This window comes from Phoca vitulina, unplaced genomic scaffold (assembly GCF_004348235.1).
Source record: "Phoca vitulina isolate PV1807 unplaced genomic scaffold, GSC_HSeal_1.0 scaffold26, whole genome shotgun sequence".
Lineage (NCBI taxonomy): Eukaryota > Metazoa > Chordata > Mammalia > Carnivora > Phocidae > Phoca > Phoca vitulina.
Window position 1 is genome coordinate 7,421,818 of NW_022589729.1, and position 288,358 is coordinate 7,710,175.

The following is a 288,358-nucleotide window of genomic DNA, read 5'->3' on the forward strand; positions in this document are numbered from 1 at the left end:
GATCCCAGGAGACCCACTGCTATACAACTATCAGTACGCCTGCCGTGGACTAGTCTTATTATCATTCAGTGCTATATCCCTCAGCAGAGTATAAAAGGATCCGATCCTTTGCAAGGTTTTCTCTTTCTCCCATAGCATACCCTCATCTATTCATGCTAACCAAGCAGAAAGCTCCTGTGGTCTTCTGTTGCTTTTCGTGCTGGAGGATATAGTCAAACTGAGTTTCAAATTAATGAGTTCCACTTGACATCGCTTAGATTTTTCAGATACCAAAAATTAACATATCAAACATAAAGTCTTGTTATTTCCTCAATTTCTAGGCTTTCCCATGCTTTCCCTCCCAGGAAGTGTTGTCACTTGAGAGCAAAACCCAACAACTATGTAGACTTCCCTCTACCTCAGCAACCTTTCCCAATCCCCAGACCCTGTTGGTTTTACCCCCTACATAATTCTCAAATACCACCTTTCCCTTAACATTTGCGGGACCCAGGGCAAGAGCCCAACATATGGTATGTCTACATATTTAAAATCTATGAATAAAGTAAGTAAACTTTCAGGTAAAATAGTTCTATTCTCCTACCTTGACAAACATACCTTCCCAACGACTCAGAGAGCAGGGTTCAAATGAGACATCCTCCCTCTCCTTGGAGCCCATGTCCTTAATTAGTGACTCAAGAAGAGCTGGTCTGCATACTCCCTCATACTCATCCAGGAAGCCTTCCTTCTACAACTTCCCAACAGCGGACTATTTATACTCTGTAACTCCATTAGTGGTGGGAATCTCATTATGTGAGACAACCCATTCCCTCTTTGGATAGCTGAGACAGTTAAAAAGTTCTTTCTTCAGATGAGCTAAAGTCTGCCAACCTGTAACTTTCCATCTGCTTGTCCTACTTTTTTCCTCTTGGAAAAATATAAACTAAACATTATTCCTTTTCTATATGCTAACTGTTCAAATATTTAAAGACAGCTGTCCTATTCCCCTTGCATTTTTTTTTTTCCCTTTCATGCAATCTGCTATCAAGTGACATTTTTCCATGCTACGATCTCCATATTTTTGAGTTTTGGAGAAACAAATGTAAAAGTTTATATTTTTTAAGTTTCATTTTGTCAGAGGAAATACAAAGAACTGATAAAGTAGAAGAAATAATTCTGCCTCACAAACAATGAAAAAAGTAAGTCAAAACAGTTGAGATACCACGTGTCACCGAGACAGAGACACCATGATTCTTTGCTCCTAAGAACCTGGGTTCACAGTAATTTCTTTTTTTTTTTTTAAGATTTTATTTATTTATTCGAGAAAGAGAGAGAGAGAGAACCAGCAGGGGGGAAGGGCAGAGGGACAGGAAGAAGCAGGCTCCCCACTGAGCAGGGAGCCTGATGCAGGACTCTCATGACCTGAGCTGAAGGCAGACGCTTAACGGCCTGAGCCACCCAGGCGCCCCACAGTAATTTCTTTAATAAATGTATTACTACCTACTACTTTTAATATTAACTACCATATAAATGAGAATGGAAATATCTTTAAAAGGACCATTTTTATATCATCTAATCAAGAGAGTGTGGCAGCTGGGTTTTGGGGTTTTTTAATTATTATTTTCTACTCCTATCTAAACACAAAAACTTAAACTTTTTTCTTTAGATTTTTATCTGCTCAACTTAGAATATGTTTATATTATATTATAAATAAGATTACTGGAGCTGTTAAACCTTAAAGTAAAAAATTTTTTAAAACACGAACAGTTTAATAATAGACTAACTAACAGAAATTAAAAAGAATTGTCTAGTTAGCAAGACTGCTAGAATTTGGGAGCACTTTGTTGGCATTTCAGTTGAAGTAACATATGTGCTTAAAAGTAATAAAACTCTCTTGCATTAAACTAATTGATACATTTTCACTAAATTAGATGTGCCCCCAATAGTGAGTTCAAAATTTCTAGTTTGGAGGGTTGGCTCCGTTTGCAATCTACAGGTGATAACAAGATCAAAATCCTAAAACATTTTCATCTTTCATGTAGGATGTGCCCTCTCCTTTCTTCTCTTGGGTCATCCAGTAAAGTAACACCTGAACTTCCTCCACTCTCTTTCAAGTTCGAAAGAAAGAAGACTGTTGGACACATCTTATGTGAACCCAGAAGAGTATAATCATTCCACAAGAACAGGCCCCTTTGCTGCATTAAGCTGTAGAAATCAGGCTTTACGTTTGGTTTATAAAAGCAGGCATCACATTGCAGAGCACAGGGATTCTGAATCAATTAGTCAGATCTAAGGCTTTAATTCATCCTAATACAGTAATGAGCGAGGCATGCTGTGGTATGCATTAGCGCCCGACTCTTTCCAATATTCCACGATGGATTTGGGTTGTTTTTTTTTTTAAGCCCAGCTTGTTAAGTGATACCAGCCTACATTGTGTTATATGATCTTGCTGATACTGCAGATAAAACATAGCTGCTATTTATTTTGGTAATTTAATATGGTAGAAGGACTTAGAGAACTGTGATGTTCACATGCTATTTCAGGGTAACAGTGACCCACCCTGGGCCAGAGAAATCGAGTTAAACTGGGCCCACTGTTTTCCATTCTGTTTTGTAGCAACGTGCTTCTGGGCTATGTTTAACCCCAAGAAAGCTGAAAGCACTGGCTGGGTCAGGAAGAAAAGCCCATAGACAGGCCGTCATGCAGCATCGGGGCCGCCTCTATTTCTGTCAAGTCATTTATGGTTTTCCTCCTCCTATTTCCAATTTAGGGAACTAATAGCTTCTTTTTGGAATGCTTATTTTCTAAAATTATGTGAGGGGGAAAGAGACCGCATCTGGCATTCTTCATTTGGCTTATAATGGAAATGCACCCAAGCAGTGTCAAGAAATTCCAGGTGCGGAGCGCCTCGGTGGCTCAGGCCATGAAGCGGCTGCCTCTGGCTCAGGTCATGATCTCGGGATCCTGAGGTTGAGCCTCAACCCCTCCACCCCCTCACCGCCCCATCAGGCTCTCTGCTCAGCGGGGAGTCTGCTTCTCCCTCTCCGTCTGTGCTCTCTCTCTCTCTCTCTCTCTCTCTCTCAAATAAATAAATCTTAAAAAAAAAAAAAAAATCCTGGTCATAGAAAAATCTAGATGCCATCCAGAAGACCTTTTCTACCTTGTTCTGGCAGAGTCGATCTAATGAACATAACAAAAAGTTCAGGAGTAAAAACGGACACAGAGCCAGGTAAACCCAGCTACTCGAAGTTTTCCCAAAACACCATACTTTCCCACTTCCATGCCTTTGGGTATGCTATTCTCTTTGCCAGAAATGTCAGTCAAAATCTCTGGGGAGTGGGTTGGGGTGTGACACTAGTTCATATCTATATAAAGAGAAGGGAGGCCATAGCATAATCACCGGGAGAATTTTCCAAATACATGTGCCTCTTTCCTCTATACTTCCTGCCCACCCCCACTGGGAACCCTGGTTTATAAAGTTCCAAGTAACTACTGACAGAGTTGATGTTTTTACACATTTAGTAGAAAGAAAGATAAGTGAAATAATAATATTTTCAGTCACTCAATCTAACTCTTTGCTTCCTTTTTTTTTTCCATCTACCCTTCTTTCTTGGTATTTTTGAAGGAAAGCTGTATGTTAGGACCTCTGCTAAGTGCTGGAGATAAAGAAACAAATGAGACTTCATTCCTGCGAAGCTCGTGAAGATCTAGTTGGGGAAACAAGAACATATGTAAATAATTCACTTAATGGGCAGACATGTAAGTAATGTGCTTCACTGGCATGGCCTAATTACTACTAGTCTGAAGGGTACTATAAGAGCCAGAAGATCCAAACAGGAGGGACAAATGCCTGGAGGTGGACATTCGTTGTCCTACCTTTGGTGGGTGTATTGAACACAAAACTTTTACATAATTTCTCAGAGCCCCTCCACTGCCTCCTTCATTTTTTTCCTTAGCCAGTGCCAAGCTGCTTCTTCCTTTCTTAACTTGGTTGGAATGCCATGCTATGGAGCATCATGGGGTCTGGCTTCCTGAGAGGCTGTAAAGAGGCAGATGTCACAACTTAGAACTTCAGGAAAATTAATTCCCAGAGGTTGAATCTTGACTAATGAGAAACAAGAGACCAGAGGGAACTCAACATGGAATTTCTCTCTCTGTTGTCTTCTCCATGGACTACTCTGAGGTGGGATTCTCCTTGCAAACCTACCAGAAATTTCTTCCCCATGAAGTGAGTGAATTCAGTTGTTGACTAATTTATTGTGTCTTTTCAGTTCATTGTGAAACAATGGCCGATGAAGTAAGCCATCACATCACATTACTTCCCATCATTCCTTGTCTCAAGGTCCCTTTTTCCCCCTCAGTCCCACCATCTTAAGCTTGCACCTCCGAAATCAATTGTTGACATTTTAATCTTTGCCTCAGGCTCTGCTTCCTAGAAGATCAAAAATATGCAGCTGGATTTTTGACTACCTGATGATTCTTCTTCCACAATAAGAAAAGAATTTTTAGGGGGAAAAAAACTGGATTAACTCTTCTTTGAAATCTTGTTAGCATATCTTGGTTACTATATTAAGTGTCTATTGATAGATAATTGGATAAAGAAAATGTGGTATATATAGAGAGAGCAGAATATTATTAAGACATAAAAAAGGAGTACATCCTGCTACTTGGAATAACATGGATGGACCTTGAGCACATTATGCTAAGTGAGATAAGTCAGATAGAGAAAGAGAAGCACTTTATGGTATCACTTATATGTGGAATTTTAAGAAACAGCACTTATAAAAATGGACAATAGAAATGTGGTTACCAGGGGATAGGGGATGGGGAAATAAGACAGATGTTGTTTAAGGGTACCGACTTACAACAAGTAGTAAATAAACCCTAGAGATATAATGCAAAATATAGTAAACGTGGACAACAATATGGTATTATAATCATGAAACTTGCTAAGAGATTAGAACTTAATTATTCCAACTACTAAAAAGAAAGAATAATTATGAAACCTGACAGGTGATATTATTGATACAATGACAATCATATCACAATATATAAATGTATCAAATTAACATGTTGTATACCTTAAATTTATCAAGGTTATATGTCAAATACATTTCAATTAAAAAAAGAAATCTTGTTTGTTTATTTTATAGATTAAAAACACTATTATTTAAATACTGACAAGCTGTTTTCTAGTGATTATAGAACCTCAAATGACAATATTTTTATCCATTTTCTGGTAAGTAGAATTAGTCTGTTCATAGCATATTCATGTACAAGTCCTAGCTCTTCATATTACATAGAAGCTGTTGCTAGCTGTCTTTTATCCCACTGCTGACCTTCTTCCTGGGTAGATTCAAGGGTTGTGTAAAACAAAAAACCTGAACATTATTTTCAAAATAGGAAGAGACAAATTCTTACACATTCATCATAAAGTGGCCATGAGGAACATTTTTCTTCCAAATCTAAATTTCTGCTTCCTGAAATAACCCCATACATTTCATATTCCTTCTGGTCTACATCCTTCCCTACAAATGACAGGGGCCACTTCTTCCCTACTGCTTTCATTCTTATCCTTTACCTCTGGTAGTTGCAGAGTTCTCTGAATCACTGTTCTCCCTCACTTCTTGCCAAGCTGTGCATAATCTGTATGACTTTCCAAATGATTTCCTTAGGAAATGCAAAGCAATTCTATAATTGGCATTTGAAGTATTACGTATGCATACTTCACCTTTATCTCAGTGTCTTTCTTGACACCTATCTAAAAATCTTCCAGTAGGCACAAACTGATTAGTTAGAAAAACAAGTTTTCTCTACTTGCCACAAATACCAGTAGTTCAAAAGCAACAAATGTTCAAAGAAAATAAAATGTTCAAATACAACCACCAACACCACCAACACCAACACCATCACCACCACCACCACCACCACCACCACCACCTCCTGCCAGAATAGCAGCTCCATAGGGGATATTTGACTGTTTGGTTCACTGCTCTATCCTCAGAACCTGGAACATCTGCAACACAATAAACATTTGTCAAATGAGTAAATTAACAAATAAATGTGTGCAGCTCTATTTAAGATTCATGGAAACCTAGTCAGGATCATGTCTGTATCCAAGCAAACCCTAGAAGTTCATTGTAAATGCTACCCCTTTAAGAAGACTGTCCTGGACTCCATTCCATCCCTAAAGTATCCTCCAACCTTTGAACTTCCATAATGTTTTATCTGCCCATCTCTTCTGATATTTATCCCTTTCTCCCCCAAAGCATATTTTCACTTGCACTTAGATCTTTGAGTTCTAGTTCATCTTCTTATTCTCCACTGCCCCTAGCACAATACCTGGCCAACCTTCATGTTGTTGAAGAGGTAGTGTGTGTGTATGCATGTGTGTGTGTGTGTGTGTGTATAGATCTTGGGTTATGAAATCAATTCAAACTATTACCTTTGGAGATGCCATAATTATCTCAATCAAAATAATATGCATAGATAACAGGAAATTAATCCTGATAATGCCCTGTCTAAAGAAGAGAACAAAGATTTCCTCATATGCTGAGCAATAGCGTCTACTAAGTCACGTAATCCATCCTAGAGGTTTGGGGTGGGGGGAAACCAAGGCAAAAATTACATCAATATCATATTTCCCCAGAATAATTACCTTAGGCATTCATCTGCTGATTTATCTTCTACCATGCACATACTTAAGACAAATTATATTATTATTTTTACTTACAAAAGGAAAACACAGGATTTCCTCCTCATACATTTTTTCTGGTTGACCCCAAATTTGCTTTGAGTCCATTGCTCTAACACTCACTCTGATTTTTCTCTAAACTTCTGGATCATAATTCACCCAGATCATTAGCAATTTTCTTCCTTTATTGCATGATTTCTGTCTGCCCCTGGGTGGCTTTATTTTAATTAGGAAAAAAAATAGAATGGAAAAGTTTCAATTGTAAACACACAGAGGTTCTGTTGGCAAATATGAATTTGGCAGAAGAAAGGCCCGTGGTCAGCTTAGCTGCAGTTTATTGGCTCAAAAACAAGAACAATTTTGAAGGAAATTAGGATAGTTTTTTTAAAGTGACAATTTTCTCCATCAGGTAGATTACACTATTTCCTGTTATTTTATCATACTGATATTTCACTTACACATTTTCTCCAGCTCCCATAAAATTTTCCATCTGGAGTGTACTTTTCTAATCCCTTTGTAAGCCTTTGGTTTCAGTTTCTCCTTTTTTTTTTTTTTTTTTAAGTGTCAGTCTCCAGCAACCTTTATCAGATACCAGGGAACATAAGTTTATGTCTTAGCTAAGGAGCTTACGCACTCACAGAAAGCTACCCGTATAGCCCTAGAGGGTGGAGGCAGGGGTAGAAATCAGGCTCAACTACTAAAGTTACCTTTGCCTGAAACCTTAGCTCATGCCATGAACGGCTTACAACTAAAATCCTTGAAAATTAAGACTCCTAGGGCTTCAAGCCGATAGACGTTTTTCCACACAGGAGATGAAAGAGCAGGTACTGCCGAAGTTTCTTTCAAAAGGGAGGAACAGCAATTGGCTGAGGTCTGTAGGAAAGGAAAAATAAAGTAAATGCTCTTTAAAAGCTTAAATAGTACCAAGCAGATCTTTTTCTCCCCCTCTCTCCCGGTGGAGCTGTAAAGTCTTCCCAGGCAAGGACCAGGCCGAAGAAAAGAAAGAGACAGAACAAAGGCTGAAGCGTCATGTGGATAAAGTTACAGACTGATTAAAACTCATGTGACAAGATTTTATTAGTGATGGAACAAAGCGGGAAACATTTTCTTTATGCACATTATTTCCTGTTTCTGGAATACAGTAGGTTATTTCTTTCATTTGTCCAACATGGTGCTCAGTTGGCTTCCCCTTGTTCATCTTTTTTTATTGGCCATGCAATGGTTTAACTTTCTCACCCTGGACATGTCCTTGTCCTCCCTCCTGTTTCTGGTTCCAATAGCTTTGCCATGACTTCCAGAATTTTAATAGCATCCCAGGAAAATTTGTTGAGAGAAAAATATGAGAATGATAATAAACATGTTTACCAGAATTTTTAAGTAGGAAAGGTGAGAATAAATACTGAATTCTGAAAGGTGGAGGAGCATTTCCTCTGCCCAAATGTGGGAGGGGATGGACATATTGCTGGTTGTGTGGTTATACCGATGATCTAGAACAAGTTGGGTGCACAGCCAGAGAGAACATGGAGGGGTCTTGGGGAACCAGAAGGATAGGGAATGGAAACAATGCCCAAGGAACCTCTTGTGGGGAGGATGCTATGGCATTAAGGACCAAAAACATTACCATCTTCCTTCTCAGTGATCTGGAGTGTTCTGGAGTACAATTCAAGTGTTAGGATATAGGCTGTCTGCTTCATTCCACCAGCAATGTTAATACAAAAGTTTGGACAATTATCTAGATAATTCTTATCAAAGAAAAACTACCAGGAAAACAAAAATTTCACTGTATTTACATTTAAAGTGTATTGTGATCACTCACCGATCCAAGTCAAATTGAAAAATACCACCTGACATATTAAATACTTGGTTTATGTCTGCCCAGTGAATAAATGAATGAGTGGAAGAGTAAGCTGAGCCAATTGCAGGCTTCTATTTCACTCTCTACTTGGCCTAAATCAATAGCACATCGGCACCTGAACTGAAGCATTTTATATTAAACATTTTACATATATTCCTCAAGTATTTTACAAAAATTCTGAAAGTTGGGCCAGCCATTTTAACACTCACAGCCGATTGTATGCTATTGCATTTTTGTAAAAGCAAAACCACTTCTTGAAATTATGGTGCTAGCCAAAGGATCACCCAGTCTTTGGTCACAAAAATGATCAAAACTGAGTATTTTCTGGGGACTAAAATTATCTGTCAGAGAAAAATAATAGATGGGAATTATCTGGAGAACAATTTACTAGAAGAGGACCATCAGCATCATGTGAAAGACAATGTTTAGGGAAATGGTATATTAATCTATTAAAATTACAATAATGAAGTATTCATTAATTTTAAATAACATTTTATCATTGCTCTGAAAGGTGGTTATATTTGGAGTCTGATTTTTCTCACCCTATTCTTTTCCCCATTTAGAAGTTAAAAATCCCGTGACTTTGCATTTTAAGAATAATGCATGTAAGCAAAATCAGTGGATGCACAAGGAATGTGGGCCAGTTTCGTTTTGTGTAGCTCCTTCTAAGCTGGTCAGTCACATTTGTTCTCCCTAATGCTTTCAGGAATTCTTAGCCACGCATATACTTATTACTATAATTTGTCAAACTTTCACTTCAAAATTATGTATGAGGGAAAAACATTTTTTCCTCTCTCTGCATCCAAACTATCAAAGCAACTCTTTGCAGTGTTTGATGCTGAGACAATAAATCCAACCGCCTAGGAAAACATGAGGTAAAAATCCAGTAGGAAGGAAATGAAGAATTGAAAAGTTCCCAGTAGACTGATTTTCCTACTTAATTGAATAATTTGAGGAATTTATCTGGTCAAATAATTTTTAAGCAGATGAGTTAATAATCCTTTTAGATAGGGTTAGAAAACCAAAATCAAGAAGCTAAAATATTTTCTTTTTAATTTAACTTTAATTTTAAAGACACATAACATATCTTAATCATTTTCAAGTGTAGAGTTCTGTAGGGTTAATTATATTCACATTGTTGTGCAACAGATCTTGAGAACATTTTCTAACACGTTTTAAAAGATTTTATTTATTTATTTATTTTGAGAGAGAGACAGTGAGCCGGGGTGGGGGGGGGGGGGAGGCGCAGAGAGAAAGGAACAGAGAGAATCCCAAGCCTACTCCTTGCCCATGTGGGGCTCAGTCTCACAACGCTGAGGTCATGACCTGAGCCAAAATCAAGTGTTAGATGTTTAATCAACTGAGCCACCAGGCACTCCCAGAACATTTTCATACCCATTAAACAATTCCCCTAACCCTAGCCTGGCAACCACCATTCTACTCCTTGTTTCTATAAATTTGGCTACTCTAGATACCTCCTATAAGTGGAATTATAGAGTATTTTCTATTGTGACTTGCTTATTTCACTTAGCATAATCTCAAGATTCATTCATGTTATAGCAAGTGTCAGAATTTTCTTCCTTTTTTTTTTTTTAAGATTTTACTTATTTATTTGAGAGAGAGAGTGAGAGAGCACAAGCAGGGGGAGTGGCAGAGGGATAGGGAGAAGCAGGGAGTCCGACACCAGGCTCCATCCCAGGACCCTGGGATCATGACCTGAGCCAAAGGCAAACACTTAACCGACTGAGCCACCCACCTACTTCAGAATCTTCTTCCTTTTTAAGGTTGAATAATATTCCATTGTATGGATAATTACATTTTGTTTATCCATTCATCCATTTGGGAAGCTGTTTATTTATATTGGCAGATTTTTGCAAAGATGTTTACTAATCTGTTGTCACCATGTAGACATATTGTCTCCTTCCCCTGAAATAAATAATAGTCTTATATCAGAAGGTGGGGGAGAAGGGAAATAATTGCTTACTCAGCATTTCCCACAAAATAATCTTGCCAGACCCAACCAATATATAAATATTCTGACTTTTCAAAATTTAGGTGTCTAAGTTGTTATATTTTATCACCAATTTGACTTAAGTAAAAAGTGATTAGAACCAAAAATGTATTTGTAGGCCAAACTCAAGTCCATGCTTCTGGAAATCCATGCTGTAATACTACAGAGCTAGCTTTGAGATGTTAAATTTGAAAGAAAACGTACTTTTTATAAGCATATTAACTTAGCCCTGGTCCATCCCTGCACTGCCCTGAGTCCATTCTCCTAGGAATGCGCCCATTGTGGCCACTAATGTGCCTAAGAAAAGGAGTGATTTCTTTCTTCCCCCTGTGTAACCTAATTACATTGTAAGTGTGATAAGGGGCCCAGGGGTTGGAAGATCTGTAATTTGGATTTCATACTTATGGGATTGCCAGATAAAATACAGGACACCCAGTTAAATTTGAATTTCAGATAACCAAGGAAGAATGTTTTAGCATAAGTATGTTCCATATGTTGCATGGGAGAGGGAGAAAGCACAAGCAGGGGGAGTGGCAGAGGAAGAGGGAGATATGGGACATACTTATGATAAACATTCTTCCTTGGTTATCTGAAATTCAAATTTAACTGGGCGTCCTTTATATTTATTTGCTAAATCTGACAATTCTAGGTGATTCTCTCCCTGCTCTGTAAGACTTGGAACTTCAAAAAGAAGAAGACATCATCAAATCAAAGCATACTAACACTAGGGGACATTCAAAGAAACTGAGCAGGAGGCCATTCTGGGAGTTAAGTAAAGGTCTGTAATCCTTGGTTTAAAAAAAAAAAAAAAAAAAGGAGGGCCTCTCCTCCCTGCCACACAGCAAAGAGCAGTGAGGCAGTGAGGACCACGTGAGGATGGGCAGGACATGTGGCTGCATAACCATCAGATCCACATAAGCCAATCCCAGTAAGGACAAAACCAGCCAACCAGGCCAGGTCACTGGCGACCAGGGAGGTGCCAAGGCCACCAGCCAGAGTGACAGAAACAACAGGTATGGCTACAAAGCAGCTGATCAGACATTGGCCTCCGCAGCCACAATGAAAGAATTTTACCAGCTTCCAAGAAGGACATTTGAGCCTCCCAGTTATCCTGCCAAAGGAGGGGGAGTAGATATTTGGGAACTGAAGTGCTAACAATTCTGGTGGTGGGGGCTCATTTCAAAACCTCTTTTCAATCCCATTGCCCATGGCCCCTTTTTTGCTGTACACACACACACACACACCCCACATACACTGCTTCCCAGAGTGACGTTCTCAAAAGCCAAAGCTAATCAGAATCTGCTTTTCAAAAGCAGAAAATATACCACTTGCAGCCCCCCACCATACCTTCCCAAAGCAGCTGACCCATGTTCTGCATTGCTCTTTCCAACTTGCCTTCGAATCCAGACACCTCCATAAACTCCTACACCTCACTGAGCTCCCCACTCCTTCAGGTATAAAGGGAAACACTTAAAGTTAAAAACACATTCTTGATTCCAAAAATAATAAGACAAGTCAATGCCAAAAGATACAGCACAGATAAATCTTAATAAATACCAGAGTATCAGTCCTGAGCATAACGTTGTATTTTTGAGGCACTTTTCATTTTGTGTCCTTAAGAGAAGTATGGGAATTGGAAGTAACAAAGTTGAAAAGCCAGTAATTTCACATCCTCCCTCCGGCTTTGAACTTCACTGACGTTTTCTATTCAAGAAGCTTGACAGCTGGGAAACCAGGTACTGAAAGTCTGAGAAGTCGTCCACCCACTATACATACCTTTCTTTGGAAAACACAAAATCCATTTGAAGTGAGATGGATTGCAGCGTTTACATAAGCTCTAAACACTTACCTATCCTGATTCTCTCTTATAAGTCGAAGAAAACATGAAAATAAAGAATTATAGGCTTACTCAGTGACACGAGTCAAATGCTGGGTACAAAAACCAAGGCTCTGGGTTTATCCAACGGAGAACACTGACTGGTTATTCTGAAGAAAACTGCTCGCAATACATTACTAAACTTGATTCTTCTTGGAAAGAAAATCAGAAAGAGTGAACTGAGCTAGGACTTTAAAAAAAATGTAAGCTTGATTCAACTCTCCACCGAACAGACCAAGATTTCTGGTGACAGAGCAGATTGTCTGGGAGGTTTGAAGACCCCGGCGATGAGCAATGATTACCCATACGATATGATTGGAGGATTCTGGGAAATATCTCTCAGGTTGGTCTGCCGTGTGTGCCTGATGTTGCCAATATTAATGAATAAAGACATCTATGAACATGCATAAAAGGTAGAAAACAAATTTTCAAATATATCTGGGGCAATTTATGTCTTCTTTCAAAATTCTTGTCACATGGCAACTTTGGTCAAAAAGATCCCCAGGACATAGATCTGTGCGAAAGAGTTCTGCTCCTGGAAGAGTAAACCAAAGTCCACCACCAAAATACCAGTAACGAGTTTCTTCTATAGATGACAGAACTGCTTTGTATCCATTTTCTCCTTGGATTCACAGAATATGTATGTGAGGTAGACACTATTGTTCCTGTTTGGTGTTGGAAGAAAGCAAAGATCTTACCAGACTCATTTCCCACCACACCCACCTCTCTCCCCACTGCCCCCAATCCCCCCAGGCTCCCACCGTGTCACCCACACTCCATGTTGCCAGCAAACTGAAATTCTCTCCAGTAAAGTGCTGTGCTAACAATTCTCTCGTCTCCCTGACTAATAAGACGCAGTTCCTTCTCTGCAACACACTCTTTCCTCGAGTATTCACTTAACCTTTGAAGTCTCAGCTGAAAGCACGAGAAAGCTTTATCTGACCCTTGAGGGCAGAGGCACATCCTTCTCTGCTCCGCCACAGGCTCCTGCCTGTCCTCCCAAATAGCACTTACTGCACTTGATCGTAATGACTTGTTTAATGGTCTGTCTTCTCCACTCAAGCTTTAAATTCCATGAAGGCGGAAATCATGCCCAGTGCTGAAAACAGGGCCTGATGGAGGTGCCTAACAAATATTTGTTGAAAGAATGAATGAAGTGACTTCCCAGCATCACAGAGAGGTTCAGACCTGGAACTAGAATCTGGGTCTCTGGTTCCAGTAAAAGACCGGTCATTCACATGGTTGGATGGAGGTCTGTGTTTTCAAGATGAAAGAGAGTAGCCACCAGGTCAGAGGATGTTCTGAATAACTAGGAGTACATGAAGAACTCACAGTACATATTAATCCACGAAATGTGAAAACTCACTAGACAGATCTGGGACAGACCACCAAACTGTTCAGAGTATGTTAAAGTCACACTCTTGAGGTTATCCTGGTGGAAACCACAGCTTCATCATGAAAAACACATCATGTCATTTAAATATTAGCCGTCGTGTGCTTTAAAAAAAAAAAAATCAACCTGGAACTCTACCATAATCTCTTCTTCCCTTGCTTAAGCAAGCTTTGTGTTAAATGCAAAGACAATACAGCTGGCTCATACACAATGTTCTATGCAGTCTGAACTTATGAGCTCATCCCATCATCAAGGACTCAGCCAAATTAGTCTCCATTCTCCACCAACATCAAAGCCATCTTCACCTTGTGTATCTGTTTGCAGCCATTACATCATCTCTTTTGGATATTTACATCTTTCTCGTTTACTATCCTTTTGTATTCACCTAAATTAGGATTCAAAACCTCATTCTCAATCAACTGTTCCTGACTGATTTCTTTCCACCTTGGAACCAAAGCAAATGACTTACGTTGGAAATCCATTCTTCCCCTTTCTTTTTTCGCCAACCTAGTCAACTGACTGGCTTCACTGCTTTCTTCCACCGAAATGACTGGTCGTTTCACTCGATTACCCTAAGTGTAGAGTTATCTCGCTTTAAGCAGAGGAGCTGAAATTAATTCCACAATTCAGAAGCTAGAGCATTGCTTATGATTCACAATCAACTCAGCTCAACCAGAAACAATCTTGAATCTTTCCTTCAAATTCAAAACAGAAACTCCTGAAAAGATAGTTTCATTACTTTTAGGGGCACACTTAAGCCCTAGCTCTTCATATTTCCTTGGAAGGGAGGAAAATTCCATTTCATTCCCAGGAAGGGAAAAATGAGAGAAAAATTATCAGATTGGCAAGAATGGAAAAAGAAAGTGCACATGTGTACCTTAGTCCCTTCCAGCAGATTTAAGAGCTCTCTTCATCTCTGCTCCTCCATGTGGCAAGCAAACTCGGGCAGGATTCGCCCTGCCAGGCACAGCCTGCAATACTCAAACTGTGCCTTTTCACCTTGTAAATTGGTCCAACTTATGGGAAACAATGAAAAAACCTGATTACAGCCTCTATTTTAAGTCCTGTTTTCCAATCTTCTATCTCCAATCCCGATGTCTATATCCATTTATCTCATCCCACTCTCTATCTGACTTAGAATACAGAGGAAGACAGGGCTCTGATTAATTGCTAGATCTCAACAAGTGTCTAATTTTCTGTTTCCTCTCGGAGTCCTTGGCTGACTGCATCGCCCACATCTCTCTGCCACCAGGAAACTTACATACCACAGTACGGGTCCTGCTGCTTATAGGATTTGTGTCCTTGGGCTGAACAAATTAACTACTTTTTGCCTCAATTCTTTCACTTCAAAACAGGACCCCAAATCATTCTGCTTTTATGAGAATGTAATGAGTTAATTATCTACAGCTTCTAGCTCAGTATCTGGCATAGAGAGGTCTTGGTTTGCATCCCAGCTCTGTCAATTTCAAACGTAAAGATGTTTCTCCAGAGTACCCATAAAGATAAAACTAAGCAGAGAATAGAGGATGTTATCTGCATAAAGCATGCACCATTTATCTGAGGAGAGAGTGCATTATCTAAAGTAAATACCTTAGGTGGTTCAGATTCACCAAATATGGTTCAGCTGTCCCTGTCTTTCCTCCTGGGGGTATCTCCCCATAAGACTGTTGAGAAAAATGTGATAAGAAGCTCCTATTTACTGTAAAGCTAAAAGAAACAACACACAGCGACCCATGCCAATGGTAACAGAGCAGAGAGCTATGATCGTCCCCTCGAGCCTGCAGCAGAGTCTTTTTGCAAACCTCACCAGGAGAGTCTCTGAGATTTCCAGCTCTCATGAGCAAATCCAAGTGGTTTAGATAGCTGAGATAAACAGCTCACGTTGGCTAAGTGGGGCCATTGTGTTTGAACAAACACCTTTGAAAAGTAAGGGTATTCTTTGAATTTTTTCCTCTCCTAGAAACTGAAACTAAGGGTATTTAGGATTTCTTTATCCTACCCTCTTGTGCAATTTCCTTTTCACTCTCAACTTCATTTTACTGTACTTGTCATCACTTCATATTCTATGGACTGTATAAGCTCTCCTTTGTTCCGACTATTTTAAGCATCCTCCTTATCATGGGACTGATATTTGTTCCTTCCTTGCTCAATGGTCTTAGCATCAGGTTTGAGATACCTAGACATGCTGGGGCCACACTATGGAATCCCAGGAGAGCTGAAGCAGTCCTTTTTCTTTCTTGGGGTGTTTGCTGTCTCTTCTCTGAGGTTCAAAAGGTAAAAACAAAGGAATTATTTCCTCTAATTAGAGCTCTAAGAGCATTTTTATCCTGACAAAACGCTATGTCCTATTAAAGGTAAGGGGGATTACCTTGTAGCTTTCTATAATGAGAAAACTTGGATTCAAATGGAAGTCGTGTGTGTGTGCATTTTACTTCTTCTGATGCTACATATCAACAGAAAATAATAAGAGTTTTAGTATTAATTTGAACCCAGGACTAATCTTGTCTACATATGGACTAGAGAGCTGCCAAAGACACTTCTTGACCAGCTTGTTGGAGCCTGATACTATGTCTGTAAAGGAGAAAGCTTTTCTTTCTTTCTTTCTTTTTTTTAGAGACAGAGAGAACATGTGCACGTGAGCATGCGGGGTGGGGGGCGGGGCAGAGGAAGAGGGAGAGAGATAATCTAAAGTAAAGTAGGCTCCACACCTAGTACAGAGCCTCACTTGGGGCTCAATCTCATGACCCTGAGATCATGACCTGAGCCTAAACCAAGAATCAGATGCTTAACCAACTGAGCCACCCAGGCGCCCCAAGGAGAGAGCTTTTCTATCACTAATTAGGAGTCAGGATTAACATGAAAAATCAACTGAATAAAGCCACACCTTGACAGTGGTACACCTGAAGGATATGCCACACACCAATAACAGTGGCCCTCAGCAGCAGTCACTCTCACGAGACTGGGGAACAGAAGGCTTTAAGAATCAGTGACATTGAGGTGCCTGGGTGGCTCAGCTGGTTAAGCATCCAACTCTTCATTTGGGCTCAGGTCATGATCTCAGGGTCATGAGATCAAGCCGCACGTCTGGCTCCGCACTGGGCATGGAGCCTACTTAAGATTCTCTCTTTCTCCCTCTGCCCCTCCCCTCCACTCACGAGTGCTCTCTCTCTCTCTCAAAAAAAAAAAAAAAAAAAAAAAAAAATGACACCAATTCCTTTTCGAAAGAATAAGATTTGATAGAGGGATAGACATGAGGGGACAGGAGCCATAGAATGAGGAGGTCAAGAGCACTGAAGATAAACTTGGAGAACTTCATAATCCTGCCCAATGATGGCCAAAAGCAAAAACTCTTCTGTGTGGTACTAGTGCAGGGTTGGGGCACAGTTGATAAACCATGGAGACTCTTCATTACTACTTTTATCCTGATTGTTCAAATCACTGGCCTTCTACTCCGAAGTGGGTCTGACAAAACCCAAAGGGTGCAGCCACCCTGCCTTCTCCTATGTGCAAGTAGAGCTCTCCCCAAAGAGCAGAGAGAGACCCCACAGAAGCACCAGGCAAAAGAGAGACTGGAGAGATGTGAAGTTATAAAGACAGGAACCTAGTCACCACTCATCAAGGAGCACTGTGTGTCCCACTAAAGGAGGGATTATATACATATTCAACTCTTCTATCTTCTCCATGAGGTGTTAGTATATGGTTTTAAGAAGAGAAAATGGAAACTTAAGTATTTAACCTGATGACACAACTACTGACTCCAAATTCATATTCTCCTCTCCTTCATATCCTGCAAAGATTCACAGATTAAATTTCCAGCTAGATGGACAGTCCTAGCCCAGTTGCCTGGGTTGGTGCTTTTTTAGCAGTGACATATTTGGAAACATTCCTGGAGCTCCAAGCTGGGTGCTTCTATCCTAACACTGTAATCAAGTATAAAAAGCATGACTCAGAGGTGAACTAATAAAAGTGCTCACAAAACAGACCAAGTAGGCTGTTCATTCCCACAGACTTAGGGAAGGAAGATTGGACCACCACTCTCCAGGCATGAACTGTGCTCAGAAGCTTGACACTAGACAAGATCCCACTCTGCCTGCCAACCTCCCAGTGGAAAAGCTGGATTCCTGGTAGTCTTGGGCAGTGATTCTTAAAAGTGTGATCCTCAGCGCAGCAGCAGTCCCTGGGAACTTGTTATTAAATGCAAATTCTCCAGCCAATGCCAGAAGTGCTGAATCAAAAAATAAAGGGTAGAGATGGGCAATCTGTGTTTTAACAAAAAAAGGTGATTCTAAGGCCCATCAGAGTTTGAGAACCACCCAGCTTCCCTCCTGTACCTTGAGAATTCCATTTCTCATTGGTCCAATTGATGAGCTAAGCAACAAAGATTGAACGATCCCCAGTGGTCCCAGACTTGGTAGAATGATAAAAGAATCTTCTCCACCCTCAAGGAGTTACATACAGACATGAAGCAAATGCCGAATAATTTGAGTTAGCACACAATATCATGCTGCACTGTATAATTCAGACGCCTAGAGAGAACCATGTGGCTGTTACATATGGTTAGCAGAGATCAGCCAATTATAATTCAGGTGAGCAGAGAAAATGCATACTCAAACACCACTTCAAACAATGCAAAAGATCTGTGGATTGCTAAACAACTGTAACAGCCAACGGCTGGCCTGATGCTAATCCCTTAGAAATGGGGTGGCTCTTGGAGAAAAGCATAAAGGACACGAAACAGAATCACAAACAGTTCCAGATTCTACACATAATTGCCTCTGGCTGGAAACCAAAAGCTTGCGTGCTCAGTGTGGGAAGTACTTTTGCTCATGCATCAAGCCATACTTGTGCCCACAGATAGTGATCTCCACATTAAAGGATTCCAATCACAGAGTCTGGGCAGATGGCTATGCAGACCAGTCAGTGTAGTAGATCAGAGAGTTGTATTTTGGATTTGGCCCAGCTAAAAAGGATTGAGGTGTCACACTTGGTCATCAGAGAAGTGACTGTCAATTAACCATTCACAGAGTGCCTTCTGTATGTAGGACACATTGGATATAGGTGGTTAAACCATACCCACTTTTGAGAAGTTAAAAAAATGTCATAGGAATGCAAAAAAAAAAAACAACAACAAATAAGCAATTGAAAAGCACAAAAGCAGAATCACATAAATACAGACTGAACTGTCTTTACTGAGCAGGGTTATCCAAGGAGTGACTAGAACCAGATACTGTTAGCAAAGGAAAATGCAACTCAAGTATGGAAGAGGAACAGAGGGTAAAGACTGAACTTTAAGGAGAGAAAAATAGAATGGATGATGGTTGGAGGCAACAGGGGCAAAGGAAATAAAGAAGATCAAAAGCATTGATTTTTTTTTGAGAATAAAAACATAGACCACCTTGGAAGGGAGGATGGTCCTGGGAAGGTCAGTGAGTAGGGGGGCCTTGAGATCTGTTGTCTAGAAACTTAACTCTGTTTCTTTAAAGTCTATATTCAACTACCCTATGATCCAGCAATTGCACTATTAGGTATTTACCCAAAGGATACAAAAATAAAGATTTGAAGGGGTACATGCACCTCGATGTTTATAGCAGCATTATCAAACAATAGCCAAACTATGGAAAAAGCCCAAGTGTCCATCGACTGAGGAATGGATAAAGAAGATGTGGTGATGTGGTCTATATATACAATGGAATATTACTCAGCCATCAAAAAGAATGAAATCTTGCCATTCACAATGACGTGAATGGAGCTAGAATGTATTATGCTAAGCTAAATAAGTCAGTCAGAGAAAGACAAATACCATACGATTTCACTCATAAGTGGAATTTAAAAAACAATACAGATGAACATATGGGAGGGAGGAAAAGAGAGAGACAGGGAAACAAACCATGAGACTCTTAAAGATAGAGAAGAAACGAAGGGTTGACGGAGGGACGTGGGTGGGGGGATGGGCTAGATGGGGGCTGGGCATTAAGGAGGGCCCTTGTTGTGATGAGCACTGGGTGTTGTATGTAAGTGATGAATCACTGAATTCTACCCCTGAAACCAATACTGTACTGCATGTTAACTAACTGGAATTTAAATAAAAGTTTAAAGAAAAAATAAAAGTAAAGTCTATATCCAGAAACCAATACAGACTTCTGGGAAGAATAATACCATGATAGAAATTATGGCTCAAGAGGACCTCCCACTTCCACTGTAGTGCTGAGAGTGCGAGGGCTCCTGTCTTGCTTTGTGGTTATGGAGTTAGAGGCAAGGTCGAGAAAATGGAAGAAACAGCACAGGGAATAAGGGCAAAGACTGAGTGAAGAAGTTTCCAGCACCCAGGTTGTGGTAAAGATTCCTCAACCCTGGCTGCACTAGAGAATCATCAAATATCCAACCCAGACCGAGTAAGTTCTAATCTCTCCAAGTTGACAAGATATTGGCACATTTTAAAAGCTCTTCCAACATTTCTACCATACAGCCAGAGTTAAAAGCCCCTGGCCTAAAATATCAGTTCCAGGAACAAGGATAAAGGAGCACAACCTTGGCTAAGATTAGGAGTCTCTGATTGACATGTTTAGTTAGTTGGTTGCAAGAATTTTCAAAGTAGATTAAGTGTGGTGAGAAGGAAAGATGGGGTTTAGGGCAAAAGAAGGAAATGGGAGATACAAATTGCAGGGATCCTTCAGCTGTGTTAGCAGGTACACTTCTAAGAGACTACAGACAGAACAGACAAGCCAACGTGGACATTGGTGGACCACTGCTCCATGATGTATAAGAATAAGAGAGTATTAGGTCTCAAAGATATGGGAGATCAGTGAATGAGAATGAAAGGCAGAGGCAGACCCTCAAGGATGATATCTAATTCAGTGGTTTCTTATCAATACTGAAATCTGAATTTCTGCATTATTCGCTTCCTTCCCTCACCTTCAATTGGATTGAGGATTACCAAGTGGTATCCCAGTTTATCTGTAGACTTTTACCTGTCTTTCCGAGTGATGGTTACCTTCTCATCTCTGACCTCTAACTTGGAATTGGCATTCCAGTGGTATTTTCCTAAGTGACTATGCTCTTCCGTGCTGTATATCACCTAAAACTTAGCCAGTGCCTAGCTGTATGGATACATCAGGTATAGCTTACCTATAATAATAGATCCAAGTATTGCAAACATCTAGGTTAATTCATCCCCACTAACGTTACTAGCTTTCTTTGAACTAAGCTGAAAACACTGACCTGTCCTGAGTATAAATTAATATCACTATTTTTTTTCTGCCTTTAAGCATCCAAGCAAAATGTTCAAAACTTAAAAATCTCAAAAAGATACTCCCTGGGGTGCCTGGGTGGCTCATTCAGTTAAGTGTCCAATTCTTGGTTCCAGCTCAGGTCATGATCTCACTGTCCTGGGATCAAGCCCCACACCAGACTCAGCACTCATCGAGGATTCTGCTTCAGATTCTCTCTCCCACTCTCTCTCCCTCCCCCTCTGCCCCTCTCCGTGTGCGCTCTCTTTCTCTCAAATAAATAAATACATAAATAAAATCTTTAAAAAATAAGATATTCCTTCATGTACTCATCCTTTAAATCTTGCTTAACTCAAGTCATTCTTAGGTAAATAAGTGGTAAGAGGAATAGATTACCATGATAGGTTTAGACTAATCATTGATGGTGGAAAAAGTTGATGAGTCAACCTCAGTGATCACTGTGCTGGTCAGACTCTGGCAGATCTTCACCATCAGTGTCCACAATGCTTGTCAAAGAAGTTCCCCAACATCACGGTCATTGACATCTGAAACCTGTCGTATTTCACCAAGTTTGCAAAGTCACTCTGTATGTGCATGGCATTGGGAACAACCGACAGTCAGTGAGAGACAGACAACATGAGATGGTCAGGCATGGAGCAGGAGAGATAGACAGAAGCCCAGGGTTGTTTCGAGAGGGCTGAGAATGAGTTCATTTGGTCTGTTGTCAGTTCATTAGCGAACATTTTTATGTTGTGATCGCTCTTGCTTCTCACTGTTATCTTGAGAGACCCACACATTTCATTTTCTTTTTTTTTTTAGATTATTTATTTATTTGTTTATTTATTTATTTGACAGAGAGAGACACAGCGAGAGAGGGAACACAAGCAGGGGGAGCGGGAGAGGGAGAAGCAGGCTTCCGGCTGAGCGGGGAGCCCAATGCAGGGCTCGGTCCCAGGACCCTGGGATCATGACCTGAGCCGAAGGCAGCCGCTTAACAACTGAGCCACCTAGGCTCCCCCACATTTCATTTTCTGATGAAAATATACTTACATTGTCCTATGTGATATAGTATTTACATTTATGAGTGTATATTTCTTAGTTCTCTAGTTGATTTCATCAGGCATCTCTTTCTGATATGACCTTTGTTTATTTTTATTATTATTATTATTATTAACATATAATGTATTATTTGTTTCAGGGGTACAGGTCTGTGATTCAATAGTCTTACACAATTCACAGTGCTCACCATAGAACATACCCTCCCCAATGTCTATCACCCAGCCACCCCATCCCTCCCACCCCTCACCACTTCAGCAACCCTCAGTTTGTTTCCTGAGATTAAGAGTCTCTTATTGTTTGTCTCCCTCTTTGGTTTCATCTTGTAAAGACAATCATCATATGATCTCACTGATATGAGGAATTTGAGAAATAAGACAGAGGATCATAGGGGAAGGGAGGGAAAAACGAAAAAATGACCTTTGTTTTTAAAGTGAACCTTTGAAACACAGATCGGATCAAGTCACCTTCTGGCTTAAAACACTTCAGGGGTTTCCCATTGCTCTTAGGATAAAGACCAAAATCCCTAAAAGGCTCTTTTGGAAACAACCTAAGCATCTATCAATGGATGAATGGATAATCCATGGTATATATACAATGGATTATCATTCAGCCATAAAAAAAAAAAAGCAAGGAAATCCTGCCATTTGCAACAACATGGATGGACCTTGAGGGCATATGCTAAGTGAAATAATTCAGACAGAGAAGGACAGATACTGTAGGATCTCACTTAAATATAGAATATGTATATATATATATGAAAAAGACATCATATCTATAGTTACAAAAAGCAGGCGGTGGGGGAGAGGGAATTGATTGGAGAAAAGTGGTCAAAAACTACAAACTCCCGGGTATAAGATAAATACTGTGCTATCATATACAGCATGATGACAACAGCTAACAGTGCTGTATGAGATACAAAAGTTGTTCAGAGAGTAAATCCTCAGAGTTCTCATCACCAGGAAAAACATGTTTTTATTGTAGTTCTACAAGATGATGGATGCTAACAAAACTCATTGCAGTAACCTTTTCACAATATACGTAAGTCAAACCATTATGGTGTGCACCTTAGCCTTACACAGTGAAGTAGGCCAATGATATCTCAGCAGAACTGGGGGAAAAAAATCTCTGATAGTCTCAAAGCCTTGCAGGGCGGGGCCACTGTCTGCCTGATAACATGCTACACATTGTCCTTTGTGTTCCAGAATTTATAAAATGTTCAAGACTCAGCTTATTGTATGACGTTTTCTTTTGTTCTCCCAAATGATCCTATGCATCATTAGCTGGACTCCTGCAACAGCCCTCTGAGGACCCCATCTCGCCTCGTCTTCCTGCTGGATCTCCTCCCCACACTGCTTTTCGAGCAAGCCAAGCAGCTCCTGTGTTTTTATCTTCCTCTACGGAAGTGTCTTTCCCCAGAGAGACACATATTCCCCACCCTAAGTACCTTCAGGTCTCTACTCAAATGCCCCCTTATCAGACAGATCCATCCCTAACTAGCCTATCTGACCCCGTACCCCCCTCCCACCACCATCTCAGCACTCTGTCCCGCCACCTGATTGATTTGACTTCTGAGCACTTAGCACTATCTAATATATGTGTGTGTGTGTATGTGTATGTCTGTCTGTCTGTGTCTATTTATTTATTGCTAATGGTCTGGCTCCTCTCACCAGAGTTGAAGTTCTATGAGAGCAAGGACTTGGTTTTTGTTCACTGCTGTATTCACATTATCATTCAGCCATAAAAAAATAACGGAATACCAGGCAAGTGTCAGGTCTTCAATAAATATTTGTTGAATGAATAAACAAGTGAATGAATGGATCAATTGACATTTGTATTACAATGTCTTCTTTCAAAATGTGTTGACATTTCAGTCCTCCTTGACTGATTCCAAGCACACCTCTATCTTTGGGCTGGATTCACAAAGCTTTCCATGAGGTGCTTCCGTCAGCAGATGGGCGGGTGTCTGTCCGGGGCTCTCACAAAGAGAGCTGACCCTTTGTGCAGGTCTAAATGCACAACGTTCATTGGTCTACTCATTGTTTTGTCAGAAGCGAGGCTCTGCAGCTTTAGGAGAGACATCCTCAACGTCATCAACAATAAAAGCCACGGCACCCCAATGTCTGGAAGACGGTCCTCTGGGTCCTCATGGTGAGAGTCTCCTTTCTACTCCCCTTTTCCCGGACTCCTGACCATCCCAGAACACATTGTTCTGCCTGCTGTCCCAGCTCAGGACCACTTCACTTGAAAACTAACATTCTGCAGTTCTCCACCAATCAGGACCGGAACGGTGATGACGTTGATGAGGAGGATTGGTGAAATTACATTACTTCTTTGACCATTTCCATCCACACGTAGACACCGCTTTGTCAGTCAGGATCATGTATTGACCATCATGTACGGTACAGAGTGCCAGGTGCCGAGGGAAATAATAAAGGTTTGTGTTATAAAGTAATTACCTTGGCCGTGGAAAACACTCAATAAATATGTGTTGAGTGATTCATTATTGCACTCTTTGGTTTCTGTATTCACACTCTTACTCGGTTCTTCTTCTGCTAATTTTTCTTCTAAATCCAAGGCATATTTTATAAAAAACTTTTATTACAACCCAGTGAAAATAACTCATGGCGCAAATTAGAAATAAAAGAAACACCAGATAATATAACAAGCCTAGCAATAGTTCATTTGAAAGGCTAACAGAACCGAGAACATGGCTCACCTTCACCAAAGAAAGAACCTTTTGGGGGCTGCAGCAGCACAAGGAAGGGAAGAAGGTACCTGGTCCTTTAACAAATTCTGTCATTTAGACGCAAATGAGACTGTGTGATCATTCAAAGGAGCCTAAATTGCATTGTGTTCTTGCCCTGGATATATTTCCTTGAGTTTGGTGAGAGAAGGGATGATTTAAACAAGTTTACGCCAAGAGTTAACCTACCCGAGGGAATGTGGCGGAGCGTGCCAACCGCCTGCTCAGTGTGCATTCTTTCATCCCTCATTATGGCCAGAGCCCAGAGTGTTTGTCGGGCAGCAGTTTCGCCTAGTAAAAGCATTCACCTTTGCAGAATCTTTGCAGCTCAAGGTGGTCCTATTACCCAGCACGGGGCAATGAGAGTGACGTGGAAGCTCGCAGGGTTATTTTTCTAATGGAGAGGGTCAAACTCAGATGGCAGGCATCTTTTGTCCTCACACCTTCTCGCTTTTTTGGTCTTGAAGGTAAATGCAATGTCTGGAGGTTGAAGGAGTCATCTTGCACCCCTGAGAACGAAAAGTACATGGTGAGAATGGTGGGACAGGAAGCTAGAAAAAGCCTATGCTCCCAAGGGTTTCTCTGCCAGCCGTGAATGACCACTTCGGACCTTGTGGAAGCCACTGTAGTCTGGGTCCGTGCAGCCTACTGCCCCCTAACTGACAAAAGAAACTTCGGAAGGCCCCAGGAATGTGTCATTTGATGTAGACATTTCAGACACATTTTTCTCTTCTATATTATGTTTTCTATCTGTGCTTTAGCCTTTACCACTCTCTCAGTCTGGTTCACATTCAATATTACTAACTGTAAAATTTTGTGTCTTAACAATAATGTATACTTTAACATTTTTCACTGACATAGCCCACCTTCATATGATTGTAGAATTACTGTCATCTCCCAAAATCTAAGTATCATTTTTCAGTTATCTAGTAAAATCTATGATGTGGACAACTGAATAGAGACATAGCTTAGCGGCACCTGGGTGGCTCAGTCGGTGAAGGGTCTGCCTTCGTCTCAGGTCGTGATCCAGGGTCCTGGGATGGAGCCCGCATTGGATTCCCTGCTCAGCAAGGAGTCTGCTTCTCCCTCTCCCCCTGCCTGCCGCTCCCCCTGCTTGTGTTCTCTCGTTCCCTCTCTCTGTCAAATGCATAAATAAAATCTTTTAAAAAAAGAGGCATATCTTAGTAGGTAAGTAAGCACACACATTTCATAGCCATAGAAATCGGGCTTGAATCCTGTCTCCATCCTTTACAAACTCTGTGACCCAGGACACATTACTTAATATCTCCTCTCGCTTCCTGCCATCCCATAAATCCTGTGCTACCACATTCATCACAGCACATCACACTGGAGTCACTAACGTACTTGTCTTTCTCCTCAACTGTGCTGTGAACATTTTGAAATTAGAGACAGTGTCTTCAATGACTTTCTTTTCCTAGTACGTAGCTCAGTGCCTACCCCCAGAGGAGATTCAGTGAGTTTTTGTTGAATGCATAAGTAAACAATTCTGAAACCATAACTAATCAACCAGCTTTCCAAATAGGATATTTCTCTACAAAGAGAGTTTAGGAAACGTGGCATGTGAAAATATGAGTGGTAGCTGGAAAGTGACTGTCAGGAGCTCCAGGGGGAATATCCCACCTGAAAGTTTTTCACCAAAAAAGTATGGTAACAGCATCTCGAAGGAAAAGCAATAGGCTTTCTCAGCCTCTCTCTTATGCTCAGTGCAACACATGGGAATGTAGGTGGCTGCTCAATGGAATTCAAAGTCAGTTGGAAACAAGATGATGCCCTGGACTTGGAGTCCATTGCATTCTGTAGGCTTGGCTCCCTTCCTTCCCATCAGTGGAGGACTCTCGGCGCCCCAGATTGGATTGTGTGTGGGGAGGTGTGATCCCGCTCTCCACACACAAGACTCCAGTGTGAAAGTCCGCAGAGCTGTGCACCATGTGTACCAGGGGCCTTCGGATGGGAAGTGGTGCAGACGGAGCAGGGAGGGTGACCGTGCCTCTCCCAGCGGAGTGAGTGGACAACTTCTCTGCCTCAAAAATCCACACGCCACTATGAGTCAGAGAATCCACAACACAGCAGGAACACCCACTTTATTTAAAAACAAAGAACAAAATTCCTTTAGGAACTATGAAGGGGAGAGATAACCAGTCACTGGTATCCAAGGTTTCTAGTGAGCGCTTTTTGTAACAGGCCCTGTGCAAATCACTTCACATGCGCTTTCTCACCACAATCATGTGGGATGGGTGCTACTGTGACCTCCATTCACTGATGGAGAAGCTCAGGCCCACAAGGTGGAGCAACCTGTTGGAGGTTGTATAGCTGGAGAATTATGGCTTCTGGATTGAACCCTTGGTCTGTGATTCCAAAGCCTATGCCTTACTCATTCTGATAACTATCTCCAAGAGCCTAGTGTCTAATGGGAAACACACATGCACACATATGCATATCCACTCATGGATAGAGATAGAGATATATACACACAAGTACTCGCATCCACTGACATACTTACATGCTCATACAACACACACACAAAGAGACACAAAGTAACATATATTCATACATACACACAGCATCCAGCCAGGGCTGCCCATCTCCTTCCACTTCATTCCTCATAAAGGCCCTCTGAGTTAGCCAAGAACTCTTCCTTACAGAAAACATCATGTGTTTAAAGGGTCTGCAAAGAGCAGAGGCCTAAAAAGACTTTTCAGAGCATGAAATAATCTTCCTGTGTGGGATTTTGTAAATGAACAATTAGGATAGCTCATAGTGACCTCTTAAAAACATGTTTTGATCCAAAGAAGTTGCTTGTCTCTAGTTGGTTTTGTTAAAAGTCAAAAGGATGAGTGTGTAGAGACCTGACCCTCTATGTCAGGCTTAAAAAAAAAGTCCCATCTCATTCTGTGGAATTTTTTCCCTATCTTTTTGATACAAAGAGAACTTACTTCTTTTGTTACACATGATGTCACAGACAGTGAGAAGACAATCCTTAGAGAGCTTCTACGTGAAGTGGTTCAATTAAAAGATGAGTCACATTCTCAGTACTGTTTTCCAGGTTCTGAGATATTTTCCACTTTTTTTTTCTTTCCCAGAGCCAACACAAGGAAAATGGACTGTGGGTCAGGTAATGTAGGCAACAGTCCATGAGATCATTGCCAAAAATGTAACCACCCATTCGACTCCAAAGGAAAATATTCATTAAAGTGACACATGTTAATAGTGTTGAATTCAAAACACTTGTTTGGACACCCAGATGTCGGAAAGTGCCATATCCTGATTAGCTGAAATATTCTCAGTTCTTTCAGATCTTCCTTCCTTATTTTGATTACAAGTCAAGTTTCAGGGAAATTCTTTCCCACTACTGTCTACTGATCACATCACCAAAGCATTTAAAAACCTTACTTGTTTCCTATAAGAAGAAATGGAAAGCATAACCACAAATATTTGTGTAAATGTCACCATGTATTATCGGAAGCTTTGTTCAGTCGGTTAGAGAGTTATTGCTCCAAGTTCTCCTAGCTGGACCCCTCTCAGACACTTCCTACACGGAACATGCACACCCAGACACACCCACACCCTCTCAGCTTTGTCAAGGGGGAAATGATTTTCCATTTCTTTTATCCTTTCTTCTGTAGCCTGCAGATAGAAGGTGTACGTTCAGGAAGAGAGCTTTCATGCCAAGGCAGCCGGTCCAGTGCCCCAGCTTGTCATTCACCAAAAAGGAAGAAAAGAGTGAGGCAGTGATATTCAGCTTTAACTCTTTCCTGGAATGCTCTGAACCAGATGCCCGGGGTTTCATTTCTATGGAATTAGATCATAAATGGGACCAAGCTCGCTGTTCAGTCATTTGCCACCAAATAGCAAGAATGCAATGTCCTAACATGGAAAGAATGTCATGCCCTAAACATTTATTTCTGGCCATGGCTTTCCCAGCCTCGAGATCAAAACTTCAGCTAATAGATAAACACAGGCCATGGACCCCTCTCCTACCCAGTCCTCACTTCCCTTGATAGATAGCACCCTGCTTGCCCAGCCTTGGCACGTTCATCTTGTCCATATTTTAGCCTGGCTCAGCTGCAGTGATCTTTAACCTCCGTCATGTTTATACAAGAAGTCTCCCTCGCATTTTCTCACACCCATTCATCCCGCTGGTAGGACTAGGATTTCTCTCTCCATCTTCCTTTGTTTCGCTGGTGTTTCTAGGAAAGCAATTCTGTATTTTATTAACTGAATAACTACTGGTCATTTCTCTAACTCCATCACTCATGCATAGCTGTGTCTACTGAGATGTGTGTGCAGGGAGAGTATGTGGGAGGGGACAGGGATCCAATGGATTTTCCAAGCACTCTGGTACAACTGGATTATCTCTGGGCAACATCATGAAATGCCAGAATTGGCTTTACTTCCATAAGATCTATGCATGAAGAGTGATTCATCACCTCAAAATCAACAGTTTCTTGCCCAACAGTCAAATGCTGTGGTCCCTTAATAGTCCATTCTGTATCAAGGGAACTGTGCTTTCTTATACAGAGAAAAATCTAGATTGGCAGTTTCTCTACATTCTATCTTTTAATACTTTGCCTATCTTTCCATGCCCAGAACTAGCATTTGCCACACAGTTACACAGCAAGAATTCAGCGAATTTATTTGATATCAGATTTTCCCAAATTAAAAAGAAAAAAAAAGAAAGAAAGAAAAAAATCCCTAATGATAGAAAGGAAAACATTGGACCAAAATGAATAACATTGGATCCAGACCAAGGGTCAATATTTTTATTTCTAGTCACACCTTAGTTGTGTGCATTGCTTTGTCCCAAGCAGATGTGTTGCTTCACATAAGAGCTATGGTACCCCAAAATACGCAACTGGGAAGAGGTGACTACAGACTCTAGGATTAGACTGTCTAGGAGCAAATTCCAGCTGCACCTCTTATCAATGATGTGACTTGGGACAAGCTACTCAACTTTCTAAACCTCAATATCTAAAAAGCAGGAGATAATGATAATACCTCACCTTTTAGGGTGATTGGAAGATTTAAACGAGATATTTCAAAAAAAGCTCTTAGCTCAGCACCTGGCGCAAGACACAAAGTTAATAAATGCTTATTATTATTATTATTATTATTATTATCATTATTATTACTATTACTATAGCAAATCCTATTTTAAAGAAACTATGGGAACTTCCTACTTTATTCATTTACAGCCTCATAAACAATCATTTTGTGAAGGAAAGCAATTGTGTTACAAAGTTGGAAATTATACCCTTATTAATTGTGGTATACATATATGGATTTGGGGGGGGTGCAAAAGATGGTTACATCAATTCCATTAAGAAGTTTTACCAAAGATATTTATACACACACGAAGATATATATGTATATACACACACACACACATACATGTACAAACACACATTGGTATTATATACATGTGCATATATATATATATATATATATATACACATTTTTTTCTTTCTCTTGAATCAAATATCATCAGTGCTCCACAAGTTGGAAGATCTACTGAGGACACATACCAATGTTTTCCTCTTCTCTAAAGATTCCAACAGGGAAAATCCACTTAGTAATTCATAGCTTCCTGTACTGCAACACTCCAGGCTCATTTCAGAAGACAAATTTTAGTGACTTATATGTGTCATCACCATTACTCCATCCATAGTCTCAGCCTGTAACTACCTCAACAGACAGTCACTGTGAACACAAGCCTCCCAAGGCTACCAGCAAGGCTGTGTGGAGCTCCAGCCTCCCCTAAATGCTCAGAGCATAAGTCATCACTTATGTTGACTTGAACTGATTCACACTGAGCAGGACTTCTTCCTTGCTGAGATCCTTCAAAGGATTGATGAGATTCTCTCTCTCTCTCTCTTTTAGGGATAGGGAAACTTAAAATGCTTTTAAAGCTCCTGGGTCCCGCAATATCTCCAAACATCCTAAAGCCTCCATTTCTCCAGTCCGTTCTATTCTAACCAGACCCCATCAATTTGTGTTCCAGGGGACGAGTTTTTCTCTTTTCAACACCACCACCACAATAAAAAGTAAAAAAACAGAAACTATAGACAGAACAACATAACGTTCTATCTAATATACCCTTACTTCTTTGGCTAGGATTCATAAATGCTTTGTCATTGGAGTTTTGGGGTAAGAACCAATTTCAGTTGACACATATTACATACCCAAATCGGTATGGATCCTGTCTCATCGGTGAGGAGAGGTTTTGCTCAGGAACTATCATCAGTGGACTCAACATGAGAACTGCAATGATTGTTCTTCATCCTCAATTCAGGATCCACTCAAGCCTCAGAAGAAAAAAGAGACTGTAAGAGGAAGGAATGGGGAGGAGGTTGGTTGGGGTGGAGCAGGGGCGGGGGAAGGAGCTCTCCCATCTATGTTAATAAGCAAAATTGAAGATAGTAAAATAATTGAAGCCCTGCCTAGTCCCAACCTCAAATCTTATATGAAATGGTCCCTGCCTGCCTTCTAAACCATTCACTTTGAATGGGGTTTTGAGCACACTCACTCATTGCCTGATATGGCCAATATTAATTAAATAGAGAGTGTTTCATCCCAAATATAAATTTGTCCATGCATTTCATTCATCCTCTGCTCATTCATCCCTTTAATAAACTCCTCATCCACTACGTTCAGTAAGGCTACAATAGCTTTCTCATGGTCTTGAGTTCTCCTTCCCATAGATGCTGGCTCCCAGCATAACAATTAAAAGCTGTTAATTTAATTGTAAAAATAACAATTAAAAGCACTCAGGTCTTGTTATTTTGGCCCTTAGCAACAGCCATCCCCTATTTTGTGTAAGGGTGGGAAAGGCTAGGAAAAGGAGAAGAGAAAGCAGAAACCTGCTGGGCATTATTCTAATCAGGGTTTTCCAGTTGGCAGTGAGCACAGACCAGCTCCTGTTTTCCAGAGCAGTTATCCCCAGGGTGCTGGAGAGGAGAATAGCAAGGCAGAGCAGGTGCCAGTCTTTCCCTACACCCCATTCAGGAAGGTTTCATTTGCTCTGTGCCAGGAAGTCCACAGGCCGCTAACAAAACTCTGAACCTGCTATGGGTCATGCTCAAGTAGTAAAGCCAATGAGCTCCCAGTGCCTTCAGACCGGGTGGAGGGTAGCAACCTGAGAAAAAGCTCAGAGAAACAAGAACACCTTATTCTGGAGAATATAATGGCTATTTAGTCAGTGAGCTGGGCTGATAAATGTCTTTCCCTCCCTCAGCCAACCTCATGAGTTCGGAGATATATCTCCAAATGGACGATATCTGAGAGCAGAGATATGGAAATGGAAATTGATATCCATCAATCACAATATACCAGGCTATCAATGGCTCCACTGAGGGCCTGGTTCTCACAGAGAAATAATTCCTAAATGCCACAAAGGAGCAACTGAATACAATCTTCTTTCTCCAAATGACGTGAAAAGAGCCTTTTGGCCAAAAGCAGAGGGAGGTTGCACGGGCCTTTTTCTTTTTGGTCAAAGTTCTACTCTTGCTAGAAAGGAGACAATGTGTTGCTTCCTGAGGATTATGAAAAGGAGTCTGATAGCATGAAAAAAGTGGAAAGAGCCCCTGGAATGGGAATTGGGAGAGCTGGAATCTTGTCCCAGCCTCAGAAGACACATCATGTGATCTCAACAGGTCTGTTTTCTCAACCGCAAAGTTATGACGATTAGACCTGATGGTCCCCAAGACTCCTGTGCCTTATGAGATTTTGTTATCAAATATTGGCACCTGTCTGCAATGGAACTGTTCTGGACATCACACTTGGAATGAACAGATGTGTGTCCAGATACTATGAGGTTTCCCTCTTTCATCAGTAATGATAGTCAATGCAATTAAACAAAAAAACAGAAATGGCCATCAAATGAATTGTCATTAGTTAATAGCTGTTAGTCTGAATTGTTCATGTTTTAATAAAATAATAGTTTGAGAGGGAAAAATTAAGAATACTGTATACACAAAATTAAACAGGAACTTTAAACAAATAAAACTCATAATTAATAGCATATGAAGGCAAATAATTAGCAAAATATGGATAAAGGGAAGAGGGTGACAAGATGGCTAGCATTTGATATTGGATTTATTGGCAAAGTGGAGGGAAGAAAGATATAAACCAATTTGAAAATGTAACAGAAAATCTTGCTTACAAAGCTACTAATTGGCTGCAGTAACTTTGAGGGGTACTGAGTCTGGCATCTCAGTTTTGTAGTTTCAGTATCTTCCTACTATGTTAGGAAATTGGAGACACAATTAGTCACTTTCCCTCCATCTGGAAAGCCAGTCCAGGTTCACAATGAGACCCTAGTGTCCTTTGGACTAAGCATAGATACAGAGTGGAAAGTTGCCCGTTTGAATCTCACCTCTTCCCACACCTGCCTTGTTCTCTGCTGCATCCCTAGTACTTAGCACAGTGCTGACACAGAGAGAACACTCAACAAAATCTATTGAATACATTTGGACACTAAACAGGTGTGTAATCATCCCTTTATCTTTTTCATTTTTGTCAGTTATTCACTACTCATTCATTCAAGAACTATGAATCAATCTAGTTCTTGCACTAGTTGCTGAGGATAAGATGTGATCTAAGCAGACATCATTTCTCTTTACAGAGAGCCCGCTCTAGTAGAAGAGATAGACATTAGCCAGACAACCACATAAAAATGCCATGTATGAATATAAATGATGATACAGACCATGAAGGAAAAGGTAGAGCAATGAGAAAAGAGGCCCCATCTCAGTCCTGGTCAAGGGTGAGAAGGCTGTTCCAGAAACTCCCTTGCACCAGTGACTGTTGAACTAAAACCTGGAAGGTGAATAGTAGCCAACCAGGCAAATACGGAAAAAGAGCAATTTGGATACAAGGAGTAACATGAGGTGGAATGGAGCATGGCAGGTGGGAGGAGATTTTGAAAGAAGATTATGGTAGCTGGAGCACATTCAGTGAGAAGGCACTGGAGATGTATGGCATCCTGCAGGTCCTCAGCAGCCACGCTAAGAATTACCATTGCTGAGCAGATACTTTGTATAGGACACTCTTCTACTCTTACCAAGAAGGTAAGACTCAATCCCTTGCCTCAATTGAATAGAACTCTAGTTTGTGAAAAGAGGATGTTATTTACATGGTAAAGAAAGAAGTTAACAAGTATCTTCTGTTAGGGACCAAGAGAATGGGTGACAGACCTTCAAAGAATGGAGAGCTCTCTGCAGTTGGGAAGCTGGGAGAGCCAGGAAGCCAACCCAGAAGAGGAAGAACTTGACTGGACATGGAAGAACAAGACAAATGACAAGGAATTTTCCAAGAATGAAGACCAGACCGGGAAATTTGCAAGGTCTTAAGATGCCTCCAGTGTGACCTACCTGATAGTGTAAAATCATCAGACAAATCTTCATATAAACACCCACACAAATGCCCGTGTGACTGATTTCAATGGAGTTTTTTTCCCCTGAATTCCATCAAAACAGAGAGTAGACGACACACACTAATTTATCTGCTTTGTGTATGTATCCCACAAAGATTAGTTCAGCAAAGACACAGTCTGCATGTAAAGTTTTCCATCTGCAACAGAAGGAAAATGTATCTGTTCCTACCAACTCACCCAAGACAAGAGAATGAGCCAGTGAAGAGGGAAATGTATTTAGTCATTTGTGCTGTATCTTGGGGGATAAATGAAGCACACATCCCTACACTTAGATGCGTTTATCTTTCAAATCAGTTGCAATTGCTTTCTCACTACACAATCATGTTAATAAATGTGTTTCCAGAAGATTTTAGGTACTCTACCTGTATTAACTCATTATATCTTCCCAGCTACTCTATGTGGTTAGTACTGATATTAATCTCCATTTCACATTTGAGAAAACTGAGGCACAGACAGGACAGGTGACTTACCCAAGGCCATAGATGGTCAGGAGGGGAATTGGGATTTCAACCCAGGACATCTGGCTCCAGAGCTACACTCTTACCTTTACATGAAACTACCTCCCTAATGTGCATAGACCAGGAGTCAGCAAACATTTTCTAGAAAGGCCCAGAGAGCAAATATTTTCAGCTTTGCAGGCCATACACCATCTCTGTCTCTATTACTTCACTGTTGCAATGTAACAGCACCACGGACAACATGTAAACAAATGAGAATGGCCGGATTTGACCCATGGCAGGCCTGACCAACCCTTGACATAAGCTGTCATTGCAAATAAAAAAAAGATTATGTAGGGGCGCCTGGGTGGCTCAGTCGTTAAGCGTCTGCCTTCGGCTCAGGTCACGATCCCAGAGTCCTGGGATCGAGTCCCACATCGGGCTCCCTGCTCCGCGGGAAGCTTGCTTCTCCCTCTGCCACTCCCTGCCACTCTGCCTGCTTGTGATTCCTCTCTCTCTCTCTGTGTCAAATAAATAAATCTTTTAAAAAAAAAAAAAAAAAAAAAAAAAGATTATGTTTCATAAATTACACAGTATGAAACAGATTTCCCTTATTGGTCTTTTTCGTTTCAGTTTGTACATATTCATTTATTTATTCAACCAAATATATCGAGTGCGTATTCTGTGCTAGGCCCTTTTTTAGCCTTAAAGAGACATTCATGAGCCAGATCATTTCTCCCCTCCTGGAGCTACAGTCTAGTGGAAAAAAGAAGACAATACACAGTCAATAAGGATTTGCTGAAAATCTATAGAATGTCACATGGTAGTAAGTGTAAGGAAGAGAAACAGAGGAGGACAAGGCTCTAAAGACTGACCGTGGCTGCTATCACTGAGATTATGGTCAGGGAAAGTATCCCTGGGGGGAGCCTGGTGTACCAGGTGGTCCTTGAAGTCTGGGGGCTATGATCACATAGAGAGCACATACAGTCTGAAAAAAGAAGTCCAAGGACCAAAACCTGCAGTCCTCCAACATTCCAAAGCTAAGAAGTGAAGGATCCAGCAAATACTGAGAGGGGTTGGCCACTGGGGTAGAAGGCACATGAGACAGTGATGTCATAAGCCACGTAAGGAAAGCATTTCAATAAAGAGAGTGAGGCCAAGGTCACTAAATGCTATTACCATTCACCTGGAAGAGGTCTGAGAGGTGCCCATCAGTTTTGGCAATGAGCATGTTCTTGGTGACTTTGACAGTGGCCTTTCCAGAAGAGGGAAAAAGGCTTGATTGAAGGGCATGTAAGAGCAAGTGAAGAAAGGAAAGGATGATGTTTCCTGACTGGAAAAACTCCTTCCAGGAATTTTGCTAAAAGGAAAAGAAATAGAACAGGGTAGATACAGGATAGAATAGCATGAAGAAAGTGTGTTTGTTTGGATTTGTAATTAGGAAGATAAAATACAGTATGCTTTCATCCTAATAGAAATAATCTGTTAGAGAAGGAAAAATTGATGAAGTGAGACAAAGAATAAATACACTTGCATTTGCAATTGATAACCATCTATATAACGAACATTAGTCTACTTCAGTGATTTCATGTAATGTTGATCTCTACTTGTGCAAGGTACACAGGTACATTTCAGCTGTCATTTCCATGTGACAGCTCAGCGAATGCAGCACAGAAGCAGAGCTAATATCTAACCAATCTGTACCAGAGCAAACATAGCAGTTGTCTGTGATCACTATTCTGATTGACGTAATTCTAGTGTTAAACACTTTGATGATCATCCCTGCTCAGGATCTTTCATTATAATCATAATTTTGACACATAGTCATTGTGTACATAATCAAAATTTCCTAAGAATCTTAGCTTTTCTATAGAGGTCACCAACAATGAAATTTAAATATATATATATTAGATTATTAGATTTAGAACACTAAGGACAGGGTAGCAATTTTCTGATAATTGGTTGATTTTAGATAAAACACACTCCTCTCTTACTCTGTCTACATTTTGGGTAGTCATTCAGAGTTGCTTGATATGGACATTTTTAGAAATAGTAAGGCACTCCAAGTAGAATGGTATCTCATTCCCAAAACATTGTGCTGGTGGTTTTTCTTCACTAATCTGTGGGTGATGCAGGCACAGAGCAAATGTGTGTGGACTGAAAGCCTGGACTGTGCCCAACCACAGCGAAGATTTCTGCAGGGTTTATGACATTAGACCTGCTGGAAGGGCAGCCACAACTCTAGCTACATTCCTGAGATGCACAAATGCCTTTGAAGGAAAGGTATTTTGTTTGGAGGAAATTCCAGAATCATTTTCAAATTCCCAGGTATGGAGACAAAATGAAAAATTAAGTAGCCCCATCAAACTCCTATTAAGAACACATGAAGAATAATGCTAAACTTCCTTTAAAATTTTTCCCATTCAGCATTTTCTCATTTTATTTTATACTGTAGAACATACAAATTTGGGGTAAGAAGGGGAAAAATCGGAGTAGATTCCTGAGCTCCTTAAAGGCAATCGCCTTGATGTTTTTGTATCCCACCAAATGGCACTTAGGCAGGTGTTTGATGGATGAGTGAATAAATGGATGAGCAAACACTGAGAGGCCAACTTTGCATCATCTCTGACCTCTCACACATTGCTTTTGTGGTTTCTACTGCATGATTTATTTATTTTCGCCTTGTTTTTCATACCCAAGTCACTGAAGTCCAATTTCTCAAGCCAGATTTAGTTAACAAAGCCTTTACTGATGGCTTAAATGTTTATAACTCAGTACTAAAGATATATTTGGGGTATTTTTTATTGTGCTGTTCATTCTTTTGTTCCTTTTCTTTCTTTCTTTTTTAACAAAGATCTAGACTTGGCTAGCCACCACTCTCTTATCAGGCCATTTATTCATTCAACACACATTCACTAATACGAGCTAGACCAATGTCCTAAATGCTGGAGATACTCAGGGAAAGAAGGTACCAGACATCTGTGAGCTCACTGGCTAGAGGCTGTGACCATGACAAAGCATGGGGTTATTTTAACAACAGCCCACTCCATCACCACCCTCCTTGATGTCTCTAACACTCATCCTTGAATCATCCAGGTCAAGTCAGTGCCTGAATCCTGCTTGTTTAACTTTGGAAATATCTCTTCAATGATCATTAACAAATGAATTTCCCAATAGCTGTAGCATTATCATATAGCTCTCCTGAAGACAAGACTCAGGGTTCCTTAATTTTCTTCAGCCTTTATACACAGATGATGATAGCTACATGCTATCTTGGAAAGACTTCTACTCCTGGTCCTGACTGCTGGGGGTGGGGGGGTGGGGGGAGTTGGGGAGAGGGAGCTTTAGAAAGTTAGGACCTCTCTAAACCTCAGTTCCCTTGATTATAAAATAAGATCGGGGGAGTCGATAGTCTTAAGATCCTTTCTAACCTCCAATGACTGTGATTATTCAATACTAAAGAAATGTTCATTACTCAGCTAGAAGGAATCTCTGGCACCTAAAAGTATATTTTGAAGGAAGTGTAGTTTAGTAGTGAAATGTGACCTTTGAAGTACCTTGAAGAATCAGGGACCTGCTTTCAGATGCAAATATCCACTTTAATGCAAGTGACATCAAATGAAGAGCTCTTGAAGAGTTGCTGCTAAATAAAAAGGAAACTACTTTTGCTGAACATTGCACCCAATTTTCCCAAGCCAGTTGCAAACAAGTACTTAAATCTGGTCAGAGACTTACTATTATAATTTTTTAACCTGATCTTCCTGTTCTAGGAAAGTCAAGGCAGCAAGTTACAGGAAATGAGCCCTGGACTCAGAGTATGAAGACTTGCTACCCAGAGCCTGTTCGAACAGTAGTAACTGATGATAGTAGGCACCTCCCTGACCCTGTTTTCTTATCCATAAAATTAAACGGTCAAATCCAGAGACTACAGAAATCCCATGCAGCTCTGTCATAACATGGTTTTAGATAGCTTGCAACATTAGCATGGTTATATCCTAACATTTCAGACATCTTATAAAGCATCAATTTAGCAACATTAGATACTCAGTGATCCAAAAACCTGTCATCGTAATTTTAGCTGAAATTATAACAAACTCATAGCTTCCTGCACTCAAGGAAAGCCAGAAGGCCAGATCAATTCATTTGATGATTTAGCACCTATGTATGCCTGGAACTTGCTGGACACTCTAGGGGACATAGATGAACATATCATAGACTTTGTCCCCAGGAAACATGAGAGGGACATGCAAGGTACATACCATTCATTCCTCTACAAATCTTCAAGCCCAAGGCTAACAATGCCAGACACTCTGCTCCAGGCCCCCTGGGAATGTTCTTCAATTCAGAGGAGGGAGGAAACATGGCAAGTGAGTAGGGTTAAGAAAGTTAGCAGGTGAGTAGGATTCAAGCAGATGAAATGTGAGGTGCAGATTACACCGGGCACCGGGGTCTGACTGACAGAGGTAGAGAGCAGAGCATCAGCAGTTATGCAGACAGCCGTGTGCGTGGCTTTTCCAGGGCCACAGGCTGACTGGAGGTGAGAATATGGAAGAAGCCAGAGACGAGACTTGAAAATAGACTGAACCAGAGGAGGAAGTATTTGCAGGTCCCTGTTTTATCCCACAAGGTATTACATGGATGTATGGACTCTCCCCATGAAATGGCAGAGCCACATCATTGCTTTAGAGAACTTCCAAAAGATGCCAAAAGGAAGCGCATTTCTTCCCCTTGGGACCACGTTGCGTGACAATGTGTGCTTCAGGAATTAAAATAGAAGCTTTGTTTATTGTAAATGAAATACTGGCCAAAAGGAAGTGATGCTTTTATACAGTGAATTTCTGTGACTTTTCTGGATCATAAAATGTTCTTCATTATTCATTACCACAAAACAGAGGCATTTCTGTTGTTAGTGTTGAAGAATGATACAGCTATCATCCAAAATATATTATTGGCCTTCATTTACCCAAAGGAGCAAGTCTAGTCCTTTTCAGCTGTTGTTTCAAATTCTTCTTTTTCATTATCCTGTTCTTCCTTCCTTGCTCCTCTCCATGTTAACATATATTGCAGAAGCAGAAAGGACTATCAAATAGGACATCAAGTAATAAAATAAATCCATTTATAAGTGTTTAAATAAGATCCCATGTCTACATATAAGCCCATGTAGGCAAATATTCAGACTAATTATGTGGCTGCATGGTTAAATTCTGCTTCCCTGAGTCAACAGATAAAGAAACTTATAGAAATAGAAACCAGAAAAATTATCAATGGTACAGTAGCAACTAGGCAGTTGAAGAGCCAGGAACAGAATGTAGGAGCCCTCCCTGCTCATTCTATTTCATTATTTCTCCACACTGTCCCCTTTAGAACAAAGATAACACCCAACCTTTCTTGGAAAGCACCACATTTTTCAGGCTATGTTTCTTTTGGAGTTGTTCTGGAGACAACAACATCATTAAAATTTGAGGCAAGGGACAGACATAATGTCTATCTGGTTGCTATTAGTGTTTTGGAAACGCCAAATGAAATGCTTCTTTCTAGTTAGCAACTAGAGGTGTTGATCAAACAATAGTTTCCCAGCCAACCTAAAAACTGGATGTACCCAGATGACTTCGCACTCAAACATTGGAATTTTGAGGGCATGTGGGTAAGGCTTGATTAATTATGGTACCGACCTTAGCAAAAGCCAAAGAAGACTTTGGCTTACAGTGCTAAGTAGCATGACATATGTAAGAAAAAAAACCCATATACTGAGTTTATGGCACGCCAGAAACAGTCACTTCGCATGGCATTACCAACTTCACAATCTAAAGCAACTTTGTTCCAATGCCCTAAGCCAGTGGTAATCTATTAAATAATTAATCCCGTGGCCATTCTAGAGCTCCACTTTATGAACTGAGAATATACTCAGGCATGAAAATATGGGAAAGCATTCAGATATGAATTGCTGAAATAACTACAAGGAAATCTCACTGCACACATACAAGTTATGTTGACATGGAAGAATATCTCCCCATCAGTCTGAGTAAACTATTACATAACAGCTAAGCTATAATAAAATCCTGATTCCAAATCAAATAAGTCTCCCAGACTTCTAAAATGAGTCACCAACAGCTTTATAAACATACAAAATACTTGACAAGGAAGTCTCTGATAATTTTTTAGTAATTATGTCTGCAAATTGTTCCTTGCTGACATCACCATTAGAAATGGTTTCCCATAAGTTTGCATTGCTTCTTCACATCTGTTCATTAATCACTAATGCTTCGAATATTTCTATCATTATTAGGTAATTCACAGGGTTTACACGATTCCACGGCACTCTCCTCAGTGGAATTTTTAATTAGGGGAATCAGTGTGATCAAAGCCTACATAATCGTGGTCTCATGTTTCTTGCAGTATTTATTGCAGGTTCACAATATTGACATACCTTTATCTTAAAATTGTATTTCACAAACAAAGATGACACGACTTCTAAACATCTCCAAAAAATGCGGAAGAAAGAAGGGAGCAGGGCTGGAGGAAGGCGGGGGGGCGGGGTGGTCACTGAATTGACATATTTTGTGTTAAAAGACATTTCAAAGCACTGGCATCATCTCTCTTTGTGTTGGACATGCGATTTAAAGTTCTGTTTTGACATGTGATTCACAAACAAGCCCTGAGCCAAATATGAGAGTCAGATCCTGGGTTCTTCATACTGTACTGTCTGGCAATAGGTTTAGGAGAGACAAAGAGCTATGAGAGTAAGTAAGCACTGCCGATCTGGAATAAAGAAAGAGCAGTCACAGCCTGGGCTTCAGGATGGGTTCATCCTGGGAAGGAGGGCAACGTTGCCGAAAATTTCAGTCTAAGACGAAGGAAAGTGGTTGGGAACAAGAGGGCTCTTTGGCCTAAACTAGGCCATTATAATGGATGTGACCCAGAATAAACTAAGTCCTTGATCTCTCTGTAACTGTACTCATCCAGTGATAAACACTGGCTCCCTGGAAGCCTGAGAAAGTACAATATTTAGAGGAGTTCAAAATGTGTCTAAATGGAATTTGGATTTCTCCCTAAATGACCTGTGTGGTTGGCATGCCAGAAGCTTGCCACTGGAATGCCCCTGGAATGAAGATGGTTGAACAAGCAAAGGAATAAGCACAGTACTTCCTGTTGAAAACAAAATTGCTATCTTCATCAGGCCTGAAGTCTTCAGTTTAATATGTAGGATAAATACATGGGAAATATGTTTTCTATGGGAAAATGGTAGTTCTGAGGGTGAGTTTTAACTTAATACAAAAGAAAAGCTTTTTATCATTAAAGCTATCCAAAATAGTAATGGATTAAATGTAAAGTAGTATTTCAGAACAGGAAGCACTCAGGTAGAAGTTGTATTTAAGTGCCATATAAGTGATTCATTCATTAATGTATTCATGCAAGGCATGGTATTCATGGAAAGACTATTAAGCATAAGGTGCTGATAACGCAGAGACTAATAAGATACAGCCCCTAACATCCAACAATTCACAGAATAGTCAATAAGCCACATCTAGAAACAGAGAATTAAAATACAATATAGTCAATCATGAGCTGACAACATGACCCAACTTTGGGCCATACATAGAACATGACTTTATAAGGAGCTGGAGAAATAGATATTCTTCCACCGGACTTCTGATTGTTTGCTCTTCTGTTCTTCCAAAACAAAACAAAACCTTCAGATCTATCATTTATATTACTGGAAAAGAAAATAATGCCTAGCCCTTTAATTTAAAGAGAAGCAGTGAGTTGGAATAACACGAAGAGAATAGTAGAACAAACAGTACTGCCAAAAAAAGTGAATCAGTAGGGGGAAAAGATAAAGGAAAAATAAAGTGATATCAGTAGACCCTTGGAAATCATGCTTTCTATGGCAAAAACTTGTTCTCCCTCTTCTCTGATCCAAGAAGTAAATATCTTCTCATCACCCAAATTATAAGACCCTTCTGCCTTCAGAAATTGCCCTGATAGGAAAATTCTCTCTAGCTTATTTCAATAAGTTAACCTTAAAAATTAATTGTCATGTAACCTATGCCAGAATGTTTAAAAGTTTAGGAAAGAGTGAATGCTGAAAAAGAATGAAGAGAGACCAACTACTTATTTTATACAAGATCCCCGGGATGAGGAAACCAAAAGATGAGAACCAGGAGCCATTGTCAATTATTGTGAAGAACTCTGAAGGTTCTTCTTTCATGTTGAAAGATGACAGAAGCCCAGGGAGAGAAAAATGTGGTTCTGGAGCAAGCTCACTCTGGATTCACTGACTTAAGCAAGAAGTATTAACTTACTTCCTGTTCTGACAGCTGAGAACTTTGACCGTCTGGGAAGGACATTTGACAAGGTGAGTCATGATATCCTGGTGGGGAAGATGAAGATGTGTGAACCCAAATGACCAGCTGGTTGGTGACTTTATGACTTGAAGTGACTATAACCTAAGTGAGGTGGCTATGGAGGGCACCCAACCTGGAAAGAGGATTCTCACAGCAAGGCATGGATGCCCTAAATTAACTTATTTATCACTGAATTCAGTGAGGATGCTGCTGATATGCTGATTCCTTATAAGGACAACATGAACCAGAAAGGAATACCTGATCAGTTAGTTGATAGAACACTGTTCCAAAAGAGATTTTGTCAGTCGGGAACAATAGGCCAACTAGCAAGGTGAAATGTAACGACTTTAAATAGAAAATTCTGTCGCTGATCTAAAAAATCCAATTTCAAAAGTAAAAAATGGGGAACTCTGGTTTAAGAGAAAACTTGAAAACAACCAGAATTACGTCATGATATACTGCTACTACCGAAAGCCAATGTGACATTTCACTAGTATTAAAAGTATGATTGAGAAGATAGAACAGACTAAGGGTAGAAATTAAAAGCATGCAGATTTCAGGTCAAAACAAAGAAGAAATTTCTGAAACATACACTGTTGAAAAATGTAATGGCTTTCTGGAAGAGAGTTGGAGGGTACTGAAGTGATTTTTTTTCCTTTGTGACTCTATAGATCTATGCTGTCCAGTATGGTAGCCACTAATTGCTGGTGACTATGGAACACTGAAGGTGCGCCTCATCCAAGTTAAGATGTGCTTTGTCAAATACACTGAATTTTTGAAGACTTGGCATGAAAAATTTGAATGTAAATTATCTCCGCAATGTGTGTACGATTACATGCTGAACTGATTGTATTTGGGACATATTTAGCTAAATGAAACATACTATTAAAATTAATTTCACCTGTTTCTTTTTACTTGTTTAATGAGATGATTAGAAAATTTAAAATTACATACATGGCTTCATTTTTGGTTCACGTTCTATTTTTAGTGAACGGCACTGGTATATGAAGAGGCTGGATGTTGATGGACAATGTGGAGTGAGTTTACCTATTGGATGAGGACTGGGCCCAATCTCTACATCCTTCAGACTCCACATTTCATGCTATGGATTAAAAAACTGCCAATAGAAACTGAAAAATAATTAATACTTCATTGCTAATTTGAAAAAATGCCTTTCTAGCAACTACCATTTGTTGGTTTAAGAGTCCTGCTTAGGTTAAGACCATTTGTGGAAGAAACTGAATGGCAATGACTCATCACACAAGTGTCTCTGGATTCTTGGCATTTTCTATTAGAACCATCATGTTGATCAGCCATCCTGTTGATATCTGTAGTCACAGAATCTTAAACTAACGCTCATTATCCTTTATAATAGACACTTTTAATTCAAGAATTTTCTAGTTCTTATTTCCTACAACATCTTATAGAGATAATGTCTAGCAGTTTAGTAAGTGATTGGGGAAAAAAGCTTCAGAAAAGAGCAAAACAGCTCAGCCTTGAGTATTTGCCTTGTGTGTTAGGAAACTGAGGGGAACGAGTACAGTGTATGTTCATAAATTGTTCATAAATTTATCTCCTTAACTAGATTATTATGTCACTTTGAAATGAGCATGCTAGTCCATTACCTGAAGTGCGAGCTTCAGACGAGAGATCTGTGAAGTGTAGACAGATGCTTGCTGCATGGACAGATTACAGGAAGGCTCATGATTTGGGGAGACTAGTTACTTCTTAGAGAGGAGTGGAACGTTCAGATAAGCTCAGAAAGCAATATAGGAATTGATGTTATCTCAGATCACTGTCAATTCTAACCCCCACCTACCTGCATCCAGAAATCCATAAGGCCTTCAAGGAGTTTATAATCTAGCCAAGGAGCTCACCATCATGGATCATAGGACGTTAGAGCTAGAAGCATCAACTCTGAAATCGACATCTCCTAACTCCGGTCTTGACCTCTTACGTTCCACCTGTATGCTACTACCTAGGTATCTTGTATGATTGTAAGGACTTAGCCTTTTATGGCAGGAGGGAGGTGGTGGTTAGTACTAATGCTCATCCTAGACTCGAAACACTCTGCTTTTCAGTGGCCTTGATCAATGATGATCTAAAAATTCTGACCAAATTTCAGGATCCCAGAGCTCTGCAGAGACTCTTTATATAATTGCTATTCATATTGTTTTACAGGCATTTAGCTTGATAGAGAGCTTGTGATGGGCACTTAGAAGTCAAATGACAAGAGCAATTAAGAATAGCCATGAAGGATGATGTAAAGGCATCTCCATTTCAGGCTGGGAAGAGCGCAGAAATGTTCTACCTACTGGATCATAGATAAAAATAGCTGCCATCTACTGGTGCCAGGTACTTCACAGGATTCTGTCATTTTATCCACGCAGCCACTTTATGAGATGGGTGCTATAATATCCCCATGTAATCTATGAGGAATCTCAGGCAAGGAGAGCTTCTGCTACTTGTCAGATGTTACAGTCACTGCGGTCAGAGCTCCATCCTACATTGATCTCATTCCATTGATCTGAAGCCTGCTGTCTTACTGACAGGGGAGATGGTCCCTCCCAGCTGGGAGCCAAGAGGGTCTCAGAGGAGTCCCTGCTGAGATCTTCATAGTCTGTGAAGAGTTGCTTCCTCTGAGGTACGAGGAACTCCTGAGAGCAGGAGAGAGGGTGGGTAAATTGCCAAGACACAACTTAGACCCTTGGGGGAGGCTATGCCTAGAGAGTCCTTGATAATAAAGGACCTCGCTCCAAAGAATCCCAAAGACCTCATAGCTCTGTGCCTCACGCAGTAAGGTAACTGAAACGAACAAACCAAACCCCCCCCAAATTACCTAAAATTAGGGCAGCACAATTTCAGTGACAGTTCATTCTCTAACTGCCCCCAGAAAGAGGCAAACCAATGCCTCCTATTTCCCATGGAAACTTGCTTCTTTTGTACCTTAGTCATTATGATGCTCCAACAGAGCTCTGTGCAGATTAAAACCCCTTATGAACTTGCTATCTCTGTTTTCTGATCCAAATTTAGTCAAAAAAATGAAGGATTCTGGTCACAATCAGAGGCTAAGGGGAAAAAAAAAATGCATATAAACTCATTACCATTAGACCTTAGAGTTCTTATCCTAGCAATGTTGGGTCAGAAATGTTATCTTGGTGTAAAAGTTGGGTATTCAACATGGATGGGACTGGAGGAGATTATGCTAAGTGAAATAAGTCAAGCAGAGAAAGTCAATTATCATAAGGTTTCACTTATTTGTGGAACATAAGGAATAGCATGGAGGACATTAGGAGAAGGAAGGGAAAAATGAAGGGGGGCGGGAATCGGAGGGAGAGATGAACCATGAGAGACTGTGGACTCTGAGAAACAATCTGAGGGTTTTAGAGGGGAGGGGGGTGGGGGAATGGGTTAGCCCGATGATGGGTATTAAGGAGGGCACGTACTGCATGGAGCACTGGGTGTTATACGAAAACAACGAATCGTGGATCACTACATCAAAAACTAATGATGTATTGTATGGTGACTAACATAACATAATAAAATAAAAAGAAAAGAAAAGAAAAGAAATGTTATCTTGGAGTAAAGGAAACCAAGCAAAAAAGAGATGATGGCATCTCTCTCAAAGAGAAGGCAGGAAACAATCAGAAATGCTGGATGACCCCACAGAGTTACCTGCGTAGACAGCGCTGGTACGAAAGCCCCTTCTGAAGGCATCCTGAGAAAGAGAGGCAGGAAGAAGGAAGGAGGGCCTTCCTGATTGCCTCCTGCCAGAAGAAAGTTTGAGCAAGAACGTGGCAGAACGAAAGGAGCCCAAGAACAACAAGGCTGGGTGAAGGGAATGGCAAAGAGCTTGAATCTCAGCTTTGCACTTCCCCGAGGCCCAGTATCGGACCAAATTTAGAAGTAAACAACAGCTGGGAAGGAAGAGGAAGAAAAGAAAGAAGAGACACATTTATCCAGGTGCTGTGAAATGTGAGGGGGAGTTGGATGTGCCAGAGAGCGGCATCAGATGTCCAGGAGAGGACAGAGCATGGGGGGCGGGGGGAGGGGGGGCCTTCAAGCAAAGGACAGCCAAGTGCCACATTGGAAAACGCCTGCAGACAGCTCCAAAGCCAGAAGGATGTTGGCCTTTATGGGCAAAGCACAGTTCTAGGCCCTCGTAAGGGACAAGTGCCAGAAAAGGAGGCAGGAGGGAAGGGAGGGTGGGGGAGGACTAAAGGCAGAAAGGCTGAGTGGACAGATGATTGGAAGCAAAGAAAATACATAATTCCAGACCTTGAAGAGTTTATCTCCATGCAGCCCTTTCCTGCCTGGCTTATTTGCAACCACCAAATCCTCAAAATTATAATGAATATGAAAATGTTTTCCACGGCTGAAGTAGCCAGTTAAGGTTAAAAGGGAGGGAAGGTAAAAGAGTGTAGATCCCTCCACCCAAGTTCATCTTCAGCCTGTAATGGATAACTCCAGTCACAGAGCCTGGAAGAGGACAGTCTGAGTAAGAATAGAAACTTGCTGAAAAGGAAGAACAATGTAATCAGGGCAGTCAATGAACAGTACAACACAAGGGGCAGATATTTGAATCACCTAATTTAATTGTGTTTGCCTCTGCCAGTTAAGGAACAACAAGCTAGCAGTACAGCCAGGTGGTAACAAAGTATTATTTAGAAAGAGAAAACAGTTCCATATTCAATGTAATGTGAAAGTAATAGCCTCATAAACGTGCATCCAAATGATGCATAATCAGTACAGTTATTATTATTATTATTATTATTTATTAACAACAGTGGTATGGAACCCAATTTCCCAGTGGCTGAGGTCAGCCCCAAATGGATGACTCACACACACGGCTGATCTACATAAATAGCATGTGCTAAGATTACCATCTGGTATAACAATCTACATCACAAGACTCCACATTTCCTGTTACCCAGGGTAAGTAAATTTCAAGCATGAGGGAAAATTTTAGCAAGTTTCTCCGAGTACCTTCACTGAGAGACGAATGTGGCTTTCACAGAGAGGAGGGGAAGGAAAATTATGAGGTAAAGGTTATTCTCTCTTTCATCGCCCCCTGACTTCCCCTCACAGGAGAGCAACACCACCTTTGCAATTCTGGCTCATACCATTTAGAAAATCAAAGTTGCCTAATTGATCTCTAACAAAGGCACTCCGGGCTTTATGTGAGACAAGCATTTGAAACAACAATAAGAACGGGCGGTGTATGTTTGAAAATCGTTCGCCCTTCCCTCGTCACCCTATTCTTTTATTTATTTATTTATTTTTCTGGAATGAAGATACTGACGTGTGTCGTGAAAACACACAAGGAAGGCAGGGGCCCATGAGGATTACTTTGGTATCTTGTATTTCTAATAAAGACATCCACATCTGAAATCATTCTCATGCAGAACTAACTCTGCTTCATTTTTAAGATTTTCCTACCCATAAAGCTGTTATTACTGTCACAACTGGAACTGCCAGGCTTTCCATCTCGGGCAGGTAAGGAACCTCCTACTTTCATACCTGCCTGCCTGCACGAAGCCCCCTGGTGCATTTTTTCAACACCCATCTCTTCTGAGGGCCCCCCTGAGTCGACCAATCACAGAAGCCCTCCAAGGACTTTGGGGGAACATAAGACAAGCGAACATCTCCACTCTTGGTTTGGTTCTTCAGATTCTTTTTTATGATTTAATTTTCTTTTTTTTCCTCCACATTTTTACAAATTTGGAAGCTTGCAATTTTGCAGTTTGGATTTTAAAATTAAGATTATAATTCAGCTAGGTAACAGATCTCTCTCTCTTTGCTATTTGTTAGAAAGTGTTGTGTTCTGCACATTCAAGTATAAACAAAGAAATGTAATCTAACTAGGAAGAAAAGCAAATGAATCGTTTATGGCAACCTTTGCTTGTGAGCAGGAACTCTGTTTATTATTAATAATACAAAGTCCTTTGCATGATATTTTATAGCAGGGATCGACCAGCTTTTTCTGGAAACTCAGATAGTAAATATTTTAGGCTTTGTGGAGGTTAAATAGAGGATATTGTGTAGGTATTTATATAACAAAAGAGAAGATAAATTTTCCACAAAATTTTTATTAATAAAGTTCAGAATGTAATAATACAACTGAGTATATTTTTTTTGTAATATAGATCTACTAATAAGAAGAAAGAAATTATTGGGGGGTACATTTTTCAGAGTTGGGGTTCAGAGTTGATGCTCCCTATCAGCAAAGTGGGACACACGTTCATCTGTATCATTCCTGGCTCACTGGCTATGCAAAAACAGGCAACGGACTAAACTTGATCCATGAGCCAGAGTTTGCCAACCTCTGCTTTATAGTCTTGGGTGCTTTCAGGTGAGTCTCACACCTACCATCTTATTTGTGCTTCACAATAATTCTATGAGAAGTCTAGATAGCTACATCATTCCCGTATTAGAGATGAAGCCCCTAAGACTTCCACAAATCAAGTGCCTTCCTGAGGGAAAAGCTAGTAAATACTGGGACCAAGACTTAATCATGAAATTCCTAACTCCTCACACACTCCAATTTGGGGAATATAGGGGAAGTCTTTGCTTCCTCTGGTTTGCCCAGGTAAATAGTCAAACGTTAATAATATTCCAAGATGGTATTGATACTACCCTAAAGATTCTTGTAATCTCATTTCTGAACTGGGTATCTTGTACATCTTCCTTAGACAATGGTTTGGCTTTTGGAAAGAGCCCCAAATCCTTTGATGCCAAGTTTCATAACACGAGCTTAGTTTGAGTCACAAACAAGGGTTAGCTATAATGTAATGAGACTTTCTCTCTGGACTGATCTCAAAAAACCAATTGTGAAGACACTGTCCAAGCAGAACTACCTACTTCTGTTCCCCAAAAGAAAAGAAATCCTCCAGGATAAATGAATAGCCTCTCAGTTGACTAATCTTTATAACGTTCTAGAATTAGAAGGGACTTTGTAGATAGATTTTTCCAACTTCCTCCATTTACAGAAGAAAAAGAAGAAACAGACCCAGAAAGACTATTTTGAAGAATAGCATTCATTTGGATTGTAAAATCTAATATTTAGTTTTAAAGCCCTTCTCTCAGCAATAATAAACATTGAAGAAATTCTCTCCAGAATATAGCTTGTAAATAACACTGAATATAGGTACATTAAACTAGCAAGGGTAAGATTTTTACCCTAAAAAGACTGGAGAGTTTGATCTTTTTAAGGCAAACTACTGGCTCAGATGACATCTCAAAATCTTTTGCAGCCTCTAAACTCCCTGAAACTGTGTAAAATCATCTGGAATTAAAGTCAAGTTTTGTGGGTAGTAGTGACCATTTACTGAGTGCTTCCTATGTCTTGTAGAGTGCTCAGCTCTTAGCTCATAAAATCTTCCCAACAATCCAAATGATAGTTAATATTATCCCCATTTTATTTTTTTATTTTTATTTTATTTTATTTTTTTTAAAGATTTTATTTATTTACTTGAGAGAGACAGAATGAGAGAGAGCATGAGAGGGAAGAGGATCAGAGGGAGAAGCAGACTCCCTGCTGAGCAGGGAGCCTGATGCGGGACTTAATCCTGGGACTCCAGGATCATGACCTGAGCTGAAGGCAGTCGCTTAACCAACTGAGCCACCCAGGTGCCCCAATATTATCCCCATTTTATAGGTGAGAAAACCTGCACAGAGAGCTTTGCCTAAGATCACATTGATAGCTAGAGGCAGATATTGGATTCCAACTTAATCAGTTAGCTAGAGTTCAATCCGAGAAGCAAAATCACCAGGAATGGATATATATTTGATTTTACATGATCATAGGCTAAACAGTTTAGGTACTGCTGGGCCTGAAGTCAGAACGACAGGGTTTCAGGAAAGGAAAGAAGGACACAAAATAGGGGAAAGCAAGGACAAGCTAAATCCATGAGGATAAGCTGGAATCTATGAGGATCAACTGGAAACAATGTGAGCCTCTCTCTGCCTCCAGTCTCCAACTCCAATGATGCATGTAACCTGCCGTAGAGCTGTACCCTCTGCCACAATACTGCACCAAACCTCACCACGTTCTCAGTTTCCGGTTTAATGAAGCCATTGCTGTTTCCACTCTTTTTGGGGACTAAGACCTCTAGACCAACAAAGCATGGACATGAAGAAAAAATTCCACTACTTTATCACTAAGGTGAGATAAGAGAAACCATTCAACATTTCTATCTCTATGAGATAGATAAATCCTATCTATGAGAGAAAGAGGACTATCTATTGCTCCCTAGTTTAGAGCAGATAAAGCATCTTGGAGGCTATGACATCAGTCATCCATGCTATTTATATCCAGTTGGCACTGTAACAAGTCTTCAAAAAGCCATGCTACCGTTCCATCAGGCCAAATGCTTCAGAGTGATGGGGAACCCAGGAAGACCACTGAATTGCATGAGTATGAGGCCACTGCAGGATTTAATTTCCTGTAAAATGAAGTCCTTTGTCAAAAGCAATGTTGTATGGGGATCATGGCATTCTATAAGTCTACAGATGGTAGTGTTAGCAGAAGAACTACAGGAAGGTAAGTCAAAATCTACATCTAGAGTAAATGTCTATTCCAATGAGAACAAAATGCTAGTGCTGTCTTCTTACATGAAGGAAATGACCCAGTGCAATCAACTTGCCACCAGATGTTTGCCTAAACCCCCCAGGGAGTAGTGCCATATTAGGGGCTCAGTGCTGTTCTCTGCTGCTGGCAGGACAGATCTTCAACTGAAGCCGAACCAGCCTTAGTGAGTATAAGACCATGTTGCTGTGCACATGCATAACCTCCATTCCCACTTCTATGTCCATATTTTTCAAAGGACCCATTGAGCAAAGACAGGGACACCTGGGGAGAGAAACTGACTGCTGTCAATAAGACAGGTCATCTTGTATACCTGATCATTAAGGTCCTCCTCTGCTTAGTTTGTTCTTGGATGCCCATTTAGAGAGCTCCATCCACGTACTTCTTCTCCAGACCTTTTTGTCACTAATTTCCAGTTGAGCTCCTTCTAAGTCTCTGACCATCTAGGGAAACCAATAGCCACAGCCCATGAATCATTGTACATCTACATCTCTTAATCTCTCTTTCTAAGCAAAATAAATAACTTTTAATTACACTGCTTAAAGTTTTGCACACTGATAGACTTTTCCTTACCACTGTCTTTAGGGCCACCCCTGAGTGGAGCTATAGAACTACAACAATTTTCTTTGGGGTAGTGCCAGCATGTCATCCAGAACTATCCAGGCATAGATGATTCTTTCCTGAGTCAACTGATAATAGGGAACCCCCATGAGGCCATATGCTTATGCTGAGACGGAAGAAGCATTGTAGCAAGAGAATGTCCCATGAGCATCTCTGCTTTTGCACGTGCAACTTAGTTTTGCCTTCAGGAACTGCTCTAACCTGATCTCATTTATAATGCTCCCATTTAATAACAGAGCACTTCTCTGCAGATACAGCTTTGTGACCCAAGTATGTGTGTCTCCATGACCTTAACTATTGTGTCATACTGCTGTTGGAATTCATAACAAACAGGAGTCATGATATTTGGTATAGAAGGAGACATCAGGTAACCACCATTCTTTTCAACATCACTGCAGACATTATTTGTGTTAACACTGCTGATTTCAAATACAAAGCAGATTTAATGGAAGAGCTATACCCCAAGCAACCCCTGGGGAAATGATAATGGAGGATGCTTGATTTACACTCTGGGAGATAATGACCTGTAAGCAGTAAGTATACAGGAGAAAAGATCCCCCAAATTATATATAATTTAAGTTCTTTTTTTATGTTTTCTTTTAAAATTTATTTATTTAGTTCAGAGAAAAAGATCAGGGGTGGGGTAAGGGGGGGCCAGAGGAAAAGACTCTCAAGCCAACTTCGTGCTGAGCGTGGAACCCTATGTGGGGCTTAATCTCACGACCCTGAGATCATGACCTGAGCCCAAATCAAGAGTCAGATGCTCAACCAACTGAGCCACCTAGGCACCCCTATATAATTTAAGTTCTAAATATCTTTTTAAGTAAATAGGGGCTTCCAATTTTTTGTTGTTGCTGTTAATGATGCACTCCCAGCGCCAAGAACAAAGTATTCAGCCCCCTCTAAACTCTTTAATTTTCTTCTCAGGTTTTCTAAAATAAAACATTACACAAACTATGATAATTGCTCAAAAATGTTAACATTATTCCACCATCAACCTTGAAACATTTTGCATCCCATTTGGACAAATGTTATAAACCATAACCAACTCGTAAGCTTGGTTGTCCCTTTGGGAGGTTTTAATTTGATTCAGGCAGATATGATTCCTGATTCCACAAAGAGGGAGAAAGTAAAAGGAAAGATAAGCACTTCCTTTGTGAAGCAGGAGGGGGAAAAATACCTTATCTTGAGAAACAGAGTGCAAACACAATATAGTAAAAGTGCAGTTTTGATGTCAATATTACTACTTCACCCATCACGGACCAAAGGAAGACTCCACGTAAGCTGAAAGGTGGTGCATCTATGAATAGAGAGCTGTTAATTTATCAACATTTTACAAATAATAATAAGATAGAGTGATTTTCTTCCAAAGAGCTCTCCATGTGTTGCATTTCCAATGATTACAATTAAAAGCAGAATGAAACACCCCTAGAAATTTGAACAAGAATTTTCCTTCTAGTTTTTGGGTGACTTTTAGTCCCTGGGCTTCACCACAGTGGCTGAGGACCGCAAATGTTGGTACCCTGGAAATTTGTCTCGTTTTTCCTGGGGTGATCGTCCCGCCCTGGCTACTATTTGACATAAATGAGAAGTGAGGTTGAAAATGCGGTCACTGTCAAGGCTTTAGAAAAAGGGGGGTGGTGAGTGGTGACAAGGATAATCCAAGACCTGTAGTTATTGTCAAATGCAAGGATAATCTAAGAATTGCAGTTAAGCCAACCAGCGTTAATGCTTGGCTTGGGAATGGATCATCAAATTTAGGGAACCTTCTTGCTGAACTCTAACAAATGCTAAAATGAGTCTGTGCCCTGGGGATATCCACCAACTCAGAGTTCTGGGAGGCCAGCCTGCATTTAACATTTTTCTTCAGCTGAGGTAGAAAGTGGACACCCCACATAGATTCGTGGAGAATTGATTTTGTATGTGGAGTGATAAGAGATGCCAGCAAGGTGAGGGAAGGGAAGAAGTAGGAATGGAGCAAGAAGGAGGCACATTTCACATGTATCCGGGCTCACGATGCCACCAGTCTGATCCAAAATTCTACACCCCATCCTGAAGAAGATGCTTACAATAGTCATGGGTCACAACACAAAATCCTTTATTCCCATGGCAAATAGCACTGGAAAACGATGCTCCGTGCAATTAAGGTTTGTTGGGATTTTTTTTTTCTCTTCACATATGGCAATATTTATCTTCAAAGTTTTCCTCTTTGGCTCACAGGCTCCTTTGTAGAGCAGCTGGTCTTGTGTGGCCTAATTGTGAGATGATTTGTTGTGTGATTCAGTAGCATTGTTTATTTGTACAGTGGTTCAGTGGAATTTATAAACTGCATAATATTGTTCTAGACTGTTTTCTTTTTATTAAGACGCCACATTTTCTGCAGCATTCATGACTGGGATTATAATTAGGTGGAGCATTCAAGATATTTTCATCCCAACTTCCTCTGTTAATTAATGACATTAAACAAGAAATGCTTGCATTTCAGTGAAAAGATGGAGGCAGGCATGGAAAGAGGATTGGAGGGATGAATCAAGTTGAAATCAATCTTTGTTTTGCACACAAGAACTTGTTAACAAATACTCAAATGTAACGAATACAAGCTGCAAGTTATTTCTAATTAGTCCTAGCTGTTCTCAGGAAAACCGAGTCAAATCATGGAGTCTTTTAGAAAAGATCCCTTTTGCTATTCTTGGTCTGTCCCTGAGAAACCCTCAGTAAATGGTCCCAGTGACTTGTCACACGTTCTTTAATGATGAAATGTTTCCAGTGCTGCCAGGCCTATAAAAAGTTCTAAGAGCAATCTGACTTTCCCACTTAGTTTCCTTTATTAAAAAGAAGCCGCATGTGGGTTTTTTTTTAATTTTTTTCCAATCAGAGTATTTCTAAATAAAGTATAAATGGAATTTTCAAGGGGCTTTGGGGGTAAAAAAAAGTGATAATTCCAGAATTGGGAATGGATCTTGAAATCTTATAATGTTAAGATATGGTGGAGCTGGAAAGAAAGGCTTGAGGCAAAATAGGGATGCCACGGTGGGGGGGGGGGGGAAGCCAGCTAGCTATTGGTCAAGCAGTTTCCAACATGGCACTGCTTTGGTGAATGAGTCACAGACCAGAGTCTGGCCCCCTGCCTTTTTAGTCAGCAACTGGACCTTATCAATAATCCCAGATGTAGTCAGAATCTTAGGGAGAGACTCACACACTCAGTTCACAGGAGATTAATGTGTAAACCAAAGGTCAACTTACTAATTTATTACTGGTGATATCTATGTCCAGTGTCCTGAATGCTTGCCCCTCTCATCCAAGACCTCCCTTTCCATGTACTGAGCAACTAGGAGGCTGGGTTATTAATCTGAATGTTGCTTGGTTGGTGTGGACCTGAGACAAATGGGTGGGGAATGTCTTGAGGATCATGTCATCTAAGCAAAGATAAGGTTTAATGAAACTCGCAGGAAACACTAGACAGATATATATGTCTCCCAAATTCAGTCATTTCAATCCTCCAACTAAGACTTAACATAAATCATTCTCTCTGTTATTCCTTTTCTCTGTGCTGCATGTCTTTATTTAAAAGTATTAAGATTATTATTAACCAATTATCAAACAGCTAATTTCTGTGGACATCAGAGAGTATGCTGTCCACTTCCTTTGTATGCTTATTTAATTTCTCTAAATCTCTAAGAGCATCTTTTTGTTTTGGGTTTTGGTTTTTGTTTACCCCCTCTCTAAGTTTCTTGGAGAATCCTTGCCATCATCCCAATGTATCAACTTCAAACTTCAGGATTCAATCATCCACTGAAGATATGCTCATTTATCTGGAATGCATTGAGGAAACAAACCCTAAATGCAGAGCACCGGGTTGGGTACAGTTAAAGGCACAAAAGGAAAAGGAGATGAGCCCCTGCTGTCAGGAAACCTCACATCCAATTAGGGAGATGAGCTATCCACACACAAATTCTAAAGAACAATGCAGTGCAGTACATGGCTTTGTGCCAAACGTATATAGTGGAGTTCAAAGAAGGGAGAAAATAGGGTCGCTCAGAGAGAGTTTCATGGGAAGAGTGGAATTTAGGAGGGAAACTGTACATTGATCACAGGTTAAGGCAGAGTTTCTCAGTCTAGGCACTGCTGACGTTGCAGGGGGGGCCTTTGCCATGCATTGTAGGGTATATGGCTTCCTCCCTGGCCTCTGTCCAAATGACCAGTAGCATCCTCCCACCAAGTGTGACAACCAAAAATCGCCGTGCGTCATCAAATAGCCCTTGGAGCGCAAAATCCCCTCTGTTGAGAACCATGGGGTTAAGGTGACCACTCATCTAAATTAATTATTCAACTGACCCATAGAGATGGGTGACCAATGCCCAGGGGAGAGAGAAGTTAACACTACAGATCCAGAACAAGAGCCAGCAACACAAGGATGTGAACAGATAACATTGGGAGGCAGGGATAGATGTGGGCCTAGGACTGGATGTAGCATAATACATAACTGAGGTCATGAAATTTCCTTTTTACCCTTAAACTGATGTCTCAAAAATGTTTAAAATGTTCCTGCCTTTATTCTGAATTGGTGATTTGGGCGGGGGGGGGGGGGGGGGGGTGGTATATGATTCATCTTAAAAAAAAAAAAAAACTCAAATAAAAAGAAGAGTTGGCTACATGCAGCTAATTATCTCAGGAGACATTTAAATAACCTCTAGGAACAGATAGGACTGACAGGCATGTCACCAGAAGGAGAGATTTTAGGGGCAGAGAGCTCCCTCCTCATCATACACGATTGTGCCTGAGAATGTGAAATCCAAACTGAGTGCTGAAATATATTATTACTCCAGGACACATTTCGAAATAACAACCACCCTAAGCAATGTCATGACAAGCCATTCTATAATCCCTTTCTTTCCATTAGGGCTACATAGGAGCAAAAGTCTCAATCAACGGCAGCTCCTAGTTTTCCTGAAATGCCCCATGGAAGGCGCCGGCTCGGAGCACGAAACTGCGACTGTGCTGGTGACCCTGGGGGGCAGGGGGAGACCCGGGAAAGGACCCCTGGCAAAGGGACACCTGAGACTATTGTAGGCCTGTGACGATTCCTTGGAGACTTCTGTAGGCTCATTGTCTCCTGGATTCGTTTTGTAATCATTCTAGCAGGAAGCGAGAAGGCGCCGCCGGGAGTCGTGCAGGATCCGTCCTTTAAAAGAAAAAACAAAAAAACCGAAAACCCAGTTGACTTTTCCAACTTGCGCAGAGGTACACCGTCTTAAAATTTCGCTTGTTTTTAACCCACCCCAAAGCAGCTACCGTGAGGGAAGAGGGTCGGGGGTCGGGCGGAGGTGATGCGCGTCTCTGGCAAGCGCATCCAGGGGCGCGGAAAAGGGCGATCAGAGGGCAGAGGAAACCGGGATCGCTCTGGAACCTCCACCAGCCTGCTTAAGTTCGCTTCCATTCTTTCTCTTTCACTCTTTGCCTGGACGCTAGCACCCCCGGAGCGGCGGGAGAGAAACAACGCTGATTCAGAAAGTCTGGTTGCCAGACATTCTGTCAGAAACAGAAAGACGGAGAGGATTCTGTGTAGAGAGGGCAGGCTGGACATGGTGAGGCCTCTGATCCCTGCCTGCAGAGGAAACGACCAGAAACTCTCGGGTCAAAGAAAATCAGAGTGGAAAGCAGCCTTCATTAAAAAGAAGAAGAAGAAGAAAGAAAGAAGAAAGAAGAAAGAAGAAAGAAGAAAGAAGAAAAAGAAGAAGAAGAAGAAGAAATACTCAATTTCCTCTGATTTCCAGAGTTTCTGGGTAGGTTTCAGTTGGAAATGCCACAGTGAGGAAAGTGTTCTCATACAATTTCTTTTTTCCCCCCTCTACTCTCCGATAAAATCATTTCTAGGCAATGATTCTTTTAAGCTCTTTTAAGATGATTTTTCTTTTGTCCCAAAGAAATTCTTCTCTTCCTTTTAAACCTCCCCTTCTCCATCCATTACTATTTGCTTCCTTTAAGAAGAGAAGAAACCACTCATATTATGACATACACTAGAATAGCTCCAAGACCTATTCTTAGATTGATATATAAGGAATTTACTCACCACTCCCTTCAGGATTAAGGAGCATTAACCTTTGGGACACAGTCTTTTTATGCATGTCAGGGTATTTTTAAGAATGGGAAAACCCAGGATACAGATAAACAACATGGGTTCCAAATGGGGGTTATTTTTAGACCTGAGATTCCAAAGTGTATAAAGCTACAGATACCAAAATGGTTCTCATCCTAGTGGACATGCCCCCCGCCCTTCCTGTCACCTTCACAGTCCTCTCTCCCCTTGGTCTGGTGCACTATATGCGCACACACACACACACACACACACACACACACTCCTCAGACCTCTTCATAAAATCCCACTGCCACAATCTCTAGTTTTGATCATAACCCAAACCGTGATGAGGAGTAGAAATATTGAACTGTTGTGTCCTGCAGACAAAGAACCATTTTTACTGAGGCTTCCTCCCAAAACTTTTTTTCAAAACGCTGGGGTAGCTGCGAGTTTTTCTATCATAATTTAAATGTGAGTTATTCCTACAAACTAGTCTCGAACGCTTGAGAGTGTAATGGGAAAACGCTGTGGATGGTATCCTTCCTGCAGTTCCTACCAACAACCAGTCTCTGAGAAATGGACAGAGGGACCATTGAAAAGAATGGAAAAAGCTCCCTTACATGATATGGCATATAAAATCTGCAATGGAAAAAAAAGTAATAGCACTTGAAAGTTTCACTCATTTGTGCTGATCTAGAGCACTCTTTGGAGGTTTCATAGGGAACATACAGAATCACATTCTTATTCCCAAACTGTGAATCTCTCTACAATACAGAGTACGCTTTAATGGATCTTTTGTTTTCCACTAATCTAGGACACATGTCATCCCCTAAAGGACTAATGGGATCGGAGGATAATGGGAACTGTTTGCCTGATTCTTGGGGAAAGAACAGCAGCTGTATGGGTCCTGGCACCTGGACGGAATCAACTTTTCTAGTTGGCTTGACCCAAATTGTCTGAGTCTGTTTATGTTCTAGGGAAGGAATATCATTATGCTAATGATTTTCATAATCTTAGTCAACCGATACAGTATCTGGGATTTGTTTCAAAATAGTCCAGAGAGGGGAAGAAGAAAGTGAGTGGAAATGTAGAGAAAACGCTGACAGCGCGACGTAAAGAAAACCTTTGTACATGAGGGCTTGTGGGACTATTTGTGCTGCTTTTGTTGATGTCTGAAATTGTCCATAATAAAAAGCATTTAAAATTTTTATTTTAATAAATATCTTTATTTATTTTTAAAATTTATTTTCAATATCAACTCTTTGGGTGACGCTTGCATAAATAGCACATTTTCCCAGTTTAATTTACACAGTGAAAGCATCCATACAGCTAGCAACCTAGTTTGGAGCATTATGAAGCCGTGCAAACAATAAGACACCCAGAAGCCCAAATCCTTGTTTCACTGCTTACTAGGAGAGAGATTTCAGGCAAAATCACTGACTCTCCCTGAATTCGGTAATATCACGCCTGAATTGTAGACAATAATACCTACATTGTCATAGAATTGCTGTGAAGGTTAAAGAGGTTAATACATCTCAAAGGGTCCTGCCATGACAGGTGATTGATAAATGTCAGTTTTATTTTTCAACAAAACCATTAATGCAATATAAAATGCTGAATTTATTTCCAACACCAAAGAAACAGAAAAAGTGTTCATTTTAGCATATATTTGGCCTACATATATTAAGCATCTTTCATGTGATTTGAACTATGCTGGGCACAACACAGAATAATGTAGGATCCTAGCTTTAGAGGATTCCATAGCTTAGTAATAGGCAGATATGTAAATTTACACAACCACTTGGGGGCAAGTCAAAATAGGGGTATGCATGTGGAACTCCAGGAGCCCTGGAGAAGACACTGTGGGCTCAGCCCACAAGGGGTCATCGAGTGGTTAATCAGGCACTCAATTAGGGCATCCTACTGACCACTAAGCCCTGCTCCACAGCCTCCCAGGGCATCCATCCAAGCTCCCAGCCAATCTATTGCCTCCCCTGTCCATATCCTAGGTAACCAACAGACAGCCACGGAAACGGAGCATACACAGTGGAAGGAAACCAGAACAAATAACCTCTGGCATTTCCACTCATTTCGGGACAGTACATCTGAATTGTTCATAAACAGAGAACAGAACTGTTGGAAGGAACGTTAGTAAATTGGAGGGTCCAGCTTGAGGGGCTGGGGCGAGGGCTGGGGAGGGCAGATACAATGGGGTCACTTGAGTCTGAGAGAGGCTGTCAGGGGCAGAGCCCCCTGGGCATCGAAGGCAGTCTTTGGCAGGCTCTGCCTTTGGTCAGGGGACAAAGAAGGTTTGAAAACCGAAAAAGAGAGAAATCGCTGGGGTGGTAGTGCACAGAAAGAAGCAATGTCCAAATAACTTGCCCCTCCCATTTTCTATTGGCACTATAAATACCATTCTAAAATGTTACCGTAACTTAATGAGTCTCTTTTAGGAAGCATTTGGTAGTGAGTCATCTCAAAACTATGTATGAAGCTGAACACCCTGCTCTGATTTTGTGAAACTCCTCAACTGGCTTTTACTGGGTCTGGTTTGAAATCCCATTTCCGTGGCCAGGAAGGGCCTGTGCAACGTACAGACAAGGTCACCTTTGCTGCCGTGGTTTCACAAACTGCATTCACTCCTGTCCTGCCCAGGGGGGCTTCCGGGGAAGAAGGGGAGAGGGTCAGAGACCGATTTTTAGTGAGACGAGACAGGGGCTCATTTTAATGAATAAAAGGTTTTCAGAATAAGATCCTTTTCGGATGACAGGCAACAGACAAACGGCAACTAGACTGATGGCTCAACACAAGGGACATAGAAAGACTGGACCCTATCCCCAAACATCCTAGATCCACTTTTCTTTTGTGTCATTGCAGCAACTGCCTAAGTAAGCTCCACACGCTTTCCTTTCAGACCTCGTCCTCTCCACCTCATGGCTCCTCAGAAAGTCAGCAAAAAATTCAAGGGCCTGCACTGGACAACAATCCTAGCAGAACTGTTACATTACCTTACAAAGTGAGGGCCTTGCACGTTACATCGAATCCTTACCAAACACTGCAAAATAGGCAGTGTTCATTAGCCCTAGGTTTTTGGTGCTGTTTAATGAGTCTGCCTTTTGAATTAGAATTATTTGTCAGTACAATAGTAATATATGTTTACTACATTAAGATTATAAGGTAGGGGCACCTGGGTGGCTCAGTCGTTAAGCGTCTGCCTTCGGCTCAGGTCATGATCCCAGGGTCCTGGGATCGAGCCCCGCATCAGGCTCCCTGCTCCGCGGGAAGCCTGCTTCTCTCTCTCCCACTCCCCCTGCTTGTGTTCCCTCTCTCGCTGTGTCTCTCTGTCAAATAAATAAATAAAATCTTTAAAAAAAAAAAAGATTATAAGGTAAAAACAACAACAGCACAGAGAGATAAGAACTACTGTCCCACCCCTCAAGCATAAAAATGATGAGCATTTGGGTACATTTCTCAGCTGAATTGCACAGGGCTTAAGAGCATAGGCTTGGAGACAGTTGCCTGCTTTAATATTACCTCCCCCACTTGAGACCTAGGTGACTTTGGCCAATCTATTTGACTTCTCATCATCCCATGTTCCTCATCTGAAAAATAGGGACTACAACAGAAGCAATCACAGGGTCATCGTAAAGACTAATCCTCGGAAATGGTGTGCTGCAGCAAAAAGAGAGAGAACAGATAGGAGTTCAGTAATCGAGAGCAGAGGAGAAGGAGGGCAAATTCTATCTGGCAACCTGTGCAAACTCCTGTGATTGATTATAAAATTGAGCTCTGAGCTCACTGGTAGATAGAATAAGAATAAATCATTGATGCATCATATTCTCTCATCATCTCATTAAAGAAAGCTTCTCATTATATCAGGAAAGACTTGTATTCTATTAACAGTTGACTCTAAGAGGAATTACTGTATGGTCTTTTACATGTGGGACCAAAAAGGACATAGTAGGGATTATATTTTAAATATTTACCAAAACACAGATGTTTCTGGCAATCATCTTATGTCTTCTCTTCATGCTCTCCAAGTACATAATTACTTGCTTTTAAAATTGAATAATATCTATAAAAACAAACTTAAATTACCCCCCATACAACAGATTATCCTTGCTATTGCAGCTTTTCGTTGCTTTATCATAAGTATAGTATAGTATTTCATTTTACTGCTATCTATAATTCCTACTTATAGGTTCTTGATAGAGATGAGAAAGAACAAAATTCAACTGAGTGGGATTTAAAGATCTTATTGGCTTTATGCAGTGATTCACAAATCAGGCAGCACCCAACTGGGCAGCAGACAGAACAAAGCTCCAAAGAGTTGTACAGTTTGAGAGGGTTTTATAGAGCAAAGTGAGCAGGAACAAGGAAGTTATTCTGGGCAAAAGCAAACAGGTTATTATTGTAAAATTACTCTTCCTATATGAAGCAAAGAGCCCTGTCAGGTAACTTGTGCAGGCAAGCACTGATTGATTGACCTAAACTTTCCTTTTCCGGGAAAGCCAAGCATAGAAAGGTGGGTAAGCTTTGGTTTGCTGATATGGGGCTTAGCATGAGGGATTCCATCTTGGGCTCAGTCTGGTTCCTTTAACAGAGATCATGCATGAGATTCACTCCCTTTGAGAAGAGAACATGAGTTTAAAAATAGGGCAAATATAGTATGTTGATTATGGTATCAAAACCAATATTTTTTTTACAAAACTTGAAAAAAATGAATTGAAAACGAGATTGCACGGAGCTTATTAAACATGCTTAAGAATAGTTGAATGCTCTTCATAAGCGCTGTCTACGTACCTCAAACTGACAACGACTAAAAATAGCTCTTCTGTGTCTTATCTGTATTGTCCTTGTATTAAGTCCCCCAAGTCTCTTCATATAACACTTTCCTTCTCCCAGAGTCACCAAGCCCTGAATACTTGAAAACATTAATGTTGCATTTTTAAATGACATCTCACATTTAGATTTTCTATTACTCCAAATGGCTCTATTAATGCATCTCTGTAATTAAAGCTGCATAGATACCGAGAGGATAAAACAGTTCAGTGATCAGAACCAGGCCCCTAGAACTACAGAAAGTTCCAAAACCATCCATGGAACAGGCTTCCTTTTTGAACAGCTGGTTTATGTTGTAAAAGATCACAGAAAGCTCAAGATAGCATTTTCTTTGTATATGAGACTTGTGAGTAAGAGTTAACAAGATCCATAGTTGGGAAATGACATCACGACTTTCCAAGGGGGGGGTGTGTGTGGATTTACTTTGTAATTTGTGCACTGACTGGTGTTTCTGATAGCGATTGTCTAGTCATGGGGGTGGGAACAGGGAGGTCCTTTTCACACCACCTGCAGCGTACTTCCAAGGTGTGAGGGCTGCTTTGGGGCTCACTGTGAGAGTATTGGAGGTGACTTAAAGTTCTAAACTCCTCAGCTCTTCAGGAACAGTCCCCAAGCTTTGCAGGTTCAACTTCAGGTGGCCATGTCCAAGTATCAGCCCCATCACATAGCACCCAACACACCCAGCCTGGAGAGGGAGTGTGGATTTAGGCAAGAGAAATGGTGACCCAGTAAAAGAGCCCAGCGTACAAGTTGAGGAAGAAATTTCTGCTCTGAGGCTCAGTGCATGACTCCAATTGGTTCCCTTTATTGGTAAAGTTTTTCTTTGTGGGTTTTCTTTCTGGTCTATTGAGGACTTGACCAATAGCCCATGGAATGTGTCAGCTCTAATTGCCTGTGTGGATTGGCACAAGTCATGCCTCAAAATTGGAATGTTGTCACATATAACATAGTCCTGCAGAGGAAGAAATGTGGCCTGGAAAATGTTTTATCCAAACATTCCTTAAAAGCAATTGTGTTCTGCCATAGTAAGGGGCAGACAACATTTACAGAACCAGCTGGGTGAGTTGCCAGGAGGCCGGAGTCTCCACACACGTCAAGACGCTGCCACCTCCCTGGGCCCCTAAAAAAGCAGACTTCCTCTTCCCTCTCAGTACATCAGACAATGGCCAATTGCCCCCGGGGGGCGCTCCAGCGCAGTTGCCGCCAAGGGCATTTTTCCAAAAGAAATGGGTAATTGGAGAGCTGCGAAGACAGATGAGGCACCTATGGACCTGGGCTTTGTTTTGGGGTGAGCCTCCTAATTGATCAGCGGCTTACGCAAGTGTTGCCTGATGGGCAGGTAAGAGCTGTGGGGCAAACCTCGCTGGAACAAGTTCGAAGAAAGCACGGAAGCTGTCTTCAGGGGGAGATTTGCCACTAAGAGAGATGCCATGAGCTCCGGATATAATGTGATTAGGGAGATGAAGAAAGAACACCGACATTGAAGGAGCAGCTATGAGGTGCCAGGCACTGTGAGTTGGCATTTTTGCCAATATTATCCGAGGGCTCTGAAGTTCAAGCGCTCACATTCTCTTGCAGGGTCTGTTTTCTTTAGAAATAAACTGTGGCAGTCTGGTTCTTGTGAACCAATTAAGCGGTAAATATCGGGCCACGCAGACGAATCAGTGCTGTGCTTATTCACTCTATTTCCCTCTGCACCTGGCAGACAGGTGCTGGGTGAGAAAAACAGATGCTTGAACCGAATACTACCACATAGTCAGGAAAACATTCATTTCCCATGTCATAAGCCCAGATACTATTCCTCTTGCCTCAGAAATATACCTCATTAAAGGCACCTAGGCAGACACCAAAGCATTGTTGAAAATAAAGAACCTAGCTATTTTGGCTACCTAAAACTAATCTACCAGTTGACTGACTTAAGTTTTTGAAAAATTAGCAAAATTGTGCTGCTCTTTTTGTCATGAGAGAGTGAGTTGAATGGAGATTAGTAGCAAAGCCAGAACTCTGTATCAGTTGGAGAGAGACAATCAAGAGACTCTCTACAAGAGAAACTCTCCAGAAAGTTCCCATAGAAAAACTCAGACCCACAGGAAATGTCTAGTTGAGATGATGGATCACAGACCACCCCACTTGCCAAACTTCCATTTCAACCTCTTGCAGCCACCATCATGCGAAGAAACAATTCTCCTTTTCGTCCTGGGATACCGCTTTTTTGGGAAATGACAAACTATGGTCTTCTAAACATTTCTTGTTTGATATTTGACATTTTCCCAAGAGATCCAACCCTACCCTCACCGTGCAATGGAATGGAGATAAAGACGCTTCTTTTTTTAGAGAAGGCAATGCTGCTTTGGGAGGGCTAGCAAGATAAGCAAGCATCTCCTAGCAGAGAATGGGGCCAAAACGATCGAGATCCCTGGAGAAGTGAGTGGGAGTCTGTGACCACCTGGCATTCTTGATACTTATCTTCAGACTGATAGTCATTCAAATATTTGCAGTGCCTGGGAACTGTGTTTCCCTGAAGTGGTTCCATTTTTATGCACTTTTATGTGTAAATTGAATCTCCTGGGCTAGACAGTCATTGACAAAAGATGGCATTAGATGGTGCATCAAATTTACCTGGAAGATTTTTTTTTTTTAAAACTATAAAATCCCCTTCCCCAAAGTGATCTGATCAGTAGGTCAGGGATGCACCTAGGAATCTTAAATTTTAAAAGCTCTCTGGGTGTTTCTGTTGTGTACCCTGGCTTGGGACCACTGGGGGCAGGTGGAATGCCCGTGCACAGGGGAGTGTGAGAGTTTTGCTCTACCCCACAATTGTAGATTTTTCAAACTGTCTTCCAAAGAGGACTGAATAAACAGAGTTTGGTCTAATTGGTCCAAATCTTTCTCTATTTTTGGCAGAAATATCCAGCCATGAGCAGATTGGTGAAGCCCATTTTGTATATAGTTTATTTTCCCTTGAACGTTCTCAGGAATAAGTTGTCTTTTCCTCTGTACTTCTAGTTAAATGGCTATAGGTTGAATTGTGTTCCCTCAAAAAAGATCTGTGGGAATCCTAATCCCCAGTATCTCAGAATGTGACCTTATTTGGAGACAAGGTCTTTACAGAACTAACTAAGTTAAAATGAGGTCATTAGGGTGGGCCTTAATCCAATATGACTGGTGTCTTTGTTAAAAGGGGAAATTTGGACACAGAGATAGACACGCTAGAGGAAAGATGATGTGAAGAGACACAGGAAAAAGGTGGCCGTCTGTAAACCAAGGAGAGAGGCCTGCTTAGAATAGATCCTTCCTGGGGCACCTGGGTGGCTCAGTCGGTTAAGCATCTGCCTTCGGCTCAGGTCGTGATCCCACGGTACTGGGATCGAGTCCTGCATCAGGCTCCAGCCCCTCATCAGGCTCCCGCCCTGCATTGGGCTCCCTGCTCCATGGGGAGTCTGCTTCTCCTTCTCCCACTCCCCCTGCTTGTGTTCCCTGTCTCGCTGTCTCTCTCTGTCAACTAAATAAATAAAATCTAAAAAAAAAAAGAATAGATCCTTCCCTTACAGCCCTCAGAATGAACCAACCCTGCCAACGCTCTTTGATTTTGACCTTCTAGCCTCCAGAACTGTGAGGGAATAAATTTATGTTGTTAAGCCACCCAGTTTGTGGTGCTTTCTTACAGCAGCCTTAGGAAACGAACACATAAACATCAGTCAATATTTGGTGGCCCCGCCTCCATCTACCTTCCTAATAAACGTAACATTTCTCCTGTGTAATTGTTTTCCTAGTATAAGGAGTCTTGCTGGGAGGGTAATTCCCTTTTGCTACCCCACCATAGAAGCCAAGGGAACCAGATTTTTCTTCTAAATTCCCATGTTCTAGCAAAGGAACTGGCCCATGACCTAAGCTCAGCCAATCGGATGCTGTCTTCTGGGACTTTCCATCTTGAGGGAGGGAAGCAGGGATGGAGAGAGCATGAGGGAGCTCTGCAGACTCTGCGGCAGCCGTGGGTAACTCAGCAGTACCTCCACTGGCTGTTCCGGTAACAAAGAGTTGGTTTCTCCTTCCTGCTTCCGGTCCTTCCAGAGCTTCCTTGGTCCCTGCTGATCCCCAAGCCTGGTCTCCCTGAATCTTGGTTTGTTGTGGTTGTTGTATTTAAAGAAGGGTGGGGGGGAGGGGCAAAGGGAGGGGGGAGAGAGATTCTGAAGCAGGCTCCATGCCCAGCGAGGAGCTCAACTCAGGGCTCGATCTCACAATCCTGAGATCATGACCTGAGCCGAAATCAAGAGTCGGACACTTCCAACTGAGCCACCTAGGTGCCCCCTGAGTCCTGTTTTTTGAGCATCATATGAAATTATCAATTGTCAATCTTTTTTTTGACCTACAAAAAAGCCAGTTTCATATGGTTCAACCTAATAATTTTGCCAGAGTCATTTTCTATTGTTTGTTGCTAAGAACCTCAGTGCACTTCTAATGCATCTCACACATGCATTATTATAACCCACTAATATAATTTCCAGGTGCCTGTCTTCCCAATACCACTATATTCCCAACACCTGTAGAGTGCTTTATCACATCATAGGTGCTCAATAAATATTTAATGATTTGATCCCTTTTGACTTTCTGCTTGTATTTTAGTTATTTATAGATCTGTCTCTTTCAGGAGGCCGTGAGAACCTTGTGGCCAGAGATTGTGAATTTATCATCTCTGGATCTCCAGCAATTTATATAGTTCCTGGTGATATAAGACATTGTTGAATGACTGAACTCACTAAAAAAAAATTTTTTTTAATGAAAAGGATCCATGCAAATCATCTAGTTAATTTTTTTTTTTACCTACACTCTTGGTTGTATCAATAACTTGAAAGTCCTACAGCTAACTTCTTAATTTCAAAGGCAAAAATAGTAATTGTTACTATTATCATTGCTGTGTAACCAATCACCTTAATTGATGGCTTAAAATGGCAATAATTATTTTTATTACCTTTCACGGTTCTGGGTATTGACGAGCTCAGCTGAGCAATATTTGCCTGAGGTTCTTTGTGCAGAAAAAGTCAGTGGCTGTGACTGGAACCATTTGAAGCCTTCTTCACTCACACGTGTGACAGTTGATGTTGACTGTCAGCTAGGATCTCAGCTGAGGCTGTTGGCTGGAACACATAAACATGGTCTGTCCATGTGGTTTGGATTTCCTTACAGCGCGGTAACCAGTTTCCAAGAACAAGTTCCTGAAGAGAACCAGATAAAAGCTATGTTACCTTTTATGATCAAGCCTTGGATATCATGTAGTATCACCTCCATTACAGTCCCAAGTCCAGCCAGATCCAAGGGACAAGACATGTACCCCACAAGGAATGGAAGAGTATCCATTTCATGATGTAAAATGGGCATGTGGGATGGGATATATGGTGGCAGCCATTTTCAAAAAATATAATCCACCAGAGTCTGCCCTCTGACTACAATGATTCACATCCCTCCCAAAATGCCACTTACACTCAACCCCCTCCTTCAAAACTTCCATGTCTCGTGCCATAAGCATGAAGTCTAGGATTTTGTCATTCAAATAAAATCCAAACATGGATGAAGCTCAGGTGAAAATCCTTGGGTACATCATCCTGAGTACTGTTTCTCTTGATCTGAAGACCTGTAAACTCAGTGCCCAGTGTAAGACAGGAAGAATATGTTTTCTTTCCCCAAAGGAGATAAGAGTTTCACAACCAAATAGGAAAGAGATTGGAGGCAACTTGATTAGGGTGTGGAAGATGAGAAGAGGACCGTGATCCCATACCTTGGTCAGGTTTGAGGAGCATCCATGTCCCCACTTTCCCAGACAGTAAGCCTCATGGGGCAAACATGGGACCTGAACTGTGGAAAAACAATGACTGAAGGAGATGTTTGAAAGGATTACCTAAGCAGCATCAGTGAGTTCTATGAACTCAGCGTGAGTCAAGAAAAACAGGCAAGAGCTTCCAATCCCTCTGAAAAAGGCACAGAAATGGGAGAGTCAGCTAACCACAAGAGACAGGGGATTGGGATGTAGACAATGTAAAGCATGTCTTCCTGACAAACAAGAAGGACACAGCAGATCCTCTGACCTCAGGAGCACATAAGGCCGGCACAGAGGATATGGTGGGCCTGGGCCTGTTTGCCCTGAGATCCACTCCTCACTGTTCCCCTACTCTGTTCTCCGACATGGGGAAGCTAATCCTTACAGGTTGCATTTCTCTGATTCCTATCTCACCTGACTTCCTACTGAGGGTAACCAGGGGAGATGCTGACAGGACAGAGGGCAAGGGGAAGAAAGAATCTAGGGAACTTCTATCTACTTTGCCTCAGACATTTCCAGCAAAGTTTGTGTGCACTTCAAAGCTCCAGCCCCCAACAGGGAGGCCACTTTGATGCAGCCCCTGAGCTCTGGTAACACGGCTTCCTCGCTTGTCCCTCTGGCTTAGGGGTGGTACTAGCTTTCGGCTGTTGCTAGCCTTTGGGTTGCCTCAAAGGCCCCTATGTGGTTCCTCATCTCTTCCATCCCCTGGTAACCAGTCCTGCATACCAAATTTTTATTTCAAACACCAGTATTTATTTTTATTTTCCTGTTTCGACCTCCTCTGATGTAGAAGGCCATGTCCAAGATGGGTTATGATATACTCCAGGGATCAGTGAAAAGAGTACCACAGACCAACGCCGTACCTCTTACAGGCCCCGTAAGCCTCCACCAGGACCCGCACGCTGCTTAGAACAGAGAAAAAGGAGGAGTGGGCAGAGCAAATCCAATGCTGAGTAATTAGCCAAAAGAAACAGCTTTTAAACTGAAGCGACATAGTTCTCTTCACTTGGCAGGCTTAATTGTTCTGCTACTAGAACAGAATGAGAGGCTTATAAGTGGATTCAGTCATAGAAACATGAAACTCCTTTCTTCACGTCTGAATACATAGTCTTTTTTTTTTTTTTTTTTTTTTTTTTTTAAAGATTTTATTTATTTATTTGAGAGAGAGAGAGCACAAGAGGGGGGAGCGGGAGAGGGAGAAGCAGACTCCCCGCTGAGCAGGGAGCCCGATGCGGGACTCGATCCCGGGACTCCAGGATCATGACCTGAGCCGAAGGCAGTCGCCCAACCAACTGAGCCACCCAGGCGCCCTGAATACATAGTCTTAAAAAGGAACGTCTACCATGTTAAGGATTTTAGATTTGCCCTATATGCAACGGCGATGCTCTGAGGGGCTTTTAGCAGGGGCTGACATATTTCATCATCGCTTGAGAAAGATCCTCTTGCTGAACTGTGAAGAATGTTTCAGAGGGAACAAGATAAGAGACAGACAGACCTGTTTGTCTTTTTATAACAGCATAAACTGAGGGGTCCAGATGTGGCCTTCCTTAAGGATTTGAGCAATTTGGTCATAGAGGAGGACTGTATATACCCTCCAATAAATGTTCCTATTAATAAAGATGACAATACAATTCCCTTTCTTTCATTGTCAAGTACAGATCCCAAAACAAATTTCTTTAAAGACTTTGAGGAAAATACTAAAAATATGAACGCAGAAAAGGAGCCATTAAACCCTGCTTTCCCACAGACCGAAGACTTCTGAGCACATGGGGAATGACATCACATTCCAAATGCAGTCGTCATTGAGGCCTATATAATAGACACAAATTAATGCAGAATTTGCTTTAAGAGGCCCTCTGGTTGAAGTATATTTTGGAAATATTCTCACTTTTGCTACTGTGCACCTCGAGGGTCATTTTAGAAACTCATCACAGTTATTCACACTATTTAATAATTCTTTACTGCCTCATGAAACCCATGATAACTAACAAATGTTGAGGAAGTTTTTGTCGCAATCAGAGTTTCTCAATTATAGCAATATTGACATTTGGCCATCTTTGGCCATCTAATTCTTTATTGAGGGAGCCATCCCACACATCGTAGGATGTTTAGTTGAATACTTGGCCTTTACCCACCAGATGCAAGTAAGACTTCCTGAATTGTAACAACCAAAAGTGTCTCCAGATCTTGTCAAATGTCCCAGGGGCATGGGAGCAAAAGTGTTCCTGGCTCAGAATCCCTGGAACTGGGATTAGATGGAACAAGTTACCCATGGGGGATATAAATCAAGACACACACACTTGTGAGTCGTAGTGATGATTTTGTAGATGATGGCACGGTGGGTAACAAAACTAAAGATAATGATCATTTGGTTCATTCTAAGCTGTGAGCTCCTGGGGTGCAGAACTAGTTACTATGGACTTTCAAGGATTCTAGGTAGTGGAATGAACATCAGAAGCCCTGTTTGCTGGTCCTCCACCTGCAGAGATGACATTGTTCCAATCTTCCTTCATTACGAAAAGCTGTTCATCAATTCTCTTGTGTAATTGGCAGAGTTGGGTTATCTCACACTGGGGTTTATATCCCAGCCTTATCTCTGGCTGGCAAATGAAAGGTTTTGTCCATTGACAGGCTCTGATGGAGAAAGCATTTTGGGAAGTCGAGGCTCTTCCTTCTCCTATACCTATCAAATCAAGCCAGAGAAGCGGCTGCTGATTCTGCCTCCATCAGAGATGGAAACCATGTCTCTCAGTGTTAGCAACAGGGAAGGTGCAGTGTGAGAGCGCATTCTAACATCTTCTTTCAGGTTTTCACTGGAGTGAAATCCCTGCTCCAGCAGAATTTGCTGAGGGCAGAGTTCACTGATTTGGCCTGTTTTGTTCACTTATGTGAACCTAAAATCTAAAATAAAATCTGGTATATAGGATAAGCTCAGAAATTATTTGTCAAATGAATGATGCTTCCTGCCCACTGGTACCAATCATAGAAAAACACATGAGGGCAACCTACAAATCAGAAAAAAAAAATTACAAAGTACTTTATAGATCACCTAATCCAATGCTTTTGTTTATTGAAGAAGGACATACTGAGAATGCTGATTTCTTGGGGTCCCAGACGGTGCCTCAGTAGCAGAGTTGGACCTCTAACCCTATCCCAGGCTTTTCCTCAATTTAACAAACATTGATTAAATTTCCATGAGCTAAATTGTGTACTAGGTGCTGGAACACAAGATAAATAAGGACTGGTCAAAAGTAGGAAACACACGATTGGGATGGCTCACTGTTCTGAGGGAGACCCCTGGGGGTGGGATGTGACCATTCTCCAAACCCAGCGCAGCAGGACAGAGACAGAGAACAAAGAGCCACTTCTTCTAGTCACATCATTTATGCAAGCAGCAGGTTGGCTTTTAAAGGCTCCTACTGAAAGACAAGAGCACCGTGGGATTCCTCCATTGAATCTTCTGCTTGAAGTTAAGCCCACTTGACCAATTTGTTCTGTATTTCTCACTACATTTGTTCGGTTGCTTTGGTATTACACACAGACATCAAACTCTTGGACTAAATGTGAGCTGCACATGAAGTTGGTGCTCAGTGTCCCTCCCTTCCCTTCCTGTCCCTTTCCCCATGTCCCCTCCTTCCTTCCCCTTCTGTTGCGCCTCGAAGTGTTCCCTGAGATCACTCTTTCAGATCCCTGAACAAGAGTAAATAAATCAAAATCGATCCTAGCACCTCTGGGTTGCAACTGGTTCTTGTGTTACACCACTGACAATATTGAAATACACACACACACACACACACACACACACACACTTAGGGACAAATCGTACGGGAATAATTCCTCATTGCTGGCCACCAGAGGCTGTAACAAGTAGACAGCGTTCAAGGGGATTGCCAGACCTCCCCGGGGCTCCATTATGCCTCCCATAGCAGCTTCTATCCACTTCACCTCTGGAGGAATCTGAACGTGGCCAGTGGTTTCTCGGAACACCAGGATATGAGCAAGGGGAAGATGTACACACACATGGTGATGTGACATTCGATACTTCGCAAAATGAACCACCAACGCTTGATTTAAAGTTCTCAGTTTTCTGTACTGTTTAATTTAATTTTGCTTCAAATGAAGAAATTAGTGTTACACCCATATTTGAGGACAAGCCAAACTGCATGACTTCACATCGCCTTTAGAGCAGGATTGGATTACACAACTTCTTAGTTTGTTTGCTCCCAACATCCTGAGATTTGGAATTTTCTATATGATTCAGAATGGAGATTTGGGCCTGAGGAGAGGGTTTCCATCTCTGGGGCTGGCCAGACCTTTATGATGTCACCTGAGTAACACATCTGTGTTCTTTCAGTTGGGTTGGCATCTATAGGAGAGAAAAATCCTACGTTGGGGGAAAAGCCTGAGAGATTATATTGGGCCTTTTTCTTTACCACTAATTTCTTGCCTTGCTCTTTAATTATGTCTGTTCTCTCAGGCTGACTGATTTCCCTAGTTTTGATCACATAGTACAGAGTCTCCCTCAGTACATTCTGTTCCTTTCACTATGTCTCTGCCCAATTACAGGAACACACTCATCTCTTCTCCAAACAGCCATTACTTGCTTGAAATAAAAAAACCAACTCAAAGTATTTCAGGGAAATAAAGACACCATCAGGAAAAAACCTAAAGCAATTCTTTCATTTAAAAAAGGCCATCAAGAAGGCATTCTTTTTATAATTTCAGGTAATAACTTCAATAAGTTACTCCTATCTATTGGTACAATGATCTAATATGTATCTTAACAATTTCTCCAATCTCATAGGATCTAGTTTGATGTTTCAAAAGAGGTATAAAAATAACATTTTCTTTATTGTCTCTGACCTGGAATATTAGTGAAACCAGGGTCTTATTTTCCTTTGTTCAGCACGTAAAATGCAGTTGCAGAGACAAGGGGAGGAGAGAGAACAGAGCAACTGATTTAAACTGATTTAAAACCGATTTTAGCAGATTAGCAATGAAAGATGAAATCCAATTGTAGTATAGTAGAATTACAAGGTAACAGGCTTTGATAGAAACAAAAGCATGTATTAGCTTCAAGCCCAGAGGCAGGTTTGCAGTGAAGCTCTTAAAATTTACAATGTCCTGGCTTTTCCCATTTTATGGGCCCTTTCTAAGGCTCTGAATCTAATTTTGTATTTGTAATTTTGATTCTGTAAAAATATATATATATATATATGTGTGTATGTATATATATATGTATTACAAAAACACAACTCCTCCCTTCTGTGAGTTTCTGGAACCCAAAGCCTGGACATACCCATCTAAGGCCTCTAAGCAAAGGAAGCTCAGCACAAGTTACTTACAGATAGAAAAGCAATGTCTTCTCAAGACCAGGAACTCAAATGAGCACAAGTGTTTTGATTTGTTTTCCCCCTTAAATACAGCAGAAAAAGTTGTCACAGGTATATCGATGAAGATTTTTATGGACTGAAAACATTTAATACAATAATCCAACGACCCTAGAAGTGGGTTGTACTGTCCCACTTGGTGGCTTTGCTGGTATGTAACCATTGATTTTATCAAGAGTTTTGTTGGTGGGGTTTGTATAATATTTGCATTGTCATTACCATATTAGTCAATCAGTGCCAACTGTTAGGTTGAACGCTTGCCAACATACAAGAAATCATGACCTACAAAACCAGTTTCAGAGGGTTTGGCCTAATATTATTCAACCGTATGTTAATTTCAAAAACAAAAGCTGGTCAGATAGCTGAGGGGAAGAGTTTAGCCTTTGTTTCTAAAGAGAGCTGCTTCCAAATTCTACACTAGAGCTGTCGAATAAGAATAAGAAATAGAACTTCCAGTTTCTGGTTCTGCATATAAAGAGCTGGGAAGTGGCCACTTCATCTAACAACTATCGCTGTCAGCTGAACAGATGGAAAAATCAGTAAGTCTTCTTGGATCCCTAAGAGAAGAAAAAACTGCAGCCTCCAGAACTGGAGAAAGAGATGGGCAAATACGGGCCATCACAACTTCCAAGACCAGAGACTCACAAGCAGGGACCAGTGCAGGAACCATTGCCGGGCTAGGAAAACCTGAAGCCTAACTGATGAACTGCGGAAAGCTCAGTGCAAACAACTCTGAGAGTTAAAAACTCTGGGGGGACCCAGTCACGGAAGAGGCACAATATTGTTAATATTTACCTCCAGGAGCTTTACCACATTCCCAGAGTAAATATTGGAGAACAATTTCGTAGTACATCCAGCAGGGAAAGGGGGCAAGGAGCCATTCTGAAATATACCCAAGTGCTCTGTTCTTAGCATGGTCCCGTCTCAGGGGACACTCATTAACCAAAGGCTAACTAGTTGGAGTATCAGAGCCTAACTGACCTAGGGAAGGGAAATACCAACTCCAGCCCACTCTAGCCATCCTGTGCCACCTAATGGTTGTGGAGAAAAAAAACTGAGAGGCTCTTGTGAAGTTCATAGTCCAGAGGCAGAGGCATACTGAGGCTGAGACCTCAGCCAGGAGACTATAGAATGCTTCCCCTCCCACCTCAACACTAAGCTAGAAAGGCCTATTTATAGCAGTTTCTTTTACCCAGTATGTCATGTCCAGCTATCAAGAAAAAAATTACAAGGCATACTAAAAGGCAAAAACACAATTTGAAGAGATGCAGCAAGCATCAGATCTGGCAGGGATACTGAAATGACCAGATCGAGAATTTAAAACAATTTTGATTAATATGCTAAGGGCTCTAAAGGATAAAGTAGACAGCATGCAAGAACAGATAGATGGGCAATGTAAGCAGAGAGACAGAAATCCTAAGAAAGAACCAAAAAGCAATGCTAGAAAAATAGAACACAAAGTAACAAATGGGAGCCACATATGTAATTTTAAATTTTATGGTAATGGTATTACAAAAGTAAAAGAAACAGGTGAAATTAATTTTAATAATATACTTTATTTAATCCCATATATCCAAAATAGTATTATTCAGACATGTAATCAGGATAAAAAATTAATGAGACATTTTGCATTCTTGTTTTGGTACTGTCTTTGAAATCTGATGTGTATTTTACACTTTGTTATATCTCAGTTCAGATTAGACATATTTCAACTGCTTGAAAGCCACATACACCTAGAAGCTAGGGTACTTACTGGACAATGAAATTCTAGACCCTTCCCTTACAAACTGAGGGATCTTGGACACATGATTTAACCATTCTGCGTCTGCTCACTTCCCTGCAAAATGGAGCTATATAAAAAAAGAAAAAACAAAACCCCTACATCATAAGGTAATACGTGAGGTTAAATAGGTTAACAGAGAACAGGAGCTGGTAGGTGCTCAGCAAACCACACAGTTCTATCATCATCTTAGGAAGTAGGTCATTTAGCTAGCCACTTTGTCTCTTTTACTTTGAGTTTAGTTGGTAGACATGAGCAAAGATTTACATGACCATCTCCCCCACTGTTTTAAACAACTTCTGGTCAGACATGTAACCAAAAGTTTAACAAATAGAATTACAGAATATTCTCAGAAATAACTGATGGCTTGATCCATTTATGAGAGAGTCTGGAGGGTTTACACATTCACTCTCAAGACGGGGAAGTATGGGCCCAGGTTACAGTCTGAATATAAACACCTCATTACAATAGAATTGCCAAGAAGCCAAAAACAGAACAAGTTGAGAAATATATTAAGACTACAGTTTACTGATCATCAACTATAGGCCAAACGCCAGGGAAATACTTTTCATATGTAGATTCACTTAACCACAAAAACACAGAAACAAACGTGCAAACGCCTGTAAAGCAGGTAGTCTCTTCCTCACTTAAAAAACAAAGAAACAAGGCTCAGAGTGGTTGACAAACTTGCTAAAGTTGATGTTAGGTGACTCTCTTCATTACCCTGCTACCCTCCGTCTCTTACTCATCACATGAAGGTGATGCGGGCTGGGGTGATAGGCCTCGTACTGGCCACTCTGCAGAGAAGCAGCTCAAGTGAAAACACTTCCTTAACTTCCTTTAACTGTGAGTTGAGGACAGAGGAGATCAAACACAGATGATTGTGGAAAAGGGACCATTTTCTATTCCACCTAAACACTTGCATCGATGGTTTGTTCCTATGTGAGGTTTCGACAATGGGCACAAACTGGTTTTTTTTCACCAGATAAAGCAAGACAACCAGATCGAGCCACAACTACTTTTTTATTAGTTCCATTTATTACGAGACTGGCAACTCACTTGTAAAGCCTGTTCTTGAAGGAAACGGCCAAAGCACTTTGCGGGAATAGGGGTTTTTCGGTGCAGTGGGCCGGGGAAACGGAGAGGAGTAGCTGTTCCCAACACCAATCCCAAGGAGCACGTGGCTCTTGTTATATCTGGCTGGCTCAGCAACTATCCAAGTTATGGGGCTTCAGGGGATACTGTCTAGACCAGTTCTTTTGGCCCTGGGGTTGGCAGAACATAGAACCAGAAAGCCAAGGCATGGTTCAAACAACTCTCTGCATTTTTTCTGGTAGACAGTCAAGCTGGATGGAAACTAAATCTCAAACAATTACCGAATGACAAAAAACAAGAGAATAAAAAGACTGCACAGGGCTTTCTTCAGTCCTTGGTAGATACGTCCTGGCTCATGAGCTATAAAACATGACATTTCTGTAGTGAGTATCCTTGAGAATAAAAGCACAACCTTAAAGATGTAGGACTTTTCCAGCTCGAGATGATTCTCAGGGCAGTAGAAGTGTTCTCTAGTCTCAGTGATAATCCCGTGATAGGAAAAACACATCAACATACAATTGAAATAATTTATTTACCACTAGAGCACCACAAAACAGACATACATCATGTTTAAAATACAGCGTAATCAGTCATCAAAATACAAAACAGCTATTCTTATATTCCATTTTTTTTAAACCATGCCAACCATGAAATTGTACTGCTGCTTAACATATAAAAACCGCCGCCCCACCCCCCCACCCGTACACTAACATCTTCCCATTCCCTCCCACCTCCCTCCCTGCCCACGGCAATATTTACTTATGGGAAATAAAGACCTTACAGAACCCCAAACTAAAAAAAAAGATTCAAGAGATCTTAAAATAAAGCATTTAAAATATTATCAGTGCATTCATGAGGAAAGACAAAATAATACAAAACAAAACGTCATTCTATCTGAGAGGAAAATACCTGCAGAAATAAAAGTGATTTACATAGAATTAATAGAAAATGGAAGGAAAAAAATCAACACACTCAATTTCTGGGATCGGGTCACACCCAACACGAGGGTCATTTACTACCATGGCATCCCCTCTCTTGCTTTTCCAGTTTTCAAACCTGTGAATCCAATTTGTCATTTCATTAACGGCCAGGAAATGTCAGACAAGAAGTCTACTAGATCAAATAACTTCACTTGGATTCACACCTCGCCATGCTGCCCTTTAGGTGACACTGTAAATATTCCATTGTTTTGCCTATTAATTTTTCTCTTCAAGCTAAGGAAGAGACAACCGGTAAACTGACATCTCCTATCAACCTTGACGGAACGTTACCTTCTCTGCAACGATAAGGCAAATCATTCATTTATTAAAGCAAGGTAAATTCTAGCCTCAGATCTAGAGAACTCTCATTCAGAGGGAAAAACAGAATTTTTTGATCATGGGCGTATTTGGCTTGTACCTCAAACAACCGTCAAAGAACATCTATGAAAACCTTTAACTTTAGTGAAATCAACTAAGTGACTTACGCTGAGCGGGGCTTTTTTTCTCCCTTAAAAAAAAAATCAACTAAAATGTCAATCTTTCCATTTCCCCCCGAACACTAAAAACCTGATTAAAGGAAAAGATATATCCTATGAACTGTCTGATCTCTACAAACCGTAGAATTCTGTGAACATACCGATGAAACCAAGTTGGAGAAAGCTGTCTTCACTCAGCCACGAAGATTCTGAGTCTCAGTCAGATCCTGACTGAGATCAGATCCTGACTGAGATCAGCCCTTGCTAAAACGAAAATATTTCAGCTCAGTGATCTATACATCTATCATAGTCCCATTTTCCTAACATAGAAGATGGTTAACATCTGAATGGATTAGTAATGATGCTTAGAAGATGAAGGAAGACTAGTGAACTTGAGTCGATCCTTTTTATAAAAGGAAAACGAAAGGACAAGTGGACTCAGGTAGCTTATGTCATAATATTGGACAATGCACAAAGCACACATGGAGCAAATACTATAAAACACGTATTTGTACTGCAAGTCAAACTACGGCGGCCTTCCTCAAAGTCCTGGCCAGCTAGAGGAAACACACAGGTCTGAGTGATCATTAAAAAGAGCCCCAATTTAAGTCCAATTGAAATAATCATAGTTGACATTATTACAGAACATTAAAAATATGGTAAAAATTTACACATTACATGTAAAGTAGTTAACGTTCTGATTTAATAGTTTGCAAAAGAGATCTGCAGGTGTGTTTCCAATTACACTGGCTTCTCTCCCCATCTAGTATAAGAATGTAGGTATGGTTACATATACGGAAACGAAGAAAAACCTATAGCAAAACTACACGGCCATACTTTAAGGTCTGAAGTTGGACCTGTACGTATCAAAACATTTCAACATGTCACTGGTTCACTAAACTGACAAAGAGCCATTTACAATTAAAAAGAAAAAAAAAATCTTACAGACTTATTCTGACTGAAAGTTTCCTTTATTAACAGGCTTTTCAGTTTTGAACCTTACAAGAAGCTTCCTTGGGCAGTCGGCGCATGGCATGTGTTTTCAGGGTCTTTATCTTACTGCAGACTTGCTTGGTCATATAATAACTCGCTTGGTTTTTCATCCCGTTAATATGACCTCTTTTTTTTCTGGCTCGTTTGAGTTCAAGTTCCTTAAGCCATCCATGAGTTCCTGGCAAAGTATTTGGTCTCCACTTTATACACCTGTTTTATTTTCCAAGGGCAATGAAATGTTCATTATATAGTAACACACAATAAATAACTCACTGTTAACTCTGAAGGTAAGAATGGGAAGGGTGCCTATTGCATAGCAATACAGAAAAATCAAGTGAGGCATGGGGTAGGAACGGTAAGTACAGCAACTCCACTAATGGGATTTTCCTGTTTGTTTGTTTTTTCCTTTCACATAATTAACACTAACAAATTCTTCCAGTGTTTATTTTTTTCTTAAAAAAAAAAAAGGTTTCGCTTCTTGTCTCTCTCACAGAGTAGGTGAAATGTAGAATAAAGCCTTCAATTTGTTTTGTTTTGTTTTGTTTCAGATGCCAGTTTTAACAAACAGAACACAGACTTCCAAAGTGTTTGAACTAGTACCGCTTTTTTCAAAAATTTTTAACACTGTTGAAGCAAGGCTCTCTTATGCTTTCTTGTTACAAACATTGTCATTGTTCTCGTCGTTGTCCTCCTCCTGATCCTCCACCATGGGATTATCGTCTTGCCACTTTTCCAAGAATCTTAGCTGCATTTGCAAGACTTTACGATCATATTAGAGAGTTGTTCAATCTTGGGTGTTTTGCCGATGTAGTAGAGAATGGTTAGCGGTTCTAAATCCTGGGACACGCAGCAAGGAGAAGCAGATGCTTCTGGATTTATGGTATTATATAGGCTGAGAACCTGAAAGGACATAGGAGAGGAAAGAGAACATAGGAAAAAAAAAGGGGGGGGGAGGGCAATTACTTTAAAAAGAACCATTCCATAGAGCCATAGTGTTACCTTATCCGTCAGCACTCAGGAGACAATTTAAACGAGTTTTGGTTTACAATTTCCTTCTCTTAACCCCCAATTATGGCCAACTTGATATGTGTTCCTAGTAATCACTGAATTCATCATTTTCCTACAGAATCCTTTCCTCCTGCATCGTAAACAAATGATTTTGTAAAAGCTCAGATTGCACAAAATCGCTCATTCAACAAAGTTTACAGTTTCCCCAATAATTCTGGACTTTGATCACTGCCTTGCTGCACGCGCTTGCCAGGCCCTCGAAAAACTTGGTCCTCTTAGTATTTGCTCTGCTGTCTACACTTCCTTGTAACCGAGTGTCTATTTCCAATTCCCACCTAGGTTAGAGTTCCATTAAGCTCAGAGACTCTATGGACTTTGTTTTGACCTCATAGCCCAAATAAGGTAATATGAGACTGTTGTCCTCCGTGAAGAAGCAAATACACAGAGGAGTAGAAGAATCACTTCTACAACTCCCATCAGAGCTTTAATCTACCCTTAGGTATAGAAAAAAACACCTGTCTGCACGTGAAACCTCTCTGTGCTGTATCTTTGTGGGCCAATTTAATGTCACCTACATTTTCGCTTAAAAGAAAAAAGACACGAGTCTTTTCATTTCTTATTGTTTCATAAATACGATAAAACATTAAGCAGTTAAGAGTTAATTAAGAATGACACTAGGGCACCTGGGTGGCTCAGTGGGTTAAGCGTGCGCCTTCGGCTCAGGTCATGATCCCAGCGTCCTGGGATCGAGTCCCTCATCGGCTCCTGGGGAGTCTGCTTCTCCCTCTGCCCCAGCCCCCTGCTCGTGCTCTCTCGCACACACACTCTCTCTCTCAAAAATAAATAAATAAAAATCTTTTAAAAAAAAAAGAATGACACTAAAAGCAAGCTCTCTTTTTAATTATTCACTTTCTTACATTTTGCTTAAGAGTAATAATAATTAACCACGAGAGTAATAATAATCAACCCTCCATTAGATTCCACGTGGTAAATGGTGGTGTCTAAGTTGGAGGGCTTTAGCCAGTCCCACAGTGGAATGAAGCGAAAGTTCTAGAGTCAGTCCCATACCCTTAACTCCGTTTTATATCCAAGGGGGATGGGACTTTTACCAATGGAATTATGTAGGTTCCCCGGTGATGATAAAGAGACATTTCCAAGGATGCCATTAATGTGTTAGTCAAACAGCAAGTGACCTTTTCCTCGAGATTCACTGCGATTTTTTCAGCCGAAGACAGAAGATCTGTTCAGTGCAGCAACACTGACTACTTTATTAAGCTACCTCTGACTTCTTGGGTAACTGTCCAAACCACATATTTGTGACCATGACAGTTATTCTTCCTCTCTCCTTGAAAAACAAGCATGGTCTCAGCCTTCACATACTCCCTCTGTGTATCAGGGAGGGGAATTATATTTCTACTTGGCACTGGGACCTTGCCCACATTGTAGCTACTGTTGCCACAGCCCAGTTGAAACAGCCTGGCCAGAGAGCTCAGACAAAGGGACAGGCATGAGCAAGTTTTCCTCACATGGCCAAGCACATGGTGAGCCGGGAGTGCCAAAATCTACAGGGGGGTTGGGAAAACAGCTGAAGGAAGGAGAATCCTATTTGTCAACTTAAAGCCCAGCATATGTAGGCATTTATAAATAAATAGACTTCATGTTCTACTAACACGTGATTTTTCATATGAATTAAAGAGGAATTTTATACTACAGATTGTCTAAAATAATTGATAACCCCCAAACTCTTGACTTGAGCCGAGTGCATTATGTGATCCTTTTGGCAGCAGGTCCATTTTCCTACCCTGCAGTGAAGGCAATTTTTCTAATGCCTCTTTAATAAGGAGACTTACAGAGGCATAACCTCAATGTGTAGCCACATTTCAGGAATTAGACTCAGTAAGACAGAGCAAACGGAGGCCTTGGTTATAAAACAAGGAAGCCTGCGTTCCAAGTTTTGGTTTGTCACCAACTGTTTGATCCTGGGCAAGTCACCTACACGATCTAGACCCCAATTCCTTTAAGTAAAGTTAAATGTTTGGACAAGATAATTTATGAAGTCCTTTCCATCTCTAAAATCCTACATTATGAGGTACCAGGAAAAAGCATTAGGACAAGCATCATTATTACATAGAAAAAGTCTTTGCTGATCTGGGCTACTAACCCATGGCCTCCCATCTAGGACTGGTCCTCTGAATTAGCCTTCTAACCTCACTGAAGTAATTTGACAAAATATTTAGATTCTTGTGTACTTTGGGTATATTAAAAAAGACGTGGAGATACTAATTTTCAAATCATTTTCTCTTATTTCATCTGTTTGCTCTTTATATCTACTCTTGAGCTTGGCATCGTTATTTTAAAGATCATTTTTAACATAAACATTCTTTCTACGGATAAAAATTTGAGGTATTGAGGTTTAGAGAAGTCAAATGACTTTTTAATTGCCATACACTAGTGAGTCACTATGCCAAAGCATCCACTGAGGTCCTCAAAGTTTTTTCCTCTATGACAGTCCTTGATGTAGATGATAATGGCTCCTTCTTTAGATGGGGACCTGGGTCCCTTCACATCCAAGCTGTACATGACCCCAAGGGATATTTTGATTCCAAAAGATTTTTTATAGCTACTAATCGCTTACAATATAAAATAAAGGAAAAAATGAACAAAACTGTCTTCTGGTTGCTTATCATTGAATTGGGAAGGTAAAACCTACTTTTCAAACTGAACAGTGTTACTTCTGATTTCACCTACCCCCTACATTCTTGACCTCCCCATTCAAAAGGATTTCTCCAGTACCCATTCATGTGTGATGATGAACAGGCACCCGGCTAATTAGAATTCACTGGACATGTTATTGGCAGGTACACGTTAGAGATCCCAAAATAGAAGAGATGGAGCCAAATACTTACCCTACTATGCTGAGTGTCTGAACTCCATAAATATGGGCACGCTCCAGCACAGAAGTTGGCATTGTACCCTTTAGGTTCATGTATCCATTTCCACCCAAGATCCCTCTTGAAATCAATGTAAAGTGGACGTAGGCAGCAATTATCCTGCACATTTCTGTTAGAAGAAAGAGTGGTGGAGCTTTTATAGCCGATTTCCCACCCCCACCCCCCACGCCTCGTTCCAAGTCAGAAAAATGACTCCTTCACTCAGGCAAACAGCATCTAATGAGCAAGTATCATGGGCCAGGTTTGAATGGTTTTATAGTAATCTCAAAGGACTTTCACGATGGAATGTCATGGTGACCTGCTGGACTACTTTCCCTTATGAATTCTAAACCCCAAGTCCCTTGGCTGTGACCTTGAAAGTCAAACCTTTCTCTTGAATGACTAGATAGAAGCAGAAAGGTGGCTGAAGAGACCAATCCCCCCTTTCCAACCAACACTGGGCAGTTTTGCCAGTCAGCCTTGATTGCCCTTTCAAATATAAAATGAATGGAGTACAACAGCTATTTTCAAAGAACCATCTAAGGCATTTTCCTTTGAGAATGAATCCATTATTTTATCTCCTGTCCCTAGACCCGGGAATGAGCCAGAGATCAAGACACATGGAACCTCGCTTCATGGAACCACTGACTCTGGCGAGCAAAAAAAAGCCCTTTTACTCATGAGCTCTTTGAGCACTTTATCAGTGAGAACCCCTTACTGCCCCATAGCTCTCAAAATAAAGAAAGAACTTTCCTCTTATGAGGCTTGATAAGAAACCACAGGAGAACACTCATACTCTCCCCTCCATGAACTCTTTCAGGAGTGGGAAATAAATTTGTGTTGCCTTCACTTCTCTCAGATTCTGTAGCTAATGACACAATAAATAGCATTCTTCTTCTATTTCTCTCATCTCTGTGGAAAAGGGCATGGCCATGGGCACTCTACTCTGTGTGTGGGGGGGCGGTGAGGGCTTCACACAGATGGTGAGTCTTTCCAATTAAGGATCCGCCATCATACGCTTCAAGTAACCTTATATTTGCTCTGGGGAGCAGGGAGCTCATTTTCTTCTTCAGCCCCAAAGGACTTCAGAGGGATTTGGGAAAAAAACGTCAGGGGACTAATTTTCTGACTTCACACTTGGTGCACTGCAAGGTGTTGAGGACTACCGCGCAGAAAAACTGGTTAAAGCCTCTGGGAAGAATGCTGTTAGGAGGTATGATGGCTCTCCTGTCCCATACCTGGCCTTAAGCAACAAGTGGAGTTTAGGTCAATTTGTAAGAAAAGGCAAAAGCAGTGTTAAGAGTTAACAGACGTAATTACTTTGTTTTATTTTTATTTCCTTTACCTAAAACAATAGGCTGCATCCAAAGCACGCTTCTTCCGCCGGTTGGACTGTTGTGACTCAAGTCTGTAGGAGGGCAACAACATTAGCAGGAGATGTGGGGTCTTCCCACTGTTTTTTTTCCTAGTGGACTTTATAGTTTTCTGATCACCACTGGTATATGTGGAGGTGCCATCAATACCTTGAAAAAATGCATTTGGGTAACAAACATTTAGCTTTACCTTCATCAAATATAACCAGCCATTCTTTTTTCCTTTGTATCTTGTCACAAACAGCCGTGATGACCTCACAATAGCATCATCAGCTGGCTACCGCCATTCCCCACGGAAATAGATATGGCACGAGGAGACAATCGCAGGTGACAATGGACACTTCTCACTGAGGCTCTTGGCAGGAGGCGGTTCAGTGTCCAAGGCAGGGCTTGTTGGTTATGAAGGTCACTACAGAAGAAGCCTTTGACCGTAGTCCAAGGGCAACCGAGGTAGTTTATTTTAGTCAACCCTCAGGTCAGGCTGTGTTCAGCCCCTCAGCGACTGAAGGCACAGCGAAAGAACGTGCCTTGTCCCCGCCAGTTCACTCTCTTCCTCAGATTCCTAAACTCAAAAGACTTTCCTCATGAACACAACCTGAGACTTACACGAAATTGCAGTGAATTAGGTTCAAGGGAAACAGAAGTTACCCTTACTTAATGCTATTTGGGGAAGCTGTGAAGAAAGGGCTTTTTCATTTATTTTATGGCATCCTCAACACTTTCCTGATTCCATCTGAGATTTAGAAACTCGAGCTCCCCAAAGCATGCTCAAGAGACTGCCAGTTTAAGCACTTAATCTCCACACTCTAGAGAATCATGGCTAGGTTAGAGACTGAAATAAATCTCTAGACCTCCGGGAGTATTTTTCCATGAGCAAGGGCCACCGTAGCCTTGGTCCCGGGTGGTGGTAGCTGGGGAGGGGAAATCAGCTCCCCGGCGTGCTGGTGTGGAGCTGCTGTGGGCACGAGCACATGGCACACATCCCTCTTTACCTCTCATCGGTCGAACTGGTGAGCTAATAAGGGCAGCAACTCCAACCCTTGGCATCTCCTCATTCTCCTTGACCTTTGGCCAATCACTAAGAGGTGAGCAGGAACAGGGAACAACTAAAGCCTCGTTATGTCTTTATAAATTATTCCAAAAGTCTGATCAGGCAGCCACTGGCAATACTGGGCACCAGCTAGAAACGGTGGAGTGTTCTGATACATGGAAGGTGAGGTAAGGAGGCTACGGTATGAGGGGCTTCCCAAGTGAAATATGGTTGTAGGCCTCCTGACATTGCGCCTGGGGCATTATCAATGGGTGTCCTTGAATGTATGCTATCTTCTGCTATAATATCAGCATAGCTGGAATGCTGGCTTGCTTGAATGAAGAATAAAGGGCTTACCTGACTAATAGTTTGGAAAGTTGATGAATCAGTCAGTTAGTACTGCCAAGTCATCACTGGGCAAGGAGCAGCATAAACAGGGAACCAACTGCTTGGTCCCAATCCCTTCTGCCCTCATATATCTTTCTCCAACCTTATCTTTACCCAAACAATTACAACTCCCAAGCCTCACCCAACAATCCCCATTCTCACATGCAAACAGACTTCATCCCCCATGAGATTATGAATATAGACCCCTCCCTCCCCCACCTCGTATGACCAAGTTTCAGTTACCTGCAAATCTTGCTTCTAGCTCTTCACTTTTATTGGGAATGATGTAATTATTAGATGGTACAAAGGTGCAGCAGGGACAGTGTAAACTTATTTTAAATCCCAGGTTTCTGTCTGGAAAACATTAAGTCAAGGAGGTCATTTGGATGTGTGACAATACCCTTAAATCTGCAATCAACTTACAGTAACGTGGGGTCACTGAGCATCTAGGGAGGAGGACAGAGGGCGGCTGTAACCTTTATGGTGGAGCCATTCATGGACGGCGTCAGTCACGTCAAAGGAAAGCCATTCGCCTTCTGCTCTTGTCTTGACGACTTTGCTGTCAATGTAGCGCTGGGTCGGAGACGTTAAATCTTTGGATTTGAGAATCTGGAGAAGGAGAGAGAGAGGGAACAAGCTCAGCTGGCATAAGGTCAGCATGACTAACCCAAAACCATTAACAGTATTCCAATTCATTATCTAAACTTAGCTCCACTCTGGTACACCCACGTATTGTCATCCCACAGCACGTGCGCATAAAAGCATAACACCAGGCCATGTGCCATGAAAAACAGAGCTACTAAGTCAGCTGTGTGTTATGATAAAGGTGACAGGAACCATAAAGTCAAGTGTCTAAGAGAAAGTGACAGTAATTATTTTACTTTGCTGACATAAGCTTTGTAAGATTTCAGCCATAAATTCTATGCTATTAAGTTAATGGTTCTGTTGTTCTGCTTTTTAATTTGGGGAGCTGGGTGGTAGGGAGGGACAGGAGGAGTGGGCCAGTCCAGAGGACCCATGCTCACCCTCTAAAGGTCCTGACTTATAAATCTCCTTCTAATAAAGAGAAAAATGTCCCAACCCTGGTTCCTAAATCCACCCACATTACAATATGTGGCACGCTTCAGCTTTTGAGGTAAGTGTCTAGCTGGGGTTTTTACTCTCCATGTGACTTGTTATGATTGATAAAGATATTCCATATCCCGCAGACAAAGAGTGAATTGGGGCAGGAGCAGTCTGGCACAGTGTGAGTGAGACTCTGAAAGCCAATCAGCCTGAACACTGAGACTTTAGAAGGATTCATTTAGTTCAAATATGTGAAGAGCAACTGTAGTAGGTTCTTGGGTTTCTATAGGAAGTGAACACTTCAGGTGGTTTTTAAAAATTCTGTCTGTCTTTAAATGAGAGTGTTTTATGAGCCAGTCAAACCAAGATCTCAAGTCTCCTAGAGCTCTATTACAATCCCTACCCAAACCTGTGTCTTGCCTTCCCTCAGTACTCAGGGGCTTATACTGCCCTTCCCGACATTGAGTCTAACTATTCTGGGCTCGTTTCATACATGTGGGCTGGTCTTTCCAACAAGTTCCTACGCTTCCTCAGGGCAGTGATCACGTCTTCAATTTGACGCCATTCCCAGGCACAGCACTCAATTTAATCAGTGTCTGTTAATGCCTGAATATCTAGAAGCCTTACTTATTCTTCTTTCAACCCTGCAAAACAAAAATGCGTAATCTTCCTGCTGATTTTAAAAGGACCTTTCTTCCATGTGCATACATGACTCGTTCAGATAATTTAGCAACAAATGCTTCCTAAAATATTTGGCATTAGGGTAGACGTTTTTTCTGGATGAAGTAAGTTTAGGAAAGGAAAGAGATTCTCACAATGGAACTTTGGGGGGCCCTCAATGAATTTTAGACAAAACCTACTCTCCTGGTCTTGCCCCTGAGGGTCAACACACCCCACTAAGTGAAGACAAGCTAGAGGCAATCATGATTCTACCACAGGGGAGAGATGTTCTTGGTGAATTAAAGGAAGCAAGTAAACATGGCTTGAGGGCTGGGCGCACTGGGCTCTGGGCTTGGCACACATTATTTCATTTCATTTCATCCTCAAAACATTCCTGTAAAGTAGAGTCTCGGGGAGGTTCAGTAACTCACTCAGTGCCTCGTGGTGAACACATAGGGAGAGAGGATTCAAAGCAAACCCCTAATTTCCCCACTTCAGTGCTGGATTTTGAAGACCAAAGAGTTATGGGGGTCAGATTTGAATCACAGTTCATCCTTACCCCCTTCCAGGTAACCAAAAACCACTCAGTGATAGAAGTAAAGATTTTTAAATAAGAATAAAATAAATGTTGATACAAGATGGAAATATAACTTGTGGAATGTATACACAGTTAATGCTAACATAAACCTGTAACTTTAAAGGTACAGCTTCACAGCAGCCAATCCTTGGGAAATAAAACCTTGCCTTGAAAACACTCCCAGTTGGACAAATAAGACACCCCGTATCCAATTCATAATAAATGGTATAATTAACCTAACCTAGGATAAAAATTATAAAATAATGGTTGAGAAGTTTTCGGACAGTTCCATCTGCCTCGCTGCTTAAAAATTGGTAGCAAATCCAGAATGCATTTTTCTGATTTTAAATTTTTTCCCTAGTGTACCTCCTATATTGATGCATTATTTCATAATGCTTTTATATTTGCTTTGTTCCTAATCAGCACAGTGTCTGTCTTATTCATCTTCTTATCCCTAACACTTAGACACAATGTCTAGAACAAAACATTGTTTTCATTGTTGTATTAATTACATATTATATATATATGTATATGTATATATATCAAATGTCTATGATATCTATCTCTGATATAAGTATCACTGAAGACACAGAATTTTTTTTAACGACTGTATTGACCAAATGGGCAGAAAAAGCACATACCAGCAAATCCATGGAAATTTTTCACCTCAGAGAGAAGGGGTAAATTTAGATGATCCTGCTTTAAAAGCAGACCAAAAGGGAGCAAAAAGATTCTGAAACTTTTTAATTTCTTAAATCTCATCTTCTAATGAGTGCTTCCTCAGCCACAAAACACCAGTAGGTTCTAACAGTGGACAACTTCATATTCTCACCTGACTGATAGGTCCTCTATGTCTTTTTGCTATTTCAAGAACAAGCCCATTTAAACCACCCAAGAACGACAGCTAGTTAGTTGCACAATTCTGAAATAGAGAGGTGGCTTTGGTCTTGTGGGTTTGCTGTCTCAAACTTTATGGCCAAGGAGTTCTTAAACTCACTTGTTGCAATTGAACTCCATTCTTTCTTACCAAGTCCTCAGTGGAAACAGGAAACAGCTGCTTTCCATCACTCATAGACTATCCCTCATATTCTTGGAGACTATTATTAAGTCCCCCTCAGCATGCCCGCTCTCTCTCTCTAAGCTAAATAAACCCTGTTCCTTTAGCCCATATTTAGAGGGGCAATTTCCCAAACCTTTAATCACTTGAGTCACTAACTAGGATGAATGATGCTCTATAAAAGTACTCCTCCTACAGCTTGGTGGTGTTGTCTCATAACTGCCTAGAAAACCTTCTAATCACATCTCAAAGCCTGAAATCTTAACTTGAAAGGTATCTTCTTTCTAAGAATAGGCACAACCTCCCTATTCCCTGTTTATCTTCCATTTATCATCCACACAAAATTAAACTGGAAGGGAAGAAAATCAACCCACTGCTGTTATCGATTAAGACTTCCTCAAATTCAAGAGTTTATACAGTCAGTCAACTTCCCACTCCATTTTAGCCTTTGCTGTCATCTTTCTCCAGTCTCCCAACAAGTGTATTGAACATGAACAGTCATGGATATGCAGCTGTTTTTTTCCAGAATCAGAGTCGCTTCTAAATTCCTCTACACATCGTATCATGACAAAGATAGTTTAGTTGAATACTAGAAGCTCTCTTAACTGGCTTCCAGATTAACCGGTATTCTCCATTTGTTCTGTAATATATATTGGTTTATGCTGGGGTTCATTGCTGGAAAACTACTCTCTAGTATGTTTTGAGAACTTCTGGTCTTATCCGTTGAGTTGTATGCTTAGCAAATATCAACTGTATATGTTTCTAAACCTGTGTATGCTAGTTGGACTTGATATTGTAATTATCCAGGGGAATCAAATGGTCTAGAAATAATGAAATGCAGGCCCAATATTTAAGAGAGCTGTTGCTTTTGTGAAAACCAAGTTGAATGTTTTGTAAAGTCTTCAGTACAGGCAAGTTGCTTTAAAAACACTTAAAAAAAAAAAAACAGTTTGGTGGTTCCTCAAAAAGGTAAACATAGAATTACCATTTGATTCAGTGATTCCACTCCTAGGTATATAACCAAAAGAACTGAAAGCAGGGACTCAAACAGATACTTGCACCCCAATGTTCATAGCAACATTACTCACAATAGCTGAAAAGTGAAAACAACCCAAGTGTTCATCAATAGATATACAAACAATATAAATAAAATGTACTGTATACACATAACAGATTATTATTTAGCCATAAAAATGAACGAAATTCTGACACATTACAATATGGATGAATCTTGAAAACATCATGCTAAATGAACTAAGCCAGACACCAGAGGACAAATAATATATGATTTCACTTCCATGAGGCACCTAGAATAGGCAAATTCATAGAGAGAGAAAACAGAATAGAAGTCACTAGGGGTGGTGGGTAAGGAAAATGGGGAGTTACTATTTAATGGGTGCAGAGTTTCTGTTTGGGATGATGGGAAATTTCTGGAAATAGTGAGTAGTAGTGGTTGTATGACATTGTAAATGTACTTAATGCCACTGAATTATATACTTAAAAAGTGGTTAAAAGGTTAAATTTATGTATATTTTACCACAACAAACTCTTTTTCTAATTTCAGATGTCACAGAGACAGCTATAGAAGAAATAACAAAAGGAATAATATGATAAAAACCTAGAAGGAGGGGCGCCTGGGTGGCTCAGTCGTTATGCGTCTGCCTTTGGCTCAGGTGATGATCCCAGGGTCCTGGGATCGAGCCCCACATCGGGCTCCCTGCTCAGCGGGAAGCCTGCTTCTCCCTCTCCCACTCCCCCTGCTTGTGTTCCCTCTCTCACTGTGTCTCTGTCAAATAAATAAATAAAATCTTTAAAAAAAAAAAAAAAACCTAGAAAGATCCTGGGGTGCCTCGGTGGCTCAGTTGGTTTAAGCGTGCAACTCTTGATTTTGGCTCAGGTCGTGATCTCAGGGTCATGAGATCGAGCTCCACATCAGGTTCCATGCTCAGCGTGGAGTCTGCTTGGGGTTCTCTCTCTTCCTCTCCCTCTGCTCCTCCCCCTGCTCACTCTCTAAATTAAATAAATAAATAAATAAATAAATAAATAAATAAATAACTTAAAAAACAAACAAACAGCCCTAGAAGGATCCTCCACTCGGGTTGCTCAACAATTGTCCTGAAATTTCTTTCTTCTTCAAAGAAATGAAAAACTAGAAATTGTAGATGATGCATAATGGATGTGGTTCATGCAAAAAATACAACATGGATTGGCAGTAGTCAGAGCCATAGAAAAGTCCTTGGCCTTTTATAAAACACTCAGCATGTAAAGTGTGTGTGCGTGTGTGTGTGTGTGTGTGTGTGTGTGTGTGTCTTTGCATCTGCATACACATATATGTTTTAAGTTAAAATATTTATTTCCCTCTCTCACTCACTCACTCTCTCCTGTTTCTATAATCCCCTGCTTTGACCTTTTTCTTTAACAGATGAACAACTGTTTCTGATTGAATTGGAAAGGAGAGCTTCTAATATATTGAAAATGAATTTAGCTGCCCCTCGCTTAGCTACCACCCACAGTGGTATGAATGTTACCTTCATTACATTATTGATATACACACATTATCTATAATATGTGCAAAATACCCACATACCACCTTTGGCAAGGCTCCAAACTCTTCACTGAATTACAAAACTCCCTACACAGAAGGATCCATTCATCTCTCTGCCACTGGAAAGCAGCCAATCAGGAGTGGATTGAGGCAAAAGTCACTGATGTTACCCAATAGTTCAGGGCAAAAAAAAAAAAAAAGAAAGAAAGAAAGAAATAGAAGACTAGATGCAAAATTACAGCCAGAGGAAATCTTAGTCTTAGAGGAATAACGTTGTAAATCAACTCAGGTTTGGCTTAGACCCCAAGGGCGATACGTACTCCTTTCCCATGAGATACTGCAAAGAGGTATAAGAAAGCATTAAGAATTCCATTTTACTTTGCATATTCAGACATCAATGGACCTAAAGGAGCGCCAGGGGGCCAGTTCAACCCAGACTTCTAATGCGAAGGTAAATCTAACAATAGGGCTGAAGGTAAAAACCCAACACCGGGTTAACTAGTTGTTGTTGTTGTTTTTAAATGCATTTAATGTTTTTAATGTACTTAACATTTAAATGCATTTAAATGTTTGTGGTTACTGGCACAGAGTGATTAGCAAATGCTGAATTAAGCACCTACTCTGCGGGCCTTGAGCACTTTGTCTCAGATGTGCTTTAACTTCCCTATCATGAAATATCAGTGTCAGAAAGGGACCAGAAGGCCATCGGCTTCAACCCCTACAATTCATTCATTGACATCTCCGTCTCTGTCTGAAGACTTCTCGTGACAGCGGACTCAGGACTTCTTGAGAAAGGCCCTCTCACTTCTGAATAATTTGTAATGTTGTAATCCTTCCTTCTCTTGGATATAAAATCTCCACCAACTAGTCCTACTTAATAATAATATCATTGCTTCATATCCGTACTATCATTTCCAGTTTTTCAAATATTTGTACATGTTCATGTTTTTTTTGGTCTTCACAAAAACCCTGTGGGGTGGACATCATGGCCCTTATCATCTACAGTCTGCAGCCAAAGGGAAAGAAGCCTGAAATACTTACCTGCGTGACCACAGCCCTGTAGGAAAAGTCTGGACTAACACCCTGCCCTCTTCATTCCAGAGGACAGGGCTTCCTCATATTGTGTTTTGTTCTCTGGAACAAGATACAAATTCTCTTTCTTTTCTATGTCAGGCCCCAATCATAGGAGGCGCCTTCTCTCAACTGTTTCCTTCAGAACAAGGTTTGAGGAGCTTCACCATCCTTGTCAAGCCCCCTTCGATACTCCTCTTGTAATTACTTCCTCAACACACTCAGATGCAGTCTAGCAGGATGTGGAGAATATTACAGAATGTGCCACATGTGGAAAAGAGGGGCTGTTGCTTCCCTTGTTCTGGTCACTATTTTTAATGCAAACTATTTACTTTTGGCAGTAACCACATCACACCATTGAGTCATAGTAAACTTTTTATAAAATAAAACCTTTGTCCTGACACAAACCGTTAAGTCAGATTTTCCATCCCAAATCCTTTCTGGAATGACATGGAATAAAGAGAAAGTAATGAAGGGAGGCAAGAAGGGAAGGGAAGGTGGTTTATCTAGCTGCGTGGTTCTCTAACTTCAGCCTGCATTAGAAACATCTGGAGGGCTTATTAAATAAAACACAGATTGCTGAGCCCTAAACCCCCAGACTTTCTGATCTAATAGGGATGAGACTGGGGCCCAAGAATTTGCACTTCTGACATATTCCTAGGTGTTGCACAAACTGCTGGTCGACTCTGAGAACCACCCCTCTAGTCTATATTTATGTAATTCATTCTTGAACCTAAATGCAAATTACGCATGATCTTTGTTAATTTTGAACTTCTTATTTGACCCTGACCTTCGTTTTTAGCCTTTTGGGAGCCCTCTGAATCCTGTTTGCTACTCAAAACATATGCTATTCTTCTTAGCCACATAGTACCAGCAACCGTGTGCTTCGTCAGGGTGACGGTAACAACGTTAAATCACCTAGGGCCAAAACCATAACCTCTAGCTGGATCCTTGGGTCCTTCTTTCCTGGTTGGCCCTGTTTCTTTAATCAACACTCCATGGTTATGTTATATACAGCAGAAAAAATATAGAACTTCACTAGTATGAGGTGTGAGGCCCAGTTTAGTCCAGGAGTCTTGCCCATTTTCGTCAACTGACAATCCAATCCTGTGGTCCCTTAGGTTTCTTTGAAGAACCCCATAGGGCTTGCCAAGTGCCTTTGGAAATCGTTAATGTAGTAAAAATTCTCATAGGCTTTGAAGTCAGGCAAACAACAAAAACTAGCACTTACTGGATCTGTGATTTTCTTATTTATGAAATGGGTTAATAAAACCCACCTTCCATGGTTGTTAAGAGAATTAAATAACACACGAGTAGGGAAAGCATCTGTCACATTGCTGGTATTCAATAGACGTGAATTATTATTATAATTATGTTCCTTATCTAGTCAAAATCTTCCAGATTCACTAGACAGCTTCTACTGTCTAGTGAATAAACTCCAGATCCCATAGTTTAGTATTTAAGACACAACTTGCCACCAATCTATCATCTTAGACTCGCCTCTCATCCCTAGAAAACCGATCTAAACACTATCCCTAAAACATATTCTGTGTCCCAACTCTGTGTTTAGACTAGTATCCCTATCAGAATGTCTTCCCCACTCTCCCAGTTTTCACTTAAAAACAAAAACAAACTTAACAATAGCAAAAACCTTTCTATTCTTCAGCCCCGCTCTTCAATGAAATGGTTACTTTCACTCTGAAATCCCTTTTCTTGTCCCAGCCCCCCAGCAATTACTGTGTGTGCCAAGCATTCAGCCCCTTGCACACAGTGGCCTCACGGGTAATCCTGCCTGTGCATAAATGTCCATGTCTTCCAAGGGAATAGCCAGCTCCTAAAAGAGAGAGGGAAACACGTACTTATTTACATCTCCATAATCCCTGTACTCTAGTTTGCAGACACTGGAGGCTTCATTGATTTAATTTTAGAGATTTGACTCTCTGGGTTGAAATCTTGCTACTATCAACATTTCCTCTCACACAAACAAACAGAGCACACTCCTGAAGGTGTTTCTTGGCTTCTCTGCAGGAGGAACAGGTGATTCTCCAAAATATCACTTGCAAAACCAATGTATAAGTTCTGAAATATTTTATATGATCAGTTCATTGGTTTAGTTATTCATTCATTTGTTGAATAATTGCTGGGCATCTTATACATGCCCGAGTCCTCATTTATTCAGCTGTTCCAATTTACTTTATAGCTCACTTCCTCCAGTTTAGTTCAACAGCTCTTAAGCACCTGCTGTGAGCAAGGCTTTGCCCTTTTGTCCAGGACAATAAGATGGTCCCTGTTCTTAAAAGAGCACACGCTCTAGGAAGGGAGCGAGGTCTCCCAACAATTGAAAGCCATGCATTCACAGGCCACAATGAGGTCACTGATGCAGGGCATGACTAGGAGCAAGGAGATAACTATCAACAAAGTAAAAAGGTAACTACTAACGTCTGAAAGGTTGGCAAGAATACTGGGCACTGTGAGAACACAGTCCAGATCACAGAGATGTACTGGGTCATTACAAAAGAGAACAAATAAATGGAATCTTCCTTTCTCTGCAGGGCTCCTCCATCCGTCCTAAGCACCGGAAGCTTGAACTTAGGGAGAGTTTGCTCCGGTAAGTGTGTTAGACTCCCAGGGGCTGCCTGAACAGAGCACCACAAACTGGGTGGCTTAAAAGAGCAGAATGTACTCTCTGGGGTACATGGTTCTGGGGGCAAGAAGTCAGAAATCAAGGTGTTGGCTGGGCCATGTTCCTGGGAAGCCTCCCAAGGGGGATCCTTCCTTACCTCTCCCAGCACCTGGTGTTTTGCTGGTAATATTTGGCATTCGTTGGCTGGAAGCTACCTAACTTCGATCACTGCCTGTGTCTTCACATGGCATTCTCCCTGTGTGTCTCTGTCTTTACATAGTCATCTTCCTATAAGGACACTAATCATATAGAATGAAGGGTCTACCCCCTACTGCAGTAGGACCTCATTTTGACTTAACAGATTATATCTACAATGACTCTATTTCCAAGAAAGGTCACATTCTGAGGTCCTGGGGATTAGGATTTCAACATATCTTTTTTGAGGGAACACAATTCATACTATCACAATAGGTGTTTGTAGGTTACATTGGGTTGAATATGTTCTAAATGCTCTGACCATGAAGTCCTTCAAAACAAAGGATGTTCTGGCTCTTTCTTATTCTTCCACAAAGTCTTTGCACAGTCCGTTCTTGGTAAATGCTTGTTGACTAACAGACTTCATTAGAAAGACACACACAATAAAGTGACAAGCCCTTAAACAATCCATCTTTTATACTATTAATTTGGTATTTTATGCACACACATCACAGAGATTATGTATGCATGTGTGTTGTACGTATATGTGTGTGTGTATATATATATATCATAGATATGTATATGACAAGGAGGACAGAAAGAATTATCAGTGTAAGCAACTTTATACTGTATTTTACCCTTTCTGTTTAATATATTTCACTGTGGAATGAAAATAAGGGAGAAAAAGCAAGAAGGGGAATTTTCAAGGAACAGAAAACAGGGCTTTACGGAGAATCAGAAGTAGGCGAAATGGCTTTTCTTCCCCTGAGGCATAAATGTAACTCTCGGTTCCTGCTCAACTGCAGCCTCCTCGAACAATGCTGGGTCGCTCTGGGGGTGCTTAACACACCGACACACTGCCTGATTGTCCTTCAGAAGTGACTTAACAGACCCAATACTTATCTTGCTTCTCCCATTGGCCTGTGTTGTAATTGCCCTGGCTCCTTTGAAATTGCATCCCTCTAAGAGGCTGTAGTAATGTATCCCTCACGAGAGCTTCGAGAGAGCCTGCAGAGTAAACTCCCATGGAGTACGGATCAGCTTCAAAAGAAAGACACACATAAAAATACAGTCTCTCTGGAGCTCAGAGATCTACATTATTATGTTATTATATTAAGTCTTTCTCTTTAGGGTACAGAGTTCCTGTATTATACGTATCTGTGTGCAATTAGGATAAAGAATGGCATATATAGATCTTTAATGACCTTTATGGAAATGTCACCAGATATGTCTTCAAGCTACAAACACACACACACACACACACACACACACACACACAGGAAAGCCTTTCCTCGGTGATGAAAACACCTTATAATTCTCTATTGTTCCCTTCAACTTTTTTTTCATTCTCTACAGATGGGCCTTTGTGTTGACTGCATGTATGCATAAACAAGTAAATTCATTTCCACAGGTCTGAGGGATGAAGGAGGCCTTTGTGTGAAGAGAAGTCTCTCAGATGTCACAGCTTAAGAGCAGTCAGAAGACCATCATCTATAAATCACACAGCAGAGAGAAAGATTCAACTGGGCAGAAGTCACATCAGTGCAGGCAAGAAAGAGATGTGTGCAATACAACATTCAGTGACAGCATCTGAAGGGAAACTAAGTCAAGACCTCAAGTCACGTCAGTCCCTGAGGCTGGACCGCACAACCTAGTCCTATGGATTTTGATAATTCCAGTTGTTTCCTGCTATGGGAGGAAGGAGTCTCCCCAACAAGACTGCTGCAAGCTCTCTGGGGCCATATCTTCTGATTTTCTTAATTGATCTCCCTTTCCGATTTCACTCTGACTTGACACCAACACACACATACTTGAAAACCACACTTCCAACACCCTTTCCTGCTTCCTGACTACCAATAACACATATGGCCGACATTACAATTTAAGGCCCTTCTTATATTCAGCTGAGAACTTTAATTTAGGGGGTGAGATTATAAAGCAATGAGTCAAAAAATAAAGTAATGAGCCTGGTTTTTCTGCAAACAGAGAGAGTTTATGGATTACCTAAGAATATCAGTTTCACGAATCTCTTATGTAATTTTTTTTTTTTACCTACATCGTTATTATCCACTTAACCAGTGCTAGCTCTGAATAAAAAACAAAAAATGGGTAGATATATGTTTCTTACTTTCTCAACAGTTAGATACCTTTAAAACAAATGTAGCAGAATTTCCAAATCCAAATAAAAGAAAAATATTTCTCAAAAGAGTCCCCTCGTGATATTGCACACTTATTTCACAACAGTTCCTTGTACTTCAATCTCATTTTGAAATGTTTCTTCAATTCCCTGGAAAACATTTGTTGAACGCCCACTATGCACCACGCACCGTTCGGGGAATCTGTCCCTAGGGGTGGAGGTGAGACTATAAACCAGATAGAGATGGGACAGGAGAACAAGTACAGCAAAATGATGAGGGGTGTGGAGGGGAAGCGTGCAGTGGAGAGTGGGGGTAGGAAATGTTGGGAAGAGGGGTCCTGAGATGTTAGGGTGACCACGAAGGCCTCTCTAAGCGGGTGACATCCGAGGAAGTGCCTGAGGGAATGAAGAGAGCTGGAAGGACAATGTGGGAGGAGGGCACAGGGGCCTCAGTTTAGGAGGGAGTGAGCAGGTGTTTGAGGTGTAGCCAGGAGGCCAGTGCAGGGGAGGCGCCTGAGTGAGGGCAGTCAGGCTGGGGGCTGGGGTGCTGGAGGGCTAGTGAGAAACAGGTCCAGGCACAGTAAGGACTTTGGCTCCTTGGCGAAGTGAGGTGAGAAGCCATCACAGGGCTTTGAACAGGGGATTTAGATCTGATCAATATCTCTTAGCGGGAATCACGCTTAACTACACACACTCTCTAAGGGGGCCGGAGGGGGGTGGGTGCAACAGCCGGACCAGCCAGGACACCACTGCAAAAGCGAGAGGCAAAAACCCCTTGGACAAAGGTGGTAGCAGCAGAGATGGGAAGCGGCTGGATTTCAGATCTATCTTTTAACAACAGCTATCATGTAGGAAAATTAATTACTTTTCAATTTCCTCTTCACCAGAACTTTGGCAGCTTTCGAAAATTAACACCGCCTTTCAGAAGTTTGGATTTGTTTCCATTGAAGGAATTCGCAATTATGTATTTGTAGGCTCTGAACACAGTTCTAGAAGAGAAGTTCCAAAAAAAAATCTGAGCACTGTTGATATCAAGAAATAAACATACATCCTCCCTCAGAACCATTTTTTGCCCTGGTGGAGGTTGTTGAAGAGTTGGCAGACGTTAATAGTATTTTTTATTTTTTATTTTTTTTAAGATTTTTATTTATTTATTTGACAGAGAGAGAGAGACAGAGAGAGAGGGAACGCAAGCAGGGGGAGTGGGAGAGGGAGAAGCAGGCTTCCCGCTGAGTAGGGAGCCCGATGTGGGGCTCGATCCCAGGACCTTGGGATCACGACCTGAGCCAAAGGCAGACGCTTAACGACTAAGCCACCCAGGCGCCCCAATGGGCCATTTTTTTAAATGGAGCCTTATGAAAATCAATCCAGGAAGCATATATATCACACCTATTCGTATGATGGTGAAGCAGGGAGAGGTAGTCACAGGGGCCGGGGATGAGGGAAAAAGATACCCCACTAGGGTCAGTCACTCTATAATCATTCGAGAAGAAAAGCAAGACACATCATGGCCTCCAGCTCGCCCCTGGTGCCCTGAGAGTTTTGATAAAGCAAATACACAGAGTGCCAAAACCACGGCTGCTCCCCACAACCCCGCTCTGCCCCACTGGTACCAGGAAATCGGCCTGATGAGTCCTCGTCCGACCAGAGATGACTGAAAAAATCAGAGTGGTTTTAATAATCACAAGCCATCTCTAGGGGAAATATATACCATGTTCTGGATGATAAGCAAAACCCCGATAATAATGCACTCCTATGCATCCAATGCGCCAGACCCTTCACATGCATTCTCCTCCCCGTGACTCATTAGACAAGAACCATTACCTGCATTTTATGATGAAAAACTGAGGCTCAGAGACATGAGTGATTTGTAAGACCAAAACGCTTATAAATAAGAAGAGGTGGAAGATGAACCCAAACCACACCCCTCCCCACCCCTGCAAAGATTTTCTTCTTTCCTGCCTGGAGCTGCTCATCAGCAACTGAGTGAGACGGCCAAGAGCAGAACTGGGTTGAAAATAGCATTTCAGGAGGCTCTGAAGCGACCTCCTGGGGCAGCCACCGAGAGCCTGACCCCGCAGCAATGGAGATGGGGTGAGTTCTCATTTTTAAGAGATTGTGAGCAGATCATAAATTGAAGAGACTGTTTCTTACAAAAGTTCAGACTCAATGCTTTGGCAACTATAGTAAAAATAATGAGTAACCACTGAGTAGAAGTACATTGTGCTAGGAGTTTCCATGCATTCTCTCCTTGCTTTACAAAGTCCGGGCCAAGTAGGTGTTCTTACCCACATTTTACTGATGTGGAAATTGGCTCGGTGACGTGACTTCCTCAGACTCTCCAGAGGGGCAAAACCACACCTTGAACTCCCACTGGCCCCACTCCAGAGCCTGCGTTCTTCCTGCTAGTGTGGGCAAGGGGATCCAGAGCATGGTCCCTGGGGCCAGACTGCCCGGGTTCAAATTCTGCCTTTGCATGGGCCTGGGCAAGTTACTTAACTGCTCTATGCCTCAGTTTCCTCCTTTGTAAAATGAAGATAAGAACCCACCTCAGATGGTTATTATAAGGATTGAATGAATCAATCTATATAAAACACTTAAAACAGTGCCTAGGATACATGGTGCGCTGTGTGTTAGTGATAATTATCAATATTGTTACACAATCATATCACACAAAATCACTAGTTACTATTGTATTACTATCAACATTTCTTCGAATACAGTGGGGAAGGACTACCGTTCGCACGACTTTTGGGGTCCTGTCTGCTCACAGGGTTAACAGACACTTAGTAACGTCATGACTTAACACAAATGATAACGATCCAATTTCCTTATGAGGCAAGCCTGTCATTCGATCATTTTGAAAAAACCTGAGATATTAGTAGCCTTGTGCAAACAAAGTGTTTATTACATATACCTCATGGCTTTTTTTTCTTTTTTTTAAGTGGGTTACTCTACTGAGCGTCTCCAATGCGGCACTGGAGTGAGGATCAGCATTAAGGGGATCGTATGCTATAAAATTCTGCACAACAAGAGCACAGTATAACTTTTTTTTTTTCAGTAGCACTTTCTGCAAGTCTAATTTAACAGACAGTTTTTTTGGCTGACCTCTTTTTCTTTTACACACCCTTGGGCAATATGAGAAAAGAAAACTGAACTCTGTGTGTGTGTGTATGTGTGTGCATATGCACATACGCACGTGTACGTGTTTGGGGTTCGGAAAGGGGGGCAATTTTTATTAACCCTGTTAGTGCCATGCTCCCTGCAGTGACAGGAACCTCACCCTTCATGTTACAGCATTAGAGTCCCTTCAAAAGCAGGCCTAGGCCATCAACCTTGAATTTTCACTCTAAAGCCTCAGGGGTGTGCATAGTTTAAAAGCTTTTACAGAGATTATAACATATATGTGTGATATCTATCTATCTATCTATCTATCTATCTATCTATCTATCTATTCTATATATAGGATTCAGAATTCCTCTGAAATCCACCTGAGCTTATTTCATTTTAGCGCATTTATCTTCTACTGACCAATGGGCCCATCGGCAGATTAACTATTCTACCAAGCTGTCGGGCACAATGCTAATGACCTCATACCAGTGCTGTGCAAGAAGATGACATTTTTCCTCTGATGTTTTATGATGTATGAACCCATGACATCACATTGTCTCCCAAGGAGTTATTTTGCATGATTTTATTAGTGGTCTGAAGCTAACAAATTGATCTTAAAAATAATCTGGCAACTGACTTTGGCAGGTAATTCTGTCGAGGGCTCTTCCTCTTCGAGGAATCAAAGCCTTCGAAGCCAAAATCTACGAGATGACATGGAAGGAAGTGAACTAGGGTATGTTGAGTGCCCACTCTCCATCTGGCAGCTAGAGACATTGTTTCATTTTGCCCTTACAGTAAACATCAAGCTAATCAGGAATTATTAAGGAAACTCGGGTCATGATGCTCATGCCCTTGAACCCTCCACCATGTTGCCTCATAAAGGGTGAACAGAGAGCACAGATGGAGTCATCAAATCCCAGGATGTTCATTCACACATTGAAACACAATAAAAATAGTTCCAACATGATTAAATAAAAGGCTGTGCATATTAATTAACCAAACCTGCTCCGATCTCAATCTGATTTATTCAGATATCCCTGCTGTAAATATTGTTGGGCTCAAGGGAATCTCTTGAGTCAGACAGATGGCTCTACCCAAGGAGTCCAACCAAGATGGTAGGCTTCCCCCTGCCCCTAAATTCTCACAGCTCCCCTTCTGGAAGAAATGAATTCTGAGACATTTCTCTGGATCCTCCAACTTTTGCTTTAAGAGTACTTTGGGTATATGTCTATTAGTGGAAAGACTGTACTTTTGAGACATAGTGTCAAATAACGGATTGTTATTTGAGGCCACGAAATTTTGGGGTAGCTTGTTATTCAGTGAATAGATTGTCAAAACAGTCACAAAGGTACAAGTCTTATTATCCTAGAGGTGGTAAAGTTTGAAATGAGCAGTTAGTGTGAAAAGGATGTGAGTTAGCGAGAGGAAGCTAGAAATATCTGAAAGCTCCAAGGTCCTCTGAAGTCAGGATAGCTAATGTAAGTATGGGTTGGTGGTCTCCTGGGGCCATGAAGTCATGACTGCCCCTAAATACGTTATTAATTTCTTGGGGCTTCATTTCTTCTCTTGTAAAATTGGGAACTTACCCCAGCCCAAGATGGCAGGCGCCTTTGCTCATGTTGGTGACATTCATTTTGAAGAATATTTCTCTTCCTTATTCTCTCTCTCTCATAACTCTGGGCATGATTTTAATCATAAATATAGGAGCAAGTTAATCAAAGAAAGATGTGTTCAAATTTCCAAATGAGCTGGGAGCTATTCTAAATATTGTAGGTTCGAAGGCATTCCCAGAGCACTGGAGCTTTATCTGATCATATTCCAATATAGGCTGCCTTTGGCATAAGGCTTTAAAAACATGGTAAGGGTCATTCCCATTTGGAAAAAGGTCAGTTTTTATCCTTTTTTTTTTTTCCTCTTCTTTTCCCTCATATATCAAAGGGCTTTATCCCTCTCATATTCTCTCCAGTATTGGTGTATATTTGAAGTCATTCCATGATCACATCAGAATATGCTATTTAGAGTCTGTCAACATCACAAAAGGACAGTAAGGCTTTATTTTACCGCCATTCATCAAAGTTCTGACAGACTATTCTGTAGAAAGAGGAGAGCAGTGAGAACTCCGAGTTCCCTTGCCAAGCTAAATGTGACTTCCACGGAAGCTTGGTCATCCTAACGCTCCCAGGCAAGGAGAATCAACAGATGCACAGCCCTGGACAAGATAAACTCAGAACTCACTCACAGAAAAGCTATCTTAGGCCCTTCTATCCTGGTATTCTGACTCAAGGAAGAGTACCTGTATACATCCTATGGGACAGAATGACTCCCAAACCCTGCCTGAAATCTGTGATTCCCAATGGAGAATGAAGAATGATCATATCCAAAGATCTGAGAGCCTGTGCAAACTACACCTGTCCAGAAGCAGTTCTTTTTTTCTCTAGGGAGAATCAGAATCTAGAGAAAGGTACTGTGGGCAGTCCTTATAAAAGTTCCCACAGGGCTTTCATACTTGGGGGAGCACTGGTACCCACATATGAACTTGCATGTGCACTCACATATACACACACATTCTCCCCCTGCTTAAAACCAATGCCCTGAGGAATTCTAATAAATTATCCATTCAACCATCTGAACAGCCTGAGAACCTATTCATAGTCATCCTACGCTTCTTCTTCTAGGGAGTAGAATGTCAATGGCGTGTCAAGAAATACAGTAATCAAAAGCATCTAGAAACTACGGAGGCTTTGTTCTCCTGAATAGTGGAGTTCTCCAAATAGCTAGAGATCTCCCCACTGAAGCACCAAGCCTTTTTTTTCCCCCAAAATAAGATTTCAGCAATTTTGGACATGAAACTCTCTGAAATTTTATTGCATGTATTCAGTTTCCTGAATATAATTTAACCTCACCTTCATAATTCAAGGCTCTTATCATAAGCACCAATTTCCGTACTGGGGCTAGAAGAGGGAGTTGATTCCTGAAGGAAGGCTGCAAAGACCGCCAAATGGCTGCTGAAGGCAAGTGGAAAGTCAGAGAACAAGCTAAAAATGGGACTCCAAATAAAGATACCATGGCAGACGTCAGGAGCCAGGTGGGATGCCATAGCTATCAGGGCAGGGTTAGCTATAAACAGGGTAAGATTTAGAAAAAGCGTCTACAATAAGGATTGCGTTCATTCTGTGACCTGATTTTCGGGGCTAGCATCACCGAGGTGCGCGGGCAAAAATCTCGAGTCTAACGCATCATCTGCTTCTGTCAAAGCGTCTACCTCCAGCCCTCCCCTTCTAATTCAGCGCTTCTAATTTCTCGTGGTCCTAGAGATGACCAACCTGGTCACACGTGAATAAAGGGCCAAAGGCTGCCTTTCCGCTAACTCAGCTGTGTGTGCGCTTTGTGTCTTCTGTGAGGGTGGTCAGGGGTCTCTGACTTCTTTCCTAGTCATGTTTCAGGAGGTGAGACTATTGCCTCATTGAGCTCCAGATAGATAAGGAGTTGTTGCCTTCCTTACTTTCCCTCTAAAAGTATCTTCCTCCAGGTTCCTGTGTTCAGTGACAGTGAATCAGCCCACGCTCACCCTCCTCATACAATATGCTTCCATCATAGGCTGTACCTTTTCCAACTGGGGACTCCAATCTGTGAGGATCTTGCTGCCCCAGCGATGGGAGAGCCGGTGCAGCAATAAGCTCCGAGAAGGTACACGGCCACTAAGAAGTCAGTAAGGAAGAAGTCACTAAAGGTCCTCTAAATTACCAGCCTCAAGGGACACATCCCTTCCAGGCGATGAGAGGGTTTCCGAGAGTAAGGCAAGTGATCGGTAATTCTGCTATCATCAGAGGCCACCCCTTGGAGCACAGGGTCAGGGGCCTAAGAATAACAGTGACTTGGCAGCTTATCTTAGAGGCAACAAGACATAAGAGATCTTGTCTTCAATATACTGAAGTCAGGCAGTTGAAAAGGAGCCAGGTAGAACAATCCACGATGCTGCTATCGTCCATACACAGGGATATATAAAAGCAATTTAATTGAAAAAGAAGAAAAGAGAGAACACGGAATCATGTTTTTGTTTTTATTCTTTTTTTTAATTACCTTGAATTATATATCTGGCTACCTTTGATCTAGCTTCTTTTTCAGAGAACCCAGTCTTTGCTTTCCCTCCAGATATCAACCCACCTTCTGGCTGGCCTAGTTTCTCTTATTTTTCTTCCATTCTGGATGATACTGAGGCAAAGAGGAAGGGAAAGCACAGGATGTGGTGAGGAGCGAGCACCTGGGAGTCACAGCTGGATTGGTATGACCACCCTGCCTCTTCCCAGCTGTGTGATCCTGGCCCAGTGACTTACTTTCTCTTTGACTCAGCATCTTGCTCTGTGAAAAGGAGGAAGAACACAGTAGTAGAAAGAATACCTTCAATGGGTGAATGCGGTCAAAAAGGTACAAACTTCCAGTAATAAGACAGGTAAGTCCTGGGGGTATAATGCACAGCATGGGGACTGTAGCTAACAATGCTGTAGCGTATATTTGAAAGTTGCTCAGAGAGTACATCTTAAAAGTTCTCACCCCGGTGGGGGGGGGGGGGGGATGCCTAACTATGTGAAGTGATGGATGTTAACTGAACTTATCCTGGTAAACATTTTGCAATATCTACATACCTCACATCACTATGTTGTACACCTTAAACTAATAACATGTTATATTGCAATTATATTTCAGTCATTTCTGGAAAAGAAAGGAATACCTCATCATGCCAGCTTCACAGGATAGTTCTGAGTATTAATGGAGACAATACTTATAACACGCCTAACAAAGTCTCTGGTACCCAGGAAGCTGACACGGGCGCTATCCTAGGTGACCGGAAGCAATGGCCGCCCTCACGATGCTCTCAGAACATGCATTGAGATCTGAAGTTCTCCAAGAAGAGGTCCTTGGGGATTCATTTTAATAAGTAAGAATTATTTTTCATGAACACACAAGTAAACTTGAAGACTCTTTTTATAACTTTTAAAACTTATTCTCTGTAATCTCATACACAACATTTATGAGTATGGTAATTCCCCATTCTCATAATAAATACAAAGAAAATCTCATCCAAATTGTCAACGTCTCCAAATGTTTAGAATCCAGAACAACCAGAAGTTTCTTCAAACAGATGTCAATTCCTTTCTTTTCCTCAAGTAAGCCCCCTTTTTAGTCATATAGTCGCCCAGGCCTCCTCCTTAGCATCGTGGTTCTCTTGGTGTTTTCTTGACCCTTTTTAGTTTCCCTCCATACACTCTCCCTGGAGGGCAAGCTTCTCCCAGTCTCCCCTCACCTCCAGTGTCTCCTGAGCACCATCTACGTGGTGCCCTCAACAGGCCCCTTCAAGGTTCTGTTTTTTTGTTTTTGTTTTTAAGATTTTATTTATTTATTTTTGTGAGAGAGAGAGAGAGAAAGAGAGCATGAGCCAGGGGGAGGGGCAGAGGAAGAAGCAGACTCCCTGCCTTGCAGGGAGTCTGATGTGGGATTTGATCCCAGGACCCTGGGATCATGACCTGAGCCGAAGGCAGACGCTTAACCGACTGAGCCACCCAGGTGCCCCAAGGCTGTTTTTGCAAGGGTTGGTCGTCTGTCAAGAATGATCATCCCTCATCCTGTCTTAACAGATGCTTCTTAAGGCCCTGCTCAGATGTCAACTCCCTGGTGAAATCTTTTCAACTCTGCTCTCTACACACACCGTTCCTATGACATTATGACACACGTAAGTCACTCGTGCACAGGTCTGCCTCCCTCCTCAGACTCAGGGCTTTCAGAGCAGTGCCTCAAAGTGCGTACGAATCACCCAAAGGTCTTGTGAAAAATGTAGATTCTGCTCTACACTTTGTGCGTTCTGATTCAGTGAGTCTGGGATGGGGCCTGAGATTCTGCAGCTCCAGCAGCTTCTCGATAATGTGGATCTACTGCCCTGTAATCCACTTGAGAAGCTTTTAAGAACCTTTCTGAAATGTCAGTGACTTGGCACTTCATCATCATCATCATCATCTTTTAACCCAGCTGCCCAGCAACTGTACTTAGGAAGATGAAAGAGACATCAGGGCTGCCTGAAATAATGCGGGGCGGGGGCAGACAGGGAATGGGGATGGGGGAAGCTGGACAGAGCAGGTAGAAAAAGGAAAGGAGAGAGAATGAGGTTAGTGAAGAGGCAGGAGATAGCAAAGAGAGGATGAAAAAGGAGTGAAAACTACAGGGTGAGAGAGGACAATAGGAAAGCCCACATTGTCTGACTTTCCAGATTGCGGGGGAGGACTTCTGGGCGCTATCCCTCCCAAGGGTGGGTACTCCAGCCATTTACGCCACCGGAGAAATGTGCTCAGAGCTTCACCACTTCCTTCTACAGCTTCTTCCTTCCTTCCTGATTGAGGAATGAGCTACAGATAGCAGAGTAATGACAAATGAGAGCCCCTCTCACGATTGTGAACGGACAGCATGGTTTCTATCGGCTCAGAAAATCGATAATGGCAGAAAGTATTTTACTCTAAGACTTCAAACTGACTGTCCACCAAAACAACCACACAAAAGTTACCTGATACAGTTCGATTCGTTGTTCGGGCACTCTGGCTTTCGGGTTCTGCAAACGAAAGACTCTGAACTCTGCTTTCACCAAATTGGATGCATTCTTCTCCATCGCCGAGACGTCAAATCGGACAATTCTGAAGTAGGGTCTGTAGAAAGTGGGCGGGATGGCATCTGTAAAAAGTTAGGGTAATCATTGAAAATGATAAAACCCATTGTTCTCTCAAAAAAGACCGTGCAGCATGAGATCGTCTCAAGAAAACATAAGGGAAATATCTACAGAATGATTTCGTTTCCAAGGGCCAATTTAATACCATTAACAATTTTACCAGAGGGGGGAATAAATAAATAAACATGTGCATTTGGTTACAGGAGTCGCAGATTAATAGAGATTAACAAACCACTTCCAACTCCATTTGAGGGTATGGAGTTAACCCTATCCTTTGAAAGTTGACAAAGCAGTGGAAAATCCTAGACGGTTAGGAATTGGAACAAGTTTGTGACAGTTGATGCCTAGAGAGAGCTGTCAGGCTTGCATACACTTTAATCAGACGTGCCAAGAAAATAGCTCCTAATGGCAAGCAGTTTGCCCATGTATTTTTTTTCCTTGAAGTTTTGGCATCCGAATACTCTACTCTATCCAGGTTCATGTATTGCATCTTTTTTGGCTTCAATAGTTTGGTTTTTCACACACATATGACCAAATACACTCTCTAGTGAAGTTAGGGTGAGAAAATCTGAATTAAAAAATAAATAAATAAAAACTATACCCACATACTGGTTATCCTGGCTAATGACGAGAAAGAGTCAGCTCCAACTCCTTCAGTTCTAAGCCCCGGAAAACACAAAGAGGCAGATAGTACACAACAATTTCAAGGTCATGGGTTGCTAGAGGTTTGCTGTTATTTTGCAGTAATTTGCCACCGCCTTTGAATAAACACCTGAGCACCAACAAAACCAAAGCGGGTCCTAATCCCAGCCACATGCTTCATACGCAGCACCCGTTTATTGAGCATGTACACTGGGCAGGCCACTTGTTCCAGATGTTTCTACAATTCTCCTCCCACATCTTCTGCAAACCTTCTTTCATTATTCCGGAATGCTCTGCCCAAATCGGGTACTCCAGTACTTTCTACCCTCTTCTCAACTATGTAGCTTCATTACAACATAATCATTCACAGTTGTTTATGGCTTTTTACAAGTGTTTTTATTGCTTCTGCATTATGTTTGTTTATTTTGTTTTCCCCCATGAAATTTTAAGAATCTTGAGGGCAGAGACCAGATTTGTCAGGTCTTCCTTCCCCCTGCCCCCGCCCCCCCATCCCTAGGACAGGGCCCTGCACACATGGAATTCACCAAGGATCCACTGTTTGCATAGTTGGTCATCAATGGGAGGCTTGAAAGACTCGGCCATCTGGCTATTGGCAAGACTAACTTCTTATTAAATAAACAAGCCATGTTGCCGATCTTAAAATAGAAATAAATACCTTTCGTGATTTCTGGGGAAGCCCGTGCCCTGACGATGAGACTGAAAAAAAAAATGCTAGGAACACACCGCCATTCGCTGATCTTAAGAGCTCGGCAGTCTTTTCTCTCAAGGGGGCTTACCCCCATCCCACCCCCTCGTCCTGTGACTCTCAGAAGGCTGCTTCTGAGGAAGAGGTGAATTCCTCCCAGCCACGCTCCGCACCCAGGGTGACTGCCTCGCAAACGACCGACCGACCGACCGTGTGAATGGAAGCTTTGTAGCTCGTGAGCCAGGCGTCTCCGAAACAAACAAACAAACAAAATAAAAACCCCCAAAAATCTAAAGCATCCAGGTGTCAGAGAAAAGAAAGTATTCATGCAGACACAGTGATGGCCCAGTGCATTACGACTGTGAATGAGCCGGCGGACAGTTTTCAGGCAGACAAACATGCCTACAAGCAGCCAGGTTTTCCAGAGCCCCCCGAAAACTGCAATTTAAAAAGATCACTGCTGGGAAGAAATTGATCTTTCTCTCCTCTGGAACGTGCCCAGCCCAGGTGATTGGACAAGCTAGTCCCGGCCTGACTAGCTCAGCTGCCAACAGGCCAGATGCCCAGGCAGAGAAGCTGGGGCAAGGCTGGAGCCAGGCTCTCTGGCTTCCTACACCCTCGAGTTTGGCCAGAACCTTCCACAAGGCCTAGTGGCTGCATTCATCTTCACACGGCCTCCCCATTAGACAGCAGAAGCTTCAGACATGCTCTGAAAGAGCATCCTGCAAGAGCAAAGCTAATTCAGTGCGTTTCCTGTCATTAGGCCGAGTAAACATCTCGCAAGCCATTTGCCCCTCTTCATTCAGCGGAACCCCCGCAGGCCGGTTCTCCTTCCCCAAACACCCATCTTTCACACCCACCCGCCCCAATCTCATCCTTCCATCGAGTTTGTAAATAAGTGCTCTTGAGATTTATTTTTATTCTCTTTTGTGTTTATGAAGCTTTGAGCGATTTTTTTTTTTTTCTCTTTTCTGGTCTTCTGCCCAAACTCACTCTTTCTTTTTATGGCTGCTTCGGACCATGAGGTCAATTTTGTTTCCTCTTCTTCTAAGCAAATCGTCCAATGATCCTGTCCTAGGCTTTTGAGCTTGGAAGGGGCGTTTGCAAATATTTACAGGAGGAGCTTGACGCTCAAGTGCCGCTCGGCTCCGCTCCCTATACACTGGCAAGCAGCCCTCCTCCCCTCTGGCGCCTAGAACCCGTCCCGGAGCTCCGTTTCAGGGCCTGATAACACAGACCCGCGTCTGGGGGCTTCTTGCTGTAGAGGCAGAAGGAGTTCAGGCACGAGGGGAAAGGCCCACGGAGCAGCCCCTACCAGCAACTCTGCTTTGGTCTCGTCGCCACAGTGAAGGGACCCGGCCAGGAGGAAGCCGCAGCCTCCCCCCACACTCCTGCAGCAGAGCCCTCCATAAAGACTGTTGACCAAAAAGAGCTGACGACTGCTTCCAAGGGCCGGTTGCAGCTATCCCCTGCTGTCATCTGCTTTGGGTCACCAGCCCCCTGCCTGGCGGAGGAACTTGAGTGACTTGGCAAATGTTTCTGCATTTGGGGGCGGGGGAAAGCGTCACAGCAAATTGCTCTGGCCTGGGCTGTGACCCTACCCTTACCTCATCAAAGCTTTGGGAGGCACGGTGCGGGGAGAACCGACCGCGGCCCATCGACACCCAGCCGGGGACGCTGCCGGCTCGCTCCCCGGGCACAGGGCGCCAAAGCGGCAGGGTAGGTATTTAATGGCTTGTGCAGCCCTGATCCACCCCCTTAGCCTTGGAGGGATGGAGCTTTTTCCTCTGCCTTCTCCAAGAACTCATTTCCCCCGTTGGAATGGGAGTTCTCCCTAAAGTCCTCTGTAATTCCAATCCCAGCTCCTACTCCATCGCCAGGTGGTCAGGTACTTGGGCTCGACCTTTGCCAACTTACCCACACTCACATCCTCGTTGGCTCCTGCCTCTCCGTTTCTGACCCACTTTTTTTTTTTTTTTTTTGGTTTAATCAAATCGATTTTCCTGCAGCCCTTTGGATCAGACCACCAGGCTGATTCCGCGCCTCGTCCCGTGCTCTCTCCTGTGGGCCTGCCTCTCACGGAAAAGCTTGCACATGGGAGATTCCAGAATGACATCAAGTGAGTGGTGTCTCCCTCTCTTCAACCCTGGCCACACCTCCCTGCTGAATCAGATTTGGGGGAATGGACAAGAGGGAAAAAAAAGAGCAAGTCTAAGTAGTTATCACCTTACAAAGCCAGTGAACAGAAAGCCTAATTATAGCAGTTAGTCACAAGCTACTTTTATAAGCATTGTATACTGACTTGTTATCTGTTCCAATAACGTAATAATAGCTCATTGTATATTATCTTCCCCTGAAGTAAACACCTCCCGTCCAGGAATCTTTCCGTCCAGTTCTTTGGTTCTCCACAGCCCCGGGCCGCTGTAGGGACGTGTGCCCAGGGCAGTTACACAGTTACACAAGGTCCCCGCGCTCAGCAAAGCCTCATATTTGAGATTAATGCTCTACAGTCACCATCTTGAAATCCTTAATAATTTCATCTTTGAATTTAGGCTGTAGAAGGGAAGTCTGATGGGACAAATGAGACGTGTGCAGGGGGCATAAACCCTTGGCTCGTGAGCTATTGCATCTCTCGTTACCTGCGGGCCTTCCGAAGATTGGTCCTCAGCCCCCTAGCCCTCACCCTCTGGTGCCCCCAGCCTCACCTGGGAGAGTCAGGGTCAGGCGCACGCCACTGAAGCGTCTCAGAACGCATTTGGAGGGCAACTCTTGGCCACTCTTGATCCAGGTACCAAGCACGCTGCAGAGTTTGCAATCTTATGGGTCGTTGTGGTGGTCCCATGGGAAGGGAGATGCCAGGCTCAACGTGGCGTCAGTCTGGTGGCTGGAGGCAGGGGGCACCCAGCTACACGGGCCCAGGCTAGAGGGCAGGGCCCCCGGGGCCTGTGAGTCTGCTCCCACTCTGGGAGGGTCCCCGTACCCAAGGGAGCACGACATCAAAGAGCACATGAAAACACCGCACCAATCAAGAGAGAGGAGAGGGAAAGGGATCGTGGAACCAAGGAAAACATTTTATATTGTAGAATCTTGGACAGTCTATGTTCCCTGCTTTTTAAACAAGAGGCCCCGCATTTTCCTTTGGAAAAGCATCCCACACATTTTATAGCTAGCCCCACCACAGTGAAAGCTATAGGATCTTAATGCCATGTGGGACTTCACGGCCATCTGAATCTTAATCCCAAATCATCCGGTGCTAACTAATGGCAACAGTTTCTCCATCTATGCAACGATTTAAATAATTCCCTATATAATATGCATTGAATCATGTGGTCAGGATGGCATAACTAAGCAGAAGGAACACTGGAGCACTGGTCTAGCACAGATTTCCCCTCAGAAAGGTCCCTTCCTGTCCCCCTTCCCATTCTGCAGCAAAGCTGCCAAGCGGTCCTCGGGCCTTCCTTGAATATCCTCAGGGAGAGACAACTCTCCTACCGCCTGACGAACTTAATTAGAGGAGGAGACAGGAAGGAGCAGAAGCAGCTAAGTGTACTGGGGCAGTTTATAAACGACTCTATGAGTCAACCAAAGTTCTCTCAGGTTCCCCATCACCGGCCTTCAGCAATCTGCCTCAGAAAGGGGCCAAGAGAATTCTTTCTTCTCACCAGACTTCTCTGTGTCAAGCTATTCCGCCTCCCACTACGATGCTCATAGTAAGACTATTTACCAAAAAAGGCAGCAAAAACCAAAACCTGAGGAAAGTCTGACAACATCACCAGTATGTGATGAGCTCTGACAAAGAATGTGGATTGGGGGCCTGAAAGAAATACCCCCAAGAATGTGCAGAGCTCAGCCTTTAGGAAGGCAATGCTTCACTCATCCATCTGTTGCTTACTTCCCACTAGGTTTGTCTTCTTGCCTGAGGCACTCACCATTCACCTGAACCTTAAATACAAGTTAGTATCCCTTCTTGGGCTCCTGGTGATTAGTGGATGTGTGGACCCTCCATAGCAGGGGTTCCCAAAGCGTGGGTGTGGGGTAGGGGTGGTCTGCATTTCATCGAACTCCTTGGGTGACTCATACGTTCCCTAAACCTCAAGAACCACTGAAATAAAAGACAGAAGAAAAGAAATCCACAAAGAAAGACAGACAAAGGAGCTTATTAATATGCTTATCATCTGGCTCCATCCCAGACCTACTGAGTGAATTTCGGATGATTTTTTTTACCATCAGGTCTGATGGCATCTGCCCTAGACTATGGTCCAACCACCTATGATAGACTTTTTTTTTATTTTTTGAAAGCACTGATCATCTTCCAACGGACTACTAAAGTTGACAATACTAATTACTTAATTAGTCTATTGCTTTTTTATTGTCCATCTCCTGCTGCTAGAAAATAAACTCTAAGGAGGGATCTTTGTTTTGTTCAATTAAGTATCCAAAGTATCTAGGAAAGTACATAGAACATAGTAGTCATTCAATAAATAGTTTTGAATGATTTTTTTTTTAAAGACAAAGGAGTATCTAAACTTTTTTTTAAGAAAGAAAGTTATTTATTGGAAGCATCTAAAATTGTGATCAGGCATTACACATAGAAAAAAAGAGTAGGACAGAGAAAAGACGAAATTACAGCAACACGAGACTCTGATAATGGAAAAACAGAATTCCCCCATGATTTGCACTAATTGTCTCCCTTGACTCCACATTTCAAACTAAAGATCTTTGAAAATATGAATGTCTGGGTCCCAGCCCCAGAGACTGTTTAATTAATTGGACTGAGAGTGCCTTTTCTAAGCTCCTCAGCTGATTCTCAAGCAGAGAGAATAGAGACAGTTCCTTAAGAAGGAACTGATAACACTTAGCTTGAAGAAGAGACAACTTAGAGACACCAGGGAGACTCCAAATATTTCAGGAGCTTGCATATGGGAAGTTCTTACTTTCTAAATGGGCCAGAGAGTCATATTTTGGCTCAATATAGAAATAATTTTTCTAATAATTTAGAAGAGTTTAAAAAAATGCACTGTCCTTCAAGGTTGGGAGTGCTCCCCTCACTGAAGAATTCATGTAGTTTTGAGATGAAAGATGCAGTGGGGTGTCCTGAATCTGGTGGCAGGTTGAACTAGGTGGCTGGCTCACTTGGAGCTCATCTTTCTCGTTTGGATGTTCTCCGTTCATGAAACCTCCAAAAAATGGTTTTCTCCCCTAAATCCCACATTAGATGATTGTCATTCACCACCTGCGTGGGAATTACCTGGGCAGGGGAGCTTATTAATATGCTTATCACCTGGCTCCATCCCAGACCTACTGGGTGAATTTCAGATGATTCTGTTTTACACTCAGGCCTGATAGCGTGTGCCCTAGACTATGGTCCAACCACAACAACATTGGCAGGCTTCCCTTTCCGTTACTCAGTGTCATGAACTAGCCAGGGATGAATTAAAAATGTCCATCCACCACCCACGCCCTGAAAAAGAACGGCCTGGTGTCACTGCAGCCTCAGAATTCTACTTCATGACCCCCCCCCCCATTTTATACTAGCTTCATATACTTCATTTCCGCTCACAGGGTGTTTTTCAACCCCATTTCACAGATAAAGAAATTAAGAGCAAGGAGAGTGAACTGGCTCTTGGCTAAGGTCAAGGTGAGCCTGGCCCTTCAATCAAAAGCTCTGGCTTTTTACTATAATGCCTGCCTTCTGCGCAAAGGAGCCCCTTGAATAGAAGGCGTGAATATTATCCCGGGCAGAAATACTGACCCAGGCATTGGAACACTGTTGCAAAACCCAAGATGAAGAAGTGGCTTCTTCTCAACTAGGGATCAGCTTGACTTGCCTTAAAGCTCAACAGAGTTCAATGCAAGATCAAGTATTTTCACTGATACTTTTTTTTTTAAATGTTTCATTTATTTATTCATGAGAGTTAGAGAGACAGGGAGAGAGGCAGAGGCAGAGGGAGAAGCAGGCTCCCCGCCTAGCAGGGAGCCCGATGCGGGACTTGATCCCAGGACCCTGGGATCACGACCCGAGCCGAAGGCAGACGCTCAACCATCTGAGCCACCCAGGCGCCCTTCACTGATACTCTTGGAAAGAATGACCCCGATTTGGAGATCTGGGGCTTGCTTAGTGTGAATGTTTCCCCATGAGACGCACTTTGCCAACATCAGTATGGTCCAGAACCCTACGGCCCCCCACACAGATGTGCCTGGTGGCCCTCGGCCCAGTGGCATCCACTGGCTCCTCGAATAAACAGAGCTAACTTCTCATCTCCCACTCCAGAAATGACCACTTTCTGTGCAGCTCTCCAGTAATCGGCATGGACTTTTGACGTGCCTAATGAGCGTAGCAGCCCCTTGTTCCTGCCATCCCCAGCTTTGAGGGAAGCAGTTTGGGGTTCATTAGACATCCCCCAGAGTGCGGCAAGACGAGCAACCCACTGAACGGCTGGAGGGCAATGAACTAGCCTCTATTTGTGTGTGCAGGGACGCAGCCAGCGAGAAACCAAGACAATTGTGTTCTGGGGTTTTCTGAAATTTGTCTTGGCACACGGGCTATGGATTTTATTTCACTACCACATCCCAAACGCTGCTGACATTGAAGTCACAGCAATTTAACCCAAAATGACTGAGAAATAAACAGCGCATCAGCAGTGGTTTCTGATGTTCTCTCGGGCCATCCCTCCTATTAAATGTAACACTGCACCGGAGCATCTGCCATTTAAGGGGGGGGCGGGGCGTCTCCAAGTCGGGGACAGTGTTGAACTTGACATGCTGTTGGCATCTGCGAGGCTAATTGTGTCAGCATCAGCTTATGTGACTTGGTCTTCAGCTCACTGCTATTTGAGACTGTGCATGCTGTCCGCGGGAGTTTCTGGGCCCCTTCCCGCACAGAGAAAACGCAGTAAAATAACAGTGGGGCCGGCCCCTGGCGGTTGGCTTTCTTGAATTGTGACAGACACATGGTTTCTAGTGTCTGCTCCCAAGTTTCCATCGGGCTCATAAAACCCCACCTACATGGAAACACCTCTTCTGGCTCAATTCCTCTAACGTGTTTCCCTCATCACGCTCAGGGCTAGGTCAGCGATGTGTGTAGGGCATGCTGGGTTTTAGCAGCACAGTCTGTGGTTGTGGAAAGGGGCAGGCCAAGCCGTGCTGCTGAGAGGCCAGTGGTTAATTGAGAAAGGGTCACAGGCGGTGAGCGTGGTGAGGGCTCCCGGACCCTCCTCTGCGGGCAGGTGTCCCGTGAGGGTGGCATCTCCCTTTCCAGTGGCCTCCCAGCAGAGGGGTCTTCTCATGGTTGGAACAGGCAGCTGAAGGCGCTCTTCTCTGTCACTGTCTCACTCTCTAAAGCACATAAAAGCTCTCTTGGCTTGGGTTTCTGTCTTTCTCTCTCTCTCCCCATTCTTATCTTCTCTTCTTCCTTTGCTCCATTTTCTCTCTCTGTTCCTGCTCTCTTCTCTTCAATTTGTGCTTTAGTCTCTCTATGACATCTAATGGGACAAAATAGTCATGATTCGGGGCCACTGATAGCATTTAAAGAGGCCATTAACCCCACGACATAGCTATCCATACAACTATTCTAGAATTCAGAACGGCTCCCAACAAGGTCAGTAGAAAAAAAGGCAATATGCATTGATTTCGCTGCCAAGTTAAACTTGAAAATTTAGGATGTCATCCTTAATCTCTTAATGGACTAATGGACTAGAAGCACACTTAATTTTTAATCTCTTTTTACAGGTTGAGAAACTGAGGAGCAAAATCTTCCCAGGATTACACCAAACATTGGCAAAATAAGGCTTCAAATGCACAATCTGAGACATTTCTCGCTCATCCCTGCAAAGAGCGCTTATCCCTAAACTTCCAACAATCCCGCTTTCCAGAACCGATTGCACTTTCCCTGCAGCTCTAGAATGATTGGTGTGGATCTTCGACATGCTTAATGAGCGTAGTGGCTCTTTACTGGGCTGAAAATCTTCCTCTAATCTTTCTGAAATTATGGCACTGGTGCATATAATGGCCAATGCGTGCCTGGTACTGTGAGCTTTTCCCTGTGTTTGCTGTAAGCTTCTTGCTTGTGGCCTAACTTCTTAGTCAGGCAATTGCCTAATCACTTGGAGGTACTGGGCTGATCTGTGGCTCTGCCCTAAAGCTAAGCTACTAAGCAGCAAGGCACACCCTACTAGGACTGCAAGCTATTTACCAACTTAACCAAGTGGCAGGGGCTATTATTATGAACATATTAAATTCATGACTTGGGAGTGAGTAAAGACGAAGAGGAATGAATGGGTCTGGATTATCCAGTTTGAGAGAAGGAGAGCAAATACAGCCCACATCCCGTCTCTCTGAAACTCCACGTTGCACTTAGAACTGAGAGCACATCAAGGCATTGCCTGGCACCCATCAGGTGCTCTCTCAGGGTTATTGGCAACTAATTCCTCTTACTGCAGTTTTCTCTACAACAAGAGAAGACCCGATTATTGTCTCTCCCAGAACTCCTCAGTGACAGAGAACTCAAAATTCAGGTAGCGGGCCTCCTACAACATCTGACAGCTTGGGGTTGCGCAAAAGCTTTCCCTATGCTGCCCTGAGATCGGCCTGCTTGCAGCCCTTCCCACTGGGTCTAGTTCTGCAGCACGGGATGATTTACTCTCCTTCTGCTTGACCCTGCTCGGAAATTTGGAAACCAGTTCCTATGTCTCCCCACCCCTATTTCTTTCCTAAGCAAACATCCTTACTGCCTTTCATTATTTTTCACGAAAGCCTTTTACTTTCACGTTATCCTCTTTGCTCCAGTCTTAAAATCAGACCCTCAAGTTGGAACGCAATTCTCAAGACAGAAGAGATGGCACTATGACCTCCCTGCCTGTGCGACTTATGCTTTTTTTATTAATGCATCCCAACAGTAAGTTATTCTCATTCTCTCTTTTTTTTTTCACCTTTGCACTCATATTTTCTATGTCTTTTGAATGCATAATACATTTCAAGTCTGAGGTCTTTTCCATGCAAACTATTTTACAGATGCTACTAGCCTATGTCTTACAGCCTGAGGCTTTTTTGGGTACAGATTTTATAATGATCAACCCCTATTCAAATGCCTCTACTTAGTGACTCCATTCCTCATTTCAGATACGCTGAGATGGATTTGCAATCTGATTTGGTAAGCGTGGACACTCATTTGTTAAATGATATTGCAGAGGACAGAATCTGAAAATCAGAAAGACACTTAGTACATACTTCATTCAATCCCCTAGACTCCCAGATCATGAACCAAGTTTCTAAATTTTGTTTGGGTGACTACAGACCTGAATCCATACTACAACTTCTTCCTCTGAGCTGTTTCCACTCTGGCAGGCACCACCGCGCGCCGCTCATCTCCGTGGGGACAGCCAAGTCCATGGGAAGGGGCCCCTAGCGCCGCGCAGTTACACACTGGTGCCCCAGTGAGGCTGCTCTTTGCCCAGCAGCATGCTTTCTAAGACATCAGCAGACCAGCGGCATCCTACTGCCAGGCATCAAGGAAAATGGCCAACAGGACAAGGTTGAGGAAGGTTCCGGAACCCACCTCACCCCAGAATGCCTATCCTCTATGAATCAACACTCTGAGGGTTAGTTTCCAAATACGCTTCCTTGAAAAGCAGAATGGAAGGTCTGAATTGTTCTTTGTGATGAATGCTAGCCCTGAATCTCAAATATAAAGATGGTAGGGAGTAGGGACTGCTTTGAAGGAATTTTTAGTTCGCAGATATTCTTTTTTTTTTAAGATTTAATTTATTTATTTGACAGAGAGAGACACAGCGAGAGCAGGAACACAAGCAGGGGGAGTGGGAGAGGGAGAAGCAGGCTTCCCACTGAGCAGGGAGCCCGACACAGGGCTCGATCCCAGGACCCCGGGATCATGACCTGAGCTGAAGGCAGATGCTTAATGACTAAGCCACCCAGGGGCCCCAGCAGATATTCTTATTAGCATTTCAGTAGATGGTCATTCAGTACCTCGCAAAGAATATTCGAGTTTCAAAGGATGGTGCTTTCCTGGGGTTGGTATATGTATTCAGTAAGGGTGTGTACTCTTCCCCCATTCTGTTTGTACTGGCAACAGAGCTATGGGCAATTAAGATATGGGACCATACAGGAATTATAGGAATCCAGATTAACTGTGGCGTGAACGTGTTCTGGAATGGAGCCGTGGGTGTTATGCTTGTTTTAAGAAATCATGTTCATTTGGGTGCTAAGCAAATTTCATTCAAGGTGGGGCCACCATTTGTGAGAGGAGAAAAAACAATCTTTAAAGTAAGAATCTTCATGGCAGAACTAGACCACAGCTGAGTCCTTTAAAATGTTCGAACATGGTTAGTTTTATTTAAGTATCCGAAAGCAAGCCCCACAGCTTAGCATCAGTCTCACGAGTCGGGTGTAGAGAGGCTATAAACTGTGTGCAACTTGATCTGCTCTTAGGGACACTGGGATAGACAGCAGCCAGGACATCCCAAAGAGTGAGTCCAACCTGTCCCCCTTTCTCCTGTACCCCCACAAAAACCGAAGGTGCTGAGATTTTGAGGCTAGACAGAATTCTTAAGAAAAAGAGTTTCTCCTCTTTGGGAAAGTGTAAGCTCTGTCTTACGGCTCTCTCTAGTTTTTTCTCAGACACGTTCAGAAGTCTTTCGGACAAGGGGTCAAAACTCAGGTGGTTTCTGAAGCTTCGTCTTCAGAAGCTCTATTTTATCATGGGCCAGCATGCAGATGACACACGACAGATGCTTTTACTTAGTCCCAGGCAGTGGCTGTCCTGTGCTTCCTCAAAAGCATTTCCTAAGTGCCCTTTAAAGAAGAGCTCTTTGAAGAAAGCCAGTGCTTTTTAAATGTGTTAGGATAGAAGCAAACAGAAGTCCCGGAGAACCAGAGTGGTATCTACCCAGGTTCATAAGCAGAATTAAATAAGCAGCAAGCGAAGGTAAAGAACAGCCTGGTGCACCTTAAAGTTTACTTTAAGGAATTACTTTTGCCAGGTTATGGTGACCGAGTTATGCCATTTTAGATGCCTCTTTCTTGCCATTTTGCATTGATCTCATTAGACTGTTTTTGTTTTTTTTTTTTAAATGTTATGAAGGACCATCCTCATGTTACATTTTTTTTTAATTTTTAATTTTTAAAGGTTTGATTTATTTGACAGAGAGAGAGACAGCGAGAGAGGGAACACAAGCAGGGGGCAGTGGGAGAGAGAGAAGCAGGCTTCCCACGGAGCAGGACCCTGGGATCATGACCCGAGCCGAAGGCAGACGCTTAACGACTGAGCCACCCAGGCGCCCCTGTTTTTTTTTTTTTTTAATTGAGATATAATTGGCATATAATATTCTGTTCGTTTCAGCTGTTTCATTAGATCATTTTAAAAGGCTAGACAACATATCTAAAAGGCTTCCCTGTGTCAGAAAAGTGAGAAAAGAGCCACTTCCATAATGGCATCTGAATACATCAATTTAGCTTTTGTGTACAAGTGAATGAAAGGTCATCAATGAAGAACATACACATTGTGCCGCGGAGCACCCACAGGGTACTGGCTTGAGTTCACTCGCTGCCAGAGGAGCTTGGAGAAGGGGACTTGGTAATTCTTTTCAAGGGCTCTTAAACACCTTGAGAATTCTCTTTCAGCAGGGAGCGAGCTGTGTCTTTGCATCTCGGCAGCCCTAGATCGAGAAGGCTGAGAGCCAGCAAGAGCTCTGCAGACATCTGGTCTCTCCAATGAGCTCATTGGTGAGTTCCCTTTCAGACCTTCCTGACCAGGATGCACACTGAACCAGCCCTGGGAGCACCCGCACTAGGAGGACAGATCCTGGGCACACTAGTACTGGGAGCATAGACACTGGGAGGACGGGCTCTATATCGGGGGAGGGGCCTTTGTAACTTCTACGAGCACGGGGGCTAAACCTGTTGCCTTCCCACTCCTGGGTCCTAGCTCCAGACCCGGGACAGGACCACCCAGCACGTAATAGGTGCTCAGGATCACAAAGCAGAAGGAAGCGCACTCTTTTCTGAAAAAGCTAAGTCACGTGATGCCAGTGAATGCTAATCACATCCGCACAGGATTTGGTACACTTTCGCATCTATTACATCATGGGAGCCCAATTAACCTACAAACAAGGTAACATTATTCCCATTGTACTGTTGAGGAAACCACAATGGAGAGGCCGAATGGTTTTCTTTAAAGGGTTCTCCGGACTTCTTAGTGCTAATCTAATGCTCATCTCCTGACACCGGGCTCAGGAACTGCCTCCCCTCTACGATGTAAAGCAGCCTCGGATACTAAAGAGAAGGGTCAGCAGGCTGAGAAGACTGATTTTGAGACCTCCGTGATATTCCCACTTGAGGAGATACAGCAGCATGGCAATAAACACGCTGTCCTTTCAGCTGCTCTGATGTCCCGTGCGAGGGGTTTGTCTTCATTGTTATTGGGAACAGCTATTCTCCTGCCAAGAGCAGAAACGCCTTCCCCTAAAAGCACAGCAGGCTGAGGGTGACAATGCAGAGACAGGACCAAGATGGAGAAAGGGACTGATGGTCCTTTCAGGCAGCCACCTCGGGGACCATGATCTACCATGACCTCTGTGACTGGTACTTTAGGAATGACCTAGAAATGAGAGAGAGAGAAGCAGGGAGAGAGCTGGGTTCCCCAGTTTCAGCGGGAGATGTATGATGTATTTAGAACCCTCCGCTTTCTTCCGTGGTGGGGGAGGGAGAGACTGGGCCACAGCACCTGCCTCAGTGGGCATGACAAAGATTCAGACGCGCTTTTTTTTTTTTTTTTTTTTTAAAGATTTTATTTATTTATTTGAGAGAGAGAGAATGAGAGACAGAGAGCATGAGAGGGAGGAGGGTCAGAGGGAGAAGCAGACTCCCTGCCGAGCAGGGAGCCCGATGCGGGACTCGATCCTGGGACTCCAGGACCATGACCTGAGCCGAAGGCAGTTGCTTAACCAACTGAGCCACCCAGGCGCCCCAGACGCGCTTTTTGACCAGCAGCCTCAATGATGAGATCATTTTGCGGTGTTCAAGGACAGTCCACAATGGCCTGGGAGTTTACAGCACTTTTAAATTTTCCCTCTGGATGTGGAGAACCAGCTGTAGCTGGGACCTCTCTTCCCCCCAAGATGGGCTCACCGAGGTCATTCTGCTCAGACAGGCAATTGGTACAGCCCAAACACAGATGGACTTTTACAAACTCCAGCTGATCCCTTTGCTTTTTTTTTTAAAACCAACTGACCATACATTATGCTTTTATTGTAGGAAGGAAGCTGGGGGGGGGGGTGGCTCAAAGAGGCAAACATGGCTTCTCCAGGGCTCTACTATAACTATACCCTGTGTCTAATCCCACACCCACTGTTCTGTGGGTGCACTGGGTCCTCTAACTATAGAGTCTAATCTTTTTTTTTCTTTTTTTTTTTTTTTAAAGATTTTATCTATTTGTCAGAGAGATAGAGAGAGAGAGAGAGAGCGAGCACAAGCAGGGGGAGTGGAAGGCAGAGGGAGAAGCAGACTTCCTGCTGAGCAGGGAGCCCAATGTGGGGACTTGATCCCAGGACCCCAGGATCTTGACCTGAGCCAAAGGCAGAGGCTTCACCAACTGAGCCACCCAGGCGCCCCTAGAGTCTAATCTTGCGGAAGACAGAGAGGCATGGTTCTGCTCTCAGCGGGCCTTGCAGGCTCCATCCATTTCTAGGAAGAGTCACACTCATCAGGCAGGTCATCGGGGGGTGGGGTAACACGGACAGAGAAGTGAACTCCATGGCATGCTCGGCACCCTCAGATATCTTGGAGCAGGATGCCAGAACTGTGAAAGCACTTCAGAGAGAAAGAGAGAGAGAGAGAGAGAGAGAGAGACACCAGCATGGAGTCGGTGCTATTCTTGCAGCCTTCCGCCACACCACCTTTTCTCGGAAGTCCAGGGCAGGGAAAGGGAGGTGAAAAGGTCACATGGGAATGGGTCTCGGGCTGTGGCCACTCAGGCCATGAAGGGGTTTAAGGTGGACGATGCAGGAGGGCCTTTTCAGAAGTAGCCTGAGGAGGGTGGACGGAACAGTTTCCCCGCAGAGTCCTCACTGGGGCGGGTCAGCAGACTCTCCGGGCCTCAGTGCCCTCACGCCCAGGACAACGTTGGGGTTGGACTCCACGCGTCCATCTAAGGCTGGGAGAGCCCCGGGCTCCCGCTGAGGTTCCGGGGCTTCAGGTTAGAAAGTACGGACTCCGCTATAGCTTGGCGTGCCTTTTCTAGCAGGTTTAGGCGCCATGGGTGCTAAGCAAGCCCCCTTCCATTCTTTTTTTTTTTTAATTTACTATTTTTAAAAATTTTTTATTTAAATTCAATTTAGTTCACATATAGTGTATTATTAGTTTCAGGGGTAGAATTTAGTGATTCATCAGTTGCATATAATGCCCAGTGCTCATTCTGTCAAGTGCCCACCTTAATGCCCGTCACCCAGTTACCCCAGCCCCCCACCCCGCTCCCCTCCAGCAACCCTGTTTATTCCCTCCAGCTGAGTCTCTTATGGTTTGTCTCCCTCTCTGATTTTATCTTCTTCTATTTTTCCTTCGCTTCCCCTATGTACACTTCCATTCTCAACCATGCTTTCCTCTCTCTTAACCTCCAACCAGTGAAGTCTCCACGATCATTTTCAATCACCTCAAAGAAACAACCTCAGAACATGTCTGGCTTTGTGTGCTGTGACCCCAACCTACCTTCCCAGCTTCGTGGGCACTCTGCCATCTCCCCTCCCTCCCGCTCCTGCCCCAGTGGCCTCTGCCCTAAGTGCACCCTGTTGTTTCCAGACTCGCCAAGCACCGACACACCACCACACCCATGCCCCTGCCACATCTGGCAAACTTCTACTCATCCTGGGGAGCCCAGCCTTAGTGCCTCCTGTTTTCAGAAGAATTTCCAGCAGAATCAATTTCTCCCTTCTTTGTGCCCCAATGGGACTTATGTGTTATATAGGCATTATAGTCACCTCTCTACATGTTTACCTGACTGATGTGGGCAGCACCAGAGCAAGACTCAGACTCATTTCTGTTTAAACTGTGGTAATGCTGGGGCGCCTGGGTGGCTCAGTCGGTTAAGTGTCTGCCTTCGGCTTAGGTCATAGTCTCGGGGTCCTGGGGTCGGGCCCCGAGTCAGGCTCCTTGCTCAGCGGCGAGTCTGCTTCTTCTCCTTCTCCTTCTGCCCCTCCCCACCACTCATGTTCTCTCTCTCAAATAAATAAAAATTAAATCTTTTAAAAAAATAAAATAAATAAAATGTGATAATGCCAACTCTCGCCTCTAAGAATTGCTATTAAGCGTTAGATAAAATAATGAATATGAACATAATGAGCACTCAACAAGTGTAAGGTTGTATAATAAATGACCGCTGGGAGCAGAATGGGGAAAGCTGCACTCCCTCACAGAGACTGATGTCAATAAGACTCTTCTACCCAGGAACAAAGAAGAGGTCCCATATGTCAACACTGCAGAGTGCCTGAAACCCTGGGGATGGGAGCACCCTTTCCTCTGCCTTATAGAATCAAACACACACACACACACACACACACACACACACAAACACACACGCACACATGCATGCACACACACAGCACAGTCCTTGGATCTGCCTCTGTTACTCCATTTACAACTACTAGAATCCGAAACCAGTGGGCACACGTGAGCCTGATTCAGTAGGACATGTCTTAGAAAACCAGTCTTGGATCCACTGGATTTGCTGACCCACTGCATTACTCACACATAAACCAGGTGCAAAAGCAGACTTCGAGTGATTTTATTATTGGAAGTACCCACATTCACCTACAACTCACAAAGCACGTTCTTGAACATAGTTCGTTGTTAAACCTAGTGGCAGTTCACATAAGTGCTGTCTTGTTGATGGTGTCCACTCGGTCCCAGATCAGTCCCCTCGCCTCACAGCTCCCAGTGTATACATGGAAGGACCGAGACTTACAGCAGGCAAGTCACTTGTGCAGACAACAGAGGAGAGGGCTGGAAATTACAAACCAAGTCTCTCTGTTCCCAAGTCCATACTCTTTCCATGGCCCCACGTGCCCTTCCAATAGAGGTTTGTTCTGTAGCGCTTTAAGGACCAGGGGATGGAAAGTCCCAGAACAGCCCAAGCTCAGTATAGCCTTCTCTGGATCAGAGCTATCCACAGAAGAAGCTGGTAACTTGGGAGCAGTCTTATGACAGATTCAAGGAGAGAGGACAGAACCAGATGTCCTTTAAAATGCCACCACCCCCATGACCTAGACACTGTGCTGAAGCTTATCAAACGAGTCTGGTTCTAGCAGTTTGAATCTCCCATTTTCCTAAAGAGGACGGAGGGGAAGGAGTCAGACACACCAAGAGTTCAGAGACTGAACTTGTAAAAAGCCTCATTTAGGTTTTGAAGGAGTCGCTGTGAGGTCTGAGCTACAGCTCCTTCCCACCAGCCGATGACACGTTTGGTGTGTGATTTGCTAGCCTGTCATTCAATGCTATCCATTGTGGTTAAGTGAGGAGACCTTGATCTTACTCTTGACATGTGGTTTTATTAAAACCCTTCGGTAAAAACTCCCAAGCCTTATGGGTAAGGGGATGGATGGTTTATGCCAAGGACTATCACTTCTTAGTAAGAATTCCCATTTGTCCCTGAAACTGTGTTGCCTTGGGGAAGACCCCATAACTTCTCTGTACCTTGTCAACTTGTGACTGCTTCATGGGGCCCTAGTCAGGCCCAAGTATGATGACGTCTGTGAAAGCACTTTATTCGATGCAAAGCAACAAACAAGCATAAGGTGGCACAGCTGTACTTAAACCCACGCCCAACTGTCCTTGAAGGACAGGCTATCCGCGCACCCCGGGAAGTCATTCAAAGATAACAAGCATTGGCTCACATTACCTTAGCGAACCCCCGGAAATAACTTTTGAGGTAGATCCCTCACTTTGCAGAAAAGGAAACTGAGGCTCAGGGCTTGGAACCAGAGAGTACTAATAAGAGATTATCAAACCCAAATCCTGACTCCTGACAGGTGCTCTTCCCATTCACCACATCACCTCAAACTTGGGAAGCGTCCATGGCAGACTTCAAGGCACCCTCAGGATGGTTATACCCGATCCCTATGACATCGGTCCTATGAAAGATACTTGCACGGGCCTCAGCATGCACCTGCGCAGCCTGACACACCTGTATTCAAGTCTGGTTTGTTCTCCCGGTTTCACTGAGCGGCCTCACAGGTCACCCTCGCAGGTCACAGGTCAATGGAACTGTCATTCTCAACACATCTGAATTTTTCCTTCTGTCCCTTTTTGACCAGACCCTAGGGATGTGAATGGACTATCCATGGCCCCTGAGCTTACAGAGGAAGAAGAAGGTGAAGCAAACTCATGGTAAATCCGCCTGGAAAGTCAGCCTTTCAAAATGGAAGGCGCAAATAATAATACCAGCAGCTAAGAGCCTTCCCTGGATTCTGTCCTCTAAGCCTCTCGAGGAATCTATGAGGTAGACCTATTTTCAATTCCATTTTGCAGATGAGGAGACTAAGGCTCAGGCAGATTACATACTGTACCTGTCGCACAGGTAATCAGAGGTGGAACCACAGGAGAAGTGTCTGACGAAGGACTGTGTGTGGTGCATCACTTCAGAATGCAACATCAGCCCAGACGACACGCAATCCTGTTCATAATGCATAATGGAGTATCTAACTTACTTGCTTTTCTCAGCTTCTCAAATATCCCACATACCTGCAATGCTTTGCCATCTCAGGTTATTCTAACACACACAGCGACGTTGATTATCTACACGAGAAAGATTGTAACTTTGAATCCTATAAACTAATGAATGACAAGATACAGTCATTAAAAATAAGTACCCAATGATATTTAATCCCTTTTTTCTTTTTTTTTTTTTAATGAATTAAGATGTTCTGGAAGCGGGGGGGGGGGGGGGACTCCAGTGAATTACTTTATATTATTTAAATAAACTTTCTCTAGATCTCATCTCTGCAGAACTGTCGCACCACCACAAAATCCACCATGTGTGATGAAAAACTCTGTGATGCCAAAATGAGGGAAAGGGTGGAGGGCAGGCATTCTTGGTCATTTCACAATGTTCGGGAGGCTCCAGAATGTGGTACTTTTTCATCAGTATGTGTTGACTCTCTACCTTTTTAGGTGGGGAAATCCAAAGGCAACATTTCTTACTTGAAAATGCCTTTCATGGAAGGTTCCTCAGAAGCTTGTGGTTAATTTTGTTGCAATTTCTAACTCTTTGAAATCTGACTCATGGAACAGATCATCAAATTTTGTGAGTCCTCTGACATGTCGTTTTGTTAAAATTCTTCAGTAAAAAAACTCCCAAGCATCATAGCTAAAGGGATGAGCGGTTTATGCAAGGAACTCCGAGTTGCCTACAAGGCCTATAGGAGCCGGTGACTCCCCTTTCCACAAGCCCACCTGCTTTCCCATCAAAAAGAAAAGGGCCCTCCAAAGGACAAAATTAACACTCTTGTTAGTGCATTTCAAAACGTTCTTGTGTTTTTCTTAATGTAGATTTATATTTACAATAAATGAATACGTTTTTCAAAAAGACACATGCTTTCCAGCCTTGTATTTTGGAACCTCCTAAAGATCACTTACAAATCCCAGGAGGATTATACATTGAAAAAACAGGGATTTCAGATGCTGTCTAAATGTGGGTTCATTTGTGCTCATGGTGTTCCAATTAAACCTCTGTTTACACCATAAATCCAGTTCTGCAGCTTTCCTGTAATATCCAAGGGCAGAACCCAAAAGTTTAAGACTGTCATAGTTTTCTCTTCTCCTGGTTGAGACTTGCCTTTCCTTTTGCTTTTCATGCTTCCCTGTAACCCTTCTTTATCATCTAATGTTTAATTTAAAAACCCACTTATTTCTAAGACTCGAAAAGCAGTTTACAGTAGGTTTGTGTCATAGAACCACCTCCTCAGCCCCATAAACATTTCTTTTCAAAAACTGAGTGAGTGACCAAAAGAGAAACCCATAACCATACGAGCTCCCCAGGGGACTAGCGGTAGCCTTTGCAAATGGTCTCAGCCCCTCTGGGGAGCAGGGCTTGGTAATCTAGTCCTTGCTTCCCTAATCCTGACTCCTTTACCACTAGCTGTTTCACTGCAGACAAGTTCCTCTACGCTCTTCTGCTTTTCGATTTCAAATGATGGATTCACTTTCCTGTGTCCAGATGTTCAGCAGGACACAGTGGTACGGGACGCCAGTAAAGGAAAAAAAAAAAAAAATCTGAATTTCCGCACAGAAAAGAACCTGACTCCCTACTTGAATTTGGCAGTGAAACCAGGTGCTTCCAGCCAGTCCCCGTATGAGCCCTGCATCAGCAAAGCACCTTGAGGAATCGGTGCCCCTTCTTAAATCTCAATGTGTGTCTCTGAGCACCCTTTCTCTGTGCTGGGGGTGATGGTTCTTCCACCGACAACACTCACCAGTGTTTAGTTCATACCTTTGCTTTTATAATTTTCCATCCTCAGCTAAAAATATTTCTTTTTGAGTGAGATTCAACCAAAGCATAATCCCCCAGAGCAACAGATGCGGTGGTGGAATAAAGGCTCTTGCAAGAGGCCTCGGGGCAAGAAGGCTCTTCTGTTTATATTTCCAGCCTCATTGGAAGACAGCCCTGAGCACCTCGGAGTGGGGGTGTGTGTGGGGGCTGTTCCCAGTGCGATGGCTTAATTTACACACAAACATTGACCGCCCCCCCTCCCCTGCCAAATTACAGCTCCGTTGGGGGCTCTAATGGCAACCCCCATCTGGTAAAGGCAGAAAGAACTAGAGTCAGCTTTCTCCATCTCCTTTTGCCGACCTTGGGGATCTTGTCACCATTTACTCATCAGATGAAGTGATAATGAAACTATAGCCAGGGACATTATCCATGTACTTCTCTGGCAACTGTTGCTGTCTTCAATTTGAGAATAATGCTCCCCCGCTCCAGCCTGCAACTCCCCACTGGTGCACACGTGAACCCCCACACACGCGCACACACACACGCACGCCTAATAACAGTATCTCATTTACTAGCTCTGTTTACTGACATATCGACGAGCTCCGTACAGTACGGGCTGTCTGGAGCTCTGCCTCAAGCCCCTTCTCTTTCAGGAACATCCCAGAGAGCTGTGCTTGCCCAGAGCCTTAGGGTTTGGTTTTGTTTGGAATCGCATGAAGCCTCCTGCTTTAGCACAGAGCGAGGTCAGGGCTGGGATTCAGCGGGCCCGCCGTCGGCTCCCGGCTCTGCCACTGAAAAGCCGGCCTCGGGGGAAAAGCTCTTTCCCTGGTGAGGCCTCAGTTTCCTCGTTCGTAAGATGTGACTAGCACCCGCAGGGCAGGGTGGTTGCGAGGGTCAGAGGAGGTGAGAGTCAACAGAGGAGACGGGGAGCCCTCTGGCTGCATGACCCCACTCGGCCGCTCCCCTCCCTCGCCCTAGACCAGTCTCACTCAAGTAAAACTACAGACAGACCTTGGAACAGAACCTGGGGAAATCCACTTAAGCCTTGGAACCGCACTTTCCCCAACTGTAAAATGGAGATGACACAGCGTCTCCCTCCGAGAGGCGGGAGGGTCACGGGGTGGTGAAGGGAGAGCTTTGAGCACCCCAATGTGCTGGCCACTGTTACTTCCTCCTGGATCCCCAGCTGCCGGCTAAAGGGCTGTTTCTGGCAAATGTTTGTTCACCTTCCCAGCTACCTACTCATTCAGAGATTCCTCTGAACACTGAGCTCCCTTCCCGGCGGCCCGCCCCACCCCCACTCTGCTCAGCTCTGCTCTTCATCTCCAGATGAAGCAAAAATCTGGTAAATATTACACTTACAAGGTAACAGGTCTGGAATGCTTGGCATCTCAGGCGGAGTGCAATTGCTTCTTGGCACCCAGACACATATAGGCTACAGCCCAGGGCCAAACTACATTTGGCTGCTTTGTGCAATTCAAATAAAGATATTAAAAATCCTCCAAGTCTATAAACATTTGTACTGTTTGCTAATCAAAGGGGATCTCAGAACTTGGCATGCTGATGGCTCTTTTCTGTTTAGAATCTAAGGAGTGCTGCATATATATGCGTACCACATAGGTTTCTAATCTATGTAAATGATGTATATGTTTTAGGCCAGGTGGACTCTCCTTGCAGAGTGGACTGCCTTTCCCCAAACAAACAGACCTAAGCAATTTTCATTCCGGAGTCTGTGTCTGTCTCGATGCTGCTTTTATGTCACCGGGACCGGTGACTGACCTGAGCTTGCTTCCAATGAAGGGGGGTGACAGCTATGGTGGGAATGTGTCCTGGCTCTACCTCTTAATAGCTATGGATCTTGGGCAAGCTATTTAATCTCTCTCTGTGCCTTGATTTCCTCATATGTGAAATAAAGACAATAGTAATACCTATCCATTATTGCCAGGATCAAATGAACCAATGTCTCTGAAGTGCTAAGAAAAGTCCCTGGAGCCTAAGAAGTACCACACAAGTATAAGTAATAAATATTATTGTTCTTATGGACCAAATACCAAGTGTAAATAAAAGACAGTAGATGCAGCTCCTTAGCAAAGGGTAACTTGTTCCTTTGGTAGAAGAAGCTAAATGCAATTGGACTTACTTAGGCCCACCTTTCTCCACAAACTCACAGCAAGGAGAGAGGAATGTGGTGATATTAGATTATCTCGCAGCCAGTGATTTAAATGTGGACTTCACCAATTCAGATGTCAGGACTGAACTTCTTTCGGTCGTAAGAACAGGAAAAAAATACCATTTTCAACTGGCTTCCTCCTATCTTCCAGAGAGCTAACCTCAGACCTTTTCAATGAAACCCCCTCCCATGGGCACCTGGGTGGGTCAGTTGGTTAAGCGACTGCCTTGAGCTCAGGTCACGATCCTGGAGTCCCGGGATCCAGTCCAGAATCGGGCTCCCTGCTCAGCAGGGAGTCTGCTTCTCCCTCTGACCCTCCCCCCTCTCATGTGCGCTCTCTATCTCTCTCTCATTCTCGCTCTCTCAAATAAATAAATAAATAAAAGCTTTAAAAAAAAAAGAAACCCCCTCCCAGACTGCCCCCTCCACCCCTCCCTGAGCATCCACAACTCTCGCTGTTCCCTCAGGTCCCTTCTGGGTCAGAAAAAGAAGGAAAAAGCACTACAACATACATAATGAATTAGAATTAAGGAGATGGTGGTTAACGGGGGGGGGGACACGGGGGGGTGTTCATCTCAGGATTCCCTTTACAGAAGGTACAGGAAGAAGCCAGTCATAGCAGTGAGAGAGATGGAAAGAATTTTTATAAAGTAAGACCCTCTGGGGCCTCAGACTGCATCCTTTGGAGGCATCGACCTTGCATCCCTGAGGACCTGGGGCAGAATCTCTCCCTGGCCACGGCCACTCAATGTACAAGACAGGACTGGGGGGCTTCCCCAGGGGTCGGCACGGGCAAGCTATGCCACAAAGGGGCAGGCACCCAGCACCCGAACAGGACTTCTGTTCTCTGTACTTGAGAAGCGTAAGTCTCTCTCAATATAAAGTATATGAAGGGGAGGAGCCCTGAATTGAATGAATCACAGTGCTGATTTGGGGGTGGGGTTGGTGGGGAGGGATGTCCTTGTGGTTAACCACATTTTACTGGGGTTTTTATTGATTGCAGTTGTATTGAAAGAGACATGACTCAGACATACCGTATCCCCAAGCCACGTATAGCACTGGGTCCTGATGGAATTTCAGTGTAGGAGAATGTCACGAACTGTACTATGAAACGTGAAAAGCTTTGCTATCAACATAGACATCATTTGCCTCCATCCTTTAGCAGCTCAAGAATAGGCTGATTTTTCTATTTCCCTTTTCACTGGAAGGCCGTGGTCACTCACGGTTCAGGTACACACACTGTTCTGTGTACGTTATGGAGCGCTTCTCTTATATGGTGGTTTTGTTAACCAACCGCCTTGCCTTGGTGCTCCCATTGTCCCTGGCTTATAAATATCATTCGACAATTTTCTATGCTTCTCCTTTGTACAGTGTTGTTAGTTTACAAATTTGTCTCCACAAGTAGGCTGTAAGCTACTTGAGGGCAGGCATTATATAACCATAACAATAAAACAATTACAACAACAAAAGCAATATGACCTGTTTTGAGGGGCGTAGCATCTATCCTGTACCCACCAGGATTATCCCATTTTGGTGGAAGATAAAAAACTGAGGCTTAAAGAAGAAACATGGCCAACCCCACAAATGGAACTAGAAATCGTGCCACCTCGACTATACCCAGGTTGTGTGATCCCAGGGCCTTTCTCTGGGCCGTCTGCACTGCTTCTTCCAGGCAGGGACCCCCCATTCCTACTTAGCTCATCTCTTATCCACTTGTGTGGTTCAGACACCACACCCCAGAGCCAATATATGCTCAGTAAATATTTACTGAATTAAACTGAGTAAAATAAAATTTTCCACATCAGTATTTCCAGGGACAAGCCAGGCAGGGATTAAAGAGACAAAACAGGGGAGGCAGAGAGACCCACTTAGTTGTAGTAATAGTTACTAACACACGTAGTCCTTTTTAGGCCAGTTCTCAGAGTTTCAAGCCCTCCAGAGAAGACAAAGAATGCCATTCTGCCTTACACTCTTCCATCGATTTTTAAACAATATCTCCAGTATTATTTCCTCTTACAAAAATCGGTAGCACTTTTTAAATGTTTTCCTACACTTTAAAAAAAAACGTCACTTGCTTTTCTCAATGTATGGAAATTTGATATTAAAAACATGGGCCAGAATTTCTGGTTTCCCTGTAATTCTCCGTATACAAAAGCTAGAAAGTTAAAGACTTCACCGATCACCCTGAAATGAATGAATGAATGGATGGATGATGGTTTATTTAGCCCCTACCATGTGCCAAGCATTTGTATGTACTAATTTCTTTTTTGGAAAGGACTATTAAGCAGGAGATTTTTTTTTTAAATTAGTTCTCATTTTTGTTTTAAAGATTTTATTTATTTACTTGACAGAGAGCGATAGAGTGCGAGCATGAGAGGGGGCGAGGGGAGGGGCAGAGGGAGAGGGAGAAGCAGACTCCCCGCTGAGCAAGGAGGTGGGGCTCCAATTTTAGTATATGTGCTGCCAAAGCGAGCACAAGGAGGTGGGGCTCCATCCCAGGACCCTGAGATCTGTGGCCTGAGCAGAAGGCAGATAGTTAACCAACTGAGCCACCCAGGCGCCCCTAATTAGTTCTCAACTTAGAGACAAGAAAGATGAGGTTCAGGGAAGGTAGCTGACTTGCCCCGTGTTATAGTCAGGATTTTATCCTGGGCTCCTTTAGGCAAAGCCTGTATTTTCTTTCTATTATATCATAGACCGAGTGTCACACTCCAGAGTCATCTTTGGCTCATGCGTGAGTCACTTTCTTGGCTTATCAACAGTAGGTTAGGATCAAAAAACCAAAGGCTGACATCTTCACAACTTTAAAGGAAGGGACCACCGTCTGTTATAACAAAGCAAAAGAAACAGAGAGGCCCATTATATGAACCCGTCTGTCTAGACAGATGACTAAACAGGGGTCCCTCCAGGGTTAGACTTGAATTTCCTCCGTTCAGCCTGTTGGATATTTAGCAATAAAAGAAAAAAAAAAAAAAAAAAAGAAAGAAAGAAAAAAAAAAAAACCTGCTTAAAGGCTTTAGCGCTGATGCAACCCTCCTACACTACCCTGAGAGTAGTTTCAAAGTCGTTCCAGTGCAGCCTGCATGTGTTAAAGTCTCAAGCAGAAATCAGATTGAGACAAGAAGAGCCCTAAAATACTTGTGCAGTCTGGCTGAAGACCTAAGAACACACGCCTAACTGTCCCCTTCTAACTGCAGAACTCACAGACGGAGCAGGGAGCAATCCAGGTGTCCCTGTAGGACTCTCCGTGGCCAGACTGCATCGAAGTGGAACTTCTCTTTCCCACGGGCTGGCAAGTAGCTTCCCTTCCTGCTCCTCATGTGCCCCGGGGACTCTGCACTTTTTCTAACTTATAATATGAAAAATGCTACTTCGAGCAAAGAAAAAGTCAGGATCCTTTCATCAAGGCTAAGAGAGATAAGCAGAGGCTGGTGACGTAGGGTTTTTTGAAAGCCTATTAATATTGCTATGTTTCATGTACAGAAAGGTCTCCCAGGTAGGCAATTAGGAGTTGGCGAACAGACAAGGCGGCCCCAGGCAGAAACTGGGAGCTTACCAATTAACTAAGACCTTTCTCAGTTCCCAAGAAATCCTTAGCAACATGCAAGGCACTATTTCGATCATGGCCCATATTTGCAAAATTCATTCACTCCCTCACTTAACAAATATTTACCGGGTGCCTCGATCTGCAACATTCTTTCATATATATGGGGATAGACAGGACTGCCAGGAACGGGAGGGTGGAATTTTTAGGGCCTTAGCCTGGGACCATTCTGGACTTTTAACAGGCATTAAAGGATTAATGCAGTAGTTGGAGTAAGTACTCAGATTTACCAGCCTGCAGAAAAACAAACAACAAACAACAAAAAGGTTGTTCCTATCCAGGGAACAAAATGAGAAACACCCGGATTTTGTATTACACGCTCCAGTGATTACAGTCTGAACAAGAGAATAAACTGCAAGGAGGCACCACGCTTCGTGTCAGTTCACATAAGAAGAAACCATTTCTATTCCTCAAATGGGGAACACAGAACACAGGAGCTAAACTCAGAAGTCGCCGCCTCATTCCCACATCCGCATGCAAGCCCTTGGGTTCTGCTGCCTGCCTTGAACTTTCCTAGGTTTTGGGAAGCGAAATACTCTATTTAAGGGAAAAAAAGAAAGACATCCAAACATATCAATTTCTCTTTTTTCATAATAGAATAATTTCCTAATAATACACATATATATTATTCTCAGTGATTTCTCCTTTTCTGATATCTCATCCCTTCATCCAAAATTTCATATTTAAGTTTATCGTCTTAGGGGTCCAACTGGTAGGATGAGCTCTGAAGTCAGATAGACTTCAAGTTCAAGTTCTGGCTCTGCTACTTATGAGCTACGTGACCATGGGGAAATTACATGATGTCTGTAAGCCTCGGTTTCCTTATCTATGAAACAGTGATTAATAATTACATTTATCTTATAAGATTAACATAGAGATTAACACAGTGTCTAATGTAACTATTCAATAACTGACAGCTAGCGTTATCTGTATTTTTAAATTTATTATTACTGAAGACAGAATCCACCCTCTCTCTCTCCCAACATCCCCACTCAAATATATACCTTTTCTTCATACAGAAGTTTGCTCATATTATAACAAGGATAGCTGGACAGAAAATCATAGTTTTAACAAAAGCTATGGAAACCCCCAAAACAGAGCTTCTCAACTCGAGTCGAACATTAGAATCACCTAGGGCTTTTTTGAAAACCAAAGATGCCGCACCCCCCCCCCCACCGCCCCCTACCAACTAAGTCGAAATTCTGGAGGTGGCCCCAGCACATTAAATGCCCCCCCAAGGCGGCTCGACGCACGGTGAGGTTGAGAATCCCGGCACTAGAGCCTACGGACCATGTCGCGGGTGGTCGCGTGCTTCCAATAAGGGGTCTGAGCGCGGCGGTATCTGCAGCCCAAGTCCAAGTCCTGCCGCCACGACAGTGTACCTGGAGGTAAGCTATTCTTGGTGCTTCCCCTGATTCGTTTCTGAGAAGTCTCTCTCCCTAACACTTACACTCAAGTCAACAAGTCCTGAAGCCTCCGTGGCCGCAGTCCCACGGGGAGCTGCCCTCCTGCTCTCTTGAATGTGGGCAGTGGACGAGGTAAGTAGCAGCCTTGGGAAAACAAGCAACACAGACCAGGAAAACAGAGAGGCCAGCCGTGCTGCCGCACGAACACAGAGTCAGCTCCACTTCAGAGCAAAGGTCCGATCCAACTGCATATTAGAAAAACGTCGTCTGACCATTTAGATTTCAGAGGATCCAAAACCAATTTTGACTCCAGTCGGTGGACAAAGTTCACATTCAGCAAAACAGCTCCAGCAGTTGCATCATGCACACAGCAGGGCGATTCAGAAACACAGATGTCCGGCCATGTGCAAAACAATGCTTTCATTTTTGCTGCTCTTTCCCACCACTGACCTCAAGGGCAGGATGGAAAAGCTCAGCATCGGCAGCTACGAAGGATACTAAGGAGAGGCCGTGGAAATGACTAGGAGCTTGCGAGCCTAAGCCACCGAGCCCAGTCAGGAGCCATGGGCACAGATGTGTGGCCGTCACTTCGTTGACAGTCCCACTGGAGATGCCCCATGCCAGCAGGGTTTCTCTCCATTTGCTCAACTGAACACAGCAGGAAGGAGCATGAGCCTACGCAGCCTACGGGGTAGGTCATTGTCAGGAGACCAAGGTTCAGGTTAGACAGGATTCTAGGGAACCATGTGGCACGTGATGTTTAGATTGTTAAACTGGCATCGAACTCACACAAGAGAGAGAAGAAATGGGAAATTCATGCTCCCTCCAGCAAACGGTGAAGCATCTGCAGACTTCTACTCTCCTGGAACTTAGCCTTCCTGGGGACAACATCTATCAGATAGGGCTGGGCATGTCAGGACCATGGGGACCATCTGAGACCCTACTAAGGCTAAGGGATGTCACTACATGTCTGGGGGGTAAGCCTGAGTTTCAGAGTGTCCCTGACATACATAAATTTCACATAACACATCAGGACTTCCTTCAGAAACCCCGTACTACCAACTGTGCCATTTACACCAGATACATTTGTCTCTGTCGGAGGAACCAGTCAAATATAAAAATGGAGAATGACATTTATGTCTGTTATAAAGTCAACCTACTAATTATTTAGTAAATATCCATTATAAAGCTCCCCATAATTCCATAGACAAAGAAACAGAGTGGATCCAAGCATGTCAAACACACAATATAGAAAGTTTTTAACATGAATGAAATCTTTCTCCCTTCCCAAACTCCACCACCTACACTGTGGTAAACTGTATCATCTGTTCAAAATGTCTGTCCCTCTCTCCCGGGCCCATTGCCACCTGAACCCCCACCTTTGCTCTCCCTTCTTGTCCTATTGAAACCAGGTGTGGCCAATGGAATGTGGGCAGGAAAAACTGTCCCATCTCATGGTCTGGCCATGAGATCAGCATGCCTGGGCTAGAGGCTGCTCCTTTACCTGGGTCCCAGAATGAGGATGTCATGGAACAAAGCCACGGCCAACCCACAAACCCATATGATATGAGTGAGAGATTAATTTTGTGGCATGCCATCGAGAGGAAGAAAAAAGCTCTAGATAGTGACCTTGAGCTTGTAAAATAATGCCATATTCCACAGAGTCCCATTACACCACAGCACCGCACAGAATAATGGATTTTACATGCAACAGACAAATTATGTCTTTTGAATGTATCAACTCTGAATAACAAATACTCTATATAAAGATCTTACCCTCCAACCTCAGTATTTTAGACTGGGTCTCCTGAAGGAACACATCAATTTTTTCAAAGACCACACCAAGTGCTTCTGCTGTTTCATGATTCATCAAGATGGTAGTCATGCAAGCTCAGAGAGGAAGGAAACAACACGAAGGACAAATCTTTCCTTTCAGAAAGTGTAAGCAGCTTCCTCTGGCTGCTTGAGGGCTGCCCAACTGCAATTGCAAAGGTTGTTTTTCAAGCAGCAGATATCACCTCCCCCAGGAAGGCCTCCTTCACCTCTCCGGGACAAGTACAGCAATTCTTCCAACCTGTCAGGACTCTTATTTAGAATCAACCACACAGTATTGGCTTTTTTGGTTTGGGTTGGTTGGTTTGGTCTGCCTGACTTCCTCGCTCAGCTGCAGGCTCCCTGAAGACAGGGTCTGCACTATATTCCTCCATCTATCAAGTGACCCAGCACGACACCTGGGACGCAGTAGACTCGATAGATATTTCTTGTACAGATGAAGGAAGGACTACAATCCACATTCCAGTCTTCCTGTTCAAAACTTAGGAGTTAGAAAGCAAACTCGGGTCCAACAGAAATGCTTCTTGACAAATAAGAGACATAGTTTTACAAATTCCCTGGCTTCTGACCTCATTTCAAAGCTTAGGCAAAGGCACTAGGCACATCTGGACAGATCCAAATACTCTTTGAAGCCTGACTTTCTAGTTTCCACCGGGAAAGGTAGTCTGTCATTCTCCTAGGCCAACACATGGCCACCAATGAGCTTAGGGGCACGTGTCCCTGCCCACCACGTCACAGACGCTGTGAGGAGGCCTTACAGCAAGGACACCTGTCACACAAAACACAGATAGCTCCTTTCTAGAAAGGAAAGGGGGCGAGTTGACAATAACTCGGGAATATTAATTTTAAAAAATTTCCAAAACCATATTCTACATACAGAACCCACTGAAGCTTTCCTATCAAATTATTACCAAGAAAGAACTCAGCACTATTGGAAATTCTTGATAGAGTGAAGTTTCACCTGGAAAGGCAGCTGCAAAACGCATTACAAAGACCTCCTCACTGGACTTCACGCTCCACCGTTAGTCACCCTGTGTACTATTCTCACCTTAACAGCTACCAGAACAACCTTGACTAAACCCACCCTTCTCCCTATTTTATTCAGGGGAAAAGCCACAGACTTTATGTTGGCCCACAAGGCGCTACCTGACGCATCCGGCACGATCTCTCTCTAATCTCAGCTCCTAGGACATTTCTGATTATCCTTGAACATGTCAGGAGCAGTACCAGCTGTACCCTGGGCCAAAAATGTTCTTTTCCAGAGAGCCCCAGGCTCCTCTATGACCTCCTTCAAGCCTCTGCTTTGATGCCACCCTCTTCCTGCGCCCTCCCATGCCCAACTTCTTTGAAATTGCAACTCACCTCTCCATCCCCAACCCTGCTCTATGTTTTCCCCTCTAATATTTTCAACTTCTGCCATCCTTATTTAATTTTTTAAATGACTGATTTATCTTCCCCCGACGCATGGACCTCTCTGAGGACCAAGTGTTTTGCTGTTTTATTCACTGATGGAATCACTGGTGCCTAGACAACCAGTAAATACCGCTGAATGAACTAACGTATCCTAACAACAACCTGTTTTTACCTGCGTCCTCCCACAATCTCTGCATGCATTTGACATTTATCTTAAAGCTGTACCTATATTTGTAATTAATGTAGAGATCTTGTCATTAAAGGCTTTTTGGAAAGTAGAATTGACACTACCCATCCTTCTTTTCATACTTCAATAGCCAAGTGGAATGGTTAGTGATACAGACCACGAAGAACTGGATATTTCTCCAAATAGTCTGACAGCCCCAAAATCCTACAGTAGATATAGAATATCCATACTGTGGGGCTGGATTCAAAATACTCATGGTTCCAAAATAACCAAAATAACATCAGAATAGCAGGTGGCATAGGACGCACAAATGCCAAGTAATTTATCCCTAACTTTTCTTTTTAAAAGCCGATCAGATTTGCACCTGCTCTAATACCTCTGGTTGAGAAAAACCTCACTTGGAAGCAGAAAACTGCTGTTACTCAAAGCTGAGTCTGGCTGAGAGAGTAGAGTTTACATTCCATTGTCGGCCAGATCCTTACCCCGTGGAATGTCTGAGAACAGGATTCAGGCCACGAAGAGGTCGGCAGTACTTCGACCAAACACAACCTCAGGGAATTAAAACCTTATACATCGACTTATACATTATATGTGTCACTCACACATCATACATTAGTTTTCAAAATCCCCTTCCCACTCACAGTGGCCCAGCTCAAGGCACCTGGGTGGAAGAACCCACTCCCAGGCATAATTTCCAAACTAGGCCTCCATTACCCCATGTGACTAATTCGTTGGCTTACACACTCACTGCCCCCTCTGTGGTGAACAGCGAACAGGGTAGATGTGTGATCCTGCAGACAACAGGTCTACCTAGGGAAAGCATGGGGCAAGACTGTGTTGTGCTGTAGGTGAAGGGTCCCACCCTCGCAGAACCAGCTGATCACACAGAGGCCCTGCTTCATCTGAATCCTTCCATGCTGGAGGGCTGTGGGTAAACAGACCTGCATCATCACAGCATCCACTGCCTTGAGCGGCCGCAGACTCCAATAAGGTCAGAATAACCATGTGGAGCCCGCTTACAGGTGCATAAGCATCAGCTCCACCCACCCCGGCCATTCGGACTCTGCAGCTCTGGGCCAGGGCCGGGGAATCTGCTCTTTAGGACACCTCGGGAGACGCACATGCAGGCCACGCTTGGAGCAACAACGTCTTGCAACCTCCACAGAGCTCCTTCAAAGCCTCTCACTCAGTAAAGATGTAAAAAAAGACAAAACGCAAACCCCAGAACCGCCTGAATTTGCCTCCACAACTTTTAATCCATGTACTCACAGAGAGACTGTCTCAGTTGCTGATCTAGATTCTTAGGTCTCAGTAGGAAAAGCTTCAGGCAAGCTAACGTTATCTTAACCAAGAATGTGGGGGCTAATGAATTGAAAAAGAGATAAATGATTCAGCAGCCACATGGGCTGTGCGGAGCAAGGACCATTTCGTCCTCCAGGGGATTTCAGTGAAATCATGGGTGTCAGAACACAGAGTTATCAACTACACCCAGGTTAGAGAGTGAGAACAGCGAGAGGCGCCACGGGCGCTGGGCTCCCTCCAGCCGCTCCCAACATCTCCCTGGAATGGAGAGGCAGTTCACACAAGGTGACAGGGATGGCCCTCGAGCTGCTTGGCACAGGCCGGTCTCCACTTAACGAGTGCTCAGAATCACACTCAGCATGGAGAAATTCACCCTGACCCTGGACACTTGCCCCCTGGCATCCACTCACTTACATTTTTACTCAATTACTATTTCTAAGAACAGAGACAAAAAAAAAAAAATGCAGAGCCCCACTGCTCAGCAGTCTTCCGTGGAAGGTCTGAAAGGGGTCCGGAGGGTCTTCCCACGGGCCTGGAGGCTGGGTGGGGTGGAGGAGCCCCGCGCTGTCTGGGAATCTCCGTGGATCTTGTACCTTCTCTCCCTTCCACACCCTCGGAGACACTCCTGATTTTCCCAGACTCACTAAGGAGCAGGGTGGGTTTCCAGTGTGTTTTCACTAAAGAAAGAAGGAGGCTTGCAGCACATGAAATGACCGAAAATAACCCCAAGCGAGGAGTGTCTGAGAGGAAAAACCACACAGAGAACCAGGGTAGCCCTCTCAACTTGTTTACTATGGGAAGAAAAGATGAAAAGGAAATTAATCCAAAGTAGTCACTGAGACAATTATAAAAATTAATGGGGCGGGATTGCCAAGGGAAGGCAAAAGGAAGGCCAGAAAATCTGGGGGCTCTGCGGTCTGGTGGCAGGCATTGAGGCCAGACCTGAATTCGGATTCCGGCTCTGCCCCCGCCCTTCTCCCCCCCTCCCCCTGCCCGCGAGTGTGCTATGACCAAGGACAAGGTATTTTCCTCTCCAAGCCACAGTTTCCTGACACGTGGGGATGGTCATCCCGGCCGTCCCCAACCCACCAACATGGGGAGGATCAGGACACTGTGTCTCTAAGTGCCAGGGACATAGGAGGGATTCAACAAATGTTTTCCTTCTCTTATTCCCTTCCCTTTTCTTTTCCAAAAAGCTAGTGGGAAAAACATCAGACAATTAAATCCTTGGTTTAGATAGTGAAATAAAATACAAATGTAGAGGTTGAAAACAAAATATAATCTGTCTCACAAAAGGGGAATTTAAAAGCACAGATTAAACCTTTTACTCTTTATTCACATGGCAGCTTCTAGCCACTTTTGTACATGAAAATAAATGTATATTCTCAATAGAATCAGTTCTTTTTTGAGGAAACCCAGCTTAAACCACTGTAAATAAACTACTTCAATCCTTCATTCCTTGATTCCTAAGAAGCAAGGTTAGGCATGGTAAATTGCAGAGTAGGCTATACCAGTGAACCAGATATCTTCTAAGGTAATAAAAACATTTCTTTTGTCCGTATCTGGGACCTCTGCCCACACTTAGCATCAGTATAATGCAAACCTTCTTGGGGTCTCAAAAATGTGAGTGAACCAATGCCAGGATTGTGAGTCTATTTAATTTCTTCCTGAACATGGATCAGGGACAACTGGGCCCCTGTGTTCTTAAATATCAGGATCACCTAAGTCCTATTCTTTGCTGTGATCTCACTGCTTAGCATACAGTAGGCTCTCAATAAAAGCTGACTGATTGATTAGTGTTCTAAATCAGAAAGCACTGAGACCTCAGTGCTCCTCAGCCTGACATGCAGCACTAGCTCCGAAGGGTTTGCACTTGTGCTGAGGGTCAGGGCTCAGTGGCAAGCTCCCAGGGCCAGTCAGCCAAGACTTGACCCATGACAATCCATTCTCATGCAATCCAGGAATGACAATAGGAAGGTCACAAACAATGGCAACTCTCCCACAGGCCTCCCTCCAGAACTTCAAAGGAAAGAAAAGCTCCTTCGTCCCCTTCAGGTCAGTGCAAGAAACATTAATTGAGCGACTACTGTATGCCAGGCATAAGAACATAGATATAAAAAAAGACACCCAAAAAGGACCCCTGATATTCTGGCCATATGGCTCAACCCTCCAGAGAGCATCATCCATGGGGGTCAGCATCCGTATTTCAGACCACTGTGTCACCCCTAGAGCACAGATCTCATGTACCCACAACCCATTCTTGCACATACGGCCATCAAATCATCATTTACGGACTAAAAATTTGGGGCACCTTTGTGACTGTTCAGCTACAAGGCTGCATGCCAGAATTCTCTTTGGCCTCTGACAAGTTCCCCCACAGGAGACAGACACTAAAGATGGACTTGATATCACTACGTCAAATGAGGTATAAAGCAGACAAGTGTACTCACCAAGGTACCCACAGAGCACCTGGGACTGTCTGGAGCACAAGCTGCCCACTGAGCCAGAGGGTGTTGTAACAACTGGGCAGACAGCTAGGAGTTTTAAAAAGCACAGTCATTAGCTATTTTACTGAGGTGATGCCTTGCACAGAGCTATACAAAGATTCAAAGTCGAAGAGGGCTCTCTGAATGTACTTATTCCCCCACACATATAAGGTCCCCGCTACTCGGGGACCAGGGCTCTAGAAGGGATTCTGGATTCTGTTCCCAGATCTATTGGCATCCCTTAACCACCAGTCAGGCTCCTGAATTCGGTTTTCCCTTTAACATGTTCTAGCGTCAAAATCACAATGTACAATTTATACATGGAAATGGTAAAATAAATACCGTGACTTATGTCAAAGATGAACAGGAAAGGCCTTGACCTCCTTTGACAAAAGACAGCCTACCCGTTATGAATAAAAATCAATGTTTCATTTGGTTGGCCTAGATTTCAGTTTCCTTAAAACCCCCGTCATCATTTCTAACCCGCACGTGAAAACTCCTTGAGTAAGTCAAAAATACAAGTGTATCTTGGTTTGGTGCTGCTCAGCTACAGTTTAAAAATCTAGGGCTGCTCAGGATGGATTAAACATTCTCTTCCATGATAGTTATTACATTGTGAAATTTTGAACTTTCATTTCTTTAAGGTAACAGCAACGACATCTTGTATACCGCCCGCCATATTCTTATAAAAGAAAATATACCAAAAAATACCCTCAATGGAAGAGAAAACACTGCGAAGTGTTCTATCTGGGGTCGAGTCAATGACAAATATAGGATTTTTGCGTAAGAAGACGTAGGTTGAAACCCCTGCCCTGTCACTGGTTTCCTGTGAAACTCTGAACAAGTGGCTGGATTCACCCAAGCTTCAGTTTCTATACATTAAGCATACATCATGCTACCCCTGAGGGTTTTAGAAGATCACAAAGAGAGGATATATTTAAGAGACTGGCAAATAAGAAGTGATCAAGGGATGTAATAATATTAGTTATATAACTTATTTGACAGATGAATCCCTGACTGGCTTCCAGGCCTGGGGTGAATATACTTCTTTCCTAGCTCCTTACATGGATTTAACATCCATGTCCCTGCCATTCGTCTAGGGCATGTCTTCCAGAAGGAGCCTGTCACTCTGCAAACCGGACTTGAAAACTTTTGACAAAAGACAAAACGCCTTGTGGAGTCCTCTCCCCATTTTTTTTTTTTTTGTCAGATTTGTACCTTTTATCTTTTGATTTGAAAATGGACAAGGAAGTCTTTTTCCATCCCCTGTAACTTACCGTCTCCAACATTCAGCCCACTAACAAGACCCCCGTGACATGCTTTCACGCTTCCGTGGGACACGCCTCCCAGTCAGAACTCTGTGTCACTGGGATTATGGGGCACTGGAGGGCCCGCAGAGGCATGGACGAGGAAGGTCCCCTCAGAGCTTTCTGCAACATGCTGCTTTCATGTTGCCACCATATGCTGTTACCAGTTGCCATCTGCTCACATATGTTCTCACCAAGAAGCAACCATGTTGTTTATTTTTAGAGGCTCTCCACAGCCTTAACCCGGAGCAAATTCCCTCAAAGAATCAGTCAGCAAAGACAGGAAGCTACACTGGGTATAAACTGTTTGTCACAAGATTAGCAAGTCAAACAAAATCTTCTCATTCATATCTGACCTCTAACAAGAGATGCTGAAAGTTATCTTAAATAAAAATCTCCAAGAATGTAACCAGGGAAAGGCAGAATATGCAGAGGAAGTCGCTTGGTTAGCAATACTTTTTCTTCCAACTATGGCCCTGTGCGGGTTCTTGGGGGGATTTCACTCCTTTTCCTGGGAAACAGCACCTTCTTCAGGCCAGTGGATGTTGTGGTGCAGAGAAGGGACAGTTCTAGTAACAGAATCCAGATCCCTGAAATTGCTCCAGGTCACCCAGGTCAAAGGAAGTCTGGGTGGGACCAGGGAGAGGTTACTACTGTCGTTTGCAACTTCCAGCATGCAGTCCTCAAGTATGCCCCTTTGGTTTACTTTTACTATGCCATAAAGCTGCAGTATTAAAATCCTTTCTTTCCTTTTTTGTTTTGTTTTGTTTGTTTGTTTTTAAGCAGGGTCAAAAAAGACAGGCCCTCTGGTGCTGACCCAGGGCCCCAGAAGTAGAGACCATGAATTGGGTGGAGTTATAAGTGATGCTACCAGGGATCATTTAGGCCAAAGAAAGCAATCCTTAGTTTTTTCAAAAATCAATTTCAACAGTCTATAGGAGTCAAGTGGCATTGGGGTAGGAATACACTTTTGTAGAGCAGTGAGGCTTTGGCAGATGTGAAATGCTTGATAAAATGTGAAAACTTACAAAAATCCAAGATAATTAGTTTTAGAGAAATAATCCTTTTTAGAAGTACTTGGGCATTCACTAACTGATCATGGAGGACGACCACTCACATAAGTCATAAGATAGAAATGGTCCTGCAATTAAAATTTTGCCTGGGTAACTTACAAAATGTCTAAAAGACTATAGTATTAACTATAAAAGTTCATTTTGCCTGGGATGGCCCATCTAAGAAATAAAGCAACAAAACAAAACAAAAATGCACAGTGTTTCCAGAGCGTCTTTCTGAACTCCTGCCTAAGAATCATCTGGCCTTCTCATCAAGGTGCAGGTTTCTGGGGCCCACCTGAAAACCACTGAATCATAATCTGGATAGAGGATACAAGACGAAGATTTGGGAATCTGCATTTATAATAAGCACTACCAGTGATATAGGGAATTCTTTTGCATGGTAAAATTTGAGAAACTTTGGTATAGGCTTTTGTTTGGTATAGGCTACAGTTTCAAGAAGGTCTTTTATTAAGACGAAATCAGAGAGGGAGACAAACCATAAGAGACTCAGCTATAGGAAACAAACAGAGGGTAGCTAGAGGGGAGGTGGTGGGGGGGATGGGATAACAGAGTGATGGCCATGAAGGAGAGCACTTGATGGAATGAGCGCTGGGTGTTATACGCAACTGATGAATCACTGAACTCTACTTCTGAAACTAATAAGACACTATATGCTAATTAATCTAATTTAAACAAAATAAAATAAAATTTTTTAAAAAAGGCCTTTTACAAAATCTCACTTGACCTCGAGACTATCCAACCAGGTGGATCGTTCTGAGTAAGTAGGGGTTTGTGTAGTGTGAACGTGTCTATAAGATAAAGACTTTCTCGCTGCAACGATATCATAAACATAATTAAATGCCATTACAAATGCTCCAGTAAACTCTGTCAGATTAGTCTCCTCCTCCAACCCTCCAAACCTTCCCTACAAACATCTCTCTCAGGATTGTAGCAGGTCCATCCGTGGGTACTATCATCTCCTCCTAAAACAAACTCCAGTGAGTTTCTACTTTACTTAGAGAATTCCCAACAAATGTTACTGAGAAAGGGCAAGCTGCTGATCCCAAATATATAATGACTCGGGGTCAGCTTGGCTCAGGACCCTCTTTCTAGAATCTGGGTACTAGTGCCAAAGAATTAATGAAATTAGACATGACTCTCTACACAGAGTTTCATTGTTGATGGTGATATTCTGTGACAGTGGAATTCCTCTGAAATACAGCTCTCTCCAAGACAAACTAGCACCAGTCACCTCATTCTAAGGGGGAGAAAAAGCACCAGTTTAGTGGGTGAAAGAGCATCAGTTCAAGATTTAGTTCAGAGGTCTGACCAGTAACTTCCATTAACACACTTACCAAGCTAAAGCTTTCTACTATGAAGAGGTACAAATGAATGACTAAATTATTATTCAAATCAACATGATTTTTTAGCAGACGTATCTAAAGGTGAGCACAGATGCTTCAGAACCCAAGGAGCTGGCCAAAATTCAGCTTTGGTTCTACTCAGCGACTTCCGGTTAAAGCCAGGAACTCCAGCCCGCTCCCACCTCTGTTCCTTTCTCATTAACATCCAGAGCCCCAAATGCCCAGGTATGAGCTGGATGTGGAAACATTTCCCCTCAGAAAGCCCAAACAGACCTCAGAGGGGGCAGTTTCCTTACCAAAACACCTATCTTCTGGAAAAAAAAAAAATGTCCTCCGTCTGTGATTTTTTATTTCTCCTTCTAAAGTGGAATCTGACTAAGTCATCCACTCTTTTGGCTGCTTGGTCAGCCAGCAACTTACTTATAAGGGTTTATTATAAAGCAAGTAGCAACAACTTCAATGGTATTGTCATTAAGATATCAAAGCAGAAGTGAAAATGAGATTAAGCCAATGGATAGGAAAATAAATGACCAAAGAAGAACCAAACCCCCGAATGGAAGGAATGACAAAGTCCCTGCTGCCTCTGGTATAGAGAGAATAATCACTGATGAATTTGGTCTAAAAAAGCATTGAATTGCCAATGCTGAGATGAATCCAAAACTTAAAAATTAAATATTTTCCCGAAAATTCCCATTTATGTTTGGACAACCATCAATATTTTCGTGCTCTCAAAAGACACGAAAAAAAATGTGCAGTGTTCTCTTCTAGATGGTGATTCTGTATAGATTTGCAAAGGTCACCGGACCTGCAGTCATTTCAGGGTCTTTCTCAAAACCAAACTTCGCATTCCTGTTCACAAGATGAAATAACAAGTAAGGACTCCTACAACAGCTTCAAGTTATGAATGAGCAGTTATTTGTGAACTAGCTTTGTCAAGACAGATGTGGTGTTTTTCAGTGTGGTGTGGGTTAGATAGGAAAGCCAAATGAACAGAGCCAAGGTCTAAGTCACATTTTTCTTTTTCTTTCAGGAGACTGGAAAGATGCTACAGGATTTCCTGAAACAAACAACATTTCCAAAAAAAGCAGTCGGAGTCTCAAATAGCGAGAACCCAGTGTGTCCGCTTCAGGAATAGCCTGCTTCCCAATCACCAACACGTAGGCAGCAAGGAGGGCCTGAAGGAAGAGCGGCACCCTCCCCGTGAAACGCGGGGAACATGCCAGCAGACGGGCAAACAGCTGCCTGAGGAGCTCAGAAACATATTTGGGCTATTTTCAGAAGGTTCGAGCTTCACAACCTCCAGAAAGCATTTTCCATTTGCCTTGAGTTCCTCAAATCCTTGTGGTTAAAGGACTATCTAAGCCCCACGTTTCCAACTTGTCAGGTGGTAACATTTGGAAGGGCTCATTTGAGAGAATGAAGGGATGGTCCTGGCCCACAAATAACAGCTTTCTCAGCACCAGGAGGCTTCCCCTCCTTCTAACAGATGCTAAATCCGGTAAACTCAACTCATCTTGGACAGCAATGTTTTCTCACACCAGTGAATGGCCTCACTCGGCTGCCCCAGGAAAGCTGGACGCTACCTCACACGGAGAACGCCTTGCACTGTTAACAACCACCCAGGGCCTGGTGCGGCCTCTCCTCTCTGCTATCACCTCCCACGTTTTCATTTCCTCCTCAAACCCTTTGCCATGACACTTGACCATGCTCTCCTCCTCCTGTCATCCATCTTCCTCTTTGAGACTTCTACTCCCTCATGTCATTTTGTTGCTAAGGCTTTTTTTTTTTTTAAATGAATCACCTGACAGCTAAGAAACTGTTGTGGCCATTGCTTGATTATGGAAGTGAAATAAGGTCCACCACAGTCTAACTTTGGCTGCCTGACCTGGCTCAGCCTTAACTCCAAATGGCCTGGCTTCCTTCTCCACAGACCCTCACTGGGGGCGGGGGGGCGGAGAGACAAGAAAACCCGTGAGGAAGGGCTGAGCCAGATGCACATTACCCAGAAACACCCTCTGCATGCTAGCCTCTCAGGAACAACATCCCCTCCTTCCTTCATTGGACTTCAAACCTTATAACCGAGCAAGATAAAGAGGTGAATGTTGTGTGAGTCATATGCATGTTTTAATACCGCTGAAATATAGAGCCTCTCTACTAACTAAAACAAGACCCCTTTTTAACAACTGCCATAGGCCTGGAGCAGGGCTTCTTGTCTTTGGTGCCACCTCTTCCCCTTCCGTCTCTGAGACTCTTTTGGTGCAATTCCGTTTTATTTATACTCCTTCTTTTCCTTATTGGGTCTGTGTGGCTCCAAAGCCCATGCTCAGTGCACCACTACCAGACTGCCTTCCCAAATGAATTAATCCTCTGAAAGAGACAAGAGGAATCCCCCACCAATCAAGCTTATCAGAACTCTTGTGAAGAAATGGTTGCAGTTAACGACCAAAACCAGGGACCTGATAAATCATAATTTTTTATCAACCAAAATGTAGTGAGAAAAGTTGAATATGTTAAAGGCAGGGAAAATGACTGAGGGTCCTATCCAAGGCCTCAGGGGTATATAGCCTTTTGTAGGGAAAGAATTCAGAGCTTAAGGATGTAATGCCTGGGAGGAGAGGACAGACACCACTCTTGCATGGATGCCCTACATCATTTCGCCAGAGGGCAAGGAAAGTCATGCTCTCCATTTCCTGGTCTCTATTTTAGGGCCTCTTTTATTTGTGGTAACTAAGAGCCTTACTTTCAATAAGCCATCCCTGATAGAAATAGCCATGCCCATGTCTTCATATGTCACAGGGAAAATGCTAGTAAATACTAGTACGGACTCTAAAGGGTTGCTTGTAAGGATCAATCAGGACATACAGGTAAAATATTTAAGACTATACCTGACACGGTCAGTACTCAGTGAAGGTTAGCTGCCATCACTATTCTCATAATGATTTTCTTCACTGTAAAACTGGAAACAGGAAATGTATGGGTATGAGAAACCCAGTGTTGCTGTAACCACAGTGTCATGATCCATCAAGCACATTCTCCCTGATAATGAAGGTGAGTAGATTTCATCTCTCTACATCCCTGGTCCTGATACTTAGGAACCATAGAGCCTTCATCGGTGGTTGCATCGTATTCTCTAAAGGGAAATGCTTGTTCATTTATGAGGCACTAGTTCTGTAAGAGTCGGCTCCTGTTCCGAGGCAGTTTACAAACCAGCGAAGAAGACAGCTGGACCACAGCTAGATTTTATCAACAGCAAAAGAAAAGAGGCTGCTTTAGAGATGAGTATCAGTCTTGTGGGAATGCAGAGGATGAACTGATTCACATGACTGGGAAAATCAAAGGTTTTGGCATCTGAAGAAACCTCAGAGGATGTTTAGAGGTGTTAAAAGATGGATCTCCAATGGAAGAAACAGCATAGACAAAGGCCTGGAGGCATGAAAATAAATGACCCATTTGGATAAAGGCGAAGAAGGTGATGTGGCTGGAGTGTAGCTTACAGCGAGAATGGGATTTAGCAAGAGGTGGGGCTGAACAAGGAGGGACTGGAACCTGAAAGGTCTTGGATGTTTTCTTAAGAAATCTGAAATCTTACCGAAGAAGTCTAAATTCTCAAGGCCTTCTTATATGAGCACAGATAGTACTAATAGACATAGTGGATGACCAGCCCTTCCAGTCTCTGCTCCCAGTCCCTTAAGTGGCAAAGGTCACCTAAAGACCAATCCAAGAGAGCAAGGGAAATAGATCCATTGAGTAGAACTTACAAAGAAAAGAATGAAGCGCCAAGGGATTCCAGGCCAGTGGGAGTGGTTCCCAGAGCATCACTTTTAATCACATTTTTACTATCTCTAAAATACCTCTCTTTAATGTGTCTTGCAATCGATGGCATGTTATAATAGTGTTATTCTTTGCTTAGTGGCAAACAAAATAATGGTGCATCTGAAAATCAATGATGTTTGAGATTCAGCGAATGATGGCTGCCAAGATCGCCTACTGAGTGCCACGCACAGAGCCAGATGCCTCTTACGCCCCTCATCCTGGGTCCTTTACAACCCTAGGAAACAGCTACCTTCCTCATCTTGAGAAATGAAGCAAGTGAAGCCTGGTTAAGTGAGGAGAACCGCCACGCGTGCAGATGTTCCAGAACAGTGAAGACGAAGGCAATTCGGGGACTGTGGGCAAGAGGTCGAGGGGGAGTCTGATGCAGAGCCAAGGCCACCAAGCCGACCCCAGGACGCAAGGAGGTGGACGTGGTCACGGTGCAGAGCAGCTCCACACCCACCTCCGGCATCAGAGGTTAGAAAAGAAACAAAACAAATGACAAGCAAAACCCCTCCGCGGTTGCTGCGCGAGGCGAGTTTCTCCTAAACAAATGACGGAGGCAAGCTTTCAGTCTAAACAAGCCCATCAAAGAATCCTTAGCCTGTTATTAAATTTAAAGTACCTGGAGAACACTGAATTCCTAGGTTTAAAACGATCTCTGTTTAAAGAATATTAAAAAACAAAAGCACGCCATATGGTTTCAAAATGACAATGGAAACGTTTGTTTATCTGGGCCAGAGGCACATTTCATCAAGCTGTTCCGAGCCTGCAAAGTGGAATACACCCTGCAGCAGAAGGGCTGCCTGCGTAGAGCGAGCACATCTGGCAAATCCAGAGCCTCTCTCCAGGATCCGTCAGGACCGGAAATGCTACATCAAGACAGCTGAAAGGGCTGTTTTCAGAGCTCCTTCACGCAGTCGCTCTGCCCTAAGGCTGCTGCTCACCTTTCCGCCGGGAGCAGAAAGGCGGGGGGGAGGGGCGACAGGGGAGGGCGGAGTCACACCGAGTCCCATCCGGTGGTCGCCCGCACGCTCGCCCAGGGCCGGGCTCCTCCACTCGGTGTCCCTAACCTTCTAAAAATGCAGCCTGGAGTGTGTTGTAATCTCTGGGCGAAGGCCTAAGAGTCAGTGACCTCCTCGGTGCTAACCCAGATTTGATGTGGGATCAACAGTGAGTCATTAGCCTTTTTTTTCGCGTCTCCGTTTCCTCTAGGAAAAATGATCTGTCATTCTTTTATATCTTTATATGAAAGATGCTGCGACTAGGTTACATCAGCGTGTTCTCACCAGGGGAAAGTCGGAATTTACAAAGTGCAGCTCCGTGAGTGGACCCCAGGGGTCGCTGTGGAGACACAGAGGGTGCCAGGTCCCTCTGCCAGGTCAAGGGGTCCCCACCTGCCCCTCTAGCCTCGCAAAGCCCAGCCTCCACGGGACGGGGACTCCTCAGGGGAGGCTCGCGGCGAGCTGTTCTCACTTGGCAACAAAGCCTGCCCAACTACTTCAGTGATAAACAGTATCCTTCTCCTAGTCTTTGAAAAGTAAAAGAAGGAAAGGAGAGGAAATCCTGAAAGAAGAACGTGACCCAAGTTTACTGGAACCACAGTTAGGCACTAGAGTTAGTACAAGCAATGATACAGTAAAAATGCAGAAATTGAAGTTTGTTGTGTATTAATAACTCAATCATTGTAGAAGTCAAGGGGTCAAATCCGATTGTCTCTGATCTTTCTCTTTTTCTTTCTCACACATCCTCACCAGAGAATCTTAAAAAATAAAATCCCTGGATATAAAGCAAAAATACTACTATGCTCCAGCAATTGCTAATATTTTCCTTCATTGGGCAACTGGCCAATAGTCCAGCAATCTGTATACAGAAGGACATGTCCATGAATAGAATCTTATGTCAAATTCCCCAAAACCATAGTGCTATTGGTATTCATTCTACATTCCACGATTTCACTTGGAAAATTACAGGGGAAATAGAAAAGGAGATTGTTTGCTATTAAAGATTTAACATTCGTGTGAAACAACTACAAAGGAAACCTCATTGTGATGTCTCAGGCTGTATATTTTGGTTTATCTAACTCAATATGATAGAATAAATCAATACAATTATTTACTTTCTTCGGTTGTCTAGGTTGGAGATCCCACTCCTCATTAACATGAACTGCTTATTCTCCTTGCAAGGAAAAGCCAAGACAATTCCTCATTTCTTTTTTCTCTGTTCTGACTAACATCACATTGCTGCTGACTGAAGTTACTGATGGGTGAGGCAACATCATTATTTAGGCTAAATAAATGGGAAGTTTTGAGGTCTCCAATTTAGGTGCTTTAGGATCATAATAATAAAGTATCCACCACACAAAATGGTCCAATTCAAACTCCCATCTCATGAAGATAATTTTCTGATTATCTTTCCATTCAATGCTCTCATTTTAATCTCCTGTTGGTCATACAGATATTTGATTTTTAGGGTTATTACTTTTAAAATGGGACTCCTCGCAAAATTCGGTAACCCAAAATCGATAGCAGGGGTACGAGGGCTTCTCAACATGCGCATTACTGGCGATTCTTTGATGTATGTGCTGATGGTGGTGGGTGGAGGGAACCTGTCCTGTACATTTGAGGATGGTTAGCAGCCGTCCCTGGCCTCTACCCACGACATGCTCGTGGCATGCCTTCCCTAAGGGTCATGACAGCCAAAACTCCAGACTTTGCCCCAGGTTCCCTGGGAGGTGGGGGCCAGGGCAAAATCACCACCTTTTAGAACCCCAACACTGCCTGGTTTGTTACAATGAAAACAAGTGAGAGGAAAGATAGAAAATGAAACTTACTGTCTCTTTCTTTTTTTGACTGCCCAAGCCTCTACAGATTTTAACTGTCAGTCATCTGGATTCTCAGTCTAGTGAACGGAATCACTTTCGAGATTTCTAAAGCTTTGTGCGGTGTCTTTCCAACAGATATGCCTTGAACTGCAGATGGCTTGTCGAAAGGACTGGGGCGTCCACAAATTCCCACTGGGTAAACTATCGGTAAACCTTAGCATAACTCCACTTTGAGCCTTAAACTAACAGCATGTGAAAAGATCAATATGAATAAATTCAAAACTAATCAGACCCTTTCTTTAAATGTTGACACAGTATTATTTATATCCCATAAATACCTTCTTGACTAAAATTCATCCTAGGAGATTGGCACCTGGCCAGTTCTATTCATATTTACTGTATTTATACAGTATACCAGGCCAAGGATAATATTTAAAACAAAATATGCCTGAGGGCATATACAATATCTCTTATATTTTTACTTTTAAATCTCCACATTGCTAAAAATATGTAGTCTGAACTGTATAAAATGTCCCACAAAGGGCTATCAGCGATCTGTAATGATATATAGCTCATTGAGTATAATTAGAGCATATTTGTAATATTTGAGCTGAAGTCACTCCCTGAACGCTAATAAGTTGATGGTAAAAAATGAACCAGTGATCTTTCCCATGCCTTCATCTCTGGGGCTTATGACCCTTGCCGGATTCACTGCAAGAAATGACAGGCACACTCCCTCCCTTCAGCCACTTCAGTGACGCCTGAGTTAAGAGTTGGGCGGAAAAGTCCTAAAGAAGGAAAGCTCGTATATAAGCCAATGCTGTACTTTCAATTTGCTCTTTAAAAATACAGTGGAGTGATTTCTTCTTTTCTTCCTTTTTTTTGGAAGGGTTCACTATATTCCAGTATAACTAGAAAGTGCTGGAAAATCAGTTAACCTACTTTCTATAAAATTATCCACAGTTCTTGCACAGTAGTATCCAATCTACTCTTAATATGCTTTTCTGCCCCTAAACTTCCATAGAAGCCGGTATTCTCTGTATGAAAACTGATAGTATACTTTTTTTATACTGCACCTAGCAGAGCTTTTAATCTATTTGGTAGCTGGAGGTGGGATGGAGTAGAGAATCCACACACTGATCTGAGCTGTCATCCTCTGAAATCCTTACGTTCTGAGAATTTTTCCAGTTTGGGGATGATCATTTTCCTGGGTTGGACCACCTTGGCTCTTTGGACTGAGGTGTGCCGGAAGGAACAAAGAATCAACACTCTCTTAGGTAACTGGCTCTCCCCACACCTGTCTAATGATGAGGAAGAAATCAGACCTCCTGTCTGTTACAAAATGCTGGCAATTCATTTGAACTTCTGCAGGTAAACCCGGTTCAGATTCTATATAACCCACTTTACTTGCCCGCCTGCCCAAATACCAGTAGACCAGATACACGTGCTTGAGAAAGCAAACTGACTCAACTCTCCGTTTGGTCTCAATCATTCTGGACCAATTACAGTGAACTTGTTTTCCTAATATCTCCTTGGCTCCACCCCAGGTAGAAAGCTTTACTTCCTGAGGGGAATAACCAGGGCGGTGTGTATTTATCACCACTGTTGTGGATGGTGCCTAATTACAATAATAAAACCATCCTGCTTGCCAGGATCTCCCGGATCTACTCTGCTCGTGGACAAGAAGAGAAGGTGCAGCAAAAAGAAAGGTGGCCAGGAAGACTGCCGTGAGATCCATGGGCTGACATTCTGAGACTGTCAAGTACAAGACTTGGCAAGTCACAGAACTAGGATTTGTCAAACTAAAAATAAATATTAAAAAAGAAAAGTACCATCCTGCAATTAGAACCTCTAGGAGAAAACTATCAAGATGGCCATATTATCTATTTAGGCAAGACACAGAGACTTTGTGAAGGCAGCCAGCAAGTATATAGGGCATGGAAAGGGGAGGAGAGAAATGGGCAACCAATGAAAAAGTTTATGACTTGGGATTTGGAATACGCAAATGTTGAAGCTTTTTTTTCCCTTCTTCTTCTTCTTCCTGGTATTTAACCCTCTCAGGTATCACTGGATGCTTCTTCTCCTTTTCTTTTCTTTATTTCTTTTTTTTTTCCCCCTAAGAACTTGGAAATCATTCTCAGCTAACTGTCCTCTTCCCTTCCCCCCAGAGGAACTGCGATAAATCACGTCACTCCCGCTGCTACTGTATGCCAACTAGTTTTGAGGCCGCTGCCCTCAGAGAAGCCAGTTTAAAAAAAAAAAAAATCGGCTGTCTTCTACACTCTGTGAGATTTAGGAATGCACCGAAGTAACTGCAAGGAAGCCTAAGAGAGCTCAGGGAGCCGGGAGCGGCTCAAGAGGAGAAAGATAAACGGTAAACCCGTAAAGGAAAATGACCTGCTCCACCAGCGATCTTAAGAAGACAGGTCTGAGGGAATACTGAAAAATAACGCGAAGTAAAACACTTTTTTAACATCGTCAGAAACGAAGTTGTCCTTCCTGCCACTCCAGGTGACATCAAAGGGGGACGTGGTGACAAGATCTCGCCTTTGCGGGGTGTAAGCACCCAGCTGTGGCAAGAGATGCAAGAATTGAGGGTTCAGAGCTATTTTTCGAGGGGTCTCCAAATCGGGTTTTGCCTTGGCGATGCTGACATTTTCAGGGGCGTTAGAGACAATAGGGAAGGGTTGGAGAACCCGCTGATAGGTCGGCCCGGAAAGGGGCGCCTTCCGGAGAGGCTAGGTTTGAGCCACTTTTTTTTAACCCTTCGTGCGCCAGTTCGGCGGGCTCCACTCAGCCCGCAGCAAAGAAAACAAGCCCACCGAGACGTCCCGGTCTAACTCGGCCCTGGGGAGCGCCTCTCGTTTGACAGGGGAGGGGGCCTGAATCCTGGCTAGTGGCCGGGAAGAGACTTTCAGGGGCCCGAAGGAGAGCATAACGCCTCGTACGGGACCGAGGCCTTGGGGGAAGGGAGACATGGAGAAAATCAAGTCGAAAGTCGCGGACTGCAAGCCTAACGTTCTCAGGCACACAACCAGCAAGGAGGTGGGTGGGACGGAGGACCGGAGAGGGGGAGCGCAGACCGGGACCCGGAGCGGGAAGGGCCGTCCCTGGAGTCGTGGCGGCCCCGAGAGCCTCGGGCAGCGCTAAGCCTCAGGGAATGGAAGCGAAAAAACAGTACTTACTTTCCGAGGGGAAGAAGGGCGGCATGTCTATTTTGTAAACCTCCTTGGCGTAGTACTCCTCGTCGCTCCTCTCGCGCTCGCAGGCGGCCGCCCTCCGGCTCGCCTTCTCCTGGAGCAAGTCCCTGGTGCTGTTGTAGATGGAAATCACCTCCGGGGGGACTTCCTCGGGTTCGGGATAGTCTTCTGGGGGGCTGGTGAGCTTCAACTTGCTCAGGATCTGCCCGCGGATCGCCTCGATCCTCTTGCGCATGAACTGGTCCATATCGAGCGTGCTGCAGGTAGACAGGCTGAGCGCGGCCGTGACCAGATGCAGGATCAGAAAAGCGCTCAGCACACAGTAGTGCATTTTTTTTTAAAGGTGGAAAAAGTTAAAAAAAAAAAAAAGTAAAAAAAAAAAACTAAGGAAAAAAAAAGAAACCAACAACTCTCAAGTACAGATCAGGTAGATTTTTTTTTTTTTTTAATGCGAAACTTTTGCAAACAATCGAGAGTCAACGTCCAATAGAAAAAGGTATCTTGCTTGAATTCCTTTAAAAAGAAAATGCAAGTCTTTCCAAAAGTGGAAATATTAATACACGATGGGCAGGGGGAACCCTAACTTTGGGGAGTAAGAAAAAGTTTTCTTGGAGCGACGAGATGGGGGAAAAAAAAGAGACGAGTGGCTATTAGGCAGGAATAAATTTAAGAGGAGGAAACGGAGTTCAGTGTGTCAGTTTCGGGTGCGGAGTGGCGGATCTGAACTCGGCTCCTCCGGCCAAAAGGGAAGAGATGAAAAGGTCCCGGGGCTGGCAGCTGGCGATCTGGCGGGAGGGGCGCCGGGAGCGCTGTGCGGGGGGCCGCCGAGGCTGGCCGGGCGGTAATTTAGGTATTTAAAGAAGGAGCGGTTCGGCCCTGCCTTCCACTGCGGCGCTGAGAGCGGGAGCAGCCGCGGCTCCGGAGCGGAGAGCGCACACGTGTGTGAGTGTGTGAGTGCGTGAGCGGGTGTGTGTGCGCGCGCTGGGGGCGAGCCCGGCGCGCCGCGGGGAGGCGGGTGCGCTCCGCACGGCGCTCGGGACTCGGTCGGGTCCTGCGCGGGCCGCGGCGGCGGCGGCAGAGGCGGCGACGATCCTGCTCCCGGAGCTGCTGCGCGCGGTGGCCGACACCCCGGCCGGCGCGCGCCGACCCGCCCGGCTACTCCACGTCGTGCCGCCGCTCGCAGACGCGTCCAGCCTCCACCTCCCTCCTTCTCCTGCTCCTCCTCCTGCTCTCGCTCCAGACGCCAACCCGGCAACAGACGACCGGCTGCCGCCGTTGCCTTCAGCCCCGGGGACGCGCTGCCTAGGGAGTGTTATTCCTTAGGGGGCTGCGAGGGCGTCCCTTGGACTCCCACCCTTTCCCACCCTCTCCTGGTTTCTCTCCCACTCGGACTTTCTCGCGGCGAGTAGGTGGGCACTTGGCACCCTGCAATAGACCCTCTCCTTCGCCTTTCTGCAGCCGGGCAACCCCTCACTTTGCTCCCGAATGGCTCCCTAGACCGTTATACTATGTTCTCCATCCCTTTCCCCGTGTCCCCGTCACTTGCGCTCCTGCTTTTCTCTGTATTCCTTTCTCTGCCTCTCTCTCGCTCTACCTCTCCTGTCTGCCTTTCTCTCTTCTCTCTCTCCCTCTCTCTCTCTTTTCTCTCTCTCGTCGGGAGCTTCTGGAGCTCCCCTCGGAGCGAACCTTCTGCTGCCAGCAGATAACATCACGATCTTGCCTGGGAGGAGAGATTTATAAGTTCTCTCTGAACCACGTGTTTGCCTTCAACAAAGTGACGTGCTAGGATTACAGTCAGAAGTCCTCTCGTTTACTTAGACCACGAGCTCTCCCTGAACCGTTGAGGGGGTGTGGAAATGAGGACGGCTGTGGGGAAGGGAGGGAGGAGGTGGAGTGTGCGCCCTGACAACAGTGATTTATGGTATTTACTTTATATAGTCATTTTGGACCTGTCTGTTGAAGGACAAGCTATCAAGCGTCCGTTTTTACTTAGTGTGGCTCACTCACAGCCTCCCAAACTGAATCACTTGCTCTAGAAAGTCTTCCCTTCTGTATTGTACACACACACACACACACACACTCTCATGTGAATGGGCATGACACAGTTTACTCAGGACCCCCCCAGCCCTGACACATGCTTCCAATCTAAGATTCACTTCCTACCTTTTTAGTGGAATCATTTTCTGAGATCCTATAACACTGTGCTAGTACCGCTATCCTAAAGCTTATCTTACTATGGTTTGTTGTTTACAGTCTAGTCCCCCATTTGACTGTGAACTGATGAAAACATGAAAACAGCTCAATCTTTTTTATCTAGAGAATGAAGTACATTCACTTGTTTCACTGTTTGAATGAATGAATACCTTAATTTGCTGCACATGCCACCTCTTCATATGGCTTTCTCTTCCTCAGCTTCTTCCCTAGGTAGACATTAGCAACCAACTTCATTCTTTCCATAGCATACATCCAGGAAGCTGGAATTTTAAAGTGATGTCTACTGTTACGTACTACACGTTACTTGACATTTTCTATTTCAACCTAGTCTCAATTAGATGAATCCAAGAATGATTCTTGCCACCGTTCACTTTTCCCTTTGTCTTTTATTTTACCTAGTTACTCAAAGTCAACATTTTCATTTCATCATGACTATGACCATACTGACTAGAAAGATGATTTAAAGTGGAAACTCTGTTGAGTTTCCCCCCAAACTCAAAGCCTCTCTATTATTCCCTAGTTCAGATGTTTCTTTTCCATAGTAAGTGGTAGAGCTGCATTTTACAGTCAGGATCCATTGTCTGTGGACTTCTAAGATGCCGTATGTAAACTGGTACGAGAACATGTCTGACAAATATGGATTCCATAGTGAAGTAAGTTTGGGAGATAATGGGTCCCTGTTGCTTCTTACAGATCCACAATTCCCATCATCATGTTAAAGGCTCTGAAAATCTTGCAGGAAAAAAACAAACTGTTCAGCTCTTTTAACCTAGCATATTCTGAACTCCCCTTGAACATGGAATTCTTTACCTATTAGGGCACATTGGAAAACTCTGAAATAAAGAGATTGTTCCAATCCACTTCTGAAAGTTATGTATAAATCAGCATTAGCAGTTTCCTTTCCTTGAGGCCACTTTCAAATTGAAGTGGCTTGAAAAGAGTTGGACAACCAGCTGTCATGCTAACAGCCAAAGCAAATTATAATCAAAGAGGAGCTCCTGTGGGGCTAGCTTTCCCTCAGACTCATCGAGCTGCTATCCCTTTAAGTTCAGTTTGACAACTGCAAAAAACCAGCTCTACATTGAGGGGGCAAAGTGAATATTCATATACCTGAGGCAATTCTAAAATGTAGAGCAGGACTTGCAAACTAGAGCTAGTGACTGAAGACGCTGCCTTGGAGTACGGCTGGTTAACTCCATCATGATACTCCGCTGAGGTCATAGGTTCAGCCTCCCCACAAACCAGGGAGATTACCTTCTTGGTATAGACACCAATTTACCTGGGAGGTTAAGTGGATTCAGATTGAGTATGGATAGATTAGCCAAAGTCCACCTACATCACTTCGAGGAAAACAATGTAAGCAATAAATTCTTCTGATAACTCTTCCCAACATAAACATACACACTTATGTCCATAATACTTAGTTTGTTGAGCACTTACTGCTAACTTAACAACCCCTTAGACCCCCTGGCCTATTCATAAGAGAGTACTTCTAATTTCCCCAAAGCCCAGGAAGGTAGGGCAAGGGAGTGCGTGGTAAAATGTGGCATGGGCAAGTATAGTAACTGAGGGCCAGCAGGAGTGGAGTCCCTTTCTACCTCTCAGGTAGGAACCCTTTGAAGATGTAAACAGGTGAAGACTATAAGAGATGCCTCCACAAATGGATCCTTTCTTCTATTAAACTCTTCTGGAGCCTTTTGGAGCCTTTTCATCTCTATATTCAGGAAGTAAATATTCACTAAATTTATTGAGATCTTATTATGTGGGAGGGACTTCAGACACTCATCACGGTAAAAGGGTATTTAACTCATATAGATCATCTTGATTACCTTGAAAAGGTATTTAACTTATATAAACCATCTTGATTACCTCAAGGAGGCAGAGAGAGCATAGTGGTTAAAGGACAGGCTCCAGAGTCAAGTTTTCTTGGGTTCAAATTTCGGTCACTTTCTGGTTTTGTGATCCTGGCCAAGTTACTCAGATACTGTGTTAGTTTCTTCATCTGTGAAAAGGGGACAACACATAGTACCAACAAGATTATTGAGGACTGAATTACACAAGTTACACAAAACACTTGCAACAAACCTGGCACTTAGTATGTGCTCATTAAATGTTACCCACCCTTTTTATATCCTCATTTCTTCATTTTTGTCAGAGACTGTGCAATAAAAGACATGTGGTCTCTACTCTTTCTCATATATAAATAGAATGAAAAAGCTAGGGAAGATGCTAGTAAGACTTCGCTTCATGGTTATGCCTCCTAGGAGTTTGGTAAGTACATTCCCATTCAGTTATTTTAAACAGTCTGGTACTTTGCTCCCATGAATTGTAGGAAGACAGGACAAGAACATATACTTTTGGTGAACAGAACTCTAAACGACGGAAGCCCAGTTAAGTAGAAATTCCAGATTAAGGTCTCTTATTATTTAACACCCTAAAATGGACTTCTTTGTTTTCCAGATCAGAGAGGCAGAGGGTGTGGCTGTTTCAACCACTAGCCCTGCTCTGCTCATTAGCGGGTCTATTCACTTCAGTAATGTGGAATTCCTACAAGATGCTAAACAATGTCTGATACCTAAACTACTCATCCCTGTCCAGGGTTTTACCCTGTGGCTCCTAGGCAAGAGTTTATGATGTAGTAGGTCCTTCCTGACTAAAGAAAGAATAACTTCATTTGCAACAACTTTGAAAGCTTCCCGCAAGGGCTTCAAGCATTATAAAACCAGGAGGTAGGGAAAAGAAATCTATACAACTAGTGCCACTTGCTAAATACAAAATAATGCTTTAATGTGAAAATATATCAAAGCCTTTTAGGTTCTTCTAATTTTATATTTGATGCAATTCAAAAACACTCTTTGGTCTATAAAAAAATTTGTCTCATGTTCTGTTATGTATTTCTATAGCTAAACAAACTTCTGCTCTCAGAATAATGAAATGGAAAGGTTAGTGACTTCCCTATGAAAAATAATCCAATTACTAACTCCATTTTGTATCTGTAGGTTAATCTAAGACAGAAGTGATAAGGAGGGGACAATAGGCAGGGAGGAGAAAGCTTAAAGAGAAGATCAGAGGTGGTAAGAGATAAAGGGATCAACTCAAGAGATAAGGACTAGAGAAAAACAGAGCATAGCAGAGATAAACTCACACTTTAATGATACTCTGTGGGAACATTTGTCTTGCCCTTTGGAATTATGATTAGCTGATGGATTACTGCTTGTGGCTTTTGGGCACTTAAAACTCTACATATCACTACTTTTCTGCTCTGAGAGTTCCAACGGGAGGAAGTCTTTCTTTGGGAGGCAGTCTCTTAGTGGCCTGGGCTTTGTCAGCCCCAGGGTCTACTGAAATCTGGTTTCTTGCCTCTGGTGAAAGTCATCCACTAAAATAGCATTTAGTGACTGATATAAATAAATGAACATATGGGGACAGTTGTCATAGAGTATAAAATGGATACATGCTTCATCAAATGCTAATGCTGATAAAGAGAAGCCAGCAGCATTTTCCTCAGTCCTGTCCCTGACAGCGTCTCTACCACCTCCCTTACCCCCGCACCCCAGCAGTCCAGACACACTGCACAAAGCAAGAAGCCAGAATTAGGTTGCTGGGGGGAAAGGCAGAGAGAGAAATATTTCAACAAAGTAAAAAATACAAATAAAAGATGAGTAGGGAAAAAGAGAAGGCAAATGATAAAGACATGATTATGTGCCCATAATTTAAAAAAATGACTATCACAATGTGAAGTGAAATTTTCATTTTTTAAGATATGTATTCTTTGAATGAATTTGTCATCATCTCAGTGGGTATCACTGTGGGAGAATCTGAATGTGCACATTTTCATTAGCAAAGTTACCAACCTCTATTTCAAACCTTCTTGCCTTTCTGTTGCCTCAATTATCCTGCAATTAAAAAATGAAAACGAAACAAAAACCAACAGAGGGGATAGTAATTGCACATTAAAAGAAGAGCTGAATGTAGCTTTTTATGTTAGAAGGAAAAACTAGTAAATAAATATTTTAAAAAGCAAAGTATAAGTATACTTAATATTTTAAAAAGCAAAGTTATATGGGTGGTTTATAATCTATACAACTGGAGACTCTCAGCTACAAACTTTTCCTGATGTTTAAGTCTTAGAGAAGTAAGCTCTTACAACTAGGGTGACTGGATAATTTATCACACAAACCTGAGCACTTTCAAGACCGAAGAGGATGATATTTGTAAATACATTATAAGACAGAAGGGGTAAACTGGGACTGTCCCAGATAGTCACCCTATTTTGAAACAAAGCAACTTTAAAATCTGAATTGGTTAATGTCAGACATTCACCTGTTCTTGGTTACCATAGTGATATATTTTGCGTATTTCCAAGCCTTTTTTTTTCTTTGTCTATGCTTCAGATTCTAATAATCACCATCAGAGCTAAAATTTGAAAATGCTTCCTTGTACAGATTTAGCATTGATATAAACATGCATCACCCAAAAACTGAAGCCTTTAAGAGGTACTTGGTCAAGATTCTTTTGAGCTCCATGAAAGCCAGTCTCTCACATGGAAAGGAAGAAGATAAAAGATATTTAAGCATTTCATGTATTCTGTGCACAAATTTGTTTTTAAATTTTGGAAAATGAACAATTGATAAGAGAATTTGAAAAGTAAAGATGAATTCTGTCTTCTCATTTTAGTGTACAGAAAAAAAGAATGTCATCTGGTGCTTATGGGTCACCTAATACTGACATTTTTTACATGTTGAACTTCCCTGCTTAATAAACAGTAATGGCTTCACAAAACTAGAACTTAACTCAATCGAAAGGTTGTTTTCCTGTTAACTTGAAAATTGTTGTGATCCAAATTCCTACAATTTCTGCTTTAACCTTAGATTATTTTAGTTATACACATGTGCCCCTTTACAAGGCAGTATCTTTACAGTTTCTGTCAATGGCACGCTATTTACCATAAACCAAAGAAATAAATTTAGAAAATGGGTGTGTGCTATGACCCAAGAAGGACCTCAACCATACACAAACAGGATTTTGGTTGTTTGGTCAGTACAGATAAGATTTGCGGTTTTGCTTCTTTTAGAAATCTTTGTCTTTTAATGTTAATTAAGGTTATTAAACAACAGACAATGACAAAGTCAACCTAGTTATTTGAACAGTTGTAAAAATTAAATCTAATCAAAGCCACGTTGTATTGATTGCTCAGAGACTAGGCACTCATCTGGTTGAAGGGGAAAAAAAAAATTGTTATCAATCAGCTAATTCAATGATAGCCTAAATCATGCCACCTAGAGGAGAGCAGTGGTATTTCTCACAACTTCCTATTTGGAGAAAACCAACATGCTCAATTTTCTCTATTTTCATCACAGCTTATTAAACAATCATACAATTATCGTTTTGCTGTAAAAATCTTTTTAAAAACTAATCAAGTGTTACCTCAAGAATACTTCCCATCGATTTGTTGTTTAATTTCCAGAGGACAAGCACTATATAACAGAAACTACTGCACAAGAAAATGAAAGCTATAATTTGATGTATTGAATATACATTTTTCAGGAAAGATCCTACATCAGTAACAATGGAACTTCCATAATTCTAGTTATCTCCTAGCCAATAACATCCAAAGCTAAAATCTAGTCTTCCTGTATAAAGCATAATTTAAATATCTAAACTCTTAATAGCAAAAATGTCAGCACTTACATTTTTATGAATCATCAAAATGTCATTAAATAATAAACAGAAGCATATGGGCAATATATTGTATCTTGGTAATGAAAGGAGCAACAGAGTTGTGTTCTAAGAGACAAAACTATGGGATCCCACTCCAGTAGTAACACAGTTCCATTTCTGCAGAATCCAGATAATTAAAACATTTTAATTACCAGACATATTTAAGACCTAAAATAAACTCTCCAATGGTACATGGTATTATAAACAGACAGAGGCAACCAAAATGAAGCCTGGGAAGACATGCTACTTGAAACTCTAACTTGCCACTGCCAGGAAGGTTTTCACTTTTTGATACACGTTGTCCCCTCTACCTTCCCCAGGCCCTAGGTTTATGTCCTAAGTAAATGAAACTGAAAAATAGAACATGTCCATTTATTTTTCCAGAGCAAAGTTCAATTTCTAGAATCTCATTTTCTTTTTTTTTTTTTAGAATCTCATTTTCTGTAAGACATTAATATCACCTAAACTTAGAGAATTACCATTGTGTATAGCAGCTCTGTTGATTCAAGCTTGGACCTGAATGTATTAGCTGTGTGACCTTGGCAAGTTATTGAATCTACTACCTGTTCCCCCAGATGTTTACTGGGGACAATAACAGCACCTACTCTATGGGGTTATAGGAAGACTGTGTGAGCTAAGGGCATTATAAAACAAATAGTATCTGGCATATAATAATTACTGTATAAATGTTTGTTGTTATTATTACTTGTTCTGTTTCAACCTAAACTTGAATGATGGATGGGACCTATCAAAATAAGATGGTTGAGCATGAAAAGGCAATATTTTAAAAATAAATCAAGGAAATAGAGATACTCATTTCAAAATAAATTTCTATTAATCAAGAGACACAAAGTGACACAAGGGGGAAAGAATCAAATTTTTCATGTTCAATGTTCAAAGCAAGGTAACTGTTAAAATTTAAAAAAAGAAAAAGTAGGATTCTAGCAAACAGGACTCTTGATATAGTTACCTCTGCACTTCTCCGTATCAACCCTTAGAGTGTCCTAGGTAAGACAGTATTTAGAGTTTGAGTTCTGGAACAGTCTAAGTAGGCAAAAAATGTTTTAATATCTCATTAAATGTCAGGATCTTTTTACTCAGTGTGAGACTTGTCTTGCAAACTGTCAAAAATTATCTTCTTTAATAAAGAATGTATTCGTATATTCGTATATTCATCTAATGAATTTTTGGCATTTAAAAAACTTATCCTATCCGTGGTTTTAATCTTACCTTTTAAGTTAACATTATTGACACGTGTTTTCACTGGTCTTCACAGCCATCATTTCTAAATGGCAGCAGAAAAGTAGAAGTACCAAAGTTTATGTAAATGTTCTCTTATCACTGAAGTTGTAGGTTGTCCAAAATTTCTTGCCATTAAAAACAATGCTATAATATAATAGCGTTCACACAACATTTTTGTAATCAGGGTCTTTTCCTGAGGAGGGTTTCCAGAAGTAAGGTTACGGAGTCTCAATATGTATCTACTACCTGCAGACTGTAAACTTTTGTGGGGAGAAACATTTACAATCACATAGACCAGAAATGCATGACAAATCTACATGCACAGCACCTGATCCTCCAAATGCCTAACAGAAGACATTTCCTGAGACCCTCCCTACCACACAGCAGGCGCTGTGCTAGATAGACATTGTGGATAGATTATTCAAATTCTTATTATTTGAACAAGTGTATGCGTATGCCTGATTCACATGCTAGTGATACATCATTTCACCTATCATCAAGTGTATTTGGGAGTCCGTGGAAGAACCAAAATATGGCAGTTGTGGGTCACACAATCTAGTTATTCCTAGTGTTTATAGAGAAGGATAATATCACCTTCAATCTTTTTTTAACTATGGGCTTTCATATTTATAATACATTTAAGAGAGCCCAGTGTATTGTACAAAGACAAATATTATGTAGAAACACCCTGATGTTCCGCTTGGTAATTCGCAGTATTTCGGGGTGACTGCTGTGTCTGGGCGCCTTGCTGATGTTTGGAGAGCTGATGTCAATCTATTGTTTATGTCCATTCCATGGGAGGGGATACATTTTTACCTCAGATTGAAGTCTGGTTCTGCAAGCGCAAAAAGGCAACTGTCTAGTAGCCTGAGGGTGAATCAACAGCTGCAAGGCCACCCACGCGTTAAGGACAAGGCTCTCAGCTGTCTCTCCGTTCAGAGCCCCAGTTGGTCCTGACCCCATACAAATTTGGTGTTCTTGCTTTGATGTTTATGAACCGATTGCATTTAAATGCAGGATAATGATTCAGGGGTTAGAGAAACTGTTATTTATACAAATGTGGTTAACACCTCATCATTTTAAACTGGCTGTGCTAATAATGCTCATTGTGCTCTTTGTTTTCTGGGGTTTTTTTGCCCAAATCTGCAATCTACATTTGCTCTGGCAGGATGTCGAGTGTGTGCTGGAATAGACTGGAACTGCTGGACAACTCTAGAGGCCTGCGACTGACGGCACTTCTTCAGGGAACCTCCTAGCGTACACGGTGTCTGGTGTCTGTGGGTCTGGCAGTTCTCCAGGTGTCCTTGTTCACGTACCATAAATCTATTTTTTTAGAGAATCAATAAGATTTAAAGTTGGATGTATTCATTCTGAAAGCTGCAGATGATTACACTAAAAAAATGAAATGCTATTTGTTATTCTGGCCTCACATTTAAGGACCATAATTACCTGAGGAAATAATGTAATTACAAAGCAACTTAATGTATCTTCTTCAAAATACAAATAGTGAAAAAGAGAAATCGACAATGATTTAATCAATAAAATTACACCAATATTTGTATATACTTAAATTATATCCATAAAAGTTTATCACAAGAACTCACAGACATGATTTCAAAGTTTACTGATACATTATCAGACTAAATATACGCTAACTTTATTTTCTTCGCAGTTAGATAGACCACCATTGGCCACGTGTAGCTTTTAAAATTTAAAGTATAAAATTAAGTAAAATTTAAAACTCTGTTCCTTTGTATCACTAGCCACATTTGAAATATTCGGTAGCCACTTGGGCTACCATATTGGACAGTGGAGATACAATGTATCCAGCAACACAATCCTATTGGACAGTACTGACTTGGACGCTGAAGTTATAAGGAATTATGCTCACTCCTTTAACACACATCCTTGCTTACATCCTTGGTTGTAAACGCTGCTCACAAAGAGCATTTAACAGAAAGCTCAATATGTACCCCTGCAATTGGAGGGAGGGGGAAAAAGAGGGAAGAGGTGAGCAGTGCTGACTAGTTATTCTTGACAAAATAAAACATGTTCTGTAACTGTCTCTGAGGATACCTCTTCTGAGCACAAAAGGTTCATCACACATCTAGATAAAAAGCCTAAAACTATAACTCCCTGAAATTATGCTTAGTAGCCTGGATGAAAAATATTCATGTGGTTCTCTAAGCTAGAAAGCACTCTTTAGACAATCTAAAATTATTTAAAAAGCATTAGAAGATACCTTCCGTCTATAAATTTCTGATTAGATTCATTACAATTTAGTATTTTGTTAAACGTCAATCAGGTTCTAAATGTCTTATCATGGACTTCAAAGGCCATCTTACTTCCAAATCTGTTCACAGGTCTTCTTGATTAATACATTTAGTCAAGTTTCAGAAGAGTTCCCCTGGTGAAAAAGTTCACCAGGCCCAGCTTTGCTGCAATAGTCGCTAAGATTCAGCTATCCAGCTGGCCAAAATTCAGACCCCTGTTTCCTTGCCCTGCAAATATCTGCAGGGCTTAACAGTCTCTACCCATCACTAACATACCAAACAGACACAACCGGAACATTAATCCTAAGAGATGAATTTAAGGAAAGAGCAGAATGAATTCTGCTTCCTTCACTTCACTTTCAATTAAAGAAACAATGGTAGTTATGTCACATCTAAGTTGAAAATGTACAACTTGCTATTTTACACACTGCTATAGACTGAATATGTGTCTTCCCAAATTCATACATTAAAGCCCTAATCCCCAATGTAATGGAATTTGCAAGTGGAGCCCTTTGGAAGGTAAATTAGGTCACAAGGGTGTAGCCCTCATGAACGGGATTAATGCCCTTATAAAAGAGACTGAGGAAAGATGATCTCTCTCCTCCCCAAGTGGAGACACAGCAAGAAGTCAGCTGTCTGCAAACCAGAAAGAAGGCTCTCACCAGACATCAAATCTGCTGGCACCTCAATGGTGGGACTTATCATCCTCCAGAACTATGAGAAAAGTTTGTTGTTTTAGCCACCCAGTCTACGATATTCTGGTATAGCAACCTAGGCTAAGGCAGACAGATTGTAGACACAGACACATACATGCTTTTCTTAAGAAATTACAAAGGTCCAAAAATATATCTACTAATTTTTTAAATGTTTATTTTATTATTTTTTAAAGATTTATTTATTTGAGAGGGAAACGGAGAGTCTCCCAAGCAGGCCCTGCACCGAGCGTGGAGCCCAACACGGGGCTCGATCTCACAACACTAAGATCACGACCTGAGCCAAAACCAAGAGTCAGACACTCCACCAAATGCACCACCCAGGTGCCCCTCAGATGTTTATTTTAAAAGTGAAATTCATGTTGCACAAACACATCAACATCCTAAACACAATAATGGTACTCTAAAGTCATTAAAAAGCCTGAAGAAATAAAACTTCCATCCCATTTCACTTATGAATCTTTCCAGCACACAGATTGGTTAAAATCTATGATAAAAATAACAAAAAATAAGTAAAGATAAATAGGGAGCAAAAAAAATTATCCAAAGTTTGCCAAAGTATTGCCTTATTTATTTGACCTCCTCCTTTCTCTTCCATAGAAATACTCACACCCTTTGGGGATTCCGTTACAGGAATTTTCTCAGGCCTTACAAATTCTTTAACTCCTTAGCAACACGATTTACATCTTCAGTTTGTCTATGCTTCTGTTCACACTTCGAATCGGGAAGTCTCGGCTATTGTATGTTTAAGTAGGACATCTTTAGGCATCTATGGACTGTAATCAAATGGCTTTGTAATGAAGTACTGTATTCTCACCGCCAGAAGACCAGTACTGGAGGCAGGAATAGTTGGTGGCCACTGAATATTAAGTCTATTCATAGATGCAAAACACAATGACCAAGAGCCCTAAGAGGTTTCCAGGAATATAAACATTCCCTTTTCACTCCCTTGTAAAACACACAAAATATTTTAAAGTATTGGGACTTACCCTCAAATAAACCTTCCGGAACCTCCTCCTGAGTCATTTTCAGCTCTGAGTACTGAAGGTGAGCCTTCAGACCATTCCATCTAAAGGGCTTCCACGGTATGCTTTTCAATGAGTAGAATAATACTTGATCTATGTAGAATTCTAAGTAATTTGAAAATAAATTCAGTACTCTGACTCCAAGCTAAAGTGCTAAACTACTAAGATGATTCTAAGTGTTTTCAGCCGAAAACAGGTATTAATTTTGACTTTGAGAGTTCAATGCCTAAAAACAATTAATAACTGTTACTAAACTATGCTAAATATTGAGAACATTCACCACAGCCATCTAAATATCCAGATAAGGGGACAGGATAATACCTAGTTACTAGTTACCATTTCCCATAGTCTTTCTAAACAAATAAAAATAACCTTTTTATTATTATATTATTCTAGTTAACAAAAATAAAAACCAAATATTGTTATATTGAGATAAAGCAGGGAGGATCTAGAAATGTGGTTCTTTTTCTTGTCTCTCCCTAACTCAAAGACAATGTAGGAAGATAGAATAGATGCAGATTTATCTGATTGATGTGAGAAGAATTTAAATGCTGTAGGTAAAATACTTAGGGTAGAGGTGACAGAGCTAGAATATTTAAAACATTCATCTCAAGATACATATTTAGTTTCTAAAATAATAGGCTCATCCTTGAATTTATATTAATATGTGATGGCATTTTGCCTACATAGTGTATAGCTAAGATGCAGCAATACTAATACATATAAAACATCCCATTTTTATAAAAGAAATTATTTCATGTACTTTGAATATGCTTTATAGTGTTCTAACATAAGTGATAAAATTTTTTCTTATACTGCCAACTTGTCTTTATTTAGGAATCAAATAATTTCTGAAAGAAGAAAATCTGCATAAGTTCTCTTCCTTATTTTCAGTTAAAAAATTTTGCCCAATTTTTCTAAATTAAACCAAAAACTACGTGAGTTTATGTTTCAAAAACATTTTAGTAAATAAAAAGTTATTTACCCATTTCTGTCATTCAAATGTACTATTCAGAAGAATTTTGCAAAGCTTTAACATGATCCAGAATAAGATTAAGAGCAAAAAAGAAGTATAATCTTTAATTCTGGGGAGAAAAAAGTTTTTAACTGCTCAAAGAATTTTCTTTTTCAAAATTATGTATATGTTCAGTTATAATGGAATATTCACCTGTGTTAAGTTATATCGTGATAGTTAGCACTCTTATTATTTGAAGAAGTATTTGTTCACATTTATTTATATTACCCTGACAAAATGGTAGTTCTATAATTTAATAAAACACTGAAGTTCAAAAGTTGGGATAAATACAAAAATGTATCACTTGATATCTTAGGTGTGCATCTTCCTTTATGATAACAAATACCAGGCCATGGACTAATTTAACCTTGGATATGTAATACTTGTTAACACTCAAATGGGTTTGAAAATATAAACATCTCTGCTCCAGCATAAGCTTGAGGGGAGGATGCAAGTATGTGCAAATGAGTAGTAGAAGGGAATGATTTTTATTATGGAAAGATGGGAAAAGGAATGGATCCCTTTTTTAAAAGGAACAGATCACATTTATTAAACAATTCCTTTATAAACTTTAGATCTTAGACCTAGTCGCAAAGAAATTTTGGAATTATATTCAACAGTCTTACTTCTTTTTGTTTAACATCCAGATACTAAGTCACCCAATTTAATCATCTTTAAGGGAACATAAGGAACCAAATCCACAAACAGATGGGAGTATTCTGGTGCAGACCACCTGCAGTCAAACTCTTATCAATTCACTGGCCAGTCAAACCATAAAAGAGAATTTAAGCTAACTCAAATATTAGGGAAAAGCTGGGGGAGGGGAGAGCCTAAAACATGTCAAATATGCTTTCTAAGAAATTATGCCTCACTGCATAAGTTAAACATGAGAATTTCTACCTCAGTAAATTTCTCATACAAAAATAACGTAACACTTATATATGTTTTAGCATATAAAAGGACATAATAGAAAAGTAGAGACTTGGTGTGTTTCTTAAATCTTATTTACCAGGAGTTCTAAAAATGAAATTATCACCCTGAATCAGAAATACTATCATTTTAAATTTCACTACATAGGTTTCTCAATAGCTCACCAAAACAAATACCAAAAATTCCCCTCACAAAAGCACAAACACATAGGACCAGTAAGTTGGAAAGCTGAAAAATATTAACTTCAAGGAGTTCATTTTAATTATGAAAAGCACTGCATTTCTAGAAACTGGTGATACTGAAACAAAATACCAATATCCATGACCAATACGTAAACTTATAATGATCCAGGCAAAATGTGCATCTCGCTGGTTAAGCAGAAATACTTCTTTTTACAAATGTTTGAGAAACAATGCTTAAAATTATACAAGGTTTGAGAAACCTAATTTAACAAAGTTTTCATGAAAAGAGAAAACACCAAAGTTGGTAATAGTAAAAGTCTTTTGGCTTTCTACAAATGATAGCTTCATTAGCCACAGACCTTTGAAAGCACAAAGTATTTTTCTAGGAAAAAAAGAATGATTGTATGCTGTGTTTCCTCTACAATCTTATGTATCCGAGTCGCTCCCAGACCCTGGCTCACTGTTATCCGCACCATCACTTTCTTTGTCCCAGTCTTTCATGGACGCTCCCATCATGAAATCATCACGTAAGATTGTCCATCCAGGGCCCTCTTCTGATTTCATTTCAGCCTGAGGACAATTACAGAAAAAAACATCAAAAGGCAATTTAATCATAAGGAAATAAAAAAGCCCAAGCTACAAAACAAACTTATCAACACTTAATTTCATAAAAGGAATGAAAACAAGACAAATCATAGTTTAATTTATACACTTTGATATAGACACAAATATGTATTAGAGCTATATGTTAATAAACTACTTTTAACCCCATAAAAGAATCATGGAAGCAAAAAAAAAAAAAAAAAATTTTTTTTTTTGGCAGGGGGAGGGAATATAGTAAAATCTAGGTTTGCTATCAATTTTTAAAATCTGGAAATCAATACAGACTTAAATATAACATTTAGTGATGATTTATTAGAAAAATTCTGGCAAATTATTTTAAAACAAATAAATATTTATCAAAGGTGTATCACACAAAATAAAAGAGAGAAAAGGAGACTAACTTGGTACTGTGCTAGGTTTTTATAGATGTTATCTCATTTAACATTAGATAAAAATGTGAACCAAATGTTCTTTATTTAGGTTATGATCTCACTGCCTGACCTAATCATGTAATCAAAAGACTAATCACATGCTAAAACGATAAATAACTGAAGGAGGCAATAAACATACTAGGTAGTCAATTCATTTTGCTTATCTATAGGATTTACATAAAACTATATGACAGCCTAAGAATTACAGCCTTGCATTTCATGGTACAACAGCACCACCTTGTGGTATTAAGTAATACAATATATGCAGAACTCTTAAGCTCCGGGATTTCTTTCCTTCATTCCACAAATATGAGAACTGTGTATCAAGCACTGTTCTTAGTGTTGGAAATACATTCATGAACAAAACTAAGTCCCTGTCTTCCTGGAGCTAACAGTCTATGCCTTCCTATTTATATCATTCATAAAAGACAATGTTGGAAAACTCCCTAATTTATGCAAGAACCCATGATATTTGGCCAGAAAGTGTTATCTTTATGGGAACTATTAACCATATAAAAAGCAATTTTAAAGAGAAAAGATATTAAAGACATTTTCTAGGTTACAAGAGATTATTTATCTAATTCTGCTGAAGGTACCTTTTATTTTTAAAAAACAGAGCCCTGAAACAGTCATTCCGTTTAGAAAAAAAAGGACACTATTACAAAACAGAAAAAATATCCCATTGGATTACCCCTGTCTTCCTGGGATCAAAGAATCAAGCAAAGCTTGTACCTAAATATAATCTAAAGACTGGAGAGTATATAAATGTGAGCAAAGATTTCAGAATTGACTTAAGTCAAACAGCACACTTTGTACTATAATTTAACCAACGTGAAGAAAGAAAAAATATCTGTTAGTTAAAAACCAACAGTAAAACAATTGCAAAGCTTCTCATCAGCCACACTGATATGGGAGTAAGCAAGTAAGAAGGGAATTTATAACTCTCCTCATGGAGTATGCTAACACCTTCTCATCCCTCATTTCTACAATATCAAACCTACCTTCCTAAAACTATTCTTGCTTCTGTTAGATTTAGTTACGTAACTGGATAAAAGGCTATTTTCTTTGATTCAACTCAAGTTTTCTTTGCCAATCTCCTCACCTTAAGTAAGAGAAAGAGCTGTTCCCTTGAAGAGAACCACTTAGATGCAATAATGAAAACACCTCTGCTGCCAAATTAATCAAAGTTTTCAAGTAAATTCTAAAAAGTGTATGCTTCCTGGTATAGTCATATGCAAGTTACTGACTAGTAAAGACTTAACCCTGACATTAACGTTTGTGTTTACATATGAATATGCACCATCTCAGTGGTAAGCTTCCATGTTCAGACACCTGCACCCAAAGCGCTATTATCAACATGCCGCCAACCACAAGAAGGCAGACCTCTCATGCCTGAGCTCAATGCAGACTGTTTCCACATGAGAGCACATCCTGACAGCCCACTTCCGCGGGACTCTGAGTTACTCCTCTACCAGGCAGCACCATAAAAGCTGTTAGCACCAAAATAAAGGAGGGAGGGAAGAAGGGTAGAACAGGAACAAAGCCTTCAACAGGTAGTTCAGAAAGAAAGAAAAGATCCATAGTGGACCAAAGGAAAGGACTCATTAATTAAAATATTGAGACCAACTGCCCGGCCCGCTTTGTCTTGAAAGACAAATTATGATGTTTACATGTTTAGTATCTCAGGCAAAGAGAAGCATCTCTCAACGGTCTGATTTGAAGAGTAACAATGAAGTAAAGCTTTGTTGGGGGATTCTGGTGGTACCATTTTTGTTTTTTCAGCAATCGACTGTCTGTATCAGTAATTTTCCAAGTGTGGTCCCCAGACCAGCAGCACTAGCATTAGTATCACTTGTTAGAAAATGAAAATCTCAGGCCCCATTCCAGACCTCCTAAATCAGAAACGCTGGGGGCTAGAGCCCAGCAATCTCTTTTAATAAGCCATCCAGTGCTTCTGATACTGGCCGCGGTCTGAGAACCACCAGTCTATAAAAGAACAAATATTTCTTAGTGAGTTTCATTCACTGCTACAAGACCAAGTACACATTATGGCTGAGAGAGGAAAGATTTTAGATTCTGGAAATCCAATGTTAAGACACCTCACGGGATGTTTTATCAATTGCCATCATCCAAGCTCTCACATTACAGTGGTATTTTTTTTAATTTTTTTTTAATTTTATTATGTTATGTTAATCACCATAAATTAGTAGTGTTCCATGATTCATTGTTTGCGTATAACACCCAGTGCTCCATGCAGAATGTGCCCTCTTTAATACCCATCACCAGGCTAACCCATCCCCCCACCCCCCTCCCCTCTAGAACCCTCAGTTTGTTTCTCAGAGTCCATCGTCTCTCATGGTTCATCTCCCCCTCTGATTTCCCCCCCTTCATTTCTCCCTTCCTACTATCTTCTTTTTTTTTAACATATAATATATTATTTGTTTCAGAGGTACAGATCTGTGATTCATCAATCTTACACAATTCACAGCACTCACCATAGCACATACCCTCCCCAATGTCTATCACCCAGCCACCCCATCCCTCCCACCCCCCACCACTCCAGCAACCCTCAGTTTGTTTCCTGAGATTAAGATACAGTGGTATTTTTATACTGTGAAGCAACAATATGGAGATAAAAAAACAATAGAAAACTCAGTACAAACAAGTATGGGTTAATATATTTTAAAAACAGGTATTTTTTATAATATTTGTCCTGATGGCAGCTCAAGAAAAACTCTGTTTTAAAGGCAACAGGATGACCCTTTACTTTCTATGCCTACACTTGCTAAAGAAATACACAGCCAAGAAAAAAGGTGGGGGAAGGGGGAGAGTCCACATAAGGTGGCAGTTTGAACATAAACAACTAGTCTTGCTCAACTGCAAAACTCAATAAAACAACAGAAAAGTGACTTATTATTTTAAAGATATAATCCACAAGGAAAAGATCCAACATCAACAGTGTGGAAGCAAGATGGACTAGAAGAGACTGTCTTGGCAAACCCAAGAAAGCTGACTCCTAAGACTGCAACTGGCAAGCTGTAACCAACCCAATTTACACGGCAGAATCTTCAAGAAACCAACGAACAAACCAAACCCCCAGGAACTAGCATTCAGTGGGTACTTTTGGAAGTGAGGGTAGGAATAGAAGGATCAAACTAAAGAGAACTGGGTGAACCTTATGTTGAGAAACAACCAGATCTCCGGATCCCCTTCCCCATCCACAGCAGCTGGGTGGAAGACTGAAGGTTTAGCCTCTGGAGAGGTAGTGGGCTAAGCACCGATGAAGGCACAGCCATAGTACCAGAAACAGAAGGTTAAGTCACACACCCCCATCCCCCCGCCCCGATAATAAGTCCCAACCCTCTTCTCACTTTGGGCTCCCCAAAATGCTGGGAGGCAGACCTTTTCCTTCAGGCAGGAGATCAGGAATACTCTAGAGAAAATCTGGCCAGTCGCTAATAACCCATGGAGAGAATGCTACACTAAAGCTCCTGTCACATGGACAACATCCACATGCTCACAACTTCATGGTCTCTTTGGGATTATTTGTTCTAAATCATGAACAGACAACCAAGGACTATCAGAAAGAAAAGAGAGAATAACAAACACAAAATTATATTAGAAATTATATATTAGAAAGCACCTTATAGGAAAACAAAACTGTCCAAAGAGAAGAAAATTTAGGCAAAAATACCATTAATATCCTCAAAGAGTTAGGAGATTATAGTGCACCCACAAAACAAAAGCACTTGCTATTTAAAAAGAAACATTAAAAGAATAACAAGGAGCTTGAAATTAAAAACATTATGGCAGAAATAAAACATCAATACAAGGGTGAGAAGGTAAAGCTGAGGAAATCACCCAGAAAATAGAGTAAAAAGAAACAAGTGATGGAAAATAGAAGTAAGATAACTGCAGGACCAGTCCAGGAGGTTCAACATACAATAACAATTATGCAGAGAGAATGCAAATATGGAGGGGAGGAAAATCAATGAAATACTTCAAGAAAATTTCCCAAAAGTAAAGGATACACACTTCCAGAATAAAAAGAGCCCTCCTGAATGTCCAAAACACAAAAGAAAAACCAAGTCACATCAAGGACATCGTGTAAAATTTCAGAATAATAGGTACTAAAAGAATATCCTAAGCTTTCAGATAGAGAACAAACAAGTCACATACTTAGAGATGACCAGGAATCAAAACAGATACTGATTTTCCTATGAGCAACCCTAGAAGCAAGAAAGCATTCTTTCAAAATGCTGAAGAAAAATAATTTCCAGTTTAAAATTCAATACTCAGATACACCATTATTCAAGTACGAGGACAGAACAGAGGTACTTTCATACATATAAGGTACCCAAAAGTTTACTTCTAATTAAGCCTATCTTGGGAAACTACTGAGAATGTCCTCCACAAAAACGAAGAATAAACCAAGAAGAGAAAGACACAGGATAGACAAAGTAGGCAATCCAACACAGGAAAGAGAAGGGGATTTCCAGGATGAGAGAAATGGAGACTCCAGCATGGTAACTGAGCATGGGGCATATAGACATTCTGGAACATGGCACCATCGTTTTAACCTGAGAAAAACACTGGAAGATATGCTTTACCAAAACAGTGGGAATAAACCAAGAAAGAAGAAATGAGATCCAGTAAATATGAAATCCAATCCAGGAGAAATTCCAAGGATCACAAAAAATATAAATCCCAGGATGACAACTGTGAAGCAGGCCAAGAGAGCAATCAGCCCAGAAAAAGGAGAATGGGGGACTCTAGGAGAGAATATCTCAAAAATATATTACCTGAGGTAATTTGATTTTGAAAAACTAAATAAACTAAGGAAGTTACATATGAAAATCAAGGCAATTATTAACTCAAGGAAAAACAAATAGAAAGGAAACAAGTTAAGAATACAGAGATGCATAAATGCCAATATAACCAGCTAAAGGAGTAAAAAGTGGTTGTCCTGGGGTAGGAGCCATGAAGAATAGGCAGAATAAGGCAGAAAACCATTTATTAATAATCCTTTTGGCAAAATCTGGCCTTTTAAACCACATGGATAAGAAAAAATTGATTTAAATAGGGAAAAGGAGGACAGCAAGTAATGAGAAAACAAACTATTCCTTGATCATTTCCACAAATTCTAAGTTTTGTAAGCCTCCTCTAAGATCTTCCCAAAAAATCTCCCCCAAGATACCCTTCCGGTTTTATTAACTATGATTCTGTTTCCCTTTCCAATTTATTCAAATGAAAAAAATGTTAAAAACATGAATTATAATATGAAACTATTATGTACCAGAGTTTACATAATACTGCCTTATTTCTAATCCTCTCAAGATTCCTAGCCAGAAAGCAACAATCTTTCTCATCTTATAGAAGGAAACTAAGGCTCAAAGAAGTGAAGCAACTTACTCAACTTCAGTTAATAAATGGCTGAGTCAATACTCAAACCCAAATCCATGATCCCAATGTCTAAGTTCTTTCCATAATACGATACTGCTCTAAAACTTAGTAAGAATACTATATATTACTACATCACCTGTTATAACCTATAAATTACACAGGAGAATGAGTACTAAAATACACTGAAAATGACTGAATATGTTTAAGATAATTTCTATAAAAGTCAGAACTTGGGGGGGGCGGTGCCTGGGTGGCTCAGTCAGTTAAGTGTCTGCCTTTGGCTCAGGTCATGATTCTAGGGTCCTGGGCTCCCATACTGGGCTCCCTGCTCAGCAGGGAGTCTGCTTCTCCCTCTCCCTCTGCTCATGCTCTCTCTCACTCTCTCTCAAATAAATAAATAAAACTTAAAAATAAATAAATAAAAGTCAGAACTTGGGAAAATTACATTAAACAGATTTACATAATATCAATTTACTGTATCTTTTCTATAAAGATGATTTATCATTAAGTATAAAAATTTTCTGAATACTTGGACCATCCACAAAGAAAAGGTGGATCAGAAATTAATATAAGAAAAGAAGAAGGCTGAGGGAAATTCTAAATGTGTCATTCACTGGAAACACTTGCCTAGGGCGATTCCTAAATAGATTTCATTACATGTTAAGACATCGTGAGAATTAGGATTTTTTGTCTTGCTTGTAAAATGGAGGTAGTGGTAATTTGATGCATTACTTTTATAAAAGGAATGAAAACCAACAGAGTTCCGGATTTGAATCACAGTTAACTATTGATTACAACACTGAAAATCAGAAAGTTCAGAGGTCCAGGTCTTGAAAGAATAAATTAAAGATACTCCCCTTAACCTTGGTATAGATATACTGCAAGATACAGTTAACCATACTATATAGGTTACGCACAGATATTTACCATCATCAGATGGAAGTTGTATTAACGTTAAGCATAGATTGGAACGATCAAAATTGAGCAGCTTGTGAAGCCTGTCAGTGTTGTTGCAAAGCAGTACTAATTCAATGACCTAAAGCAACCTACAAGATAACTCTCTGGGCCTACATCAAATGAAAAGTAAAACTGATTAAATGCAAAAACTTAATGAAAACCACACGATGCAAGGAAATAATATAGTCCCTACCCTCATTGGCCTGGTTTTATACAAATATTTAATCAAGATCATACAGAAGCAGTCTGTGTCAATTCTGAAGAGGAAGACAACCCTTAAAAATGTTAATCAGCTTCCATTTCAAGGTTCAAACATACAGTGGCAGCTACTGAAAAGAAAACTGAAAACAGAGGTTTGGAATTATTCATTAGTCTAATACCAAATAATTAAGAGCTTAACCTCATTTCAATTCTGAAGGGGAAAATTAAAGTCAAATCCTAAAACAATAAACAGTATAATCACATCTATATTTAGCAATCAGCAATAGTTGTGATTTCATTGCTTTCCCTAAGAACGTTCAGTTTTCATTTTAATTTAGTTTCACCTAAATTAAAAAAGGTTCTTAACACACTGGCTAAATTCATCTTAATACCTTTATTGTTGCAAATTTTTTATAAAGCTATTTATAGTTGTAGTTAGTAATCTCCCCTCCAACTGATTAAAGCCTATCTGAAAGTTCTGCCAGAGAAATGAAGGATGTATGGGAAATCCCTTTATAAAAAGATTTATTCTGGTAGAAAGCAACAGAACTGAACTACAGCCCCATATTTTTAGAATTTGAATAAGAACATCTATGATTTTGTCATCATGCCAGACATTAAAGCATCCCACTAACCATAAAGGATTGAAATTTATTTATTTATTTATTTATTTTTGTTTGTTTGTTTGAAAGAGAAAGCAGAGAGAGCGGGTAGATGCTTATTCTTTTCACCTTTCTGTAACTCTGTAGGAGTTTTTATATTTATTTATTTTTTAAAGATTTTATTTATTCATTTGAGAGAGAGCAAGAGAGAGAGCACGAGCAGGGGGTGGAAAGGCAGAGGAAGAGGGAGAAGTAGACTCCCCACTCAGCAGGGAGCCTGATGCAGGACTCGATACCAGGACGCTGGGATCATGATCTAAGCCAAAAGCAGACGCTTAACCAGTTGAGCCACCCAGGTGCCCTATGGATTGAAAATTTAATCAGAAAGGGTTGAAATTTTCAATCTGGAATGTACAAGAGTTCTAATGAAGAACGTACAGATTCAAGGTTATATGGAAGATCCCATATCAGTACAAATTCAACTTCTCTCTGATTCTCAAAGAATTCTTAATAAGCAATTCCTAATTGTCTCGATCAATTTGTGCCTTCTTCATTTCTTCACACACTTGTTTTAGTTCATTGTAACTGTTTTACTAGGACAGTATTCCAGGCAACAAGCCCATTTGGGCTTTGTTTTTGTTAACTATTGTATAGTATCCAGATTCCTGTACAGTTTACAAACTTAAATGGGTAACTTATAAGATCCAAACAAGCTAGAAAAGCATTTAGTAGGCTATCTAAGGAAAAAAGATTAAGATGCTGAAATTTTGTCACCTTTAGTTATAGTCCAAGCACTTGTTAAATGTAGAGAGTTCTCTAAGAAAACCTAATTCTGTGTAGCTTTCCAAGAATTCAGGCCTAACACTCCTAAAAAATACGCTTCTTCGATGTTTTTTTTTTATCTGCTGCACTATTTTTTGTTTTAATTTCAATGCTGCCCTGGATTTTACCATGTACTAAATACTTATGCCTTTGCTCAACGTGGATCTATCTGGCGGCTTCCATTCTAACTTGCTATCTATACATCTGAATTCACAGAGTTAAGTTTGAGGAAACATTCAAGCAATCCAGATGTTCCTCATTGTTTATAATCTCTTACGAATTGTTAGTAAGTTAAAGTTGACTAAACTGCCTAAAAGTCAAATGTAACACCTCAAGGAGCCTTTTGACACAAGTGCTCTATATATTTTTAGACTCAATTAGGAGCTTGAAACATTGAGAATACACTCTGCCAGTTCGACTCTTAAAGCATATCTTTGTTCTTTTATCAACCTCGTTATATAGTACACAGATGAGAATTCAGACTTATAAACAAATTAGTAGAGCTGTAAATTCATCTAGAAAATAGACACTGATGTTTTAATATAAATTTGTTAAAAAGCTTAAGTGAGAAAACATGTAAAAGTTCTCTGTAAAACTATGAAATGTTACATAAACAAAATTGTTGTATCTAGTAAAAATATGCATACCATCAATCTACCTATGAAAATCAACAAAAGATTTAAAAATAAATGGACTGTCCTCACTAGAGTTCCCTGGAAAAATGGGTGAATCCAGGTCTGGGCCACAGAAAGTACAAGGTTCAGTCTGAAAGCTTGTGTCCCAGAAAGCAAGAAAGTACCCCAAGAAAAATGAGGTCATGTCAAAAGGGCACAAGAAGCTACTTTGCATTGGTTCCTGTCGTCACATTTGTGAATTTAAGCATCAAAAAAAAAGCACAATGACTCTAAAATATTGAACAACTAGACATTCCTATGTCCATGATATTAAACAAAGACAAAGACAAAAAGGTGGGGGTGGGCGGGGGGAAGGTTCACTTGCCAGCACTGGAGATGACTGTTAAGACAACTCCTTACTCTGGAAAGTGGTAATTAAAAGGAAAGGTACATTAACCCCCATCTTTTGGAACTTAAATTTAACCCTAGAAAAATAGAAAATAAATGAAAAAACACCATTCTGTAAATTCCAATAACATTTAACTGTTTTAAACAAGGATCATCAATTGATGCTAAAAGGCAAAAGATAGATGAGGAAAGGTGTATTTGCTCCTTTCAAATTATTCATCCCAGGAAATTACTTCCTAACTGTAGAGAGGAAAATGCACCTTTACTAAGGAAACATTTATTACCACTTTAACCAAATGAAAAACCCCCATCACTAACATGGGACATTCTGATAATGTGTCTCCTGATGTGATAGCATACAAGTATTATACCTATGAAACAGTTTATGCCAAAAAAAGTTTAACCTAAATCCTAACCTTTCGTCCTAACTTTCCACTTACAGTAAAAGGGCACAGAGGAGCAAGCTGAAAATCATGATGAAACAATCAGACAGATTCAGAACTGGACTCATTCTTCACGACAACTGGTGTAGTTATAAATGAATCTTCGGAACTGTATGATATGTGAATTTTATCTCAATAAAGCTGTTTTAAAAAAAAGAATTTCCTGGACAGTATGGGTATTAGCACCTTCAAATCATCACCCCCAAACAAACAAAAACTAGATGGAGATGAAGACAGGCAGACTGCTCTGTAAAACAAACACATGGACAAGTGTCAACAATTCTAGAACCTAGGTGATAGAAATACTGGTCTTTCATACTTTCTTCCTGTTCAAAAATTCCTATAAAGTAACTGGGGAAAAAAAACAAGGATTCTAAAATTTCTATTAGGCAAGCATGATTAAATACAGGATGCATTTGATATCCAATAAATTTTAATTAAGTCATTGATAAAAGAATAGAAAGACAATTCTAACAGTGAACTTATAAAGAATTCCTTAAATGAGTTTAATGAGTTTGTTTCATGATTCTGAAATGTTTTACTATGGTAATATTTTATCTTCCTAAACAGTTTTGAGAAATGAGATTCAAAAATTTATCAGTCTCCATGCGCTGCTCCAATGAAGGGGCTGTGAGACCCAGGGAAACTCAGACTGCAAGCCACCTCTCTCACCATTCTCCTTTGAGCCTCAGAGGGTGACACTGTGGCTCATTAGCCAGCCCCACCTCTTCTAGCTCAGAGGTGAGAGAAGGGAAACCCAGTTTTCAGTTCTGCTTCTCATGAAGGATCTTTTTAAGTAGCAGGCACAAATGGCTGATAGTGATTTTGGAGCAATGTGGATTGGGTTTTAATCCAGATTCCACCAACTACTATCAATGTGACCTGGGGCAAGTCACTTAGTATTTCTGATTTGGGGTTTCTCACCTCTAAAATGAGAATTCTAGTATTTCTTAAAATGGTAACTATATAAAAACACCTCTCAGAGTACCTGGCACAAAGCAAACACTAGCAAGGCCCCTCCCAGTCCCTCTACCACCACTCCTACTTACTAATGCCCCGAGTCGTCACGTATATGCACAGAATCCCCAACTAGGGACATCTGGAATCTTCTAAAGATGTTTCTACACACTATCACAAAGATGAGAACATTCAAATATTGTAGTATGAAAGCAACCATTGAGAAACCAAACTTTCCTTGGTAAGTAAAATCTTGTAAGTAACAGAGTTAGCTTAAGCATAGCTTAAAATGGGGAAGAGAAAGTGGACAAATTTCTAGGTCCTCAAAATCTAGGTTCATTATTGTGTGACAATTTGCATCACTAGGCTAGATGCACCTAAAATGAGAATTTTCCAAATCTAAGCGTAATTTTTATTAAATTATTGGATATTTTTTGGATTATCCAGTAATTCATAAATAGTAACAGGTTCTTTTCAAATTGGTTTCCAACTTTAGATTCATCTTTGACTACTATCTGTTAGGAAAAATAGAACTAAATATAAGGAACACAAAATAAAAATAACTGCAAACATTTACAAAGCACTGTGCCAGGCACTGTTCTAAGTACTTCACCTGTACTAACTCCCTTGACTCTTACAGTTATCTCTGTGAGGTGGTTATTGCTACCAGAATGATTATCTTAAACACTAAGAAACTTGAGGCACGGTGTGGGTAAGTAACCCAAATGCAGTAAATGGCAGACCAAGCGTTTTCAACCTAGGCAGTCTGGTTCCAGAGTCTGTGGCCTTTTCTAACTATATAATATTTCATACATCCCCCATCAACATTCTCATCTGCCCACAACTCAAACAAGAAAGACCAACCAACTCATATTCTTTCAATTTTTAAAAATGCACCATCAAAGTGTAAGCATGCAGTATAAGACTCTGCGAACAAAACAAAACAAAACAAAAAAAAGCCTGAGCCTCACTGATGAAAATCCTATACACACATCCACTTCAGCAACTTCAAATAGAACACTTCTTCAGATAGAGCCAGGAGACCTATGGCACCATTAGTAATTTTAACAGCAACTAAGATTTCTACAGAAGCTCCGTAATTAGTTCTTATGCTTCCCTTATACCCATATTTCCCCCATGTCAAAATGGTGTATGTACCACAGTGCCAAACATAAGTTTGCTTTGATTACAACTGCTGTCCAAATCCGAAACCACGCGACATTAAAGCTAAACAGCCTATTTTAAAAGGAGTTGAGAAACGGACTTTAAGCTGTTCCCATCAATAGCAATGTGTAGAATCATGCTCGTTCTCATTTCAAACTTTGGAGTCTCTCTTTTGTCTAAACTCTAATCTATTTAGGCCTTTTCAGTAAACAAACATTAAGCTGAATTATTTACAAAGTTAGAATTCCACACATTCCAGCCAGAGCCGCTTTTATGTGAGAGTAAAACACTGTTGGCGTGCAATGCAGGGGCAATTTAAGGACAGTATCGTTCTCTACCCCGTTGCCTGCCTTCCATTTCCCCAACACCAGCTAAAAACTAAATCCTGAAAACTGCCAGGGGACCACCTAGGGAGCTGTGTGCGGAGTCCCTCCATTCCTAGGTTTCCTTCTTCAGGAGCAGGAATTCAGTAGGTTTCTGAACCCTACAGAACGTAGTTTTAACAGAAGACAGCAGTGCAGAGTCTAGGTCTAAGTTACTAACATACCAAAGAAGCCACGTATTTCAAAAGTATTTCCACCACTAAATACCCAGCTATAAAGGAATTGTGTGATGGCCATTAATGAAAAATGTATGAGAAACAAAGCCCCCTAACTTACCTCTATGTTTGACATTGCAAGTAAGTGCTCATTATCACAAAATTCAGGAAAAAAAAATATACCTTTCTTCCCCAGTAACTTGTTCTCCTGGGGATTTTTCACTGAAATTTGTTGTCCAGCAATCACTAAGAAAATTACTTTCTAACAGAAACTAGCTAACATTTTCCCTTACTACAAAATTATTATTGTGGCTTCATTATAACCGAAGGTGAATGTGATACATTGGCAATTTCAAATCAATGAAAACCGTGCAAGTCTGTAATTCAAGAGTTTGCGTAACATATAGTCAATGCTTTCCTAACAGGAGTTAATATAGTCTCTTTTGAGATTCAGATTTAAAATGCATCATATGCATCATATTTGCTTCAGTCCCACCTTTAAGGAAACAGACTCTTAAATTCCAAGAAGTTTGACTGGATTTAGTCAACTTTTCAAGAAAAGAGCAAAAGGAATAACCACAACTTTGGAAAGTAAGGGGAAAAAATAATGGCTCTACATTAAATCCTGATTATTCAACATATCGGGAAAATATATCTCTCTACGTGTTCTGAATGGGGTAAGGAAAGAACTATTCCTGAGGGATTAAAACTGAAATTTTTTATGAGAACCTTTCTTATATAAAATATAAATTGTTGTTGCTTCCTTAAACAAAGTGTCCTAAATACAATTTAATCTTTTTAAAAACCACTCAGGGTCAACATCACAGAATCCGTCAATGTGCCTTCTTACATGTTGGTATGTAGCCGATATGGGCCTTCCATTTATTTGGCCCAGGAGTGGGATTTACAGGTTCTGGATTATAGAATTCTCTCCAAATAACTGAAAATTAATTCTTTAAACTTAGAAACATTTAAATTTAATTACGTGAAAAAAACTCTAAAATACACTATGCACCTTCCCTGACTAGGTAAACAAGTAAATTATTTTAGGGCCCTACAAAGACATACAGGACTCATGAGCTGCGGCAACAAGGGGCTTCATACACACTGCTATTCTGGGAGCCCACTCCTCTGTGTCAGGTCTCCTGCACTGACCAAGTGCCTCACCCCACACTTGCTGTGTTTAACTGCTCTTTACGGTCATTCTCATTTCTGATTACAACTTCATCTTATACAAGTCTTCATCTCTCGAGGGGAGGTAGGTGAAATAGGAGATGGGGATTAAGAAGTGCACTTGTGATGAGCACTGGGTGATGTATAGATGTGCTGAAACACTATATCGTACACCTGAAGCTAATATCATACTGTAGTTTAACTATACTGGGATATAAAATAAAATAAGCCTTTATCCCCCAAACATGTTCCACCTTTTACAGTTTCAATTTTGTGAAAGCTGTCACCATTTCTGCATCTCCCAAGCTGTAAACCTCGCAGTCATCACAATTCCCCTCTCCCCGACCCCTCCGAGTCGTATTAGTTCCAAATCAAATCAATCTATACCTTAAAACTACCTCTCCAACCTGGTTCTTCTTTTCCATCAATCCCCACCCCCCCACACACACCTTAGTTCAGGTTTTCCCCTCTTGCTTTATGGCAACAGCCTCCCACTGGTTGGTCTTCTGATAGCCTCTCCATCCTTCAGCCTTCTTTTCCTTAAAAATAATCAAATCTGATCATGTCACTTACCTGATGAAAAATTACAACTGGCTCCCAAATGCCTAAGGGGTAAGGTCCAAATGCCTTCACAGAAGACTGAAGACTTAAAAATGTGAGCCCAACCTACTTCCTCAGGATCCCTTTTGCCAGACTCCCACCCATCAGCAAACACCCGATATCCCAACCTCTATGAAAGAAGAAAAAGGAAAGGAAATTATAAAGGATGTGAAAAATTGAGAACTGGTAGGCTTTCTTCCCCTATGCACAATGACTGCCCATTGCTTTCCCTTGGATTTCACTACTTGTGAAAATGCCTACTTATTATGACTTCATTCTCTGCCACTTATTTCATTTTTTTAAGTGTTTTCAAAGATTCTATTTCAAAATAGGCTAGTTTCAATAGCACTGAACACTTGTTCTAATTTATGACTTTCTTCATGAAATTTTTTAGCTTGAAGGTAAAAATTTAACAGAACTGCCACTCAGAAAGGGTCCTTCTTTTCCTGTTTATCATCAGAATTCATATTATAAAATGAAAATGCTTCTTTAGATACTCAAAGCACCTTTACCCACAGATTGGGTTAGTCCAGTGAATGAACAAGTGCCTTCACTATGTTTGCTTCATAACTTTTTAAAACTAAAGCTAAGTGTCTTGTATTCTCCTGAAGCACATTCCTCTTGAGAGTCATGTTTTCTATGAACATCCTCCCATAATAATTTTTCCAACCTCACTACCTTCTAATTTCATAAGCAACATACCATCTATACTACCTGGAACACTTGCTTAAACAATTGTCAAGTGGTTTCTCTTCTTGTTTCCATATGAAATATTTAGTGGACTGCTTTATTCCCAAGAACCAAACCTCTACTGAATTTAACATTTAATACTTTAACCCAAATTTCTATTTTTTGGATAAGAATCACTCTTTTCTTAGGCTTTCTCACTTCCACTAACAGCATTCTTTGTCATGGCCCTATTTCACAAAAATATACATAAAATAAAAAAACAAAAATTAACTAAGTCTCTAATATTGATTTAACAAGATTTATTGTGACATGACATGTTCGTGAATTGAGAAAACAATGGGCATTATTGAGAAGTAGATATTGGGCAGTGAACTCACAAATAAATGACTTACTTCTGCACATAAGCTTTGCAATATAAGGAATTTAAAAGAAAAAACCAGATCGTTAAATTTGTGAATGACAGAGGTATAATTTGTACATTTATTAAAGTGATGTACATCCACTGTACAAATGACCTGATTTCCCATGATGAAAGAGATGTGCAACTGCTGTTAAGAAAAAAAGTTAACCCTTACCTATGTAACAGAAGAAACAGCTCATTTTTTAATGGACAAAAATACTTAGAATACTACTCCCCCTAAGTTCTAGTGAAGGCTTTTTGATTTACAAATATTAGCTATTATCTCTTCTGAAATGAGCCCATCAGGTACTTTTTTGTTTTTGTTTTACTTTGCAGTATTTGGGTTCAGCTCCAAAAAATAAAGTATAGTAATTAATGATTCAAATGTAATTTAATATATCAGTCTGACAAATACTTATTACGTCTTTTCAAAAATCTCTTGCCCTAAAAATGATCTTTATAAAGCAATTATACCTTTTTTGCCTCTAAGGAAGGGTTTCCCAACTACTTTACTCCAGAAATAATGATTGCATACAATAAAATTAAGACAAAACAGATAAAAAAAATTCTAAGGGCAACAATATTATCCAAGTCAGCAGAATCAGAAAGTTAAAAATACTTTGATAAACAGCTAATCATGTGAAAGGCAGTCTTTGGAACATACAAAAACTTTGCTCCAATCCAGGCACCAAAAGCCTTTGAAGAAGATTATGGTTTTTAAATGGAACCAGCAGACTTTGAACAGCTGAAATTGTAGCTCACAAAAATAGTAAATACAGAAATATAAAATGAAATAAATCAAATGTAGATATGTAGGGCACAATATATATGACCCTTAAAACAGACTTAGAAATCATAGCTACGTGTTGTATAAAGAAATGATTTAGTAATTCTGCTTATCTATGAGATTAAAAATAAATCAACATACTAGACAAATTTTTAAAAGATCAGGTACTCTCTTTTCTTCTTTACTTTCTAAGAAACAATGTTAATCACAGATATGCCAGAACATGAATCTAAATATCTAAAGATCCTTAAAGGATAGAGATGATCACAAAGCTGGTTTCCAAGAAGACACAAATCCAGATAAATACAGGAGGGGCATATATCTGCTTTCAGCGGACATCTTCCTCTTTATAAGGCTAAAATTTTAGAAAAATGTTTATAAACAAGTATTTTTTTAAATAATCCACTTCAAAACATTAAAAATGTCCACTTTCAAATACTTAAAGATTGACTGTTTGTGAAATACCTTATAATTAAAGACTCCCAATAATTCCATTAAAGCAATAAGAAGTTACAATAAGATTAACCTTTTTGCTTTTAAAATAAAAAGGAAGTCTTCCAATTAAACAGCAGACATGCATTTATCTCTAATTCTTATGGAAAGCCCACTAAAATTAAAAGTATCAAAAGTTAAAAACAAGGGCGCCTGGGTGGCTCAGATGGTTAAGCGTCTGCCTTCGGCTCAGGTCATGATCCCAGGGTCCTGGGATCGAGTCCCGCATCGGGCTCCTTGCTCAGCCGGGAGTCTGCTTCTCCCTCTCCCTCTGCCTCTCCCCCTGCTTGTTCTCTCTCTGTCTCTCTTGCAAATGAATAAATAAAATCTTTTAAAAAAAAAAAAGTTAAAAACAAACAAGGAAAAAATCAGATGGGAAAATAACTACAGATACAATATGCCAACAAGTTTGGGGAGATAAATGAAAACTGGATAGAGCAGTGAAAACCAATTGGAGAGAAGGGAAGCTAATGTTTACGTGAGAAACTGGGTCCATGCTCAGGAACTGGAGGCAAGGGGGGAGGTGGACGTGAGGGGTGGGATAAAAATACAGATTGGCTGACAGTCTGTGTAAGAAGCACATAGACTTTTAATTTCCCTTCCTGGCTTATGGAGGCAGGTGACAGACATTACCCTGGACACTAGTTTAGTCTCTGAAGACATTAAACCAGAAAAGTCTTGAACTCAGGAACGTTGATTAATACATAGAGACTGTATTGAGTAAGCCTACATACTGAACGCTGTTTGACTTGTGGCCATATCACCCCAACCTCTGCCTCTGTGGCTACTTTGCCTTTCCACTTCTGTCGAATCTCCCCTGTGCGTCTCTTGTGAGGATACTGAACACTGGATTTAGAACCCACCCAGATAATCTGGGATAATCTCTTCACCTCAAAATCCTTAAGTTAATTACATCTGCAAAGAGCCCGTCTCTAACTAAGGTACATTTTATAGGTTCTAGGAATTAGAACACAAACTCAGGATTTTAGGGGCCACTGTTCCATCTACTGCATGTAATTCAGCCAACACATCAACTAAAAATGAAGATATCCTATACTCTTTTCCAGAGAGCAACTGGTAAATGTGACCTTATCAAAATGAGAGTGAAAGCCAAGAGATAATAAGACAGTCCAAGAAACAGAGGCTACTGCAAAGGGAAGAAGCAAAGGGAATTCCCAGGACAGTGATAAAGCAAAGTCCAAGTGCATACCAGGGTAAAGAACCACCAGTCTAGATTGTAGCACGATGACCACGGAGAAAATAGTACTGAGAAGGGTTTAAAAAAGAGGCAACTGTTACCTCTAGGAAAACAAAAACTGTAAGGAAGCTAAGCTGAAGAATAAAGAAGTATTACCTTATATTACTTTGTTCAGGAGTAAATGATGTTTACACTGAATACTGATTTAGCTAAAAGTATTAATATGCTTATATTGGAAGGACACAGTATGGGAGGTGTGGCAGCAAAGGAAAGAATGACAATTCTTTGTCTTCCATAAAAGGTATCTAATATTGATTAAAAAAACAGTCTAAATATTATTTAAGATACAGAGGTAAATACCACAACAAAGATCTAAGAACTGAAAATGGTTACCTTGGAAGGGAGCATAGCAAGGGGCAGAGAGGGATGGGGAAGAGTACTGGCAATTTTTTTTAGTCACAAGTTCCCTTTTGAAACCATGCTCCTATTGCTTTGAAAATAAAATGCATTTAATGCCAAAAAAAAGAAAAGAAAAGGTTCTCAGAAAAGTATCTTGTTCAGGATTATAACATAGTTAAGAAACATCTGTCACAATGCCTTAAAACTTCTTATATCTTGCAGGAGTATAGAAATTCTTGAAAAGGGGCTCTTAAAAACAAATTTCCAAGTTCTGAGTGTTCCTAAGGAATAAAAAAACAAAAACAAAAACCAGACACAACCAAAAGCACCCCTAATGTATGTTCATATAATGGATCCAACCTCTAGTTTATATTACTACAATTTTATCCAGCTTTCTTAATATAAAACTAATGGCTCTTTTTTGTTTTTGAACATAAGACATTAATGTCACAACTACAAATAACAGGTGTAACAGGGTAAAGGAGCAGAAGACATAATGAAGGTATCTCCAGATTGGTATCCTGATAGACGGCTACCAGTGAATCCAGTTCATATGTGGATGGACTCTAATTGTAAAGATTTCATAATATTAGGAATACGGGATAAAAAGGCTGTGTTCTGACCCTTTATGCCCAGGAAAGGGACAAGAATTTCCCTAAAGCTCTTCTCTCTGATTGTCTGAGAAGGGAAGGAGCATGGAAAAGGTGCAATAGCAATGGTGCTAGGAAAAGGTAAAATATGAGAAAAAAAGAAAATTTTATTTTTGTTCTTAATTACTATCCTTCTCTATCCATTTCATTAATCTATGTCTCATTTCTGAATCATGTTTTGGCATACTACTCCCAACTTTCCCTTCCCTCCTTCTCTTCAACTGCTTTAAAAGTCCACCTAGTCCCAGTAACTTACACCGGTTTACTGATCTATGTCCTAAATGAATATGACAGTCACATCACAATCCCCCCACAAATAGGGCAGCCACTTAATTTATCTCTTATTGTACCTAATGTAACTGATGATAACGTGCAGTCTAGACACAGTAATTTAGAATTTTTTAATCTTACTTATTTAATTGAAGTCATCTATCTATCTGAATTGCAAGACTTTTTTAAAAGATAACAAGGATAGCACCAGGTACAACTAGGCAGATATTTTTGATATTAATAACTGACCCAATTACAAATATTATAGTACTTTTATATTATTCAGATACAAAATCAAGTCCAATAAAAAAAGAGTCTGGTGGTTTTTCTATAAATATGAAATCAAAGTGAAAGCAACGTTTTTAAAAGAAATGTAGCAAGATGTTGTTAAGTATGGGGTAAGAAGTTCTAGAAACAAATTACTTTTAGAGCAAAGCCACTTCGGTTTGACAGTGAAGTAGAAAAAAGGAAAGTCAAGGGCAAAGTGCAAATGGTAAGAAAAAAAGGCAACAATGGTACTGGAAAGAACCCTTCATATATTTTCATAACTCATGAAAAAAATAATACCAAAGCAAAAACAAATGCTTCTATTAAAGTCGTTCTGAAATGAATAGAAAAAAGAAAAAAATAAGTCTTTCTTTTTCCATCTTCCTACTAACTCTCTCATTTAATGCTGCTAGATCTTTCTCCAATTTTTAGAGTAAAATGTCCCTCATGAGAACACAGCAGGTTAGATCTTTTAACTAAAAAGTAATGACCCCCAAACATAGTATTCATGTGTTTATAATTAATTCTAACACTTTAAAATAGCTGCACCAGTGAGCAGCAGTATTATGTAGATAATTAAAAAATAATTTGAGGGGGCACCTGGGTGGCTCAGTCAGTTAAGCATCTGCCTTTGGCTCAGGTCATGATCCCAGGGTCCTGGGATCGAGCCCCGCATTGGGCTCCCTTCGGGTGGGGAGCCCACTTTTCCCTCTCTTCCCTGCTCGTGCTCTCTCTGTCACCATCTCTCTCCCTCAAATAAATAAATAAAATCTTTGAATAAATAAATAAATAAATAACAATTTGGGTCCTTTAATATGCAAGAGATAGACAAAGTTAAGTAGCTAGAAACCTTTTGTCAAATTTAGGTAAAATGGCAACTCAATCAAAGAACTTGAAAAATACTTCAGCTCTAGGTTAGCATGAAATTCCTAAATGCTCTTCTTGCCAGAGTTTCAACTGGCAAACCAAAAGACAAACAAAAAACTTACAACAGAGACTCCTAATTGAAGTACTTTTTGTTGGCAATAGAAATTAAGCCATCAAACACACCAGTACTTTACTTTAATTAAAAAACAAAACAAAACAGCCCTTTTGAGAATAAAGCACATTTCAAAACCTTTTACCTGGTACCTTTAGAAAGGCAACTACTGGAGTCCACAGGTCAAAAGGACTGCAGAAGCAAAGTTATCATGCCAAAGATCATGAGGAGTATTTATACTCTTCATCTTCCAACTAGTCAAACATCACCAAGCAAGCTCATGCAAGAATGACCTTCCATTATGTTCCCCAAAGCTCTGATCCTTCACATTTTAGAAGTTATATGCCATCACGATGACCTCTGTGGGTCAAAGTCGCAAACTGAAGCTGTATCCCACACTTAGGTTTCTAGTCTCCAAAATGCACAAAAGGCAGGATTTCAGATGGGAGAGACCTAGTATCTCTAAAAGATTTACCCGAATCCACTGGTTCCTGAGTTCTAACAGCAGGGGTGTGTATGTCACTTATAACTGGCAACTTCCATACTGAATAAATCATCATGAAACTTAAGAATACAAACTTGTAAATTTATAGTGTGCTTTTTCACCCCAAAACTTTATTTTAAGAACTGAAAGTCTGATGCACTGAATCCTATATAAAAGTCTCACCTGTTTGGCTTTCAAGTTCTTTCCAGTCGAACTTTTCTCACTTGTACTTGCATCCATCCCTCTCAGAACACTGATGAAATCTTTCTTGGAAACCGTCGATATCAACTTAGCACGTTTTCTAATAGAGCTTCCAGCTTCTTTAATCTTTTCATCAACGTTCTTTTGGTGCTTCTGAACAGCATTAAATAACTGTACCACACCTCTATAGAATATAAAATGACCAGAATAACACAGTTAAGTAACAGTTACACTAGGATACAAACTGTGAGGATAAGAACAATGTATTTTTACTGCTTAGGAAAGAGGCAAGCATTTAATAGGCACTCAAATGAAAAGAGTTGAATCTAAAAAATGAATATATATTTCAACGAATGAATACAAATTTCTGACTAGAAAATAAATATATGTGGACTGATAATGTGATTTTTCTTTTCAGTTTTCATCTTTCTTTTTTTTTTTTTTTTTAAAGATTTTATTTATTTATTTGAGAGAGAGAATGAGAGAGAGAGAGAGCATGAGAGGAGGAGGGTCAGAGGGAGAAGCAGACTCCCTGCCGAGCAGAGAGCCCGATGTGGGACTCGATCCCGGGACTCCAGGATCATGACCTGAGCCGAAGGCAGTTGCTTAACCAACTGAGCCACCCAGGCGCCCAGTTTTCATCTTTCTAAATCAACTTTTGTGCAATTAGAACTAAAAATTACCTTTTTTTTTTTTAAGATTTTATTTATTTGACAGAGAGAAACACAGCGAGAGAGGGAACACAAGCAGGGGGAGTGGGAGAGGGAGAAGCAGGCTTCCCGCAGTAATTGAAGACATCACAATGCAATGGAAAGAGAACAGCCTCTACAGTTAGCTGTCTAACCATTTGACCCTAGGAAAGGTTTTCTAGATTTCAGTTTCATCTATAAATGGAAATAATACTCAAGTAGCTTAAAAAGTATTGTTATATTATCTGCAACTCCTATGATATAAAACGAATTTTTAAAAAAATTATTTCTTTATTTGACAGAGAGAGCGTGCGCAAGCACAAGCCAGGGGAGCAGCAGACAGAGGGCAAAGCAGGCTCCCCACCGAGGGGGGAGCCCAATATGGGGCTCTCAATCCCAGGACCCTGGGGTCATGACCCAAGCCAAAGGCAGACACCTAACTGAGCCACCCAGGCGCCCCAATATAAAACGAATTTTAAAATCCTATTTTAAAATGAAATACTTATTTAAATACTTTGGTCTATAGTTAAGTTCATTCCAAGAAGAATTCTGAAGATTAAGACCTGCAGTGTCCACCACAGTAGCCATGAGCCACATGTAGCTAGTGAGCCATGAAATGTGGCTGGCTAGTCCAAATCGCAATATGCTCCAAGTTTAAAATACAGACTGAATATATTGAAGATTTAATATGAAAAAAGAGAATTTTAAAATCTCATTGGTAATTGTTTTATACTGATTATATGATAAAATAAAAAATAATTTGAATATTTTAGGTTCAATAAAACACATTAGTACAATTAATTTTATCTTTTTTTTTTTTTTTTACTGTATTCAATGTGGCTACAAAAAAGTTTTACATTATATATGTAGCTCCCATTATATTTCTACTGGACAATACTGATATAAACCATTACCATCCTTCCCAGCTCTAAAATTCTATCACTGGGAGAGGCACTCTGCCATGGACCCTGAGTATCCCTGCACATTCTTGCTAGGTTTTTCAAGGATGCAAGGCCCTGACTGTTCTTTACACAGGTCATTTCTGAGAGTTGAGTTTGTAGGATGCAACCTTGAGAGATGAGGTAACGTCTCCCCCCAGGCAAAGAGCAGGCTTGCTACCATTCACCAAAAAAGCAATAGATTCCCAAGTAGAGTGTTCTTCTGTAACACAACCCACTGCACTCTCAAGCATCCACACAGGGCACCTGTGTTACCACTGAGGGATAAAGGGAGCCAGTGGAAATGTGACGCTATGGCTACTGCTTTGCCAAGAGTAATAAAGTCCTTTGTCTCTGACCCAAAAGTCTCTTGTCTTCTGGCAGTATCCAGGAAACTAACAGGCTAGCTTATTAGCTTATACGGAGGGTAAAATTCCATACCCTTCAGAGCAGGGCTGGGACCAAAGTGAGGAAAGGGAGGTGCCTCAAGTATAAAATTTAAGGAGGCACTTACTCTCATGCACCAACCATGTACTTTTCTAAATTCTTTATATGTTTTTAATTTATTTAATTCTCAGAGAAATCCTGCAGGGTAGATATAATATTCTGCTGTTTTTATATGTAAATAAACTGAAACGGAAAAATTAGGTAGCATGCCCAAGGACACACAGGTAATAAGTCAGTGCTGGGATTTGAACCTAGCAGTCTGGCTCTATGTATCTCACTATAGAACACCCATATGGATTAAAAAATGACCCAAATAATGTATTTAACTAGAAAATAAAAAATAATTCCACTAAGCAGAACTGCTATATTCTTGAAGTAGCAGCTCAAATGTTCTCTCCTCTGTGAAATCTTCCCCAACTCCCCTGACAATCTCCTGCTTTAAGTTCCCAACACACAGGACGTACCTCTAATCTCAAAGAGACTGTAATTCCTACCTGTGAGTAGGCAAGGACCACCTGGCAGCCACCAGATTCTATTTATCTTTGGACACAGAGGGCATCAAATAAACATTTGGTACCAATGATAAAAAAAAAAAAAAATGCAGAGTGAAAGGACAGCATAAAGCTACTGTAATGCAAAACTGGTTATGCCCTAAGTACAATGTAAGATAACAAAAATAATCTATTGCCATAAACTCAGACAACCATGAGAAGAGAAATGCATGTCTAATTACACTGTTTTCCTGACTACAAAAACAATATGGTTTGCAATAGGTTCAAACCAAATATACACTGAGGACGTTATATTCTTGCCTCCTGAGATCTATAAAATCTTTGGTTGAATTCAGGATTAAATAGGCAGGTTTTGATATAAATCACTTGGCTCTGGGAAGGCAGAGTTTAAGAATCAGGTCAAGTCAGAAATGGATCACTATCAAAGCTTTAATATACTTATTTTTTAAAGGGCAAAAACAATCTTACCTTGTTGCAATTCTCTGAAGATTTCTCTCTGTTTCTTTGTCTTTGACAACATCTGGCTTTACTCTGCACATCATTTCCCATTCCCGCTTCTTATCAAGCTGTGTTATAAATATTGTTATGTGAAAGAATATTAGGCATTTTTGAAAGTGCAGCATACTTTGATATGATACTCTGTGAAAGGACAAAGGTAATAAATCATTCTGGCTTAGTTTGTCACAGGGACTGAAAAAACCCCACACTTTTAGGGGTTCAGCTCAGGAGGCCTGTGGTTAACACTCAGCATGTCATGTGAGAAGCACAAAGTGAGTTTCCGTCAGGCTCTCTGACAGCAGGGGCCTGGAGGGCTGCCAGGATACTGAGGCAGGCAGGACAAGGTAAGGTGTGAGAGAGCCACATGCTGGCCTGCCACCACCAGATCAGAGGTAAGCATCAGGAAGATCCCAAACTACTGTCTTTAATAACCACAAGTTTAAACAGTGTTTATTTTTCAGAAACTGTCTTTCTCAGCAGTCAGAATATTAAAAATTTGTATCCGCTTTTAAAATCATAGCATTGTATCCAGTAGTACTCTGGTCCTAGGCACCTGACTTGACACACCAATACACCGCATCAGTATATACTGCTGTCTCAGGCCAAAATATCACCTAAGATCAAATATACTGAATATGAGGAACTGATCGCCAGGAATCTAGTGAGCATCAAAGGCAGTAATAAGAATCAGTGGGGGAAAAAAAAATCACCTTTTATCTATTCCTTTTCTGCATCCATCTAATCTCTTATTTTTGTATTCATGAAAATGTTTAATCACAGTAAAATCAAATTCCTGCTCACTATAAAGATTAGCCTGATTCCTTTCTAAAAAGAATAGACTCCTCCCCAAATCAGATAATTTACTTTTGTCATGAAATTCACTATCAGATTATGCCAGAAATTTAGAAATCTTACTTTAAGTTTAAAACAGTTGATTCTTCATTATCTGTAGTACCCAAGGCATGCACAATCCCAAAATAATTTTTAACTTTGAAGTATATTTTTATACTTATGATCAGAAATAAGTACTTGATATTCTGGAAACTGATAATATTTAACAGTAAAAAAACAATGATAATTTACACAGACTCTACTCAGGAATATATAATAGCGTTTGTAGCGACTGTGTCCTGTTTCTGGTATCAACATGTGTGTTTTCATGCATTATGTGAACAGTATCATCCCCAGCACTCAAAGGACTGCCCTAGAGTTACAGACTCATTTTTCTTGGCTTCAAAATGTTCTTACTTTGACTAGAACACTGGGACTAGAGGTAATTAAGGATTCTGATATTTTTAAAGCTTCCGTCAGCTTTTGCCAGATGATAAAGATTCAAATTTTCAGTTGAAAAGCTATCAGTAAGATTTATCTTAAAGTAAAATGAGAATAACTGAGTAGTACAGTATGTTCTGTTTCTAAAAGCAACACTTAAAAAGTTCCATCTTCATACAGCCTTTTGCACAGAGTACTAGTATTTGGAACAAAGAAAATAATTCACCTTGAAACAAGATAAGGGGATGATGAAATTAAAAGGAAATATATGCCTCATATATAAAAAGGAAATATATTCCTTAAAAGGAAATATATGTCAATCTAAATCTATTTTCCTTTCATTTTACCTATAAAGTACCTCTTGGAAATCAGTACTTTTATATTGTCAGTATGATCATAGAAAGTTATTTTTCTTTCATTAAAAAATGGCATTTATTTCACTAACCAAGTATTTTATTTTATTTTTATTTATTTTTTTTTAGACATAGAAATGCTTCATCAAGTATAAGGGATTTAAAAACCCTATTATTGTTTCTTTATTCTTATAAAACACAACAGCAAACTGAAGTCCAACTTTTAGCCTTGAATCAGCAGACTGTCCTAGTCTAACTTCTATCCGTGATTTAAAAGGTATAATGAATTCGAGTTTATCCAGCAGTGAAAACAGTCCATTTTCAGAACTGCAACCAATCCCTGACATCTTCACAGATTTGTATTACAAAATAGGTTGTTAGTAAAAAGTAACTAACATGATTCTATTGGTTCAGAATCTAATAATGTTAGCATATGGACAGCTAAATTGAATATTTAGACCCAGGAGTCACGGCCACATGTATAATTTACTTGATTTTAAAAGGCTAAATTTCTCAGTAGTTTAATTTCTATTTCTTTGCTTAGATGATTAAAAAGTGAACATGCTCAATGGAGTAATTTAGACTAGGCCTCTGTACAAAAGCTTGGTTATTCACCCCTATGTAAAAAAGCAAGTTAAAAACTGGAATGTTAATTGGACAAACACTGCCAGGAACAATTTGGTACAGATAGGAACTTGACTAGACTAGGCAAACAATCTAATCTACAAAACAACTGGTAAGACACACCTGTTTTCTCTTCTCTAGTCTCTCTTGCTTTAACTTTTCTTTTTCCTTTTCCAGCTCTCTGTTTTTGACCAGAATAGTGGGTTTACTTTTAGGAGTTTTTTTGTTAAGAATTTTAGCCATGGCATCCGCCCAGCCCACGTTAGTTCCAACACTAGCTTCAGCTGCATGTTCATTTCCATTGCCACACGGTTCAACTTCATCTTCATTGTCAGCTTCCACTGCTTCATCATCTGAAGAAAAGTCATCCTTTTCTGATCCACAGCTTCTTACAGAACCTAAGAGTAGAAACAAATTAAACTTTAACACTGGAGGAAGAGGCTGTCAAGGCCATGCCAGACCCCCAGGACCCGTCAAAAAGCTAACAGTTCTCCATCTGTCTTCATTTTCACAAGAGGGGAACTTTGTGAATTCCACAGCTACAGTAATAGCAGAGAGCAAGACGGCCCTCCATCCTACTGCCATCAGCCCCCAGAGACCTGGCCCAGCCATGCTGGGCTTCAGCACCCAGGACCCAAGCAGCAGAAACAAATCCAACAGCCCACACCTACTCCTATTGTCAAGGGGGCAGCAGATGCCAACATGGGAGCAGTGTAGTGTGTGTTCAAGTCCATGGGCCTTACTTGTGCCATTAAACTACTTAATAAGAGACTAATGAAAATTATTTTTAAAACGATTAACAAAAAACTTTAATCCATCAAGAAAATGTTTCCATGGTACAGAGAAGTCAGAATAACCTCTCTAGGGATTTGACCCAGATATTTAAAACTCTGAATTTGTGTACAGAAAAGTCTAGAAAACAAAACAAACAAAAAAACCGGCCCCCTTTTATAGAATTTGCATATAACATTATAAAATTAGGTATTTACCATTCTTGAAAAATAATCAAGTAATATCTGCCCAAGATACTAAAGATTCAATTGCACAGCTGGGTGACCGAATGACACTATCAAGTTCTGAGTCGCAGATACAAAAGTGTACTGTTGGAATTGCATCCTGCACAACCTCCGAAAAAAGCATATACAGGTTATTTGCCAGCTAGTTCATCTTATAAGGTTCAAATAGCTGGGGTCAGCGGCTTGGCAGAAATAAGAGTCTAGTCAGGGGCCTTGCTTGAAAATCAACTTGTTGAGAAGCTTTTGTAGTTTAAGTTTTGTGGCTTTTCTCCACTTCTGAAGTTCACTGTACTTTACCAACAAGACCACAAGCAGCCAGCAGAGTCCGCGTACATCTATATGGTCCAGAGCCTTCTGGACAGCTTCTGTTTTGTTCTTCAGAAGCCGATGGAACTTATTAGGAACTACTTCAAAGGAGAAAATCGTCCAATAGCTTAGTAACTTGGAATGTTTCTCACTGAGCAACAGAGGAGCTAACGAAGCACTGCCCTCAGGGAGCCAGTGCTGGGCCCAGCTGCGCATACCAAAGCTAAGCATTATAACCACAACCTCTGCTTCTACCTCTAAGAAGTCTGATGGTTTTTTGTTGTTACTTCAAAATAATGTACCTGCTCGTCAGCTCTAAGGCCCCCTTTCTTCTTTAAATAATTTCAATGAAATGTACATATTCTGCTTTCAAATAACATTTCAGCCTTTTCTTCCCCTTAATTCAGCTTACTGCCATGACCAAAATGAAAGGAGCTGAATGTACAGTCGGCTGTTAACGTCGGAGTGATCCTCTCTAGTCTCTCAACTGTAAATCATGAAGTAAGAGAGAACTGCCAGAAAGATCTGACTTAGCTAATCATTATAAACCTGCAATTTTGCTATTACTTTTGCACAATACCTTTAAGTGTTGGAAATTCATGAAATGAAAAATATGTAAAACTTAATATTTAATACATTTAAGATAAAAATTTATAACCTTAGAAAACAGCAAATAAAAACATATAAAACATTTTATAGATATAGAAAAAATGAACCTCAAGCAAATAAGTAAAAATAAAGTATCTTCAAAGTGTGATAAAAGTGTGTCAGTGTTATCAAAAAGGGAAATAATAAAGGAAATTGCTAATAATTCCACTGCTCTAATGTGCTGCACATTTCTCAGTAAAGAGAAAAAAGTTTTAAACAGAAACTCATTTGCCACATATTTAATTTGAAGCCTTCTCTATATCCTGCATGCTGGGTAAATTTAAGAAATCTGAGGACACATGATTCTAGGCTTTGACATGCAAATATAGGTGATTTAAGAACTTTATTATTTATAAAGTATTTTTTAAAAGTATCTAGATTTTGGGGTGCCTGGGTGGGGCTCAGTCCTTAAGTGTCTGCCTTCGGCTCAGGTCATAATCCCAGGGTCCTGGGATGGAGCCCCACATCAGGCTCCCTGCTCCACGGGAAGCCTGCTTCTCCCTCTCCCACTCCCCCTGTTTGTGTTCCCTCTCTCTCTCTGTCTCTGTCAAATAAATAAATAAAATCTTAAAAAAAAAAAAATCCAGATTTTGCCAAACAAAAGCTGTTAGCACTATCATTCAATTCAATGAATCTGAGTGTCTGCTATATACCAGATTTCAGAGTCACACAATTTTTCCCTCAGAAGCACCTCCTCAGACCAGGGTTTCTGGAAAGTATACTGAGAAGCAAAGTTTGGAGAATGTAATTATCTGAAAAATAAAGATGTTAATATTATACATCTTATTTCTCAGAGTCAGCAGCATTGCACACGTATTAATAACAAAATAAACAATTATTTGACAAGTGCTTTTTGTAGTAAGAATTTTTCTAAATGTAAAGAGGCATAACAGCTTAAATGTTTGTGTGAATGAAGAATACCTGGCTGATCAAAAACAGAAGGTTTCACCAGTCCCTGGTAAAATGTCAGAACTACAATACTGACATCTAGTGTTCTGTCCTGATGCATTTGCACACAAATGGCAACAATTTCACTTTCTCAGTTGCACTGTAGAGGCAGCCACGAGACTTTACAACTGTATGAGCTACCCCAATTCTCCACTTCCAGACTTTGGCTCTTTTTCTTGGTATGTTTCTTACCCAGACTGACTACCACAATATGCATATTATAGGCACATAAAAAATCTGTGAAAAGTCTTAGAATACCATTTTATACAACCTGCATAAACCAATTCAACAAATTCGAAAAGAATCCACTAAATTCCTAATTTTTATTTGACTTTTTTAAAGAAGTTCTAGCTCAGAGGAGTCTGACATTCACTGCAAATGGAAATGATCACATTTTATATAAATAAAAAATGCCAATGTAATGAGGTCCTCCAGCGTACTAAAAACCAGGATTTACTTCTAGGATACCAAAGATAAAACCAATCAGAAAGCAGAACTGGTTCTTGAAATTTTACTGTATCCTATGAAGATGAGATTTTTTAAAAATTTTCTACTAACTGATCTTTAACAACAGAAGTTAAGTGCATATATCCAGGGCACCAGATAAGTAAAAGATTCCTTTGAAGCCTTCTGTGTTATCTTAAATATTAACTCTAAGTTTGCATTCTATTTTTGGAATCTGGAAATTAAGGAAGGGCTACAAAGAACACTTACTGGAAGCAGTAACTAATGGTTCCAATATAACTTTCCGCATTCATGGAAATGTTCTATTATCAAAGCTGCCCACTAGCCACTGGGTATCAGAGCCTACTGAATACTTCAAATGCAGCCAGTACAACCAAGGAACTGAATTTTTCACTTTAATTACTTTAAATTTAAAAAGCTCTATGGGGGGTCACGTGGATGGCTCAGTCGGTTAAGAGTCTGACTTTTAATCTCAGGGTCTTGAGTTTAAGCCCCGCATTGGACTCCACGCTGGTTGTGGAGCCTACTTAAAAAAAAAAAAAAAAAAAAAGGCCACATGTGGCTAGTGCTACCAGCTACCATACTGGCAGGGCAGGGTTAGACTTCTAAGATTCTGTGGTAGATGTAGGCATTTCCCATCTCCCGCTGCCTTTTCCCCAAACTTCCAGCTCCCTTTCAAATTTATTATCTGTCCCAGATATAGTTAGCTGTTGGCTAGAAAGTGGGATAAAGTTTTAAGACTCACAGTCCTTCAATATTTACTGAGCACTCATGAATGATGGGGAAGGGGAAAACAAAAAATCTAAGTCTAGGTTTCTCTCCTTGAAGATGGTCCTATGTTTAGTAGGGTAGATAAATCAGTTAACCAACCACAAAATTTGGTTTTACAATATGCAAAATTTGTCAGTGCTCTTCTAAAAAAAAAAAAAAAAAAGGCAACGAAGAAAGGGTGACTGTTTGGGGGTATCTTTTACAAAGATGATATTAAAGTTGTTTCTTAGGTAAAGCAGGGATTTGAATGACAAGAGAAGGGAGGAGGCCAAAGAAGTAAGATTCCACAACCCAAGTGAATTGAAAGACACAGGTGGGGATGATCACTAAATCTATAACCAAAAACTCCCTAGATCTGACTGAGTCAATGCCCTGTATAAAAATTAAAATTATGATAATCATCATTATGATGGGCATTCCAGGCAGAATAAACCAGTATGTCCAAAGGCATGGGAATATGAAAGAAGGTGAGATGTTTATGAAATGACAAGAAGTTCAGACTGGCTGAAACCGGATCTGGAAACTGGATAGTAAGAACTGAGTTTAAAAAGCTGGCTGGTTTATAAAAATGCTGGTTTGATTTACGATCCAAGAAATAAAATATGCACATTAACCCCCAAATTAAAACCAAGCGGTTTAAAATTACAGCACTATAGGTGTGTGTTTCCAGTAAGAGGCCAAACTGCTAGTGCTTTTCTCTTACCTTAGGCCCTTACTTTTAAAAAGTTTCTCTACTGGATTAAGAAGGTTGTTCTTTTAAAATACAAATACCATCTGGGAGCATTAAGGTTATTGGTTAACATTTAACTTATTTCACACCTTCAGAATAACTCTAACTGAAACAGAATTCCTCATAAAAACTTGGTAGAGATCAGCTAGTAGTAAAGAGTATGAACACAGAAGTCAGGCTGCCTGAATCCAATCTCACCTCCAGATACAAAATCCCCATCTGTAAAAATGGCAATAAAATAGTATTAACTTCACTGTGGTTTTGTGATAATTAAATGAGTTTATATTAAAGTTCTTAAAAGAGTGCCTAGCCCATAGTAAACATTTACGTGCTGATTACATACCACACAGAGACACACACGATAAGAATTTTAATGTCATTGTGGAGGCGAAATGAATAAGGAATACCTCTGGTAGTTGGAATCTGCAAGAAGTGTGAGGTGCTGTATGGGAAGCTTTAGTTGACCAGCTAGTTAGAGCAGAAGGGTGAAGAGCTCAGATTATAAAATCAGACAGACTTGGCATTACGTCCTGATTCCACTACTTTCCAACAGTATTAGCTTGGGTGAGTTACCTAATTCTGCTTTGTCTCAGTTTCTTTGTAGCAAAATAGGCATGAAAATAGTTATCTACCTCACTGGGTTGTTATGATGATTAAATCAGATAACACATGAAAAGAACTTAACACAGACTTTGTACATATTAGACATGAAATAAATGACAGACAAGGATGCTGAGAACCCAGATGACAGACCAGGGATGGGAGATCACAAAAGACTAAAAAAGGATGCCAAAATAAAGGTGGTAAAAGGAATTTCACTTCCATTGTAATTCTATCTACAGTCTTGGTTATAGCCTATAATGCATGTCCAGGGAATCATCAAGTGCAGGTAGGCTACCTTTGACTTTATTTTAGAAGTGATCAATGATACTGCACCACAATTTTTTTTTTTTTTTTTAAAGTAAGCTCCTCACCCAATGTGGGGCTTGAACTCATGATGCCAAGATCAAGAGTCACATGCTCTACCAGCTGAGCCAGTGAGGTGCTCTGTGTCCCACAACTTTTCAAAGTACTCTAAAATATTGACAATACTAACTAGCTAACATGTAGTTAGAGCAAGCTACTATATAAAACACTTTTTATGCATTATCATTTAATCCTCACAACACTCTATGAGTTGCTCTTATTTATTTACACAGGTAACAATTCTGAAGCTTAAAAAAGTTAAAGAAATATGCCCAAAGTCACAAAGTTAACAGAGCAGAGCAATAAGGCTGTCTGACCTCTGAGGCACTAGAAAGCTTTGAATCAAGGATTCAACTAAGATTAACATGTACTGAATGAATGCAGAAAATAGTCATTAATAGTTTAAGAAAGCTTGAATTAAAAAGAAATTTCTATGTAAGCCTCAGTTAACCAGAAGAGCCCATTCCTCACCCCCATTCTGATTTTGCCTAAGAATGCACATTGCCCTAGTTATCAAGAGCTCTGAAACTACTGTTCCCCATTCCAGTTATAAATCACTTGTTCTGCTCAAGCCACATGATCTTTCCTGCCCATTACTACTAAATTTAGAATATTCTGGGGTGTCTGAGTGTCACAGTAGGTTGAACGTCCAACTCTTAGTTTCAGCCGAGGTTGTGATTTCAGGGTTGTAAGATCAAGCCCCATGTCACGCTCCACACTCAATGCAGAGTCTGCTTGAGATTCTCTCTCCCTCTCCCTCTGCCCCTCCTGCTTGTGCTCCCTCCCTCTCTCTCTCTTAAATAAAGGTATCTTTTTTTTTTTAAGATTTTGACAGAGAAAGAGTGCATGCGCACACCAGCAGGGGGAGCGGCAGGCAGAGGGAGAGGGAGAAGCAGGCTCCCTACTGAGCAGAGAGCCTGACATGAGGCTCGATCCCAGGACCCTGGGATCACAACCTGAACCGAAGGCAGATGCTTAACCGACTGAGCCACCCAGGCGCCCCTAAATAAATACATCTTTAAAAAAATAAAAATAAAAAAAAATTTAGAATAATCAAAATTGATGTTTTAAATTTTATTTAAAAGCACTTACCTTTGAAAAAAATGAAGCTATCCCAGCTTTCCATAAAAATACTCACAATGAAAATTAAAGTGCTACTATGAGACAAATTAAAAGATGTGACTACATGTGCCATCTAGGCAAGTCAAAGCATAGAGCCTGAAAGTACTCTGTTTCCTGAGTCTGTCCTATAAATTGCTAAACCACTCAAGTAGGACTATGATATATTTCATTTCTTAGACATGTTCCTTTGCTATTTTAAGTAACTTAAATGATGAAAGAGGCTATAAGCTACAGTTTGATGAAAAGCATATTTATCTGCTGCATTATTATATCTAAAACACAGCTTTGTAGTTTATCAAAACGAAGTGATAGCTCATAGGACCCTCTAAACTGGATTGTTATCAAGTCTTATGTTAGAAGCATATGGCCATTTTTCATGTATGTGAAAAGAACGATTCAGAAAACATGAAATTACCATTCTTCTCTACCAGTTTACAGTCATATGGGCACAAGCTATGAGGAAAGGGTTGGTCACATCATGGCACTGGATAATGACCAAGGCTTTTTCCATCTGGGTTGATTTACTGACTACAGGTTTTTTTTTAAGACTACAAGCTTAAGAATAAAGTCAGCATTGTGTCTAAACCTTCAACACTGCATCAATTCAATAAATCTGAGTAGTTCAAGGATAACTCAGAGGTAGAGGTTATCAGCCTCTCTTTCATAATACTTGATACCATCAACCACTGTTTACTTCCTCACCTGAGTTGATTTACTGACTAGGGAGGCTATGTGTGCCTGTGTATGCTTTAAGAATACAAACTTAAGGGGCACCTGGGTGGCTCAGTAGGTTAAGTTCCGGCTCAGGTCATGATCCCAGGGTCCTAGGATAGAGCCCTGCATCTGGCTCCCTGCTCACTGGGGAGCCTGCTTCTCCCTCTCCCTCTGCCTGCTTCCCCTGCTTGTGCTCTCTCTCTCTGTCAAATAAATAAATAAAATCTTAAAAAAAATACAAACTTAAGAACCAATTACACATTGTATCAAAACCTGCAACAAGGTATCAATTCAATAAATCTGAGCAGTTCAAGGTTAACTCAAATAGGGGTGTCATCATCCTCTTCATAACCCCTGATATTTATCTGTTACTTAAAATGCTAACTGTAGGGGCGCCTGGGTGGCTCAGTCGTTGAGCATCTGCCTTCGGCTCAGGTCATGGTCCCAGGGTTCTGGGATCGAGCCCCGCATCGGGCTCCCTGCTCTGCGGGAAGCCTACTTCTCCCTCTCCCACTCCCCCTGCCTGTGTTCCTTCTCTCACTGTGTCTCTCTCTGTCAAATAAATAAATAAAATCTTTAAAGAAAAAAATAAAATGCTAACTGTAGCATTTTACCTTCCACATATCTCTGATCTGTGATCACTTGTGATATTACTATGACCAAATTTCAAATCCTACTGAAGAGTATTACAATTTACTAAAATTCAGTCTGAACCATTTCACTATCATGTAAGTTTACATTATATACAAGTTCTGTTAATTTTACCCTCAACAATACCTAGTACATGAGAAAAGTGTAAAAATCACATTAAGAGCAATTTCCAATTTATTCAATGACTAAATGGATAGAGTACTATACCATGTATCAGGTTCTACGCCAAATTCTGATACAGCTGTTAGCAAAGCTGACAAAGTCTTTCTTAACAGAACTAGGAAATTTCCTTTTTTTTAAAGATTTTATTTATTTGTCAGAGAGAGCGCGCGCACAAGCAGGGGGAGTGGGAGGCAGAGGGAGAAGCAGGCCCCCCGCTGAGCAAGGAGCCTGATGCGGGACTGGATCCCAGGACCCCGGGACCATGACCTAAGCTGAAGGCAGACACTTAACTGAGCCACCCAGACGTCCTAAGAACTAGGAAATTTCTGCAAAGTCTGACAAACAGTAATTGAGAATTTTACACTCGTAAAAGCATCATTTTTTACATCTTTCTTACATAATGTATCAAAATAAAAATTAAAGTCAAGAGGAAAAGTTCAAACAATGCATGGGTTTAACCTGTGTGTTTTCTATGAAATTTAAGTAATATTTTGCTAAAAGAATTTGCTTTCAAATGATCATATGATAAGGTACATCCCTATCAATTTTTAGGATCCAATTAAAATTCAAAGAGAAGCCTCTGATTCAATTTCCTGATAAAACGAGCCAGTACACTTCACTTTAATAATAAGCCTGTAATTTGCACACTGATTCACTGATATGTCTGAACCAGATTTAATCTTCTGCCTTTATAGTTTCTCAGCATCCATTCTCTGAAATTTTCTGAAAATGTATTAGTTCTGTCAAGGCCACATATACACAAATTCTGAACTACAAAAGCTGTTTCCATCGGTCACGTTTCAAATAACTGATTTCATAAGAGGAAAACAGCAGATTCTTATATTAAATAACAAATTCTGAATTAAATAAAAGGAGGATGTCCCATCTTATAACCAACGGACCTACATTATTTAATTTATTAAATAAAAGGCCCTTTATAATTTATCTCTCGCAGAGCTACAGTCTAAATCCTGCAGGAAAAGGTGGATGGAGACAATGAAGTCAGAACCTAAAGGATACAGACAAGAAAGTGAACAGAAAAAGGGAGTGGTCAGGAGTACAGGTGCTACAGCCAAACCTCAATAATGGCTGTGTCATTTATCAACCTGCTGAGCAGCTTCTGTATTGGGGCGAGCAAGTTATAACCTTTTTGGACCTCAGCTTCCCATAAGTAAAATGACAATAACAGAATCTATCTCATAGGGTTGTTGTCAGAATTGAAATGGCACACATATGAGGAGCTTAGAACAGCACACAGTACATACAAAAGCTCAAAAAATATAGCTCTTATTATCGAATTCCTCTAACAGTAGAGCACACCCAAAATTTATGGTGCTATGAGTTTTTTTCTAAGTTGGTTATTTGGAAAACTGAATGTTTTTCTTCTGAAAAACATTTCAGGTGGAGCCCTTGTGCCCCCCCGAACCCCCAGTCCTGCACTGGTGCCAGCGCGGACACAGGTTTGCCAGGGCCCACCAGCGGTCTGGCACCGTGCGCCAGCCGCCATACAGCCGCCAGCGGTATGAATAAACATGTGTCTCTCTCTTCCTTAAAAGTTCTCAACTGTTCCCTACTGTCTACAAATGGAGACGCCGATCTCTTTCATACGGCACACAAGACTCTTCACAATCTGGCTTTACCCTCTGTTCCTGGTTTCACGTCAGTAACTTCTCTGGAAGCTAGAGCCACGGCAGATAATTCATGGTGTCCTAAATAGCCCATGCATTTTAAGAGGCTGCATGCCATTGTAGGTGCTTTTCTCTGGACGTCTGAGAAACCTGTCTTCTCGAACCCCCAGACTTAGAAAATTATTCACCCTTCTAAGGCCTAGATGAAATGCCACCTCATTCATTTATTCAGCAAGAAAATGTACTTAATACTAAAATGTGCAAGGAAGGCCCTATGGAAATAAATAAGACACAGTTCCAGCATTTGGGGAATCTATATCTATAAGAAGAAAGGTATGTTAAAATAAAATAATAACATAGCATACTATGAGTAATATATGTAAGACAGAAGAAAGCAATGCCTAAGCTGGGTTCTACAGGATATGGATTTCTCTGTTTCCATTTGTACCATTTTAACTGGACCATGATTGTAATAACTACTTTTACAGTCCTGTGCTGAATATCTATCTTCCCTAAGACTATAATTCTAGGGCGGAAATTTATTTATCCTTTGTTCCTCAACACAGGGTAAATTATCCACCTAAAGGATAATTAGGTTTCCATAGTACCCAAAACCCTTAATCCGCAATGTAACTTATCTATAATAGCAAGAGAACCTTAGAACCTGGTCAGCACTGACAACACTGCATTGAAAAGTCAGAACAGCTCTAACTTGGAATTATTCAGTACTTAAAGAGAGAAATCTAATTTCCACTTAAATTTGTAAGCAGTACTGGTATTTTGCTTCAAATGTAGTACTGCTTCTTTCCCTGACAACCCCACATGAACTAGTCTATTCAGTTCAAGAAATAGCAGAATCAGAAGTTCTAATTCCTGCTCAACAAATTGACTGTGTTGCTTAATTACTCTGGAAGCGGATGAGGACTGTAATTACCTAGGGACTGCAGTAGCTAGCACATGACAGTTTCTTCTTGGTTCTGGAAGTCCAGATTTACCCATTCATTTACTTAAATTTCTGTGAAAAATCCACTATGCAGCAGGAACTGTTTTAGATACTGGGATACAGCCATCTCTACTCTTACGTAACTTACATTTCAGCTGGGAGAAACACACAGCAATTATATAACATGCCAGATGATTTGGGAAACACTGAGAAAAATATAGCAGGATTAGTCAAAAGTGAAGGTAGGGAGGCAAGAAGAGTAGTGATGGTACATTACATAGGGTGATGAGGGTCAAGTCTTGCAGATAAAGCACTAGATCCGAGATTGAAGGAAGTCAGGAAGAGAGAGCCATGCAAGTATTTGAAAAATACTCTAGGCAGTGAAGCCAGCAAGTGATGAAACCCTGGTGTGGGAGCCTGTTTGATGTGTTAAACCCCAAGGATATCAATGTGGTTAGATTACAGTTAGTAGTTAGTAGGGGGCAGAGTAGAAAACTATGAGAGAAAAAACGACCTGAGCTATGAGCTACATCATACAGTCTAAGGATTCTGGATGTTAATCTGAGATGGGAAGCCACTGGACCATCTTGAGCAGATAACTCTCATGATCTGAGGTCCATTATAAAAGAATAGTTCTGGCTGTTACAAAGCTCTAGCTAGTATTAAGGAGCAATAACTGGAACATTAGAAGGTCAGGGGTCATCTCAAATTCCTTATAACCTAAGAAGCTAATGCCAAGAATGATGGTAAAGAGGAGCAGCATGGTCACATCATGGCTGAAGGCCTCAAAATATCTTTCCTTCCTTTAACAAGCATCTGAGAGATCAACTGATACTTTTATTTATTCTACTTTAACCACGTCCTCTTCTTTCATTCACTGCTATCAGGTCTCTGACTCCCAGAGTCACGAACGTACCACACAAGAAAAGTCAAGTATACCATTCATCTTCCTCTCAGCTCTTTTGGCCTTTTGCTCCTCGTTCCCTAAGAAACTTTTCCCACTCTTGTAATTTTAAATATACCCTCTCATTTTGCCTTCTATCATTGTAACCTTTTTGCTGCTTTCATCCCTTTTAATCAGTAACAGTGACGGTGACAATGTCTAGTAAAAGAATGTGGAAGTTCAAAGCGTCCCTTCCCTAAACACCACCTCCAAGCCTTCTCACTGGGCCAAAGTCGCCCCTTGGATGCCACCCGAGATAAAACTTGCAGCAAAGCCAATCGCATTCCCTGCTTCCCGCGAATTCAACCCGGCCTTTCTTTTCAGCTCAACCCTAGTACGTTACCTCCACTGTTGGCAGTGTCTTTGCCCTCATCTTCCAACTCCGAAGATACTGCTCTGGCTACCATTTTCATCTTCTTCTTCTTCTTCAGTGAATTTTTCAGCTTTTTCCCTGCACTCACACGTGAGTCCCGAACGGCCGCGGCCATGTTTCCTCACCGGAAGCGACCCGTAAGAGTTGCGACCGGTGGTAACAAAAGGAACTTCGGCATTTAGTTCCGGTGACACAAGGTTCCGGGGCGGGGCCGTCTAGCCCGGAGTTCCGGGCCCGGAGCCTCAGATTGTGGATTGGAGGGAGGTCGGAGTGGTCCGTGTCTCTACCTGAAATCCGCTCCAGTGCGGGGGTGGGAATTAGTGAACTTACGTTCTCAGCAGACTCCCCGGCCCGCTCGCTCTTGCCCCCGGACCACTGCCGCAACCCGGAGCGGTCCACTTTGATTTCCTTCCTACGGCCGCTTCCCTTCTGTGCTGCCTTATTGAATGTGGGTTTAGGGTGTTCCTCCAAGATCCCTTACTGGCCCACAGCCGCACCTGCAGCTGGGAGGCCAGGAAAGCGAGTGCGGCGTCTCTAATGAGAATACGACAATGTCATCCTCTCTCCGCAAAGTACCAAAGCATCAGAGATTCACAACGTAACACACAAGATCTTTCTCAAAAATTTTATCACATAATCTCCCTCTGATTAACGCTTTCCGTGGCTTCCAATCGCAAAACGAATAGACTGTCGCTTTCTTCCTCTGGGTTCGGGGTGTAACGGGTCCGGCCCCGCTGCTTCTATAGAACCGCGGACCTAGCTCTGGGCCCTGCCGCGCGGGGCCGACCTGGTGGGCGGATCTCTGGCTTCCACGCGGTGCTCCTGCCTCCCTCCCCGGCAGCCCCTCCAGGCAGCTACCGCAATCTGCCCCTTCCATTTTCCTCCTAAATTGTTGACTCCTTGAAAGTAGGGACCAGATCTCATTCACCATTCTACCCCTAAGGCTGGCAAAGCTGGCCCAGAGTAGGAAATCAAAAAATATTTTTGCAAGGAGTGAATTAAGGAACGACAATACAACTATTGACAAATTTAGTAAGTCAGACTCAGCAAACCTTTATATCATATTCTGTCGGCCAGAAGTATTCTAAAGGCTTTCCCTAAGCTTGGTGTTTTCCTGGTAGAATGTTTCTTGGTTTTTAATATATAAAATCTGTAAAGGAGTACGGATTTCTCAATCCCACACATTCCAGCTGCTGGCGGGGGGGGGGGATTATATTTACATAAACCAAACTCAATACATTTTAAAACAAAACAACTGTTTTGTTTTTTAACAGTTCAGGAAAAGTTACATTCCAAATACAAGTGGTAAAGATCAAATGCCAGCATAAATCTTTTGAAAAGTGCAGTTATTATCAACACAAGAAGTGTGTCTAGAGATGCCCCTTAGGATATTGGGGGGGGGGGGGAGGGGCGGGGTTAGAAGGTCTCACAATCCTGCTCAGTGTTCATCGTCCCCTGCCACTTAGTGTTGAACCTGTGCCCTGCTGACTTTCATACTTAACCCTTGTTTTGGCCTAGTGTTATACACTGAGTTCAAAACAAAGTTGGGAAAGCATTGAAGAAAATTGTAGAGAAGGAAGCAAAGGTGAGAGAGAAATATGCCAGTGTAAGGAGGGCTTCTGGCATAGGAGGTACCATTTGTTAAGATTATTGAAGATCAGAAGCGGTGTTCTGAGCATTTTACATCTTAATACGATGGTTTATTTTGGAGAGTCTGGGTGGCTCAGTCGGTTAAGCGTAGGACTCTTGATAGGGGCTCAGATCTTGACCCAGGGTGGTGAGATCCAGCCCAGCCTCAGGCTCTTCACTGGGCATTGGAGCCTGCTTAAGGTACTCTCTCTCCCTCTGTCTCTCCCTCAATCCGCCCCCCCTTAAAAAAAAAATGATGTTTTATTTATAAGTAGAGACTTACTATGTTTAGCTGCAATTTAAGAAATTGCTGGAGGGGTAGAATTGGTTGATTATTATTCATTCAAATTTTTCCTTTTCAAAGTAACATACAATAGGCTCCAGATTTTCCTGCAGAAATCTCATTTTCCTAAAGGGATTGCTACTATTTTTTTTTAAAGATTTTATTTATTTATTTGAGAGAGAGAATGAGAAAGAGCACATGAGAAGGGGGAGGGTCAGAGGGAGAAGCAGGCTCCCTGCTGAGCAAGGATCCCGATGCGGGACTCGATCCTGGGACTCCAGGATCATGACCTAAGCCGAAGGCAGTCGCTTAACCAACTGAGCCACCCAGGTGCCCCAAGGGATTGTTACTATTAAGTGGGAGATTCCTGTACTAACGCATTTAATCTTCACAATAAGCCAGTGAGTTAGGTACTATTGTTCCTATTATAAAGATGAGGAAGCTGAGGCACACAAGAGATGGAATACTTGCTCAAGGTCATAGCCAGTAAATGGCAGAATCACGTTCAAACCTAAGTAGTCTGCTCCTGGGTCTGTTCAACCACTGAGCTATATTGCCTACTCAGACCGTTGCCCTTGAGCATTTAACGTATATGTGCTGAGAACAGACAATGGAAATTTCTGGCAAGCACTAGAATACATAAATTAGAAAAAAAAAAATCTTTGCCCTTACAATGAACTAAGATAATTGAAAGGTTTGCAAGTAGAATGTCCGGGTATGGTGGAAATAACCAAAGTCATCTAAATATTTATGAGTATTTTTTTAAGAGAGGGAGGGGGAGGGTTAGAGGGGGAGAGAGAGACAGAGAGAGAGAATCTTAAGCAGGCTCCACAGCCAGCATGGAAGCCGATATGGGGTTTGATGTCATGACCCTGAGATCATGACCAGAGCTGAAATCAAGAGTCAGATGCTTAACTGACTGAGCCATCCAGGCGCCCTTATTTGAGCATGTGTAGAAACATACCCATGATAGCTGTCAGCTTATTACCTCTCAGTTCCACCTTCACCCTTTTTGGCTGCTCTGTGAAAAAACAGGTGGATCCTTTAAATACTTATCTTTTGCCTACCAACAGGTTGTTAAGCTTTGTCAGTAGAGGGCACTAGAATGACATTGTAAGAAGGAGGAGCTGTCTTCCTGGTTCTAGTGTGCGTCTCCCTACAGACTCCTGCCATAGCTTCTCCAGCCCCCAACTCCTCTAGTACAGGTAGCTGCTCCAGCCCCCAAACTCATCTAGTACAGGTAGCTTCTCCAGCCTCTGCTATCTGCAATGCACAGTGGTCAGTAGCACCCAGCCGCCAACAGCTCTCCCTGGCCAACCCCCTTATGCAGGGTCATAGCAGAGGACTGCTAGCAGGACACCTGCCCACGAACAGCTTTCTCTGGCACCTTAAAGGCCATCAATTTCCAGAAAGTTCTGGAGGGTAGATTTCCAGCAAGTTTTGCCGGCTCAGCAGCAGTGAGCCATTGCTATGCCCTTTCCAACAAGGTCTGGACCTCAGTTATGTGTGTGAGATTGGTGAGGGACTCCTTCCTCGGGCACTTTATTTCAGTTCCGGGGGTATTCTCTGTTCCTTTTATCTGCTATTACTATATTCCCTAGAGTTCTCTTCATTTCTGACTAGCCAATCCCTTGTTACTGCAATGCTCTGTTATAGTTAACCATTCTTTATATTAAACTTTCCAAATATTCCAATTATTAAGTAGTTTCCATCTCCTGATTGGCCCCGACTGATACAGAGCTAGAATGAGTGATGTGATGAAAATATTATCAGCACCCACATCCTGTCGCTGCCTACCTACAGCACTATTAGAAAGTTCCATGGAAGGTTACTCAATTTTGGAAGAGTCAGGGGAAGTAAAACAAGGATTCCTTGTTAAAACACCAATATTTATAGGAAGATAACAAATAAAATAATTTCTTCTGGATGGTTTGTTGCAGCCTAGCTGATGTGAGTACATTGAAGAGCTCTAAACTAATGGACATGGAACAGATAAGAGGGAAGGGTAATTGCACAGTGTATCCAGAGCAGGGATGCTGCTGGTTGGCAAGGTCTGAATGTAAAAATGTTTGGACAGGGGCTCTGGAAAGAGATTCTGGTTGATAGTTCATGGTTCTCTGCATAGGGAAAAATCTATGAAGGGAGTCCATAAAGAGAAAGAAGATATCTTAATGAATATCAGAGTTGCTACTTGAGAAGACATAAGAAAGAGGGATCAGGGGGCACCTGGGTGGCTCAGTCAGTTAAGTGGCTGCCTTCGGCCCAGGTCATGATCCCAGGGTCCTGGGATTGAGCCTCATGTCAGGCTCCCTGCTTCTCTCTTTCTCTCTCCCTCTGCTTGCCTCTCTGCCTACTTGTGCTCTCTCTCTATCAGAAAAATAAATAAAATCTTAAAAAAAAAAAGAGGGATCAGGATAGAGTTATGAGAAGAGCAGTGGTGGGATAAATTTCCCCAAAGACGAGAGTGTCACCGATGTTAAATTCTGTTGTGGTCTCAGAGGAAAAGAAATCACAAACATTTAATCGATGTGTCACTTTAATGAGAGATATAAAGGAAAACTTTAAAAATTGAAATGATATACCATACTCCTAAAAGAGAGATCAAGTATTCTGAAGTTATTTATTTATGCCAACCAAAATCCCATTGGAATTAACTTTGGGAGAGGAGAGGCAGAGAGTGAAATCTAGATAAAATAATTCTTTTTTAAAAGATTTATTTATCTATTTGAGAGAGAGAGAGTGGGGGAGGGGCAGAGGGAGAGAATCTCAAGCAGACTCCCCACTGAGCACAGAGCCCTAGGGCGGGGGGGGGGGGGTGTGTGCTCAATCCCATGACCCTGAGATCACCACCTGAGCCAAAACCAAGAGTTGGACACTTAACCAACTGAGCCACCCAGGTGCCCCAGATAAAATAATTCTAAGGTTCAGAATAAGTAAATGAGAATAATATTTTTTTAAAAAGAGAAGTCTTGAGGCAAAGCTTCTCTGTTCAGGTATTAGAATATATTATAAAGTTACAGTAATTAAAATTTACAAATCAAAAGAAAAAGTAAGTATAAATGAAACAAATTCTAGAATATATAAAAATGCAAAATATTATACAGGAAGTATCAAGAATAAAAAAGGGGTATTATGCAACACTATTTCAGCAACATTAACAATTTGCAGAGAAAAATAAGGGGCTCATATCTTACACTAAAATTAATTCCATAATTAAATATGAAACAAAATGTAAAAAAAAAGAGAAAAATATCTGATTTATTGGGATTATAGAAACAACTGTCCAAATTTAAAAATCAATAAGGATGAGTTCTGAAAACAAAAACAATAGATCTAATACATAAAAACCAAAAACTATATATCTTAACAAATAGCCAAAATTTAAAAGTAAATAGAATGTGAATGAGAGAGAAAATCAATTTTAAGGTGATTACATAAAAGAATTCATATGCTTTCTGCATCTGGTGAAGATGGAGTAACAGGAATCAAATTTATCCTCCCATTTGAAACAACCAAACAAGAGACAAAATAAAGAGAGCAATGGTTTGCAAGAACTGGACATCGGATAATGAAAGGTAATGATCACTGAGAGATGGGAAACAACCTAGGTGAGCCCCATGATGACCCCAGCATACTGCTTTGAGAAAGTTCCCAAACCATGCCACCAGGAGGGAAAATTTAAGCTCAGCCTGGAAGACTTTCCAAGTTGAAAAGATGTAGCTAAGAGTCAGGGAGTCAAGGCAACTGAAGTTGGCAGGGCAGGGTACCAGAAAGAAGAGAGAGAACTCAGGAGATCTGAGAAGAGCCTCCCTCAAGAATCCTGGTGACTACTGATCAATGCATGCATGTGATAAACTACCCACGACCAGGGGAAGAACCACCCCAAAGTAGTAGAGGCAACAGTTACCTGTGCACACATAGGTCAGGAATAGTGCATATTTCCACCAACCAGATTCGAAAAACCTCATGGTTCACAGAGCGTTTGTTGCAGTTCATGTCAAAATCTGTGAAGGATATGAGATTTTATTTTATTTGCAAGCTAACAAGTAGCCTGCCAAAGTTTCATGAATGCTGGTAAAAGACACAAGACTCCTGAGTACAAGAGGAAGGACAGTGTATTGATTATCCAGAACAATCACAGTAGCAAGAGTGTCTGCTATTTTTCCTGACAATTCTCTGAGCCCCAGTTCCCACACAGTGACTCAAGGAAGACTACGGGACGCTCGCACATACAGCGGGCTGCCTTACAGGAGAGGAGCTTAAGCTATTTGCAATAACATCAAGAAATATTAAATATTTAGGTATAAAAGATGTGGAAGACCTCTGTGCTGAAGACTACTGAGCATTGCTGAGCAAATTTAAAGAAGACCCCCAAATTGGAAACTTATACCATATTCATGGGTCAGAAGACTCAATATTGTTATCAATTCTTCCCAAATTGGTATACAGATTCAGTGCAATCCCAATCAAAATTCTAGTGAACTCTTATGTAGAAATCGACAAGTTGATCTTAAAATTCATATGAAAATTCAAAGGACCTAGAATAGGAAAATAAAAAACTATGAAAAGCAGAGCAAAGTTGAAGGACTAGCACTATCTGATTTCAAAACTTATTACCATAAGCCTATAATAATCAAAACAGTATAGTATTGCCGTCAAGATAGACAAATAGATGAAATGAGCAGGACAGAAAGTCAAGAAATAGACACAGATATATATGGAAAACTGATTTTCAACAAAGATACAAAGTCAATTCAGCAGAGAAAGAATAGTATTTCCAGCCAATGTTTTTAGATCAATTGTATATCCATATGCAAAAAACTGTAATTCAATTCATACCTCACACCATATATAAAAACAGACTCAAAATGAAATAGATCTAAACATAGAACATACAACCATAAAGTTTCTATCAGAAAGCAGAAGAGCAAACCATTGTGAAAAAGCTACATACCGTATGATTCTAACTTCATGATTTTCTGGAAAACGCAAAACTATGAAGACAGTGGTCACCAGGGTTTGGGGGATGCGCATGGTAGAGGGAGATGAATAGAACACAGGGGAGATTTTTAGGGCAGTGAGAATACTCTGTCTGATGCCATAAAGACGTACACACGTCATTATACATTTGTCCAAATCCATACACTGTATAACATCAAAAATGAAGAACCATAATGTGAACTATGGCCTTTGGGTGATTTTGATGTGTCAGTGTAGTTTATCAATTGCAACAAATGTAGCACTCTGTTGCCAGCTAGTTGATGATAGGGGAGGCTATACATGTGTGGGGAAGAGAGTATATGGGAACTCTCTGTACCTTCTCTTCATGTTTGCTGTGAACCCAGAACTGCTCTAAAAATAAAGTTAATTTGACAAGAAAGAAAGAAAGAAAGAAAGAAAGAAAGAAAGAAAGAAAGAAAGAAAGAAAGAAAGAAAGGAAGGAAGAAAGAAAGGAAGGGGGGGAGGATGAAAGGAAGGAAGGGAGGAAGAGGCAAGCCACTTGGAGAAAATATTTAAAAAGCATGTATCTGATAAAGGATTGTGCCCAGAATATATAAAGAATTCTCAAAACTCCATCTTAAAAAACAACAACAACCACCAATTTTAAAATGGGATAAGATTTAAACTGACACTTCATCAAAGAAGATATACCAATAACTAATAAACACATGAGGTGTTCAGCATCATTAGTCACTAAAGAAATATAAATTAAAGCCCCAATGAGCACACACCTTTCAGAGAAAACATTAAGAAGACTGACCATACCAAATATTGGTGAAAATGTGGAGCAACTGGAACTCTCATACACTGCTTAGGAGAATGTAAAATGATCAAACCACTTAGCAATTTCTTAAACTTTTTTTTTTAAGATTTTATTTATTTATTTGACAGAAAGAGACACAGCGAGAGAGCGAACACAAGCAGGGGGAGTGGGAGAAGGAGAAGCAGTCTTCCTGCTGAGCAGGGAGCCCGATACAGGGCTCAATGTGGGGCTGGATGAGGGGCTCGATTCCAGAATCAGATCATGACCTGAGCCGAAGGCAGACGCTTAATGACTGAGCCACCCAGGCGCCCCAACAAGTTGGCAGTTTCTTAAACTTTAATAATATCATTGAGCTGCCAAATAACCAGCGGCTAAAAACCACGTTATGGACTGAATTGTGCTCCTCTAAGTTCTTATGTTGAAGCCCTAACTGCAGTGTGACTCTATTTGGAGATAGGGCCTTAAAAGAGATATTTAAAGTTAAATGAGATCCTATGGGTGGGTCTCAATCCAATAGGACTGGTGTTTTTAAAAGAAGAGGAAGAGACACGAGAGAGGCAAGTACATGGAGAAAAGACCCCATGAGGACAAATGAGAAGGTGGCCATCCATGAGCCAAAGAGAAGCCTCAGGAGAAACCCACCCTCCTGGCACCTTGCAGCCTCCAGAACTATGAGAAAATAAATTTATGTTGTCTAAGCCACCCAATCTGTGTTATTTTGTCATGACAGACTTAGAAAACTAGTACTCCCATCCTATATCTGTCCTTCCTCTTACTATTAGTAACATAACTTAGATCATCATTTCGGTCAGTTTGTAATAAGTCAGGTTTTCTGTTCCTTGCATCCAAAAATCTTTGCACGCAATACACTATGTGACTTTTGCCAACTTGCTTTACTTTTAAAAAGGTAAAGGTGTTTCTGTTTTCTCAGACTTAAAGATGAGGGGGCTGGACTAAATAAACCTAAAAAATATTTTCAGCCTACATTTCTAGGCTATTGTGGAATCAATTTCCAAGTAGACTTTGTTTTTCCAAATCATTCCCCCTTGATCTGAAATCCGTGATTCAAGATTAAAATGCAAAGCTATCTAGTAGCATTAATAATCTAAAATTAATAATACTAATGCCAATAATATAATGTGTTTTTTTTTCTTAACTCTGCTATTTTTTTAAAGTAGTAACAGAGTGGGGAGAATATAAAGATGAACATAAATTTTTATGTGCCGACAGGTTATGAACACAGCAAGGTTGATAACCTTCCTTTGTGGGAAATGAGGACTCAGAGATTTTAGATGCTTGTGAGTGCATGGCATTTGCGTCTCCTCCAGAAATTGACCCTTAGGACAGAAGAAATTACTAGTAATAATCTTTCATGTGTGTCTTAAGACTTCTGAAATTCATTAGAGAGCAAGTAACTAGAACTCCATTTTCTCACAGACCAGGGAATTTTGCTCTCTTAAGGAAATGTGGAACTACCTCCAAAGTTCAAGTATTCTAGACTCCTTTTGTTCCTATAGCTGCTTCTGAATCTTACAATCTGTATTTTTAAGGATACATGTTTTTGAATCCTTTGGAACATCCTTCAAAAGAGGACAGCTTTCCTCTTTATCTTTACTCTCCTCTAGCACTGAACGTCTGCTTATGATACAATTAAGACCCAGGCAGTAACCTTTTTATTTCTAACCAGACTGAGGCAATGTTTGATTGCCTTTTTAGAAACATCCCTGTAAACAAGAAAGGGACAGATTACATCATCTGGCTGGTGTTAAACAACAGAACAGGTGAGTACTGGCAAGAGTAATATGCTTTATTTCATTTGAACAAATTGCTCTTGGACTCTTGGTCTCCGAGCCTGCATTAGTGAGACAGGTACTATCATACATCAAGGAGACATATTCTACCTTGCATAAAACCTTTCCATTAAAAATTCACCTCACTATGGGAGTTAACAGTTTCTTAGGCAGTATTCATCAACAGTGACAAGATCTGCCCAGCATTTCTGAATGATCAAGCAAGCAGAAGAGAAAAGTGGGCTACTTTGATCTTTCCAGACTTTTAGATTCTCATTTCTGCTAAGAAAGTGCATCCTAATTGTATCCTAACTTCTTTCCCATTATGACAGTCGAACTTGGCCTGTGTCCCTAGTAGACCAGTGACACAGCTGAAAGAGGGCTTAAGAGCTGGGCCTTTTTCTTTCATCCTTCCAAAGTTGGACAGCCACATCATCCAAGATAGGTGATTATTTGTGCAATGGTAAAGTCCTAGGGTTAAGGCTTCCTAGACATATTATTTATTCACCAAATATTTAATGAGGACTTACTATGTGCCATGTTCTGCATTAGGCACTAGGGATTCCTAATGAGATGGACAAGTTCCTTGTTCTTATGATGCTTACCTTCTGTGTGAATGAAACATAAGTAATAGGTAAATGAAAAATAAAATAAACAGCTGCAGCTAGTGAAAAGTATCAAGAAGATAATAAAATGTGGTAATGTAATAGAGAATGGTTTGGAATAAGGGGATGGCTAAAGTGAGATACTTTAGAGAGAGGTCAGAGAAACTCTCAGAAGATGACATTTGAGCTGGGATATGAATGCTGTGATTGAGATGGTGACAATCTGGGGGAAATATTTTCATAAGAAGGCAACAAGCTCCTTTGAGAAACAAAGCCAGCAGGAGTAGAGCATAGTGAACCGGAGAGGTGTAGCATATACTAAGGTAACAGCAGTAAGAAGGGGCCAGATCAAGCATATCCGTGTAGGTCATGGCAAATATTCAACTTTATCCCAAGAGAAATGAGGAGCCATGGTACCATTTTTTTTAAATTTTATTTTATTATGTTATGTTAGTCACCATACAATACATCGTTAGTTTTTGATGTAGTGATCCACGATTCATTGTTTTCGTATAACACCCAGTGCTCCATGCAGTACGTGCCCTCCTTAATACCCATCACTGGGCTAACCCCTCACCCTACCCCCCTCCCCTCTAAAACCCTCAGTTTGTTTCTCAGGGTCCATAGTCTCTCATGGTTCATCTCTCCCTCCGATTTCCCCCCCTTCATTTTTCCCTTCCTTCTCCTAATGTCCTCCATGCTATTCCTTATGTTCCACAAATAAGTGAAACCATATGATAATTGACTTTCTCTGCTTGACTTATTTCACTTAGCATAGTCTCCTCCAGTCCCATCCATGTTGATGCAAAAGTTGGGTACTCATCCTTTCTGATGGCTGAGTAACATTCCATTGTATATATGGACCACATCTTCTTTATCCATTCATCTGTTGAAGGGCATCTCGGCTCTTTCCACAGTTTGGCTATTGCGGACATTGCTGCTATGAACATTGGGGTGCATATGGGCCTTTACATCTGTGTCTTTGGGGTAAATGCCCAGTAGTGCAATTGCTGGGTCATAGGGTAGCTTTATTTTTAATTTTCTGAGGCACCTCCACACTGTTTTCTAAAGTGGCTGTACCAACTTGCATTCCCACAAACAGTGTAAGAGGGTTCCCCTTCCTCCACAACCTCTCCAACATTTGTTGTTTCTTGCCTTGTCAATTTTTGCCATTCTAACTGGTGTAAGGTGGTACCTCAATGTGGTTTTGATTTGAATTTCCCTGATGGCTAATGATGATGAACACTTTTTCATGTGTCTGTTAGCCATTTATATGTCTTCTTTGGAGAAGTGTCTGTTCATGTCTTCTGCCCATTTTTTGACTTGATTATTTGTGTTTTGGGTGTTGAGTTTGAGAAGTTCTTTATAGATCTTGGCTACCAGCCCTTTATCTGTAGTGTCATTTGCAAATACCTTCTCCCATTCTGTGGGTTGCCTCTTTGTTTTGTTGACTGTTTCCTTTACTGTGCAGAAGCCTTTTATCTTGATGAAGTCCCAGAAGTTCATTTTTGCTTTTGTTTCACTAGCCTTTGGAGACACAAAAAGATGGGAAAACATTCCATGCTCATGGATCAGAAGAAGAAACATTGTTAAAATGTCTATGCTACCCAGAGCAATCTATACCTTCAATGCCATCATGATCAAAATTCCAATGACATTTTTCAAAGTGCTGGAACAAACAATCCTAAAATTTGTATGGAATAAGAAAAGACCCCGAATTGCCAAGGAAATGTTGAAAAAGAAAAACAAAGCTGGGGGCATCACGCTGCCCAATTTCAAGCTATATTACAAAGCAGTGATGACTAAGACAGCATGGTACTGACACAAAAACAGACATATAGACCAATGGAACAGAATAGAGAACCCAGATATGGACCCTCAACTCTATGGTCAAATAATCTTCGACAAAGCGGGAAAAAATATGCATTGGATAAAAGACCGTCTCTTCAAAAATGGTGCTGGGAAGATTGGACAGCCACATGCAGAAGAATGAAACTCGACCATTCTCTAACACCATACACAAAGATAAACTCAAAATGGATGAAAGACCTCAATGTGAGACAGGAATCCATCAAAATCCTAGAGGAGAACATAGGCAGTAACCTCTTTGACATCGGCCACAGCAACTTCTTTCAAGATACATCTCCATGGTACCATTTTTTAAAAGATTTTATTTATTTATTTGAGAGAGAGAGAGAGCAGGGGCAGGGGGAATGGCAAAGGCAGGGAGACAAGCAGACTTCCCACTAAGCAGGGAGCCCCACATGGGGCTCAATCCCAGGACCCTGAGATCATGACCTGAGCCAAAGGCAGACGCTTAACCAATGGAGCCATCCAGCCACCCCATCATGGTACCATCTGACACTGTAATAACAGGATCAGAGCTCATTTCTCAATGACCCTTTTAGTTCTGTTGGAAACTGTCAGGGTCAGAGTATAAATGCTCAGACCAGTTAGGAGGTTACTGTAAATTCTATGTGAGAGATCATGGTGGCTAAGAATGGGGTGGAGATAAATTTAAATGGATATATTAAGAGTATATTTTAGATGTGGAAACAAACAGTTGTTGATGGATTGGATGAACACATGAAGTAAGGGAATAAAATATTATGCCTAGATTTTTTTATTTAACAGCTGGGTGGTTGATGATGCCATTTGCTGATATGGGGAAGGCTGGGGAAGACCAGCTTTGTGGGAAAGATTGTTTCTATTTGGACTTGTTAGGTTTAAGATCTAGACATCTAGGTAAAAATGTTGACTAAATAGCTGGATCTCAAAAGAGAGGCCAGGGCTCGAGATTTGGGGTATAAAATTTGACAACATCATCTTGGTGGTTTTTAATGCTCAGGAATGAATAAGGTTTTCCAGGAAGAGGAGAAAAAAGAGGCCCACTCCAGTTGGCAGGAACTCTGGTATTTAGAGGTAAGTAGGGAATGCATGAAAATGAATAGCCAGAAAGTAGAAAGAATTAGGAAATTAGGAAAGCAAGAGAAGAAAGTATTTCAAAAAGGAAGCAAGCATCACCTTTGTTAGATACTTTTGTGAGGTCAAGCTAGGTGAGGTCAGGAATGTGTCTATTAGATATTTTCAAAGAGGTGATTACGAGGGAATTTGTCAAGAGGTCAGTGGAATGACTAGGAAAAAAGCCCTGGCAGAGGAAGGGCTAGCAAATAAACAAAGACTCCAGTTTCCAGCAGTATGGCAGATCATATGTGCAGAGAAATGCCTCCCAGTATGGAGCACCTAAAAATAATTGCATAGGTTTTTTTTTTTTTTTAGATGCTTCATAACTACTTATTAAGTGAATAAATGAATGCTCCAGGCTCCCCCAATGTCTCCAAATAAACATACCATCTAATGTTCTAGCTCCTTTTTGGCAACCCTCATGATTTCATTAAAAGCTCAGGTCTAGAGTTAAATCTGTTTTCCATCTCTTTGGGCAGGGGAGTTGGAGCACTTTTGCCTCCTTCTGTGGGGTGGATAGGAGTGGGCTGAGATGGAAGATCTGCTTCCTACTAAGAGTCAAATCTTATTACAGAGTTACTACATCCAAATCTCTGGGGATAGGGTGTCAGCACTGGTATTTTTTAAAAGCCCAACGTGTCCCCCCCCCCCCAGTTGATTCTGATACACAGTGAGAGTGAGAGCCACAGTTTGATGTGGAGGCTGAAGTAACTAATAAGGTGCTGATATTGGGGGTTGGGGTTGACACAGTAAGGTGAGTAGGGAGCAGACATTTCAGGAAGATGTATTTTTAAAAGATGAAAAGCAAGGGTGGCAAAGAGGAACATGAAGAACTCTTGGGCTACTTTAGGTATAGATGGAAAAAGAAAAACCAGCATTCCTGAGAAACTTCTAAGGTCAGCCAAGTTCCAGTTAAATAGCATGTGGAAAGAATCCTGAGAGAAGAGGTTAAAGATGTAGAGAGTTTGCTGATGACAGCTAATGGTTGATATAGAGCAGAGTAAAAGGGTTTGAAAGGACAGGGAATAGAGAGACTGGATCAGTTAAGGGATCTTCCAAGAAGCACTGGACAAGTATCTGGGTGAAAATGGATGATCTGGAGGTGGTAACTGAGGGAAACAAGGAGATGAATAATGATGGAATTCATCTGATCATCAGTTATGGAAGGTGAGCAAAAGTCAGATACAACCCAAAGTTGTATCTGTACAAAGACTGCTTTGGTAGATCTGAGATCACTGTACAAGTATGACATCCCATGGCAGTCGAGGAGGGATGATCCCAACTGGGAAAGTTGGTCTGATGGTCTGATGGTGACTGTTTTCCACACGGTATGGCCTTCCTGTGCTGCCGTCTTGGAGTAACCCACCTCCCCTGCTCCCGGTTCCCAGGATATTCCTCTTCCCTCCTCTGTTATTCTTAGAAGTATTCCCTACTTTTCCCAACACTCCTGGGACACAAAATCTCTTAGAATCTAACGCATGATTTTACAAAGACTTGAGGAGCAACATATTTCAAACATCTTGTTTACCATCCTGCAAGAGTCCCAGGGTGAATATAAATACAAAAGCCTAGTTGTCTGCCCACAACTGGAAAAGAAGGAGGGAGTAGAGAGCAAAACACAAATTAATGTCTCAAAATTATTCTCCATACTCAACTTACAAGAAATACTTAGTTCAGACAAACGTTACCTGAAAACCATAGTTATCATAAGGAATCTCCATAGCCCAACTGGGACCTGAAATTATCTTATATATTCATTTATTTTATTCAGTCAGAAAATACTTTGGGCTACCTTTTTATGCCAGACAGTATTCTATATATTTAAGATATTTAAGATACAACTAAGAACAAGACAAATGAAGGCATTCTTCTTATAGAGATTATATTTTTGTGGGAATGGATAGACAAAAAATCCTATTGACCAACCAAGAAATAAACCAGAAAAATGTCAGGTAACGATCCTCTTAGGTGTCCTCTTATGGAACTCTTACCATGTATAGTAAATGCTGCCATTTGCCTTCTTTCTAGAACCTTACTAAGGTCTTGCCTCAAATGAACAGGTCTAGGCAAGTCTTGCCCATTCTCTCCCTCTTTCATGTTTATTAAAATATTATTTACATACACTACACTATGACCAATTCTAGATGCACCCATTCTAGTTTTTGAATGCTTGTAATTTTATAAACCTGTATTACCACCACAATCATCAGGATATAGAATAATCTCCTCATCCTAAAGCTTCTTTGTGACCCTTTGTATTAGACTCCCTTAGCCCACCACCAGCCCCTGGCAACAACTGATACACTTTCTGACAGAGAGTGTTGCCTTTTCTAGAATTTCTTATCAATAGAATTGTACCATACATAGACTTTTATATTTGTTCTGCTTTTATTGACTCTGTAGTTGTCATTTCATTAACACCATCCCATTGATTCAGGAATGATAACCATGTTCAGCTTTATCTGCAAAGACATAATGTTTGTAAACTAGTTATTTCGAAGCCACGCCCCCCCCCATTTTTGTTAATTACACAATAAAGCGCTGAGATGAACGCTCAAATAATGCTAAGTACTATGAAACTGATGGTAGGGATACTGAGGTTCTTGCTTCTAATTAGCCCTGTTGTGTCACAAAATCCCTCGCTCCCCACCAAAATGAAGAGAGGGACCATTTGAATACAATAATACCCATCTCTTCTTCTGTGCTTAGCTAAAGTATGTAAATTTTTGGCACAACAAGATAAAGTCATCAATATACGGATACAATTTTAAAATAAATAAATAAATAAAATAAAAATACAAATTAAAACTGGAATCACTTCTCAACTTACCCAGATTTGCTAAATATTTCTGTTTTTCAAAATCAAATTTGTTGTATTCTCTTTTAATTTTCATTTTTTTAATTTGTTTATTCTTTACAACGAATTAATAAATTTTCACTGTAAGAATTTTGAAAAAGATACATTTAAAGAAAAAATACCGAGGCTCCTGGGTGACTCAATCAGTTAAACCTCTGTCTTCAGCTCAGGTCACGATCTCTGGGTTCTGGAATTGAGCCCTGCATCAGGCTCTCTGCTCAGCGGGGAGCCTGCTTCTCCCTTTCCCTCTGCAACCCTGCCCATGCTCATGCTCTCTCTCTTTCTTAAATAAATAAAATCTTTAAAAAAAATACATTTATTTATATTTAAATATAATTTGGATCATAGCTGTGTGTACTCTTCTCTACTAAACATTATGATATGAGGATTTTGGTCATGAGATTTTCTGCCACTTCACTGCACTCCGCTAGCACTGAAACCTTCTTTCCCTTCAGCACCTGGGGATGCTAAGCACTCAACACCGAAGCTGTTACCCTACAGAGTTTTCAGTGATTTATTTCTTATTGAATTTACGGGTATTATTTACGCTTGCTGGGATGAAAACATGGGCTCAGCATGCAGCCCAATGCACCGTTCCACCCTCAGGCTTTTTTGTCTAAGAAAACAGGGATTCTGTTTTCTGAATCTCTGCTTCACAGATGGGTAATAACAGGAAGCTTGAAGTTTAGACAGTGGAGAGATTTGTCTAGCCTACCAATCTTGGTCTGAATACTTGGTGCCTAGTGGTGTGAGAAAAACATTTCCATTTTCAGAATGATCCTGGATCTGGACAGAAAATGATCACTAGGGGTTTCACTTTCACCAAATTCACTGCACTAGGGCCTTGTCATTGCACAGGAGAAAAGATAAATGGATGGAAAATGTTAAGATCTGTAATAGAACTTAGCAGCTAGCTTCACCTCCGGAGTGGAGAATGTCTCCATGAAGCAAGTGGTTCTCTCAGTGACTTGAGACCACATTCAGGTGTCTTAATCCAAACGTTCACATATAGCTCTAGGTTGAATTGGTACCACTGGTTTTGTTTTTTATTTTCACACAGACTTTTTTGAAAGGGTCTTATTAAGTTGTTCATGGAACACTGCTTGCTGGCTTTAACAACACTTTGATGACTTTCTGAAGGAAAGAGTTTTCCTCTGAGCATCAATATTATATCCTGAACTTGCCATTGAATAAAGTTCACAACTGTTAAAATAGATATTAGAATTGCTTTGGATCAGGAGCAGGTCCCAAATGGCCACCTGTCCAATAGGTTCTTTAATATGAAGAATATTAATGGAATCCCTGGAGCTGGAATCTCACATTTGGAAAACCCATCAATCATATTCTCACTACCCTTTGACTATCCATTGATGATCTGTGTCTCACAGGAAAACCAACAAGAATAAAATTGTGTATTTTTTATTTTATAGTGGGATTCAGTAATAACCCAATTATGTTCAGCCTTACCTCGTAAAGGGTCTCTCTAATTAGTGTATAGAAGTTGCAGGAAAGCTATGACCTTTTGTTCATTCCTTTACTGATGGAAAAAGGCTTATGCTGTGTGAGGGTGGGCATAATGAGATTGTTAATGAAATCTACTAAATAGGGTAATAAATATATTCTGACGACTGTTGATTTTTCTGTGAGATAGCTAGAAGATTATTCTGTGGCCTTCAGCAGATGTTCAGACCATGGTAGACTTAACAATTATATTTTTTCCTTTAAACATGAGATTCTTCCTGAGTTCTTCTTGTAAAATGGAGATCACTGTAAGGATGGAAACTACTTTGACAAGCTTCTAGTAATCCTACTTCCAGGACAAACAGATAGATAATCAAAAAGGGCATGTGTTTCCCTTCAATAGGAAATCAAAAATGTTCTTCAGATTACAGCCAGGTCTAAGATCAACCTTGACAAAAATAGTGTAGAGTTAGAAATTACAACGATAAACAATAAGTAATAGGCAAAAAATTGTCCTGAATCTGAAAAGGGATGTAACCGATTGAAACCAGATGGACAACAGAAAGCTCTGCTCTGCTGGTTCTTCCATAGGCCTTGAACAGGGTCAAATGTCAATAGTGCTATGGTTGAAAATCTTGGCCTTAGCCCCTGCTTACCTCTCATCCTCATCTTGGGCTACACTTCCTCTCACTTATGATGCTTCAGGCATGCTGGATTTCTATTAGTTTTATAAATATGCTATCTTATCACCCATTTCTAGCCCTTTGTATACTCTCCCTTACCTTATAACTCCTACTCATTGTCCAAATATTCCTGGGAAAAATCCCTTTTTCATGGAAATCTTGCCTGATGTTCATCCAGCCTCTTCTAGACTAGCAAGCATGGTTAGAATTATTTCAAAACCTGGGCAGAACAGAGTCTACGAATTTAAAAACCTCAGTGTTGGCAGCTGGCCAATGGAAAGGACATGAGCTCTGGAAGGGTCAAAGCAGACATGTCTAAGTGCTGTTCTTCCTACCGTAAGTTTTCTGTTTGGAATGATTATTAACTGACAGACTTTTTACTCAAATAAATACCAAGTACCGTCTATGTTCCAGGGATCGAGTCAGGTAAGGGGCAGAGGGATACAAAGATGTCTATGATACACTCTCCCATTGTATGGTTTAATATTCAAAGTACTATACCAATTGAATGAAGAAGAACAGGCCAGGATGTGACTAATTTGATCTGTATTGGTGTTCATAATCATACAATAAATATTTATTAAGTATCTGCTAAGTGCCGAGCATTGTGCAAGATACCTTTGTATCCCTATACAAAGGTAAATTGCAAACTGTTATTATTCTTAAGGAATTTCCAATCCAGTGGAAATAATAGCTAATATTACTGGGCTTTGCCGTTCCCTCACATGTATTGTATCTCACCCACTCCTTTACTTTGCCCCATGAATTAGGTGTTATAATTAGCCCCAAATTAACAGAGGAGGAAACTGAGCTTTGGAGAAGGACAATGAAACTTCTTGAGGGTTATTTCTATGTCTGACTTGTAACTCCAGTATCCAACACGGAGTGGGTGGTCAATATACATTTGTGGAATGAATGAGCAAATTTCCTTCCCCAAGGTCATAGCTTATAAACTGATGAGCTATGACTCTCTGCCTTCAAAATTCACACTCATTCTTCCAATCAAGGAATTTATTCTTTCATCTTAGTGGAGACGTGAAGTTTCTAAAATCAAGGTGTCAGCAGGATTTGTTCCTTACGACGTTCTGAGGGAGACACGTGGCCCATGGCTCTCCGCTAGGTTCTGGCAGGTGCCAGCAATCTTTGGCTTGTGGATATATCGCTCCAGTCTCTGCCTCCGTCATACATGACAGTCTCTCTGTGTCCCTTATAAAGAAAGAATCTATCTTTCTTTATAAGGACACCAGTTATTGGAGTTAGGGCCCACTCTAATCTAGTGTGTCCTCATCTTAACGTGTTTACATCTGCAAAGACATTATTTCCAAGTACGATCACATTCACAGGTATCAGAGATGAAGATTTCAACATTACATGTCTGGGAGAGACACGTCAGCTCACAACGACCTCCTCCCCTCTCTGGTACCAGTGTGTCTTCCATCTTTCTCTACCAGCTGGCAGCCATTCGTGATGTCAACCGGGGCTCACAAGCCTAGATGTTGCATGACTTGGCATACATGTGACCTGTCTCTCCTGTAACGGACACTGGGTGGATCGATGCTAGCCTGCAGCAGGTTGGATTTGTGATTTGGACTGCCGGCCCTTTGTTGGTGCAGGAGGTGAGAGTGGATGGAATGAGGGGACGTGGCTGCAGGGCCCCACTGGTGTAAGGATTCCCGGCTTCCTCACCGGCATCGTTGATGACCTCTGTGCTCGTGTCTGCTACCAGCAGGGAGGCCTGAGCGTGGCTCTGAGCGATGACTCTGCCATTTCTGAAAACTCTGGACTCATATTGCGCCCCCATTTACACGTCTTTCTTTGTTCTCTATCACACTCACATTCAGACAAAAGAAAGGACAAAACTAAGTACTTGCAACTAAACACAGATACTACCCTGCTTGAAGTCCCTGTTGCAATTCCCTGTATAAAACATTTTTTTTTCTCTCAGCAATAATCATTTGGGGACCATGGGGTTCTTAAAGAAGGGAGAAAGATTTTGGTCTTCATTGCTATCTAACTTTGAACTTAACACTATTCTTTTGAGTACAGAGATGATGAATTCAAATATAGATATTTATTTATTTTTTAAGATTTTATTTCTGTATTTGTCAGAGAGAGAGAGAGAGAGAGCACAAGCAGGGGGAGCGGCAGGCAGAGGGAGAAGCAGGCTCCCCACTGAGCAAGGAGCCCGATGTGGGACTTGATCCAGGACCCTGGGATCATGACCTGAGCTGAAGGGAGATGTTTAACTGACTGAGCCACCCAGGCGCCCCTCAAATATAGATATTTCTATTTATATGTATTTATATATATAGGCATATATATAAAAGTGTAGTTGACACAAAATGTTACATTAGTGTCTAGTTTGCAACATAGTGATTCAACAACTCTATACATTATGCTGCACGCCCCACAAGGGTAGCCATCTGTCACCATACCATGCTATAACAGTGCCACTAACTCCATTCCCGATGCTGTACCTAATATTTGACAAACTTCAATATTAATGCACAATTCCCGCCAAGGGGGACAGTACACCAAGATTCTGGTGTTTTCATATTTTCAATATAATTGAAGGAGGGGACTCTACTGTAATAGAAACTGTACACATGAGTAACTATACCAGTCCCTTAAATCAAATGCTCTTTCTAATTGATTTAATTTAATAAAGCCATAGTTTATGGTTTACTATGTAATCTAGACTTCATTTTTAATAGAATAATAAAGTCCAGATTTTTAGGAAAATTTTTTTCTGTTGACATAGGAATAATATGAACTAAAATAGCAAAAAAATTATACCCCCCAAACTGTATCTAAATAGCAAGAAGCAGATAAGGTCCTTTCAGCTTTGTTAGCACCTTCTCATTGTAACTACAGCTACAATATTTTCAAACAGAGTTATCGGTAAGACATTTTTTAATACAAAGTGAATTTCTAGGCATTGGAAAATTCGTTCATCAACTCTTTTTGCTAAAATGGAGAACTTAAATGAGGAAAAAAACCCAGGAAGACCACCTAACCATTGACATGGAAAGCACCAGATTCTATGAAAATAACTCCACCTTCCTTTTCTGTACTGTGTTACAGTTCCTGCATGACAATCTTGTTACTGTTTTAACGTACAGACACAAACATCTATTTACCTGACCAAGTTCAAATACTAAGGCCATTAAGTAGAAAGGAGTGGTCGTTTCCAAATTAAGCACTAAACCACTCTCCGCCCCTGAAGACCATTCCGGGTTGCAGAAGAGCCCAGGCACATCTGAAATCTGGAAAAATGTTCTGTTTCCCTATGGTCAGCTCTGCTTTGGGAGGAGGCGTTCTCTCCCTCTCTGGGGGAATGCCATCTGCTGGCCTCACTTTTGCATTCTTTATTTGCATGTGCTAGCCTTTTTATTGCAAATAGGGCTCTAAATCTTACTCTAGGAATGGATATTGCGCTATGTGTGAGTGCATGTGCGAAAGAAGCTATCAATAATGTTAGTTATGAAAACCTGATCATAAGTGTTTTTAGTCCATTAGCCATTTCACTTTATTTATGTCCCCTTTCAGGCAGGATTTGAAGCCAATATTCACAAGATGAAGTTTGGATGAAGAGCAACACAAGAGAATATAAAACACTGTCACATTATTTCATGCTAGAAAATATTTCTTCCTTATATTATTTCTTTAAATAGCTCTTCACAATAAGTAACCTCTGAGAATAAGAAGTGCAAAGAGAAGAACTGGGCCAAGCATAGGTATTATTTAATATCTATCCACCTACCCACCCATCAGGCCCTTTCCTAGCATTACATTTAATTATATTTTTATGAACATTACCAAATTAAAAAAAATTATTTATTATGCCCCCACTAAATGTACCCATAGGCGATTTTGGCATATTTTGCTCCGTTTCAGCTCCTAACAGAGATTCAGTGCGTGATTTATTAATAAAAATCCCATTTGCTCTTATCTGCTGCTTTATCTCCCAAATAGTGTGTAGTAGGAACAGTTGAACCTGCAAGGAGAGAGTGTTTCCTGTGCCTTTCCTGGTGTACGGTGGCTGTCGGCTGTGAGAATACTGGCGTGTGGTTACCAGCGTAACGTGTCCCTGAAGTCATCGCCTGATCCTGCCACAGAGGGACGTGCACGGAAGTGTCAGCCCATGGCCGGAGGCGGCAGTGTCCCAGAGCTTTGCTCGTATTTCAAAATGTCCAAGGAGAGCGAGGAGAGAAAACAAGACTCAAGGAAAAGGATGCCTCGAATGATCTAACTGCTTGTTCTATCATATTAAAACCCATCATAATATAAATGCTAAGGACAATGCAATTTCTCCAGTAGATTAATAGGCATTTGAGGGTCTTTTAAGAAAAGAATAATGTTTGGTCTGATGTCTCAAAACAGTAGGCGATGTTGTAACTCCATGTTGGGCCAAATGCCTCATTTGAGCTCTGTACACTTCGCAGGGAGGCTCTGACTTTTCCATCCGTTTCCATGAATGACAATGCAGATACAATGTTTTAAATCTGAGCAGACCGGACTGAAAGCGAACACTAGCTGCTCGAGTCACCTAGTCCTTCTCTGTGGAATCATTTCTAATTGAATGTTAAGATCAAAGTTTAAGTTTATAAGAAAGAAAAACAAGTGCAGATAAATAGTTATTATCTGACATCCTTATGAAAATTCATGACCTGCAGTTTTATCAGAGACCTTATAAGAATTCTAATTGTGAAGTATGCAGAGCTATTAAATGGCGAGTACGCTTCAGTCTCTTGATAAGAAGTGAGTTAAATAATTGTCCTGTTTAACTTGTGCTTGTTAACCTTTAAGGTCAACTAGTTTGAACATACGTTTAATGAAATCCTGCAGCCAGAATTTATGATACTGCTGCTGAATGTTAAATTGGACAATTTACATAAGCAGGACATTAACCTTCTGAGCACTAAATAGCATTTTAGCACTTAGCCGCTGGGGACAATAAGGGACATGTTCTATATATTTGTGATTAGCTTGCCTGGAAACTCTCATGATGACCAATTGGCCTACCAAGTTTAGCAGCATAATTAAATGAATGGACTCAGCCTAAGTAAATTATCAGCGCTGTGTACAGTATATCATTATAGTCCAAAGGAGAAAAAAAGATATGAATAATTTAATAATACATTACTAATTTATCAATGCTAAGTGACTTTGAGGAGGCTCTTTGTAGTTCATTGTTTTAAATTTGATATTTGATTTACTGCTCGTGTGATTAAAATTGAGCCTATTTCATTTCTTACCAGAAGTAGATAGAAGCAGTCGATTTTATTTTATTTCATTTATTTATTTTTTATTTTATTGAGGTGACATGTGTGGTGTTTTCCCCTTTGGTGATATTACAAAATACCTACTACTGCGCACTGATTAGCAGGTAAATTAGCAATTTGTCCCAATCAGATGTGTGCGGTCCCTACAACTCGGTAGCCTTCCTGAGGGGAGGGCACTCACCCCTGAGTTGTTCATAAGCCCGCTTGCGACACAGCAGCAATTATCATTATGGTTTGGAAGGGTCAAGCACCAGGGAAAGCAATTTGCACTTCACCTAGGAAGGTTGCTGCTGATTGCGGATTATCAGTCCTCTGGGCTGACTCTTCTGGAGCTGTGTTCTGTAATCTCAGTCTAACATTAGGACGTATTGAACTTTTCTGGCCAAGTACCTATTTGGGGAAATAGCGTGTCAACCCGAAGTCGGCTGGGGCCCCTGCCCCTTTGTCTTCTAAGATGAACCTGGGCTGGATCTGTCCATGAGAGGCTTGGGGCTTTTATTTCCCTGTGCTTCTCCCTCTGAATCTTTCTCTAATTCTCCCTGTCTCTGTTGTCTCGAGAGAACCCGTGAATGTTGTACGTAGCCTTTTCACCGGCTTCGCCCAAACTCTGCTCACTTTCGCCATTCTGTGGTTTAAGTGACGCGCCATGGGGTGGTGTCACATTGCCGAGCTGAGCTTTTGTTGGTCTCAGCCTTCATCCCTCTCTCTCTCCTCTTCAACTTCTTCTTCAAAGGAGCAAGACTGTTTCTCTCTGTCTCACCAAGGTCCCTCTCAGGTTTGCTCCTACTCCGAAGAATCATTCAAGTATTTCTCCAAACAAATATTTTCCTCTGTCTAAAGGGGAAATCGTAAATATTTTTATATCTAGTTGCAAAACAATAGGGATATGTTACTAAGAGAAGTGGGTGTTGGGGCAAGTCTTTGGTTGATTCCTTGATGTAGCAAGTCAGACTACCCATGGTAGCTCTCGTCTTTCTGACTGCGTGGCTTCCGGATCGGGACCAGAACCTGCACATAACCAGCACATAACCACAATGGCAGCGACAACCATAATAATGACACTCTTATACTTGGGAGAATGCTGTACTGTATATTATCTCATCTGATCCTCGTGAACCTATAGATACAGAGTAGATACTGTTATACCAATTTCTCATCAATGAAATTGTGGCTAAGAGATTAAGGACCTTTACAAAGGTACTTACAAAGGTACAAAGAACCTCTGCCTTGCCAGTTTATGACAGAGCCAAATTTAAAATTTTTGTCTGTTTTCAGACCAGTGTTTCTGGATTAACTGGCCCATGTGTTCTAATCATTTTTCAGGTCAATAAACATTGATTGAGCACCTGCTATTTTTTATTAATGCTAAAATACTTTTAAGTGATTCATGCACACTATAAAAAATAATTGGAACAATACAAATAATTACACAGTAAAAAATAGGCTTTCTCTTTTCTCTGAATCAGTTACCCCCTCCAGAGACAATTAATATCAGAATCTTGTGGATCCTTCTAGTGATATTATATTTTGTGTAAATTTGTACATCTATCTTTAAAAAAATATTTGGTAACATACCAGACATTACAAGTCAACACCTTGATATTTTACTTAACAATACACTTTAGTAATTGATCCGTATTAACACATGTGAATCTATTTAATTTATTTTAATGGTTGTATATACTCCATTGTATGTGTTTGTCAGAATTTATTTATTCCTTTGGTTCCATCTATTTTTTCTTTTGCTATTATAATTTTAAATATTAAATATTTTTAATATTTAATTTTATTTAATATTTAATAATAATTACAATATTAAAATCTTTGTAATATATCTTGGTATACAAATTCAAGTATATCTAGAGGATTAATTTATTTGAAGAGGACAGCTTCTGGTGCTATTCTTGGCTCTGCGCTGGTTACTTAGCTTGGCACCAACCTTCCCCATTGATAAGAAAGTAGACTTTTTTAATTAATAGATATTCCACTTTGCTCCCAGTTGATTCAACTTCATTCCATCTTTCCAAACTAAGCTATCTTTGGGTTAGATAACCAGAATTAGTAATAGAGCAAAATATTACAAAGTTAATTGAGAAACAGGACCTGGCCAAAGTAAAGTCAAGCCAGCGTAGTGAAGGGTCTGGACTCTGGAGTAATCAGACGTGGATTCAAGTGGTGGTTCTGCTGATTTCTAGCTGTGCGATGTGGACAAAGTACCTAGGCTTTCAGTCTGCATTTTGCATCTTCTCTGTGGGGCTAATAACAACACTGACCATTTGGGAGGATGAAATTACATCATGCTTGTAAGTGCACAATTTTTAGCTCAGAGTAAGTAGTCAAAAAATCTCAGCTATGATCAGTTATTAGTGTTATTGAAACTTTCCAAAATAATTGATTAGATAACTGAATCAATGCTGCATGAAATTTGGTTGTTTACTTTTAATTTTAAAACTATTTACAGTAAGCTATTATTTGACAGTTGAGTCTCACTTGGTCAGAGTAACAGCCAGAATAGCCCTTTTAGCCTAAAACTATTTAGAACCATATTATAAGTAGATATGGCCCAAGATTTAGCAACTACTATGTACACATTGTTGGGTGAGAAAAGTATTATTGTTTAAGTCAGTGTTTTCAACTAAAACCTTTTACTATAATATTTTATAGGTGTGAATTCTAAATTATTTTCTTTCTCTGTTGCTAGTCTGTCTTTATTTTAATTTCATATTGTGCTGTAAAATGAAAGAACTCAAAAAGAATGGCCTTTGCTACATTGGAAATTACCCCTTCTCCATTTTTTATATAGTCGGGGAAAAATAAAAGAAAGATAGAATCAAGTTGCCTGGGTGTAGAGAGCTGAAATCCTTTCTCTAGAATTCTCTATGAGGACTGCTCTATGAGGACTGCTCCAGGATATTTGATTTCCATTTGGGTTGTATCAGCCATCATCAGAGCCTGCAAATTTGCCTCTGGATGGTCCACAATTGATATTTTGGGATAGTTAACACAGTGAAAGAAGTACTTGGATTTGAAGTCAGGGGACCTGAATTTCTGTCTTACTTGGAAGCTTTTGTACCAAAACGGTAATTGCTGGAGTCAACTTCTTCATCTGTCAAGTGTTATATAAAAAAACTGACCATGGGGCACCGGGTGGCTCAGTCAGTTAGGCGTCTGACTCTTGATTTCAGCTCAGGTCATTTCAAGGTCGTGAGATTGAGACCCATGTCAGGCTGTATGCTCAGCGGAGAGTCTGCTTGATAGTCTCTCTCTCTCTATCCCTCTGCCCCTCCCTCCTCTCTCTCTCTCTCAAATAAATAAATAAATCTAAAAACAAAAAAACAAAATAAAACAAAAAACTGACCCTACTTACCTCACAGAAACAGATGAGGAGATGAAAGGTCTTTGTGAATAACAGAGCATGGGGCAAATGTTAGTAATTATTGTCATTATGATCATTATTGATACTGAAAATAATGCTCAGAGTAAGGGATAGTATCTGAGACCAGCAAAAGAAGTCTTATCCGTTGGTGCACTATCCCTTCTGTGATACTTGCCTTCTGTTTGGCAAACAGCTTATCAGTGTTTTCAGACCTCCTAGAGCTTTTCTGTCAGCAGAATTTCTCTCTTACTCCAAGGTCCAGTTTGAAACTTAACGTGTGTGCATGTTGACAATAACACTGATTTCCTTACCTTTGTTACTTCTCAAGCTGGCACAGCTAAAACTGTAGAAGTTTGGTTTCTAATCTTTAAATCTTTCCATCTTCTCTCTCTTAGCCTGTCTCCTAGGGACCTCCAACATCTCACTGTGCATTCTGGGAATGCTAAATCATTAGAACAATAGCCATATCAAGGTGAAATGAGATACATAACTTGCTATGAGGAAATGCTACAAAGTTTATTCTGCTTTTAAAGCGAAATAGGTGTGCTTTCTGGATTGGCTGATGGCTTGGATTAGCTAAACTCACAATCTCCTCTAATAGGTGTGATACTCGAGAGTTCAAGGTGTCACTACTGGCTTATTTTTTTTCTCTTAATCCTAAAATGCTCAATTGTTTAGAGAGAGTTCTGACCAATAGATGCAGTCAGATAGTATTTCCATCTTTGTGCCCACCTTTCCTTTGTGGCTGCACCTTATCCTGAGAACACATCTGTAAATTAAGATTTTTAGTATGATTATTAACCCTAGAATAACTATTCTAACAGGTAGATCTTGGAGCCCAAAAACTGTTTTGGATTCTGTAGCGCCCCCTACCGGTTACTATGTTCATCCATGTAGTTAAGGTTAATCCGCTTTTTTCTCTTCTGCCATATTGCTTGCCAAACACTAGAGAACCAATAGTTTCAGAATATTTTTCACAGGATGCAAATGATTACATGGCCCTCTTCTTATGGGCCAGTGTAATCCGAGCTAGAAAAGCTTTTCTACAAACATTTGAGGGCTTGATGAGCAGATTTCCTTGTCTCATTCTTATTCTTCTATGTTTCCTGTATTTTCTTTCTTTCCTTAGCTTGGGATAAATTACTTAGTTGGGCAAGAATAACCTTACATTATTCCCAATCAATACCCAGCTAGAAATATATACAGACAGATGGCTTTATCTGTAAGGACAAACTCAAAGAATTTGAAAAATGAAAGTGTAGGTGTAGCTGTCTGAAAAGATTTGAAACATTCTTTTAACTTTATTGCAACTATCACCTACTTTGCAAGGAGCACACTTCCTGTTAACTGGAAGAAGAAATTTCTCTGACATATTTTCCACTCAGCCTTCTTTAAGATAATTCCTTTCATTGCTTTGGTAAGTCATTCACGCTAACAGGTACCAGTTATTTTGTGCCTGCCTTGGGCTAAATAGAGCAGGTGACAAAAACCCTTTCAGGTTGTCAGATATTAATGTAAAATACCCCTAGACCTCACTACTTATTCATCTTCATCTACTTGACTAATGCTTTTCCCATGTTCTTACATGTTGGTAAATTAAAGAAACCTTCCAGACAGTTCTGTCAACAGTTTACTGAAAAGTACCTCATTAGTGAGGTTGAGCTGTCACATGAGTGTAATTTAATCCTATTGAATTATCACTCAAAAATGCCTAAGTGCTGGGTTTTTATACACCGGATAGAAGGTTTGTTGCTAACACTGTCATGTTGCCAGTTGATGAGAGAGGTAACAAGGAAAAAATATGCAGGGTCCCCCTCTGTCCCCACCTGCCCCCCCCAAGATAGTGATACTTATGTCATCTTCTGAACAGAGTATTACATTTCACTGTAGATCAAAAACATCGCTGTGGATCATTTTCTTCTCAAATCTAAAAAGTAAAGAGTGAACCTTGATGGCTACCTTCTTTATTTCCCTGTCCAGTAATGAAAGGAATCACTGATACAAAGCCCAGGCTGAGTGAAGAGTTCCGTTCAGAATCTGTGGGCAGCATTCGTTAATGTTCATGGAACTCCTTACTGTGAGATACTATTTGCAATCTGCTGTGATATTGTGTTTTATAGGTGGCAAAACGGCACATGAGGTTATTTTCCTCTAGTTGTAGCTTTATTGTGATTTTACGCTGTCCCGAGGTGAGCGGGGTAAGAACTGATTATAAGCAATGATGGCAGACTGTGGGGAGCACGCTAGGAACATTTTGTGAATCTCCCCTTTTCAGAACACACTTGTAACTATTTTCTCAGTTATTCTGATAATTGCGATGGTGTGGTCAAGATGTGAGTTTTTAATTGTTGTGACTTGCCAGGTCGATCAGGCTGATCTCTAGATATTAAGGAGAATCTCTTTGAAGAATTGAGGAGATTAACAACCAAAAAAAAAAAAAAAAGATATAGCTTGACCTAAAGAAATTAAGTGGACATATCAAAAGCACAATGGCAAAGCATCTGTCATAATCCTAAAGGCCAGTATTTAGTGCCTGCTTCTTACAGCCACATGCTGTATGATGCATTTTTCATGGATGAGTTTTTTTCATTTCTCTTAACATCCCTAAGTGTTTGGCTCTATTCCAATCACCATTTTATAGTTAAGGAAGCTGAAATTAGACATGTGAAAACAAGGTTATGCAGCTCACAGAGGGCAGCATTTGAACCCAGAGCCCATGCCCCTGACAGCGATGCAGCCTTGAGGTCACAGCTGTGAGGTCCCAGAACCAGCATCTGATCATAAGTTCTGGATATTCTAACTCGTCATGGCTGTTTTCCAAAAGAATGTTGGCCACCAGGCAATGCCAGCTCTGTGGTTTGCATGTGGCCTCCCGGTGACTGGGAAGGGAAACTGTGGAGCTGCGCTGTTGTTTTCCCGTTCTGTCACAGTGGATGAACTAGGGTCCTAGAGTGGGATGTTTGGGCGCTGCCATGCAGGTCTTGGGATAATGAAATGAGATCCTGTCACTTTTGGAGGCCTGGCTGGTGCCCCGGTGACAGCACACTCGACCTTACCACTTGCTGTGCTTTTATGGGCATGAGGATTGTAAATTATGCGGTTGCTTTCTGAGCCTTCTTACCTTCCTCCAACCTCCTCCACCGACCCTCCGTGTACCTGTCAGGCTTCACCAAAGATGCACTAAATTCTAAATGGTGGAAATCTGACTCTGCATAATGGGTGGGTGAAAAAGGCCATGGAGCCTCATCCTCCCATTCAGAAGGCAGCCAACCTTGCCTGAGAAATACAAAGGGAAATGCCTGGGAGAAAAACCACAGAAGGAACATGTATTTCTATACTCATTTTTTCCTCTAAAAGTAAAACAAAGGAACTAAAATCAGATTAGTGTACTGTATTTCTTCTATTGTTTTTCCTGATGGGATAAAACTGATAAGCAATCTCTGAGATTGCTGTAGACACAGAACTCTTCTTAATTTGAACAGTTATTTTATATGGTAGACACCAGAGCAGGACACCTTTTGGTGATTTTACCAGGTCTGGGAAACCTCATTTGGGAAGCCGAAAAGATGGAGAGAAGTTGGGTCAGGAGTACTGAAGTTGAGTCCCACCACTGCTGACTTTCTGTGGAATATGATATTTGGGAGATTATGTTGGAAGATCTCAGAATTTATTTATCACATAAGAAGATTTAAGGCATTGTGACAGATGTTTCTTAACTATGTTATTATGATCCTGAACAAGACACTCTTCTGAGAACCTTATCTTTCTTCTGCATTAACATCTTAAAATTTTATTTTCAAAGCAATAGGAGCCCAGTTTCAAAAGGGAATTTATATTTCTGACATATTTTGATAGCTAAGTATAAAATTCAATTTAAAATTCATGTATGCTGATCGACTGGTGCAGAAATATATTTAATTCTCTAGAAAATTATCAATGTGTTGACATTCCCTCTTTGGACGTGTCACCACATGTTTTGATATAGGAAAAGGAACTGAGTATGATGGGCCAAGCCTTTAAATGACATTCTCATGAGCCACAAAGTGAAGAATAAGTTTGCTAAACTTTTCCAAAGCAAGGCTCAGAGCGGAGTGCACACTGAAACAGCAGATGTCTCATTGTCTTTCCTTGGTCCAAACCACATTGAGCCAAGTCACAATTTGTTTGAAAATGGTTGCAGTTTTCAGATTTTGCATTCCCTCCATGCTTTTAACAAAAGTGAGCATGCTCTTTCTACAAGCTTGTTAACAAAAAATAAAAAAAATGATGCTATGTGTTTTAAATGAGTTAAGAGTTACTGGGTCAATGTTATTCCTTTCAATGTCTCTTCTTTGCCCTATTATTTTTCTTGATAAACCCCACACACAAATTACACACACACACACACATTCATTCATTCATTCATTCACAGCATGGCCATGCCCATTTCCCATTTCTCTCATGCCTGGTCAATTATAACAATCTTTTGCTTGTTTTCTTACCTTCTGTTTCTCCATCTTCTGTGTTCACCTCTTCTTTTTGAATCCCATTGTCTTTCATCTGCCCTCAGGGTCTTCCAGGTGTATTGAATGAGAAGACTGAAGGCGCTCTCCACATGGGTGGGAAGTGTTGGAAGAGATTGCGGTTAGAAGGTGGACAGAAAGGAGAGTCTGGGACTTTCTGTATTTGAGGTGCCAGTAGGACAAGCGTGTGGAAATAATTTCCAACACACAATTGTCGGTGTAGCTCTAGGTCTTGGAAGAGAGATTTTGTGTGATGAAATAAGGATTACACATGGTAATTCAAAGTCCAGATGCAGACGTGATCACTAAAGAGGTCAAGTAAAAGGAAACAAGAACTGGTCGCAGAGTGGGTGCCCAATAAATATTTGCTGTTGGTGATGTCTTCCTTGGGAAATTTATTACCAGTGTGTCTCTTATGATGGTCATGACCTGCTCCTTTTAGGCTGTGAAATTCTTTCATTCCTGTTGTTCATTATGGATTCGAACTTTCTACCTCAAAAGTTATTTTTAAAGAGAGGTATTCATAGAAACTTTCAGAAAATCGAATAGTAATTCAATGGACAAAAAATCCCCTCCCAACATAAATACTTAAAACAGATTTTAACCCTTACTCATCTTGAGGTTAAAGAAAGAAGCCAGCTTTTTGTAGAAGGAAAACCTAATAGGAGCTGGAATTAGAGAAGTCATACTAGAAAGAATTTCAGAGGATCGTAGCTGAAGCACTTATTTGCTAGGAGAGTAAACTGAGGCAAAGGATGGCTAAGAAGCTAACCCAAGGCCTCCTGCCTTAATTGGCAGAAATCTCAACTTATGTCATCTGAACAACATATTTAGAGGAAGAATTTTGCTAGCAGTTCTTTGTTAGGAGTGCTCCCTGGAGCCAAAGCATCAGAATAAAAAGCATTTCACAAATTAAAACTTTAAAATTTCAATTAAATTTCTATTTTGTTGAGAAAGGAAAGCAGGGCCAGGTATAACCTAACTGTTTCACTTGGTTTCATTGCTTGTTTCTTCAACTGCTTTTTTTTTTTTTTTAAGGGGAGATATGGTTTGGAATGGATAATATTGGATTACTTTCAGTTCCCAAAATATGGCATTCCATAATTTTAAAATCATAATATACTTGTAGAAAGAAGAAGAAGAATGGCAGTAAGTTAAATACTAACACTAATGGTACCATTTCATAATTACAAAAAATTCAAAATTCTTGGTCAACACAACCAGTTGTAAAGTGAAGTTTTATTTGTTGTACAAATAGCATGATTGTAAAATCATATCAAATAACTGATTTTTTCTATTTAGTCTACTATTCATTCTGATAATTTGTATTCATTCTGATAATTCTGACTTGCCAGTAAACAACTCCCCCTGCTTGTGCTTGCGCTCTCTCTCTGTCAAATAAATAAATAAAAAATCTTTTAAAAAAATTAAATAAAAATAAAAAGAATCGATACTATCTTCTTCCTCCCCTCTCCCCCCACATAAATTGGGAGTGATGGGGGAAGAGAGAGCTGTAGTTTTAGAAACTGAAGAAATGACCATCTTTAATACTCTATTCCATTCTACAGATGAATCATTGCAACTAAATTCAGTGAAACATTTTTTATTTGTAGCCAGAATTTAAGAATATGCCAATTACTTATTCATCTGACATGAGTTCCATTTTCTTATTTATTCATTTATTCAACAGACATTTTTGGGCCTCAATTCCTGTGCTAGGGAATCAGGTAAAAAAGTGTATGATTTAAAACCAAACAGTTGCCTTTGGTGAATTGAGGGAAGAAACTCTTCTATTAGGCAGGCAGCCAGGACTTTCCAAAGGCAATTTAGAGCATGATATGAAGTAATTCCTGAAGCAGGCCATGAAAGGAAAAAGAGATAACACAATTCTTTCATGATTTCCCATGTCAATCCATTTGTTAAATTATTGAGAATCCCTAAATCTTTTGACAGATTCACAAATATGCAAACTCATTCACAATTATAAGCTTACTCTTCAATCTGAACATAAACCAGTGTTTTTATAAACTATAAAGATTTATTTGAATTCCTCCTCTCTCCCTCCTATAACACACCCAAAACACTCTTTCTCCTGAAAATCAGCCAACAATCAAAGACACCCAAAAATTTTGATGTCTTTGCTTGCCATCCAAACATAATCACGAGGCTGGAACAGAATAGAACAGTAGATTAGGAGCAGGCTCAGTAGGGCAGAGCAACTCCAGAAGAAAATCTTGACCCACTGTCCATCACATCCTCAGTGTGGTTGTATGATCTACTACAATTCTAGAGTTATATCACAAGGATGCTTCTGGAATGAATGTTAAATCTTTTAGAAAATTCAGAGAACAAAGTCTTTAAAAGTGGAGATAAATAGTCTAGGGAGCAGAATAAAGGTTGTGGTTAAAAGACCCAGGAATATATCCTTCTATAGATCTTAATCTTCTCATTTTTAAAATAGGCATAATAATGCCTACCATGCAGGATTATTATGAGAATATATAGGTTTTGAAGCCCCTTCCACGAAGCGACATTTGGCAAGGTTAGTGCCATTTTTGGTTTATACAACTAGAGAAGAGGTGTTAATAGTGTCAAGTGAGTACAGGTCAAGGATGCTGCTAGACACCCTATGATACATAAAACAATTATCTGGCCTAAGTGTCAACAGTGTTTCGACAGTGTGGAGGGTGGGAAACTCCAGTGTGTGCAGAGCACATAGCAGGTGGAAAGGAAGTAATGGTTATTACTATTACCTGCAATGTTTCAATACTAGATCTTATGTAAAACAGAAACAATGTGTGTGGGGGGTGAAAGACTAAATATTTCTCTAGCCTTATAATGAATTAACTCCAAGATTTCCTTGGAGATGTACATAATCAATTACACATCTTAAAGGCTATTCTCAGTAGCTCCAGTGACATTCAAAATGGTTTTAGGCTGAAATAGACCTCTATGAATGCATAAAGGAATTTTCTGTCAATATTATTGTATGTCAAACAGAAAACCTCTTGATATGCGAGACAACTGGGACAAGAAAGGCATAAGCTGAAAATAAAATTTAAAATATTTTGCTGAGGTTGATTTTCCAATATGTTCTGTTTTGGAGCTCTGTTATGGTTACCTGGATATTTCATTCCCTTTTTCCTCTTTATATTACCACGAACTGAGATCCTCACAAACTTTGAGTCTCCTCCTTTATTACAGCTTCTTCCCAGGACACTTTGGCTTTGGGGTCAGTGGGGCATTGCATGCTATCAATAAAATGTATTCTGAAGCCCATGGGCTTGTGAAAGTCTTAAATTTTTATTTTTGTGTATTCCTATAAACATAATAACATTCCTCTGTCTTCTCTGTTGTGAAATTGTCTCATGATGTTCCTCTGTAGGAATTTTTTCCATGGTAACTTTGAAAAATCACAAAGTGCTTGGAACGCATTACAATTGGAATATTTTTTGATGTGCCAGTAAACAACTTTCTAAAAAACTCAATCCATTAAATCAGATTCTGACATGTTCTAAGAAGGATCTGTATTAAATTTCATCTCGTTTCTTACTCATCATTTTTTATGGTTTTTTTAGATTTGAGATCATCATGTAAAACCTTCTTTCTTGATTATTTTGTCCTATGACAATTCTGAAAATCTTCTCTTTTATAACTTCCTCCCCAACTTGCCTCCATAAGACAATTCAATTCATCATTTCTGCCACTGTGTTTTGTACACATTTCTAATATTGCTCATGTATATTCTCTCATAATTAATGTTGGTTATGTATTTGTACTAGAGTGAAGACAGTGATTGTCTTATTCACCTTTGTATTTCTACAAAGAGTCTAATGCAATACAGACATACCATAAACTCCCAGTAAATGTTGATTCAATGAATAAAGATTGACACACATTCAACCAGGGTATGTCATAAGTATTGTGGATTTCCAAAGAGTGGTTTGTTTACACATTCTTATCAATGCTGCCTTGGTTCTTTCTGTTTAATGTTAGAAACATCATGGACATGTCATAGATGGAATTTAATCTGTAAATAGTACCAGATCTTAGAGTAGATCTAAGTTTTGGGGCCACAGGGAGGATTCTGAGAATAAGTATGCTTAAGAGTGTGTCTTTATCTTGAACCCCTGAATGTTCATGAATAAGATACAACTTTATATCCTTGTTAAGTATGAAATGAAAGATGAAACGAAGTTAAGCAGAATCTTAATTATCAATAAAGGAAGCCTCCACACTGATAGCAGGCAGTTCATTTATTGCATAGTTATATACAAAATGGCACTGGACTAAAAATTCCTTGCCAAATATTGAATTTTATAACATGCTGTAAAAATACAGGATTTTAACATTTCAATATGGCTTTTAAATAAATGTTATTAATTAAAGCTGAGAAAAAATTTCAGGCTTGTCTTCAATTCAACAAGTGTTTGTTGAATACTTACTATGTATTAGACACTCTTCTAGGTACTTGGGACATAGCAGTGACCAAACCTTCTGTTCTTAAAACTTACACTAAATCTATATTCATCTGCCCCTGGAGAAATATGAACCAAATAGTAGCTTGCATTCTAAATAAGTTAATACTATAATATACTGTTTGCATTTTTCTAATATATTTATGTGATCATCTGGATTTCATATGAAAGGAAGAATGCATGAGTTCCTTTTTGTATTCATTCCAAATAGTTGAGACTGACAAGTTTCAAAGGCGTCTCCTAGGAAGATTCCAGTGATGGTTTGGTGAATTCCCAATTAGGATGATTTTCTACTCTACTTTCTGATTTACTGTTTTACTTTCCTAGAATCACTGTTCATTGTTTTCTAGAAATATAACAACAAATAGTTTTATCTAGGTACATATTTAGGTGATATGCTGAAGTTTTAATCTTTTATTTTAGGATAAACAAACACAGAGAATTGGTCCAGGTCCAAGGATAGGGAGAAATAAGAAGAAAAAATCTTACCTCTGGTCTTTAGTGTAAATCCAGTTGTCTGTACATTATAGGGTATTAGTCGCTTTTTAGGAAGAGCTTTTAATTGCTTAATCTAAGTAATGTGGGCGATGGCATACGTGTTTTATTTTAGGGTCTATCTAGCCCACTCAGAAAATGTAATGGACCTAATCTTCATTTAGTATAGGTCTGTGCAGTTCCTAAAACATCTAAATGGCTATTAATTTAATCAGGTAATTTAACTATAGCTCCAGAAAAGGCCACCAGCTAGTTGTCACGCAATGATTATGAGGATGACATTTCTATCCCATGATGCCAGAGGCAGACTTTGATACATCATTTTCTTTTTGAAGGTTAAACTCAGATAACCTGCCTTTGGCATTTAATTAGCTACATATTAAACACTCTTTTAATAATAAAATGATTAAAAATTTTATTGCTTCTCAAATGAGGCCCTTTTAGATAGATTTAATGACTTGGTTCGAGCTCTGTAGTTTGTGAACCAAACCTTACATAGGCCACTGTGTAGTAATGATATGCTTTACAGCTTGCAAAATCTGTATTTTATTCAAATGATGGCCATAATCATTTTGGATAAAACTTATAATGCTTTCTTCTGTATTTTTAAGTCTAACTGTTAAATGTCATTGGAAAGTAACCAGAAACTCATTGATTCAAAATTTTCAGAAATTGTCCAGTTCGAGATGAATAAAGAGACCATGAAGTCTGCTTAATGTGCTGAATCTTATATACTAATTGTTTACCCTTTGAAAAATCATTTGTCATCATTGAATACCTGCAAAAAAAAAAACTATTGTAGAAATGACGGAGAAGTGTGAGTGGACCGCAAATCCCCATCCAGATTTTCAGTTAATATTAGCTGTTTAGTGAAAACGGTCATCAAGAGACCATTCCTTGTTCATCCTCAGCATGCCTTGGGCGGGGGGGGGGGGGGGGGGGGGGGTTAAAATATCTGTAAAATAGATTAAAGAGACAGAATGCTGTCGCACAAGAACATGGAGTAACTCCAGCCTGAATAGAAGTGAGCACTTTAGCTTTACTCTTTTTAAAAGTTTTTATTTAATTTTGAATTTTATTTTTTGTCTATGCATTTTATTTTCTGTATATGCCGTGGCTTTTCGTGCTCACTTCAATGAGCTTTGGCAAAAGCGTACACCCACACCACCATCATCTCAATCAAGCAATTTTCCAGAAGACTTCCCCAGGCATTCTTTCTAATCCACTTCCCACTGCTGCTGAACTATTTTGAATTCTCTCTCCACAACTTAGTTTTGCTTGTTTTACAACATTACGTAGATGTAACCATATAGCTTCTCTTGCTTATCACATTATTTTTGAAATTTATTCAAGTTTTTGTGCATATTGACAGTTTGTTGCTTTTTACTGCTGTAGTATTTCATTGTGTGAATATCCATTCACCTGTTGATGGAGGTTTGGGTTGTTTCTAGTTAGTTACTACTATTACTAAAGCTATAAATGTTCTTTTATAATTCTTTTTTGAATATATGCTCTTACTACTATTGAGTAAATATCTAAGAGTGGCATCATTGGGTCATTATAATACCTGCATGTTTAACTGGAGGAGAAATTGTCAATACCTTCCTTCACTTTTGATGTAGCTGTCAATAAGCTTGCATCCACTTCTTTTATCTTGGAAAGATAAAAGTATTCAGTGAATAATATCCAGTGCAATGAATGATGCAAGGGTGTTTAGAATCTCAATGGTGATTTTCTTCTGTCTGTAGATGTAGAACTTCTCTTTTTGGTGATTTGATAGATTATCAATATCAACAGATTATTGCTTTTATTTCACATTTAGGTAAATGTGGATCTTGTTCTTTGGGATTTGGTTTGTCAGAGAAAATAAGGGGAAAACTCAGAAACACACAAACTGTCAATCAAATTAAGATGAGTATTTTAGAAGAGACCCCTGTAACTTTGTACATTAAGGAAACATATGTTGTAGACGGCAATAATTTTGGCCATTAGGATCTGTAGTCAGCAATGTTACCAAATAACATTAGAAAATCTTGTTTCTTCTTGCCTTAGAATCCAAGATAGCTGGCTAAAATTATGAAAATCTCGATCTTCCTTTAACTTCTTCGGTGTAGTTGATTGAAATTAAGTGAGGTCCCATGAAAAGATTTTTTTCCCCCACACTAGATTTGTTATTGTAAACTTCCTCTGACTTGTGGGTGTGGATTCCCAACATCCTTGAATCTAAGGAGAGCACTTCAAACGACTGACTTGCTAGTATTTTGTAGTCATTTCCTCTAAATTCTGTGCTAGTTTCCCTCTTGATAAATTGTACATTTGGGTTTCTCAGGCCAAGGAAGATCAAGTTTTTATAAAGATATTCAATAACTAAATGTACATTTTTGTGTTTAAAAATTATGATTTTGTTTTATCAGAGAATAGGTATTTGTTGCAGAAAAATTAGAAAATGCAAATATGCAAAAAAGAAAAACTAGTTGTAATTCTGCCATACACAGCCATTAATATCACAGTGAATATTCTTTCAGTTTTTTATGCATATATGTACATATATATACTTTTTAAAAATAGTAATTATTTACAAAATAACCTATTTTATTACCAAAATATAAAAATATCTCTGTAGTCAGTATTACTTACAAAATAATTTTAAATATTTGAATAATACCCTATTATATCATAGTTTATATAACCAACCTCAAACTGTTGGACATTTATCTTGTTTATAATTTTATTTTCTTATACACAGTGATGAAGTAAACTTCCATGTAGACAAATAATTTTATACATCTTAAATTTTTCCCTTGGGATAAGTTTCTATAAATAGAATTGTACAATTAATAGATATTCATAATAAAGGTTTTTGCTTGGCAAATTACTTTTATAAAAGGAGCAAGCAGACTTGAACATAACTATTCTACCACCAATCCTTGTTACTCACTTTTAACTTTTTATGGAGCATTTGTTAATTACAGTACAAAAATCTTGAGTAGTTTTGTGATCTATGGAAATATCCTTGACCTTTGACCTGTGAAAAAAACGTCATTATAGTTTGGCTCCATCAACTGAGGGTAGATTTTTGTTTACATGGGACTTTTATCTTTAGTGTAAGTGTAGACTTAAGGTCTTTCAGTGGAAACTAATCAATTTTGAGTCAAATGAAACTGGTCTGTCTTCAGAAAGTATTTTATTTTAACTTTACTCTTAATAACTTGCACCCCCGTTCTGAAGATCCAGAGTGGTACTGCCCAACAAGGTGGCCATTAGCCACATGGGGCTAGCCACCTGAAAGATGGCTACTCAGAATCGAGACTTTTTATTAAAAAATGTAAAATGCCACATTAGTAATTTTTATATTGATTACATAATGAAATGATAATATTGGGGATATATGGAGTTAAATAAACCATAATATTAAAGTGAATTTTACCTGTTTCTTCTTACTTTTTTTCGACATGGTTATTAGAAAATTTTAAATCACCATATGTGGCTCCCATTTTATTTCTGTTGGACAGAGTTCATCTACATGTATAGTCCCCTGATACAGAAAATATAAAACAAGTGTCTCTACATGTTAATTATGTTTTTGTGGTTATGGAAACCATGATTAATGGATGGGGGTTCCAGTAGGTCTACAAAGGTCCCTTCAACTTGGTGTCTGATAAGCGAGGAAACCCCGCGAGGAGAAATCTCATACCCGCCTGGAGCATCTGGGCTCTATGCATGGCAGACCAGTTCTTCCAAGTAACATTACTCTCCCTGCAGAAGTTCTGAATTGTTGAAAGGGCTGGTGACACCAGTTTCCACAAGGTAAATGGATAAAGTGAACAGCATTCTGTTCTAGATTCTCTCTGTTTCCAATCTCGATGATCATCATTTCACATACTCATAACTTCACATTTATCCTCATGCAGTCTCAACACAAAAGACAGGAGTGACTTCAAGTAAAGGACTAAGGCTACCCTGAGGCAACTAGAGACATGAAGTGAGGCAACTAGACATATGGAATTTGTGGAGGTATGGTCTGTAACTTCAGAACGCAATAGAGCATTGAGGCATAAAACATTCTGCAAAAAGAACAAACAACAACCACTGATAGATAAATGATTGAATAATTCAGATTAGGCAATTGACTTGAAGCCTTCATATAATTGTCCCCTTGTGTGTGTAGACCCTGCCAACTATATAAGATCACCCAATTAGAGAATGGTAACACCAATATTGCAACACGAGCAGTGTGGTTTGGAGCCTGCACTCTTGATTGCTAAAATATACTGCAATAAATATCTTCTAAATGAATGAATGGATGAATACATGCTCATTATGCAGGACAGGATTTGCCATCACATTATTATCGTTAAATCTTCCTTCAAATAAAGATACTGATCTCCAGGAACCAAAGATCTCCCTAGAGGAACAATTTGAACCAATTTTGGGATATGCTAGAACAAATAGGCATCTGGTATTTGTTTAGCATACATAGGCAATTTTGGACAACATTCGCCATGTCTCTAGGAAAGGGTGAGGTTGAGATATATAGTAATCCAAACCAGGCAGCAAGGTGCAGTGAAATGGAAGCCATATCTTGGAGAAGAATGGTTCATGCTTTGGAGAGTCAGGACAGTAGAGAGTATGCACATCAATTCAGGCACCAGACTTCCAGCTCTCTCCCCTATGACACCTAAGGCAAGCCACTAACCTTTTTGAGCTTCAGTTTCTTTTTCTAAAAAATAATAATAATATCAGTCCTTACTTCCTAGGTTGTTGTGAGAACCAACATAGAAATAGATGCGTGTGAAGCAGTAAGCATCGTGCCAGATCCACAGCAAGTAAGTGTCTGGTGTGTTGTTGGTGCTGTGGCTCTCAGTCTCAGTTCTATACACTTCTGAGAGCTCTTTATTGTATTATACTGCCCTCTTCTTTTCGGTTTTCTCTCTAAAGAATTGTTAAGGAGCCCTCATGATTTAGTCAGCCTTGAAGAAGAGGTTTATTATAAAAACAGATGCTCCTCATCAGGTTGGCTCTGAAGGTCACTTGCTTTTTTCTCAAGGCAGAGGTTGTCCAGAAGGCCAAGCAGCATTTCCTCCAACTTTCTCTTGGCTTGGATCAAGTTGCTTCAGTATACGAGCATCTCTCCCTTTCCATCCAACTCTACTTGCCTCCAAGCTATAAACTGGCTTTGGAAAATATGTTTTTCTACAGGTCCATAGGAAGGGGAAAAAATAGACTTAGTTTTTCATGATCCCAGCAGTGCCTCTCTCTGGGATAAAGCTAGGTTATTTGTTTTCCAGAGCATTAGGAGGGCTATTAGTGTAAGTGCATTGATATACTCTTCTAGTCAACAAACATTCCCACCCAGGGACGTGGATCCTGGTAAGATACAAGCCAAATGTATATTTAATGACTGGGTCCATAATTTTAGTTTCCAGTATGACATCTATAAACTAAAAATGTTTATTAAAGTCAATATGAAAGCTTTTTCTGTTGAAGTCTGATGATTGACTGGATTTGTATATGGCAAATAAACAAAAGGCAGCTACTTTTTAATGTGAACACCAGGATTGGTTAAGTAAATGATAACACATCCATACAATGGAATATGCTACAGCCATTAATGAGGCAGTCTTGGGAATGTATTTATAGAAATGTAAAGTTGTTCACCTTATGTTCTTAACTGAAAAAAGGCAAATTATTAAACAGTACACTTTCAGGTTTTCAGAAAACCATCTGAATATCTAGGCACCAAAGTATTAATGATTATTAATTTAAGGTAGCAGGAAATGGGAAATTTTTATTTTGTGTGTTTTTAAAACTGTTCTCCTTCTTATGCAGTGAAAGTAACATGTCTATGATTTATGAAATACATATTAAATCAAGTTATACTACACAAATACAATGAATTCTGTAGTGAACCATTGACAATTTTAGTTGATTATATTTATTTGTGAACATTTTGTTCTCTTCAAAAAATAGAACAAAAATTAGTATGAATGAATCATTCAACAAGTATTGGAATTTTTTGAGTGCCTAGTGCTTGTGAGGTGCTAATTGTATAATATTAACCCTTACAGGATAAGTATTATTATGTCCATTTTACTGATAAGGAACCTGAATTCAGAGAAATTAAAGGACTTGCACAAGTCCACAATAACAGAACAAGGACTCAAACCCCAGTCTCATTCTACCACTGCAACCTACTTCTCCAAATGAGGACCAGAGGAATCAAATCATTTTTTCACTGTCTCAGCTAACATGTTGCAGATCTATGAACTAAACCTGGGTCTTGCTGACCCCAAAGCCCAAGCTTCTTCTGCTACACTGCTCTGTCTTCATGTTTGCTGATGTCCTATTGGCCAAAGCCAGTCATGGCCACGTCCAGAGACAACATAGGAAGAAACTAACACAGGCCTGGATATTGGGAGGTGCGATTCCTTGAGGGTCATTAGTATACAATCTACAAAACTAAAGAAGTGTCAGAGAAAAGTAACTAAAATTGTTAAGGACATGAGATGGGAGAAAATTCTCTGTAATAAGATTGTTAAAATTTCAACTCTGAAAAGGAACATGAAGACAATAATGTGGGTAAATAAATCTGAGCATCTTTATAAAGCCAGAAATACTGTAAAGAGAAGCTACCATTTGAAACTAAGTCTAAATAAATTTCAAACAAATTTTTAAAATTATTTATAACTTCAGTTGTCTAATAATTAATTCGGGGGATTCAGGATTCTATGAAGAAGCCCTTGAATGAAACACAAATTGTTCAAGAAAGAATGTAAAAAATTCATGTATGTTAGAACTATAAGTAGGATTTAGGATAAGTGATGGTTTCCAAAAATCATCAAAATCATTTTGAGGAACTTTGAAGCATGTATATCCGGGGCTCCAAAACCAGAAGATTTTACTGTTTAAGTGGATAAAACATGTCAGGTCCCTACTTTCTCATATCTTGTACTAACCCCCAAATTCCATCCTTCCCTAAATTTCTAAAGTCCTATGATTTTTCAGAAGAGAACTAGACCTTCAGTATTTTTTTTAAGCATAAAACTTTCTCATAAGAGGTACTGCTTGTGTAAACTCCGGGCAAGATAATGCATTTTTCTCAAACAACTTCTCACTGTATCCCCATCCTTCATCTGGAAAATGTGGATGAAAATAACCAACTTCATAGGGGTTTTGGTAAGAATTAAATGAAACAATCCATAAATAGTCCTTAGCAAGGCTTGCATGTACTAAGGGCTCAGTAAATGGTAACAATTACCATTGTTACTAACAGTTTGTTACTAATAGTGTCTATGTTGGTGATGGACTACTTGAATGGATGGGCCATAGTTTGGCCTGAGTATGGCAGTTCCTGTTCCTATGATTTTGCAGTGTTGAAACCGGTAAGAAAAGAAGAGGATTTACTCTTGAGGTCATATAGTTACCCGTGTGCTTGAAATCTGCATCAGAGTAGAACTCTCTGTACACAATTGGGAGGTAGCTAACAGGACATAGGGTGTGCCAGGGAAATAATGGTGGTAATGATAATAATAATTCTCACTGTTCCAGGTATTTATGTATAGTATCTAGCTTCAGTCCTACATCAGCCTATTAAAAATATGCTACTATTTTCATTTTACAGAGGAGGATACTGAGATTTGGAGAGGTTAATGTCCTTGCCCACAGTCAACTTGTAAGAAAAGCCAGTATTCCAGCTTTCCATTCCCTCAGTCAGACATAGACTTGAAAATCTAGTTAAAGATGGGAATTTTACATTCATTATTATTGTTGTCTCCTCAAGTTTTTTTTTAAAAGATTTTATTTATTTATTTATTTGAGAGAGAGAAGAGAGAGGGCAAGCGGGGGGAGGGAGAAGGACAGGCAGACTCCACGCTGAGCGTGGAACCTGACTCAGGGGGCTCCATCTCACCACCCTGAGATCATCACCTGAGCTGAAACCAAAAGTCAGATGCTTAACCACCTGAGCCACCCAGGTGCCCCATCTCCTCAAGTTTTTATTGAGGGAATGAATGGTACAATTTGGGAGTGTTCAGTTTTGAAATTGCTTTCACTAAGAGATTGCGTTCCATCCTTCTCTCTCAAATAGGCTGACTTTTCTAAGGGCTTGTTTATTCTTGCAGCTCATTTCTCAACAAGGTATTAATGGGGACCCTTTGGGCAATTTAGGAAACAACATATCGGAGGGATTTGTGGTGGTGAGGAGGACATGGTCACTTCAGGGAATTTTCTGTGTGTTCTTTCTCTAGACTTTTGGATGAGTCACAGCTTTGTCGAAGGAGGCAACAGCTATTTGCAACCCTACTTTGTCAATGAAACCTTTTGCATTAAAACCTTCAAACTTACCTTCAACTGAAGACACATGCAACATTTCAATCCTTTAATATTGCTATAGAGTCGTCCTATTTTTCTTGCCTCTAACTGTCTCTTTTGCTACATTCTTATCTAATAAGATTTACTCGAGTAGAATATTCACAGTACTCTTACCCAAACCAATTTTCTTTCCTTCTTTTTACTTCCCCTCTGTATGATTTGGGGGGGGGGGGGGGTTAGCTCTTTATAAATTTCTGTACACTCTGAGGGGCTCTGGGGGGCAGGGCAAAGACTCCAGATGCTGCCCATGAATCTCAGTTTGAGTGAAAATCTAGGGATAGAGTGCAAAGGGGAGATTTTCTACTTTTTCATGATTTTAGAAGGCCCATTTCTGTACTTTGCTGAACAGGAAGGAAGCCTCCAAATGCTAGCAGATCAGGAGATACATTTTTTTTTTTTTCAGGTCACATACTCATTAGAGGAGAGTGACATCCCGGCAAAAACATCCCCAAACACAAAGCTCTTGTGTTGGGATTGTCCTACCAGTGGTCATTCCCTTCCAATCTCAAACGATCCCAGCCCCGGAGCAAAGTGCCCCTCTGCACAGGGTTGTGCAGGTTGAAATTGCTTCCCAGCTGTGGCCTAACAGGGGCATCGATCCTCATCTGTTCCCCACCACTGAATTCTCCACCGTGCACTAAAAACAAGAAGCACACCCTCTGACACCAGGGGGACCTGGCTTTTAGAAGTAAGATTGAATAGCTATTAGAAGGGGTGACTGGTATAACCTAACACTGTACTGAGAAGCCATGGTAATGAAGTACCGCTGAATCGTCGGGTGGTAGACGCGGAAGGTTCCTTAAGCATCATCCTGGCCAACCCCTTCACTTTACAGGTGAAAAACCCCAGGTCCAAAGAGGTTAATTGACTTATCCAAGGTCATGTTGTGAATTATTGTCCTTTTGTTGTTCCAGGTCACCCTTAAACAAAATGTTTTTTCAAGGTTTCTAAGAGTTCAGAGTTCATAGCCCATCAGTTATAATAGTTTGAAATGCTTCCCTTTAGGACTCATTCATTTGCCAGTATAGAATGGGAACCTAACAATGAATGTGTCCACATATTATAGGTGGATTAAAAAAGGTTCCCACTCTTAAATATCTTAAACTTAATTGGGGATTGAAGAAATATCAGCATCAACAGGAGAAATGAAATGCCTGAGGTATGTATGTAAATGCTGTATGTAAAGAGAATTCTATTGAGCAGGTGTCTTAAGCTTTATCTTAAAGAAATTGACAGCCATGGATTTGTGTTAATATACAGAGGGCCATTAACTTATTAAGTATTGTGAAGTAAAAGTGTTAAATAAGAATTTATACCTTATGATCTATCATCTCTACATATACCACTGAAGTTTTCTAGACATTTCAGTGGCCATTCACATCACTGAGAATATTCTTATGACCCATAAACAAAATCCATTTGAATCTCAGCTCTTTGAAGCACAGCTTCCTCTCTTGATCCCGGTTCCCTTGTCTTTAATATAAAGTGGTCAGATCAGATGATCTTTAAGGTCCGTACAAATTTTCACCTTCTATGCTCCCTTGCTTAATGAGTGACCAAAAACAAAATGCAAAACACGCCAGATGTTCTAGCAGATTTACATGTGGATCTGAGAAAAGTCCTGACTCACCTCAATCATTTTAAATTATTGTCTGAGTGGTGACATCACTGAGAATTTTCTATGAAATTGTCCAACTGGGATAACTGCTTTTGGTGCTGTGCACGGTCGACCTCGTCTTTCCAGGACAGATTTGGGTGAATTATCATGAAGTTCACTGGGCAGAACCATATTTTAGGATCAGAACCATCAGACTCAACTTATACAGGCCTAACAGTTTAACAGATGCAACACACATCTGACGATTCTTACCAAACTGGTGAGTCCCTTTTGTCTGCCCCTCGACATGATTGTCAAAGGTAAATAAGCACTCAGTGTCCATATGAACTGTTCTGTGTTTGCTGCTACAAAATTGTTTCTAAGGGCACGGCATCATTAGTCACCTCTGATAGCCTCAAGCCAACAGTAAGCATTTAAATAGTTCTTGTGAATGCTAGAACTCATATTTACAGGTGCCAGATACCACCAGGGTCTCAAATACTTTTTTAAAAATGATTTTATTTATTTGTCAGAGAGAGAGAGAGCACGAGCGCACAAGCAGGGGGAGCGGCCGGCAGAGGGAGAAGCAGGCTTCTCACTGAGCAGGGAGCCCAATGTGTGACTCGATCCCAGGACCTTGGGATCAGGACCTGAGCCGAAGGCAGACACTTAACCAACTGAGCCACCCAGGTGTCCCGTTTCAAATACTTTTAAACAACCTTGGCCAATTCAGCTTTGGCCCAGTGATAATAGCTCAAACTCTTTGAATGCCACCTATGGACCAGGAACCACCCTAAATGTCTTGCATATATCATCTCATTTAATACTCCCAATAATCTTGTGGGGTAGGGATTGTTATTATCTCCAATATTCAGATAAAGAAACTGAAGATTAGAAGGTCAAGTAGTTTGCTTAGGACACATCTAGAAAACAGAATAGCTGAGATTTGAAACCAGTGCATGGGCAATACATTAATTGCTATACAGTATTGCCTTCTGGCTTGCAATATTCCAGAAGACAGATTATTTTTTTTTTTATTTTATTTATTTATTTGACAGAGAGAGACACAGCGAGAGAGGGAACACAAGCAGAGGGAGTAGGAGAGGGAGAAGCAGGCTTCCCTGAGGAGCAGGGAGCCTGATGCGGGGCTCGATCCCAGGACCCTGGGATCACGACCTGAGCCGAAGGCAGACGCTTAACGACTGAGCCACCCAGGCGCCCCAAGACAGATTATTTTTAACTGGCTTTGAGAAATATACTTATGTAGGAGGCTGATATGGGTGCAGGTTAAGTGGTGTGTGTGATGGCGGTGGGGTTGGGGGTGAGGGGAATCATCAATTTTTACTGACTTTAGCTAATTGTATTTAATTTGACTCTTTCCAGGATTTTTGCCGAGGGCACATTTTGGGGGCCTGCAGTATCACTGGAAGCAGAAGAGTTGGTGCGAGGCTTAGGCTGCACCCTTCCTTCAGAACCTTCACTGGCAGACACGAACATGCATCATCCAACCCAGGTCTGAACAGCGAGTTCAGAAGCCATTTCATTATTTAAATTTCTGATCTGCAGTGTTGTATGAAATACTGTTAGGAACTCTGTGCTTTAGGATCTGTGGAATATCAACACACTTCCAAGCCTAAATCTAAAGTGATGGTGCTTAATAATTTATATGACCACATCTCCCCCCACCCCGCCCCCCGCCCCGGTGTTGTTAAAAATAATGAAATAGCGGACCAACGCTCTCAGAGAATGTAACAAGCCAATTTATGATTCTAATTCTCTGTTTGGTCACCTGAAATATACTATTTTAGCAGCTTTATGCCTTTCGCAGGTATTTCTTAAAAGCAATTCCTACTTGCATTACGGTTCTGTAAATGTTTTGGCTTGAAAGAGAAAATGTGTCCTTCAAACAAGTTTATTTCTTTCCGGGCTACTTCTGTATGTGAATTCCTCGTGGTGACTACCCCGTGTTTTCTGTTATCACCTTCTCAGTGTTCAATTCATTACCCCTGTTCATTATTCAATTTGTTGGGCTTTGAGCACCTGAAAAATTGAAAGCTATGCAAGTATTATAAATTATATTGTCCACACTCATAATCCCCATTTTAGAGTTTATAGCTTCACTGTAAAAATTCACTGTGTTGGAACCTTACATACAAGGTCTTATACTGAAAACAAATTAATTTATAAATACATTTTTTTTCCTTCCCCAAACTCAATATTTATCAAATCTTACATTTTTCAGTTATGGTTTTTATGGCTTTTACTGCCACAGCAAGACCAATGAAAAGAATGTCTTACATGATCACTATTTCATTATTTTTTTGCAACAAATATTTATGGAATGACTATTCCTTTGACAGTGGGGGGCTGGGGCGAGGTCAGCCTATTCTCTCCGGAGATGAAAGGGAAAGCAGCCTTTTCAGCCTGGGCTCCCACCTCCTGATGGCACTCCTCAAGCAAAACACAAGAACAACAACAAACAACACCCCAAAACAAATCCTCAATGGCCCTGGCTCAGTAACCTTTGCCCCCTGGCTCTCCCTGGTCCACTTAGGGCCATGAGGATTGGAAGATTCTCTTGCTTCCCCGAGGGGCAGGTAGCTGCTTTTTGCCCTACAAACGAATATCGACATACATTTTTCAATGAGAATAACAGACCTATGCTTTAAAACTTTAAAAAGAAAAGGGAAAAGGTTTACAGAAAAGAACACATGGGGGGATGTTGGTCCTACGTAGAAAGTGCCAGAGCAGGAAGAAAGGCTGCAGGAAAAAGTCTTGTGCCTGCAAATCTGGTGGGGGTTTTCATTTCATCAGGACTGCCTCTGCATTGCTAATTGATTAATTTATTGATTGGTTAACCACACTAAAAATAGCTTTACTATTCCCCCCTCCAATTAGAAAAGCAGTACTCACCATTCTCCTTGTAAGAGCTGAAGCAATGGATAAAGGCATAGAGTAGAACATGAAAATCACCTGGAAATGAATTTGTTGGGCATGATTTTTGGAGCAAATATTCTGTACCACTGGGGTCTGGGTGAAGAGTGGTGAGCAACACAGATGTGGTTCCAGCACTTGGTTAGCATAAGATTGGTAAAAGACACAAATAATAAACAAGAAAGCAAACACATGAGTATATATTACACTTTTATAAAGGCTGAGAACAGAGAATCATGATGGAAAATCAACTGGAGAGGTACTCCTTAGGTCAGGCTCTTAGAGACAGTCTTTCCCAAGAAGCAGCATTGCAAAGGAGAGCCTTCCAAACTGTTTTTGCATGTTTACATTTAGACATTTTTATTTTTTACAAAAATATAGATGCATATTGTTTTGCAACTTGCCTGTTAGTGTAAATCTTCCAGGTAAATAAATACAGATTGAGAATATTGTATTGTATGAATATATCATAATTTTAAAAGCTCAATCTCCTATTGATGGATTTGACTTTTTTTCTTTCATATGCATTGCTGAAATGGACTTCTTTTGATATATCCCATGGAGCATGTTTACCATTCTTTCTTAGCATAAATATATAGAGATGTAATTTCTAAGTCAAAGAGTACACTAAGCATTTTGATACATGTTTCAAAATACCATATGGAAGTCTGTACCCATACATACTCCCTGCAGCATCAAGTTCAAGCGTGAGGCAGCAGAGAAGTATAATTTCAGAGGGTGAGCTTTGGAGTTTGGTTGCCTGGGTACAAATCTCAGGTCCAGCACTCATGAGCTGTGTGACTTTGGACAAGTTACATTACCTCCCAATGTCTGTTACCTCTAGAATGTGGGCATGATGATTTATGGGCTTGGAACCACGTGGCATTATTAAATGCTCAGTAAATATTAGGTATTATTATTATTTACCCCATCCACTTGTCAGTACTGGGTATTACCATTTTTCTAAATTTTTAATATTTTTAGTATAAAAATAATGCACATGTATGGTAAAGAAAGTCTCAAACTATGTCAAAGGATACTGACATGACTAGTCCTCCTTCGTCTGCTATTCCACTCCCCAGGGATTACCACTTAGACTTTTAAAACTGTCACTGTAACTCTAAATTAAATGCCTTTACGTGCCATTCCCAAATGTCAATTTTAGACAAAATCTCCAGCCAGGCCGCCACGAAAGAGAGCAATTTCTCTTCCCTTCTCCCTAGGTCCACAAATTTTTTTGCTTATTTTCCAGCTCATCTAAAAATAGCACTTCAAATCAAGTGTCTATGTTGCTAGCAACCTCGGATAGCAACACTCACTCTTTTTCCACGTTGGCCTCTGTAGAATTCACTACGTGGGTGGGTATACTTGTTTCTGCCATGGGGCTTCTTGCGATTGTGGTTATGGTCATGGTGTGCCTCTTCAGCCCGGTTTGCCTGGGGCAGTTGTGGTTTACATTTTTTGTCCCAGTGTATTTTTTAATAGTGCCCCTTGTTACTCTCAAAACTATGTTATCTGGATGATGTTACATGTTCACCTAATTTATAGAGAGAATGTGAGCAAGACTGACGTCGCTGGTCGAGGAGGCATCTCATGGCTTCTTGGCCATCTTGGTCTCTATTCATATTATTATGGCCTGACTAAAGAGAGTAATTTCTTTTGCTTTCTAAGGTTTCATCTCTCTTCTCCTGGGTTCCATATTTGGGGTTTGAGTCTCTTTGCCATGCTTGAGCAAAAGGGTGCCCCTCACGCCAGCACCCCATTCTATTCAAGGTAGAATTATCCTTAACAATTTTGAGATAGTAAGAAGAATGTAATTAGGATATTTATGCCATGGAAGATTAGCTATTTTATTATTCCTGGTTAATGTTAATATTATTTTCTTATTCCTTTAAAAACCTTTACAGAGCGCCGCCTGGATGGCTCAGTCAGTTAAGCGTCTGCCTTCAGCTCAGGTCATGATCTCAGGGTCCTGGGATCGTGTCCCGCATCGGGCTCCCTGCTCAGTGGGGAGTCTGCTTCTCCCTCTGCCCCTCCTTCCCCCCATTCGTGCTCTCTCTCTCAAATGAATAACTAAAATCTTTAAAAAAATAAAAATAAAAACTCTTACAGAGTTGCAGAAAGGTAAAGAGAATAATAATAATTAAAAAATCTCATTTTCTCACAACCCAGCTTAAAAAGTAAAACATTACGAATACAGTTGTGCTCCCCAGTGAGCTGGGTTCCTGTATGTTCTCCATGACTGCAATATCCTTCCATGTCCCAAGGCAACCACTCTGCTGAATGTAGTGCTTTTTACTTCCATGCATGTAAAATAGTCATAACATGTAGTATATAATATAGTATTGCTTTCATGCTTCAAAACTTTATATAAATGCTGTGCAATTTGGTGTTGTTTTCTCAGCATCTTACTTGGGAGAATCATTCATGATAACCTGTGTAGGGATAGTTGATACTTTTTCACTATTCTGCAACATTGCCTTATATGAGTAGACACTATTTATCCATTCTTCTCTTTTTGTTCTTAGAAACTATGTTGCTATGAACATTCTTGACTGTAAGTGTGAAAAACAGATTGCCATTCAAATGGTGTACCAATTCATACTTCCACCTGCAGTGAAGAAGAGATTTTATATCATTGTAAAACTATTTCTGTAACTCAGAAAATCAGGCAAACAACTAATATTTATTGAGCATTTATAGTAAATAAGGTGCCTGTTCTAGGCATTGATAATAGATAGAAAGAAATATAAGGGAGTCCCTGCCATCTGAGCTGGAACAATAGAATATATATGCACAATGGAATTCTTTACAGATAAATACATTAACTGAGTAACCACTACATGTTAAGTAATGTTCTAGGAAGTGGGACTACCAAAGTGGCTAAGAAGGCAAGGTTTGACCGGAAAGATGAGAACAGAGGTGGAAAATAATTAGAAAATACCCTACGAAGAAAGCTGTATGTGACCTAAATAGTCCCTTTGCTATTTCTATTATACCTTTTATACAATGGTGAATATGTACCACATTGATGAATTTTCCCATTCCTAAGGACAACTCATAAATAAAAAAATTTTATAAATGTTAATAAATGTCTTGGTTGCTTAAGTGTTTTTATGGTTATTGGTAAATTCCAATACCTGAGATAAAATATATATTTAAGTAAATACACTTTTAATTATTCTAAGTGTACTTCAGAAAATTCTAGGTCTCTATGGCTATTCCCACATCCAGACTTCTGTTTGCTAGAGAACAAGAATTGTTATAAGATATAAAAGCTACTTATTTTTTATGGGACTTCTGCATAAATCTTACATCTCTAATGTGATCTAGTGACATAAATTTTAGCAGCTTGTTTCTGTTTCACCTGCTTTGGAACCAGTGCTGTCCTACAGCAATATCCAGGAGTGGAATTGAGCTATTTGCTGGTGTCATAAATAAGAAAGGATGTCATGGCTGTTTTCATTTGACTGAGCAGTAATGGAGTTAATTATACTTTCCGTCTCTTTGTTTTTGATCTGTGTTTCCAAAGTCATCTAAGCTTTTGGGAGTTCTCATATTTTAACTCTTCCCTCGTCTGATTGGATTCGAGAGCTTTTAGGATTTCACAGCTATCGATTATTGCTTTCTTTTAACTTCCATCTTTCATTTGCAACTGTGCAAATTGTAGTTCACGTTGAGTCTTCTTCCAAGGAATATGAGAATTGACAACATTGTTTTGTGCCTGATATATGATTTCTACTTTGAGCAGTTTATATAAATGATCTACAGGAAAGGAAAGATTTAGCCCAGTTTTGTAGCTGAAAGATAAGTGACTTCTGAAATGTAAACTAGCAATCCAGGGAGATAGGAGGGAATTTAAAATTTTCTTGAGTAATCTTGCTGAGATTAGAAACCATTGTTGAAATGCAAAAGGGTTTCCTGGGTTTTTTCTGCCGGACCATTATTGATTGATTGAATTGAAATACTCTATAAATAGATAAAAACACATACGCATACATATATAAACATTTGGAGACATTAAGTTAATTTTTCATCTTTGTTGTTAATATTTGTGTAATATAGAGCCTGAAATACTCAGATTATTAAATCAGTATGGATACTTTAGCTTAATTAATCATCCTCCTAATTTTCACTTTATGTAGCTACTCGTTCATTCAACTGGCAACTAAGCTCCAAAAGAAAAAAAACTGAGAAAAAATGATTTGCATGTTTTATTATTATAACAATAAATATTAAAATATCTGGAAATAAAGGGATTTTAAATTTTTTGATTTTATCAATTACTGGGTACTTTAGATAACTAAAACATAAGAAGGCAGCATATAAAAAAAAGGGGGGGCACCTGGGCGGCTCAGTTTGTTAAGTGTCTGCCTTGGGCTCAGATCATGATCCCTGGGTCCTGGGATCCCCTGCTAGGTGGAGAGCCTGTTTGTCCCTTCCCTCTGCAGCTCCCCCTGCTTGTGCTCTCTCTCTCTCTCTCTGTCAAATAAATAAATAAAATCTTAAAAAAAAAAAGTAACATATGCTATTCTCACACATACATACCCAATATACATTAAAAATAATAAAACAAATTTACAATTCTGTGTTTTAATTTGATTTAAAATGTGATTTTGCTGTTTAATTGGCACAGCCCTCCTTTGGTAATGTTCCCTTGCTAATGAACACCTTCACCCAAAAGCTTTCTGACCCTTCTTACAGGTTTAGATTTGTTTTCAGAGAGGACTTAAACAATCCCCAAACTGCTTATTTTTTATTCAGATTAAAATTAGTGGAGCAATCCTGACATAAAATCATTTGATATTGTCTTTTGTTTCCTGCACAAATGACTTTTACCAGTAACCATGCTGTTACCATGATTGCCACCATATTCATGAAGAACCTATGAGCCAGGTATTTTTTTCACCATGAAGGGAAATGGGTTAAATGCAAGAGACACACACTAAAACTAGGGCTGGGAATTATGGGGGGATTGTACTGAAATCTGGATGAGAAGCTGAGTTAGAGTCCACTAAGAGATCCTTTAATTTTTGGCCTGCGATTTCTCCTTAAGGAATTCATGGAATTCTTTTTGTAGGCAGGATACATGTGTAGAGAGGTTGGGATGGTATTAGTTGTCAAGGATTTTCAACAGGGCTGCAGAGGATAATTTTCTTTTCCTGATTACTGAGGTGTGACCCCCCTCCCATGTGTTTTCTTTTATCTTTTAGAATTTTAGTTGGTGACTATTAGGTTAACCCTGAACTCACTATAGCAGCCCCAAGTGCCGCTATGGCCAAGTCACTTAGCAAACCGATAGGCAAGTAACCTGGGTGAGATTCTGCACCTTGTTATAGGACATACTTGTTCAGTGAAGACCTTCCAACATTAAAAAAAGAAAAAGGTTGGGGGGCAGAGAGAATCGGCATTTTGTGCTTGGTTTCAACCTGCTCATGATTAAACTGGATCTGCTGTTCAAAGGTAAAGAAAGAAAATATACCAGAACACCTCCGAAGGAGTGAAGTTGAAAAGGAAAAACAAACCTCTGGACCCCTGGCCCTTCTGTAGCTGCAGTTTCAGCCCCAGCATTATGTGCATTAACGTGGAGGAGAGCTGCGTGTCCCTAGCTCCTTAACAGGCCACGTGTTTCAACCATGGGATTCAACATGAATCACTGTAAAAATTTGAAATATCTTCGGCATTTAGCAAAAAATGTGCAAACTAGAATCCGAGCTTTTAATTTTCAGAGTCGTTTAGGGAGTCACTTACAAGGAATATAGACATTCTTCGTGTGTTTTATGAATGCTATGGAAATTCCATACTTAAAAGTGAATTTAACTGAGCAACAGCCTTTCACTAAGGAAGGTCAAATTTTCTTTGAAGTCTTTCAGGCTCCCAAACCAGTTTGCATATTGAGCTTCCCAGAACTATTTTCAACCACCTGGAGCAGTTGAGCATGAAGAACACCATTCTCGATGTCTTTAGCTACAAATTGGTAAGCAAATGGGCTCCAGAGGCCTGATGAGGAGGGGCACACCCCTTAAATCCAGTCTGTTTATTACTGAGGAAGTTCTGATCAAGTTTATGGTGTTAAAGACTCCAACATATCAACTCCACTGAAGAGCAGGACAAGCCCTTGTAAATATGAACCATCAAAGCATTAGCCATTTCAATGAAATGAAGCAAATCAATTGTTTTTTAGAAAGGTGCCTTTCAGATCTCCTTTCTCAGGCTCTGAGTTTCTGTATCAAGTTCACATTAAAACAACTTGTGCTAACGGGATTTTTGCTCAGGATCTTGGAAGGTCAGTGACTTGGCCAATAAACCATGATTTCCCTAATCTGTGGCAAAACAATCACCACGCTACTTTAAAGCCATTTAAAACATTTCAGGGACGTTAACATTGGATAAAAATGAAATACCTAAAATAATTGCAGTTCTCAGGTTGTGAATTTGCTTCTACCAACCAGTTACCTTTTATTTAATTTGGCATTATTTAATTGTTTCCCCCCTCCAAATGTGTTCTGCTTTGTTAAAATTGATATGTATGTCAGATGCATGTAGACTTAGAGATATTTTTTTTAAATCAAGCCATCTTCAGTTAATCTATTGGAGTTTTGTATTCTGTAAAATAATTTCAGCTGCAAAGATGATGCTGAATGTGATTTCTGTATAAACCGATGAGGTAGTAATTACTATATATATTCTGATTATTTCTTTTAACAAATTGATTGAGGACTTTCTATGTAGCAAGCCCTGAACTACACACTCTCATATGTTGCCTCCCTGAATGTGAACATTATCAGCCTTCACACGCTGTGGGCTTCTAGAGATCATAGATCTTGTTTTATAAATCTATCCTTAGGACCTAGCAAAGTGCCTTACCTAGAATAGGTTTTCAAAATCTTTGTTAGGTAAATAATAAATACATATAGTTAGCTTTTTAAAAAATTAACTTCTGAAAAAAATAAAAATTAACTTCTGGGCAGATAATTTGAATTCAAGGAATTTACTTCTTTGGAGAAGGCAAAAACAAAAGGATAAACAACAGAATTTTTGTCCCCATGTGGTTACACCAAATTTCTATAGTGTTTTAGAAACAAATGTTACTTTTAAATAGGGGAGGGATTGATATGAGAAGAATACAATTTGCCTAAAGATTACATTTGTATTAAAATGTGATTCAGTATAAAAATTAACCAGCAGTTAGGTAGAAGGTTGGGGTATTTCTTTGAGGTGAGCTAATAGATGATGAAAAATAGAACACTTTACCCAGGGTCAAATAATTAATTGTCTGTAAATTGGTTAGATGTTAGTTTTGTGTGCAAATGACCAATTAGATAGGTGGGTAGGTACATATGTGCATACATAGAAATTGTATTTTTTTATTAGGAGCCAGGCACCAGGCTAGGTCCTACAAAGTATAGCATAGAATTTGAAGAAGACAAATCTTCTTAGTCTGGAAACAAACAGTAAATATTATTTTAATTCAGTTCAAGTAGATGAGGGAGGAGTGAGCTGGAGGGGGGTGCAGTGGTTCAATCCAGTCAGAAAGAACTCCAAAGTCATAAAGCACATATCTGTTGAGTTTGAGGAATCTCTGAGATATTCAAGTGAAAATATTCAGTAGTTTATAGATTAGAAACAAAATTTGGAATAGAGAAAGAAATTGGAAGTCATTGGGCATTCTCCGAACCCTGACTCCGGTAGTACACGCTCTTTTTCAGCTCCAGAATGTTCTGTGAAACTTAAGTCATCTAAGAAGTCCTTATTTTTTTTATTGCCCCCTTCCCCAAATCTGTATCTCTTAGTTTTCTAGGTTTTAGAACATAGCTTACTTAGAGTATAGAGATTTGCAGTTTTTAAAGATACTGTTTTATAGAAAAAATTATGGTGGCTAAGATCAGCAATTGTAATCAGGCACTTCTGAGTTGGAATTCCACTTTCGTAATTTCTAGCTGTGTGACCTTGGCAACCCATTTGACCCCTTCTGAATTCCAGTTTCCTTACCTGTAAAGTGAGGGTATCATGAGCTGAATTGAAGTGTTGTCATGAAGATTAGATGACATAGTAGGTAAAATGGTTGGCAGAGGAGATGACATGTTACAATAGCTTAATAAATGGCTATATTAATGCTAAAAGGATAAACGACATTGCCTGGGATACATAGTAGGCATTATAATTGGTGTTTCTACTAAATTTTTCTCATTTATTGCTCACAAAAACCCTGGGATCATTCCATTTTATGAAAAGAGAAATGAAGCTCGGTCGTCAATAAATAGTTGTAGACCCAAGATTTGAAACCAGATTTTAAAATTTTTATTTCTGATGCTTTATTAGCTCCCTCTGACTTCCGGAGATCATGGGAGATTATGACAAATGTTCTTGTCTATTTCCAAATAGCCTCCCGTTGTGTACCGTACAGAAAGATACTCTGTTAATATAGATGACCGGTTTCAGGACAAAGCAAACTATTTATTGAACTTCTACTATACCACAGACACTGTAATATGCCCTGAAAATACAAATAATTCTTGCTTCACCCTTGATATCTTGACACAAAAACATTTTTATAGATAACTATAATCCAGTGGGGTCGGTGCTCAACTAGAGATAGAAGAAAAAAAGAAAGAAAGAAAAACAGCATAATGAAGAGGGAACAATTTATTTTATCATTAGGTTGGAGATGAAAGTGAAATAAAGTCCCCAGAATATTCTCAAAGGGGATGAAATCTGAACCAGGCCTATTTTGGAGAATTTTATGCAGTATAAAAATAATTTTCATCCATGTTTTTACTAAATTGGAAGATCATAGCTGATGCTGTTAGACATCTCCTATTTCTCACAGTTTATCCAAATACTAGAAATAACACCGTATTAGGTAGTTAATAAGAATCGATGAGACTCTTTTATAAAAATAATCTGACCACTTCAAAAGATCTAGATTTTTGTAAATTTAGATTTAATGAGCAAACCATATTTTTGAAAAGTCAGATAACTACTCTGAGGGCCTGAATTACTTGATATGTAAACTTAGGAAGTTGTTCGGTCGTTCAGTTTTTTTATTTGTAAAATAAGATTGTTGTAAACATTAAATATGAGGAAGAGACAGTGTAATGATAAAGGCTCAGACTCTGGAGTAAACCTGCCTGAGTTTAGTCTTTGATCTATTGCCTACTAGCTGTGTGACTATCGGCAAGTTACCTAACCTCTCTGTGCTCCAGTTTCTTCACTGGTAAAATGAGGATAGTGATAATTTGCCTCAAGTGTGCCAGAACAATTTAATGAATAGTTTGCCATTTCTTCACTGATTCAAAATACCACCTTTATCATATATTAAATTCTAACATGAAGTAGATAGATTTTGGACTTTCTAGTGTATTCATGTTTTGTGTCTTTACCATTGAACCGACATGATACTTTGTTAAGTGTCTTAGCTTTATAAAACATAACCAGAAATATATAAAAATTCAACTATCCTCTCATTATCCTCTCTATATATACAGCTGATCTTTGAACAACTAAGTCTGAACTGCATGGGTACACTTGTTCATGAAAATTTTACAGTACAGTACTATAAATGTATTTTCTCCTCCTTATGGTTTTCTTAATAACATTTTCTTTTCTCTAGCTTACTGTACTGTAAGAATATATGTATACAGAATAGGTGTTCATCAAGTATATTATTGGTGAGGTTTCTGGTCAACAGTAGGCTATTAGTAGTTAAGTTTTGGGGGAGTCCATAGTTATACATGATTTTTGATTGCAAGGGGGTGAGCATCCTTCACTCCCATACTGTTCAAGGGTCAACTGAATATATACACACATGCACGCACCTATGTGCACATACAGAGGTTTTGCTAGCTTATAGTTCTTTAGGGTGAACATAGAATCATTTTGTAAAGGCAAACCATAAAATCCCATTGAATTTTTTTTTTTTTTTAAAGATTTTATTTATTTGACAGAGAGAGACACAGCGAGAGAGGAAACACAAGCAGGGGGAGTGAGAGAGGGAGAAGCAGGCTTCCCATAGAGCAGGGAGCCCGATGCGGGGCTCGATCCCAGGACCCTGGGATCATGACCTGAGCCGAAGGCAGACGCTTAACGACTGAGCCACACAGGCGCCCCAAAAATCCCATTGAATTTTGATAGAATTTATATTAAGTCACAAATTAATTCAGGAGAACCTGGCTATTAGATCTTTCCAGCTAGAAATAAGTCAGTTGGTTTCAAGTCTTCTTCCACATCCCATAGGAACATTTTGTGATTTGCTTTGCGAAAGCCTGTATCTTGCTTGTTGTATTTATTTCTTACTCTTTTACGTGTATTTGTTGTTAATGTGAATGGAATAATAATTTTCCCATTGTTTTTTTGATTAGTGCTCTTCTATGGAAATGTTACGGATTTGGATATTTATTCTGCAACTGGTCCCCTTTCTGAATTATCTTGTTATATCTAATAACTTTCTGGTGGAGGAGATCTGACTAATAACTGCATTTTGCACTATAACTTCCTAAGAACCATTGAACCGATATGATACTGTGCATTATTGCTTAAAAATGTAGTAAAATTCCTCCAATGTCTGTGGATTATTGCTTAAAAATGTAGTAAAATTCCTCCAGCGTATACAGGTTAAAAAAATAAAAAACAAAAAATACCGTATTCCACAAAATCTTCAGGAATTTATATTAAAGTATTGAAATGAGGAAATTTATATTTAACATAGTAGAAAATGTAATTCCACTCTTGCTTATAACTGAATGTTTCACACTTAATAATGAACTTTTTTCTAAATTCTGGAATACCATAATTCCTTATCCGCCATGTTTTCCTCCTTTTAACGCCCTAAATTACAGGGAAATTAAAAGTCCACTAAATGGTGCGCATTACCACCTGCTATTATAGGGTTAGCTAAGGACTGTCAGGAGCCACACTACCTGTCTAATCTGATTGCTTTGAAATCTGAAAACAGGATTCTTTTAATGGCACTGCTTGTTTGTGCAAAGAAATAATATTTGATTGAGGAAACAGGTGAATGGCAGGAATATTAAGCTTGTTCCACAAGCAGTTTGAAAAACGACATTTTAAGTAGAGGAGAAAATTCATTTAAACTGAAAATATAACATTTTTATTAGCTAAGAAAAAAATTGAACATCCTATTTCTATATTATCAATACATTCAATCTAAGTATTAATTTGCTAACAAATTAAATTGGACTTTGTGACAGTTCTTTTTGGAAAACTGTTCCTTACTTCGGGATTTTGTTAAGCTGAATTACAACTGAACATTAAGAAAATACAAATAATGTTTATCCTCCTAGGCTTTGACTAGAAAGATATCAGTGAAGCATCCACTGAATATCTAAGTGCTAATATTTTAAGATTTGGGATTGTATACACAAGTGGATGAGCCATGCAATTTTTATTTATATACATATAAGTAGAGGGGCTATTTTATTTCTGCTAGGAGGTTCCAAAGAACTGAGTAAATTTTCCCTATGTGAAAAAAGGCAAAAGCAGGAAAGATCTTGAATACCAAACCCGCTATGAAGCAATGAAAGACAAACTAAAGAAATAGATAAAAAAACTGAAGAAGATGCCAGAAAGGATTTCTGATATTGATGCTATCAGAAAGTCATCTTGTCATTAAAGCATAAAAACACACTTGTGAATTAAAACAGCTGTAGTAACTAAATTTTATTTAGAAAGGTATGTTCTGGGTTTTTATATTTCCTAAACCTTTGAAACTGTAACATCATAGAATATCAACAGCACATTCTTATGTGAAATGAAAGAGTATTTGTCAGGTTAAAAATATGTTTGATAATGTATTACATAAGAAATTAATTTTTAAGACAATGCATGATTAAGTAATCATACAATAAGTTCTGTTATTCCAGCAGAGAAAAAATCCTAGCTCATTGTTTTATTTAGTCTGATATATCCTATTTGTTTTGTTGTTTCCATCATTGATGATAAATAGCTTGAGGACACTTCTTTTTTTTTTTTTTTTAAGATATTTACTTAATTATTTGACAGAGAGAGAACAGAGAGCACTCACAAGCAAGGGGGAGGAGCAGAGGGAGAGGGAAAAGCGGGGAGCTTAGCAGGGAGCCCCATGCGGGGCTCAATCCCAGGACCCTGAGATCATGACACTTAACCAACTGAGCCACCCAGGCACCCCTTAAGGACGCTTCTTATATCAATTACTCATTACAGTGTTTTATGTATAATAACCACTGAATAAATATTTTCGATTCAAAACATAATACTTCCTTTGAATACTTGCAAGATCCCCGACATTTTAAAATTAAAAAACTAGTTTTCAACTTAAATTACATGAGTTGAGGCCAAAATTGTCCATGTACATTAAAAATATGTGATTAGAAATAGTTTGTTATAGATGTCATAGCATTTTGAGATTTTTTACTAAATGAAACGTATGCTAACCATGATTATGGCTAAAGCATATGCTACTTAATATTATTTCTAAGACACGAAAGTGCTTTAAAATGTATTTTTGAATGAGAATATGTTTTATATCTCATTGTATCCTACCTTGTATTTAAAATAAGACTATCATTTTGTGATGAATTGTAAATAAACTAGTCTGTAAAAATATAGAAAACCTCAGGAAAAAGAGCTATGCAACCCTAAGACCTATTAAATATTTTGGCTTTAGACAAATCCTCTGAAACTATACTATAAGAAGTCATAAAACAAATCATCAGTCATTCTTGGTCACTTCCTTCTCAACCTTTATATCTATTCGAAACTCAAATTATATTGGTTTCTCGGCTAGTCACTCTGTCCATTTGTCCAGAATGTCTGTATTGCGTAGGCAGATCTGCAGTGTTAGAGGCTGATGAGCTGAAAGTCAATGAAACTTTGAGAAATACCTCAATTCTCAGACATGTGTGCAGCTATTGTCTGTGATGATAGGGGGTAATAACACAATATCCTGGATGATTCATTAAAACTAACTCCTGTTTCTGATCTTGTTTGCTAACATACACCCAAGTCAATAATGCAGCCCATCTTAAATTATTTCCTTATCTAGATGGTAGATTGGCAGATGTAGCAGGAGGAACAAATGAAAAATGATTTTTTTGAAAAATCATGTTACATATGTATCACCAGTTGGTCCTTGGAATGGTACAAATGAAATTTTAGTGGGCGGTATAAAAGGTTAAATGTCTTTAAATGTATATCTATTCTTTTAAAAAGTCAGTGACGTTAAAAAATATATCTATTCTCTCTTTCTTCCTGAAGGAAATGTGAAAAGATGAGCCTAAGTAATTTCTGACTACACAAATGTAAAAAAAAAAAAGGGGGGACTTAGAGGCTTGGCTCTTTGCCAGTAAATCATTCCTTTCCATTATTGGCTACTGTCTATTTTATGAGCTTTGACTAAGCCACAAATACTCTAACAGCATAAAACCCTAATTTAGTAGAAGATGCTAATGAGAGAAATGTCTCCTACATTCTACAGGTAATGAAATACCCTTTCAGGTAACATTATTACGGTGTTTGCATTTTTTTATTTTCACTAATATCCAATCATCCTGAATGAATTAACTGAGATCCAAGAGTAGTAAACGTACAATTATCTGACACACATACACAGCTAACAAGTATAAAATATTTGCATTGTGTGCCATCCACCAGATTTATGCTATTTTCCACGTTCATTATGACTGCAGGCTCAAACGGCAATGGCCGTACCTGGGGAAGATACTGGTGCGCAAGCAGTCGTGTGCTAATGAAAGGCTCCTGATACATCTGGTTTCAAGATAGTAACGGAGAATTTAAAATAGTGTTACTTTAAAAAATACCTGTGGTGTGTCATGATACTTCAATAATAAAAATTTTAAAAATAAATAATTAAAGCTTAAATTTAAAAAAACAGAATAATTCTTATTCTTATAAGAATAAATGAATGTAACAGATGAATTACTTTTATCGGGGAACTCGGCTGGGTTAAGAACATACCATTTGGGGGCGCCTGGGTGGCTCAGTCATTAAGCGTAGGACTTTGGCTCAGGTCGTGATCCCAGGGTCCTAAGCTCGAGCCCCACATTGAGCCCCACATCGGGCTCCTTGCTCAGTGGGAAGCCTGCTTCTCCCTCGACCACCCCCCTGTGTGTGTTCCCTCTCTCTCTGTCAAAAAATAAGTAAAATCTTAAAAAAAAAAAAAAAAAAAAGAACATACCATTTCTAGTTCTATCTGAGTGGTGCTTCCTACCAGAAAGACTTTCCTGAACATTCCTGCTTGGCTGATGGCCCTTCCTCTGTCTTTCATAACCTATAACGCTTTGTAAACCTTTTCAAAATTCTGATTAATTTTATGGAAATATCTATTTTTTTTTACACTTGATCTTAGCCAAAAGGCTGAGAAGCAATGGAAAAATCTATTTTTTTTTTTTTAATTCAGTGGACTGTTTTTATTGTCTTTGTACGTTCAGTGTCTAGAAAAATACTTGACCCACAGGTACTCAACAACTATTTATTAAACTAACCAGAGGGATAATTTTTATATTTAATGTCTATTAAATTAATGTTATTTGAAGATGTATAAGATTAGATAAGTTTTTAGAGTCTATAAAATATAAGCACCTCTAGCCCATTTTCCCCTGTAAATTTTTGGTAATGTATGATTAAATTTTTAAAATACCATATTGCAGGTGTTGGTAATTTTTTTCTATGAAGGGCCAGATAGTAAATATTTTCAGATGTCCGAATTTTTATATGGTCTGGCCAGTTTCTATCATAACTACTCAACCCTGCTTTTGTAGCATAAAAGCAGCCATAGAAAAAAATGTAAATTAATGAGCAGGGCTGTGTTCCAATAAAACTTTATTTTGGCATATGAAGTTTGAATTTCATGCAAATTTCATGTGTCATGAAATATTCTTTTGTTTTTTCTTCCAACCACATAAAAATGTAAAACTCATTCCTAGCTCATGGACCATACAAAAACAGGTGGCTGACCCCTGCCACAGACCATCTAATTTTATATTGCTACCATCCTTATCTAGTCATTAAAATAATAGTTTTTCCCTCTATACTGTAAATATGTAATTTGCGGTCAATAAATATTTGTGAAATGAATAAATGAAGATAGGCCTCCACTGCCTGTGTGGTAGTTGAATTTGAGAGGTCAATACTAGAAGCAGGAGGTTGTGTAATAATCCTCATGAGACAAAATAATGGCCTGAACTAATAGGCAGAACAAATAAGAATTAGAGCCCAGAAGTATTTAGGAAGTTTCTATCACTGAGCCTTTATAATCAATTGTTGGGGGGAGGAATCAAGAGTAAGCTCTAACTTTGGGGTCTTTGTAGATGGTGTTACCACAAAGACTAGGAGTAAGAGAAGAGGAGCAGGTTGGGGGAAGGATGGGTCCACATTGGACATATTGAGCTTTAGGTGCTTGAATAAAATCTAGACTGAGATATCCAACAGAGGGTTTGACTAGACGAGCCTGAACCCGAAGAGAGGTATGATCTAAAGTTATGAATCTGATAGTCATCTGCATACAAATAGTTGCTGAAACCCTAAGTGTTCTATCTAACCTCTCATGAAAAAATCTCTAACAAGTCAGTGAGGTCTTGGGGTAAATGTAGAAATGCCAACATTTAAAGGCAGGAGAAAGCAGAGGAACTCATGAGGAAGAGTGAAGAAATGGCTAGAGATGGGGGGATGGCCAGCAGAATGGAGAGTTTGGATGCTAAAAAGATAGAAATAGGTATCAAATACCATAGAGAAAAATGTTAAAGTGTCAATTTGGATTTGGCGATCAGAAGGGGACTGGCATTTTAACAAGTAGAGCCAGGGAATAGAAGTCCGATATGCAGTGGGTTGATGTGCATTGAGAACATGAAATGAAATAAAACTACACTTTTGACAGATGTCAATACAGAAGAACTGGCCTAAAGCTCTAGGAGAGCTTTGAGGTGAAAGCCATTTCTTTCTTTTTTGTCTGGGAGAGGACTGACTCCGCTTACAAGTTGGGGACAATGAACTAGCACAGAGAGGAGAGGCAGAGGCATTGAGGATTCAACAGGGACCAAGAGAGATGATTGAGGAACAAAGTCACGGAGTTGGCAGGAAGAAGAATTAAGGACACAGCCCAGGCTTGAGTCCACACAGATCGCCTTTTCTCTAAGACTGAAAGAAAGGAAGTTAGGTGCCTGGGTGGCTCGGTGGGTTGAGCTTCTGCCTTCTGCTCAGGTCATGATCTCGGAGTGCTGCGTCGGGCTCTCTGCTCAGCGAGAAGTCTGCTTTTCCCTCTGTGGTCTCTCTCTCTCAAATAAATAAATAAAATCTTAAAAAAAAAAAAAAGAAAAGAAGTTAGGAGTGAGCATGAATGGAAAGAAACCATTAAACCGGCAGGAGCAGCTGAGAGATAATGCCTTATTTCTATGTATGAAATAGGAGGCTTAATGATGTCTTGAAGACTGGGAGGAGGCAAGGGTTGAAAAGAGCATTTGAGGATAATGATGAAGGTTTGGCAATATGTTAAGGGCTGTGAGAGTTGGTTGACAAAGGACAAGGAAAGGTTTGGATAAAGGTGGTATTGAAAGTCAGCAGAGATCTGAAATGATACACGTGCAAGAGTTTCATGATGGCTTGATTTTTCTCTAACATTATGCAGGTACCTGGATCCAGTAATGGGGTTGGGTGGTGGATGCAGGAGAGGCAAAGAGGAAAGGAATAGAAGTTCCTGTGATTAACATCAGAGTCCAAGTTGGGTTCAATAGGAAGAGAGACCAGGAAGGACTTGCTGCTTTGGAGGTCTCTGCGGGGTAGAGTGCAATGCAGGGAGAGGGCCGGCACTCTGCATGGTTATGATCAGGCCATTTAAGACTTCCAAGATTCTGGACCTACTGGAAGAAAAACAAGGCAAAACCAAAAAACAGCTCCATGGTGTGACCATAGGGATTTATAGTTAAAGAGGGGGTTGGGTGAAGGTCATTGACAATTAGAGGTAGTGATAGAAGAACAAGTCTGTAGAGTGAGGGGCGAGTGACGCGGAGGTAGGTGGAGGGATGATCAGTATTAGTGTGGAATATACAGGATGACAGAAGATCAAAGTAGGATAGGCACCGATATATCTTTAATGATACCTGAAGGGATTCTATGACCGTGGGCTTCATAAAAGTGATAGCAAGCATCACTAAAAATGACTGGATCTGTGCCTCACCCCCAGAATGACAAACACAATGTACAATAATAGACCAACGAATAACTCCTAGTGCCCTTACATTACTAAACTGGTGTAATCCTAATCTAGAAGTGAATGAGAGAAAATGTATCTGGTCTGATCTTACATGAATCTTCTTTTCCTTCCTCTTCCTCTTCCTCTCCTGTTCCTCCTTCTTCTTTTTTCCCCCCTCATCATCTGGATTCTGTATTTCCTATTGATTTTTCTCCTTGGTGCCCTGTGCTTGGACATTTGCTTTCTCATATCAGGAATTTCACCAAAGGCATCGGGAATTCTTGTTCTCTTCGTGCAGGGTTGTTTAAACTGAGACCATGAGTCATCTTTTTCAGGGTTTTAGCTCTTGGGCTTTTTAATGGCATAGAATGTGAGGGGATGCTCTGCTGCAAAATGCTGGCTGCAATTTTTTTATTAGGTTGGGACTAGCATCTCTAACGGTAGGTTAGTTCTCTCTGTAATTCTCTCATCTAGAGCTTCTTAACCTGGGGTTCATAGAAGAGCTCTAGGATCCCATGAAGTTGTATACAAATTTGTCTATGTGCATTATTCGGGCAGAGGGTCCCTAACTGTCTTTAGTCCCTCATAGGGATCAGAGCAAACCCAAATGACCTAGAACTGCCACATCCTGGCCGGAGCTGCACTTCAAGGGAGGGTTTCTGTATAACTCTCTTTGAGTTGGAATAGATTACCTTCATGTTGCATGTGTTAATAGTATATAATAGATTAGTGTTAATAGTGTGTAATAGATTACCTTCGCATTGTGACCTGATGTGACCCCATGTCTCTCTACCCCAAAGTATGGACATTTCTCAGGTAGCCATAGCAAACTTCCTTTGTCAGCAACAACTCAGCGTTCTTCATCTAATGATTTTGTCTTTACTTTTAAGTAGAGTAAAAAGATCTTGTGTGCTCATACACCGGTAGGAAGAAGTCAATGTCCTCAATAAGTTTATGGTTCAGAATGTAAATTCCAAGCCAGGTGAGAGACGGAAGAGCAAGACCTTGGAAGCTGACCCTGAAATGTCACTGCTGGTGGAGGGGGAGGGCAGCAGATTCTGGAAGGAAGGAGGGGCCAAGAACGGGGAGTGAGGAGGAAGGGGAGAGCTGGATCAGCCAGCTTCAGTTGTGAACTCCGTAATAATCCTTTGAATATAAATTATTCCCTTGCCTTACCCACCCCCTGATTCTCCAAAAGCAACCATTTTTACCGGTTTCTGTGTTAGTTCTTCATGCCTTGATTTTTAACAACTTGTTAAAATGCCCCATCATCACAGATAAGGAATTTAATTTTCTGATAACTTTCATCTTTCCTCCCTTCCTCTGATTTCAGACAGTTATTCTTTTTGATATTTCTATGAGTTATTCTTACCACTTTATTTTTTATTTGTTTTTTATTATCGAAGTATAATTGACATACAGTGTTATCTCACCACTTTAAAAATAATCTACTTAAACTTCTATTTTTTATTCTGCTGACTTCAGGCAGTATCTTTTTAAAAATTTTATTATTATCATTATTTTTTAGAGAGGGAGAAAAAGGGAGGGGAAAAGCCGAGGAGAGGGAGACAAAGAATCTCAAGCAGACTCCTCACCAGGTGCGGAGACTGATGCGGGGCTCAATCCCACAACCCTGAGATCATGACCTGAGCCAAAATCAAGAGTCGGAGGCTTAATGGACTGAGCCATGTAGGCGCTCCTCTTTTTTTTTAACTATTGAAGTGTAATTAACATACAGTGTTATATTAGCTTCAGGTGTACGATATAATGATTCAACCATTCCATGCTCATCAAGAAAAGTGGACTCTTAATCCCCTTTATCTCTTTCACCCGACCCCCAACTCCCCTCCCCTCAGGCAACCACCGGTTTGTTCTGTGTAGTTAAGAGTCTGCTTTTTTGGTTTATCTCTTTTTTGCTCTGTTGATTTGTTTTTTAAATTCCACATATGAATAAGATCCTGTGGTATTTGTCTTTCCCTGACTGACTTCCTTCACTTAGGCGGTATCTTTTGAATTTCCACAAGAGAAGGTGATGAAAGCCCTGCTCCCAAGCTATCCCTCACGTCGTTATCCCCTCCCCAGCTCCCAGCATCTCTCAGCTATGCCCTGATTTCATATTGCCAAAGTTTATTTTACAGAAGTATGCTTCAAAATCTGTTTTAGGCCTTCCATGTTGTCCTTACCCTTGACCAACTTGGGCTGGGAATAGAACTCTAGATTCAAAATCATTTTCCCTTAGAATTAGATGTCTTTTTTAAAAAGTATTTTCTATCTGAATACAATATTGCTAATAAAAACTCCTTTGCTATCTTAATCTTGTTCCTTTGTAGATAGTCCACTTTTTGGTAAGTATTAGGACATTTCATATGGGCATGTAACTGTATAGATATAGATATGTAGATATAGGTAGATCTATCAATATATCTAAATATCTCCTCTTGGGAATTTAATGAGCTCTTTCAATGTGAAAATCATGCTTTTCTTTAGCTCCTTTAGCTGGAAAATTTTACTTATTCATTTTTGTTTGTTGTGTAGCTTTTTCTATCTGTTCTGTTTTCTGTTTTCTTTCTTGAAATTCATTTTGAATGAGTATCAGACTTCCTTCGTTGCTTCTCCATAGCTCCATAGCTCTTAACTTTTATCTACATCACTTTCACTTTCACCCCATCAGCTCCAAGAACAGAGATACTTGTGTTCACTGTAACACTTCCAGCCCTTGCCTGACTCAGACTAGTCACAGAATAAATACTTGTTCAGTGAAGGAGTGAATGAGTGCATGTTTCCATCCCTTGTCTTTATGCTCACATTCTGGAAATTTTTTTTTAGCCTTAACTTCCATTTTTAATTGTATTCTGATTTCAGTAATCCTATTTTTCATTCACAAGAGCTCATTCATTTTCTTTCACTCGTCCTTTCTTAAAGAAGCTGTTCTTTTATGAATTGCAATATTGCCTCAGATCTCTCTGAAGATACTAATTGGAAATTCGTAAGCCTTCTCTTTCATCCCCTAAATTGCATATTTCCTCCAGCATCTATCCGTGTCCTTTGATTTTTCTCAAATCACACAGTGGTTTTGACCGTCTTTTCATATTTGCGAAAGGAGGAAGGTTTCGTAAATACAGGGAGCGAGAGTGGATTTCCTCTGATTCTTTGTAGTTGTTTCCCCTCCAAATAGAACTTATTTGAGAAAGGTGTGGCTGACTACAGAGTTGCTTCGCTGATGAAAGGTGATAAAAATCTAAAACCAATTGTGCAGGAGAATAGCGCTTCTCAAACTTTAACGTATATGCATATGACCTGAGGAATCCTGTTAAAATGCAGATTCCAATTTAGTTGATCTGAGGTGGAGCCTGAGACTCTGCATTTCTATCAAGCACCCAGATGTCTACCTTGCTACTCTGGAGATCACACTTCTAGTAGTGTGGCCCTAACAATTCTCTAGCTTCTAGCTTCTTTCTTACCTTGGAGGATTTTCTTAAAACATTTAAGCATGGAGGTTGTGGGATCTACTCATTTCAATTTATTTTAGAATGTGGGGATTATTTTGGATTATAGGTGGGTATATTCCACATGAATTGCCTAATGATGGTCACAGCATCATATAATAAACACTAATGGGAAAACAAAGTTGTTTTAAATCAGCAGGTACGTATTACGGAAACATTTGCTCCATGGATATGAAGTATGATCAGTCCTGTTAACAAATCCTTGTCCCCAAAGCTGGAAAACTGGTTGAGAGACGAATAAAGGAGCAGCTTTTGTTACAGCAGGAGCCATCAATGTCCGGATCCGCTGCGAAAGTCACTGTTTTCTCTAAGAAGAATACAAGTATGCTCTACACACGTAGGTGGAAAAAAACCAGAGAGCAAGTTACTACAGGGTTAAAACTGAGTATGTGGGCAGCTAAAGTACATGCCACTTTTGAGAATAAAAATAGTGTGTACCTTATTAAAAGCCGCCTGACAGGGTCAGCAGCCTAGTCACAGAATACCTACCAAGAACAATTTCAATTTTAATAGGTTTTACTATGTATTTCATAAGCATGCCCATTGAAATTGAGTCATCAAAGCCTCCCAGTTCCTCCAAGACAGATTTTAGCCTGAGAGCTTGGAGTAATTATCCCCCTGGATGTTAGCCTGTGTGGCTATTTCAGCCTCGTTCATCATTTCAAACAGCTACATACTCTGCCTGCTAATTTCTTCCGATGGATTAGCTGCTCTCACTTGTCTATCTTTTTTTATTTCTGGGGGGTGAAATATTGCCTTCTTCCCATGTTTTAATAAGCTGAGCAGGCGTGCACCACTGCACAGCTCCTGACTCCTATTTCTTTCAGCTCAAAGAATGATCTTCTGGGGGAAGAGCTGGGTGTAAATGTGAAGGTGAAAACTTGGCCATTACTCCCTGCAGCCTGAAACCAGCTGCCTCTTACACAGGGGCTTCAGCACCGTCCTGAGCTCGTCTGCATTTATCTGTTTATAGTACATCCTAAGCTGTCCTTCCTCCGCCGTGTTACTGTATTACTTATCTTCTGCTTCTTTTGGACTCTGATCTTTATTTCCAGCAGCCTCTCCCCCACCGCCCCCCCACGCCCCGTATTTCACCTCGGCTCTGCCTGTGTGCCTCCCATTAGAAAACCACAATGCACAGAACTATTCATTGCAGGATATAACTTCCTTCGCTCTTCACAATAATGACCCTGTTTGAGCTTTTGAATTCAGGAGTTCAGTGATTTCTTTATTCTCTAACCTCCCAGTGAGAAGACACAATTTCACATGCCGGAATATCATTCCTTCTTAAGGTACGTGATTAAAAAAGCAAGGACCCCGGTAACAAACCGACTAGGGTTTTAATCCTGTCTCTGCCATTTGGAAACTTTGTGACCTGGGGTTAGCTGTTCAACCTCTCTGAGCTTAATTTGTACCTACCATATCATAGGAACCTCAGCACATGGAACTTATGCTGCCTTTACCTGGGTAAATTAACAAGTGGGCTCTGCCGCTTTGCACTTGCTGTTATTGTCAATTAGCTGTTAGGGCTCGGACAGCTTTGCAGTGGATCCTGAAAAAACACCAGATAAAATAAAAGCAGAAGGTGAGTAGACTTGCTCACTCAATTCATGAGTCTGGAAGTCAGCTGTGAGGTTTACGGTAATCCTCACTCAACAGGCTTCTGATGCTCTGTGGCACCAATCTGGGTGACTCCCTTTTACACTCTCCCATGATCCCATTTGTGCATCTTGACACGGGTTGGAAAGACTCGAATTTTCCCTGGACCAGAAATGGGAAACTGACCCTATGAGCCAAGGTAAAGAAGACAGTGGATAGACTGCTTCCTCAGATAAAGTCTTCAAACTGGTGAAGGCCAAGGTGATGGGGGTTACATTTTCTAACTGGTAGAAAAGGCCAGTTTCCTGAGCTAGCGATTTAAGGAAAAGCTTCTTTTACTCTCGGCCACAGAACTCTAATGTATCTGCTGATAAATTGGAGATGGATAATTTTTATCCAGCTCAGGAGGAAGTGCAAAAGACAGTACTTGGTAATTCTCAGAGAGAGTGGTGCAGCTCTTAAGTCACTCCCAAGAGATGTTTTTGGAAATATGATATCATTTGGAATTCTATTCATGGGAGCACTGCCTGGGATCAGAAACTTGGAACTGGTAGAAGTGTTTTTTTTTTTTTTTCCTTCAGAAACATAAAGCATCCATATTTTCATTTACACATAAATTATGTAAGTGGATAAAATCCTCATCATTAGAGAATGACCTTGATGTTAGGACACATTGATATTATAGGTGATATTCTTCTTTGAAATTTTGCAAATTTTTGACATTAGTTATGGTTCAGTGCTAGTATCCAGATCATTAGTGTTGAGTCGAATACTTTCGTATTCACAAGGTAGTAATTAAAATGACGTTTCCAGCTATTTATATATATTTCATCCAATGAGATCATATATAATGTATATTTCATCTTCAATTTGTCACTCTTGTGGTCTCTTATTTCCTTCTCCCATTTTTTTTTTTTTTTTGGCAATAGTGATGTGAAACGGAGAATGTATATGATACTGGTAAAAAAGGACGTGATCAAAGACCTACTAGAGAAACTCACTCATCCCGTGGACTTTTTGTTTACTTCATTTGGGAAAATTCCCATGCTATGTGTTGCTGTCTTTTATTTTTTTTTTCTTTCCCTGCCACTCCAACCAATGGAACAATTTCAAAACAATTTCATTATCTCAAGTGAAGAAGTAAAGCCAAGTGTCAGACAAAATCTTCTTTCAATAAGACGATAGCTCTGCTTATTCAAGAGAGCCTGAATTCTACAGCAGAGAAAGATGGTTAGTACATACATATACCTTTATTGTGACGGCTAATCATTTGATAACTTAAATGAGAACCTATCCATAGAATAAAATTATCTCACAAAATATCGACTCTGTATCTCATCATGTTAACATATATGAGGTGTTGGTATAAATGATTGAGTTTTTTTATTTTTTTATTTTTTAGATTTTTTTTTTAATTTGAGAGAGAGAGAGCAGAGTGAGTGAGAACACAAGTGGAGGAGGGAGGTGGGAAGGGAGAAGCAGGCTCATGAAGATGAAAATAATAATTATGCACAATCTTACAAAATAAAAAAAATAATCACTGAAATGTTTTCTCCAATGATTTTTTTCCTATGCATACACAGACACACACACACTCAGACACACACACACACACTCAATATATGATTTATTAAATTGAAACCTTGTTGGATATACAGATTCAAGTTCTGCTTTTCTTTAAATTTCACATTGAGTAATAAGCATTTTCTTAGGTTATTAATTTCTAAGTATGATGTTTAGTGGACATACTATTATTCATTAGTCATCTCCTTGTTGCTGAATTTTAGGCTGTTTCCCAAATTTTGCTGTTGTTATAAAATATCTCTGATTCTTTTTCTTTAGGATAGAGTTCCAGAAGCCATTTGACTGGGTTTAAGGCTGTGCCCTATACAAATTCATATTGCCTATTTGCTTTTCAGATCAGGCATATCAAAATACACTTTTCCTGGGGTGCCTGGGTGGCTCAGTCAATTAAGAGGCTGACTCTTGATTTCGGCTGGGGTCATGGTGTGGGGGTCATGAGATGGAGCCCCATGGCAGTCTCTGTGTTGAGTGTGGAGCCTGCTTGGGATTCTCTTTCTCCCTCTGCCCCTTCCCCCTGCCCCCCTACACACTCTCTTTTTCACTCTCTCTCTCAAAAAAAAGTTCACCTTTCCTGGCAGTGTATGAAGATCGCTGTCTCTTTGAACCCTTCTAATATTTAATAATATTATCAGATTTTACTATTTTTAAATTATGGAAGTGAGGAATGACAGCCCATTTTGAAAGTTTTCGGTCATTTTATTACTGGTGAAGTTTTTATTTTGCTATGTGCTTAGTTTCCCAAATTGTTTTGCAAAATTAGTATTTTTCATATAATATACATGCCATTACAAAGATAAAAATAATTGTTGTTAAAAATATCTCACCATTCAGATATGATAATATTATAGTAAGTGATCATCATTCCAGACAACCCTATGCAAGTATACATTTTTTTTGCCTGGTGATGGGTATTAAAGAGGGCACATATTGAATGGAGCACTGGGTGTTATACTCAAACAATGAATCATGGAACACTACATCAAAAACTAGTGATGTAATGTATGGTGATTCACATACCATGATAAAATAAAATTAAAAAAAATCACTTTATAGAGGTATGATTGACATATATGTATACAACTTGATAGTGTAATTTTCCCCTGAAACCATCACTACTATCAAGGCTGTAAACATATCCATCACTTCCTAAAGTTTCCTCCTACCCTCTTTATTATTATTATCATTCATGTGCATGTGTGTGGTAAGAACACTTGCCCCAAGATCTACCCTCTTAGCAAATTTTAAATATACAATACAGTACTGTTGGCCATATGTACTATGCTATATAGTAGATCTCTGGAACTTACTTACCTCGCATAACTGAAACTTTGTACCCTCTGACCATCACCTCCTTATTTCTCCCTCCTCTATGCCCCTGGCAGCCACCATTTTACTCTCAGCTTCTATGAGTTTGACTATTTTAGATTCCACATTTCTTAAGTGACTAAATATCATTGTGCAGAAATGTTTGTTCTAAGGGCATAGACAAGGGTGGTCCCCAACATTGGAGGGATAAGGCAGCAAACCCTTGGGTTACAAATCACCACTCTCATTCATAAATGGGGCTTCCTACAGTCACAAGATCCCCAGAGCTTCCTCTGTGGTAGGTCCTTCTATTCCCATTCTGGGGACGTTGCCCTGAAAGCATGAGATATTCCTACGCCTGCACATTAAGCACGGACATTAAGTATGCAATATTGCTAGGACTCAAACATTGTAATGTCACTCTATGAAAACTTTCCCATCTGGAATAGAGAGTTGTATCATTTCTCCATATCCCATCCTTTTGAAACATGGAGTAGTTTAACATACGTGTTTTTCCCTGTGTTCATGTTGATTTATATAATTACAATAACATCCGCCATTTGTGTAGAAGTTTAAAACAATTTCACTTCTGTTGTTTCATTTTCTATTTCTAATATAGTATCACTACCTTGATTTAAGATGGCTTAATCAATTGTCCAAGGTCATATAAACATCCCTGTTTTGTCCTAATTTTGATCTTATGCTTTAATACATCAATGTATTTTTGTCCTAATAGTATTTTATTTTCTGTGTATTCTATATAGCTTTAATATAGATTCCAAGCTCCTCACAGATTTTTATCTGTTGTGTTAGTTTTATATTGTATCTTGGACAAGTTATAAGGATTTATACAATATTGTGTGATATTAAAAGTAGGGAAAGAATTGCTTTGAGTATGATAAGGCAAGCCCTAAATGAATCATTTATTGATTACAAAAATTTTTCCAAATTAATTATTTAAATCTCAGAATATGGAAGAAATCAAGGCATATGTGTTGTTTATTAAAAAAGATACTGCTTTTTCAGAATCGCTTCACAATTCATAGATCTAAATTTAGGCTGGGAAATAGAAAACAAAGGGAAGGGAAGAGACTGAAATTGACATTGATGTTGAAATTGAAAGTTTTTTTCTTTTTTATTTATTTTTGAGAGAGAGAGAGAGTGCACTTGTGCAGAAGGGGGGGGGGAAGGGGTGAGGAGAAGGGGGAGAGAGAATCTTAAGCAGGCCCCACGCCTAGTGTGAGCTGATATGAGGCTCCATCTCATGACCTCTGATCATAACCTGAGCCAAAATCAAGAGTCAGGCGCTCAACCAACTGAGCCACCCAGGTGCGCCTTTTTTCCCCTTTCTTTTCTTTTCTTTTTTCTTTTCTTTTTTTTCTGTTCTTTTCTTTTTTCTCTTTTATATTTTATTTATTTATTTGAGAGAGAGAGAGTGAGCGAGCTCAAACCAGGGGGAGGGGCAGAGGGAGAGCGACAAACAGGTTCTCCATTGAGCATGGAGCCCGATGTGGGACTCAATCCCAGGACCTTGAGATCATGACCTGAGTTAAAGGCAGACGCTTAACTGACCGAGCCACCTAGGAGCCCCTTTTTTTCTTTTAAAATATAACATATAGCAATGCCTAAAGAAAAGCACATGAAAAGTTCATGGATACGTCCCTTCTGTTTACTTACAAATGCATTCTTTTTATTTCAGGATTTCTGAGATCCTTTCATTGCTACAGGTATTAGGACACAAACAGTAGCATGACTCAAATGAATTCCATATAAAGTAAGCTGGATTTGAAAACTTTAATATTATTTTCAGAAAAGTTCAATAAGAATGCAATTCAATTATACTTTTTAAAGAGCTTTGCTCTTGGATTAAGAATATAAAATTGTTGCTTAATTATTATGAAGTAAGTCTCAAAAAAGTAAGAATACTAGGGGCGCCTGGGTGGCTCAGTCATTAAGCGTCTGCCTTCGGCTCAGGTCATGATCCCGGGGTCCTGGGATCGAGCCCCACATCGGGCTCCCTGCTCCGCGGGAAGCCTGCTTCTCCCTCTCCCACTCCCCCTGCTTGTGTTCCCTCTCTCGCTGTGTCTCTCTCTGTCAAATAAATAAATAAAATCTTTAAAAAAAAAAAAAAAGTAAGAATACTATTCTGACTTTTCCAAAACATATGCAGTGATATGGGGCTATCCTAAATATTATAAGAATTTCATTATATCATTTTCGCTTAAATATGCCTCTGTTTTGTAAACAAGTAAATATATTTTGGGATGTATATACAAACATGAGCATAAATATCATCTCTAGCCTAGTGAACTTGATGACAGTTG

At 40.5% G+C, this 288,358-nt stretch overlaps 2 protein-coding genes across 4 annotated transcripts; both read right to left on the minus strand.

Annotated features, from left to right (window-relative positions):
* Positions 1-78,754: 78,754 nt before the first annotated feature.
* On the minus strand, positions 78,755-157,974 carry TGFB2 (transforming growth factor beta 2). Of its 3 annotated transcripts, none has more exons than XM_032422121.1 (8): positions 156,983-157,974; positions 143,399-143,482; positions 108,038-108,201; positions 86,923-87,055; positions 86,690-86,800; positions 85,002-85,064; positions 83,633-83,786; positions 78,755-80,618 (listed from the first exon to the last, which is right to left on the minus strand). In XM_032422121.1, exons 1-8 carry the CDS (start codon positions 157,326-157,328, stop codon positions 80,594-80,596), a joined length of 1,080 nt encoding a protein of 359 aa, XP_032278012.1. In that variant the 5' UTR covers positions 157,329-157,974; the 3' UTR covers positions 78,755-80,593. The 3 variants fall into 3 exon arrangements, with proteins under 3 accessions (XP_032278012.1, XP_032278010.1, XP_032278011.1); XM_032422119.1 differs by having other exon boundaries at positions 85,002-85,179; XM_032422120.1 differs by lacking the exon at positions 143,399-143,482 and having other exon boundaries at positions 85,002-85,179.
* Positions 157,975-163,877: 5,903 nt separating this feature from the next.
* Positions 163,878-211,896, minus strand: RRP15 (ribosomal RNA processing 15 homolog). Its single transcript, XM_032422198.1, has 5 exons — positions 211,735-211,896; positions 199,502-199,776; positions 197,100-197,197; positions 194,028-194,229; positions 163,878-172,882 (listed from the first exon to the last, which is right to left on the minus strand). The coding sequence occupies exons 1-5, from the start codon at positions 211,877-211,879 to the stop codon at positions 172,739-172,741; spliced, it is 864 nt and encodes a 287-aa protein (XP_032278089.1). The 5' UTR covers positions 211,880-211,896; the 3' UTR covers positions 163,878-172,738.
* Positions 211,897-288,358: the final 76,462 nt, after the last annotated feature.

Bases quoted from the DNA above. Each gene is read 5' to 3' on its own strand.
- TGFB2 (XM_032422119.1), bottom strand. From the start codon at position 157,328: ATGCACTACTGTGTGCTGAGCGCTTTTCTGATCCTGCATCTGGTCACG. The intron at 108,202-143,398 runs GTGAGTACACTT...AACTTTTTACAG, and splicing joins GGTGCTCTGTGGGTACCTTG to ATGCCATCCCGCCCACTTTC. The intron at 85,180-86,689 runs GTAACTGAAACT...CATTTTTTCAAG, and splicing joins GCTAGAAGCAAGATTTGCAG to GTATTGATGGCACCTCCACA.
- RRP15 (XM_032422198.1), bottom strand. From the start codon at position 211,879: ATGGCCGCGGCCGTTCGGGACTCACGTGTGAGTGCAGGGAAAAAGCTG. The intron at 197,198-199,501 runs GTGTGTCTTACC...TTTATAACACAG, and splicing joins GACTAGAGAAGAGAAAACAG to CTTGATAAGAAGCGGGAATG. The intron at 194,230-197,099 runs GTAAGATTGTTT...TATATTCTATAG, and splicing joins CTTCAGAGAATTGCAACAAG to AGGTGTGGTACAGTTATTTA.